General features: G+C 40.7%; 1 protein-coding gene and 1 long non-coding RNA gene across 8 annotated transcripts; one reads left to right on the plus strand and one right to left on the minus strand.

Annotated features, from left to right (window-relative positions):
- Positions 1–26,965: 26,965 nt before the first annotated feature.
- LOC148014962 (serine/threonine-protein kinase BLUS1-like) lies at positions 26,966–149,956 on the minus strand. 7 transcript variants are annotated; one of them, XM_087665853.1, is made up of 21 exons: positions 149,285–149,955; positions 135,487–135,741; positions 87,540–87,661; positions 87,326–87,370; positions 87,133–87,214; positions 86,967–87,035; positions 86,652–86,822; positions 86,488–86,553; positions 64,574–64,642; positions 64,285–64,398; positions 64,122–64,186; positions 63,993–64,031; positions 63,686–63,895; positions 58,999–59,108; positions 58,826–58,920; positions 58,084–58,200; positions 57,953–58,004; positions 27,579–27,628; positions 27,396–27,451; positions 27,186–27,289; positions 26,966–27,106 (listed from the first exon to the last, which is right to left on the minus strand). In XM_087665853.1, the coding sequence occupies exons 1-20, from the start codon at positions 149,453–149,455 to the stop codon at positions 27,217–27,219; spliced, it is 2,031 nt and encodes a 676-aa protein (XP_087521979.1). In that variant the 5' UTR covers positions 149,456–149,955; the 3' UTR covers positions 26,966–27,106; positions 27,186–27,216. The 7 variants fall into 7 exon arrangements, 5 of the variants coding, with proteins under 5 accessions (XP_087521979.1, XP_087521978.1, XP_087521977.1 ...); XM_087665852.1 differs by having other exon boundaries at positions 26,983–27,106; positions 27,238–27,289; XM_087665851.1 differs by having other exon boundaries at positions 27,008–27,142; positions 27,238–27,289; positions 64,285–64,392; positions 149,285–149,956.
- On the plus strand, positions 27,141–135,491 carry LOC148014963 (uncharacterized). Its single transcript, XR_015688433.1, has 3 exons — positions 27,141–27,274; positions 66,621–66,666; positions 135,217–135,491. It is a non-coding gene; the product is annotated as an uncharacterized LOC148014963 (long non-coding RNA).
- Positions 149,957–288,358: the final 138,402 nt, after the last annotated feature.

The raw sequence follows: 288,358 nt of genomic DNA on the forward strand, positions 1-288,358 counted from the left end.
AAGCTACACAATTGTTTTGAAGACTGTTTTCACTAACCATGGTTTGCCAAAAGTTATTATTTCTGATTGTGATTCTAGATTCTGTAATAATTTTTAGACTACTTTGTTTCTAATTTAGATACTAAGATTGATTTCTCATATGCATTTCATCCTGAAACCAATGGACAAATAGAAGCTGCTAACAGTACAATTTTAGATATTTTGTGTGCATACACAATTTCAAAACCACAAACATGGGACACACACTTGCATTTACTTCAAATTGCATACAATAATACACCACACACAGCTACACACAAAAGCACCTTTTGAAATCATTTATGGACATAGATTGCCTACACTTGTTACATCATTGTCAAATAAAGTTAAAGTTGCTGATGATATTGCCAATATGCATGCTACTATTTTTATTGAAGTTGAAGACATGATTCTGAAAGCCCAGTAATCATACACAAAATAAGCTAACAAGAAAAGAAAAGCCATGAGTTTCAAAGTTGATGATTATGTTTGGTTATGCATTGAAAAGAGAAGATTACAAAGTGTTGAGAAACACCCCATTGTTAAATTAGCACCTAGATTTTATTGACCTTTCAAAATCATCCACAAAATCAATGACAATGCATTTAAATTAGAACTACCTGTACCTTGGAAAATCCATAATACTTTTCATATCAGTTTACTATGACCTTTTAGAGGCTAATTACCTGTCCACCCTGTCTATGAAAACCCTCATTTGTTAGAAGAAGAAATTGAAATCCTTGAACCTGAAACTATCCTAGATATTGACTTTATGACCACTAGAACTGGCCGTAGATATTCTAGATATTTGGTTAAATTTAAAAATCATCATGTTGAAGAAGCCCAATGGATGCACGCCTGCGACCTAAGTGCTTACCCCTCACTGCTCCACATTGAGCTAATAGCAATTGAGAACAATTGCTATCCCACCTTGGGGGTACGATGCCAGGAGGCATATTCCACGGTGGATTCCGTGAGACCACGATGGATTTTGTAAGGTTTTGCGATGGATTCCATAAAACTATATTTATTTATCGGGCTCGTACACAAGGTGGATTCCTTGTGCAAGAAGTTGACGGGGATGCTGTCCTTTTTAGGCATCAGATTAATTTAATGTGCACGTGGGTGATTCCATAACGGGTGATTCATGATGCTAGGAGACATATTCCACGGTGGATTCCGTGAGGTTTTGCGATGGATTCTGTAAAATTATATTTGTTGTCGGGGCTCATACACAAGGTGGATTTCTTGTGCGAAAATTCGATGGGGACGCCTGTCCTTTTTGGGCGTCTTGTTAATTTAATGTGCAAGTGGGTGATTCCATAGCGAGTGATTCCGTAAAATACATATTTAAATTAATGGATGTTTATGAGTTTAGAGTGCACACTCGTAATAAATTAATGTTAGGATTGAGTTCTAACCAATTTATTTATTTTGTAGCTGAAGACTGCTAGGTATTCACTTTTGTCAGTTTAATTTTATTATTTTCTAACAATTGTGAATACTTCAGTTGATATGTAGAGCAGGCAGTGGTGGTGTTGGGAAGCACTGGACGATAGCGTGTATTCAAGTTATTTAGAAGAAATTATCATTTTTGATGGGCGCGCATCTTAGGCGGTGGCGCCAATATTTATTTTGATGCACTTATTTATTGAAGTGCCTAATATTTATTTATTATTTTGTATGCGCATGGGCGCACGATTTAAATATTTGTTATTGTGCATTGTATTTGGGCACAGCCCGACTCTTTGGGTGTCCAATCGCTTTAATTCTTTAGTGGGACAAAAGCAAACACAAAAGCTAAAGCGTGCTAATTGTAAAATGGGCTATTTTTTGAGCTTGGAGATGAATAATATATCAAATACATGCTTTGTGGAGCGTTCACACAAGGCATGGGGGGCGATTGTACCCAATTAGTCTTTTGCTTCATGTCATGCAAGTCTTCTCTCTTGTTTTTTGTGTAAAAGTAGAGTTCTTTTGTTCTTGGGGACCTTCCAGCACTCGCTACATACGCATACAGCATCTGATCTGTGCATCAGTGGTATCAGAGTGAAGTTAATATCGAGGGCTTCCAATCACTTACCATCTTGCATGAAGGTGAGCTCTTGGAATGATTGAGCGCTACAGTTAGTCTCGCAACAATTCGTCAATACCAGCGTGTTCTTGGCAGTGAAGAGCCCCCTACTACGCTGTTGGATCACGAAGGACCAGCCTCTACAAGTGGAGGACCACCTGGGAAGTTCTCTTAACAACACGTTTTTTTTTTTCTGAATTCTCAGACAGAGAGAATAAGTTTTATAAGTTAAAAACTTCATTAAGCTTGAAAAGGCTTAAAGAAAGCCTTGCAACTCCAAAAAGTCATCAACTGCAGCAGCAGCATCTTCAAATCGCCGTCGAATCCATCAAGAACATCCTTTCATCCTAATATCAACGATTAAGATAGTTAAATCTTTTTTAATAAAGCTTAACTATTTCCTAAAGCTACTAAGATTACTAACTATCAAGATTCAACCTCTCCCATAGTGGTTGTTCATACACAACTAGTCTTGAACAGGTTTTCAATTTCCCTGCAAGCCCCTATTCACACCTGTGGACTGATAGAGTTCAATTCCAGCAAACAAGATTGCTACACGCAGACTACACGCACGAATATCTTATTGGAAGAAAACCGTGATATTAATTTCAGCATCCGTAAAGAAGAAATACTGCAAAAACCCATTTTTAAAAAAAAGAGAAATAAGCCTTGTAAACCCGACTTTGAGCTACGCTCATCCCGCTAACAAGATTTCGAGTGTGTGAGGTCTTTTGGAATTTTGCAGGATGTTCAATCAAGCCATGGAAGATTTTATGGCCGAAGGTGATCTACCGGAACCAACGATGGAGCAAAAATTGGATCTAATTATGATGCAGCTTCAAGAGGAACGAAGAGCGCATCAAACTTTGCAAGCTCAATTGGCCAATTTGCAATGATCTACTGTCGACCAAGATGGACCGCAATTTGAAGATCTTATACAATGTATGATTGATGCAACACTTGAAGCGCAATCTATTCGGAAAGAAACAAAGATAAGTAAAAGAAATTTCAAATTTCATACTTTCAATGGGTCATGCGATGGAGAACAGTATGTTGAGAAAGACAAAATTAAGTGTGTCACTAATCATCTAGTGGACAGAGCATCCCTATAGTGGACTGTTGTCCGCAAAAGCATTGATTGTTCTACTACTTTCCAAAAGAACTTTTTGCAAAATTTTATTCCACCCCAATTCTACGAAAAAGCAATCAAACAATGGGATCTTCTGCAACAAAGGGATCGTGAACATATTTCACAATATACCAAGCGTTTTTGGAATGCTTTATTGCAACTTGAATGCTCGAATATGTACCTAAGGCAACCCATAAACGTAAGTTTATGTCTGGCTTACTTGGACATTTTTATGTGGAGGTGAACATGTTCAAGTCAATGACTCTCAAAGATACAATTTTCTTGGCCCATGACACTGAAGACAAAATTTGAGGATGAGAGAAGTGACCACAACAATTTCAAACTAATGGTAACGTTGGTTCAAAACAATTCAATTCAAATTTTCGAAGATTCAATCAAATTTGTTTCCTTCCATCTTCATTCTGTAAATCTTGGACACGACCCCCTGCTTTACCATCAAACACAAATCCAACTCCTAAGCCATCTTTCTAGCCAAATTCCAACATTCCTAAACTTCCAGCTATTACCAATAATGTGTCTAAAGCCAAACGTATAGTCTGTTACAAATGTCATCAATCTGGACATCTAGCGACAAATTGTCAATCCAAAAAGCCAACTGTTCACATCAACTATTTGGGAGCGACAGAAGATGAAGAACATAAAGAAATGCCAAATTTTACGGAAGACGATGACGATATCAGTACTACTTCAGATACTTTACCAGGTATACCAAATCCCCATTCTTTATTAACGATGAAATGTCTTGTGCATAGTAAAGAAAATATTGTTTTACATTATGATGCGAGCACACATGATTTTATCTCTGCAAAATTGGTCAAATAATTAAATTTACATACTGTTTCTACTCATTATCACATCAAGGGTGCATTCTTAGGCACTAGATACAATGGAACACAAGAAGTGCATGACTTAGAAATTAAAATTGGTGACTATGTTGAACGTAGAAATTTCTTAGTTGTGCCTTTACAATATAGTGACATTATCTTAGGAATGCCTTGGCGTCATCAGTATAATCCCGATATAGATTATTCCACGCATTCAATGAAGATTCATTATAATAGAAAACAAATCACATTGCATGGTATGCACACTTTCGATAAATTTTCATTACTTAGTCATACACAAGCTAAACGTGCATTACAAAAAGGTAGCAAATCCTACTTAATATGGGTGAATGAAATTGAAGCTAAAGAAAATCAGATGCATCCTAGGCACACACAATTTCTTTCACAATTTCAAGATTGTTTTGCTGTTGACTTACCACCTGGCTTACCATCTATACGTCCCGAATATCATAAAATAGACTTAATTCATGGATCACAACCACCATGTAAAGCACCATATAGACATAACCAAATTGAACAGAAAGAAATTCAAGCCCAAGTTGACGAATTGTTAGCCCCATGACTCATTAGACCCAGTAGTTCTCCATTTGGTACACCTGTCCTATTAGTAAAGAGAAGAAAAAAAAAACCTATATGATGTGCATTGATTATCGTATCCTAAATAAGATCACTATTAAGAATAGATATTTGATTCCTAGGGTAGATGATCTTATGGATAAACTACAAGGATCTGCAATATTTAGCAAGATAGATCTTAAATATGGATATCATTAAGTATAATTGGACACATCTGATATTTTCAAAACTGCATTTAGAACGCAATTTGGACACTATGAATTCCTTGTTATGCCTTTTGGTTTAACTAATGTACCAGCCACATTTAATCGTATGGTGAATCGCATATTTTTGAAGCATCAGCATTGTGTCATTGTTTTCTTTGATGACATATTGGTTTTCAGTAAGAATGAGAACGAGCATTATGAACATCTATCCTTGGTTTTCAAATTATTGAAAGAGAATCAATTATATGCTAATCCTGAAAAGAGCGAATTTTTCCAAACACAAATTGAATACCTAGGACATATTGTTTCATCTGAAGGTATTAAAGTTAATCCTAAAAAGATAGAAGCAAATTTGAATTGGCCGATACCTAAAAATGTGTATGAATTACTTTCTTTCTTAGGTCTTGCTAGCTTTTACGTAAAATTTGTGAGAAAATTTTCATTGCTTGCATTACCTTTTACCAAATTATTAAAGAAAGGCATTGTGTATCATTGGTCCGACAATCAACAAAAGCCCTTTGATTTACTGAAACATGCTTTAACTCATGCTCCTGTATTGCAATTACCCGACTTCAATAGACTATTTTTCTTAGTAGTCACTGATGCTAGTGGATCTAGAATAGGAGCAGTCCTTATGCAAGATTCCCATCCCATTGCCTACTCTGGATGCAAACTTAAACCCTCTGAACTTAAGTATTCTACTTATGATAAGAAATTGCTAGCTGTAGTACAAGCTTTACGTCAATGGAAACACTATTTAATGGGATTTGAATTCATGATTAAAACTGACCAACAAAGCATTAAACATCTCCTTAGTTAACCACAAATATCTGACCGACACATTAAATGGGCTGCTTTTATTCAAAGTTTTCATCCACTTATACAATATCAACCCGAAAAAGAGAATGTTGTTGTCGATGCTTTAAGTAGAAGACCGACTATTCATAATATATTTGTGATATCTTTTGACTCTCTTCTCCCTATGAAAGATACCCACGACCAAGACCCTAGTTTTCAAACAGATTGGAATAAATTAGTCTCAAATAACTGGATTCCAATTGATTTATTGTCTTACGCTGATGGATTTATGTTCTATGAAAAAAGATTATGTGTAACTGCTCTATTTTGATAATTTGTTTTTCATGAAATTCATTGTCTCCCATACCAAGGCCATAGAGGAATTATTTTTACTTTGCGTACACTGATTGAAGATTTTTATTGGCCACACATGGAATCTTATGTATCTAACTTTGTATCTGAATGTTTAATTTGCCAAAGAGTTAAACGACACCATGGTAAACAATATGGTTTATTAATGCATTTACCAATTTCAGAACGACCATGGGAACAGATCTCAATGGATTTTATCACTAGTTTGCTAAACACTAAAGCTAATCATGATATGATTTTTACTATTGTCAATAGGTTTAGCAAACAAGTATATTTCATTTCATGTAAGAAAACGTTAACTGCATCTCAAGCTACTCAATTGTTTTTGAAAACTGTTTTCACTAGTCATGGTTTGCCAAAAGTTATTATTTCTGATCGTGATTCTAGATTCTGCAATAATTTTCGAATTACTTTGTTTACTAATTTAGGAACAAAGATTGATTTTTCATCTGCATTTCATCCTGAAACAAATAGGCAAACAGAAGCTACTAATAGTACCATTTTAGATCTTTTGCGTGCATATACAATTTCAAAACCACAAACATGGGATACACATTTACATTTACTTCAATTTGCATACAATAACACACCACATACAGCTACATAGAAAGCACCATTTGAAATTATTTATGAATATAGATTGCTTACACCTGTTACATCATTGTCAAACAAAGTTCAAGCTGCTGATGATATTGCTAATATGCATGCTACTATTTTTTATGAAGTTAAAGATATGATTGCGAAAGCCCAGCAATCATACACAAAACAAGGCAACAAGAAAAGAAAAGCTATGAGTTTCAAAGTTGATGATTGTGTTTGGTTACATATTGAAAAGTGAAGATTACAAAGTATTGACAAACACCCTATTGTAAAGTTAGCTCCTAGATTTTATGGACCTTTCAAGATCATCCACAAAATCAATGACAATGCATTTAAACTAGAATTACCACAACACTGAAAAATCCACAACACATTTCATATCAGTTTATTACGACCTTTTAGAGGCCAATTACATGTACATCCTGTCTATGAAAACCCTCCTTTGTTAGAAGAAAAAACTGAAATCCTTGAATTTGAAACTATTCTAGATACTGACTTTATGACCACTAGAACTGGCCGTAGATATTCTAGATATTTGGTTAAGTTTAAAAATCATCCTGTTGAAGAGGCCCAATGGATGCACGCTCGAGACCTAAGTGCTTACCCTTCATTGCTGGCTCCACATTGAGCTAATAGCAATTGAGGACAATTGCTATCCCACCTCGAGGGCATGATGCGAGAGGCATATTCCACAGTGGATTTCATGAGGTTTTGCGGTGGATTTTGTAAAATTATATTTGTTGCCGGGGCTCATACACAAGGTGGATTCCTTATGCGAAAAGTCGATGGAGACGCTTGTCCTTTTCGTGCATCTTGTTAATTTAATGTGCAAGTGGGTGATTTCGCAAAATACATATTTAAATTAATGGATGTTTATGAGTTTAGAGTGCGCACTCATAATAAATTAAGGTTAGGATTACGTTCTAACCAATTTATTTATTTTATAGCTGAAGACTGCTAGGTATTCACTTTTATCGGTTTAATTTTATCATTTTCTAACAATTGTGAATGCTTCAGTTGATGTGTAGAGCATGCAGTGGTGGCGTTGGGAAGCACTGGGCGATAACGTGTATTCAAGTTATTTAGAAAAAATTATCATTTTTTATGGGCGTGCATCTTAGGTGTGGTGCCAATATTTATTTTGATGCGCTTATTTGTTGAAGCACTTTATATTTATTTATTATTTTGTATGCGCATGATTTAAATATTTGTTATTAGACATTGTATTTGGGCACAACCCGACTCTTTGGGTACCCAATCACTTTAATTCTTTAGTGGGATAAAAGCAAACACAAAAGGTAAAGCGTGTTAATTGTAAATTGGGCTATTTTTTGAGCTTGGAGATGAATAATATATCAAATACATGCTTTGTGGAGTGCTTACACAAGGCATGGGAGGAGATTGTACCCAATTAGTCTTTTGCTTCATGTCGTGCAAGTCTTCTCTCTTGTTTTTTGTGCAAAAGTAGAGTTCTTTTGTTCTTGGAAACCTTCTGACGCTCGCTACGTATGCATACAGCATCTGAACCAGATTCCACAAAATACATATTTAAATTAATGGATGTTTATGAGTTTAGAGTGCACTCGTATTAAATTGAGGTTAGCTAAAGATTGCTTGGTATTCACTTTTGTCAGTTTTATTTTTATTGTTTTCTAACAATTGTGAATGCTTCAGTTGATGTGTAGAGTAGACAACGGTGGCATTGAGAATCATAGAGCGATGGTGTGTATTCAAATTACCTATAAGAAATTATCATTTTTTATGGACGTGCGCCTTATCATTAAAGGCGTTGCTCTAATATTTATTTATGCACGTTTATTTATTGAAGCACTTGACATATATTTATTATTTTGTATATGCATATGCGCTCGATTTAAATATTTCATTATTGGACATTGTATTTGGGCACAACCTGATGTTTGGGATACCCAACCGCTTTATTCTTTATTTAGGTAAAAGAAAACACAAAAACCAAAGCATCTTAATTGTAAATTGATTTTTGAGCTTGGAGATTAATAAATTTATAAATACATGTGTTGTGGAGCGCTCACACAAGACATGGGGGGAGATTGTACCCAATTTGTCTTTTTGCTTCATGTCGTGCAAAACCTTCTTCTTACTTTATGAGTTTTAATAGAGTTCTTTGTTCTTTGGAACCTTCCGACGCTCACTATGCACGCATCCAACATCTGATTTATGCACCAATATTTTCCTTTGGTATGAGTGCTACTGTTACTTAGAGTAGTAAGAAACAAATTGATAGTTACCCTTGCCTAGTACGAAGATAGAGTATAGAGGTATTGCAATTGCAGTATGTGAGGTAGCTTGGCTACATAAGCTACTTGGTGATTTGGAGATGTTGGCAGATAAGAAGGTTATCATCTACTGTGATAACCTGAGTAGCATTCGATTGGCCAAGAATCCAATGTATTATGTACATACCAAACATATAGAGGTTCATTATCATTTCTTTTGGAAGCGGGTTTTGGTAGGTGATATTGACTTGGTTTATGTCAATATAGAGGATCAAGATGCTAATGTTTTTACCAAGGCCTTGGAAGCTAAGAAGCTTCAACACTTCATCAAGACTATGCTTGGAGTTTAGGACCTCATGTTGAGCTCAAGGGGGAGTGTTGAGATGACGAACTCTACATGAGTTAGCATCCGCTATGCACCTTGGTGATGTGGTAGGATATTACTCACTAGCACATTAGATGACCGACATGAGGATACGCCAGTGATTCTACAGCTGGACTACACCCATGTAGTCCGCCCTTGGTTATGGCGTATTCATTATGCTACCTCTCATTTCCTTAGTGGGTTTACACTTAGTGATTGCGTATACATACATTGTGGTACTTTCATATTAATATTTTATCATGTCGGAGACTTAGTTCTTTTGAGTGGAAAAAGAAAAAAGAAGAGGAAAACCTATCTTTTTGTGTGCTCAAGACTCTATTGCTTTTGTGTGCGCTCTTGGTTTCTTCACCTCTCTCCCCTCTTATACGTTTTCAACATGCACCTTCTTGGTACCTTTGCATTTTAGAAATACCAATGTCCCATAAAAACCTACAAAAAAGCTTCTCAAGCTAAGCCCACAATGATCTATTAAAGAAAATAACCAAAGCCACACAACCAATATCCCATAAAAACCTATAGAATAACTTCTCAAGTTAAACCCACAATGATTTGCTAAAGGAAATAACCAAAGCCACACAAATGATAGATGATGGGAGAGAACTGAGAATCTTTGTTTAGTGGTGGGTCCCAAGTCTAATAGGGCACCTTAAGCACCTCATCACTTTACTTGGACCAATATTAGACATATTGTTTTCGTGAAGAATGTTATCACCGATTAGTGTTTTTAACCTGCAGCCATGGCTACCCTCCCAAGTACCTACTTACTTTTCATCCACCGATTAGTGTTTTTAACTTTGCAATGGCTACCCTCCCAAGTACCTACTTACTTTTCATCCACCAACACCTCACATAATCTATCCTTTAGAGCTTGAAAGGGTTGGTAATCCTTTCAGGAGGGATGCATTTGAAAAGTTAGGGTTAGGGTTAGGGTTAGGGCTTTGTGGGCAGTCGATCGATGTATATAGCGGGCCTTAGTAACATCAATTAAAAGCTTCATCTAGTGGTGAAATTCTACATTCAATCTCGGTGATGACAAACAGATGACGAGACTGAGGTCTAGTGATGTCAATCGAGGCATTTGTCTGAGAGGTGCGGCAGCGGTTTGCGAGTGCCATGCGTCCGCACAGCGAGAGAGAGCGCTGAACGGGCGATGCTTGGAGGATGAGACGTATGTGGCAAATATTCTCACGATGGTCATCTGAGCCTCGGCTATGGTGACAGCGCACAATTCTCTGACAAGCACCGTTCTGTATAACACGGGCGCCAAGAGTTCAGGCGGAGGCAGTGGGTCATTTAGCCTTTAGCTAATAGCAAGTCTCACTTCTACCGTCTTCTTTGGGTTCAGGCTTCGTCTCTCCTTCTCGGTAATGTCAGCGTTTTGCCTCCCTGGGTCACTAGGTCCTGTGTGGTGACTGTGTGAGAGGGAAGTCATTCCTTTATGCGAGATCTTGCCAATCTCATCGGAATGTCTTGTATTTTCGGTTACAGACCGCTTTCCACTGCTTATGCGCCTTACAATGCGAATATCCTGTGCACCCGAGCTGCGCACCGCACAAGATGGTGCGGTTGAATGCTGTACTGACTATGTAGTTGTATTGTCTCAAATCTCAGGTACCAAGATGATCTTATAGCAGGTTGATTTGCGTATGGTCTTGTAGGACCCGTCCTTCAAACGATAGCAGGCAGCAACTTCTTCACTGCGCTCATTGGTTACTAAACAGGATGGTGCAAAACACAGGCGAACCCAGACTGTTCATCTAAGAGTTAGCTTGGTGCACGCCATCGCTGGGAACGCCTAACCTCTCCTCCAAGCTCGGTTGCACGCAAACTGGCAACAAGCATAAGACTGAAGAAAAACAATAAAAACCTTGAGAATCCTGTCCTTGATAATTCAGCCTTTGAAAGGCGATTGTACGTCCATCTTGTTCTGTGGCACCATGAAAAGTTCTTTCGAAATCCTCTCATTCCTTAGCAACCAGATATATTGCATCGCTATCCTTGAGCTTCTACAAATCATGCTCTCGCAACAAAGGCAGGGGTGTTATTGAACAAAAAAACCGCACACCTTGCCATTGCCCTTTTCTCATAGTTTATGCTTCTCTCTTATTGTCAGTAGACCATCTCCTGCAATATCTACTTCTCCTGCAATATCTACTTAAATGTTAAGGCTTAAATGTATGGTTTTGATTTAGTTGGTAGCTTTTATTGTTTCGATTTGATTTCAACATCCATCCTAATTCTAAAAATGTTCCGGTGAAGACTTTTGATTTAATCTGTTCTATTGGGGGTATGATTTTTGGAAGGGTGGGGATGCAAAAGCTTTGTAGGTAAGTCTGGCTATTGTTTATATACTGCATTTATGTAGGGAGTAGTAGTTCCTTGAGCTTTGCTTGGGTTGTGCTTGTATATGTGATTTCTTAAGCCCAGCGATAAGTGTGCGCATGTGTGGCTTATCAAGGTCTTAGTATTGAGATATGTGTTCCTTGAGCTTGCTTTGCTTGGGTTGTGCTTGTATATGTGATTTCTTAAGCCCAGCGATAAGTGTGCGCATGTGTGGCTTATCAAGGTCTTAGTATTGAGATATGTCTGAATATATTTTTACATTAAGAATTTCAAAAATCCCTTGTTGATACATCTTGTGTCTTGTTATGCAATTTTTGTATTTCATGCTAAGTATGTATTCAAATTTCTGCATATATAGGGAGTAGTGGTTCCTTGAGCTTTGCTTGGGTTGTGTTTGTATTTGTGATTTCTTAAGCCCAGCGATAAGTGTGCGCATGTGTGGCTTATCAAAGTCTTAGTATTGAGATATGTCTGAATATCTTTTACATTAAGAATTTCAACAATTCCATGTTGATACATCTTGTGTCATCTCATGGTAAGTATCTATTCAAGTTTTGTGAAGTTCTATTATGCTTTGTATCAAAGTAACTTTTGTGTAAAGCATGCTATTTTAGAGAAAAAATCAAGATTATGGATGTGTAACACTCCATCCCAATGTGAAGTGATGGCCTTGATAGGACATGCATATAGCATGATGTTGCTTAGTATTGATAGCGAAAAACCTCCTTTCCAACAAGTTGATTGCTACTATCTTGGACACTATCTTGGAAGACTTACAAAAAATGCCACCTTGAAGGTCAATATGTTGATAGCGATTGCCTTTTTGAAATGGGGTAGTACTATCCAACAAAAAGTTGATTGTTGGTATCCTAATCACTCCCTTGAAGTTTAGTTTTAGAATAGTTGACTTTGATATTATACATTAACATCAAATTTTCTTTGGAAGAAAGTGGAGACTACCACCTTTGTTTTTTCCATTATTACTTGGATGAAGATATCGTCAATTGTTGTTTTGAAGGATCTATGTTTGGAGCATAAGAAGAGAAAAAGATGAGTATTATGCTTCTTAAGTAGGTATTTGTTACATGAAGCCAACACTTTGGTGGTTAAAGGAGAGAAATAAAAAAGATAGAATAAGTAGAACAAAAGGGGCAGGATGAGTTTACCTTGCCTTTACCACAATAATGTGATGTAGAGATGGGTGAGGATGAAATTAACCTAGACCTTTATACGTCTGGACCTCAACAACCCTAACTCCAATAACCAATGAGACAGAAGAAGATGAAAGGTAGGAAAAAAAGGGCTTGATAGATGGAGCCATAAAGAAGATTGAGAAAAAGATAAGACAAGAAAATAGTAGAAAAATAAAAGAAGGATAAGTCAAGTTAGTTAGCAGAAGCTAGAAGAGAAATAAAAGATATAACAAGATGAGAAGTCACACAGAAGTTAACCTAAAAAAATTGAAAGCAGAAAAATGTAGTAGAAAAAATTGTAGAGAAGTTGACTTATGTGAGAGCATTAATGTCTAAGAAGAAAAGATAGAAGAAGAGTTAGGATTAGTCAAGCTAGAGAAAGAAAAACTTTGCTAGTTAAGCCTCACAAAACTCTCTAAATCACTCTTACAAGATGGATGTCTTTGGAATATGAAAGCCTTTGAGATTATCCACAATCCTTAATTTGAGCCAAGTGTCATGACTTGGTTTATGTCTCCCAAAGAACTCCAAATGAGGCAAAGAAGAGCCAAAGAGGTGTGCCATGTATCGAGACTATGCCTTTTGTGTGAAAAGTTTAGTAGAGTCATTAGTTTGTCTAAGTTAAAAGGCAAGCATGAAAGATCTAATAAAGAGGCAAAGCACAATAGCCCAAGAACTTTAGGCAAAGCATCTTGGCAAAAGATGTAGAAGACTAAAACTTTTAAGACCCAAGTCAATGATAAGAAGAAAAGGAGGAATTATTTGTGCATAAAGTCTAGTAATCAATAAGTTTGTCTAAGTTCAAGGTAAGCAAGAAAGATCACATAAAGAGGCAAAGGAAAAGTTGTGTTAAGACTTCAAAGTTGCAGTGTGATAGATATAGACAGGCTAAATAGAAAAATGAATACATTAATACCTTATTTTCTTTGCCTAGATCTATCTTTGGTTTCTAATGTTCCTCTCCATGTTTAATGCCAATAAATCCAACTTTTTAAGCTAGTGGACCTCACTCTCTAACTCATTCTATCCAAGCTCATAAGGATTTATCACATCATGAACAAAGGCATAGCCAATAATTCCATTGCTAAAGTATACTTGGTTTATACTTTTGATTCGATTTAGCTAGTATGGGATGTGGCCTTAGATAGAAAGCTTTTTTTTTATCCTTTGATATGAATTTTGCTTGGGGGGGTTTGGAGGTAGTCTCATTTTCATTCTCAACTTGGTTCAATCAATCCATTAAGTGGGGATGAGTGTAAGGTCTTTTTAAATATAGCATGATGTTGCCTAGGTATGAACCTATGTAGGGAGTAGTAGCCACTCAGACTCTACTTGGGTTATGCTTCTACATGTGATTTCTTAGGTTTCGTGGTGAAGCTTCATAAATGTGACATCACAAGGGTGTTGGCATGAGATATATCCCAAATTTTTTATATTTCTATATTATCAATAGAAAGGGTTTTTTATTTTAATATATATTATTTTTTCATTTGTTAAAGGGAGACGTTGAAAGAAAGTTGATGATCAAAATATGTTCTTTTATCCTTGTAATTCTCTAGTCTAAAATGTTTCATTTGGTTTCTTAAATTCTTTTTCAAGATGCAATTATATTTGTTAGAGGTTTTTGTTGCTTAATTTTTGATGCCTTGTAGTTATTAAGCACCCATGCATTTGGACTATAAGTTTTTTCTAAGGAAGATAAGTGAAATGATTGAATATTGTGTTGCATTAGTGGAGGAATGTTGGGAGAGTGCATCTCAATGTCTTATATTTTTATATCATGAATATGAAGGATTTTTTATTTTAATATATAGTCTTTTCAGTGTGCCATTTTTGTGACTCATGATAGATTCTAACTTGGAAGTTTTATGAATATGTTTTAAAGGGGGGAGGTTGGAAGAAAGTTATTTGATGGTTGATGATCAAAATATGTTCTTTTATCCTTACAATTCTCTAGTAAAAAATGTCCCATTTGGTTTCTCAAAATCTTCTCCAAGATGTAATGAAATTTGTTAGAGGTTCTTATTGCTTAATCTTTGATGACTTGTAGTTACTAAGCACCCATGCATTTGATCTACAAGTTTTTTCTTAGGAAGTTTAGTAGTATGATTTAATACTGTGTTGCATTAGTGGGGGAAAAATGTCCCATTTGGTTTTTTAAAATTCTTCTCTAAGTTGCAATTAAATTTTGTTTGAGGTTCTTGGTGCTCAACTTTTTTTATGCCTTGTGTAGTTAATAAGTACCCTTGCATTTGGTCTACAGTTTTTTTCTTAGGAAATTTAATAGTATGATCTAATATTGTGTTGCATAAGTGATGTTATATTTTAGTCTTTTTTTATTAATGATAAAAAAGTGTCCATGCACCTATGATAGGTTTTAAGATCGACAACATAGGCCATTAGGTTGTAGTAGGTCCAATAGTATGGAAATGATGGCGTTTGAGTCCATAATCCTTAGGATTTTTTGCGTTAAAGTGTTTTTTTTTTTGTTTCATATCGTAACAGTTGGAAACTACTTTTAATTATTGACTAACTTTTGAGAAAACCTATACAAAAAGCTTGCTATTTCAAAAAAAAAACATTTACAAGGATATATTTCATTGCATTTCAAACCTACTTTTCATGAGCAAAAGTCTAGTTTTAGCAAGTTTACGCCTTTTGGAAGATATCAACCATTAGAACAAGTGAAAACCTTTAGGTCTAATATCTACCTTTCAATCTTTTATGGAACTTTGATGTTGAATATTGTTGAATAAATTGCTACACAAGGTTTCATTTCTTACAAATCTTACTTTCTTTAAAAAATTGATATCTTGCTTTTAATTAGTAAAAATAAGGTGCTACCAACTTTGATGGTGAAATAAATCTATAGAAGTATAATTTTGGTGAGTTTGATACGACTTCAATAGACTTTTTCTTAGTAGTCATCGACGCTAGTGGATCTAGAATAGGAGCAGTCCTTATGCAAGATTTTCATCCCATAGCCTACTTTAGATGCAAACTTAAACCCTCTGAACTTATTAAACCCTCTGAACTTAAGTATTCTACTTATGATAAGAAATTGCTAGTTGTAGTATAAGCTTTATATCAATGGAAACACTATTTAATAGGATTTGAATTCATGATCAAAACTGACCAACAAAGCATTAAACATCTCCTTAACTACAAATATCTGACTGACACATTAAATGGGTTGCTTTTATTCAAAGTTTTCATCCACTCATACAATATAAACTCGAAAAAGAGAATGTTGTTGTCGATGCTTTAGGTAGGAGATTGATTATTCATAATATCTTTGTGATATCTTTTGACTCTCTTCTCCCTATGAAAGATACCTACGACCAAGATCCTAGTTTTAAAATTGATTATAACAAATTAGTTTCAAATAATTGGATTCCAATTGATTCATTGTCTTAAGTTGATGGATTTATGTTCTATGAAAAAAGATTATATGTAACTGTTTCATTTTGATAATTTGTTTTTCATGAAATTAATTGTCTCCCATATCAAGGTCATATAGAGGAATTATTTTTACTTTGCATACACTGATTGAAGATTTTTATTGGCTACACATGGGATCTTATGTATCTAACCTTGTATCTGAATGTTTAATTTGCCAAAGGGTTAAACGACACCATGGTAAACAATATGGTTTATTAATGCCTTTACCAATTTCAAAATGACCATGGGAACAGATCTCAATGGATTTTATCACTAGTTTGCCTAACACTAAAGCTAATCATGATATCATTTTTACTATTGTTAATAGGTTTAGCAAACAAGCATATTTCATTCCATGCAAGAAAATGTTAACTGCATCTCAAGCTACTTAATTATTTTTGAAAACTATTTTCACTAGTCATGGTTTGCTAAAAGTTATTATTTTTGATCATGATTTTAGATTCTGCAATAATTTTCGAATTACTTTGTTTACTAATTTAGGAACAAAGATTGATTTTTCATATGTATCTCATTTTGAAACAAATACGCAAACAGAAGTTAATAATAGTATCATTTTAGATTTTTTGCATGCATATATAATTTCAAAACCATAAACATGGGATATACATTTACATTTACTTCAATTTGCATACAATAACACACCACATACAGCTACATAGAAAGCACCATTTGAAATTATTTATGAATATAGATTGCTTATACATGTTACATCATTGTTAAACAAAGTTCAAGCTGCTGATGATATTGCTAACATGCATGCTACTATTTTTATTGAAGTTAAAGATATGATTGCGAAAGCCCAGCAATTATACACAAAACAAGGCTACAAGAAAAGAAAAGCTATGAGTTTCAAAGTTGACGATTGTGTTTGGTTACATATTGAAAAGCGAAGATTACGAAGTGTTGACAAACACCTTGATGCAAAGTTAGCTTCTAGATTTTATGGACCTTTCAAAATCATCCATAAAATCAATGACAATGTTATATTTGTCTTTTTTATTAATGATAAAAAAGTGCCCATGCACCTTTTGATAGGTTCTAAGATCGACAACATTTCTATTTTCTGAGGCCATTAGGTTGCATTAGGTCCAATAGTATGGAAATGATGGCGTTTGGGTCCATAATCCTTTGGATTTTTTGCGTTAAAGTGTTCTTTTCTTGTTTCATATCGTAACAGCTGGAAACTACTTGTGCTCTTGGACCTTTTTAAGGACTATGATGACATTGCAGTAAGATGTGTTTTTATCCCATTTACGTGTTGAGAATAGTTGGAAACTACTTGTGCTCTTGAAACCTTCTTAGGAACTATGATTACATTGCAGTAAGATGTGTGTTTTTATCCCATTTAGATTCTCTTAATATTATGTTCCATTTCTTTGGTAGGCATGAAGTCCAATAGACTAATAAGAAGTAAAATAAGATTATGACATAGATGAATATATTGAGTCATTTTAGATTAGTGTGTATGGGCCAATTTGTCATGCACTAGCTTTTGAGCCTCTTTTTTAGCTTCTCAACTATAAAGTGGGTCTATTGACTTTGTTGGCCTTTATATCGATGGTAAAAACACAACTACTTGATTTTTTATTCTGATTGTCACTTGTGCTTGTCATTGAAGATATTAAATATCATCCTTCCATACATTATGAATACCTTATAGTTATATATGATGCTCTTATATACTTGTTAAGGTTTTTTTAAAGTTAATTGGAAGCTCTTAGCTTTACCATACAAATTTAGTAGCTTGTATATATTTTCTAGACTATTTTGAGTTGCACTTAAACCTCATGCAATCATTTGTAAATCTTTACCTAACAAGTTGCATGTCCCTATAGTGAATGTCCCTAAGCTGCCTTGATGAGCTAATGTTTTCATCATAATAACGAGTAGATGAGTTGCTATTGCAAATACTAGGTGATTGATTAAGTAGATTAGCAAATCCTCCATCAAATATCAATTTTTAACATGATATTCTTAATATACGACTATTATAAATGATTATTGGCATAACTTTGAACTATTAAGGCTAGTCCTTGTTGCTTTAGCCTAATTTGATACAATACATTTGCTTGGGAATTAGGTCTCCCATACTTCATGGCCTTTTTTTTTCTTCGCCTTGTACATATACCTATTGATTCACTTTACTTTGAATGTTAACAAGACCCTTCTCCAAAATGTTGAAAGAACATTCAACCTTGCCTTGATATATGTGAATTTCCTACTTTGTCACCAAAAGATCCATTCATTGGATTTCCAAGATGTTTTGAGGTTGAACTCCTCATTAATGAGGTTTCACATGGTAACAAGGGTTATCTTGGGAGCATTGGTTGCTTAAATTAGCATAATGTACATAAGTATCACTTTTAAGGCTCTCTTCATATATATTATAATCTTCCATGTGACTTAAAGCTTGTCATTAAGAACCTCTACAAGCTCTTGAAGGTTGAAATGAACATTTTACATTGCCTTAATATACTTGAACTTGGACGAATTTCTTGATTTGTAAAGAAAACAAAAAAAGCATATCATTATTTCTTTCCTTCATCAATTCATGCTTCATTTTGTCGGAGAATAGCCAATTTTTTTGGCTAATTTTTATCACAAATACTTTACATATGCTTTTTCTCTACCTACAATTAAAACCATCAAAAAGTTAGATTGTTGTAGGAAATGCAAATTTCTTGGAGATGAAGTATAAACTCATGAACTAGAATCACATTTCATAAGAAAAGGGAAAAAAAGTTAGACTGTTATAAGAAATAGGATGAAATCTTGTTATAAAACATGCACAATATAAATGTACCCTATTAGTTGGGGTAATTATACTTTGTATATCATGTAATAACCAAGTCTTTATTTGAAGCTAAAGATTTCAAAAAACATTTGTATGATAAGTTCCTTAACATTAGTTTCAAATACACATTGCAACAATAATAGTTTAATATGTAAATATTTATCCTAATCTATCTAGAAAAAAAGTCAACTTTATTTCATAACATTTTGAACGAGCAAATAGGTATATTTGAGAGAATATCTTACTTGTAGATCAAAGGTCTCGAGTGTGTACATGTGGCTATGTTATTTCTGTGTCTAAAGAAAAGAGTTGAGAATGAAAATGAAAGGTCATGTTGTTTGAGTGCTTGAAGAAATGAGTTGAGGATGAAAAGGAAGGGCTTACAAAGGTACTCCAATATAGAAAAAAGGGAGCCGTTTTGGCTACGAAAAGTATACAACTTTTTAACATGATTTTTTTGGGATCTAGATTATTGACTACCTTTTGAGATGTCCTATATAAAAGAGCTTGCTATTAAAAAAAAAAACATTTACAAGGACGTATTTCATTGCATTTCAAACCTACTTTTCATGAGCAAAAGTCTAGTTTTGGCAAGTTCATGCCTATTGGAAGATATCAACCATTAGAACAAGTGAAAACCTTTAGGTCTAATATCTACCTCCCAATCATTTATGGAACTTTGATGTTGAATATTGTTGAATAAATTGCTATCCAAGGTTTCAGTTCTTACAAACCTTACTTTCTTTAAAAAAATTGATATCTTGCTTTTAATTAGTAAAAATAAGGTGCTACCAACTTTGATGGTGAAATAAATCTACACAATATTTGGAGATCTATGCATGCTATGAGCTAAAAAACCATGTTTCTAAAGATAAGGATTGAAGCATCTAATTTATGTTCTTCTTCACCATTGTTTTATGAAATGTGAATATAATGGATTATATTAAATTTTCTTCTTTAGTACTTCACTTTTTATAAGACATATTGTAAGATTGAAGCATCTAATTTTGTGTCATTCTTTACTGTTGTCTTATGAAATGTAAATATGATGGCTTGAACTACTTTTCCTTCTTAATATTTCTCTTTTCATAAGACACATTGTAGGATTGAGGTATCCAATTTCGTGCCATTCTTCACCATTGTCTTATGAAATGCGAATATGGTGGCTTGTATGTAATCTTGAAACTTTATTTAGAGCTCAAATAGGTCATGTTTACAGTTTCTTGTAAGGTTTTTGGGCCTTTGGAGCTCAAATTTGGGGTTAAAATCACACAATTTTTAAGTCTAAAGTATTTTTTGGATAGATCCAAATTTGTAAACTAGTTATGGAATACTATAAATCCAAGTTATTTTTGCCATCATTAGCATTGGATTTTATTTAAAGTAATCAATAAAAATGGATAAAGACCTTGCAATTTTTTTAACTTGTCTCATAAATCATTGTTAGTATAGTAGTGGTAAAATCAAACTACTAGGAGATAAAGTATGATCCTAGATAACTATCTTAGAAGATCCATTAGGCCTTAAAGCCAACCAAACTTTTTAGGCTAAGCAATGTTATTTCAATAATTATTTGAAGGAATCCCATGGAAATGCTAAGATGTAAGTACAATGGTTCAATGGTTCTCTCATCATTTGAACTTTTGCTACTTATATAATATTATATATATTTTTATTTTTACTATTGAGGCGTTATGAATTATATCCAACCACCACAACAAGAGAAAGATGATTAAAAGATATTAAAAATGATGTTTCCCAAAGAGACAATGAGGCAATGTAGAGTGTGAAAATTTTCAAAGAAGAAGATCTATCTAAAACCACAATAAATTGAAGGCATGTTCTCAACACATCTGGCAACTAAAGTATCAAAGAAAGTTTAAAAGACTCCTAGAAAGGATGTCTCTTCTAGGAAAAGTCCTCACAAAAAGCAATAGCTTTTCTATATTGCATTGTAAATACTCATATATATAATTATGATGAAAGCAAAGAGATTTGCTTCAATATCAATACTTGAAACTTTATTGAAAGTGAAGAGAGATTTGCTTCAATATCTTTGCATTGTATACTTTTATTTTCCTCTTTTATATTTGCAAAAATTTTCAACACAATATATTTGTCATTAAAAATTTGAATCAAATATGGATCAATCTTCCATCATTTTGAAATGAATTAACCACTAGTATGGATGTGATCTAAGAGCTACGGTGCCTTGTTGGAATGTTGATTTTTTGCATCCATGGTACAGAGAGAGAGAGAGAGCAAATAAGGATGGAAAAAGATGAGAGGGAAGTTGGAAGCACCCACCTTTATTGTGATGTGAATTTAGATTTAATCGAGAGGAACAAGCCAAATAAGAAGGGAAAAAGACGAGAAGGAAGTTTGAAGCACCCAACTTTTTTATGATTTGAATTTAGATTCAATATGATTATCATGCAATCACAATCATGTCATTAATGTTAAGTGGATGAGACCCTATGAGATTAATATAAAGGCTACCATAAATAGAATACACGAGGTAAAAAGTAGATATTCAAAGTAAAAATTATAATTATAAATATTTATATCTTTTTAGCAAAAGATTTTTTGATTAAAAAATAGAAGTTTCATTACGGAGGCTTTCCTCCTATTGGTCTAGAGCAAACTCTCTCTACATCCTAAAGGGCATTTTCGAGACCTCAAAACTCTCCTAATAGATTTTAATATTTTTCTTACTCCTACAATTGTCGAGTTCGATATCTAGATTTGATTGTTGTAATGTTGTTGGTTGGTCATCATTGCTTTTCGACTTGTGGCCATGTTTTTTAACATGTCCATACTTGTCCATCTCTTTCAAATACCCTTCGGTGTAGAGGCCATTGTGCATTTTGGACATCTATGGCCATTGACGTTGGCGAGTCTTGGTTTGGCCTAAATGATGTTTTTTGGATATGCTATGTTGTCAATGCAATAGGCTTTACTATAAGCTTACATCTTTTTGAGTGAAGATATCAAATTACAATATTTGCAAAACTGTGTAAAGAAAAAACTAAACATTTTCTAGAAAATAATGGCTCCTTTGTAGGCGAATTTCAAATTAGTTTGGTGTGTGAACAAAATCCTTGTATCTATCTATACCAAAGGCCATGCTAAATGCTCAAAATTAGCATAGTCCTCTCTGCAAAAGTATTTGCAATTATTTACTACCAAATTAATATCCCATTCAGGCTTGAACACAGCTTGGATATGATAAGTCAATATCATTTTGAATAATAAATTCTAGCTTTGAGAGGGAGTGACTTTTGTAATCTAGGAGAGGCCTGGGGTTTTGGTTGAAGCTTCAACTTTATTGGGGGTTCCCTTTGATTTTTATTCACCTATTGGTGAGATTAGAGTTGGCCTTAGATTTAGTAGAGGGTCTCTTTACTTTCCCTTTTTGCATCAAATCTTCATGGGAAGATTCTTGCATAAAACTTGTTCCCTATGACATGATAAAGGCTACCACAAACTTCAAAGGTGTGCACCATAAAAGAGCAAGAGAGCACAAATAACCCATACAAAAGAGATTAAAAAAACTTGGCATTACTGTACGATGGTTGGAGCGACCCTCAAAGTTATTCATATCGTATCATCTAACTAGAGGGATTTCAATTTGCCAATATGGTGCAATGGTGTGGGTTGAAGTACCCCTAGAAGGAACATATTCACATTGTATTGAACCTCATGATAGGAGAGCACGAAGGGAAAGAAAATTAGGAAGTACCATGTAACCATATATCTTCTATATTGGTCTTAGAATATGGTTACCAATATAGAAGATATATGGTTACCAATAGAAGATACATGGAAAATAGTTGAATAAGATGTCCAAACTTGGCCTAGTGCATATATGGTTACCTTGTGAGACCCAAATAACCATATATCTTTTATATTGGTCTTAGAATGTTATCTAAATTCTCTTCTTTTTGACATTTTGGACCATTAGGCATTAATGTATTCTTGGTCTAAGGCACACTACATACTCTCATGAAGTAATGGTGCATAGGAGTTGCATGTAGTTGTCAGTTGTAGCAGCAAATAAAACTTTTCGTCTAGCATGACTAGACCACTCACAAGTCAACAAGCTCCATTTTAGTGAAAAAATCATCTTTTGAACTAGCATCTTTGCATCACGTGGCTTTTACCTTTCTAACTCACCTGTCACTAGGGGACATACACAACACATAATCTTTTTTGGACAAAAATAGATACAGTGAGTCACATGGTTTGAACTCATGCATCCCAATTACTCAACCACACCCAAATGACTTCACTATGACCTTGTTGGCCTGCAACATTTTTTAAATACTTGAGAGTGCCAATTAGTGCAAAACTTATGTACCCCATTTTGTTGTAGACGCTTACAAGTGCGAACAATAGGCTTAGTACTTTGGTATTATTAACCATAGTAGTTGTAGGGGTATTGACTTGAGTATTGTATGCAAGGTGATATGATGATAATGGTTGTCATAAGAGCTTGATATTGCCACCCTTCTTGATGCTAGCTTGCCCCATTTGAGCAAGATATTGAGAATCCCTTACCTCCTTGCTAAATATATAGCTACATTTACTTGCTAGACTCTTAAAGTTCTAGTCAAGGTTCTAGGTTTGGCACTACCCAAACATGTTATCAACATTGTTTGAGGCATTTTCACCCCATGCTATATTGGGGTCAATTCAACATTTTTTGTGTTTTTGCTTGACTAGACAACATGGCATAATGAACAATCTTTCTTTAAAATTTCTTTGTTAGGCTTTGCCTAGCAACAAGACATGATACATTATTTGTTTTCAATGTGAGCCTCCAAAATGGCACTTGTTGTAGGCAACATGTGCTTATGAATGTTAATCTTATGGATGTAATGCATGTTATAACTGTGACTTAAGATGGGTATGGTCATCACTCTTGAAATGATATGGATGTTTGAAAATGCAATTCGATATTTTTCTAACAATAATATGGCATGCAATTTGATATTGTGTAACTCGTGTACCTAAAGCATGTCATAGCTATTACTCAAGATGGGTATGTTTATCACTCTTAAAATGATATGGATGTTTGAAATGCATTTCAATATTGTGTAACTATATAATATCATATGTGATTCTTAGTAAACAAAGTTTATTGACGTGAACAAGTTAGATCTCTCTATCATAATTCCATTCCAACTTTATGTTTCCTCATCTCATTGTTGATTGGAGTTCAAACTTGTCTTTAGAACATAGTGGCTCTTTGGGTGGTATGTGCTTAATGTTGATTGTCCCATACAATTGGAGTCCTTCTCACTATCGATTCATCTTACCAACTCTAGGAACATAAAAGATCAACCAATCAATTGAAATTTCACATACTCCTAGAATTGTTTCATAGGATGCAAGACAATCTTGCCCCTAGTTGGATAGGATGTCCAAAATTGGCATATTGTATATGTTGATGCATTGAACTTGGCAAGCACTGCTTTGTGATCACTCTATTTGAAGCAAAGAAACTTCATATGCTTAGAGGGTACCATGATCTATGGGCAATAATTTTAGATTTTTTGCTTGTTTGGAAATCCTTACCTTCACTTGGAATACCCTTGCAAGATTGGAAAATATTAGTAGGTAGCACTTGGAGTAAGCATTTGCAAATAAGATATATCATTTTCTTATCAAGGATTATGTATGGTTAACTAGATAAGGGTAGTTCTTTATGAGATCTTGCTAGGGTAGAGCTAGGTGGAAATCTATAGATGGTGTATTGGCCCCATACAATTCCTTTCAAATACAAAGTGTTCACTTAGAGAATGTTGGTGGGTGGTCTTTCACTAGTTGTAGCTCTCTTCAGACACACTGCTTCAGTAACTCCTACTTTTCTTATACTATAGTTGAGGAGAAATCTCATAATAGGTTTTTGGCTTGCCTGATCACTCTACATATTCTCTCGTCTCCAATTCATCATTTAGTTGCAAAAAGCTTTATGCATCCAAATGACAAGGTTTTGGAAAACTAGAAATTCACAAGATTTGTGCAACCATATATACTAGTGGTATTCCACTTTCTACACTGTTGGGGATGTTGGCATAATTGGACTTCCACATGTACTAGTAGTCTTCCACTTTTTAAGCTTTTGTGCATTTTAACATAATTAGATTATCTGCAACGCTTTCATTTTTTATTCATGTTATGGTGTGTACAAATATGTCACTGTTAGTGTGGTCTCCTTCAATGATAGTTGAGCACCATCAAGCATGCAGTTCTTCTTATAGGGGATGATTTAACTCCCTAGTGTGCTACCATCTCTTCAATTATTTAATGTGATACTTCACATACATGAAGGTAAAGATTAAGTGATCCTCATGATGTCTTGAGTGTTAATAGGTGTACTAATCTTTTGTCCATGAAGACCAACAATTAGAAAATGGGACAAAATCTTACCGAAAACCCTTATTTGGGGTGAGTTTCTAATCAAAATGTCAATTTTTAAATATGCTAGAGCTATTTCAAAACTTTTTGTGCTAAAAAAATTAGCCTTGACACAAAAGAACCTCCAATGTAGCTACCCATTATGTGTGAAAGAAAGAAGAGAGAACACAAGCATTACATGTAGAAGAGAGAACAATGGGAGATCACATTTGATACCATGCAACTAACCAATTGGCCTAAGTTGTGAACACTATGAAAGAGGAAGGACGACTATGCGAGAAGATGCTCTAGAAGCTGTCTCGACCGATCTAAGTGTTGCCTTGTAATGGGAATTCTAGTACAAGATTCAATTAAACACTTCTAAGTACATTCTCACTAAGCAACAAGAAATCTATAGAGAAATAACCCTCCAAGCTTGCACACCCCCTACCAGTTCCTAGATTAAGAAAAGAGCTAAAAAGAGTTTGTTATGTGAGAAAAAACATGGTATGTAGTCTTCTTTAGAGAAAGTAGAGCATATTTCATAGATCTCTATTATTTTTTAGCTAAAATTTACGAAGTGTGTCATGTTTTGGTAGTTCTAATGATTCTATTTATTACTAACAAAAGCAATCAAAAGATATGATAAAAATAGAATAAAGTTAATATTGAAGATTTTGGGAATTGAAAGATCGAATTACAATATTCTTTTTGGCATCCATAATATTTTCATCTAAGCTCTCTAAATTCTCCTTCTTGATATTCTCTTTAAGTTATTTTCTCTACACATTATTTGCACTTTCATTATTTTACACGGCCACAAGGTGTACTCATTCCATAAAGTCTTGCATAATCAATAACAAAAGTGCATATAGTTTAACTTGGAAGCCCAAAACCTTTACCATAAACGATTAGGTTACCATATTGCCATCGATAAAGCACTCCCATGAGATGTAAAAAGCGAAATAAGAGTACATATTAAGTTGAATGCATGATGACCAAAAGGCCTAAGGTTCAACTCCTACATTCCAGACACTCATTTAGTATATGTTGAATAAAAGGGAGATTTAAATCCAAGTTAATAGGCTAATAAAACAAATAGCTTACCACTAGGGTAGCCACTCGATTACAAAGGAAGGAAGGAGAGAGAGAGAGAGAGAGAGAGAGAGATCGCTTTCACAAGACATATTAGCACACGATTGCATGCATGAATTGTTGTGGACGTATAAGTATATTTAATATAAACAACGCTCCAGAGTTTGGTGTAATAGTAACATTAAACAGATGTGGGAGGAGATCCACTTCAGACAGACAGATATGCGAGTGGACATAATATCAAACAGATATGGGGGTGGACATACTTAGTCAGATAGATATGAAGAATCCATCGCTTGATGCAGAAGAAGTGGCAAGTACCCCAACTATTGGTACAACAGCAATGTACAAACGCTAATTCAGAATGGCTTTCATGAGAGAATTTTGGCCTCATGTTACAGTATTTCCAATGGAAGCTCTTCATATCCTTCGTCATCATCTAAGCAATCACTCTTGGTTTTATTGCTCATAAATTCAACAGAAGAATTATTTACAGGTACCCTTTTTCTGCCTCCTCTCTCCTTATCCTTTCTTCCTCCTGCTTGTTGCAGATAGCATTCAATTGCCGTTCAAGCTACAGACATGAAGTCAGGCAATCAACTATATGCAATCCTCACCCGTGAATTTATCGTTCAATCATTGGATCGACTATATGCTTGCATTCCATACCTGCACATTTCTTAGCTTCAGCGACGCCACCTCGTCGGTAAGACTTGTAATTCTGCATAAAGACCCCCTTTTAGATAGACACATGCCCGTGTGTGTGTGTAGGAGAAGCTAAAATGGACCAGATAAATTTATCACATCCATCCAAAAGAGTAACCTACTTGTTTTGTAAATCTTGGACTAGATCAAGATTGAAGCTTTGAATGGATGTGACGGTCTACAAAGAAGTTAATGCAGAAGCAATGTCAACCTCATATACTGAAAATCTGGGTTGTTTGATGAATTTACTTGGCTATGACATAGCAATGAAGTCCATGTACATACAGTAGAAAAATGTATTTTACCGGAATAAATCCTTCCCCACGTGCCTTGTTCTGGTTAGAATCTAAGGGCACTGCATTAGACCCACACAGTCAATTAGTAATGGAAAGAGGGAAGAAAACAGCTGGTTCCATGTTTCTTTCATCCATCATTCAGCTTGAATCTTAAACTGCCATGTGATCTTCAATGATCAAGGATGTGCACAAAGATGGGCTTCTAGAAAGTGACTTGATTGCTCTCATTAAAGAACACTTGTCTTTATACACATAACATAAGCATTACAATCCAAACCTTATTGAGCCTTTTGTTCCAACAGACCATATGAGCATAAGATTACCCATATGAACATAGTCTTATGTTCATAAGTTTGGATTGTTCATATAGTCTTATTGAGCCTTTTGTTCCAACAGACCATATGAACACAAGATTACCCAAACTTGGATTGTTCATATGGTCTGTTGGAACAACCCAATCTTATGTTCATATGGTCAGAAAAAAAGATGCACAGTCGTAATCACCCAATCTATCATCATTTCTCCAAAATACACCAGATATTCCTGAAATATAGCTGTTATCTGTAATTGAAGTCTTTGTAAAACGCTGTGGTATGAGCGTGCATCTGTAGTACCTTAGAGTCTCCTCTAGGCCAGCATTTTTTGACTACAAGTGGTCAATTGTCTCCTATAGGAAGAGTACATTGAGCCATCACTGAAGAAATCCTCTAAGAGGGACCAAGTTTTCCATTTCCCTTTTAAGATTATTGTACAATTGTGCCCTTAAAAAAGGTTTCCTTGCCACTTGGTTAGTGGATACTATAGCATTCTTACAGCAGGTGACAATACAAATTCCGCATAACTATTGCTAGTCAAGCTTTACAGATCGGTAATTGAGCATAAGTTGAACTAGTGGGCAGATCAACACCAGCATTGGGCACCTGGACAACCTAAGTTTAGGAGAGGATATTCTAATTTGGATTACATTTTCACACTTTGAGCCATCGTGGAGGAGGGTGGAGCTCATGGGAGGCTGATACAGCAACTAAAGGACATGGAGGTACTAGAGGAGATGAGATGGGGGATCTTGGCCTTGTATGAGCCGGCAGGTCCGACCCCCTAGAGGGATGTCAAAGGAGGTCATTCAGCACATTGAGTCAAACAAGGTTTCCCACTATCACCTACACTCTTTGGGATATAGATTGATGAGATCTCTAGTTACTTCGATGGGCTAGGATAGCTGGGAGCCAGTCTTGGAGGAGTACTGATTTCCCTTTTGCTCCACATTGACGGCATGACACTCATCTCATACTTACTAGAGGTGTTGGAGAGCCACTTGGATGCATTGTAGACCTGCTGGGACTGAGACCTCACAATGAGCCTTGGGAAGACCAAGGTAATAGCGTTTCAAGACCTCCAAACAGTGGGCAACAAACTATGAGAAGAGCAACCAATTGTAGACTGACTTTGGGATTTGCCATGTAAAAAATTACATGATGCAGTGAACAGATCTGAGCAAAGAATACAGAGTATGCAGCAAATTAGAGAAGAACTGAGATTTCAATGTGCCACCATGAACCCTGAATGGTGGTATTGCGATGCACAAGTCCTCAGTCTTCCAGAAAGAAATGGGTAACAAAGACCAGAGGGTGATGATCGGTGCACATAGCGCAAAAAAGTGACCAATGAAAAGTCACCATACGAGTCTCAGCATCCAGAATAGCTCCAAGAAATCCAAGAAATACCCGCATGCAGGGAGTCCTTTTTCCATAGCATGAAATGGATGTGCTTGGTAAGATCATTCAAGGTCATGGTAGTCCAGGGCAGAAGTGGCAAAAACAAGCAAGCATAGGTAACATGATAGTCTGTGCAACTTTGAGACAAACATGGAATGGCCAGGCTTGAGATTTCCAATAAACAAACTTAGCCTTCAATTTGTGTGAAATCCATTCCAACAAGTGTTTTGGCTGAACATCAAGACACAAAGGATACCCTAAATGCTTGGTGATAGTGCCTCAGGGTATTACCATGTCCTGCCATCCCAACTTCTGCGAGTCTGATTCAATACAGCTGAGAAGGGAGGATTTTGAGGCATCAACATGGAGGCCAGAAGCATGCCCAAACATGTTCCAAACATCCAATGCCTTGGGGAGATCGTCTCTTTTTGCTTTCAGGATTATGAAAGTATCATTAGCAAATGACTAGGCAACAAAGTGTTGACCAAAGGAAGGGATAAAACAGCCAATTGTCTAGTATCCACCAAGTGGGATAACATGGTGAGGATTGACTGGGTTGCTAGGGCAAAAAACAGTGGACTCGAAGGACAGCCTTGTCTGAATGAGTGCGCAAGAGCGAAGGGATTAGTGACACCACCATTCTGCATAACCTGCGAAAAAGCATAATTATTATTAGTGTATATCAATGAGACATACGCAGTCCAAAGCCCATTGCATGCATAAGTTCTGCAAGAAAAGACCAGTACAAGTAGTTGAAAGATTTTTCCAAATCTAACTAAACCAAGACCACCTTTTGATTGAAATGCTTTGCGTAGTCAATACCCATCTACACATTCTACTGTTGGGAATAAAGGCCTCGTGCCTTTTAAATGTGCTCGGGTGTGAACACACCCTTAGCACTTGTACTTACACATATATATCTATCTAAAAACCTAAAGGTACACACTCGTCATTGTACTAAAAACGTGCTCACTCTCTACTCTTCTCTCTCTCACTGCGCATAGGACAGCCTGTCTCGATTTGCGTGCCTAATCGGTCCCTACAAATTGGTATTAGAGCTCAGGTGCTCAACACTCCATCAGTCTTGCAGGAGTCAATGGCAGAGTTAGAGTTGCGGGTTGGGCTGCAGGCATCGTAGGCGACAGGACTGACGAAGTCCAAGTCAACGGACAGTTGGACAGGGTGCGACAGGTTGTGAATAGGCGATGGCAGCTGACGAAACGAGCTGACCAGCGTGGCGGCAATTGGTCAGGGGTCCAGTGTGCAGGCGACCACTTGACTGTCGACCTGCAAAATGACGGGGGGGCTCCACCACTGACTCGCGCGTAACGGGCGACAAGGGGGGACTGCACGAGTGACGGACATCACGTAGCCGTACCACGGGCAGTCAACGCCCGTTTTTTCTTTAAATTGAAATCAGAAAATTTCAGTAAGATTTACTTTCCTTCTTCCGGGTGTTCACGTGAGCAAGCACAGAGCCCGAATTTGTGCAAATTTTTCTCTTAAAATTTGGGGTTTTCCCCAATTTTTGCCCGACATACACTGTAGTGTTCTCTAAACCAGAAATTGCAGACATTGAATGCACAAACCTCAGAAATTTCTTTTTGGGGATTCTCAAATGCAAGTGAGATTTTTCTTGGATGAGTCAATTTCACTGAAATCTGTGCAATCTTGGCCATAAAATTCGGGGCTTTTCCCAAATTTGGGGATTGTGATTCAGGACAAGCGAATTTGTCTCAGAAATTGCAGGAATTTGTGACATTTTGTCCCCGACATTTGGGGCTTTCATGTACATGCGCAAATTGGGCTGAAATTTAACCAATTTCTCAACATTGATGCACATTGGACCCCGTGCAATTTGGGGCTTTTGTAGTTTGGGCAAAATTTGTGGAATATTTGGTCATTTTATATACATGTAGGTTGAATTCCATGCAATTTGAACTTCAACACTTGGTAAAATTTGGGGGTTTTGCTGAAATTTCTCCATTTTGGCAAGATTGGCCTATCCTATGCATGATAGAGGAAATACAAATGTGTGTTTGATGCTTTGAGCACAAAATTTTGGGGCTTTTGACCGTTCGTGTCAAATTTTATGCCCGTAGGTACATGTACAACAGAAATTGCAACTGAAATTTTGGGATTCCTCACGTAATGTGATGCACATGCCCTTGGAATAGCTGTAATCAGTTGGATAATGCTGTAGCACATGGTTTGGTGCTTCTGAAAATTTAATTACAGATTTGAAATCTGTGCTTTTGCGTAGTCATTTATTGCTGATTGGTACTTGTTTGTACCTTGGTCACTTGGGTGACAATTTGGGCTTGCATTTGCTGGTTTTTTTTTTTGGTCACATTTGGGCTGAAAATCATGGCTGGCAGCAATGACAGCAGTAATATGATGCACATAAAGAAGCTTGAAGGCGCACACAATTTTGTAGTTTGGCAAAAACAGTGCTACAATATCCTGTTACAAAAGAAGCAGGCAAAGCCCGATGAAAACCAAAGGGGCAAAGCCCATGGACATGGAACATGACGATTGGGATGAGTTAAATGAGCTTGCACGCTCAACCATAGAGCTATCGATTTCTGATGCCTTGCTCTTCAACATTGAAGGTTTGGATTTTGCATATGCTCTATGGACTAGACTAGAAGAATTGTATGCATAGAAGAGTGCTGCAAGCAAAGTGTATTGGTTGAAAAAGCTTATGGATGCGTATGAAAGAGGGTATAGCAATGTCTACTCACTTGAGTGAGTTTAACTCCATTTTCAGCCAGCTAGTTGCCTTGAAGTTCATGATTGATAAGGAATTTAAGGCTACTTTCTTGCTTTACACTCTACCAGAGAGTTGGGATACATTCAGGACTGCTATGAGCAATTCTAATGTAATCCTTTTGTATGCTGATGTTGAGAGTGCTCTACTTATGGAAGAGATGAATCAATAGAACAATGCATCCAGTAAGTCTTCCAGTGCTTTGCATACTAGGGACAGATCACAGCAAAAGGGCAAATATGATGGCAAGGGACGCAGTAAATCACGTGGCAAAGATGTTGAATGCCATCATTGTGGCAAGAAGGGTCACTTTAAACGTGATTGCTACAAATGGAAGAAAGAGAAAGGAAAAGGCAAGAAGACAGATGATGATTGCTACACGTCTTGACATTGCCTTCGCAGTGGGAGTGGTTAGGAGATACAGATGATGATATGCATACCTGGATTCTTGATTCAAGTGCTTCCTTTCATGTCACCTCTCATCGTGAGTGGTTTTCTACCTATACACGGGGCCGACATGGTGTTGTTCATCTTGGGGACAACTATGTATGTGAGATTGCAGGTATTGACAGTGTGCAGTTACAGTTTCAGCATGGCTTTGTCTTTACACTCCAGCATGTATGGCATGTACCTCAACTCAAGAAGAGCTTGATTAGCATAGGGCAGCTAGATGATGATGTTTTTCATACCACCTTTGGTGATGGAAAATGGAAGATATGTAAGGGATCTAGGGTTATTGCCAGAGGTTGCAAGAGTGATACTTTGTATCCACTTCATGTATCTAGTGTGTGTGACCATGTTGCCGTGATTGAGCAGCCAAGCGTTTCTTTGTGGCATGGCCGGTTGGGACACATGAGTCAAACAGGAATGAAAGTGCTTTCTCGTTTGGGTTACATGCCTTGTCTTCGTTTTGCTGATTTTGAGCATTGTGATCATTGCATTTATAGCAAACATGTATAGACGTCACATAAAAAGTCTCTTTCTTTGAAATCTTCTCCTCTAGAGTTAGTACATTCGGATGTATGTCAAATGCCAGGATTATCTTTAGGGAGAAAGAAATATTTTGTTATCTTTGTTGATGATGCTACACGGAAGGTATGGGTTTATCCCATTTATAGCAAGGATAAAGTGCTTGATAAATTTAAAAAATTCTTGGCATTGGCTGAAAATCAGATAGATAAGTCACTTAAGTGTCTTTGCTCTGACAATGGTGGGGAATATGTGTCCAAGGCCTTTTAGGCATTTTGTGACAGCAAAGGGATAAAAAGGGAGCTCACTGCCCCTCATAATCCGCCCCAAAATGAAGTTGCAAAGCGTATGAATCGGACCATACAGGATAAGGTCCGTACAATGCTGTCTCATGCTGCATTACCCCATGGTTTTTGAACAGAGGCTGTTATGACATCCGTTCACTTAATTAATCGGTCACCAAATACATCTTTGGAGGGGGGAGTTCCCTAAGAAGCGTGGTTGGGCAAGCCACCTTCATATGCTCATCTGAAAGTGTTTGGCTGCGAGGCTTTTGTACACATTCGTAACGAGGGTGAAATGGGATATAGATTGTGGGATCTCGAGAAAAGGAAAGTAGTACGCAGCAATGAAGTTATCTTCCGGGAAGATCACATGCACAAACAGCCCGAAAAGATTGAGGAGATCTGTAGGGTTGTATTCCCGGAAGAAATACATTTTGGAGAGCAAAATGTGCCTACTGTACAGCAGCAAATACCTGTTGTAAATGAGCCTGTAAATGCAGGAAATGATCAGCAAGCTATTGCCCATGAAAATGAGCCATTACATGTGTAGGAATAGCCAGGACAACAAGCTGTTAATGTTGATTTACAAGTTGAAATGCCAGGACAGCATATTGAAAATGGAAATTTGCAAGAACAGTCAGCAAACAATGATCAGCGGGTTAGGAGATCGTCTAGGGCTACTAGACAACCTGACAGATTTGTTCCGGGTGCAATTAATGTGGCTGATTAAGTCATATTGACAGATTGCGGTGAACCGTCTTGCTTCAAGGAAGCAATGGATAGACAAGAAAGCAAGAAATGGTATAAAGCTATGCTGTCAGAGATGGAATCTTTTGAAAAAAATGGCACTTGGGACTTGGTGCAGTTGCCTAAAGGACAGAAAACCCTTCCATGCAAATGGGTTTACAAGATGAAGGTCACTTCTGGTTCCTCACCAAAGTACAAAGCAAGATTGGTTGCAAAGGGGTACAAGCAGGAGCATGGAATTGACTTTGATGAGATTTTCTCTCTTATGGTCAAGATGACTACATTGAGAACCATTTTGGACTTGGTTGCAGTTGAGGATATGGAGCTCATACAGATGGATGTAAAGACTGCATTTTTACATGGTGATCTGCATGAAGACATATATATGCAGTAGCCTGAAGGGTTTGTTGAACAAGGGAAGGAAAAACTGGTATGTAAACTCAAAAGGAGTTTGTATGGGTTGAAACAAGTGCCAAGAGAATGGTATCATAGGTTTGATACATTCATGCAATCCCAAGGTTTTCATAGAAGTTAAGTAGATCATTGCTTGTACACCAAGAAGGCAATAGATGGCAGTCTGATTATCTTGGTTTTGTATATTGATGTCATACTGATTGCTGGCAGGGATACTCATGCCTTGGATTCATTGAAGCAAAGTCTTCATGGCAGCTTTGACATGAAGGATCTTGGTGATGCAAATCACATTCTTGGCATGCAAATACTCAGAGATAGATCGAAAGGCTTACTCTATCTATTTCAGCAGGAGTATATCTCCAAAGTTTTGGAGCGTTTCAATATGGAGGGGGAGAAAACAATTGGGGTTCCATTGCCTCCATATGTGAAACTTAGTGCAGAGGACAATCCTATATCTGATGATGAGAAGGCTGAAATGGCCAAGATACCATATGCTTCAGCTGTTGGTAGTTTGATGTATGTTATGGTTGCTACACGTCCTGGCATTGCCTCTTGCAGTGGGAGTGGTTAGTAGATACATGGCAACTTTGGCAAGAAGCAATGGGATGTAGTGAAAGGTATTATGAGATACCTCAAAGGCACAAAGGAGTTGTGCATATGCTTTGAAAAGCAGAAGGCATTTGTTGTTGGCTTTACAGATGCAGACTATACTGGTCATGCGAACTGCAGGAAGTCCACTTCTGGATATGTATTTACTTTCACAGGAGGAGCAGTCTCTTGGATCTCGAGGTTACAAAAGTGTGTTGCATTATCTACTACAGAGGCAAAGTATGTGGCCGCCACTGAGGCGTGCAAGGAGGCTTTATGGCTTTCATGTTTGGTGGGAGAGCTTGGCATCACAAAGTTACTTGTTCTCAATTGTGATAGTCAGAGTGCTATCATGCTAGCATGGAATCCTGTCTTTCATGCAAAGACAAAGCACATATAGGTGAAGTACGACTTCCTTAGAGATGTACTTGACAGCAAAAGCATTGAGCTTGTCAAAGTGCATACAGATGATAATCCTGCAGACCTTCTCACAAAGGGTCTTCCAGCGGAGCGGTTTGCTCATTGCCGAGAGATGATGGGAGTTGGATAGATATATGTATTTCAGCTTTTTACATACCTAGACTTAGCTGATTCTTTTCTCCTCTTAAGGCACATTGCCTTTAGGTGGGAGGTTGTTGGGAATAAAGGCCTCGTGCCTTCTAAATGTGCTCGGGTGTGAACACACCCTTAGCACTTGTACTTACACATATATATCTATCTAAAAACCTAAAGGTACACACTCGTCATTGTACCTAAAAACGTACTCTCTCTACTCTTCTCTCTCTCACTCTCTCTAGCTCTCACTGTGCATAGGATAGTCTATCTCGATTTGCGTGCCTAATCGGTCCCTACATCTACACATTGTGCAAGATATTTTTGCCCTTGATGAATCAATACTGACAGGGATGTACCATGCCAAGGAGATGCTTATGGAGACGATTAGCCATTACTTTCGAAATTTTTTTATACATGGATCCCATCAAAGAGACTAGTCTCTAATGCTTCAACATTGATGGGGAAGGGACTTTCGGAATCAATTTGATAACACCTTCCTTTCTTGATGTAGACATGATCCCGATCTCCCAAACTTGCCGACTCATGGCTGCGAGGGGTTTCGCCAAACACGTAGCATAAGCCTCAAAAATTTGTTAGTGAGACCATCTTAACTAGGACTTTTATCCATGGGTAGTTGTAACAAGACATCCATAACCTCCCCCTCACAGATATCAGCATCTAGGGCAGCCTAAATGTCTCGCGAAACCTAATCCTTAACCAAGGCATAAAGACCTGAACGGCGTGGGAAATTTGCTCAAAAGGTGCCTCTTAACCAAGAAGTTCCTGAAAATAGCTTTTGGATACATACACAATGGTTTGTGGATCTATAACCATTCAGCCTTCTACTTGCTAAAGTTTAACCATGTTTTCTTGGGTAGGAGATGCATGCAAGCTTCGAAAGAATTATAAGACTATCAAGAATTATCTTGCAAATTCTCAGTCAAGGTTTGCAATTTAGCATGTTGATAAGATCTCAATTGAAATTATTAATCAAGTAGCAAGGAACGAATTGAGGCTAGTAGTTCCTCTATAGCTTGCCAATGCTGCTTACAAAGAGAAGCATGATGAATGCCATACTCTCAAGCAACCCTTTGCACATTATAAATCTATTGCTCAAAAGATTGACTAACTTTAGATGGGAAGTCAAAGCAAGAATTTGTCAAACAATCATCCCATACAACCATCAAAAACCTTATATTTTAGGTAGGACGAATTGAAGCGTAATGGTAGCTTGTTTAGAATTTGAGCAAAAGGAGCAATGGGTTGTGCAAGCATCTCAAGCTGCAGAGCAAAGTGATTTGATAGTGCATATTGTTGCAACACTCATCTCCAAAAATTTTGATAAAAAAGCATTCGCCTCTCTCTCTCTCTCTCTCTCTCACACACACACACACACACAATAGATAGATTACTATTGATTGGTGTTCGGCCTGTGCCTTGCCCCCTTCTAGGCACCATATTTCTAATTGTAATTGTTTCTTTTGTACTACCACTATGGAATTTGCTCCTTGTCTTGTGCCCGTGCCCTTCTAGGTGCCATATTTCTCATGGCAATTATTTCTTTTGTACTACTAGTGTGGAATCTTTCTGCCATAGATTTATTTTGCACCCATCAGCCCAAATATTTGGTTCCCCCTCTTTGAAGTTTGGAGAGTTGTGGTGGGACCTTTGCTTTGTTACTATGATTGGATCTTTGGTGAGGTAAAATATTGCAGTAAATGCAAGATATGTTGGCCACCAACAAAAAGGATAGAGGATGGATGGTGATGACTCTTGGGGAAGAGAACTACGAAGGGAAGGTTGGAAATAGATGCCAAATGGGTATAGACTATGCCAGGTAGCTTTGGCTAAGATGTCCTCCATGAAAGGGGTGTGCAATGAAGCTCTGGCACTTGAAACTTGCAAAACGAGATTGGAATGAGTGGAAGGGCAAGCTGTCTATTTATAGAAAGTTCGGGGCCTCCCAAATTAGGGTTACATGTGAGACACTAAAACTCACTCGAACCGATCCTGGTTTAAAAGAATGGTTAAAGTTTGTTAATTAACTTGAGTTTTGGGGCTGTTTAATGAAAGCTAATGGTAATGTAGCACAATACCACACTCCATTACAACCACCCACACCATCTTCTACTTCACACATGAGCTTCGTGACATCTATACACATCATGTTATGAGGGACTATTGAAACCAGGCTTCCTTTTTGGATAGGGTGGTAAAACTTCATCAAGCACTTAATTACAACCATTAATAACTGAGCATAAACTGAAATGCACACATTACCTTAACAATCTTGGACAATAGACACTGGGTTGGTCCCAAAACTAGCACCCCTTTCGGTATTTCTTTAACTTTGATTTCTAATGAACAATGTACAAGTTGAGATTCCACAATCTCCTTTGTTGATCCAAAATTCCCTTGTTGTACATACAATTAGCAAGCAATTTGGGCCAATTGCCCCTTGATTTTCACCCAAGACTTCAACAAATGGAACCACCAACTAGCCAAATGCTGCCTCAATTTACAATGGATGGGCTAGTATTTGAAATCCCTATCAACTTCATGAATTTCAAGTGTTGATTTCAGTGTATGATGCCTTCTCTTGTTGGCACGAGTCCCAAGGTGACTGTCAAACTCTGATTTCTGTAAAAATTTAGGGTTTATAGCAAAAATCTTCATGTTGACCACCAAATCTGGCTGAGATCTGCTGGGTTGAGAAGTGTAGAGATCTTTGGAGAAAATAATTGGAGAAGGTAAGAGAAAGCCAAGGTTTAATGCAGTCACCTACTACCAAGTACCTCCAAAATGTTGTCACTTGATCAGCAATGCCAATGCTGTTGCCAGCCCCTGGAAGTTGTTCTCTGATAAAAAAATGGACCAGCTGCTCCCTCTCTCTCCCCCCCCCGGTTGAAAACTAGCTGAATGGCTGAGACCCAGCTGTGAAAGTGTGCAACGGAAGAGAGACACAAACACAGAGAGAGGTAGAAAGAGAGAGAAAGAGGAAGTAGAAGATGAGGAAAGAATGCTACACTAACTGAAGAAGACTGTTGATACAATGACGATGGACTAACCAGTCCCTACACGCAACCCACAGGGTAAGAGAGGGCACCAGATTAGACTGATGATGATGATAGCACTGAAGACAGAGGAAGATGATGGAGCCGGGGTGTGCACCTGCTAGAAGGAAGGAAGATGACCTGATGATAATGAAGAGTGGAGAGAGGTAGGCTATAAATAGCCAATAATCCCCAAATCTAGCCGACCTGTCCCAAAAGGATGCCAAAAAGCTGGCCAACCAGCATTTAATGCTGATTGTGCTGATAAAAAATGCTAGAAAAATACAAGTAGCACAAAAAAAATCCTGGAAGGCAAGGACAATGTTCAATAGGCAAGGACAACTCAGGAAATGCAGAAATTGCACAAGAAAAGCACATTGGAATTCGACAATCGAAGAAAATGTATAGGAATGCACACAAATAGCCACTCTAGAATGAGTAGCCTCCCCCATCAAAACACATGATAGACCAGCTCCAAAAGTCCTCGTCTGACGACTCAGATGATGAGGCTCAAAGGAAGGAGATGACAAGGCATGACAAACATGACTACTAATAAATACCCGTCTCAGATCTTGGATGTGGTAGAAGACTAAGGAGGAAACGGATCCTAGGGCGACAAGAGGAATGCCTGTGTTGATAAAACTGTTGATGAAGATTGCTGATGAAGAAGCTCCTCACGATCCTAGGAAGCCCCCTCTGCAACACTAGGGGCTAGGAAATCCACAGTCACATCACTGAGATCGTCCCCCTCATAAAGGGGTGGGGATACGAGGGAACCACCTCTTTGGATGGGGGATGGGAAGAAAACTATGGAAAAGATGGCGCACAAGCTAGAACGGATGTAGCAATAGCCAATAGCCTCGAAGGACCCTGCATTAGGAAAGGGGAATGGAGCCTATAAAGGCCACTCTTCCCCCAACTTTTTGCGATAACAGCTCTTGTAGTAGAATCCTCAATACAAACGGTCTGCTCGGTGAAGACAACCCGGATACCAAGCCTAGTAAGGCCATAAATTGAGAGGAGTGGAAAGCCCAAGTCCGGAACATAAAGGGCTTGTGAAAGGGAGCTTGACGCGTAGTCGGGATATAAAGGCGAAGTGCCAACACCACAAATAGGTACCGAAACAATGTCACCAATAGTGGATAGAACCCTCAAAAGGGCATAGACCTTGCGACAAATCACCTCGTGGAGTCATATGACTAGAAACTTTGTTGAGCTAAAAATGCATTAGCTTCACTTAAACAGCCCCAAAACATGGTTAATTAAGGAAGAAACCTTGTTTATTTAAAAGAAACGCATTCCTAGAGAGTGTTTGTATTCCATAACCACAAACCCAAACTTTCTATAAATAGGCATGTTGCCCTCCATTCAGCCTTGATCTCATTTTTGAAAGTTTCAAGTGTTTTCAGCTTGTTGCCCACACCCCATTCATGGAGGACATTGCAGTCCAAGCTGTCCATTGCAGTCTTCACTCATCTGGCACTTGTTTCCAGCCCTCTGTCACATTAGTTTGTTGCTATTTCCAACCAGGTGAATGCTGTTGTCCGTCATCCAACTGTCGTACAACCTACCATGTCAGCATACTACTGCGTTTACAGGCCCTAGCTGCCGCCCTGCAAAATTTCTCTTCTCTAGCTGTTGCCATCATCTCCTTAGCCTGTCACTGCTGTTTTCTTTCTTCTCCAAGCTGCATTTACTGTTTTCTCTCTCCTCACCTGTGCTTTTAGCTTGTCTCTCTCTTGCACTGTCGTTTGCATTAGATCCAATCTTCCTTGGTTGCGTTTGAGAGTATTTGACATTCGGAGGCTACTTTACTGCGATTCGGGATTCGTTCGGAGTACGACACACTCTCTAGCTCATTACCCCTGCCTTGATCCTTGAGATACAGGAGTTTGAGGTTGAGTATTCATTCACTGCATAGTGTGTTTATTGCATGAGCATTGTATATTCAATAGTCATGTCACTTCATTCATTCTCTATGTTCATTGTCTTTGAGTTACCCTAACCCTAACTGTGTTCTTCTATTAGTCTTTCTTTGTCGTACGGTGTTATTTATGTTTCTATGTTAGGATATTTCTTCACATGGTATCAGAGTCAAGTTCTCCTAAGGAAACCTAGGCCTTGACCTAAAAGCTCTACACAGGAAGTAGAAACAACAGAAGGGCAGATGACTTCGAATACTATTTTTGCACTACTTCTCACATCCAAGCTAAAGCCATCGAGGAACGAGTCGAAGTGGGCCTCACAGCTTGCTTTACAAGCTCCTGATATGGCCGATGAATAGACATTGGGCTACCATGGAGTTCCACGACCTTACGAGATTACTGCAGCTAAGTACGATCTCATTTTGATACATAGAGCCTAGCAACAGATAGAAGGTAAGTCTGAATTTCACCCTTTAGATTTAGCACATCAATCTACTGACCATGCAGGAAGGGTGGAATCTCCACTTAGGACTAGCCATCCACAAGTGGAAATTGACATAGAGTACACTTCATTACCTTCATACTTATTCTCTTTGGTGCCAGATATGTCTACCATTTCAAGTTCTGTAATGATGACTTTCCTTCTCTTATTGGTATGGATGATTTTTATGATGGACGTATGCAAAACAATTTCTAGTTTATAAGTAGTGAGGAAGACATATATTTCTTTATGAACTCAAGACTAGGTAAGCAGTTGAGACAAGAAATTATGAGTACTCCTTCCCCTTCTTTTCCTTCAAACAATTTTGTTTTCAAAGGTCAAAATGGTCAAAATGATGTAGGTGCATCTTCATCATCATCATTTTAATTTAATGCATTTAATGGACAAAATGAACCCACATTATTTCCCACATCTACACCTATCACAAATCCATTTAATCTCCCTCCCATCCCACGCTCTTATTCCGTTGCCACATAATTTCAGCCTCCATTAAGTGCACCACATGTTGTATCTCATGTAGGTTCACATGTATTTTCATTCACCACACTAAGGGATTCTTCAAACTTAGGCACAACTGTTAGGACCTCATCTCTTCCTTAGCCAAGTGATGTTCCACCTTTTCCTCACACACTTAAGATCATTGCAGCATGGGTATTTCCCCCAATCTCTCCCGAGTGTGGATTAGTTGGTGCCATAGTTTGCCTCCATGGCATTACCTAGTGGACCCTGTGGTCATTATGCTATGTCCTAGCTGACATTTGGATAGGGTAAACATGACCCAATGCCGCCACCTTCACCACCACCTTATGGAAACATTTATGTTCCAATGTCTCTGCATCAATTGGCACTCATTGGACACTCACAACCTATTTCTACCTACCCACCTCTTCCCCCTCCTCCTTATTAGACACCACCACCACTATCTTATTCTCCATATCCATCTTATCCCACATTCCTGATACCTCATGGTTCTACCTCATCTTCTACCATGGATCTTGTGCAGGGGTTGAAACTCCAACCCGATCCCACACTTGTTCCTTATGAGGTCCTCAGCTCATGGAAGGCTAGAAATGTCTCCGCTATTGTTGAGCTAATGCAGGGCTTATTACTTGAGTTTCATTCTCAGCTTTAGCATTTTGGCTTAGCGTCAAAGCGATGGGCACACTTGATTGACCGCTCCATTGAATAAATCTTAACCATGAGCTCAGAATTTCAAAATCTCTGGCCAAGTTAATTTGAAAGTTAAGTTGACTGAGTATCGACATCTCCTTGCTGAATTCTCCACTACAAGGACTCCTAAGTCCTGTGACGATCAGGTCACATTGTTTCTTAACAAGCTGCCACGTTAATACTTCAATTTTGCACAACAAGCGGTTTCTTTGCCCAATTTATCCACATTCTATGAATTTGAGTGTCAGCTATTGCACTATGCATGGCTGTTCGATCAATTTCATATTAATAATCCCTCAAAGGGGGCTCTTGTTGCTCATTCTCAGAAGGGGCAGCAAGGAAAGGGCAAATAAAATCAAAATAAAAAACAAGCAGGGAAATCACAAGGAAACTCTCAATCTCAACTCAAACCTGGGTGGTAGAATGTACCTAAGAAGAATAGGTATTGTCAAAAGGTTGGCCATTTTGAGAACGAGTATCAATCAAAGGCAAGAGGCACAACACTAAAACTGAAGTCACACACCCAAGGTTGTCAGGTACGAAAGGTACAATACGGTACGGTATGATAAAATACGGTACTAATTGGTACCTTATGATTTTATAAGGTACGGTATGATATTAGTACGGCAAAAAACAAAACTTGGTTATTTTGGATTATAGTTAATAGAACAAATGTTTAGAGCTAAAATAGCAATGTCACTTGAGTTAATAGGATGAATACATGAGGATAACAAGGAAAAACCTCATGCACAACATGCGCAGTGCGCTACTAGAAGACAGATGGGAGTGTATATGTAATACATCAAAGAACAAAGCACAGTTTAGGGTGGATGGACAAACAAGCTCTTCATTCTTTATTTTTTTTTGTGTGTGTGTGAGAGAGAGAGAGAGAGAGAGAGAGAGAGAGAGAGAGAGAGTAGAGGAGAGAGAGAACCTAGAATGGCGGATCCTTGCCCTGCGCGTCGCCTGAATCCTTCCCGCAGCCCGAGAGAGAGAGTAGAGGAGAGAGAGAACCTAGAATGGCGGATCCTTGCCCTGTGCGCCTCCCTGCCCTGCGCGTCGCCTGAATCCTTCCCCCAGGGCTGCGCAGGATCGACCTGACCCTGCGTGCAGTAGGACCGCAAGCCAGCGAGGGCGAAACTGCGCCGTTTTCCCTGCCCATCGACCCTGGCCTTCTGTATAGCAGGTATGCGAGCGAGAGAGAGCGGGCGCTGTCTGTCTTCCCTGCCAGACCTGTCGAATTCTGCCCTTGCCTTCCAGACGTCCTTTTCCTGTCCTGTGCGCACTCTGTCCCACCACCCCCATGATCGCATCTACCACAGGCGAGGGAGGGAATCAGCTAGCGGGAGCAGTACAAAGGGGAGGTGGCTGCACTGCAGACTTGACCATTAGTCCCCTGTCTGTTCTGGCCTTCAAATCCCCTGTACTAAGAGTGAACGGCATGCAGTCTTGTAGGTTTCTGACACAGCAAAAAGAATTCTGTGATATAGCAGAGGGCCGGCCTCTGCCGTGTGAGAAACCAGCTTACAGGGGTGCAGATTTCTAACTCAGCAGACAAAGATCTGTGCTACAGCAAGACACACACACACACACACACACACACACAGAGGCCTTTTACGAAAAAAAAGAGAGAGAGAGAGAGGCCTGTGCTGTTTCTGTCTTCCGCGAGCTCCTGGTGTGGCATCCGACCTGCACAAGTACTGAAACAATATGGCTGGACTGGATATGGCTTTTATCGACCAAATGGTGGCAGCCCTTGGTCCGGATTCTGATACAGAGGAACCAGAGGATACGGTTCCGTGTACGGAGGAGATGCCCCCTGGTCCGGACTTCCGGCCTGCGGGCAAACGCTCCAAGCATACGTCAAAAGAGACAATGGATCATCAAGAACGTTCATATGCTCAGGTTGCCTCTGACTTTGTGGATTCGCAGGATATTGACTGGGAGAATTTACTGGAGTTTGCCAACACTCTGCTTGGTGAGTATGTCCAACATAATCATGCAGATTTTTCTGACTCTGGAACTGAAGATGTTCTGGAAGCCACGGTGGACCGAAAAAGTGTCTTGCGCTCTTTTTCGGTGTTTTACGACCGTGCTGTTATACTCTTCTTCACTGGCAGGGATTCCAGTGCTTTCCCACATTCGCCAGTGGATGCACCATTTACTATAGGGGGAGTGTGTTGAGGAGATTTTTGTTGGGCCCCGAGGCTTCTATGAGGTGCCGTTGAAATCTAAGACGCATCGGGCTGATCTTCTGTCTAAACTGCCATTGTTCTTTGATTGCCGTTTGGTCCATGTTGTGCCATGGCGCCCTATGGCAGACTTTCAGCGCCTCCTTCAACGTGAATGCCCGGTGTGGGTTGAAGTGGAAAATTGCCCGGCTGTCTATTGGCCCTTGTTAAAGGATGCCATGGCCGTTGTGGGAACTGTTTTGGTCCCCTCGAGCCTAAGGGCCATGAATTGCAACCGTTTGTGTATGTTATGGAACACTGCTAGGAAAAGGCCTGCATGGCTTCGTATTAATTGCTCTGGCATGCATCCTTTGCACTTTCGTTTGAAATGGGACAACTTTGTAGGACACTGCTTTTCGTGTGGAAAATTGGGGCATTTTATGGCCGAATGCCCAGAGAAGCAACCATCTTCAGATGATGAGCATGTTGTGCTGCCGATGGAAGACATGGTGCTTGATGCCCTGTCCCAAGATGCAATCCAGCCAGCTAAAGTTCTGGGTAAAGGTAAACAACCTATTTCGGATTTGGATTCCCGTGGCAATGACTGGGTAGAGGCACGTCCCAAAAAAGGTAAAAAGGTTGATGCTGGCCTGGCAGCTACTGGGCCTAATGTTTCACAAGATTCCATGTGTACGTATATGCGCAGGAAAGAAATGTTGTCTTCAGAGCACGCTGCGCATACTATGGTTCCTTTTGCTCCCCGTAATCAGTCTGCTAGGAAAGTATATACCGACGGTCCAAAGGGCCCATCCGCTAAGTTGGCTTTTAATACTTGAGGGAATGCGATTACACCATGGGATCGTCGTTATCCCCGTTCCATCCCCAAGACAGTGGATATTCCGTCTACCTCTAAAGCTGGCCGTCAGAACTCTTTTGCCCTGTTAGCTGATTTTTTGGATGAGGGTGTCCTTGATATTCTAGCAGAAAAGGTTAAATCGAGGCAAGTGGTGCCTCGTTCCTAATTTTCTTTTTGAATACACATGAAGATAGCCACGTGGAATGTGCGAGGCATTTGTTCTCGCCATAAGCAACATGCCATGTGGACTGTATTGTATGAGAATCAGTGGGATGTCTTGTGTGCGGTAGAGCACAAGAGTCACGGTGAAGCAGAAAAAGTTGTGGATTGCCATGGGTTTTGCTTATTTTATGCAGGGACACACGCCGCGCATTATTCTGGTGTGCTTACGATTGTACATGAGAAATATCAGCCAGTTCTTATTAAAAATGATGTACATGGCCGCTTTGTGGTGGCTGAAGTTTTATTTGAAGGAGAAATCTTATGGTTGCTGGGCCTATATGCTCTGAATGATCCTTTATCCCGCCGGGATCTTTGGAATACCTTGAAGACCTCCTTGTCACTTGGCAGACGGAGTTTTTTGATGGGGGATTTTAATGTGTGTTGATTCTTCACAATCCACTTCAGGGCATTCGTTGATGGGCGCTCCGGAAAGTCGGGTGTGGAATGTGTTTGCTCTTGCTGTGCTTAAGCAAGATCTATGGTCCTGGCTACACCCTTCTTCTACAGGGTTTACTTTCCATTCGGCGCAGTATGCCACTACATGGTTGCGGTTGGACCGAATGTACATCATGCAAGATGATGAATTTCTTCCTGAGATGCTGGAAATGACAGTCTTGCAACAATATGCCTTGTCGGACTATTTCCCTCTGTAGCTTGAGATACTTGCACAACCCATTGCACCTTTTATGCAACTGCTGGATAGACTCCCTTTACATTTCAACTCCTCTTATTTGAAGCAATCGCTCTTTCGGGGCTATATGCAACAATTGATTGATAGATTTTTATTGGACTTCACCTCTGAGGGCACTACTTCCTTTGAACGATTGCTCTCTAATGTGCAGAGGATAGCTCGGCAGTATGGGATCCACCATGCCTCTCTTTGTCGGCGACGTCGACACAGAGCGGAGGACTTACTGGCTTTGGTTCGTTCTCTACTGGTAGACACTCCAGATGATGAATTTCTGCTGTCACTGGCAATGCGTTTGGCTGTTCGTATCAAAGAGTTTCAGTTGAAATCTTATCAGCAGGACAAATTGCAAAAGTTGATTGAGAATTTGCAAGATAGTGCTTGTCAAACTCATAAGTTCTTCTGCGCGCTGCATGCCTCTCTTGCTCGAGAAAATATGACTAGACTTCAGAATTTAGAGGGTCAAATGGTCACTGACCCTCAGACTATTGTTAATATGTGCAGGAATTATTTTCTAGATCTTCTTGGTTCTTCTCAGTCACCTTCTGACCAGGTTACGCATGCATGTTCAGTCTTCTATGATCTGGTCCGACATCAGGTTCCACTTGATATGCAAACTACTTTGTAGTCTGATATTTGTGAGGAGGAGGTTATGGATGTTTTGTTGTACTTGCTTAAGGATAAAAGTCCCAGTTGGGATGGTCTCACCAATGAATTCTTTGAGAGTTCTGCTACCCAACTGGTGAAGCCATTGACGACTATGTTTCAACAGGTTTGGGAAACAGGGTTCATGCCTTCCTCATGGAAAGAAGGGCTTATCAAATTGCTTCCAAAGGTTCCTTCGCCGTCAATGTTGCAACATTGGAGACCAATCTCTTTGATGGGTTCGATGTATAAAATCTTTTCCAAAGTGCTGGCGAATCGGCTCCACAAACATCTTTCGGCCATTGTGCATCCTCTTCAATATGGTTTCATTAAGGGCCGCAACATTCTGCATAATATCTTAAATGTGCAAATGGCTATTGACTATGCAAGGCACTCTAGTCAGGAAGTGGTATTGATCCAATTGGATCTGGAAAAGGCTTTTGACTATTTAGACTGGTCTTTCATTGCGGAACTTATGTCTACGACGGGCTTTGGCACTCGGATGTCCCGCTTGATCTACACCATTAGTGCGGCCGCCTCTTCGCGAGTTATGCTAAATGGTGGTGTTACAGAGCCCTTTGTCCTTGCACGCTCTATGAGACAGGGTTGTCCTTTGAGTCCTCTCTTCTTTGCCCTGGCTATTCATCCGGTTCTGTCGATGTTATCCTCCATGGCAGCTTCTACTTAGTTGGCCGGATTGTCTCTTCCTTTTGGTCAGCACTTCGTTAGTCAATCTTTGGCGAATGACAGTTTTATGATTTTACGTGCGGGCAAGGACAATATTCGCAAGGCATTAGATGTTGTAACGCTCTTTGGTCATGCTTTTGGTCTTCGTATCAATACTTTCAAATCGGCCCTTCTCAGTTGTACGGAGTACGATTTACAGTCATTGGGCTGGCAGGGACATGTTGTGCCCCGTGGTTCCATTGTCAGGCATCTTGGGTACCCTTTGGGTGTTGATGTTCTGCCAAAACAACTACTACAGTGGATTTCACAGAAACTGGCAGTGAAGTTTCTCTATTGGAAGTCGCAAGCTTGGCCCTTCCATGTTCGCCTCAAAGTGGCTCAAACAATCATGCTGCCAATGCTCACATATTTCTTGCCATTGCTGCCTTGGACTCCTACTACTTTGAATGCTCTCACCCGGCCCATTCGTTTCATGTTATGAAAGAAGGATTCATTGTATGCCGATATTTCGTGGATTTCGTGGTCGCATACATGTACCCCCAAACGCCTGGGTTGTGGGGCTATTTTGGATGCTGAAACTCATATGCTGGCACTTTGTTGGTCTCTTTTTACTGCCATGTATGTGGAGCATCACCCGTGGGCCACTATAGCTCGTTATTTTCTTGAGGACCGCGGGCTTTTGCATGGGAATACACAAATTCGAGGCTCCTGGTGGCATGTGCTTAATGCAAACTCTCGGTTTTCGAGTCCTTACTCATCTTTGCTTGTTCATTTGGTCGGCTCCTGGCAATTGGTTCTCCACAAGGCGCGTTGGTATCCAGCGGAGGACCGCGTAAATACTAACTCTTTTCAATTGGAATTGTTGGCAGCCTCGAGATTACTTTCATGGGAAGGCAAACATGAGCTAAAACCAAAATTTAACCGCATGGCCCGTTTGGGCTTGACTTCAGTTTGCAGATGCCACCCTCGCCAGTCGTAATGTCTTCATATTATTTCGTACTACACTTAGCCTTTTCTGTGATAGCCTCTAGTGTTTTGCCATGTTTATGGTGTGCCCACACTTTGCAGGTGTTGCTCTCACTAAAGCCTCTACACACTTTATACTTTCTGGTTGTGATTGAGGAGGGGTGTTGAGATATTTGCAATCACACCTACTGTAGCCTCTTTGTATGAGACAGTTTAGGCTAAGGATATGCAAGCTACTTTATCCCATAGGCGCAGAGAGGGAGACTACTATCCATCCAGCAACTATAAAGCATTGTACTTGACTACCACTTTTTCATATGATGTTGAATGCAATATCATGATGCTTTCTCTTTTCAGTTATTGTCTTGCTAATTGTTAAGTCCTAGTCTTGGTCATTGTCAATCTTAGTCTTTATCTATGTCATCATGAGTTTCGTCTTCATCTTCCATCCTCCATAGCTTCCGCCTTTGCCATGCTCTAGATCCTGTGTTTCTTAATAGAGCATCCTACAACCATGACTCCATCAGTCGATAGATCTCATTCGGCACTCTGACTTGCTCCCTCGGGAAGACTTGCTTCCCTAGCATAGGGCAACTTCCTCTGTGTCTTTGCCATGACTTGTGTATCTCAGTCCGTGTTTTGTACTGAAAAGTTCACACATGGTGGCTTAGAGCCATTGTGTATCTTGTAATCATGTAACCTTGTACCTTTTTTCGTAATTAATATAATTACCTTTTACGAAAAAAGAGAGAGAGAGAGTGTGTGTGTGTGAGAGAGACTTGGAATTATGATAATAAACATAAGGCTAGTCTTAAGAGGCCAAAAATAATAAACATATTGTATGGTCTAGTCTTTAGAGAGAGTGTGTGTGAGAGCGACTTGGAATTATCATAATAAACATATTGTATGGTCTAGTCTTCAGAGGCAAAAAATAGCCTATTTTTTGGTACGAAATGGTATGGATACGTACCGTACCGTACGGTACGAACCGTATGGAACGAATTAGTCTGTATGTAGTATGAATGCAACTATGCACACACCTCCGCCCCTCAGTCAAGCAACTTCTCTTAAGGGAGGCAGAGTGATGGCAAGGGGTAGTGGAAAGGTCAGACTCACATTGCCATCGATCAGTCATCTCAATCAACAACGTTCTCAACTCTAAAAGGGCTTGTCTGCAGAGGCCCACATCGTCTTCGTAGAGACATTTGATTCGAGCCTCATCCGCGTCTGTGAGTTGCTTCCCAATGAGGTTACCACAGAGGCCCACTCATCATAGAAGAGCACATCAATACTTGTTTGGATTGTGAACAATGGAGCTAAACATCACATGACTCCTATAGAGGACATCTTCCTACCCGAGCCCTTGTAGTTGGGCGGGTTTGTGTGGGAAATAACTCCTTGGTTAAGATCCAAGCTCAAGGTTACGTTAGTTTTTCCACTGACAAGGGTCCGGATCTAGCTTTGCTGGACAATGTATACCATGTCCCTCAACTTGGGGTGAACTTGTTATCAGTTCAACAGCTTTGTCGGTTGGGGCAAGCCGTTTTCTTTATAGGGACCACAATCGAGATCCTTGACTCTCAGACTGGTTTAGTGATTGCTCATGGTGAGACACAGCCTAATAGCCTATATCACATGACCCATTTTCTTACCGAGCCGACAGCCGAGGGCTCTGTGTTCCATAGCTTCTAAGCATTAGCCACATCTCGAGAGCCTACGAACGATGAGTGTCTTTGGCATTTCCGCCTAAGGCATCTTGGCTATAACTCTCTTTATGAGTTGACTCGCCATGAGATGGTTGAGGGCCTTTCTCGCTTGAAGCTAGATCGAGAAGTAGCACCGTATCCCATTTCCTTAGCAGTCTACACATAGAGTAGAGACACCTCTTAGATTGATTCACGTTGATCTTTGTGGACCCACATCCATTGCTGCCTTGAACGGTGTTGTGTACTTTTTGATCGTGGATAATCATTTGAGATACATATGAGTGTACTTTCTCAAGCATAAGTCCGATGCTTTCATATATTTCTTTGCTTGGGTGCTACTGGTTCATAACTAGGCAGGTTGTTGTGTTGGTTGCATGAGGAGTGATAGCGATGGTGAGCTCCCACGGGTTTTTCAAGTTTCTACAACAACATGGCATCTCTTACTAGCTCACCTCTACTAACTCCCTCTCTTAGAATGGAGTCGTAGAGCATTGGAACCAAATAATTATGGAAATGGCACACTCTATGCTGTTCGCAACAGAGCTTCCTGAGCGCCTTTGGGTTGAGGCTGCTAACACTACGCTATATATTCTCAACCAGTACCCAATTGCGGCTCTTCCTCAAAAGACCCTGTACGAGGCATTCTTTGGCTCTCAGCCTGTCATATCCCACTTCAGAGTCTTCAGGTGTCATACATATATACATAGGCCTGATGATAAAATAGGGAAACTTCTTTGGTTAATTCATATTAGACCAGACTTAGCTTACTCAGTCAGTATTTTACAACAGCTAGGATGTCACGTTGGATTGCATGTCTTTGTGTGTAGCGTTATTTGTGGTGTACTTATTCTTATGGCCTCACTTATGGTTTTGGTTTATGTTTGCAAGCGTATATTGATTCTGATTGGGCAGGAGATCTTGACACTCGACATTCCCATGGCAGCTACCTCTTCACCTTGGACACAGCTTCCATTTCTTAGTTCAATTGCAAGCAAGAGACAATGGCGGCTTCCACAGCCGAGGTTGAGTATAGGGCTCTTTTTGATAGCACCACCAAGGCTATCTACCTGAGGAGCTTATTGGCGGTGCTTCACTTTTCTTGTGACTCTCCCACTGTTGTCTACTGCGACAACCAGAGTGTCATTGCCCTTGCGCGCAATCTGATCATCACACCATGGACTCGGCATCTGAAAGTTCACTTCCACTTTTCCAAAGAGGAGGTTAAGCTACGCACTATCCGCCTAGAGTTTGTACCTTCATCAGACAATTTTGCAAACATTTTGACCAGTGGTCAACCGACCGGTTCTTCAATACCTTCTACCTAGGATCGGCTTGGGTACACTCTCCCCTACTACTTCAAATTGATGGGGAGAGGGTGCGTTTCCTTCCAGTTTGAGAGGGAGCGGCTACTTCTCTTGATAGTGATAGTGATGATACTTACAGTTTTAAGACATTCATTCATTCATTTATTCTTTGCATTGTACTTATGGACATTTGTAACTTCATCTGCGTTGTTAGGATGACATGATTGTAAAACAACACTTGGACAAGTGAACAATTTCCCTATGAGGACATTGTCCAAGAAGTGACATCGTTGCATTGCATTTTGTGTAAGCATGACATCTTACTTTTCCCTTTGCATTACCCCATGCATTGGCATTTTGTTCATGTAAATATACATCTATATGCATTTATCACTTTTTGGTCTTTTGGAGTGGTCGATTTGGATTCACCATATTCGTGGCGCACTCTTAGAGACAACTTAATAAATTGTAGAAAATTTACATCTGGCTTAACTTCGCAAAGAGAACTCACTAAATCAAATTCATGATAGCTAGAAAGAGCTCGCTTTTCTCGCCAAACCATTCTCTCCTTTGGTCTTTGGTGCTTCTTTCTTGGCTTTTGCCTTCTTATTTGGCAACTCCCCATCCTTCTTGGGGTCAGCTTTACCATCTATAGCCTTGAGAGATCCACCTTTCATATTGGGATTAAGGACTTGCGTTCCCTTATCATCTTGCTTGGGGTTTTCCTTGACGGGTTTTGCATTGGCTTTGTCGACTTCTTTACCCTTTGACCTCTCGTAATAACCCATAGATTAGAAGCTTCATTGCCATTGACGTAAATAGCTTCTATAAGGCTAACTCCATTGAATCAAAGCTTGAAGAACTCTCTTGTCATTTAGCCTTTGATTTCCCTTTCTTCTTATTTTTCCCTCTCGAACTTGCAACAAAAGCTTTGGTGGAGGTGGATCCACTAGCTACCTCTTTGGCGTGCTCGTCATGCTCCAAAACAAGCGGGGAAGGCTCCTTTGATAGAAGCTTCTCACAGGTTCTCAATGTAAGAAGGTTGATGTACTGCGAATGGGGTGTGGGCAGCAAAGCTCTAGCACCTGAAACCTACAAAAACGAGATTGGAATGTGTGGGAGGACAAGTTTTCTTTTTATAGAAAGTTTGGGGTCTTCCAAATTAGGGTTTACATGTGGAAACTCTCTTGAACCACTCCCAATTTAGAAGAATGGTTAAAATTCATTAATTAACTTGAGATTTGGGGCTGTTTAATAAAAGCTAATGGTAATGTAGCTCAACACCACACTTTGCCATAGCCACCCCACACCACCTTCTACTTCACACACGAGCTTAATGACATCTACACACATAATGTATATGAGAGACTACTACACTTGGAGCCCTCGACATCTCTAGTTACACTCACCTCAGCTCACTTTAGTCATAAAATCAGCCAGCCATCATGAGCTTCCCTCACCACACACGGTCCACACACAAAATAGGGCCGAGGGTTATACTCCAGAGCACTTGGCTTGATGAGGAGCAACTTAGGGTGTAGATTGCACTTGACTAGATCACAGAGAAAGAGCCCCAAAGAGAGTGACACCACTTCACTCGCCGGAAATGGCGAGAGTATGAGGAGATATACTACTCGGACCCCCTACTCTTTCAGAGTAGAGATGTTGCTATGCAATCTCACATGCATAGTTGTCCCCAAGATGGACAACACCATGTCGACCCCCTATATAGGCAGAAAACCACTCACAATGAGGGGTGACATGAAAGGAAGCAACTGCATCAAGAATCTAGGTATGCATGTCATCATCTGTATCTACAAGTAAAGCATGTGCACCAAAGTGTGAAGAGACAAAGAGTACATCACTCCCACTGTCACTATCATGAGTGACTATATTCACCTCCTCAATTTTCACACTGCTCTTCTTAGGCTGACTGTTCTTCTTCTCTTCCTTGCTATCATTTGTCTTATTGCCTTTTCCTTTTTCTTTTTTCCAATTGTAGCAGTCACGTTTAAAGTGACTCTTCTTGCCACAATGATGGCATTCAACATCTTTGCCACGTGATTTATAGCGTCCCTTGCCATCACATTTGCCCTTTTGCTGTGATTTACCTCTAGTATGTAAAGCACTGGAAGACTTACTGGATGCATTATTCTGCCGATTCATCTCTTCCATAAGTAGAGCACTCTCTACATCAGCATACAAAAGGATCACATTAGAATTGCTCATAGCAGTCCTGAATGTATCCCAACTCTCTGGTAGAGTGCAAAGTAAGAAAGTTGCCTTAAATTCCTCATCAATCATGAACTTCAAGGCAACCAGTTGGCTGAAAATGGAGTTAAACTCACTCAAGCGAGTAGACATTGCTGTACCTTCCAACTCTCTGGTAGAGTGCAAAGTAAGAAAGTTGCCTTAAATTCCTCATCAATCATGAACTTCAAGGCAACCAGTTGGCTGAAAATGGAGTTAAACTCACTCAAGCGAGTAGACATTGCTGTACCTTCTTTCATACGCAAATCCATAAGCTTTTTCAGCCAATACACTTTGCTTGCAGCACTCTTCTGTGCATACAGTTCTTCCAGTCTAGTCCATATAGCATATGCAGAATCCAAACCTTCAATATTGAAGAGCAAGGCATCAGAAATCGATAGCTCTATGGTTGAGCGTACAAGCTCATTCAACTCATCCCAATCGTCCTGATCCATGTCCGCAGGCTTTGTCCCTTTGGTTTTGATCGGCTTTGCCTGCTTCTTTTGTAACACAATATTGTAGCACTGTTTTTGTCACATTGCAAAATTATGTGCGCCTTCAAGCTTCTTTATGTGCATCAAATTACTCCTGTCATTGCTGCTAGCCATGATTTTCAACCCAAATGTGACAAAAAAAACCAGCAAATGCAGGCCCAAACTGTCACCCAAGTGACCAAGGTACAAAAAAGTACCAATCAACAATAAATGACCACGCAGAAGTACAGATTTCAGATCTGTAATTAAGTTTTCAGAAGCACCAAACCAAGTGCTACAGCATTATCCAACTGATTACAGCTGTTCCAAGGGCATGTGCATCACAGAATAGGGTTCGTGGCTAGATGACAGCTATCCTTATCTACTCTAGTTCGTGGCTCAGTTAGTATGTCACCTTAGTTAGTTGAGTTTGTTTTGAGACCCATATATAGGGTTCTTCTATTTCTCTGTACTGGTGTTCTTTTTGGCTTACATAACTAAGAAGAGGAAAACTGTTTTCAGCCTCCACCTTTGTGTGTATTCCTCCATTGTGCAAGTGAGAAAGCTACAAGTGAGACTCCTTCCTTCTCTCCCACATTCTTGACAGATGGATTGGGTGCCTTCACATAGCAATGACGGTAGAGCACATCATCATAGATGCTTTTCACCGTTAGCAATTGTGTGTCTTGCATAGTCATCTCTTGCTTGTGAGCCTTGGTTTGTCAAATGGGATCATTAGGAGCTTTGACATTCAGTGTGTCATGTGTTTTGACGGAGGAGGCAGCTCTTTCTAGAGCATGCATTTCTTTTTCAGTTGGATTTAGGTGCGTTCAAACTAGCTAGCTATTTTCCAGCTCAATGTTAGTGGGTTTGGGCTGTGTTCACATTGGCCAGGATGGGGCAACAATATCGATGATGGTGATCAGCATTTTCTTGATTATTTTATTGATGATGTGCAGTCTGCAAGCATTTATGACTCCTCTCGGATCAGGTCAGCCAGTTTTTGGACTTTTTGGCTATTTATAGCCTACTCCCTAGTTAGTTGATTATTATCCTTTGCAAGTGTCAGTAGACTCCGAAATTCACGGATTCTCCTCCGTCTTCTGGTGCTGCCTTCCGTCATCAGCCTAATCCGATGCCCCCATTGACCTTATGGTGTCACCTATGGGACAGTTGGAGGCTATGGAGGATGCCTTACTTCATTTGGCTTCTCACAGATGGGGGCTTGGCAGTAGGGAGAGGGTTGGCCCAGATGCAAAAGAAGATGGAGCATGTGAACATTCCCCATAGGAGCGCTTGGAAACTCCAAAGCATTGCCTTTGGTCATGCGAGGCAGCCCAGTTGGTTTGGAGAGGAGTTTGCCTTCTCCGCTGTTGAGAGGCGCCTAACTTGGGGTGTATATCCTATGTTAGCAATCAATTAGCTAGGGCTACCACTTACTATATGAGGCTAAGATGCATGACATGATCTTCATCATTGAGACAGAAACTTGTGCTATGGTTGGTTTGGATGCATTGCCCATCCATCAAGTATTGGAGCCCACAACATCACATTTAGAGGTGTGGGAGATTATCAAGAGCCTCACAGGGTGGCATATCTTGAAGGCATGCTATCAGCTGATTTTTGGTGGCAAGTGCCTCTCTTCATATGCCACCTTGGCAGAGCTCTGGACATCCATTATCCACTCACTTCGTGGCTGGTGGGACAAGTGCAGGGCAATTCTCACACCCTTTAGGAGCTCTGACATCATTTCTTGCTCACCTAGGGCAGCCACGACCTGTTTTTCATGATACAGCCACAGCCCAAGGTGGGGGTATACTCCTCCATGGCTTCTTTCCCCCATACTCCCAAGACCACCTTAAGAGGCTTGTATATATGATTGTTTGAAATTTCGATGCAGCTCCAGCTAGACTGTTGAGCACATGTACTTCTTTGTAATATTCTTCCGAGTAATATAATTAGCCATAGCAACAAAAAAGTGAGGGTTTTATGCTTTGTATGAGTTAGAGACATGGAGAGTTTGAGCGCTAGGGTTTTTTTATAATGTAGTGTACAATATAGTCGGAGTGAAGTAAGATCGCCCACTTTCACCAACTCTCTTTGGTGTTTATATTGATGATTGATTAACTATTTGACTATATTGATAGGGTGGTAGGAGCAAGAACGAGTTTGGTTGGATATCCCAATACTCCTACATGTAGATGATGTAGTTTTGATCTCAAATACTCTTGAAGGTTTGCATACACACTAGATGCACTGTAGCCATTTTGTAAGGATAGTAGTTTGATAGTGAACCTTGGGAAGAGGTTATTGTGTTTAACGCCACAGGCATGGGTAACTCATTTGGTGCATCACTTTACCTCATGGGGGATGATAATGGAGCAGCTCGGATCATATCTACACTTGGGTGTTACTTTGATGAGACCACAATTTTCATTGAGAGAGGCAGCCATGTACAAAGGATTTGTTGCATTGAGGGGACTTGAGAGGCAATGTGCACATGGACAGTTTTAGGAGCCATGCTCTAAATTGTGGCTTTTGACACATTTGCCACTCCTATTTTGTTCTACAGAGCAGGCATATGGGGCCACATGAACCCATTTGAGCTGACTAGTGGTGGATCCAGTCGTCGTAGAGGCTTCATTTTAGACTGTGACATGCTTACAAAGGATCTGAGAGCTCCCTCAACACAAATACTCCAAATTCATATTGGTTTTAGTGAGACAGCAAAGGGAGGGGATACAAATTAGTATGCCCAGATGTTTAGTAAACCATGTGCACTCAGATGCGGATGTGGTTTGGGGCACATGAACAACAGATGGATCACCTCCCACCTTTTCAGATCAGCTTGGATTGCCCACATTTGGGGCTCACCTGCTTAGAGAGGAACTTGGTTGTTAGGATGGATATTGTCATTGGGATTATGCTGTTCAAGGAGACACAAGATGTTGGTTTGCACAGGCTAGCACATGACTGATCTACCACCACTCAAGTATACTCTAGGTAGATACTCCAGAGAGGCATGGGAAGAGAAGATATGTCAGCTATGCTAGCTAGATGTGGAGGCAGGGGCATTACAAATGTAGATGCCCTACATACTATGAGATACAAAGGGTGCTACCATTGCATTTTCCATGAGGGGTTTGGCCCCCTTCGTCGGATCGTGGCCTTCCCTGATCAGAGATGCCTGGGACTCTATATTCACATCACCATTGGACATTCTCAGAGAGACTCACCTCAAGAGATGCCATCATGGATGTATTGAGATCCCTTCACTATGCTAGATATTTTGGACAATAGCAGATTCAAAAGCTCTTGGACACATAAGAGTCCAGTTTCTTGTTGTTTAATACTTATCCATGATGAGACATACCATGGATTAATTGTAATCACTATTTTAGTTTCATCCTTCATTGTGGCCTTTAGTAGACATTAATATGACTCTCTTTCATTCTTCTTTTTCTCTCTCTCGAGTGTCTCCTGTTAGGCCCAAACCAAACAGATCTGCACTGCCTCCTCCAGAGTCCTAAACCTTTAGCAGTGCTTGGCCCGGAAATGTGGATGCTAGATTGAGCTCTTCAAACTAGTAGCCATTCATGTTGAAGTACAGTCCAAAACCAACACTACATCATAGACATCTACATGAAGTGACATTATACTTTGATCATAGATACAAATCAAAATGGATTTTACAACCAAATGTAAGAGATTCTGCCCACTCACCCTTCAAATCTTCTGCTGGGCTGACAGCTTTGATCACAGTAGCAACAGTTTCCTTCAAAACAAAGTGGAATACATATCATCCACCTGTTCGTTCATGTCTAATGGGTGTTAAAGATCATTTTGATACTTACATATTGTTTAGCCGTCTGAAAGAGCAGGCTTTTGAGCTGTGCAACCAGAAATGATATTGGCAGATTTGAAGCATCAAACCCTACTGAATCTGAAAATGTTGATGACTGAATAGAGGCCTAAAAACATGGAAAATGACATAATTATACCAAATTGTAGTATGATGCTTTGTCTTTGTGTTTGGCAAACACATGCATCATTGGATTTTAGATGAGATCACAGTTTTATTCCATTATTAGACACATTTGAGGAGTTGATGTGACAACCAATGGCATTGGAGATTGGGAACTTATTTGAAGTAGCTGCAGAGATGGTCAATAAAGTTGACTTCACCATTCATGATAACAGCAATATGGCTTCACATCAGTTCACTCCAAGCAAGTTCTATGAAAACTTGTGGAGTGATTGAAAGTGGATAAGGGGGCATTCCTTTTGTATTTGGAGGCCAAGTCCTCTCCTCTTATTCGAAAAATTTACTGACAGTAATCCATGGTCTCAAATTGTCACACTTGTGACCTCGATAGTATCACTGTCTAGCTCCTCTAAATGAATTTGAGACATCACAAAATACAAGCCTTGCAAACTTTCAAATTGGAAAATTTGAACAAAAATGGAAGGCAGATTAATCATGCAAGCTGAAATTTGTGAGGTTTTGTCTGGTTTAAGGGATGGACTTTTGCAATATTCATCTTGGTTTAAGAGATTCACTTTTGTAATATTCCTCTTGACGTATAAATTGTATACCTCAAGAAATCTGTTGTTGCTCAATGAAGTATTGCTCCGAGATTTTTTGAAAAGTGAATCTACGTCGTGATTCTCTTCAGAGCTTCCATTAGAGGCTGCAAAGGCAGTGATCTATTCAAAGGAATGTACACTGCAGTAACTTGTCATTCATGACAGATTTATAAACAGAATACCTAAAGGAGACCTAAATGAAGAATGTCCTGTCCCTCCCGAGTCTGGCATCCTGACTTCAGTAAAAAGGGCACCATCAGCAGGTTCCATTGCAGCAGTCTTCAATCGTCCCCTGTTGCACAAAGAAAATCATCAGCACTCTGTATGAGTAGACTTAATAATTTTCTACTTTTTTTCTAGTTTAAAGACATTCGATGGCACTTGAGAGAAGGATTTCCAGGACTGATGTATCCATCTGAACAAGGAGGTTACAGCCAAGCTAAACAGTTTAGAACAATCACAATAGTACATTTGATAGTTTCTTTATCCCATATATTTGTAGTTGTTTTTATTTTCTTTACATAGATACAAGTGCTTATAAATGAGATACTCTTTTGCAATCAGTTTACACTTCAGCAGCATACGCTTTCCCACACACTACACCGTCAAATAAACCTCCATGAGGTAATGCTCCACAAAATGGCTGGTATGATGATGAGCGCAGAGAGACATGAGCACGTTTTCAGTGAGAGATGGCACTTGGCATATGTACACATAAGCATGCTCGAACACTCTTCAGACGGTTGGTACGCAAAAAGAAGCGGGAATACCTGAGCAGACTAGAAACAGAAATGTATTCCATATTCTTGGGGCAGGACAGCAAGAGAGAATAGAAAAAGATGCACGAGAACCAGCCACCCCTACAAATTACTAGACCGGATGATTGGCATGGATATGCTTGCACACTCTATGATATTCCTGGCCAAGAGCCTATGCCACTCCCCTCAACCTCAAGACCAGCAAATTGCAGATTTTTCACAGAAAAAAAAGTGAGGAATGCCATATGGAAACTAAAAAATGGAAGAGCCCAAGACCATGAGGGTTTAGTGGCTCACATCTTTAATAGGGCAGTTTGTGAGGGATTTCCAACCTGTTGGTCAGACCATATTATTGTGCCGCTCTTTAAGAGTGGAGACCCCGCGCTACCTAGTAACTACCGAACTATCATGATTGGACACATGCTGGCCAAGATATATGGCTCTATCGTGGAACAAGCATTGAGTGAATGGGCCGAGATGCATGGCCTGAGGTCAAAAGGCCAGGCTGGCTTCAGGAGGGGATATACAACTCTAGACCATATCTTTATGTTGAGGGCAATCATTGAAGAAGGCAAGGCATTCAAGAAAAAGATCTATTGCTGTTTTGTGGACTTTCGCAAGGCCTTTGACACAGTGCCACGTGCTAGACTCATGAGAAGAATGCAAAACATTGATGTGCCCGTAGAGATACAGTGGAGTATCTATGCCCTGTATGAGACAGTGACAGGCAGAGTACGAACACCTGAGGGCATCTCATATACAGTCAATAGCACCATTGGGGTGAAACAAGGCTGTCCACTTTCACCGACACTTTTTGGGCTGTATATAGATGAAATTTCAGAATATGTGGATAGGACTGGTGGGGCCGGAGCCAGCCTAGCTGGAGTGCTGATACCATTACTGCCTTATGCCGATGATATTGTACTTATATCTGACTCACCTGAGGGACTAAATAGACACTTGGATGCATTATCAGCTTTTTGCAGAGATAGAGATCTTAAGGTGAACCTTGGGAAAACTAAAGTTATGGTATTTAACACTTCAGCTCCTTGGGTGACAAGACCTGAGCACCAGTTTACTTTTGACGGAGAGCCAGTGGAGATGGTTAGGCAGTATATTTATTTGGGGGTCACATTGAAGGGACCACAATTCTCTTGGAGAGAGACATCAGAGGCTCGTTTGGCAAAAGCATATGTAGCCTTAGGTGCATTGGAGAGGCAATGTGCTCACATACAATTTCATGAGCCGTGCACCAAACTATGGCTTTTGACACCCTGGTTACACCCACACTCCTATATGGGGCAGCTATTTGGGGTCCGAGTCTCTTTCACATGAGGAGACAGCCTTTGGGAGACCAGGATGGACCAGAGAAGGAATACTATGACGGATGGGAACATATGGAAAGACTACTGGTCATGATGATCTCACACATGATACGAGCGAAGAGCTCGACCCCACATGAGATTATCAGAGCTGAGTTGGGAGTATCACCCATGGTGGCTGAGGCCTTGGTCCAGGCAGTGACTTTCATACATAGACTATGGAAGCTTCCCCAAGATAGATACCCACGGCTAGCCCTGGCCTCTTCTAGACAACTAGCAGCAGACAGTGATAGACACTGTTGGTATGCTCAGATGAGTACATGGATGAGTCTACATGGGCTGCAGATTGACAGACTACCCCCCTTTGACTATAGCTTGGATTGCCCTACACTTGACCTAAGCCGATCAGAGCTAAACCATGTGATCAGAGCAGACATACTGAAGTTAGATACGGAGAAGACCTGGATCCGCCGACCCCCCTCCCCCCATGGGGTGGCACACTAGCAGACCCACTTTCTTCAGGTATCTGAGGATGGTTTCATCACCCGACCCAATTACATGGACACACAACTGCCTCATGGACTACGCACAGTTATTGGTCAGATCCGCACCTCATCCCACCACTTGAGGATTGAGACAGACAGATGGGAGGGTATACAGACAGAAGAACACATATGCCCACTATGCAACAGAGAGCCAGAGACAGAGGAACACTACATCTGCCGATGCACTGTATATTATGACATACGAGGTAGATACCACTGTCTGTTTCGAGAGGGTTTTGGACCCCTGAGATGGATCGTGCAGTTTGAGGATCAGAGATGCTTGGGATTTTTCCTCTTGGAGCTCCAGAGGCGCAGAGCAACAATTCTACGGAGTAGGAGGCCCCCACAGCTTGGCTCACATAGACAGAGAGCAGTCACTGACTTTTTCACTAATACACGACAGAGTATGGCAGATACCACTACTACTGCCACAGCCTACAGGAGTACATCATCATTGGACCTCATCTTCTGTAGGTGTCCCTTTGGATAGAGCAGTGGCACTTAGCCGGTCTAGGCGCCCACGTCCACCCGGACGAAGGCCTAGACATCCACACCACAGACAAATTAAAGCCATCATTGAGCGCCATAGGAGACACATGCCGAGACGCCTCAGCCATGCAGAGATACACCTCCCTAGAGAACAGACATATCATTGATGGAGAGTTTTCCTTTCTCTACTCTCACTTTCAGATCACTGACATGTTTCCCTTTTATAGGACACTATTTCATTTCTTTTTCAGTCTTATAGGCATGTTTTTCGTCTTTTTTCTCGTTCCAGATGAGAAACACACCATCATTGTATGTACTGCTTTGGTCTCATAGGCCACATTGGCCTTTTAGAGACATTAATATACTCCCTCTCTCTCTCTCTCTCTCTCTCCCCCCCCCCAACACACACACACACATAAATATATATAAGAAGAAGAAACAACACTTAAAAATAAAGAAGAAGAGCATTTTAGGTTTAGATAAAAGGCCCAAGAAATGCTTGCAAGGGTGAGCCTAAAAATAGGAAAAAATAGAATCATGACAATGGATTCAATTTCAAGACTTTAAAATAGGAAGAACATTAACAAATAAAAAATAAATTGAACAGTGAATTATAAAACAATAAAACATGGAAAAAACATAAACAATAAAGAGAGAATCTTTTCCCCCACATTTCCCTGATCAGGGTCTTATTTTATATATGTAGGACAGGAGCTTGCATTATTGGATTGCTTCTCATCATGCAATCACTTGGATAGAGCCACAATATGCTGACTGGAAGTATCACTCCCTTACAGCCTCACCTCCAAACTACTTTTAACTGTTATATATGACTCTTTCCAAACCCAAGCTGAGGATTGAGTCGTTGCAGCTCTGGGGACAGATTATTAAAACACTTCATCAATGCATGTCTTCGTGGAAAAAGATTCCTCCAACTTCAGCTCATAGGACCACGAAAGTGTTGGCTCAAAGTCCACTTTTTCCACTCATGGCAAGGCATTTGTATGTGCAGCACTGATAACAATTGAGCCGTAGAGATACACAAGGATAATAATCCCAGCATCTCCAAATACTGTGCTAGGAATCTCTGAAGCTGAAGGAAATACCACATCATCATGCCATGTCACAGCAAAGTATAATTGTGGGAGTAGGGAGGGCAATGAAGTGAGCGAAATCCGTAAGGAGAGAGTGAGAAGAATATAAATAAAGGAATAAGAAAGTGACAGGATACTGACGTCTTCTAGTGGAGCATACACACAAGGAAATAGTATCTAGTGCTTCACAAGGAAAGAAGAAAATCATGTTATTGCATTCTTCAGACGATGGTTATTTTATAAACAGACAAAAGTATGGCACTTATACTATGCATACATGGTGAAAACGTCAACTAACTTACACTATGCATACGTGATGAAAACATAAAATAACTTTTGAAAGGCTTGGCTTGGCATATTGATTACATACAATACGATACAGCTCTTAAGTCACTGTCGATTTTCTTCTTGCATGTCCTTAAACAACTCATTTGCTATATGGAAGCATCATTTTAGTTCTGAACTTTACTTCAGTGGGAGTTAAGAGTTGTGTGTGTCTACCTACAGTATACTTATAACCTTGACCAAAATAGTTACATGTACCGTTGGGTTTGTATGCAGAAATACTTTGAAGCATGATAGAAAATATATCCCTTCACAAGTCATATATGTGACACAGGCCATAACTTCTAGCCTGATAAGAAAGTAATATCATGTTTACCTTTCATTATCTTTCTCATTGAAAGAAGCATCATCCTTTTCACCTGAGATAGAAGACATATCAGTCATGCTCTTTGTGGCTCTGTCCTCTGCTATTGTAGGCAGTTTGTTTCCTTCTTGTTGATCTTCGGTGTATTTGGTCTGCCTTACTATTTCCTGCCAGCCAGGACTTTCCAATTCCAAATCACCATCAAAGATGCCGAATCGTCCTCTGCAAAACAGTTTTTTCCCTGTGCTTAATCATTTGTCCCCAATTAGAAAATCTATGATCTGCAAACAAAAATGAAGGTATACATAAAGCAATTTACATTTGCTTTGGCTCTTTCACAGATGACCAACGTCTTGGTCTGTCAAGATACAGAAAATTTTCAAAAGTCTTAGTACTTAAAAGGAGCAGCAGTTATTGAAATGATCAAAACAAAAATTTCTGATCGCACCCAAGCTGATGCGTGTCCAATGTCAGTGGCTGCACAGGATTCAAGTTCTGTCTTGAACAGTTGACCTGTCATACAAAAAGACATACACGTTGGCATTCTAATTTCTCACAATGACCTGGATATACATTTCATTGCATTATCTGTTAAACCTTAAGAAACATACTGGAGATGAAAATCCAGGAGAGGATCTGCTGGACTGATCGCCATCCTTCTCAAAGATAGATCTTGCAATAGCATTTTCACTTCTCATACTCCCAACAAGGTCCACATCCTGCATCTAGACAATAAAGCATGTGTTACTATTGTAAACAAAACAATACTCTGCACATGTTTGACTGATTTTCCATTATAGAGGGCATTCTCTCTGAAAAGGAAACACATTAAATCAAACATGAGTCCAGCTTTCTTCTATATAATCTACTAAGCAAAGGCCAGTAACCAAGAAGATTTACTGAAGCAGCTTGTTCTTGGAGAGTTTCGACATTGAAGTTCCAGGAGCTCACACCTCGCTTGTATTCATTCTGTGTATTAAAATAGACATCATCAATCATGAATCATCAAGGAAATATCAAGACCAATCAAATCGCAAAAGCAACCTTCTATCTCATAGCTTCTGCATCAGGCAACCTAATAAAGCATGCCTGCTAGAATAAATTCAGAATAAGATATTCGGATTACACAGTAAAGAAATACATGATTTATGTTACGACTGTTGCAAAGTCTAGGACTGCTTAGAACCTGAAAAGAAAATATCCAAGTAAACAAACTTCAAAGTGCACTCCCTCTATTTTCCAAATTCATAGGAAGTTGGCTAATTTGGAGATGCAAACCCTTTCTGGAATGTAATTCATGAAGTTTCCAAACAGCTTATAGTCTGTTATTGAATTCAATGATGAAAAGAAGGTAAGCAGTCAGGGTTGTACAGGATGATGTTCCCTGGGGTCTCAATCAAATCTGCACTATTTTGATGCCGAAAAGACAAACCTAATTGAAGAGAATCCACATTAAAAATTGTTACTTTTGATTATGCCTGTCTTGAATTTAATGGGTGCATACTCTTGTTGTGTCAATCGAATGCCCACACTTGAGGAGCAATCATGTGCCAGAAACTTGCTGGCAAAGGAGGAGGCATGAAGGAGGCTACAAGGAAGGGAGTGGTGAGGTTGCACAGCCAAAAGTGAGGAGAAGTATGTGAGAAGGGATCCATGCACCAGATCTGCATTACTAAAAACAATAAGGTGGTGCATCCAAAGATGAGGCCAACAAATGGGGAGGCAAGCATGGTGAAGAGGTGGAGGAATGCAGACTGAGTCAGTATGAGAGAGGGGAAGGGTGTTAATCTAGAAAAGGTGCATTTTACATTAAACATTCATTAGCTCATTAAATAGCCCCAAAACCCAAATGCACTTAAGTGTGCTTCAGTGTCTCATAAGGACCTAGTCGCACCCAAGGGAGTGGGGGCACACTCCTCCCACTTCTACTAGGTGCAACACAAAGGGCACCCAGATTACTGGGGACCCTCTAAAACTTGAGGTCCTTGCAAAAAGAATGAAAATTGGGCGTTTTAGCCCAGCCCTTGTTGGGCTAACCGGTTGCTGATGGTGGTCGCCTCCTCACGCATGGGGAAATCACAGCTCATGGTGCAGTAATGGCTGATTCGTGGTGTCCTGCCATTGTGCCTGCTTGTTGCGTCCTCTTTGTTGTCTACATAAACTTGCAGGCGAAGGTATTGTAGGTGCCGACATCAAGGTATTTCTCTGTGCACAAATTGCAGGTATGGTGCCTGGAGCCTTCTCTCTTATTTCCAATCATTGGAATTGGTTGAAATTTTTTGCACTTTGCCTGGGTTCTCTCTGCCCCCCATTCAATCGTTGCATGCATGGATTTTATGGTGAAATGCATGCACTCAAGATTGAATGGATTGATGGCCAAACAAGGGTATTGGTGGCCTAATTTCATGGCTGCCTCTGCTCTTGACCAACACATCACCTGCCTAACCTTGGAGCTGACCCAGACCTGCGATTGGTGCATGCATGGACTCTCATTTGGCATGGATGCATTGAGTGCAGGTTCACTTCTTTGACCTACAATTGAATCATGCATTGACTTTCACATGTCATGGATCAATAGGCAATCCAATGCTGTATGGATTCCCTACCACACCTACCCAGCCAATTCTGTCTACCCCCTGAATTCTCTTGCACTCGCCAATGGTGCATCCTCATTCTCCACATTTATCAAGGTCCCAGTTACACTTCACGCCCAAATCACTGCATGGAAGGGAAGGTCTCTCTTTGCATGATCTCCTTGCCCCACGCCCTCTATTTTTTGGTTGCCAAATATGGGGGAAATTTCCTGCATCCCCTATACACTCAATGCTAGCAAAAAAACAATTTTTTTACTGGCTATGTGATGTGTATGACTTTCTTTATTTCTGTGCATGCAACTGTCAGAGGTGACCCACGGGGCACTCACTAATCGAACTGCTGGTATTTGCAGGGCCCTGCACTGAGATTGTCCATCGGATCGCATGAAGGCCTGGCAGGTAATTTTCTGTCCATCCTGCCTTATTGATTATTTCAGTTTTCCTCATTTGCCTTTTCTGTGCATTTGATTGATCATTCATGTTTGACTAATGGGGACAGCTCCAAATGATGATGTCACTTAGCAAACATAGGGTTTCGACAGTAGATGATAGCTCCAAGGTACTAGGCGATAGCTCCTAGATGCAAGTGATAGCTTTAGGATGCAGACAATAGCTTATAGGTGGAGACGAAGGCTGGAATTAGAAGCCAGAAGGTAGCATATAACAAGGGGAAGGTCTGACCACGATGCCCTCTATTTATAGAAAGTTGGGACACCCAAATTAGGGTTTTGCATGTGGGACATAGTAACTCTCTAGGATCGTGTTTCTTTTTTAAAATAATAAGATTTCTTCATTAATTAAGCGTGTTTTGGGGTTGTTTAAGTCAAGCTAATGCAATTTCAGCTCAACACCCCTATGGAGATATAGGTGTTTGTTTGCCATTGGCTTCTTCTAATCGTTTGCTATCTTCCTTGCATCTTTAATGTGTTTTTCTCTATGCATTTCTTTGGTATTGCATGGTGTCCTTTGGCTTCATGTCCAAAGACCTGCATATCATTAAAAAAGACTCTACTTTGTCACACTAGCTCTATCAATAGTCTAGTGCGGGCGAAGGCTTCTTTTTTCTATTCTTCTATTCATGAATGGGTGTGTTGTTACGAGGACGTGAAAATTTGATGCTTTGCTTATGTTTAATTCACATTTGATTAAAGGATTAATCAAATGTGCAATTAAAAGATGCACATGTGTTGCACACGTGAGGTGCAAGCTACTTTCTCACAGTTGAAGACCGAAGGACCCTGTGAAAAAGATGGGCATCAAAGGCAAAAGTTGTAACAAGTTACACTTGTTAGATTCTATGTGAATTTTGGTGTCAATTTGCCCCTAGGACCATTAATTGGCCATTAAGTGTCAGTGGTGATACTAGGGACTAGACATTAATTAATGGATTAATGCTTGTCCAAGGATCAATTAATGCATGGGACCACTTTGGGTTGCAAATGGCCTAGCCAATTAATTTTTGGATGGGCAAGGTTAATTTTTTGGGCATGGATTAAGGGCTGAATTAATTTTCAGAATTAATTAAATGACTGGAAATTGCTGAAAATGGATTAAGAAAGCTGCCACTTGGCAAAACTTTCCCATGCAAGTGGGGGAAAGGCTAAATAGGGCTGAAGGGAGAAGAAAATCTCGTTTTTTCATTTTTGGAGCTGTTGGATTGTGGCTGCCAACTTTTGGGGCCATTTCCCAGCCATTCGAGACCATTTTGGTGATGGAGATTGCATATTCTTGACCTTGGGAAGCTGGCAATTGCTGCTGATGCACTTTCTCATGAAGATCACAGTCTCTGATGCTCCTATTGTTGTTGATGCATCCGTTTGGGCCCTAATTTACAGCAGAAATTAGGGTTTAGTAGCCACATTGGGATCCGTGCCAAAGATTGAAGGCTCAAGGGACTGAAATCAGCGCTGATAATTGAAGATTATCAAGGGATCTCAGGAGCCAGCCCATCCCAAATTTATTTGGGGCAGCATTTGGCCAACCAAGGGTCAAATTGGAGAATAAGTCCTGGGTGAATCAAGGAGCAAATGACCCAAAAGGCTTGCTGGTCATTTATGACAGCAAGAGCAATTAGTTAGCAGGAGGAGATTGAAGAATCTCAAGTTGTACTCCTTCCAATTGAATGAAGCTAAAGAAATACCGCAAGGGGCGCCAATTTTGGGGCCAACAGGGAGTCTACTGTCTAAGAACATTATGGTAAAGTGTGTATTTCACTTTATGTGCATTTATTTATTGCCGTAATTAACTCTTAGATCAGGTTATCACCACCCTATCCAAGAAGGAAGGCTGGTTTCGTGTGTACTCTTTATGTGTTTCTTTGGTATTGCATGGTGTCCTTTGGCTCTGTGTCCAAAGACCTAGGCATCATTAAAAAGGCTCTACTTTGCCACACTAACTCTATCAATAGCCAAGTGCGGGTGAAGGCTATACACATGATGTTACTTTGTCTCCCTTTTTCTATCCTTCTATTCATGAATGAATGTGTACTTTCGCGCCTTTCAAATTCCATGTCTGTCTTTTGCATGCGTCCTTCGAATCCATTGCATATCTCCTTTACTTTATCGATGGGTGTGTATTGTCGTGTCTTTCAAACCCCTTGCATGTCTTTTGTGTGTGTCTCTCAAACACCAAGCATTATTTTCCACAGTTTGGCAAGGGGTGTGTATTCTTGTGTCTTTTGAATCCCTTGCATGTCTTTTGTGTGTATATTTCTAGATGAAGTGCAGTATATTTCACTGGTTTAGGATGTATTCTCGTGCTCTTCTTCTTCTTCTTCTTCTGGGCTTTGCCTTGTTTATATCTCCCTTAGATCAGGATAGATGTGCTCCTTGTTATTGAGGGTTTTTTCAGTTGTATTTCCTATATTACATGTGTCAAAAATAATGGGTACGCTCTGATACCATGTCAAAATAAGTGATAGTGCACAGAGATAGTAGGGTTTGCTGGGAGCAACACAGAGTATGTACGGTAAACACTGAGAAAGAAGAGAAACTTAAACACACAATGATGATGTATTAAATCATGCTATGAGAAGAAAACCTGATACAACGGAGTCGAAGCTTAAAAGATTATTGCATTGTCTTGTTTGAATCGGGCGGTAATACTTATGGAAAATTTGCACAATGAAACAAGCAAAACGCAATCCTTTGGGCAATGGGCTATCGAAGTAATCACTAGAATGTGAACGATAGCTGTCAAGGGAGAGGACCACAATCCTCTAATGCTGTCAAAGATGTGGAAGATGATCACTAGTTATCGAGGGAGTGAATCACAGTCCTTCAATGTCAAGGAGTGACCTAAGCAACAAAATGCAAATCCTGGAGTGTTGGAGCTGTCAAATGTAGGGAGACCAGCCTAAATGTTGACGCCAGGTGGATAATGATAATGACAGATGATGGAGAATGAGTTGGGCTGCAAAAAACACAAGTCCGAGCAGCCTCTATGACAAACAATCGATGTCAAGTGATGGAGGAGGAGCTAGCACACGAGTATCGCCAAGTGATGGAGAAGAAACCATGCTTCAAAAATGTACGTCCCAACAGCCCCTTTGATAGACAAGTGATTAAATCACTAATGCTCGGTGATATAGACTGCCGCCAAAGGCTAGGATGTTGATACTAAGTTGGAGATGTTGATGCCAGGCAAGAATAAGGCCTCCAGACTGAAAAACGCAAGTGCAGAATGAACTCTGTGGAGAGGTGGCACAACAAATGCCTAGGGGTAGACACATATACTCCACGAGGTAGGGAGCAAAGATCCATGGTATTACCATCAGATAAGGATTGCTCCTCAAGATATTCATAAAATAGCATTTAGGACAACTTTTGGTTTGTATGAGTTTCTTGTGCTACCATTTGGTCTTACCAATGCTCTTGCAACCTTTAATAAAATGTATTTCTTTTGGCCGAGTCTTCGACGAGACATTAAACAATTTATCAAAGAATGTCTTGTGTGCCAAAAGATTAACTTTGATTGCCAAAAGCTTGCAAGGCTTTTGCAACCATTACCAATTCTAAGTCCCCCTTGGGAAAGCATTGCGATAGATTTTGTTTTTGGCTTGCCAAAATCAACAAAGGGCAATGATGGCATATGGACTATTATTGATAAGTTTAGAAAACATACTCATTTCATTATAGTCAAGAAGACTATAAGTCTCAACATATGGCTAGAATATTTATTCAACAAATCTTTAAGTATCATGGGTTACCACAATCCATTGTGGATGATAGAGATCTACGAACCACTAGTCTCTTTTGGTGAGCTCTTTTTGAAAATTTGGATACAAAGCTTACATTTTCTTCTTCTTATTGTTAGGTTTGACTCATGCCTACGCTCCTAGAGGAGTGTCAGTGATTTGCAGTAGGACACTAGGGCACTTTTTACTCTCCTTATGTGAAAATTTTTCCCCCAATTACATTATCTTCTATTTTATGTACTTACGTTACACAGTTCGGTCACTTATCATGTTTTACATATTTTGGGTGTGAACGCACATTAACAACTCTCAAGTTTAAGGGTTGTACTTTGTACTTTCATTACACTCTTGGTAATTGCATTGGAAGTCGTGATATGTCTTCACTCTCTCTCACTCTCTACTATCAACTGTGTACTCTTAGCTGAGAGCTTCAATCTTCACCCCTCACATTTGGTATCAGTGCTGTGGGCCAGCTCCAACTTTAGCTCATCCGTTTGCAGCCCCTAGACTAGACAGCCCCACCACCAGCCATTGCTACTCCCACCACCAGCAATGCCTACAGTCCTGTGCCATTAGCGGCCTGGTCAACCCTGTCGCTAATTGCAGGTACTGCCCAGCAACCGCCAACACCACCTATAGTAGCCACCTTGGTCCAGCCAGCACAAGAGTCACCTGCATCTGCTTCGCCAGCAAGCCTGCCACCTACAGCACCGCCTCTAATTTGCACACCGCCTCTTCCAGCTCCTCCAGCTACTTGCTTTCTCTGCGTACGCCAATGTCTTCTGCTCCATTAGGCCTGACAGCTGTCACAGCCAACATTAGAGGTAAAGAAGGCATTTACTCATTTTTTATTTAAAATTTTGAATTCCAACCAAGGGCTTTTGCTGGAGGAGTCCATTTCTGCTCCTGGACATGTCTTGGACACACTCACTGTAGAGATTTCTTGGAAAGCAGGTCAAAAAATTTGGGGCTTTTGGGTATTTAGCAGACATTGGCACATGTACTACATGTTCAGTCTGAAATAGACTGAAATTGTACATTTTGGGCAGTAAAATTTTGGGGTTTTTTGCATTGGTTGTGTTGCTGAGCATTATTTGTGCATTGGACAGTGTGTACATTGGATAGTTTTGATCACATGTGACAGATTTGATAATTACAGCATGGTGCATGCTGTAATTTCCAGAAATTCCCGAATTTCTATGTCATTTCAGCTTTGGCTCTTGCTTTTGGATTCTTTGAAACATTGATATTTACCATGGCCAATCAGGGAAAGAATGGTGTATTCACATATGTATCCAAGGAGGATAGATTGGATGGCAATAATTATTCTTTATGGGCTTTTATGATAAAGAATGTATTGATTGCGAAAAATCTTTGGAATTATGTTAGTGGTGAGGGAGTCCATCCTGGAATTGTGACTCCAAAAACACCTCCCACAAGAGGACGTGGTAAAAGGCCTGCTCCATCTCAGCCACTTCTCCAAAGATTAGCAACACAAAAGGCTTGGGCCACACGGGATGCTCAAGCATTGTCACTAACTACATTGGTAGTTCAACGGTCTATGATCCCACATATACGATCTGTAGCTTCTTTACAAGAAGCATGGCTTACACTTGAGCACATGTTTGTTGGAAAAAATGAGACGCGCATCTCTTTCTTTAAAAAAAAGCTTGAGAATGTGAAGATGGGTAAAGGTGATGCCATGAAGGGTCATCTTAACAAAATTCATGACCATAGTTGCCTCCGTACGACGTATAGTATTGTCCGTACGGTACATATCCGTACGAATTCATATGTGATTTTGGGCCTATTTGGGCCACCTAGTCTACGCGTCCTGGATCCCGTGTCTTGTGTTTCCTACGCCCCTGCCTTTACTCCTGCGTGTTCCACTTGCCTGCGTGGTGAACCACACAAGATCGGTCATTGCCCGAAGGGGAGGAGAGATACGAAGGATGGGAGCAGATGGAACGCCCCGTGGTGATGATGATCTCTCAACCGATCAGGAGTAAACCATCTGTACCACACGAGATCGTGAGTGCAAAATTGGGAGCAACACCTATAGTGGCAAAGCCCCTATCCCAGATGGTGGCTTTCCTGCACAGGCTTTGGAGCCTACCGCGACATAGATACTCCTGCCTTGCACTAGAATCATCCAAACAACTCACATCACAAGGGGACACTAAATGCAGGTACGCCCGTATTCAGGCCTGGCTGCAACTGCATGGGCTACACATGGACCACCTCTCGCCCCTACAATATAGTTTGGACTGCTCCCACCTGAAGATTAGCCGGGAGGAGCTGAACCACGTCATCAGGGCGGATATTATTCAGCTACACACAGCCAGGACATGGGTGTTACCGACTGAGGATCTGGGGAAGAGGATGGCCTTCTACCGAGAGCACCTCCTATACCTTACACCTGACGGCTTAATTATACACATGAGATACATGGATGTACACCTGTCCCAAGGGGTCCGAAGTGCCATCGGGCAACTCCGTACGTCATCAAACCAGCTAGGATTGAGACAGGTAGATACGGAGCGGACTCTCAACCCCTAGAGGACAAGATCTGCCAACTTTGCCAGCTGGAGCTAGAGACAGAAGAACATTACATATGTAGATGCCCAATGTACTATGAGATCAAAGGCAGCTTCCACTGTCTCTTCAAGGAGGGATTTGGGCCACTCTCCTAAACATTAGACTTCCCAGACCAGAAATGCCTCGAGCTCTCCTGGAGCTATGCCGACATAGAGACCACCTTCTACGGGCCTGAGACCAAACAGCCAGGAACACACAACAACGCACCCTCCAAGAGCTCTACAGACCCTTGGCCAACCCTCTACAACAAGGACTGCAGCCAACCAACCAATGGCCCCACCTCGAGGAGTCACCTTGGATAGAGCTACAGAGAGAGACAGAGCTCGCCGCCTACACCCAACAGGCTCACGCCCCCACAGGAGACATCACCTACAAATACAGCGGATACTACAACGCCACCAGGGAGCCATACACCACTACTTCATCCTCTCCATGCTAGACAGGCCCAAGTGAGACATCTTAAGATGACCATGCTCCATGAGCAGTTCCACATTGCACTTGAAGTACATCTAGATTGTATCGAAGTCTGTATACCATTTCGTACCTACTCACCTAGTTCACCATAACACTAGATATTAGCTTTATTGGGACTTTGAAAACTTCCCAGACATTTTGTATGTAACCTTTTGGTCTCATAGGCCAACTTGGCCTTTTATAGACGTTAATATAACTTTCTTTCTTTCTTTCTTTCTCTCTTCCATGATGGATTTGGACCTCTTCGTCACGTCATGGAGTATGAGGACCAAAGATGCCTACGTCTTTTCCTCCTGGAGCTCGAGAGGCGCCGAACTGCACTACTGCAAGACAAGAGGCCAACTCATCCAGAAGGACATACAGAGAGCAATGACAAACTTCTTCTACAGAGCCGACCCTACTGACACTACCAGCCTAGCAGAGACAGAGCCACCCCACCACACACCTTACAGGCCACGCCGTGGAGTCACATTGGATAGAGCCATTTCCCTTCGTTGAGCACGACGACCCTGTCTGCCAGGACCATGTCTGAGGAGGCCACACCATAGTCGGATTAGAGCCATTATCATGAGACACCGAAGACCTCACCACAAGGCATATCAGTGAATCAGCTAGGGACCGCATCATAGCTGAGATCATGTGTAGATCTTAAGATCAACTACAGCCCATAGTCTCCACCACAGTTTTGTACATGGCTCTATCAGATCTAGTTCTCCTTTCCTTTCCTTTTCTTTTCTATCAATGGAACAACACTACACATGGTTCAACCCTAGTATAGTCCCATCGTATAGTTATTTTCAGTATTGTTTCATAGGCCACCCACTTATTTGTAATGTTATCTTTACCTTACTGATGAGATGACATTAGACATGGATGTAATCTGGATTTTGTCTCATAGGCCACATTGGCCTTATGTAGACGTTAATATATATATATATGTATGTATGTATATATATATATATATATATATATATATATATATATATATATATATATATATATATATATATATATATATATATATATATATATATATATATATATATCTCGGGCCTCTTTATCTGTCATTGGCACCATAACTCGTGAGAAGCATGAGGCCTTCAATTTTTATGCGATCCATGTGGAGAGAAACACAAAGAAGTCCAACTCCCACCATTGAACATGAAAGTATTGCGGGAAGCGCTAAACAAGTGGTGTAACTCAGCTTCTTCAACATCTTTCCAAGACGGGGGGGACAAGTTGCTCCATGCAAGGAGATCCCTCAAAACATTGCGGAGGAGATTCTCGCCAAGATGAGAGGGGGATCCACAAGAGGAGAAGGATGTGGGTTATCGGCACCAACTCCTATGCCTACTAATGAGGAAGTATCCAATGTGGGCGTATCTTCAACCAATGCGGGAGAGGCCTCTACCATAGGTGGTGGGGGCTCCACATCTGCATCCAGCTTCGGTAAAAGACAAAGAGTGGAGGCTCACGTGGTGCCGAAGAGACAATCCTTTCTCTCTCAAGCTCCCGGTCATGTGCGTGGATCAATTGCCTTTCTTAGCGAACGGCAACGACTTGCAGACATTGAAATTGCATACATGGTGATTGAGTGCAATCTTGCATTAAATATCCTAAAGCAAGAGCAATGGAATAAGATGGTAAATCTTGAAAGTTGAAACTTGAAAGTTGAAACTTGAATCTTGAAAGTTGAAACTTGAAAGGCTCAAGTTTCTCTCTCTAGACTCTTTCTCAATCTAACCTCCAATTCTTAAATCTTGAAAGTTGAAACTTGAAAGTTGAAACTTGAAAGGCTCAAGTTTCTCTCTCTAGACTCTTTCTCAATCTAACCTCCAATTTCCAAGTATTGTTAGTAAGAAGTATACTTGTAATTTGTAAATTGTGATTGTAGATGGGCCCCTCAAATGTGGTACAAGTTGTTACCGGCAATGCATCGAATTGTCAGCGCATGGGCGGTTTGCTTGAGGCCGAGTTCCCTACGATTGTGTGAACTCCATGTGCAAGTCATTATTTGGACTTGCTCATGGAGGACATTGGAAAGCTTAAGTAGGTGAAGAGGGTGGTCCGCAAAGCTACATCAATTGTCGCATTCTTCACGGTAAAGGTAAAGGTGCTTTCGATGTATCATGACCATAGCACACTGGAGTTGAAGAAGCTATCTTCAACTCGCTTTGCTTACATGTGGTTATTGCTGGAGCGCCATTATGAGCTGCGGCCCGACAGTGGTGTCCACTCTATGGAGTGAGTGGGATGAGCATGAGACAGAGGAGGCCAAAAACATATAGCACTTGTGCCTTAATGAGCAGTTTTGGCAAAAAGTCAATGCCGTTGTCATTGTCGTGACTCCCTTTTATAGGGTGTTATGTATGAGTGATTGCGAGGGGTCCACCATGAACCTTCTCGTTCACTTCTTTAGAGCGGCATTGGTAGAGGTACGTGCTTGTACAGTGATTAGAGAGACACAACATGCACATGTTTTAGAGATAGCAGAGAGGAGATGGGCATGGATGCATAAGCCCATCCATGGTTTTGCCGCATTGGTACATCCTGCCTACAAGTCACCAGCGGTCATGGATGATAGAGAGTTCCGTTTGGACCAGCTTGCTTATTTGACTCGTGTGGTCCCTATGGATAACCACAATGCAATGTTGGAGGAGCTAGGATGCTATGCAGATCAGAGAGGGCATGTGGCTTTTGCTTCTCCCACTTCTCCTAGTCACTTGTAAAGACTTTATTTTGGTGGCAAAACTTTGGATATGCAATGGAGACCCTTCAGCCCTTAGCCATGAGGGTCCTTGCCCAGGATTGCTCTTCGGGTACATATGAGAGAAATTGGAGTGCCTATTGTCTCATTCACACAAAGATTTGGAATCGGCTTAGCACAGGACAATTAGAGTGGCTAGTCTATTGCCACACTAACTTATGCATGATGAGGGCTATGATGAGCATGGGTAGTCCAAAGCAGGTAAAGTTTAGACACTTAACCGTAACATTTAAAATTTATTATTTTAACTTTTAAACTTTAAACTTTGAATTTTATACTTTAAAATTTAGACTTCAGCATTTACAATGATCAATCTTACATGCATCACTGCATTGTGTAGGTGAATGTTGATACATTCAAGTTGACAGGCGACACTCTTCTGAGTATACATAAGGAGGTGGACGAGAAGAAGAAGATGATTTTTGTAGAGCTCTATAGAGAGCTTATAGCAGCAGATACTCGTGATACTCGCAATCAGTGTGCTCGTGGGTGAGAAGTTCGAGTAGGTGGTAGCAGGGGCATGGTCATTCAACGCCCTCCATCATTGAGGAGAGGTGGTTCGAGTGGCTTGCAGATATATGTAAGACGAGGCTCTAGTAGCTCACATCCTATGCCTCATGATGACATCACTACTTACCTACACAGTCACCACCTGGGGAGCCATCATTTGATGATGATGGTAACCGCATCAGTGAGGATGAGTATGAGTGTGTGTCATCATTAGATGCTGATGAGTCATCTTCAGACTCTCTTGATGAGCACTCTGATGGTTATGATGATGATGATAGTGATGCCTCATTATAGATTCATATGACATAGGTCTTTTTTTTTTGTATCAAATATACTAGACTATAGTTGTATCGCTTGTTTTGCGCAGCCTATGTGACCATGATAGTCACCCTCATGTATTCATCTTATTGTGTAATGAAATGGCTATTTCCACTTTAAACATGTATTCTATGATCTATCATTTAATGATTAATGATTTTTGTTATTTAAAAAATCATCTTAATTTTTTTCATACTAACACGTACTGTACCTTATAAAATCATAAGATACCATTAGTACCGTATTTTATAGTACCGTACCATATCGTACCTTTCGTACTTGACAACTATGTTCACGACTTGCGTGAGCAGTTAATGAATGTAAATGAGTATATTCTCTCTTTTTTTCGTAAAAGTATATACTCTCTCTCTTTTTTTTCGTAAAAGGTAATTGTATTAATTACGAAAAAAATACAAGATTACTTGATTACAAGATAGTTGATGACACTAAGCCATCAGGTGAAGAAGTTCTCTTGCTCTCTCTCTCTCTCTTTCTGATTACAAGAGGCACGAGGGCCCTAGGCCAACGTGTGGGAAATCCCGTAGTAATGCACTAAAAAGTTACACCAATCATGGCAACGACCCAGAGGCAATTGCCATATGCCAAGGAAGCAAATCCTCCCAAGGGAGCAAGTCTGAGTGTTGGATGAGATCTAGCTGCCAATGCAAGAGGCCTTTAAGCCTGGCAATATGACGCGGTACATTAGAGGCCGAATCAAAGAGAAAAGCATTGCGCGTGGTCCAAATGTGCCAGCATCCCCAGAATCTGAAAAAGTGAAATAAGATCTTCATATGCAACTGCGGCGGTGTGGGATACTTCGGGCGCACAAAAACCCAGTCGAAAGGAGTTAGTGAGGACCCCACCACAGTGCGCCAAATGTGCGACAAGAGTGACCAGATATTCTTGGCGAGCGGGCAAGAAAGGAAACGATGTCGGGCCGATTCCGCCGTTGTGGCACAGAAGAAACAAGTGCCATTCGAGATGCGACGCTTGGCAAGGGCCGAGGCAAGAGGAAGACCACCAATCATTACCCGCCAAAGAAAGACCTTGCATTTGAAAGGTGCCTTATTCAGCCAGCCCTCCATCAGCGTTGTCTGCCACCATGTCAGCGATTTCCGCAGTCCCCAAACAGTATTAGCTTTGTCACCCAGCCATTGGTGATCCTGAATGAGAAGATGATACACCTGATTAGTAGAGGCCTTTTCCAGACTCAACTGGCCTGCAAGGTCTCAGTCTTGCCAAGGGCGATCCACAGCCAGGGCAGGAAAGGGTTGCCTACCCTGAAGTTCCGACGAAAGCTTTCCCCATAAATCACGGTATCCGCGCGAGATCTTGAAAAGTCGTCTAGCAGTCCGAAACGATACAAGGACATTGCGAGTGGCAAGGGTAGCATCCGCAACCGACGTCACACCTAAACGGGCCATGCGGTTAAATCTCAGTCTGAGCTGATGTTTATCTTCCCATGAAAGTAATTGCGATACTGCCAACAATTCCAGCTGAAAGGAGTTAGTCTGCAAGCGGTCCCCTACCGGGTGCCAACGGGCCTTTTGGAGCACCACTTTCCACGAGCCGACCAAGTGCAGTAACAAAGCGGAAGAGGGGCTGGAAAAACGGGAGTCTGCATTAAGGACATGCCACCAGGAGGCCCGAAGCCAAGTGTTTCCATGGCAGAGCCCGCTGTCCTCAAGAAAATAACGAGCTATGATGGTCCACGGGTGATGATCCACACACATGGCACGAAAAAGGGGCCAGCGGAGAGCTAGCATATGATTTTCTGCATCCAAAAGAGCTCCACCACCCATGCGCTTAGGGGTACATGTATGTGACCAGGAAATCCATGAAATGCCTGCCTTCAGGGAATCCTTCTTCCACAGCATGAAACGGATGGGATGAGTGAGAGCCTTCAAAGTAGTAGGCGTCCATGGCAACAATGGCAGGAAATACGTTAGCATTGGGAGCATAATTGACTGAGCCACTTTGAGGCGGACATGGAAGGGCCACGCTTGCGACTTCCAGTACATAAACTTCGCCGCCAGTTTTTGTGAAATCCACTCCAGCAGGTCCTTTGGCCGTACATCCACCCCCAATGGGTATCCAAGATGCCTGACAATAGAGCCACGGGAAACCACCTAGCCTTGCCAGCCTAATGACTGTAAATCGGGCTCCGTGCAACTGAGAATGGCTGACTTAAAGGCATTGATGCGAAGCCCCGAGGCCTGACCAAAAAGCGTCCAAACATCTAATGCCTTGCGAATGTTGTCCCTGTCCGCCTGCAAAATCATAAAGGTGTCATCAGCCAAAGATTGGCTAATGAAGTGCTGGCCCAAAGGAAGAGACAACCCTGCCAGCTGAGCAGAATTTGCCATGGAGGATAACATTGAAAGGACCGGGTGAGTTGCCAGGGCAAAGAAAAGAGGACTCAAAGGACAACCCTGTCTGACTGAGCGTGCAAGGACAAAGGGCTCTGTAACCCCACCATTGAGCATAACTCTGGATGAAGCCCCTGCACTAATGGTGTAGATCAATCGGGACATCCGGGTACCAAAGCCCATAGCAGACATGAGATCTGCAATGAAAGACCAGTCCACATAATCAAACGCCTTTTCCAAGTCCAATTGAATCAATACCACTTCCTGACCGGAGTGTCGCGCATAGTCAATAGCCATTTGCACATTTAAGATATTATGCAGAATGTTGCGGCCCTTAATGAAACCATATTGGAGAGGATGCACAATAGTGGGAAGGTGCTTGTGAAGCCGATTCGCCAGCACTTTGGAGTAGATTTTATACATGGAGCCCATCAAAGAGATTGGTCTCCAGTGTTGCAGCTTTGACGGCGAAGGGACCTTTGGAATCAGTTTGATAAGGCCTTCTTTCCATGAGGAGGGCATGACCCCTGTTTCCCAAACCTGCTGAAACATGACCACCAATGGCTTCACCAATTGCGTGGCCGAGCTCTGAAAGAATTCATTAGTGAGACCATCCCAGCTAGGACTTTTATCCGTTGGCAGGTGCAACAAAACATCCATAGCCTCCTCCTCGCAAATATCCGCCTCCAAAGTGGCTTGCATATCCAATGGAACTTGCTGGCGGACCAGATGATAGAAGACCGAGCGGGCATGCGTAACCTGGCTAGAAGGCAAGGGAGAAGAACCAAGAAGTTCCATAAAATAATTTCTGCACATATTGACAACGGTCTGCGGATCAGTGACCATGCAACCCTCCGAATCCTGGAGTCTGGTCATATTGTCGCGAGCCGGAGACGCATGCAAGGCACGAAAGAACTTATGAGACTGGCAGGCACTATCTTGCAATGTGTCAGTCAAGTTATGCAGCTTGGCCTGCTGATAAGATTTCAACTGAAATACTTGAAGAAGATGGGCCAAACGCCTCTCCAATGACAGCAGAAAATCATCATCCGGGGAATCCAGGAGCAAGGAACGGACCAAAGCCAGTAACTCCTCTGCTGCAGATCGACGACGGCGACAAAGCGAGGCATGATGGATCCCATACTGCCGAGCAACCCACTGTACATTAGAGAGCAAGCGTGCAAATGAAGGCAAGCCCTCAGAGGCGAAGTCCAATAAGAACCTCTCAATCAATTGCTGCATATAGCCCTGAAAAATTGAATGCTTCAAATAAGAGGAGTTGAAACGTAAAGGGAGCCTATCCAGCAACTGCATAAAAGGTGCAATGGATTGTGCCCGCATCTCCAGCTGAAGGGGGAAATGATCCGACAATGCATACTACTGCAAGACCTTCATTTCCAGCATCTCGGGAAGAAAATCGTCCCCCTGTATGATATACATTCTGTCCAGCCGTGACCAAGTAGTTGCATATTGTGCGGAATGAAAAGTAAACCCTGAAAAAGAAGGGTGAAGCCACGACCAAAGATCCTGCTTAAGTACGTGCAAAGCAAAGGAATTCCACACCCGGCTTTCCGGCGCATCCATGACCGAATGCCCTGAAGTGGACTGAGAAGAGTGAACACACATATTGAAATCTCCCATCAAAAACCCCCGTCGGCCAAGGGACATGGAGGCCTGCAAAGTGGACCACAGATCCCGTCAGGATGCGGGATCATTCGGAGCATAGAGGCCCAATAGCCATAAAATCTCTCCTTCAAATACGACTTCGATAACCAGAAAGCGGCCCTGCACATCATTTTTAATAAGGACAGGCTGATATTTCTCGTGGACAATCATCAGCACGCTTGAATAGTGCGTAGCATGGGTGCCTGCATAAAATAGACGGAATCCATGACAATCCACAACTTTTCCTGCTTGACCGTGACTTTTGTGCTCAACTGCACACAATACATCCCACTGGTTCTCATGCAAGACGGTCCACATGGCATGTTGCTTATGGCGAGAGCAAATGCCTCGCACATTCCACGTGGCTATCTTCCTATATCTTCAAAAAAGGAAGTCAGGAACGAGGCGCCTATTGCCTCGATTTCACCTTTTCCGCGAGAGCATCCAGGACGCCCTCATCTAGAAAATCAGCCAGTACTGCAAACGAATTCTGGCGACCTGCTTTAGAGGTAGAAGGGAAATCCACCGCCTTGGGAGTGGGGCGGGGATAACGCCAATCCCAGGGCGTAATCACATTACCTTTGGTATCAAATGCAAGCTTAGCAGGAGGGCCTTTGGGGCCGTCGGTATAGACTTTCCTTGGCGACTGAGTACAGGGGGCAGACGGGGCCGTGGTACGCGCAGCCTGCTGTGAAGTGAACATTTCTTTTTTGCGCGTATACGTGCGGACGGAATCCTGGGCAGCAGTAGGCCCAGGATCCGCCAGGCCTGCATCCAACTTTTTACCTTTTTTTGGACGTGCCTCAATCCAGTCAGTGCGACGGGAATCCAAACCCAGGACTTGTTGTTTGCCTTTATCCATGACATGCGGTGACTGAAGGGCTTCCTGGGGCGGGGTATCAAGGACCATGTCATCCTTGGGCAGCACCACCTGCGCATCCTCCGAAGACGGTTGCCTTTCAGGGCATTCAGCCATGAAATGCCCCAATTTACCACATGAAAAGCAGTGTCCCGCAAAGTTGCCCCATTTCAAGCGAAAATGCAGAGGATGCATGCCTGAACAATTGAGGCGAAGCCACGCGGGCCTTTTCCTAGCCGTGTCCCATAACATGCATAAACGGTTGCGGTTCATTGCCCTGAGGCTTGGGGGAACCAGCACTGTTCCCACAACCACCATCGCATCCTTCAACATTGGCCAATAGACCGCCGGACAATTTTCCACTTCCACCCACACCGGGCATTCTCGTTGAAGCAGACGCTGGAAGTCGGCCATGGGGCGCCATGGTACCACATGGACCAAGCGGCGATCAAAGAATAGTGGCAACTTGGACAGGAGCTCAGCTCGATGCGTTTCCGATTTCAACAGCACCTCATAAAAGCCGGGAGGTCCAAGGAAGATCTCCTCAACACAGTCCCCTTGCAATAAATGGTGCATCCACTGGCGAATATGCGATAGCACTGGGATCCCGCCAGTGAAGAAAAGTATAACTGCACGATCATAAAATACCGAGAAGGATCGCAAGACTGATTTGGGGTCCACCATGGCTTCCAGCACATCATCCGTTCCCGCTTCAGAAAAAGATTCATTATTATGCTGGACATAATCGCCAAGCAGAGTATTGGCAAAGTCTAGCAAATGCTCCCAGTCAATTTCCTGCGAATCCACAAGATCAGAGGCCACTTGCGCATAGGAACGTTCCTGAGGACCCATTGGCTCATCAGAAGTATGCTTGGAGCGTTTGCCAGCAGGCGGCAGTTCAACACCCGGCAGTTCAGAACCCGGAGGCAGCTCCTCTGTGCATGGCACCATATCCTCTGGCTCCTCTGCATCAGAATCAGGGCCAAGGGCTGCCACCGTCCTATCGAGAAAATCCATATCCAGGCCAGCCATAGTGCTGTCTTCTCGCTCTCTCTCTCTCTCTCTCTCTCTCTCTCTCTCTCTCTCTCTCTCTCTCTCTCTCTCTCTCTCTCTTTCTTTTCTATACAGCAGCGCTGTCCAAGGGCGGATTCCACAAGCACAGCCGATGAAACTTGAACTTTACCTATCAGCCTCAGTTGTGGCCTGTCCCAAGAACGCGTGTGGCAGGGCGGAACCCTAACAGTGCAGGGGCCTGAGGGTGGAACACAGGGCTGGCAGTCGACGGCCGAGTAGGATAGTCGAGGGCGCAGGGCAAGGGCCTCGCCAGCAGAAACCCTAAGACGCAGGGCGAACGGGCGAAACGCAGGTGCAGAGCCCGCAGCTCAGGCGGGCGAAAGCAGGGCGAGGGACGGAGTCGATGGGCGTACAGGCAGCAGGGGGGGAGGGCTCAGCCGCAGGCGACAGGCCTGCGGGCGACGACGGCGTCAGAGGCCGTCAACAGGCCTGCGGGCGACGACGGCATCTGAGGCAGGCGACGGGCGACGGCCAGACGGCGGCTTCAAACGGCTACGAGCAAGCATGGACGATGGGGCACCAAGCGACCTGCATGTCCTCCTCTCTCTCTCTCTCTCTCTCTCTAAGCTTGCACCAGGCTAGAATGACCCCCCCTCTCTCTCCGAGCCTCGAAAACGTTTTTCCCACTTGCATGGGCATGTTTTGTCAAGTGGCAACCTTCTAACTTTATTTTTCAGAATTATTCAACTTATTATATTAATTTTCGTAATATTAATCTCGAAGATTAATTTAATAATTATTTTAGTATCTAGAAACATAATTTCACTATCCAATAATTAAATTAGCTAGACAAATTTGTCTCCCAAGTATCCTTGAGTAGTTATTGACCTTTAGACCAACATTAATTTATTAGTTAATGCCTAGTCTCTAATATCACCATTGATATTAGTGCCCAATAAATTGGTGTAGACCCAAATTTGACACCAGGTACGACCTAGTACCTATCAAGCATAACTTTTTGCAACTTTTGTCTTTGGCACCAATTGATATCTTGAGGTCCTAAGCTCTCCACATGATAAACTAATTAACTTGCACCTCACATGTGCAGGTCACCTTTGCACATTTAATTAACTTTTAATCAAATGCTAAGGAAAGCATTAAAATTTCGCATCCTCATGACACTAGACCTATCTAGCAGCAACTCTCTAAAAGGAATAGGTTTTGTACTCACTACAAGCGCTTGGGTCATGTAGACGAGAAGTATTGTAAAAGGCTCAAGGTCTTCCACCTAATTCCACTTCATAGCAGACCACAATTGCACCCACAAGCGGTACTACCCTGGGCAGCCAAGAGGGATTCCTCTTCCAACATCTCCACCCACAGCTCTTGTTTCTCTTGCTATCCACCCTCAATGGCACACCGTTGGACATGTGGCATATGGATAATCCCTCCACTTGTACCTTTCAAGATAGGTGAAGGTATGGGTGATTAGTATATTGTACCACGCACATTAGATTTCACACCACAAGATCATCTAGCTACTCTTGCAATGGCACCTAATGTAGCCACAGTTAGATCAATTTCTTCCCCTTAGCATGATTTGCCTTGGTTGAGACATATTGATAGATGTGCTTAATGGTGGCAACACCCCTAGGCTAGCACCTTTTAGGTCCCTTAGCATACACTAGGCTAGTATATCCTCACGCTACTCTAGCATTCACTTTTACTCTCAGCTCATTGGGCTAATTGAGTCAGACCCAATGGCTAATTTGTATTTAGGCTGCGTTAGGCTTTCATTTATCTTCTGCTACACACATTCATTTACTTGGTTAACTCACAACATTTTTAATCTTGCACTACATCTTATTTTTACATTAGCTTTACATTATTTTTCTTTCCTTAGCACCAAATCATCTCGATATGAACCACTGATACGCTAGTTCTCGTCTTCTCTAGTACTTCCATGCTAGGTTTTGTATTTTAGTTAAAGATTAACATCGCAGATTAACATTGGTTCTCACTGGGTGGCAGAAGACATGTCCTGCTAGCCGTTCCCTTTGTGGTTTCATCTTTCTTTGAGCCTAGTTCTTTTATTGGCATGGAGACTTTTATTGTTGAGGCAGATCTTCATGCATCTCTTATTCCTACCACAATGGTAGCTTACCCCTACCACTTCTAGCCATGATACTTCTTCTTTATCCTCCTTCACATGGTTCTCAGCAACCACGCAAAGATTGATATTAGGCTCCTCCTTCGACATCAATATCCATGGTTGAGAGGGGATTCCTATCTTTCACGTACCTATAACTTTTGACCTTCTTGTCCTGGACATCAGCATCCTTCCCTATTGTACTTACCCTTTGCATTGCATGATCATCATCTTTGTAAAAGAGCCCCCACAAGGATGTGCATTACACATTGAACTGCAGTTTTTATCAGACGTGTATGATTGCTAATGTACATCTATGAAAAACATATGAAATGTGGTGTATAATATCCTATTTCAAACTTGACTACTTTTGGGGAAAAAATGACTGGAAAAAGACAAAAACTTGATGATTTTATTAAAAAAAGGTGTATCCTGCCTGTAGACAGCATCGTATGCCAGCCAATTGCCATCACATACACCTTTTATTTAAAAAAAGGTGTATCCTGCCTGTAGACAGCATCACATGCCAGTCAATTGCCATCAATGCTTTAATTGTGTCTTGATTCAAATGACTGGAAATCTGAATCTGAATTTTCTTTGGCTGATCAATGTTGTGTCTTGACCATTGAATGCCTTAAACTGATGACTATTTTGTAGAATCTAAAGTTATTGAAACAATGAAATTCTAGTTTTCATTCATCTTGTTAGCTTAGCGACTCAATTTGGTATAAAATACTAGATTTAGATACATTTTTCTTGGATTTTAAAATCAAAATTAGGGCAACATATGTTCCAGCCCCAAGCCATGAATCATACTCCAATTGTACTTTCATAGAGACTCAATTTGGTATAAAATACTAGATTTAGATACATTTTTCTTGGATTTTAAAATCAAAATTAGGGCAACATATGTTTCAGCCCCAAGGCATGAATCATACTCCAATTGTACTTTCATACCCATCTGCATATGACATATGATTGCCGTATACCTTCTAGATACTATGGGCTTTCAATATAAAAGTGGCTCCCTACTACTAAAAGAGATGGCACAAGCTACCATATTATCATTCAACTCCAGATACTCAAATGAAGATGCCTAGCACCTAGAAAGCTTCTCATTAAAAGGATCATTCAGAGGCCTCTTTCTGAAGGCCATCAAACTACATGTTTATTCTATGGTCTCAACAGAAACCAAATCAAAACATGATATCATTGTGAGCATCAAGGAAAGTAGAGGCTCTCTCAGGCATCAGCTTCATTATAAAATTAGAATACTTTGCATAGGAGTGAAATAAAACTTGCCCTTGATATCTCTTCTTCCTCCAAGTATGCAGTTTTCTTTTGAGCAAGAAGGTCTGCATCTTTGAACTGGAAAAGTAAAAGAGATGAAACTACAGAACCATTAGTATACAAAGCAGGAAATTTTGCATGCCTAATGTCATGACTATACATGTACATGTACTCACTCTTAGAATCTTTTCACGCTCGCAAAGTGGACCAAGGCCGTTCAAGAGTTTCTGTACTAAATAATTGTTGGACTTAGCTTGCTTGAAAAATGAATGTTTCAGAAGCCTTTCGGCAGTTGGTCTTTTGCTTGGATCCTTTTGAAGGCACAATGCTAGCATTTCCTTGAATGCCTAGATTCAACCAAAGATCCATAAAACAAAATAACCTCAAGCCCACATCAAGAATTGCTGTCAAAACTCTCAATGCATTTTATATTCTGTTACTGACTACCTCTGCAAACTTATGTGGCTTATTTTATATGTTCCTTAAATCACCTTTGTAAAACGCTTGTCCCTTTCATGGTCTAAGCCAGGAGGAGGACTCTGAATGGTCATTAGCAGCACCTGGATATCAGCACATAGAAATTAGTAGGTGACAGTGCTCAATGGTTTTCAACATTATAATAAGATGAGATAGAAGAAGGTACTTGGGAAGGTAAACCTTCATTGGAGGAAACTTTGAGAAAGGTGCATGCCCATGAGCCAACTCAAGAGCCGTTATTCCAAATGACCAAATATCAGCTCTGACAAAAAGAACATAGCATTATAGAGCACAGCCTGTCATTGTGTTCACAGTTGGAAACAGTACCTCCAACATGAACACTACCAAAATAGTCATTGTAATCCATACACACCTATAATCATAGCCACATTTCTGTTCCATAACTTCAGGAGCCATCCTGTCAAGGCCCAGAAATGTATGAATAGAAATCAGATGCATGAGCAAAGCAAAATGATTACTTACTACTTGGAGCATTAAATTGTCCTGTTTAAGCAAGCATCCGAACAAATAAATAGAAAGCTTTGTGAGCCTTGAAAAGGTAATGCTATTATAGTGCCGGAACGAACCAACATGGAGTGCCTGTAAATGTTTTCCTTGATCGCTGTCTATCTCCATGGAACAGATAAGCTGACACCCCCCAGTCTCCAAGTTTTACATAACCATTTGCATCAATAAGCACATTGCCAGCCTGGAAATCCATGTAAAACAGTCATCTTTAACAAGATTAAGAGAGAACACAGCAGGAAATTGACAATAAGCTAATGACCAGCGGCACAACTCTTGTTTACTCAGGCAACTAGATTGAATTATTCCTACAAAAGCCATACAATAAGAAATAGCACAGTACTTTACAAATGGTCGCCAAATTTTCAATGTCAGATGCAATCTGCAGGTCAATAGCTTGATAATCTCAACATCATGTGATGACATTGGTGAGAACCTACTATATCTCACAAATACCCTCTCAGAGAAGGTTCCACAATAATGAACAAAGAGCCCTCACAATATATGGTACATTAGAGCTGAAGACAATTCAACCTAAACATTAATTTTTTTGCCAATAGGCAGCTCACATGGAAACAACTTAACTAAGGAAATTCAAGTTGGGATAATGAAATAAAATGTCTAAGAGTGCCACTTTACAGAGAGTTCTAGGGACTGTTGAGTAGTACACATCTCAGCTGAAGAGAGATGCAGGCTGCAGCCTATGACCAAAAGTTGAAAATGGTGCACCTTTTCTATATAATAATTATTCAAATTTGTAGGTCAGTTTTAGGTAGTGCTACAGATCTCTTCTCCTATGAGTTGACTCTTTCTGCTACATAATTTTTTGCATTTTCATGTTACCTTTAGGTGGTGCTAGAAACCCATTCTCCTCTAACTTGTCTCTAGCACAGCTTTTCCTACGTAAAATTTCAAATCTTTGTGCTATATTCAGGTAGTGCTACAGCTCCTTGTGAAGATATGCTAGGGTTTGCACTAAGGAAACATAGCATGTATGACCAAGACTAAAACACAAAGACTTAGACAGTGACAAGCAAAACTCAAACCCTAAATGCAAAATGCAAATGCAAAACTCAAAACTCAAACACAAAGACAAACATAGAGAGAAGAAACTCTGAAGTGAATGAATGTTGTAAATGAATGTAAGAGTATATAGAATGCCCGACGGTAGAACAATGGAGAGTCGGAGAGTGACATCCACTAAAGACAGATCCCAAGTGTTGTGACCACTATAGTGTTTGAGTGCAGAAGACCAAGAAAAAAAAACACCAAACGTTGATCACTGGGCAATCCAAAGACAGAGGCAAGAGCAGGGATGATGCCAGGAGCAGAGGGTGGCAGTAGGAAGCTATAAACACAGTGATAGAGCTGCTTGCAAAGGGGCAACATGCCAAACACAAGCTCCAAAAGGTCACGTGGAGGAGTGAAGGGCTGCCACCTAATGCTTGGGATTGTAGAGTCCAAACGCAAGTAGCAGGAGGGGCTAGCAGTGACCCGAATGCTGAGTGCAGCCAAGTGTGGGGCACTAGACAGTGGGTAGTAGCAATGGATGAAGAGGGCAGGCATTCGAGGAGTTGTGGAAGAAGTAGCAGCAATCGCGAAGGGTAGATTGCCACGTGGGTGAAGGTTGATGGCTGAAATTTGCACAAGAGGAATGAGATTGAGTAGTGGGCAACCTATCTATTTATAGATGTTAAAAGGGTGGCCCAAAAAATTAGGGTTTTGGGGGATCACTGAAACTCTCTTGAACTCCATGCCAGTTTTGCGTTTTTCATTAATTAAACATGTTTTGGGGCTGTTTTAAGATGCTAATCAACTATAAAGAGTGTTTTAGCTCAACACCCCCTCTGAGGCCCAAAGTTAAGCCTAAAAGGTGTTGGGTATTTCACTCACGCCTAACTTACGCCTACCCTCACATAAGAGTGTCGGCGATCAGCAAGACACTGGGGCACTTTTTACTCTCGGTAGGAGAGGTTTTTTCCCCCAGACTTATGGTATTATTTCGTATGTGCTTATGACACACACTTACATGCACTTATCGTGTTCGGGTGTGAACATCCCCTACAACCCTAAGGTTTAAGGGTTGTACCTTGTACTTTCAGCTTACACTCTTACACTCTTTCACTCTATTGCATTGGGTGTCGTGCTTCACTCTCACACTGTCTATTGATTTCTGTGCTGAGCTTCGATCTTGCCTTTCTCACATTTGGTATTAGAGCAGCATCGGCTCTGTTTAGCTAAAGCTCAGGTTCTCCTCAGCTCCACTCAACCTTTGGGAGCTTCTGGCTCTGTTCAACTCTGGCCCGTCAGATTCGCCACGACCTCAAGCAGCTCGACTTGCTTCTTGCACCACATGCCAGATTGCCTCCTGTCCTCCCCTGTGCTGCTGCACACCACGTCAGCTGGCTTGTCAGTCACAGTCTGAAGCGTCAGATGTCATGCCCGTCAGTCGCCAGCGCCGCCTATCTGTCACGTCTCCTGTGCCGCCTGTCAACAGCCTTGCCAACTACGACGCCACTGCAGACCGGTCCTCTGCCGCTCGCCACTGTGCCAGCTCACCACAGCTCTAATGTCCACCGGCTCGCTTGCAACATCCAGTCCAACCGTCCTCACGTTAGCCACGTTACCCGCCTGTCGTCAGCAATACCACGTTATCACTAAGGTATTTTTTAGAAAATTATCATTTTATTCCAAAATAAATTTCTAGAAGAGGGGGGTCATACGCAACAGGCACAACATTCGAGATACATGTCTAGGACAAATTGGATGCAAATTTCTCGACACATTCATAAATTTTTTTAGGGATTTTATGTTTTTTTAGGACATTGGCACATGTATTGCAGTTAAAGTCATTCATAGACTGTTTTGAACAAATCTGGGGTAAGAAATTTTGTGGATTTTGCTGATACAGTGTTTTTGAATACCGATTGCACCTTGGATTGCCCGCATTAAAGATAGTTTTGATAGAGTGCATCTCTATATACTAATTGCACAAAGTTATTTCTTGCAATTTTTGGAAAATTTCATATTTCCAGTTGGATCCTGCTTCAACATTGGTCTTTTGCCTCTTTTGGTAATTGATTATTATGGCAAATCATGGAGAAGATGTCTTCACCTATGTATCCAAGGAGGACAGATTGGATGGAAATAACTATTCACTTTGGTCCTTCATGATTAAGAATGTACTTGTGGCGAAAAATCTTTGGGATTATGTCACTAGAGAAGAAGCTAGACGTGGAGTTGTGGCTCCAGCTACTCCTCCTCTAGGAGGACGTGCACAACGGGCACCTCAACCTGCTCCACTTTGTTGGGAATAAAGGGCCATCATGCCTTTTATATGTGTACGGGTGTGAATACACCCTTAGCACATTGTACTTGCATATATATATATATATATATATATATAAACCTAAAGTGGTACACTCGTCATTGTACCAAAAACGTACTCACACTCTACACTGTTTGCTTTCGCTCTCTCTATCTCTCATTGCGCATATGACAATTTGCCTCAATCTTAGTGCCTAATCGATTCCTACAAACTGGTATCAAAGGTGCGGTTGAGGCATTTTTGTACTTCTCAAAGTTCGTGCAGGTCAACAGGTCACGTCTCTGCCAAGCGACAGTTCCAGGGTGCAAGGGCAAGACAAAAACGTCATCTCTAGACAGAGGACAGGTCGTTTCGTGATCTGGCAAGCAGGTGTGAACCAGGCGACAGCTTTCAGGCTCACGGCAGGATAGCGACTAGCAGGAGTCGAGTTGATGACACGCACCACGGTGGAACAGGGTAGTGGGCAGCAGCCCTCGCGTGGCAGGCTGCAATTGACCTGTGACAAGTGCCAGGACCAGTGGGGCAAGCGCGTGACGGTGATGGGACCAGTGGGGCGAGAACGCGATGGGGAGGACGAGGGACAGGCCTGATGGGTAAACGGACTCTTTATCCAAAATCTTTTTTTCAAAAAAAATCTTTTTTCAAACTCCTTCCTCTAGCTGACGTTCGCGCATGCAAGCACAAAACATCAAATTTGTGCAATTTTGGCCCAAAAAGTCGAGGCTTCACCAGACCGAGCACTATCGTGAAAAATTGAGGCATCTGCGTCAGAATTGCAGACATTGTGCGCATTATAATTGGGGTTTCGCCAAAATTGTTGAAATTTTTCTCGTTCGAGTGAAATTTCTGAACATTTGACCCATAAAATTTGGGGCTTTTCACAGATTTGAGGATTGTGAAGCAAGACAAACAAATTTGTCTCAGAAATTGCAGGAATTTGTGACATTTTGTCCCCAAGATTTGGGGCTTTTAATATACATGCACAAATTGGGCTGAAATCAACCCAATTTCTCGACATTGAGGCACATTGGACCCTGTGCAATCTGGGGCTTTTGCAATTTGGGCAAAATTTGGGCAGCATTTGGTCATTTTATGTACATGTAGGTTGAATTCCGTGCAATTTGGACATCAACACTTGGTAAAATTTGGGGGTTTTGCTGAAATTGCTTTATTTTAGAAAAATTGGACAGTCCTATGCATGACAGAGGAAATGCAGATGTGTGTTTGACGCTTTTGAGCACAAAATTTTGGGGCTTTTGACCGTTCGTGGCAAATTTTATGCCCGTGGGTACATGTACAACAGAAATTGCAGCTGAAATTTTGGGATTTCTCATGTAATGTGATGCACATGCCCTTGGAACACCTGTAATCAGTTGGATAATGCTGTAGCACTTGGTTTGGTGCTTCTGAAAACTTAATTACGAATCTGAAATCTGTACTTCTGTGTGGTCATTTAATGCTAATTGGTACTTGTTTGTACCTTGGTCACTTGGGTGACAGTTTGGGCCTGCATTTGCTGGTTTTTTTTATCACATTTGGGCTGAAAATCATGGCTAGCAGCAATGACAGCAGTAATTTGATACACATAAAGAAGCTTGAAGGCGCACATGATTTTGCAATGTGACAAAAACAGTGCTGCAATATCATGTTACAAAAGAAGCAGGCAAAGCCGATCAAAACCAAAGGGGCAAAGCCTGCGAACATAGATCTGGATGATTGGGATGAGTTGAATGAGCTTGCACGCTCAACCATAGAGCTATTGATTTCTGATGCCTTGCTCTTCAACATTGAAGGTTTGGATTCTGCATATGCTATATGGACTAGACTGGAAGAACTGTATGCACAGAAGAGTGTTGCAAGCAAAGTGTATTGGCTGAAAAAGCTTATGGATTTGCGTATGAAAGAAGGTACAGCAATGTCTACTCGCTTGAGTGAGTTTAACTCCATTTCCAGCCAGCTGGTTGCCTTGAAGTTCATGATTGATGAGGAATTTAAGGCAACTTTCTTGCTTTGCACTCTACCAGAGAGTTGGGATACATTCAGGACTGCTATGAGCAATTCTAATGTGATCCTTTTGTATGGTGATGTAGAGAGTGCTCTACTTATTGAAGAGATGAATCGGCACAACAATGCATCCAGTAAGTCTTCCAGTGCTTTACATACTAGAGGCAAATCACAGCAAAAGGGCAAATATGATGGCAAGGGACGCTATAAATCACGTGGTAAAGATGTTGAATGCCATCATTGTGGCAAGAAGAGTCACTTTAAACGTGACTGCTACAAATGGAAGAAAGAGAAAGGAAAAGGCAAGAAGACAGATGGTAGCAAGAAAGAGAAGAAGGACAGTCAGCCTAAGAAGAGCAGTGTAAAAATTCAAGAGGTGAATGTAGTTACTCATGACAACGATAGTGGGAGTGATGTACTCTTTGTCTCTTCACATTTTGGTACACATGCTTTACTTGCAGATATAGATGATGGCATGCATACCTTGATTCTTGATTCAAGTGCTTCCTTTCATATCACCCTCATCGTGAGTGGTTTTCCGCCTATACAGGGGGTCGACATGGTGTTGTCGATCCTGGGGACAACTATGCATGTGAGGCAATGTGCAGTTATAGTTTCAACATGGCTTTGTCTTTACACTTCAGCATGTGCCTCAGTTGAAGAAGAGCTTGATTAGCCCACGGCAACTAGATGATGATGGTTTTCATACCACCTTTGGTGATGGAAAGTGAAAGATCTGTAAGGGATCTAGAGTTATTGTGAGAGTTTGTAAGAGTGATACTTTGTATCCACTTCATGTATCTAGTGTGCATGACCATGTTGTTGCCGTGACCAAGAAGCCAAGCATTTCTTTGTGGCATGACTGGTTGGGACACATGAGTCAAATACGAATGAAAGTGCTTTCTCGTTTGGGTTACTTGCCTTGTCTTCGTTATGCTGATTTTGAAGATTGTGATCGTTGCATTTATGACAAACATGCACAGACGTCACGTAAAAAATCTTTCTTTGAAATCTTCTCCTCTAGAGTTAGTACATTCGGATGTATGTCAAATGCTAGGATTATCTTTAGGGAGAGAGAAATATTTTGTCACCTTTGTCGATGATACTGTTAGCAATCATGTTTGTCATGCCTTGTCATCTCCTGCCTGTGAGCCTTAGTCTGAGTCAGACGAGGACTTTAGGAGCTCTGACTTGTCTATCACTTGTTTTGACGAAGGAGGTAGCTCATTCTAGAGCACTCAGTTTATTGCATTTTAGTGCATTTTCTCCTCCAGTCGGGATTTTATGTGCATTTCCCGGGGCAGTTTCTGCATTCTTCAGCCTGCCTCACCTGCCGGACATTGTCCACCCTTTCCGGGATTTTTCTGAGCATTCTGGCATTTTTACCAGCATTAAATGCTGGTCGGACATATTTATGGCCTCAAATTTCAGGTCGGCCAGTTTTTGGGTTTTTTGGCTATTTATAGCCATTTCCCACTTGGCAGTCAATTGTATTATCATCTTCCCTCCTTCTTTGGCAGGTGCACACTCCGACTCCGTCATCTTCCTCCGTCTTCGGTGCTGCCATCATCATCAGCCTGATCTGGTGCCCTCACTGACGCTTCGGGCTGCGTGCAGGGACTGATCAGTCCATTTCAGTGTATTCAGCATTCATTTCAGTCAGTGCAGATTTTCTTCCTTCATTCCCTACTTTCTCTCTCTCCTCCTCTGTGTTCGTGTTCTTCTTCCGTTGCGCACTCTCACATGGTATCATCGCCTGACTGAGAGCACGGAGGACCTAACCTTGTGGAGAGATACCTCACCCCTCTTCTGCTGCTGTCCCCTCATCTCCAACTGCCCACGCGGCCCCTCCAGGTGGCCATTCTTCTTGCGTTTGCTGCAGACGACTTCTCTAAAGGCTGCCACGTCATCACACGACCCCTCCTGCTTGCATTTACCATCAGGTGGCTCCTCCTTCAGCTGGGCGACACATCATCAGGCTGCGTTTTCCTGATCTGGTGATCGTTTCCACTCCTGGCGGCTCATCTCCTGCTGGCGACCCACTCCCAGGCTGCGTTTTGGTACTGGCAGCTTCTGTTCTGGTGATCTTCATCAGATACCCTTGCGTTTTGCAGCTCTAGGTGTTTGTAGGCTATCACAGCCTGCATTTTGGTGGTTGGTGACCGGACTGTTGGTCATTATTCGGCATCGGCAAAGTTTTCTTTGGTGTTTGGTGTTTTGCAGATTGGAAGATGTCTTTTCATCAGTTTACAGGCTTTGATAACTCAGATGACGAGCTTTTGTCTCGACACTCATCTGAACGGAGGCGTGATTTCTATCACGAGGACCGTCGTCCGGAGTCTATTCCTCTTTCCCGTCCCCCTTCTATTCATGTATCTCAGCGATCCCCTTCCAGTGGGCCGACGATGCAGCCTTTGGTACCCCCTGTACAAGTACCCGTACTTCCTCAGCTGCCCAAAGAGGACCGGTTGGATGGCTCCAACTTTTCTCTATGGTCCTACAAGGTGGAGTGTATCTTGGACTCCTTCGATCTTTGGGAGCTTGTTTCTGTTCCTATTCTCCGGCCTAAGGTGGATCCCGCAGATGGGACATCTATGGATCGTGCAGCCTTATGGGATCGGCTTAATTCTAGAGCCAGATCTTTCCTCTTTCTGAGTTTGCAGGATTCTGTCCTTGTTCATGTTCACAGGTTGAAGACTGCAGCAGACGTGTGGAGAAAGCTCGTGTCTCTCTATCAACAGAAGACGTTTGCCCACCGGATATCTCTCGAAAAGAAGTTGCGGATGCTCGCTATTGATAATAGTCCTTCCATGAAGGACCACATCAACAGATTACAAGATATGAGGGATGAGCGTCAGACGATATCTTCTGAAGACATGGCTATGATTCTTTTGACTCAGCTGCCATCGCCTTGGTTTGATGTCTTCTACACCAGCATTCTTACATCGAGGACCCGTGAGAAGCTTCTATGGGAGGAGCTATTACCGCTTGTCTTGGAGCATGACGAGCGACTCAGAGAGGTCAGTGCTAGTGGATCCGACTCCACTAGAGCCTTTGTTGCAGGTTCGGGAGGACAGAAGAAGAAGAAGACGAAGTCAAAGGCTAAGAAGAAGGACAGTTCTTCAGGCTCTGACTCAGATTCAGAGAGACCGAAGTGCCCACACTGTGGGAAAGGGACACATCCCGAGGAGAAATGCTGGAAGAAGTACCCTCACCTTCCTCCGGGAGCGAAGGATGGATCTACATCGAAGCCTTCTTCTACCTCTACACCAGCTGTTACCCATGAGTCAGTGTTCCTTCATATCCATGCTTTGAAGGAGGATCCTTCTTCCGTGGCTGCAGTGTCTTCTGCGTAGCCTTGGTTAGTGGACAGTGGTGCTTCGAGTCATATGACTCCCCGAGGTGATTTGTTACAGGATCTCCATCCATCAGAGGGTTCAGTCACTGTTGGTGACATTTTATCGGTGCCTATTAGTGGTGTTGGCACATTGCCTTTGTTTACCGACCGACCTTCGAGCTCCTTTTCCCAGGCCCTACATGTTTCGGATTTGGGCCTTCCCCTCCTCTCAGTTTATGGCCTTACGAGGCTTGGCACACAAGTGATCTTCACCGAGCATGCCGTTGTTATTGAGGATTCTTTTATAGGAGTTGTCTTATCTACAGGTTGGCAGGAGAGCGGGCTTTACAGGCTCCATTCCCCTTCTTTGATGCAGGGTCCTCCGAGGCAGTCTATTGCTACACCCGTTCCCGCTTGTGCACCTTCTATTCCACAGGTTCCTTCCCATCCCCCACCTTCTCCTCCGGTGGTTCCCTTGTACCTCCCATCCCAATTAGCGGGGGACGATCTCGGTGATGCGGCTGTGGATTCCCTGGCCCCTAGTGTTTTAGAGGGGGCTTCCCAGGATCGCGAGGAGTTTCTTTAGCAGCAGTCTACATCGACGGACTTCATCGACCTTGGCATTCCTCTTGCCACCCCAAGATCCGTTTCTCCCTTGGCCTTCTGCCACATCCAGGATCTGAGAGGAGCTGTTAGCAATCATGTTTGTCATGCCTTGTCATCTCCTGCCTGTGAGCCTCAGTCTGAGTCAGACGAGGACTTTAGGAGCTCTGACTTGTCTATCACTTGTTTTGACGAAGGAGGTAGCTCATTCTAGAGCACTCAGTTTATTGCATTTTAGTGCATTTTCTCCTCCAGTCGGGATTTTATGTGCATTTCCCAGGGCAGTTTCTGCATTCTTCAGCCTGCCTCACCTGCCGGACATTGTCCACCCTTTCCGGGATTTTTTTGAGCATTCTGGCATTTTTACCAGCATTAAATGCTGGTCGGACATATTTATGGCCTCAAATTTCAGGTCGGCTATTTTTTGGGTTTTTTGGCTATTTATAGCCATTTCCCACTTGGCAGTCAGTTGTATTATCATCTTCCCTCCTTCTTTGGCAGGTGCACACTCCGACTCCGTCATCTTCCTCCGTCTTCGGTGCTGCCATCATCATCAGCCTGATCTGGTGCCCTCACTGACGCTTCGGGCTGCGTGCAGGGACTGATCAGTCCATTTCAGTATATTCAGCATTCATTTCAGTCAGTGCAGATTTTCTTCCTTCATTCCCTGCTTTCTCTCTCTCCTCCTCTGTGTTCGTGTTCTTCTTCTGTTGCGCACTCTCACAGATGCTGCATAGAAAGAATGGGTTTACCCTATTCCTAGCAAGGATGAAGTACTTCATAAGTTTAAAAATTTATTGGCATTGGCTGAAAATCAAACAGATAAGACACTTAAGTGCATAGTTACCAGGAACGGGGAACAGGAACGAGAACGGGACCCCCTGGAACGGGGGAAACGCCTAAAGCGAGGGAACGGGAACGGAGGGAACGGTATATATATATATAGAGAGAGAGAGAGAGCGAGAGAGAGAGAGAGAGAGTCAACATTTACGAAAAAAAAAAGAGAGAGAGTCAACACTCGTCTTAGAATCTAGAGAGACAGATCATATCAACCATAAATTATAATTCATGAAATTAGACTCTAGAGACATAATAATCAAGTTTCAACTTTCAACAATAATAAAGATTCAAAGCATTGTAACCAGCAATGGATTGTCGCATTCATAATTCAACATTGTAATCAACAATGTTGCATAAGTCCAACTGGCAACAAGTGTGCATTGCAAAAACACAAAATATGCACTAAACAGTAAACTTTAAAGCCTAAATAGTAAAGATCCAAGTTACAAGAGCTCCAATTTCCAAGTCAATACTCTAAGTTCCAAAAGGCTAGCTACTAAGTGCTCTGATTCATGGAAGATGGCTCCATTGTGCCTGAATGCTCATCCTGCTGAACAACATCCTGCCCATCATCATCATCGTCATCTTTTTCCCAACATATAAAAGAATCAGCCTTTGCAACTGATGTACGAGCTAGCAAGCGAAGATTGGAGCTCACATAAACTAGGTCATTCGTCTTCATTGTACCAAGACGATTTCTCTTCTTTGAGTAAATGTGATTGAATGAGCTCCATAGTTGCTCTAAACAAGAAGAGCTAATTGTTTGGCTATGAATACGAATAGCCAAACTCTGCAACTCTGGAGCTTCTGCCCCGTAGTCCTCCCACCATAAAGCAGCCCCAATATTTGTCATGTCCTCTAGTGCATCCTCTGTACCAAACATCCCTAATGTTTGTCGATATACAGAGAGCTGATTTTTAATTTTGCGTTGCATTTCACGGCTAGGATAAAGCCTTGCAAGCAATGTGTTCCAAGCCTTGACCACCTCAAGGTCTCTTTCTTGCATCTTTTCTTGAAACTCAGGATCAAGCACATATGCTGCAGCATGCATAGGAGAGTCATACTCATTCCATCTGCTGATGCATAACTCCTTGATCTGCTCATACCTATCTGCATATGGTTCCAAACTCTCCAACCTCTCAATCATGCGATCCATACCTTCATAGATCTTCCCAATGCATGGATCCATGCCATCTGCAAGCCTCAACATGTGCATAATAGGATCAACCATTTGGTTGGTGCAATCAACCTCATCCCAAAAATCTCTATCAGAAACATATGCATTACATAACACAGCAGTAGCAGTGGCAGCCCCAGTCCAATTTTTATACTCATCACTAGCAAATAGCTCCCTAGCAAACCTTTGCAATAGTGCAATCGACCAAGCATAAGAAAGTTATATGCAAATCGTGTATCCGAGTATTTAAGAAGTTCTTTGTCACTTCTCTTGCGAAACTCAGCATGCAAGTACTGATGATTACATATAAATGTGATAATCTTGTTGCCTTTCGCAACAAGAGATGCAATCCATGGCAAGTCCCCAATATCCTTCAACAAGTTATTCAAGCAATGCGCCATGCATGGACTAAAGGTGATATGTGGATACATTGCCATTAAAATGTTTCCTGCTGCCCTGTTTGTAGGTTCACCATCTGCCACAAACTGCACTACATTTTCTGCCCCAACAGCCTGCACTACCTCGCACCACTCGGATGCCAATACATCTGCACTCTTTCCAGTCTCTGAAGCATCATGACTACCAATAAAGTATGCATCTCCACGAGAATATGCAACAACACCATGTATGGACCTATGGCGTGTGTCACTCCATCCATCTGCTATCAATGTCACTCCATTTCTTGCCCATTGATTGCGAATATTTGCTGTTGCAATCTCTATGGCTCCTTTCTCCTTTTGAAGCAATGTAGTCCTGATAGTTTCTGATGAAGGGGGCTTATATGTGGGTCCATACTCTACAATCTTTGTCACCATATTTAAAAAATAAGGTGACCTGGCTGATTTGAATGCAATATGGTCATGGTTAAAAAAGCGTGCCACTGCTGCATCTGTTTCCTCTTTTTTCTTTGGTTCCCATGAAGTGTGCAATGAACTCTGTTTAGCACCACGACCTGTTGCCATTGATGGTCCACGAGAAGGCTGCGTAGCCACTAATCCTGGTGGTCTTCTGCATGAAGCACCATGCCCTGCTCGTCTTGGAGTCCATGTTGTTGGATCCACTACTATATTTGGCATCCTCCTAGCATGTGAATTCCCCCATAGATGTGGCTTTGCGGTCAAGTAACTCCTGCCTTTTCTCAATTGATACATTGGTGCAAAAACACACCTCTTTCCCCTCCTCATGTAGATGGGCTCTCAATTTATCAGCCCCACTAGTGAGAGCATAAGGGCGAAGTTTGCATTTCCAAGGGCGAGCCCCTCCACCTCTCAATGGCACCCCTGCATCTACCTCATCCCACCATGACCAAGTAGTGCTTCGACTTCGTCCAGTTGCTGACGAAGTAGCTGCTTAGGATGATGAAGATCCCATAGATGTCAATGCTGCCATCTATATAAAAGTGACAAATAATCAGTAAAGTTCAATAAAATTGCAGAAATTTGCAGCTAAAATTTCAACATGTGTGTGTTAAATTTTTAGCAATGCTAAAAACGCCAGAACTTTGGTGCCACTTCAGCCTGCATTCCTTTTACTGAAAATGCCACAAATTTGCGGCATTCTAGCCTGCATTCCCTTGCTGAAAATGCCCCAAAATTTGGAATATTTTCAGCTCCATAACTTGGGGCAATGACAGACTCAAAATGCCCCAATTTTGGGGCATTCCAGCCTGCAATTCCTTGCTGAAAATGCCCCAAAATTTGGCACATTTTCAGCTCCTAATTTTGGGACAATGACTGATTTAAAATGCCCCAAATTTGGGGGCTCTTTTAGATCCCGGGATGATGGATCCCAATGCCCCAAATTTGGGGACATTGCAGCCAAATTTAAGTCCCAAATTCCAAAATCCAATCCTTGAGAAAGGCCCAAATTTTGGGGCAACTACCAACAATTGACGTCTGACCCAAAATGCCCCGAATTTGGGGGAGAATCGAGATAATGATCCTCGAGACTTCACTTGATCGCGGGGAGGAGTCACGCCAAGCAAGAGAGGCGGGCCAGGCAGGCAGGAGAGGTAGACAAGTCCCGAGAGCAGGTGGGAGTAGGGCCTAGGCAGTGGGGGCAAGCGGGGCAACCGAGATAGTCGGCGGGACAGTCGGAAGGGCAGGCGGAGCAGGCGGAGCAGGCGAAGTGGGCGGGGACAGTCCGCAGGGCAGTCGGCAAGCGGAGTGGGCGGGGGTAGTCTGCAGGCGGAGTGGGCGGGGACAGTCGGTAGGGCAGGCGGAGTGGGCGGACCAGGTACTCGGCGGGAGTGCAGCGGCGCAGGCGAGTGGGAGTAGTCGACGTAGAGCAGGCGAAACGGGCGACAGCGCGGGCAACAGACGGGCGAAACGGGCAACAGGGCGAAACGCCTACAATAAAGTTAAAACTTAAAAGTTAAAAATTAAAAAAAACTCTTGTGCTGGAACGGCCGTTCCAGACAGGGAACGGCCCTGGAACGGCCAGGGAACGGATTGGAACGGGAGGAAACGGGCCAAGAAACGGACTGGAACGTTTCGCCAGCGTTTCCTTGGCTCAAACCCCTCGGAATGCGTTAATCCGTTCCTATGTGCCAGAACGGGCGTTCCCTGTCTCTATGCTTAAGTGTCTTCACTCTGACAAAGGTGGGGAATATGTATCCAAGGCCTTTCAAGCATTTTGTGACAGCAAAGGCATAAAGAGGGAGCTCACTGCCCCTCATAATCCGCCCCCAAATGGAGTTGCAGAGTGTATGAATCGAATCATACAAGATAAGGTCCATACGATCTTGTCTCATGCTACATTACCCCATGGTTTTTGGGCAGAGGCTGTTATGACAACCGTTCACTTGATTAATCGGTCACCAAACAAGTCTTTGCGGAGGGGAGTTCCCCAAGAAGCGTGGTCGGGCAAGCCACCTTTATATGCTCATTTGAAAGTGTTTGGCTACGAAGCTTTTCTGCACATTTGTAAAGAAAAACGCAACAAACTTGAACCAAAGTCCTGTAAATGCATTTTCCTAGGATATGGTGACGAGGGTGACATGGAGTACAAATTGTGGGATCCCGAGAAAAGGAAAGTAGTACACAACAATGACGTTATCTTCCGAGAAGATCGCATGCACAAACAACCCGAAAAGACTGAGGAGGTCCGTAGGGTTGTATTCCGGGAAGAAATACCTTTTGGACAGCAAAATGTGCCTGTTGTACAGCAGCAAATACTTGCTGTAAATGAACCTGTAAATGCACGAAATGATGCTAGAAATGATCAACCAGCTACTGCCCATGAAAATGAGCCATTACATGTGGAAGAACAGCCAGGACAGCAAGCTGTTAATGCTGATTTGCAGACTGAAATGCCAGGATAGCATGCTGAAAATGGAAATTTGCAGGAACAACCAACAAACAATGACCATTAGGTTAGGAGATCGTCTAGGGCTACTAGACAACCTGACAGGTTTGTTCCTAGTGCAATTAATGTGGCTGATTATGTCATGTTGACAAACTGCGGTGAACCGTGTTGCTTCAAGGAAGCAATGGACAAACAAGACAACAAGAAATGGTATAAAGCCATGTTGTCAGAGATGGAATCTCTTGAAAAAAATGGCACTTCAGACTTGGTGCAGTTGCCTAAAGGGCAGAAAACCCTTCCATGCAAATGGGTATACAAGATGAAGGTTACTTCTAGTTCCTCACCAAAGTACAAAGCAAGATTGGTTGCAAAAGGGTACGAGCAAGAGCATGGTATTGATTTTGATGAGATTTTCTCTCTGGTAGTCAAAATGACTACATTGAGAACCATTTTGAGCTTGGTTGCAGTTGAGGATATGGAGCTCATACAGATGGATGTAAAGACTCCGTTTTACATGGTGATTTGCATGAAGATATATATATGCCTGAAGGGTTTGTTGAACAAGGGAAGAAAAAAATTGTATGTAAACTCAAAAGGAGTTTGTATGGGCTGAAACAAGCACCAAGAGAATGGTATCATAAGTTTGATACATTCATGCAGTCCCAAGGCTTTCATAGAAGTCAAGTGGATCACTGCTTGTACATCAAGAAGGCAGCAGATGGCAGCCTAATTATCTTGGTTTTGTATGTTGATGACATGTTGATTGCTCGCAGGGATACTCATGCCTTGGACTCACTGAAGCAAAGTCTTCATGGCAGCTTTGACATGAAGGATCTTGGTGATGCAAATCATATTCTTGGCATGCGAATACTCAGAGAAAGATCGAAAGGCTTACTCTATCTATCTCAGCAAGAGTATATCTCCAAAGTTTTGCAACGTTTCAATATGGAGGGGGGAAAAACCATTGGGGTTCCATTGCCTCTATATGTGAAACTTAGTGCAAAGGACAGCCCTACATCTAATGATGAGAAGACTGAAATGGCCAAGATACCATATGCTTCAGCTGTTGGCACTTTGATGTATGCTATGGTTGCTACACGTCCTGACATTTCCTTTGCACTGGGAGTGGTTAGCAGATACATGGCAACCCCTGGCAAGAAGCAATGAGATGCAGTCAAAAGGTATTATGAGATACCTCAAAGGCACAAAGGAGTTGTGCATCTGCTTTGGAAACCAAAAGGCATCTGTTGTTGGCTTTACGGATGCAGACTATGCTGGTCATGCGGACTGTAGGAAATCCACTTCTAGGTATGTGTTTACTTTCATAGGAGGAGCAATCTCTTGGATCTCCAGGCTACAAAAGTGTGTTGCATTGTCTACTACAGAGGCAGAGTATGTGGCTGCCACTGAGGCATGTAAGGAGGCTTTATGGCTTTCACGTCTAGTGGGAGAGCTTGGCATCACAGAGTTACCTGTTCTCCATTGTGATAGTCAGAGTACTATCATACTAGCACGTAATCCTGTCTTTCATGCAAAGACAAAGCACATACAAGTGAAGTACCACTTCATTAGAGATGTACTTCACAACAAGAGCATTGAGCTTGTCAAAGTGCATATAGATGATAATCCTACTGACCTTCTCACAAAGGGTCTTCTAGCAGAGCGATTTGCTCATTGCCGACAGATGATGGAAGTTGGATACATATATTTATTTCAGCTTTGTACATACCTAGACTTAGTTGATTCTTTTCTCCTCTTAAGGCACATTGCCTTTAGGTTTAGGTGGGAGGTTGTTGGGAATAAAGGGCCATCGTGCAAATATCCAAGGCACATCACACGCAAATAAAAAACAAGGGGACGCGCAAGCCAAAAAGGGCAAATGCCATTATTGCAAGAAGCCAGGTCACTACATTATTGAGTGTAAAAAGGGCATCGCCAAGGAGGAGTCAGTCATGTCTGTTTCTAATGCTCCTTCCAACAATGCATCATACCCTGTTAGAGGTATTGGGGATATCATGCTCACAGCCATTGATGGCTCTATTCTCCGCCTACACGATGCTTTTTTCGTGCCAGGCATAACGAAGAATTTGCTCTCTATTTCTTATTTAGCACGTTGTGGATTGCAGGTCACATTTGATGATGACAGATGTATGGTGAGAGACAAAGAACACATAACTTTGGTCTTGACAGACACTTTATGTCATGGGTTATACGAGTTGGATGCTCTTTCAGTTTATCAATCAGCATACTGGTATCCAGTCTTACTCCTGCTATGATATAGGCAGAGTTATGGCATGCTAGGATGGGGCATGTGAACTTAAGCAGCTTGGCTAACTTTGGAGCAGATGTTTGCAAGCAAGAATGAGACTCGCATCTCTTTGTTAAAGAAAGAGTTAGAGACATTGAAAATGGATGAAGGTGATTCTATTCAGGATCACTTGAATAAAATTCAGGACTTGCAAGAGCAACTCATGAATATTGATGAGTACTATTCGGATACACACATGATATCTACCACTTTGAACTCGTTACATCCTTCGTACTTTGCTTTTCGTACGGCCTTAAACCTCACCATGAGGATTGCCGCATAGCTAATCACTTTTCTTCAATTAGTCAGTTTGCTTCTAGAGGAGGAGCAAACACGGAGGAATAGTGGTGTGGATGCTATAGCCTCTAAGCATGCTTTTATGGCTTGATAGAAGGGCAAAGGTAGCCAAGTGAAGAATGCTCCGCAAAGCTCTGGCACTTTTGGCACATCACAAGCAAACAAAAAACAAGGGGTCATGCAAGGCAAAAAGAGCAAATGCCATTATTGCAAGAAGCCACACCACTACATCACTGAGTGCAAAAAGCGCATTGCGAAAGAGAAGAAAAAGGAATCATGAATGTTTGTTTCTGATGCTCCTTCCACTGCTACTGAGTCTGCGTCGTTTATTGCAGACAGGAACTATTGCTTTTACAGATGCAGTTATGACACTTCTTGGGCAAATCGAGCATTTAGCTCTACTAAGGATATAGGCACTTGGTTCTTTGACAGTGGTGCTTCTAAACATATTACATCTTGCAAAGATTTATTTGCTTCTGTTGGTGCAGCTCCAATTGGTAAGTTTGTACAGTGTACCAACAATGCATCATACCATGTTAGAGATATTGGGGAGATTATGCTCACAGCCATTGATGGCTCTATTCTCCACCTACACGATGCTTTTTTCGTACCAGGCATAATGAAGAATCCGCTCTCTATTTCTTCTTTGGCACGTTGTGGATTACACGTCACATTTGATGATGACAGATGCATGGTGAGAGACAAAGAACACATGACTTTGGTTTTGACAGACACTTTATGTCATGGGTTATACGAGTTGGTGCTCTTTCAGTTGATCAATCAGCATACTTGGCATCCAGTCTTACTCCTACTATGATACAGGCAGAGTTATGGCATGCTAGGATGGGGCATGTGAACTTTGGCAGCTTGATGCTCTTACAGCATACGCAGATGCTAGATGGATTACCTCTACTGGAGAGACCTCCTGAGCACTTGTGCAAAGGATGTATTTTGGAAAAAATGCATCGTTTTTCGTTTCCTCGTAATGTCGTTTTTCGAGCAACAGCCAGGTTGCAATTAGTGCATTCAAATGTATATGGACCTATGCAAACAAAGTCATTGGAAGGATGTTACTATTTTGTGACTTTTATTGATGACTTTACTCGATTTTGTTGGGTCTACTCTTTGGTCAAAAAGTCAAAAGTGTATGATGCATTCTTGGCTTTTATTGCACTTGTTGAAAACTAGTCCTCTATGCTGAATTCCTTTTTGAAGGAGAAGGTCATTGTCCATCAGTACACTACTCCTTATACTCCACAGCAGAATGGGGTTGCAGAGAGAAAGAATCAGTCACTCATGGAGATGACCATGCTGAAGGCAAAGAGCTTGCCTCACAGTTTCTAGATGGAAGCTATCATGTGTGCCTGCCATGTTTTGAACAAATACCCCACCAAAGCTTTGAAGAAAATTACACCTTTGAGGCTTGGAACAGCTGGAAACCTTTTGTTGGACACTTTCGTACCTTTGGGTGCCTTGCATATGCACATATTCCAAAGGTACTTAGGCAAAAGTTGGATAACAAGGCTATTAAATGCATTTTTATGGGATATACCAGTGAGAGCAAAGGCTACAGACTATGATCCTATTTCTAAAAAGGTGTTTATCAATAGGGCTGTACTATTTGATGAAAAATCAGAATTGTCCCTGGCTGGTTTAGACACATATCAGGCTGCCTGTGATGTATTTGAAGGACTACTGCCCATTACATTTGGTGATTCAACTGGAGTTTCAGCAAGTGAACTCAATGTTCAGCCAACTACTCCTTTGGAAAATGCAGAAAATGCCATTTGGGAAGAAAGCCATTGGAACAAAATGGGTCTACAAGCTGAAACGGAATGCAGGTGGATCCATTAACAAATACAAGGCAAGGCTTGTAGCTAAAGGCTATGCACAGAAAAAAAAGGTATTGACTATGAGGAGACATTTGCTCCTACTTCCCGTATGATGATCATCAGGTCTATGGTTGCTTTGGCTGCTCATTATGGATGGACTGTGCATCAATTGGATATTAAAACTGCATTTTTACATGGGGAACTTCATGAGGAAATATATGTACAACAGCCCATTGGTTTTGCATTTGAGGGTTTGGAACACTTAGTCTGCAAGCTGAAAAAAGCTTTGTATGCTTCGAATCAAGCTCCTAGAGCTTGGTATACAAAGATAGATGCTTTCTTGCTTAGCCAAGGATTCATAAACAGCTCATCTAAGTCTACCCTTTACATATGTAAAGAGGGGGGATCCATACTGATCATTTGTATTTATGTTGATGATCTCTTGCTTACAGGGACACATGCTAATCAGATTTCAGCATTTAAACAAAATTTGCAGCAAACTTTTGACATGTCAGACTTGGCGTCTTTGCATTATTACTTGGGCATTCAATTCATACATGATCCTAGAGGTATTGGGTTATCATAGTCAAGATACATTGGTAAACTTCTTGAGAAGTTTGGCTTACAGGATTGCAAGCCAGTTTGTACACCAATGGAACCTAGACTTAAATTGTCATTACATAATGACAGTGATTTGTTTGATATATACACATATGCTCCAGCAGTTGGATGTCTTATTTACTTATGCAACACTAGGCCAGACATACAATTTGCAGTTTCAACCCTGAGTAGATATATGCATCAGTCACGCATGCACATTGGCAAGCTGTTACGTGTGTTTTCCGTTACTTGCAGGGTACTAGATCTCTTGGATTGCTTTATGCCAAGGGGAGACCACTACAATTACATGTTTACAGTGATTCTAATTAGGCTCGTGATTATGATTCACATCACTCCACTAGTGGCAATTGTTTCTTTCTTGGCTCATCTTGCATATCTTGGCTTAGGAAGAAACAATCCACCATTGCCACATCGTCATGTGAAGCTAAATACAAGGCAGCTTTCACTACCACAGTTGAATGCGTATCTTCACTACCACAGTTCAATGCGTATGGATTAGATGCTTGCTTGTTGATCTGGATATATCTGTTACACAGCCTACTCGTTTGTTCTCGCTGACAGTCAGAGTGCCATTGCAGTGGCATGGAACCCAGTGTTTCATGCACGCACGAAACACATTGAGATACATTATCACTTTGTCAGAGAGAGGCTACGTGCAAGTGATATCAGCCTTGTCTATTGTCCTACCACCAGTAATGTGGCAGACATCTTCACCAAAGCTCTTCCTCGTGACAAATTTGAGGCATTTCGCCATACTTTAAATTTGATCCCCTTTGGTGGCGGATAATCCTTGTACTCTTGATCACTCTTCACTCCAAGGGGGTTTGTTGGGTATTTCACTCACGCCTCACTTACATCTACGCTCACATAGGAGTGTCGGTGATCACTAGGACACGAGGGCACTTTTTTTTCTCGATAGGAGAGGTTTTTTCCCCCAGACTTATGGTATTATTTCGTATGTGCTCATGACACACACTTATGGGCACTTACCGTGTTCAAGTGTGAACAGCCCCCTACAACCCTAAGGTTTAAGGGTTGTACCTTGTACTTTCAATTTACACTCTTTCAGTCTATCGTATTGGGTGTCGTGCTTCACTCTCTACTATCTACTGGTTTTCTGTGCTGAGCTTCGATCCTGTCCTCCCTCACAATTTGATACATTTATGCAATCTCAAGGTTTCCATAGAAGTCAAGTGGATCACTGCTTGTATACCAAGAAGGCAGCAGATGGCAGCCTAATTATCTTGGTTCTGTATGTTGATGACATGCTAATTGCTAGCAGGGATACTCATGCCTTGGACTCACTAAAGCAAAGTCTTCATGGCAGCTTTGACATGAAGGATCTTGGTGATGCAAATCACATTCTTGGCATGCGAATACTCAGAGATAGGTTGAAAGGATTAGTCTATCTCAACAAGAGTATATCTCCAAAGTTTTGCAACGTTTCAATATGGAGGGGGGGAAAACAATTGGGGTTCCATTGCCTCCATATGTGAAACTCAATGCAAAGAACACCCCTACATCTGATGACGAGAAGGCTAAAATGGCCAAGATACCATATGCTTCAGCTATTGGCAGTTTAATGTATGGTATGGTTGCTACACGTCCTGACATTGCCTTTGCAGTGGGAGTGGTTAGTAGATACATGGCAGCCCCTGGTAAAAAGCATTGGGAAGCAATGAAAGGTATTATGAGATACCTCAAAGGCACAAAGGAGTTGTGCATCTGCTTTGGAAAGCAGAAGGCATCTGTTGTTGGCTTCACGGATGCAAACTATGCTGGTCATGCGGATTGCAGAAAATCCACTTCTGGGTATGTGTTTACCTTCACAGGAGGAGCAGTCTCTTAGATCTCCAGGCTACAAAAGTGTATTGCATTGTCTACTACAGAGGTAGAGTATCTAGCTGCCATTGAGGCATGCAAGGAGGCTTTATGGCTTTCATGTCTGGTGGGAGAGCTTGGAATTACAGAGTTACATGTTCTCCATTGTGATAGTCAGAATGCTATCATGCTAGCATGGAATCCTGTCTTTCATGCAAAGACGAAGCACATACAAGTGAAGTACCACTTCATTAGAGATGTACTTAACAGCAAGAGCATTGAGCTTATCAAAGTGCATACAGATGATAATCCTGCAGACCTTTTCACAAAGGGTCTTCCAGCAAAGCGGTTTGCTCATTGCTGACAGATGATGGGAGTTGGATAGATATATATATTTCAGCTTTGTACATACCTAGACTTAGTTTATTCCTTTCTCCTCTTAAGACGCATTGCATTTAGGTGGGAGGTTGTTAGGAATAAAGACCCTCGTGCCTTTTAAATGTGCTCGGGTGTGAACACACCCTTAGCACTTGTACTTTCATATATATATATATACCTAAAGTGGTACACACTTGATTGTACCCACAAATCGTGTTCACTCTCCTCACTACTCTGCATTCTCTCTCCCTCACACTCTCTCTGCTACTAGCAAGCACTGCCTGTCTCGATCTTCGCGCTTTCTTCCACTACAGTTGATCTAATAATGCATTAGCTCAACACCATCTACTTGGATTCTTGCATTTCTACCAACATGCTTAATTAAGAAAGAAACCTTGTTTATTTAAAAAGAAATGCATTCCTAGAGAGTGTTTGTATCCCATAAGCATAAACCCACTTGGGAGGGCCCAAACTTTCTATAAATAGGTATGCTGCCCTCCATTCAACCTTAATCTCGTTTTTGCAGATTTTAAGTATTTCAGCTTGCTGCTCACACTCCGGATGCAGAGGACATCGTGGTCCAAGCTGGCCATTGCTTTCTACAACAGTTTAGCGCCTGTTTCTAGCCTACTACACACTATTCGGAGCTGATTTCAGCATTTGATTGCTATTGTTGGTTTTTCCTACGTTTTTAGTATTTCTCTCTCCTGCACTACCGTCCATATCAAATTCAGCCTTCCTTGGTTGCGTTTGTTGGTGTTTGAGATCTGGAGGTTGCCTTGCTGTGATTCGGGATCCGTTCAGAGTATGACACTCTCTCTAGCTCATCACCCCTACCCTGATTCTTAAGATACATGAGTTCCAAGTACAATATCCATTCACTACATAGTGTGTTTGTTGCATGAGCATTGTATATTTAATGGTCATATCATTTTATTCATTCTCTGTATTCATTGTCTTTGAGTTACCCTAACCCTAACTATGTTCTTCTATCAATCTGTGATTTGTCGTACGTTGTTATTTGTGTTTCTGTGTTTTTCACAAATGGAATCCATAAAAGGAATGACACGCAACTCTTGTCTCCAGCTCAAAAAGGATTAGTGCAAACCTGCATGTGAACCCTACACTTAAATACAAAACCCTACAAAAGAGATCATAAGCTGCAAGCACAGAGGTGAGTAGTGAGATGCTCCAAAAAACAAAACTAAAAATAAAGGAAAGCAAAGCTAAGTGCAATACAATGAGTATATAAGTATGGAGCACAAGTCTTAAAAGAGAGAGGCTAAAAGTGTGGCCACCATCGTGTACAACAAGGTGGGAAAGTGGTCCTAGAAGGTGTTGTGGATGCCCTAGAAATGGATGTGTAAAGTGCAACAGGTAAGCCGCTAGTAGACCAATTAGCTAATCCTTCAGGAGTAGCGAAGGGGATAGGCTGCTGAGGCTGTCCATATGCCATATGTCTAGTAGCCACTGAGGCACATGGTGCAACAATGGGAGGTGTAACCCCACTGGGCTGCTGGCCAGTCGGAGTGGATGCAGTCATAGCAATCTACTGTGGTTTTCTAGGTGGAAGACCTTGAGCCTTGGTACGACACTCCTTATCCACATGGCTCAACCTTGGGCAGTGTGTGCAAAACCTATGTTTCTTAGAAATTTGCTGCCAAAGGAGTCATGTTTCTTTGGTTCCATCGGAGGAAGAGGTATCACCCTTTGATTGGCTTGCCTTTGCATCTTGCCAGTTCTTGCTACTGTTGGTTTTTCCTCCCCGAAGAAGAGACAGCCAACCTTCGCCCCTTTAAATGGATATGTGTGGACTTCTTGTGGACTTGATTATGCAGCCTTGCATAATGCAAGAGCTGACACTCAAACTTGTAGAAGGTCAACAATCTAGGTAGTGAGATAATGTGTTGGATAAAATGGAAGTATTTGTCAAGCGACTTGTTCAAGGAGAATGTGACTTGACTTCGGGGAGCCAGTAGTGGCAAACTCGGCGAGTAACCGCCGATATTTGGCCAACTTGACTTTCAGATCGTCCCCTCCCTTGATGAAAAACTCTTGAACCTCAAAATCAAGATTGATATGTCAAGTGCGATCTTGTGCTGCACAACAACCAATGAGATGACTCCAACGCTCAGATGCGAGGGAAGAATGCTGTAATTGTGAGTGGAATTTAGGAAGCAACCCCTGCATTGGCCATGGAATTGCGGGCTCTCTATTGACAAATGTGATCAGGGAGAGCTAATCCGACATAAGGCTCGGTACCAATGATGTGATCAGGGTGAGCTCATCGAGGGTCCGAGCATAGATTCAGTACCAACAATGAGGTTCCAAAAACCCTGAGATTCAAGCACTTCTAGCATGGAGTTTGACCAAGTAGTGAAATTCGACCCGTTAAAATGAGTCTTATTCGTGAAGGCATCCTTGGCCATTGCAGTAGGAGTGGTAGTACTAGGTGCTTGACATGCATAAGAAGTGTGCACATTGGATTCAAATGTAGGCATGGGTGGACTAGGTATGGGCATGGTAATTGTCTAAGGAGCTCGAGGTGGAGGGGTGGGGACACATGAAGCAAAGGATGGAAACCCCTGCATAGAAGTGACAAGGGATGTGTAACGACAATCCATAAGCAGAGAATGGAAATCCTTATGTCTCAATGGTCATGTGGGGGGGTTGTGAGGCTCCAGGAGTAGCGAGGGGGGATGCCCATCACAGCCGTCCCAATGTGTAAGGATGTGGGTATATGGAAGGTACAATGTTAAAGGGTGGCATTCCCCCTAACGATGCACCAGGAGGTGTAGTGAATGGAGGGTAGGGAGATGGCGGGATGGCGGGATGGAAAATGAGAAAGTGCTAGGAGTTGAGATGAAAGATCCAACCTCTAGTGTGCTTCGAGCAGAAGTGGAGTGTAATCCAAGATTTTGCAATAAAGATGTGAGTAGATGAGAATGTGAAGAAGATAGTGGTAGGATAGGAGGGGGTTGAGAAGCATGGTTTACTTGTTCAAATGAAACAGGCGGCAAAGATATACCTGATGAAGTATGTTTGCTTCAAGAGCCTCCTCTAGTAAAGTTAACATACTCAAAATCATCTGGATCTTGCACATCATACTGTTAGAGATCAGAGCCTGTCCAGGACTGCACAGTCTAGTCGGACTGCACAGTCTAGTCGGACTGTACAGTCGGACTGCCACGTGGCAGTCGGACTGACTGCGGTACAGCCAGCTGCATTTAATGCAGCCTACCTGCCTTTTTTTTTTGCCCAGATTCTGGCTACTTATAGCCGAGTTCTTCAGCAGTCTCCCGCACTTTTCTGCTCGCAAATTACAGATTGGTGGCATGCGCAAATTCCGTCTCTGTTCACAGATTTCAGACAGGAGACAGTGCAGACTGCAGCGGACTTCAAGGTGAACAGCAGGTTGCATCGTCGAGGTGGAGACACACAGTCCAGCGCACTGCGCCCGTGTATATATCTGCATATCTTTGCATACAGCACACTTTATACAGCAGATCTTCATCTTCCACGTTCTCTTTCTCTCTCTTCTCTCTCTGCGTTCTCTCTCTCTCAGTCCTACGCTTCCGCACCACTGCACTCTGACATGGTATCAGAGCACTGTTAGAGAGCTGACTGAGCGCAGAACCAACCTGAAGAGGAGTTTCTATCGCGGCACAAGGTTGCGTTTTCAGCGTTTGAGGGCAGGCAAGAGGGCTGCGCCTCGGAACAAGGCTGAAGCGAGCGTGGGCGCGTAGGAAAGGAGTCCAGGTGGTGGATTTGCTGCTATTTACTGCTGTTTGACGAGGAGGAAGTTTGAGTTTTCAGCTTTCAAAGTGCAGGTTTTGTTTTTTCATCGCCTTCGGTGGGTGAAGAAGTTTCAGGACGCGGAGGAGCCCTAGAAGGCTGAGTTTTCACAATCAGAGGGGGCTGCTTTTGCGTTTGTGAAGGCATTACAGGTGAAGATGTCTACAGAGATTGACTTGGAGTTCCAGACGATTATGGACCGGAAGGTGCCTGTCTTACCGGCTCTTCCCGTTAATCAGAAGCTCGATGGCGACAACTACCGCATCTAGCACGTCATGATGTTGGCCATCCTTGAGTCCTATGATTTGGCGGAGCTTGTACAGGAGGAGATCGACCGGTCCTCGATAAGAGATGAGTCCAAACTCTCTTCCGATGCTCGTGCGAAGTTGGCCAAGGCTCAGTCTCACTGGGACAAACTGAATGCCAGGATTTGTTCCTTTCTTTTTCTGTCTTGTACTACAGCCGTAATAGCTCACATCGAGCACTTGACGGTGGCTCGAGAGATATGGCTGGAGCTTGATCAGATGTACAACCGGATGACCCTTATGAAGCGGGTTTCTTTGGAGGTTCAGATGCGGACCTTGTCCGTAAACAAGTCTTCTTCGTTGCGGGAGCATATCAACAAGCTTAGACAGCTTCAGACGCAGGTTCAAAATGCAGGGAAGCCGATTTCCTCCGAAGACATAGCGATCACACTATTGTCCCAGTTGCGGCCACGATTCGGTACTTTCTACTCCGCCCTTATTGCTTCGGGGCGAGAGTCTACTCTTCGTTGGGAAGAGTTGGTTCCTATGGTCTTAGACCAGGAGGAACAACTAAAGGGATAGAATGCTTCCAAGTCGAAGGCACTGTCAGGTCAAGCCTCGCAGAAGAAGGGGAAGGACCAAAAGAAGAAGAAGGGGGATAACAAGTCAAAGAAGGACAAGGACAAGGACAAAGAATCCACATGCCATATTTGTGGAAAGACTGGCCATTGGAAGAAGGATTGCCCTGACAAAGACAAGAAGGACACCAACAAGGACACGAAGGATTCTAGAGCGGTGGCTACACCCTCGTTAGCTGCATTTCTTCATCTAGCTGTCATTGAGGACTCTTCACCGAATGCTTCTGATGCTGCGATGACAGCTCCCCAGGTTCGAGAGTGGATCGTTGACAGTGGTGCCTCCCGGCACATGACTCCTTCATCAGATGGTGTTGCCCAGTTGCGACCTCCGCGCGGACAAGTTCTCATTGGAGATAGCTCTTCAGTGTCTATTGCAGGACGGGGTAAGATGCAGCTTATTCCAGATGGACGTGGTGGTACCCATACCTCTGAGGTCTTGCATGTACCAGGTTTAGGGTATCATCTTCTGTCAGTTCATAAGATTTGCTCCCTTGGACTTTTGGTGGAGTTTGACAGTGATTCGGTGCGAGTCCTTGATCGTGGGTCAAGGAAGGTTCTCTCATCCGGATATGAGGAGAACGGCATCTATAAATTGAAATCTTCCACCGCCCTCTCTACTCTTCTTCTTACCTCTTAGACACATTCAGAGTTATGGCATGCTCGGTTTGGTCACCTCAACTATGATTATCTTCGGAGGGCATCACGTGGACAGCTTGTTCGAGGGTTGCCGAATAGTGGTGAGCCAGCAGCCATGTGTCTCCTGCATTCGTGGGAAGTAGCATAGGGATGCCATTCCCCACACAGCTTCGCGGCGGTCTACTTCACCAATGGAGCTTGTATCTACGGATCTATGTGGCCCTATAAGGAACGAGTCCTTGCGTGGGAGCTCCTACTTCATGCTGATCGGAGATGACTACAGCAAGATGACATGGGCCTATTTCTTGCCATTGAAGTCAGAAGCTTTCTCCCACTTCAAGGATTGGCTTCTCTTTGAGGAGAACTGATCAGGCCGGAGATTGAAGACCTTGCGATCTGACAAGGGTGGTGAATTTGTTTCTAATGAGTTTGCTTGTTTTTGTGCAGATAAAGGTATTCACCAGGAGTTTGCTAATACCAACACTCCTCAAGAAAATGGCATTCTTGAACGGAAAAACCGCAGTGTGATCGAGATGGCGCGTACCATGATGGAGCACCGACAGACCCCTCAGGTTCTGTGGGCCGAGGCTGTGGCTACTGCAATCCACATCCTTAATCGATCCCCCACTTCGGCCGTTGATGGGATGACACCTTTTAAGGCTTACTTTGGGACTAAGCCCGATGTTTCTTACTTTAGGGTCTTTGGGTGTGATGCCTATGTTCACATTCCCAAGGCTCACCGTGATAAATTTGAAGCAACTTCTCGAAGACAGGTATTTGTTGGCTACAGCTCCCAGTCCCAAGGCTATCGATTGTATGATCCCGTCAAGCGGGATGTGTATACTAGTCGAGATGTGCGGTTTGTGGAGGTTCCGGCCATATCAACGGGTGAGGAGTATCCCGTTCTTGGAGATCCAGGGGAGAGTTGAGCTCCCGCTACAGTTCCTTTGGAGCCCGTGCCTTTTGATTCTGATTCTGTTTCTGACACACAGTCTACTGTTCCATCGGTCACCCCCGAGGAGTTACCACTGGTGGATATCCTAGAGTCTTCAGTTGATGGAGAGCGACGAGGGGAGGTTCGGCCTCCTCCTCGTTGGGCCCGTGACACACTCCGTGATTCAGGGATCGAGGGGGTCCCTGAGGAGTGGGGACCGCAGGATGGTCCGCGGCGGTCACGGCGACACCAGGCACATACTACGGAGCTTGTTTGCTCTAATATTGTTTGATGACCCGTGTTATGCAGGATCGAGAGCCCACCTCCGTGAAGGAGGCTTTACAGTCCGCACCATGGAAGAAAGCTATGGAAGCCGAGTTGGAGGCTATTGAGAGGAATGGCACTTGGTCACTCATGCCACGCCCCTCGAATAAGAAGATGATTGGCGTCAAATGGGTCTTCAAGACCAAATACCTTAGCGATGGTTCTTTGGACAAGCACAAGGCTCGCCTTGTTGCTAAAGGTTTTGCACAGCGCCCAAGGATTGATTGTCATGATACTTTTGCCCCCACTGCTCATATGGCGACTATTCGAGCTGTTCTTGCCTTGGCTGGCCATAGGAGATGGCCTGTTTACCAGTTGGATGTGAAGTCGGCCTTCCTCAATGGTGATTTGAAGGAGGAGATCTATGTTGAGTAGCCTCCTGGCTTTGGATCTTCAGATGGGAAAGTCTACAGGTTGAAGAAGGCCTTGTATGGCCTCAAGCAGGCTCCGCGTGCATGGAACGAGAAGATTGATTCGTTCCTTCAATCACAGTTGGGATATCGGCGTTCTAAGGCCGATCCGCAGCTTTATGTTCACACTTCCGAGGATGGTTGTGTGCTTTTTGTGTTGTATTTTGATGATTTGATTGTCACAGGTGATCATGCACAGAAGGTCCAAGAGACGAAGGTAGCTTTACATCGGACGTTCGAGATGACGGACTTGGGTCTACTCCATTTCTTTTTGGGCCATGAGATTTATCAGTCTCCGAGGGGAATCTTCATCTCTCAGCAAAGATATGTACAAGAGCTCTTGGTTTCTTTTGCGATGGAGGATTATCGGACCCTTTCTACTCCTATGGATCCGAACTGGAAGGCCACTTCCCATTCAGCTTCTCCCATGGCGGATGCTTTCCACTATCGTCAGTTGATTGGCTCATTGATTTGGCTTCTCAACACTCGTGTTGATCTTTGTTTTGCTGTTGGGCTCTTGGCAAGGTTCATGAGTGAACCTCAGACGGTGCATTAGCAGGCTGCTCAAAGGATACTTCGGTATTTGAGGGGGACGTCTGATTTAGGGATTCATTATCCCGCAGGGACAGATGGTACAGATCTTGTACTTGCAGGTTGGAGCGACTCGGATTGGGCCGGTGATGTGGACCATGGGCGGTCTACTACAGGTTACTGTTTTACCTTGGGTGCAGGTGTTATCTCATAGAGTAGCAAGAAGCAGCCCACGGTAGCCCTTTCATCTACTGAAGCGGAGTATCAGGCCGCGTCTTCCACCACATGTGAGACTGTGTGGCTTCGGAGATTGTTGGAGGAGCTTGGCTGCCCCCAGACTCGTCCTACTTTGCTGCAATGTGACAATGAGAGTTGCATTGCCTTGGCACGGAATCCTATTTTTCATGCCCGGACGAAGCACATAGAGATCCAGTACCACTTCATCAAAGAGAAGCTTCTGGATGAGACCATCACTGTGGAGTACTGCAAGACGGAGGACAATCTTGCCGATTTGTTTACGAAGGCCCTTCCCCAGGCTCTACTTCAGAGACATTCCAGATCCCTCAGGCTTCTGCCCCACCCAGGCTCTGAGAGGGGGTGTTAGAGATCAAAGCCTGTCCAGGACTGCACAGTCCAGTCGGACTGTACAGTCGGACTGCCACGTGGCAGTCCGATTGTACATTACAGTCGGCTGCGCATTTAATGCAGCCGACCTGCCTGTTTTTTCGCCCAGATTCTGGCTATTTATAGCCGAGTTCTTTAGCAGTCTCCCGTACTTTTCTGCTCGCAGATTATAGACTGGTGGCACGCGCAGATTCCGTCTCTGTTCGCAGATTTCAGACAGGAGACAGTGCAGACTGCAACGGACTTCGAGGTGAACAGCAGGTTGCATCGTCGAGGTGGAGACACGCAGTCTAGCGCACTGCGCCCGTGTATATATCTGCATATCTTTGTATACAGCACACTTTATACAGCAGATCTTCATCTTCCACTGTCTCTTTCTCTCTCTTCTCTCTCTGCGTTCTCTCTCTCTCAGTCCTACGCTTCCACACCGCTGCACTCTGACACATACGACTCAGAAATACGAATCTAACATAAAGCTTGGATGAGAGATGAAGGAGACGGATCACTAGACATACCGAATGTCATGGTCCTCCAAGATCATAAAGATGGCTAGTCTCACCAATGAATCCAAACAAAGTAGTAGCACTCGTAGGAGGGATGTAAACATGATTGTACGTGATGCGTAAGTACTCCTCGAACTCTTCATCTGTAAGATGACCAAAATGAGAAAAAGAAGATGTTAAAGGTGAAGATGTATCTACCTCTCCTCCTAGAGATCATAATACCTTCTCAAAGCCTCCAACGATGGAGAAACCTGATAGGGTGTCATAGGATCCCTAGAAGAAGTTGCTTGAGACATTATGAGTCATGTGCGAGTCTCGCACAAAGACTAGCCTCCACAATCACCGCACGATACTCTTGAGAAGAGCACCGACTTTGATACCATGTAAAGATATGCTAGGGTTTGCATTGAGGAAATATAGCATGTACGACTAAGATTGAAACACAAAGACTTGGATAGTGACAAGCAAAACTCAAACCCTAAACACAAAACGCAAACACAAAACTCAAAACTCAAACACACAGAGAACAAACTCTGAAGTGAATGAATGCTGCAAATGAATGTAAGAGTGTAGAGAATGCCCAAGGGCAAAGCAATGGAGTGTCGAAGAGTAATGTCCATCAAAGATGGATCTCAAGTGTTATAACCACCAGTTGGAGTGTGGAAGACCAAGAAAAAACACCAGACATTGATCACTAGGCAATCATAAGATAGAGGCGACAATAAGGATGATGCCAGGGATGGAGGGAAGCAGTAGGAAGCTGTAAATGCAGCAATAGAGTTGCCGCCTAGAGAAGGAAGACCACAACCTGTTGTCACTTGCAAAGTCGAGGGCCAAATGCAAGCTCCAAAAGGTTGCTTGCAAAAGTGGAGGGCTACCACCTAATGCTTGGGACTGTATAGTCTAAATGCAAGCAACAGGAAGAGCTAGCAATGATGGGAATGCTGAACATAGTGTTGGGTTTCACTCACGCCTATGCTCATAGAGGAGTGTCAATGATCCTCAGTAGGACACTGGGGCACTTTTTACTCTCCATACGAAAGGTTTTTTCCCACGGATTTATTCCCTTGATTTTATGTGCCTATGTTACACAGTTTCGGGCACCTATCGTATTTTACACACTTCGGGTGTGAACACCCTCTTACAACCCTAAGGTTTAAGGGTTGCACTTTGTACTTGCACCTTGCACTTCAGTTTATTGCATTGGGTGTCGTGCTCTCACACTCTACATTGTCTACTCCACTCTCAGCTGAGCTTTGATCCATTCGTGTTCTCACAGTTGGTATCAAAGCTGTGTTCAGCTTAATCTTCTCTCCCTTTGCTCTACAACCAATAGCAAGGTCTAGCTCTACTCTGGCCTTAACCTCCAGGAGTTCCTGTCAACTGCCCTTACTCTGCACTAGCGACCTGCAACAGAAACGCCACCCCAATTAGCTCCTCCTCGTACCAGAGCCCGTCCTGCAGCAGAAACACCACCCCAGCCAGCATCTTCTCCAAAGGCGCCCAGTCAAACGGCACCGCCTTCACATGCGTCAAGTTCCTGCGCCCGCACCTGTCAGCTACCAGCGCAGCTCCACAAGCTGCACCACTCTGCCCTATCCCTCTGCTCCTGTGCCTTCCAACGCCCGCCCATCTGTAGCTCTGCCTTGTCTCTGGTGTGGCGCTTGCCTGTTAGGCTGCGCCCCGTCTGCAACTCCTGCGCCTACCTGCCAGGTCTCCTCCCACAACCAGCTCCCTCTGTCTCCTGCACCATCAGCCTCCAGCACAGGCCATCGCCTCCAGCACAGGCAGTCGCAACTACCACAGGCCTCTACATTGCCTCCAATTGTTGCCTATCAGCTCAAAGTTGAAGGTACAATTATTACTATTATTTTTTAATTCAAATTCACTTTTGGGAAAGGGGCTTTTGCCTGGGCAAGCACTATCAGCTTCAATACATGTTTGGGACATGATTATTGCAGAGATTTCTTGGCAAATCAGTCGAGAATTTTGGGGCTTTTGGGTATTGAGCAGACATTGATACATGTTGTACAGCTCCAATCTAAAATAGACTGATTTTGAGCATTTTGGGACAAGAAAATTTGGGGCTTTTGCTTCTACACTGTTGTTGAGCATCTATTGCACCTTGGACTCCTGCATTACAGACAATTTTGACATAGTGTGCTTTAATTCGCTAATCACAACAAATTACTTGCTGTGATTTCTGGAAATTCTGAGACTTCTAAGTTGGTCAACAGCTTGGGACATTGCTCTCTTGCTCTTTGATCAGCATTGTTTATCATGGCAAATCAAGGGGGTGATGTACTTACTTATGTATCCAAGGAGGATCGATTGGATGGTAACAACTATTCGCTCTAATCCTTCACGATGAAAAATGTGCTAATAGCAAAGAATCTTTGGGATTATGTCAACGGTGAAGAAGTGAGGCTTGGAGTTGTGGCTCCAGCTACTCCTCCAGGAGGGCGTGGACAGCGGGCAACTCAGCCTGTTCATCCTACTCCAACTCAATCACTTCCCCAAAGATCAGTAGCACAAAAGGGATGGGATACATGGGATGCACAAGCTTTGTCACTAATTGCAATGGCAGTTCAGCGGACTATTATCCCTCACATTCAGTCTGCAACTTCTTCATGAGAAGCTTGCCCATAGTTGTCTCCGTACGTAGTACGAAACACTCCATACGGTACGATTTTGTGTGTTAAAAAATGCATGTTTTGGCCACCTCGCCTGCGCATCCTCATTCCGCATTTTCTGCGTTTCCTGCACTTGCGCTTTTTCAATTTTGGGGGGTAGGAAGCCTTGGATACCTCACCCCACCCCCTTTTCCAAAATCCAGCCATGCAAAAGGTGCTCCTCTTTGGATTCCTTCCAGCTTGCAGCCCTCTCTTTGGATTCCTTCTCTCTTTGACTGTTTGAACTTTGAACTTTGACCCTTCTCTCATCTACAAAAGGTGCTCCTCTGCTCCATGCTTCCACACTAATTCAGCAAGCACTTACGAGTTATCATTCGCATCTTCCTCTTTCCCACACCCTATCGAAGCATTTGCCATACTCAAATCTCATCTCCCATCCCCTCTATCCAGCACCCTATCAAAGCATTGTTCTCATCTCCCATTCCCTCTCTCTCACTCTTGCTCTTTCAACTTTACCCCAACCCTCGAGCCTCTCGAGTCTCCCTCCCTTTCAACTTTCAAGACTCAAGTTTGAAGAGTCGAGACTCTCTCTCTCTCTCTCTCCCTCTCTCTCTCTCTCTCTCTCTCTCTCTCTCTCTCGGGCCTCTTTATTTGTCATCGGCACCATGACTCGTGAGAAGCATGAGGCCTTTAATTTGCATGTGATCCATGTCAAGAGGGACACAAAGAAGTCCAACTCCCACCACTGGACATGAAAGTATCGCAGGAAGCGCTATACAAGTGGTGCAACTCGCCTTCTCCAACATCTTTCCAAGACGGGGAGGCAAGTTGCTCCATGCAAGGAGATCCCTCAAAACATTGTGAAGGAGATTCTCGCCAAGATGAGAGGGGGATCCACAAGACGAGGAGGAAGTGGCTTATCGGCACCAACTCCTATGCCTACTAACGAGAAAGTATCCAATGCGAGTGTATCTTCAACCGATGCGAGAGAGGCCTCTACCATTGGTGGTGGGGGCTCCACATCCGCATCCGGCTCTGGTAAAAGGCAAAGAGTGGAGGCTCATCCGATGCCGGAGAGACAATCGTCTCTCTCTCAAGCTCCCAATCATGTGCATGGATCGGTTGCCTTTCTTAGAGAAAGGCAACGACTTACAAACATTGAATTTGCATGCACGGTGATTGAGTGCAATCTTGCATTCAATGTCCTTAAGCGAGAGCAATGGAAGAAGATGGTAAAAGCCATTGCCCAATGTGGATCCATGTGAAGGATGGACTGGTGTCACATACAACGACAAACATACAACAACATGAGGACGAGAAATATTGATGAAGAGAAGGAGAGGATTGATAGAGCCCTTGATCCTCTTCCGGCCGCATGGATAAAATATGGTTGCTCCATTCTCATCGACGGATGGAGTGATCGTAAGAAACGGGGAATCATCAACATACTCGTCTCATGTCCACTCGGCACTTACTTTTTGCGGGCCATAGATACCGGTAAGAGGGGGAGAAAAACGACGGGCACATTTATCTACCACCACATTCGACAAGCTATCATTGAGGTTTGTTTCACTTTCTTTCATTATGATAATATCATGATTTATAATTGAAATTTGATTTATACATAACTTGTAATTTGTAAATTGTGGTTGTAGGTGGGCCCCTCAAATGTGGTGCAAGTTGTTACCGACAATGCATCGAATTGTCGGCGCATGGGCCGTTTGCTTGTTGCCGAGTTCCCTACGATTGTCTGGACTCCATGTGCAAGTCATTGTTTGGACTTGCTCATGGAGGACATTGGGAAGCTCAAGTGTGTGAAGAGGGTGGTCCGTAAAGCTACATCAATTGTCACATTCTTCACAGTAAAGGTAAAGGTGCTTGCAATGTATCGTGAGCATAGCATACTGGAGTTGAAGAAGCCTTCTTCAACTCGCTTTGCTTACATGTGGTTATTGCTGGAGCGCCTTTATGAGGTGCGGTCCGCCTTGCACCAGACAGCAGTGTCCACTCTATGGAATGAGTGGGATGAGCATGAGACAGAGGAGGCCAAAGCCATAAAGCACTTGTGCCTTAATGAGCAGTTTTGGCAAAAAGTCCGTGCCGTCGTGATTGTCATGACTCCCTTTTATAGGATGTTACGTATGAGTGATTGCAAGGGATCCACCATGGGTCCTTTCGTTCACTTCTTTAGAGCGGCATTGGCGGAGGCACGTGCTTGTACAGTGATCATAGAGACACAACGTGCAAATGATTTAGAGATAGCAGAGAGGAGATGGGAGTGGATGTATAAGCCCATCCATGGTTTTGCCACATTGGTACATCCAACCTATTGGTCACCAGCAGTCATGGATGATAGAGAGTTCCGTTCAGACCAGCTTGCTTATTTGACTCATGTGGTCCCTGTTGATGGCCACAATGCAGTGCTAGAGGAGCTAGGATGCTGTGCAGATCAGAGAGGGCATGTGGCTTTTGCTTCTCCCACTTATTAGAGGAGAGAGAAACTTGTGAAACCTTTATTTTGATGGCAAAACTTTGGATACGCACTGGAGACCCTTCAGCCCTTAGCCATGAGGGTGCTTGCCCAAGATTGCTCTTCGGATGCATGTGAGAGAAACTGGAGTGCCTATTCTCTCATTCACACAAAGATTCGCAATTGGCTTAGCACATGACAGTTAGAGCGGCTAGTCTATTGCCGCACTAACTTACACATGATGAGGGCTATGATGAGCATGGATAGTCCGAAGCACGTAAAGTTTAAACACTTAACCATAACATTTAAAATTTGTTGTTTTAACTTTTAAACTTTGAACTTTGAAATTTAAACTTTATACTTTACAATTTAAACTTTAGCATTTACAATGATCAATCTTACGTACATCACTGCATTGCGTAGGTGAATGTTGATACATTCAAGTTAACGGGCGACACTCTTCTGAGTGTACATAAGGAGGTGGATGAGGAGGAGGAGATGATTTTTGCAAAGCTCTATAGAGAGCTTATAGCAACAAATACTCGTGACACTCGCAATCAGCGCGTGTGCGAGGAATTCAAGCAGGTGGTAGCAGGGGCATGGTCATTCGACACCCTCCATCATCGAGGAGGGGTGGTTTGAGTGGCTTGCAGACATATGTAAGGCGGGGCTCTAGTAGCTCACATCCTGTGCCTCATGATGACATCCCCCCCTTGCCTACACAGCCGCCACCTAGGGAGCCATCATTTGATGATGATGGTAACCTTATCAGTGAGGATGAGTATGAGTCTGTCTCATCATCGGATGCCGAGGAGTCATCTTCAGACTCTCTTCATGAGCACTCAGATGGTTCTGATGATGATGATGATAGTGATGCCTCATCATAGATTCATCATTCAAATGACATAGGTCTCTCTTTTTTTTTGTATGAGATATACTAGACTGTAGTTGTATCGCATGTTTTGCATAGCCCATGCGACCGCAATGGTCACCCTCATGTATTCATCTTATTCTGTAATGAAATGGCTATTTCCACTTTAAACATGTATTCTATGATCTATCATTTAATAATTTATGGTTTTTGTTATTTAAAAATTCATCTTAATTTTTTTTCGTACAAATATCGTACCGTACCTTATGAAATCATAAGGTACCAATTAGTACCGTATTTTATCATACCATACCGTATCGTACCTTTCGTACCTGACAACTATGAGCTTGGTTGACCTTGGAACATATGTTTGCTGGAAAGAATGAGACTTGCATCTCTTTCTTGAAGAAAGAGGTTGAGACAACGAAGATGGATGAGGGTGATTCTATGCAAGATTACCTAAATAAAATTCAAGACTTGCGTGAGCAGCTTATGAATGTTGATGAGTATTATTCAGATGCTAGCTAATATCTACTACCTTGAATTCATTGCTACCCTCATACTTGGCCTTTTATACGGCCTTGAACCTCACCATGAGGATTGCCCCACAACCACTTACTTTCCTTCAGCTAGTCAGTTTGCTCTTAGAGGAGGAGCAGACCCGAAAGAACAATGGTGTGGATGCTATAGCCTCTGAGTAAGCTTTTATGGCACGACACGACAAAAGGGCAAGGACAGCCAAGCGAAGAATGCTCCGCGGAGCTCTAGAACTTCAGGCACTTCACAAGGTAATAAGAAACAAGGGAGTACGCAAAACCAAGAAGGGTAAGTGCCACTATTGCAAGAAGCCCGGCCCCTACATCACTGAATGTAGAAAGCACATAGCCAAGGAGAAGAAGAAATCAGGGATGTCTGTTTCTAACGCACCTTCCACTGCTACTAAGTCAGCGTCCTTTGTTGCAGACAAGGACTATTGTTTTTAAACATGCAACCATGACTCTTCTTGGGCTGATAGAGCATTTAGCTCTATTGAGGATACAGGCACATTGTTTTCTGACAGTGGTGCATCTAGGCACATCACATCTCGCAGAGATTTGTTTGCTTCTATTGTTGCAACCCTAGTTGGCAAGTCTGTAAAGTGTGCCAACAATATATCATACCATATTAGAGATATTAGGGGGATTGTGCTCACAGACATTGATGGCTCTATTCTCCACCTAAAAGATGCCTTGTTTATGCCAGCTGTAAAGAAGAATTTATTATATATGTCTTCTTTGGCAAGGTGTGGTTTGCAGGTCACCTTTGATGATGACAGATGCTTGGTGAGAGATAAGGAACACATGACTTTGGTTCTAACTAGCACTCAATGTCATGGGTTATATAAGTTGGATGCTCTTTCAGTTGATCAGTCGGCCTATTTAGCGTCCACTCTTACTCCTGCTATGTTACTAGCAAATTTATGGTAGGCTCGCATGGGGCATGTAAACTATGGTAGCTTGATGCAGCGTACACAAATGCTTGATGGATTAACGCTCTTGGAGAGACCTCCTAAGCACTTATGTGAGGGATGTATTTTGGGAAAAATGCATCGGTTTTCATTTCCCCATGATGTTGCTTTTAGAGCCACTACTAGGTTGCAGATTATACACTCAAATATTCGTGGCCCTATGCAGACAAAGTCATTGGGTGGCTATTACTATTTTGTCACTTTTATTGATAACTTTACTCGCTTCTGCTGGGTCTGCTCTTTAGTGAAAAGTCACAATTATATGATGCATTTTTGGATTTTCTAGCACTTGTTGGAACCAATCTGGCTGCAAGGTGAAGACTCTTTGTTCAGACCGAGGGTGGGAATACATGTCCTCTATGCTGAATTCTTTTCTAAAGCAGAAGGGCATTGTTCATCAATGTATTACACCTTATACTCCACAATAGAATGGGATTGCAGAGAGGAAGAATTGGTCACTCATGGAGATGGTCAAATGTATGCTCAAAGCAAAGAGCTTGCCACACAATTTTTGGATAGAAGCAGTGTTGTGTGCTTGCTATGTTTTAAATAGATGCCCCACCAAAGCATTAAAGAATATTACGCCTTTTGAGGCTTGGAACAGTCGAAAACCTTCTGTTGGGCACTTTTGTACTTTTGGGTGTCTTGCATATGCACACATTCCCAAGATACTTAGAAAAAAGTTGGATAACAAGGCTATCAAATGCATTTTTGTGGGATACAACAATGAGAGCAAAGGATATAGATTATATGATCGTCTCTAAAAAGATATTTGTTAGTAGGGATGTGGTTTTCAATAAAAAATCAGAATTATCCCTTGCTAGTTTTGATACATATCAAGCTGTCAGTGATGTATTTGAAGGGCTACTGCCCATTTCATTTGGTGATACAACTGGAGTTCCAACAAGTGAACATAATGTTCAACCAGCTGCTCCATTGGATAATGTAGTAAATCATCCCACGACTAATCTGAATATTCAGCAAGGTGCTGAATCCGAAATTTAGCAAGAGCTTGTACACAGTCAAGAGGCTAGACAAATGCCTAGATGGTATTTATAGACTATGAAAGATAGTCATTTGGATGCTCCCATGGTTGGTGGTACTAGAAGGCAAGCTTGTATGCATAATGGTGCACATTCCATGGAGTTTGTTATGGCAGCACATATAGTTGATGATGAGGAGCCTGAATGTTTTGAGGATGCACAACATAGTGTGCATTGGATGGCAGCAATGCAAGCTAAGTTTGATTCCATCATAAAGAATCAAACATGGAATTTCGTGTCTTTGCCTATTGGAAAGAAAGCCATTGGAACACAATGGGTCAAAAAGCTGAAAGGGAATGCAGATGGATCCATTGACAAATATAAGGCCAGGCTTGTGGCTAAAGGCTATGCACAAAAGAAAGGCATTGACTATGAGGAGACATTTGCTCCTACATCCCGCATGACTACCATTCAGTCTATGGTTGCTTTGGCTGCCCATTATGAATGGACTGTGCACCAGCTTGATATAAAGATTGCATTTTTACATGGGGAACTTCAAGAAGAAGTGTATGTACAGCAGCCCATTGGTTTTGCAATTGTGAGATCCGAACACTTCGTATGTAAGCTAAAAAAGGCTTTGTATGGTTTGAAGCAAGCTCCCCGCACTTGGTATGCAAATATTGATGCCTTTTTACTCAGCCAAGGGTTCATTAACAACTCATCAAAGTCTACACTTTACATATGTAAAGAGGGGAAATCCTTATTGGTCATATGTCTTTATATTGATGATCTTCTGCTTACAAGGACACATGCTGATCAGATTTTAACATTCAAACAAAATTTACGGCAAACTTTTGAGATGTTAGATTTGGGGTCTTTGCACTATTGCTTGGGCATTCAGCTCATTCATGATGCTAGAGGCAGTGGTTTATCATAGTCGAGATACATTGGTAAACTTCTTGACAATGACTTGTTTGATATCCACACATATGCTCCAGTAGTTGGATGCCTTATCTACCTATGCAACACTAGGCCGGACATACAGTTTGCAGTTTCATCCCTGAGCAGATATATGCATCAGTTACGCATGTCACATTGGCAAGCTGTCATGCATGTTTTCAGTTACTTATAGGGTACTAAATCTCTTGGATTACTTTATGCCAAGGGGGGACCACTGCACTTACATGCTTACAGTGATTCTAATTGGGCTTGTGACTATGATTATCGTAACTCCACTAGTAGCAATTGTTTCTTTCTTGGCTCATCTTGCATTTTTTGGCTTAGCAAGAAACAATCCACTATTGCCACATCGTCATGTGAAGCTGAATACAAGGCAGCTTTCACTACCACACTTGAATGCATATGGCTTAGACGCTTGTTAGCTAATCTGGATGTATCTATTATCTCCTTTGTTCACTGATAGTCAGAGTGCCATTACAGTGGCACGGAACCCAATGGTTCATGCACGCACGAAACACATTGAGATCCATTATCACTTTGTCAAAGAGAGGCTACATGCCGGAGATATCAGCCTTGTCTATTGTCCTACCACTAGTGATGTGGCAAATATCTTCACCAAAGCTCTTTCTCATGACAAATTTGAAGCATTTCACAATGCTTTAAATTTTATCTCCTTTGATGGATGACCCTTGTATTTTGATTACTCTTCACTCCAAGGGGGTTTGTTGGGTTCACTCACGCCTACGCTCACAGAGGAGTGTCAGTGATCCTCGGTAGGACACTGGGACACTTTTTACTCTCCATATGAGAGGTTTTTTTCCACATATTTATTCCCTTGATTTTATGTGCCTATGTTACATAGTTTCGAACACTTATTGTGTTTTACACACTTCAGGTATGAACACCCTCTTACAACCCTAAGGTTTAAGAGTTGTACTTTGTACTTACACCTTACACTTGAATTAATTGCATTGGGTGTCGTGCTCTCACACTCTACACTATCTACTCCACTCTCAGCTAAGCTCCGATCCATTCGTGCACTCACACAGCCAAGTGTGGGACACTAGACAATGGGTGGCAGCAATAAATGAAGACGCCAGACACTGGAGGAGCTACGGAAGGAGTGGCAATAGTCGTGAAGGGTAGACCGCCATGTGGGTGAAGGCTGATGGCTGAAATCTGCACAAGAGGAGTGAGACTGAACGGTGGGCAGCTTGCGTATTTATAGATGGTGAAAGGGTGCCCCAAAAAAATTAGGGTTTTGGGGCACCACTGAAATTCTCTCGAACCGCACACCAATTTTGCATTTTTCTTAATTAAGAGTGTTTTGGGGCTGTTTTAAGATGCTAATCAGCTGTAAAGGGTGTTTTTGCTCAACACTTCCTTCTCCTTGTGAGTTGACTTCTTCAAAACCCAATCTCCCCATAGGTGTCACTAAAGATTGTTCTCATCTGCATAGATATGCAAAATGCAACCAAAAGTTAAAGATAGCACACCTTGTCCAAAAGTTTTGACATTTTTGAGAATGTTACATCAAGTTGTGCTATAGTTTTGCTTTTTTGGGAGTTTACTTGTTTGGAAATATATATTCTTCAATCATCATCAAAGATTGATCTTTTAATAGGTAATCAAATACACAGCAAGTCCATTCAACTCACAGAAATCACTTTTCATCTAGAACATGGGCATCATGTATCACTACTAAATGCATGTAATGAGAAACATTAAGTCGAAGACCAATGAAGACTTTCTTAAAGGTAACATCATCCAAAGCCGAATTGCATTGCAGTTAAAGATCTAAACCCCTAAACCATGAAGTGGGTCATCTCCATGATAGTCCTATTCTTTTGCTCTAGCACCTCGTTCTAGTGAGGAGGATAGGGAGTGCAAACATGATATTTGATGCTGTGAAGAAAGACATAGTTGTTAGGTACAAAAGGTACGATACCGTATGGTGCAATAAAATACGGTACTAATTGGTACCTTAAGAGTTTATAAGGAATGGTACGATATTAGTATCCCAAAAAAACAAAAACAAAAAAAAAAACTAATATAAATGATAGATTACACTTGCAGCCAAAACAACGATGCCACTAGAGTTTATAGGATGAATACATGAGGGTAACAAGCCAAAGCATCATGCAAAATATGTACAATGCGCCACAAGTAGATGAATGTAAGTGGATACACGATACATTATACATCATACAAAAAAGTAAAGTGTTGGATGGATGGAGAGAGGCTCAGTCTTCCAATACTACACCTTGTTTGACCATTTTCCTTTGCAGTTTGAGATGCTTGCATAGTCTGTGGCTCCTTTTGCACAATTGCACACTTCCACTAAACTTTAGTCAATCCTAATTGATTCTTGTCCGATTTCTTGTTAGGAGGCACTCACTCGTTTGAGCAATTGATTGATAGTGTACAATGGGTTGCCCGACAATATGGCATCCATCATGCATCCCTTTGCAGACAACATTGATAGGCGGCAAAGGGAATTATTAGCCTTGGTGCGTTCATTGCTCATTGACTCCCCGAATGATACATTTTTGTTCCCATTGGCTATGAGATTGGTTGATCTTATCTAGTAGTTCTAGTTGCAACAAGATAAATTGAAATCTTTGATCGACAATTTGCAAGATGCCTCCTACCAATCTCATAAACTTTTTTGGGATCTGCATTCTTCCCCTACCTGTGAGAATATGGTTAGATTACAGCATCGAGACAACCACATGGTTACGGATCTGCAGTCCGTTGTTCACATGTGTCACTATTTTTTGGAGCTTCTTGGCTTGGCCCAAAACCCCTCTAAGCAAATTTTTGCAACCCGTTTAGCTTTTTATTCTTTTGTCCGGGACCATGTTTCATTTGATATACAAGTTGCAATGGAGAGTGACATTCGTGAGGATGAGGTCATGAATCAATTTACGTATGGATAACAGCCCCAATTGGGATGGCCTCACTAATGGATTTTTTGAGACCTATGCCACTCATCTGGTAAAGCCTTTGGTTGTGATGTGTCAACAAGTTTTGTTGGGTTTGACTCACGCCTACACTCACAAAGGAGTGTCGGTGATCCTCGGTAGGACACTGGTTTTACTCTCCTTACGAGAGATTTTTTCCACCAAGAGCAAACAAGAAAGAACGGTGGGGTAGATGTTGTAGCCTCTAAACAAGCTTTTATGGTGAGATAGAAGGATAAGGGCAGCTAGTCTAGAAATGCTCCACAAAGTTCTAGAAGTTCAGGTACTTCACATAGCAACAAGAAACAAGGGGGCACGCAAGCCAACAAGGGAAAGTGTCATTATTGTAAGAAGCTAGGTCACTACATCGCAGAATGTAAGAAGTGCATTGCCAAGGAGAAGAAGGAGTCATGGATGTATGTTATTGATGCATCTTCTACTGCTACAAAGCCTGTGTCTTTTATTGTTGACCATGACTACTATTTTTACACTTGTAGTTATTATTCTTCTTGGCCTGAATAGGGCATTCAGCTCTCCTAAGAATACTAGAACTTGGTTCTTTGACAGTGGTGCTTCTAAGCACATTACATCCCACAAGGATTTGTTTTCCTCTATTATTGTAGCTCCTATTGGCAAACCTGTGCAATGTGCCAACAATGCATCTTACCCTGTTAGAGGTGTTGGGGAGATTGTCTTGAAAGCTATTGATGGCTCTACTTTCCATTTACAATATGCATTATATGTGCTAGGGATAAAGAAGAATTTATTGTCCATTTCTTCTTTAGGAAAGTGTGGTATGCAGGTCACATTTGATGATGACAAATGCATGTTCAAGGATGAGGAATTCTTGACTTTGATATTGACTCGCACATTATATCATGGACTCTATGAGCTAGATGCTTATTCGATTGATCAGTTTTTATTTGGCATCTACTCTAACTCCTACTATGTCACAGGCAAAGTTATGGCATGCTCGCATGGGGCAGGTTAACTATGGTAGTTTGATGCTTATGCAACGTACTCATATGCTAGATGGTTTCTCTCTCTTTGAGAGACCTCCTAAGCATATTTGTGAGGGATGCATTTTGAGAAAAATGCATCGATTCTCTTTTCCTCATGATGTTTCTTTTAAGGCAACAGCCAGGTTACACATTGTGCATTTGAATATATGTGGAACTATGCAAACAAAGTCATTGGGTGGATGCTATTATTTCGTCACTTTCAATGATGACTTTACTCGTTTTTGTTAGGTCTACTCATTGGTGAAAAAGTCAGAGGTGTACAATGCATTTTTGGCTTTTGTTACACTTATTGAAAATCAATCTGGTTGTAGGATTAAGACTCTCCGTTTGGATCGAGGGGAGGAATACATGTCTTCTTTGTTGAATAATTTCTTCAAGCAGAAAGGCATTGCCCATCAATATACTATTGCATATACTCCGTCGAAAAATGGGGTTGCAAAAAGGAAGAATTGGTCACTCATGGAGATGACCAAATGTTTGCCGAAAGCTAAGAATCTGCTATATGGCTCTTGGATGGAAACAGCTATGTGTGCTTGTCACATTTTGAACAGGTGCCCTACCAATGCATTAAAAATTGCCATGCTTGGAACAACCAGAAACCTTCAGTTGGCCACTTTTGTAGTTTTGGGTGTCCTGCATATGCTCATATTCCCAAAGTACTAAGAAAGAAGTTGGATAACAAGGCTGTCAAATGCATTTTTGTAGGGTACAGCAATGAGAGCAAAGGATACAAGCTGTATGATCCTGTTTCCAAGAAAGTCTTTGTCAGTAGGGAAATGATTTTTTATGAAAACTCAGAATTATCCCTCGCTGGTTTTGACACATATCGGGCAGCAAGTGTTTGAAGGGCTGCTGCCCATTTCTTTTGATGATACAGCTAGAGTTTCAATCAATGAACAAAATGTTCAGCCACTTGTTCCATTAAGCAATGCAGAAATTCAGCCTATGGCTGATTTGAATATTCAGCAAGATGCTGAGTTTGGGGTTTATCACGAGCTTGTACATAATCAGGAAGCTAGGCAAATGCCTAGATAGTACTTGTAGACTATGAAAGATAATCATTTGGATGCTCCAATTGCTAGTCGTACTAGAAGACAAACCCATCTATATAATCATGCTAATACAATGGAGTTTGTTATGGCAGCACACACACTTGATGGATGAGGAGCCTCATTGTTTTGAGAATACACAACAGAGTGTGCATTGGATGGCAGCAATGTAAGCTGAATTTGATTCTATCATAAAGAATCAAACATGGGATTGAGTGGCATTGCCTATTGGAAAGAAAGCCATTGGCACAAAGTGGGTCTATAAGCTGAAAAGAAAAGCGAATGGATCCATTGTAAGTTTAAAGCCAAGCTTGTGGCAAAAGGCTACACGCAAAAGAAGGCATTGATTATGAGGAGACATTTGCTCCTACATCCTATATGACTACCATTCCATGTATGGTTGCTTTGGCTGCCCATTTTGGTTGGATTGTACACCAACTTGATATTAAAACTGCATTTTTACATGGGGACCTTCAGGAAGATGTGTATGTATAATAGCCCCTTGGTTTTGCAGTTGATGGATCCAAACACTTGATATGCAAGCTGAAAAAGGCTGTGTATGGTTTGAAGCAAGCTCCACGAGCTTGGTATGCAAAAATTGATGCCTTTTTACTCAGTCAAGGATTCATTAACATCCCCTCAGAGTCTACTCTTTACGTATGTAAAGAGGGGGGATCCTTGCTGGTCATTTGTCTTTATGTAGATGATCTTTTGCTCGCAGGGACACGTGCTGATAAGATTTCAGCATTCAAGAAAATTTTGCAACAAATTTTTGAAATGTCACATTTGGAGCCTTTGCATTACTATTTGGACATTCAATTGATTCATGATGCTAGAGACATTGGATTGTCACAATCTAGATATATTGGTAAACTCCTTGAGAGATTTGGCTTTCAGGATTGCAAGCTAATTAGCACACCGATGGAGACTGGACTCAAGCTGTCTTTGCATGATGGCAGTGATCTCGACTCAAGCTATCTTTGCATGTTGGCAGTGATCTGTTTGACATTCATACATATGCTCAGCAGTCAGATGTCTCATTTATTTATGCAACACAAGGCCAGATATTCAATTTGCAATTTCAGCGCTGAGCAGATATATGCACAACCTACACATGTCACATTGGCAAGTTGTTAAGCGTGTTTTATATTACTTGCAGGTTACTAGGACTTTTGGATTGCTTTATGCCAAGGGAGGATCACTTGCAATTACAAGCATATAGTGATTCAAATTGGGCCAGTGATTTTGATTTGCGTCACTCTACGAGTGAAAACTGTTTCTTTCTTGGCTCATCTTGCATCTCTTGGCTTAGCAAGAAACAATCCACTGTTGCCACATCGTCTTGTGAAGTTGAATACAAGGCAGCTTTCACTATCCACAGTTGAATGTATATGGTTGAGACGTTTGTTAGTTGATCTTGATGTATCTTCGAGGAGCTTGCTCCTTTGTTTATTGACAATCAGAGTGCCATTGCAATGGCATGGAACCCAGTGTTCAATCAGAGTGCCATTGCCACCCAATGTTTCGTGCATACATGAAACATATAGAGATCCACTATCACTTTGTCAGAGAAAGACTACATACAAGAGATATTAGCCTTGTCTACTATCCTACCACCAGCAATGTGGCAAACATCTTCACCAAAGCTCTTCCTCGTGACAAATTTAAAGCATTTCATAATGCTTTAAATTTGAACTCCTTTGGTGGATGTGTTAGCAAATGTGCCAGCTCATGTGTGATTTTGTGCATGCAGAGGTTGGACACATTATTTAGGATATTTAGGCATTTTTATTTGTGTCATTTTATGGTCATATTGAGCATTTATTGCTGGCCAACCTGACATATTTTATGGCATTATTCATGCCTATATATTCTAGGCTCCTCCTCCTCAGTCAATCAGTTCACCACCTTGAGGTCCCATGAAGAGAGGAGCCAATGTCAGTGCCCACACAGCCAATGACTCACTGTTGTATGGGACAGTCTCATGTTTGATATATGGATTCCATTTCACGAGCATACATATGTATTGTGTTCTCTCTTTCTTTTCTTTTCTCTTTTGTCTTGTGTTCAGCAGTTTATTTCAGCACATGTTTATGCTTCCGTTGTTGCAACACTTCTGACAAGATGATCCTTGTATACTGATCACTTTTAACTCTAGGGAGGCTTGTTGGGTTTGACTCATGCCTACAATCACAGAGTGTCGGTGATCCGCAATAGGACACTGCGGCACTATTTACAAGAGGTTTTTTCCCCTGGTTACATTATTTTCTATTTTATGTGTTTATGTTACACATTTCGGTCACTTACCGTGCTTTACACCTTTCGGGTGTGAACGCACCTTAACAACCCTAAGGTCTAAGGCCTGTACTTTGTACTTTCACTTACACTTGGGAATTGCATCGTGTGTCAAGCTGCGTCCTCACTCTCACTCTCTCTACTGTCTGCTGTGTACTTTCGGCTGAGAGCTTCCATCTCCAATCTCACAATTGTTTGCTGTACATCTATTGTGCCGCTAGCATGATGTTGTGTGCTAGGTTTTGGTAGTCTTTTGGCTTGACGTTGCTTTGTTAGGATTTTCTAGCTGACCGGAAGGCATGCTTCACATGAGTTGTTACCATTCTGTTTGGTTGGATAATATACACTTTTTCATGAAAAATTAAAAAGAGAGAGGTGTGAGCCTTGTACTGATTAAAGCTTGCCAAAAGATGATGTTGTAGGCTAACTTCCTATGTTCATGAAAACTTTTGCTGATGTTTGAGTCTTTGCCTCTGCTCATGCAACAAGTACAGATCACATGACTAAAATCCTCACATGCATGTGGGGCCCATATTATAGAACGAAATCATGGAAGTGACAGCCTGCCTTTCTACTGTTGGAAATCATACACTTTTGGTGGAATACGAAATACCAACTGACTCTGCATATTATGCATGCTCAGGTATTTGACTTGTAACATCCAGATACAGCTGGATCAGCATCAAACTATTTGAAATAACACAAATCAACTCTTTTATTTTTGCAACTGTTAATTCAGTAAAGCACAAAGATAATATTAGCACCTTAACATCCCTGTGAATGTGCCCCTGGCGATGCAGATAATCAAGGGCCTTCAATGTTTCTTTTAGGATAGTAGCAATAACATTCTCCTCGAACCCATCTGGATAAGCTACTTTCATTATGTGCAGACAGGAACCACCATCCATGTATGGCATAACCACCCACAAGAAATGGTCAACAACAAATGAACAATAAGCTCTTATGACATTGGGATGGTCTATCAGGCTCATCACTTGAGCTTCTTTCGAGACATTCTCCTGCTCACATACATGAGTTTGGTTTAAGAGTGCAGAACTTATAGAAGATGAGAAAATTAAAACTCTTTTTAAAAAACAGCAACTAAATTACTGTAATAAATCACAATAAAAGTTGATGGTACTAATCAAAATAGCACATCATTTTTATTCACATATGTTTTAATAGAAAAACAAGGCTAGACCAATTATCTAAATCAAATCCCATGCCAACTATTATACTCCATATTTCAATGATGAATGCAGAGTGCAGGCTACAAAATGGATATGTCTATTGGCATCCCTCTTCAGCTTTGGTATGTATTTCCAATTGAAAGAGAAAAGTTAGTGAACACAGAAGCAGTAATCCCAAAATTACATTTCAACCTGCTTGGTTCTTGAACAGAAAAACTGATTATTTGGCAAATAACACGACAGTGGACAAATTGACAACCAGTCTGAATCACTATGGTCCTGCTTGATAATGTACAAGCTTATAAAGCAACTGGCTCAACTAAACTGTTTCTGTAGTTGCTATTGTGGGCTGGATTGTACTAGTAGGATATGCTACTTGTGTCCCGGTTGCTTTTTGGTCTCTCCACCTTCCTCAGTGAGGAATAAGATATCTTTTTTCTTTGTTGCCTGCCTATTCTGCTGTATATCTATGCATGGTTCCATGATCATGAGTGTCCCTTCAAGTATATCAGCACTTTGAAAAAGCTGTTTTCCAATGAGTACCTCAGAATACAAAGGGTATGCAATGCAAATTAAATGGAGTCAGTCAAGAAGAGAGGAAGGGGGAAAGCAAGAGACACTCAGCATTAAAGAACATATACTAATGTGACATGTGAGAAAAAAAGGGGCGGTGTATAAAGATAATGTAGCCACCATACTAGGCCACAGGACCCTGATAACACAATACAAAGACTTTAAAGAGAAAGTGGGTCTAGCTCAAACACCTTGACCATAGGCAACCAGTCAACTTCCCTTAAGTGCCCAAACAAGAAAGCCTACCCCTAGGCCCATTAACGTTCCCCAGATCCTAGGAGGCTCACAGCTAGAAATGCCTAAGGGAATTTTACTAGATCTGCAACACCCACCCCCCTTTCCCCCCCCCCCCCCAAAAAATGGGACATATTGAAGTGCATTGTGCTCGGTTAAGGATTTATTTTCTTCCACACGAATGCATGCAACTCTCTGAACTAAGCATGTAGTTAACCCCCACTTTTCTATTTTAAGCATTAGTGTCAGAACCACTCTCTTGTCCGCTCTTTTATTTAGTTGGAATAATTGTGCTTCACATTCCAGCTTGCATCCATCATGTTGATCATCAAGGGCATTGTATGGGCATTGGCCAAACAGTCAAAGTGAATGAGGAGAATTTTCTGCCCTGAAAGACAAAGATAAAGCCTATTCTTATTGAATGAGAGCCCTCCATCACTAGAAGATGCAGCTGAACATGCTGAGTGGAATACAAAGAAAGCCCATGCATATTGCATCTTCAACAACACTTTGCAAAGTCTCTTCCAAGAAGACTTGTGGGATGCTGCTAAGGCTCGTTTTGGGTGCGTACTGTTAGAACTTAGCAGACGTATTAATTTCTTGTCTTCTTCTCTGTCCATCTCCTAGTTGTGACCTACACTATAGTTTGATGAGGACATTCAGATCCCTAATACTCTCTGTCCATCAAAGTTTTGCATATGACAACAGCCTTCACCCTAAGCATATCAGGTGGAGATTAGGGAACATGTTCACTGCTACCCATGGCCTTCTCAGCTTGTGTAGCAGTCCACATGGCTCTCTCCAGCAACAGACAAACACCTTTCCTGCATTGCATAATCATTCCCAGGCTTTCAGGCTGAGTTGACACTTCTCCTAAGCTTGGCAAACACTTTTGCAACATTTGTTGTAGTGGACGTGTTTTTGCAGGCTGGCTCATGCAAGACAGCAGCTGGCCAACTTTGGACTTCATCCCCTATTTATAGGGGTCCCTGCTGTGCTTTGTGGTGGTTGATGTGCAATGAAGGTTCAATGTTAGGCAATGGCAGTGACAAAGAGAGAGAGAGAGAGAGAGTAAGAGAGTGAGCAGCAGTAGTAGAGAGTGATGCACGATGTGTGGGTATGAAAAGATGTACCACTCTTTAGGTTTTTGATAGTTATATGTAAAGGACTAAAGTACAAGTGCTAAGGGTGTATTCACACCCGAGCAAGTAAAGGCACGGTAGCCCTTTATTCCCAATAACCTCCCACCTAAAGGTAGCGTGCCTCAAGGTTGAGAAAAGAATCAGCTAAGTCTAAGTGTGTACAAAGCTGAAATACGTATACTATCCAATTCCCTAAAGGAAAGCGAAAATGCCTAAGTGGTGTGCGCAGCGAGAATGGAGTGTGTTCAGCAGTAGAGAGTGCAGAGAGAGTAGAGACTTGAGTTGGGTGTGTACCAGTGTGGCACACACAAAGAATGAAAGAATGTATTTATGTTTTAGGGTACGGTACATTAACACCCGGAAGAGTGCGGTCACATGTACAAGTAAAATATATACACGGGAAGTGTAGCGAAGGGCCTTTACACCCAACAACCTCCCACTTAAAGGTCATGAGCAAACCTTTAACCAACTCCCACTAGTCGAATGCAATGCTCATGCTGAGCCTTTGCAAGATTTTTTGTGAGAGCATCTGCAGGGTTATCTTGTGTTTTGATCTTAGTCAGTGTGACTAGACCATCATCCAGAACTTGTCTGATAAAGTGGTACTGTACATCAATATGTTTAGTACGTGCATGAAACATGGCATTCGTAGCCAAACATATAGCACTCTAGCTATCACATCCAAGTACAGGTGTTTTGGTGGGTAGCCCAAAATCCTTGACCAAGCGACCAAGCCAAACAACTTCTTTCGAAGCTTCAATGGCTGAAATATATTCAGCCTCAGTGGTAGAAAGTGCTACTATCTTTTGCAATCTAGAGCACCAAGAAACTGCCCCACCAGTCAAGGTAAATATATACCCACTAGTAGACTTGCGAGTATCCAAGTCACCTGTCATGTCTGCATCACAATATCCCTGCAGATCTAATGTACCCTTTCCATAGCAAATACATTTTCTTTGTGTGCCCTTAAGGTATCGAAAGATGCATTTCACTGCCTCCCAATGTGCTTTGCCAAGGTTCAACATAAACCTGCGAAGAAGGAAAACATTTGCAATGGAAATGGCTACCGTGTTCTTGCTATCACCCATGAAAATGTGTAATAAAGCATAAATGCCTTAGTCTAGGGTTAAGTATAAAAGGTGGAGATGTAACATGTGAAGGATCTTTTTACCATTTTACAAAAATTACATGTTTGAGGTCTCAACCTCCCACCATCTAAGAGTTGGCTGCCATGTCATCTTTTGGGCAATCAGCTTTGCTAAGCTTAAGGTATGGTGGTAATGGAACACCAAGTGACTTAGCATCTGTCATAGAGAAACGATCAAGCACTTTGTTGATGTACTTTTCTTGTGAGAGAAATAAGAGCTTCTGCTCTCTATCTCTCGTCACATGTATACCCAAAATATGTTCAACTGCACCCAAGTCCTTCATGGAAAAGGCTGAATTCAGCTATCTTTTCAATGCATTAACTTGGTTCTTATGCATACCAACAATAAGCATATCATCCACATAAACACAAGGATAATAAGGCTTCCATCATCAGCCTTCTTTGTGTATAAGCAGTGATCTGCATTGCTTATTTTAAACCCATGTGAGAGCATGAAGGCATCAAACTGCTTATACCACTGTCTAGGAGCCTGTTTTAAACCATACAAGCTTCTCTTAAGCTTGCACACTAAATGCTTCTTTCCTGGCATAACAAAGCCCTCTGACTATTTCATATACAGCTCTTCTTCTAAATCACCATACAGGAATGCAGTTCTAACATCCATCTAATCAAGTTCAAGATCCATAGATGCAACAATAGCAAACAATACCCGAAGAGTGGTCATTTTGACAATAGGTGAAAAAACTTCCTGAAAGTCAATCCCCTCTTTCTGAGTATAACCCTTAGCCACAAGCCTGGCTTTGTATTTGGTTTGCCATCCACACATTTGATTTTGTAGACCCACTTGTTAGGAATAGCTTTCCTATCTTTGGGCAATGAAACCAAATCCCAAGTATCATTCTGATACAATGACTTCATTTCTTCCTGCATAGCTTGCTCCCACTTTTTCTTTAACTCACATGACAATGCCTCTTTGTATGTAAGAGGCTCACCCTCATCTGTGAGTAAAATGCAGTCCAAAGAGGGATCAAACCTCTGTATGGGTCTCCTGACACGTGTAGACCTTCTCACCCAATGATCTGTGTTATCAAGCAATGGATTTACATCCAAAGGAATGTCAATGACCTCATTATTTGGCTGCTGAACTGCATTTTCAGGTTGCTGTAATAAATTTTCAGGCTGCTGTAATTGATGTTCAACATGTTGATTTTGTTGCCCAAACTGATTTTCAGCATCCCTTTGCTGCCCATTTGCATCTATAATGACACACTGATTATCATAACCAACATCAAATGGAGCTGAATTTTCAGTGTGGCTGATGGCTGTTTAAGTAGCTGATCATGCTGAAATTTCACTTTCCTTTTATCTACATCACTAGATGTGGCATTTTTCAGCAGCTTTGATTCATTAAATACCACATCTCGGCTGCGTAGCACCTTTTTTATGCTTGGAACCCAAACTCTATAACCCATTTCACCATCATCTCCATAACCCATGAAAATGCCTCTGAGGGATTTCATGTCAAGTTTGGTTCTGCTATCAACAGGCACATGTACATAGCATTCGCAGCCAAAGACCCTTAAGTGGTCATATGAAGCAGGTTTGCCAGACCAAACCTCTTCAGGGATGCCACTATCAATTGCACGATGTGCAGATTGGTTGCAAATATGCACCGTGGTTTTAAGTGCCTCTCCCCAAAACTATTGCGGGAGATTAGCTGTGGACAGCATGCACCGAATCTTCTCACATAAAGTGTGATTCATTCGCTCAGCCACACCATTAGATAACGGATTATAAGAGGCTGTAAGCTCTCGTTTAATCCCATTTTCATCACAAAAACTATTAAATTGTTTAGATACGTACTCTCCCCCATTATCTGTTCTTATGCATTTCAGTTTTAAGCCCTTTTGAGTACTAACAAATGCATAAAACCTTTTAAAAGCATCCAATGCCTCACTTTTCTGCTTAAGCAAATAAACCCATAGCTTTCTAGAGTGGTCATTAATAAAAGACACAAAATAACAGAAACCACTACGAGTTTTTATTGGCATGGTACATACATCGGAATGGACTAAATTGAAGATATATGCCTTCCTAGAGGCTCCATGAGAGTATGAACTCTTTACATGTTTTCCAAAGACACAGTCAACACAAAAGTCAAGCTTTGAGTTTTTCACATCAACTCTTCCAAGTGAAAAAAGTGCATCCAAATCCTTTTGGCTCCTGTGTCTAAGACGATTATGCCATAGCTCCATGTGTGACTGTACTTCTGCAACTGCAACAAACTTTCTAGGAAGTGCCTTGCAATGAAGATAATACAAAGTTCCCTTTTTACCACCTCTAGTGACCAGCATAGATCCTTTCTGTATTTTCCACATTCCACCACCAAAGGTAGTGTAGTAACCCCTGCTATCTACCTACCCAACAGAAAGCAAGCTCTTCTTAATGCCAGGTACATACCTAACATCATGAAGAATCAATTCCTGGCCATTTTCAAGAGCCAAGTGTATGGTGCCCACTCCTTCAATATCACATGCATGATTATTCCCTAGGTAAACTTTCCCAAGATTACCTACTGCATAAGTAGAAAAACACTCCAAAGATAGAGTTACATGAAATGAGACACCACTGTCAACAATCCACGATTGTGACAAACCATCATGAGTAGATAACAAGGCATCTATCACATCCCTTTTAGTGATATACATGTCTTCCACTGTCATAGCATGTGGATCTGAAGATGTAACCAGCAAATCAGCATCTTTATCTTCTTCTATCTCCTCAATGACAACACTAGATAGCATATTTGCCTTTTCTATTTCTTTAGGGGTAGAGCTGCTATCCTTCTCATTCTTTTTGCCTTTTGCATTCACCTGCTTCTTGAGTTCTTGCTCCTTCTTATAGTACCTGCAATCGGACTTTTTATACCCTTTGCGTCCACACTGATAGCAAGTGACATCTTGTTGTTTTTCTTTGCTTTTGCTGCGATATTTATGCTTATTTGCAGCATTTGACTTCTTTTCAGTCGGTCCTCTAACATTAAAGGCTGATCCACTGTTTTCCCCACTAGACTTGCGTCTAATCTCCTCATTGAGGATAGAACCACGTACACCATCAAATGTCAAGTTGGGGTTGTTGCTCAATGACACAACCAATGCTTCCCATGAATCTGGCAAAGTCATGAGCAAGAAGATAGCCTTTAGCTTAGGATCAAAAGCCGGCAAGCCTACATCCTATAACTGACTCAAAATACCTGTAAATGCAGCCAAATGCTCTGAGGCAGGCTTAGACTCATCAAGCTTTAAATTGACTAACTTTCGCATGAGATGGACCTGATTAACAGGAGTAGGATTCTCATACGTAGCCTTGAGTTTCTCCCAAACTGCATATGCACTATTAAGTCCCTTGACATCAACCAAGATATCATCAGTAACTGCCATTTTGATGTAAGTAATGGCTTTTTTATTCATTTTAGCCCAATCTTCATCTAACAAAGCAGCAAGTTTTTGTTCTGCCAAAGCATCTTCACAATCCTTCAGAAAAAGGATACCCTGCATACTATCTTTCCAAAGATCAAAGCCATTGCCATCAAATTTGCAAATCTCAAAAAGATTCTTTGTGTCAGCAGTGGATGCACTTCCAGCCATTTTTCAGCAATAAATTTCTGCAATAGAATGCTGAATGCAATCAGTCAATAGCAAGGTTGCTGTATATAACAACAAATACACAAACTTGCACTTCAAAGTGTGCCCAAGAAGCAGATATTTTGCTGTAATTTCAGTCCAAAGGGCTGATTACAGCATATACACAAAGCAAATCTGATACATATGCATACAAGACAGCTCCCACTTCAATAATACATCACCGTAATGCCCAAATGCAATAACCCGAGTGCTGTATGTGCCACTGTTTCACTGCACAATGAGCATTCAGCAATACATGTACCAAGAGAAGCTGCCTTTTCATAACATTTGATACATCCCAAGTCCAAATTTCTCCCACTTAGCAGTGAATTTGCTGTAGTTCCACTGTCAAAGCACAAATCGGCTCAAAATACATCACTAATGTGAAAAGCCCCAAATTTTCTGCAATAAATCTGCCCCAATTGCATTAATACATGTTCCCGAGAGCATAAAACGGGCAAATTCAGCAAAATTTCATAAAATTTTGCAAAAGCCCCAACTTTTCCGGGTCCAAGTGTGCACGAATGTCGACCAATCTGATTTAGCTTAGCAAAATTTCACCAAATTTGGCGAAATCCCTAATTTATACGCGCACAATGTCTGCAATTTTGACGTAGATGTTTGTATTATGCATGAACAGCACTAAATCTGGAAAAGCCCCAAATTTTCTGGCTCAAATCTGCACAAATCTGAGAACTGTGCTTGGGCGCACGAACTAGGGCCTGTTTTAATGTGACAAGTCACAAAAAATTGCAAAAATGACTGTCGTGACCTGTCGACTGATCATGCTGATCAAAAACGAACTGCCGCCTGTCCACGCTGACCACGTCAGCTGTTGCTTGACTGTCGCTGAGCAGATTTGGCTGTCGCTTGTCCATACTGACCTATTTCTGACCTGGCGACTGTCTGTCCAGCTGTCGCCTATGTAAAACGTGACCTAAACACTGTCGCCTGACTGTCCTGAACAGAAACATGACCTGGAAAGATGATGACCTGACTGTGCTGACCTGGAATGGCTGCGCCTGACCTGTCTGGTTACAGACTGAGCAAAAACGAGCCTACAGCACTGTCGCCTGTTTCGGGCGTGCTCTCGCCTGACCAGCAAAGATGACGACTTGCTGATTTCTCACGAGCAAAGCGCTGGCGATGTCTCGCACAGGCTCGGGGAAGCGCACACACCTTAGCCGAAGCTCTGATACTAGTTTGAAGGAAAGCGAAAATGCCCAAGTGGTGTGCGCAGCGAGAATGGAGTGTGTTAAACAGTAGAGAGTGCAGAGAGAGTAGAGACTTGAGTTGGGTGTGTACCAATGCAGCACACACAAAGAATGAAAGAATGTATTTATGTTTTAGGGTACGGTACATTAACACCCGCAAGAGTGCGGTCACATGTACAAGTAAAATATATACACGGGAAGTGTAGCGAAGGGCCTTTACACCCAACATTCCCATCATCTATCGGCAATGAGCAAACCGCTCTACTGGAAGTCCCTTCATGAGAAGATCTACAAGATTATCATCTGTATGTACCTTGACAAGCTCAATGCTTTCGCTGACAAGTACATCCCTGATAAAGTAATACTTCACCTATATGTGCTTCGTCTTTACATGAAAGACCAGATTCCGTGCTAACATGATAGCACTCTAACTATCACAATGGAGGACAAGAGTCTCAATAATGCCAAGCTCTTCCACCAAACGTGAAAGCCACAAAGCCTCCTTGCATGCCTTGATGTGGCAGCCATGTACTTTGCCTCTATAGTAGACAATACAATACACTTCTGAGCCCAGAGATCCAAGAAATTGCTCCCCTTGTGAAGATAAATACATATACCCTAAAGTAGACTTCTTGTAGTCAACATGACCAGCATAGTTTGCATCTGTAAAGCCAACGACAAATGCTTTCTTCTTTCCAAGCAGATGCACACATCCTTTATGCCCTTAAGATATCTCATGGTACCTTCACTGCTTCCCAATGCTTTCTACCAAGATGTTCTATGTACATACTAACCACTCCCACCGCAAATGCTATGTCAAGACGTATAGCAACCATAGCATACATCAAGCTACCCACAATTGAAGCATATGGGATCTTGATCATTTCAGCCTTTTCATCATCTGATGTAGGGTTGATCTCTACACTGAGTTTCACATATGGAGGTAATGATACACCAATTGCTTTTTTCCCCTCCATATTGAAACGCTACAAAATCTTGAATACATACTCCTACTGGGACAGATAAAGAAGACCTATCGATCTATCCCCGAGTATACACATGCCAAGAATATGATTTGCTTCACCAAGATCCTTCATATCAAAGCTGCTACATAGATTCTACTTCAATGTGTCTAACGCATAAACATCCCTATCACCAATCAGCATGTCATCCACATACAAAATCTATATAATAAGGCTACCATCTGCCGCCTTCTTAGTATATAAGCAATGATCCACTTGACTTCTTTTAAAATCTTGAGATTGCATGAATGTATCAAACTTGTGATACCATTCACATGGTGCCTGTTTCAGCCCATACAAGCCTTTGTTGAGTTTACATGCCATCTTTTCTTGCCCCTTAGCCATAAAACCTTCTGGTTATTGCATATATATGTCCTCATGCAAATCACCATGTAAGAAAGCAGTCTTTATATCCATCTGTATGAGTTCCATATCCTCATATGCAACCAAGCCCAATATAGTTCGTAACGTAGTCATTTTGACTACTAGAGAAAAGATCTCATCAAAGTCAATCCCATTTCCTACTTGTACCCTTTGGATTTTCTACCCCTTTGGCAAATGCACCAAATCCCAAGTAGCATTTTTCTTTAGAGATTCCATCTCTAATAGCGTAGCTTTATGCCATTTCTTGCTGTCCTTTCTATCCATTGCTTCCTTGAAGAATGACGGTTCACCACAATCTGTCAACATAACATAATCAACAATATAATTCGCACCAAGAACAAACCTATCTAGCTGTTTCGTATTTCTGATCGACCTACGAACCCAATGATCAGTGTTTGCTAGCTATTCAACCTACAAATCTGCATTGACAGCATGTTGTTCCAAAGGTTCAACATGTTGTACTACCTATTCCGGCTATTCCTATGGCAGCACATTTTTGTGCTGAAACTATGGTATATCATAGGTAACTTCTTGCTGATCAATTTCAGCATCATTCCCTACATTTATACGGTCATTTACAGCAGGTATTTGCTACTGTACAACAAACACTCTTTGTTGTCCTACAAGTATTTCTTCTGAAGCACAACCCTTTTTACTTCTTCTATCTTTTCAAGTTGTTTATGCATGCGATCTTCCCAGAAGATTACATCATTGCTGCATACAATTTTCCTTTTTTTGGGATCCCATAACTTATACCCTATTTCTCCCTCGTCACCATATCCTAGGAAAATGCATTTACAGGACTTTGGTTCCAATTTGTTGCATTGTTCCTTGCATACACAAATGCCTCACAACCAAACACTCTCAAGTGTGTATACGAAGGTAGCTTGCCCAACCACACTTCTTGAGAGAATCCCCCCTCCCCTCCCAAAGACTTGTTTAGTGACCGATTTATCAAGTGTATGACTATCATAACAGCCTCTACCCAAAATCCATGAGATAATGTAGCATGAGACAGCATGATACGGACCTTCTTCTAAATAGTCCTATTCATGCACTCTGCAACACCATTTTGGGGTGGATTATAAGGGGCAATGCACTCCCTTTTTATCCCTTTCCTGTCACAAAAGGCCTAAAAGGCTTTAGGAGGAGGCCGCTACAGAGGCTTCAGTGGGATCCTAGGGAGTGGGTATGGAGAGATCCATTTACAAAGACGCCTCGTGATGTTCCCTCTTTGGCTATACCACTAGGTTGGGGAGGAGAATACAGATGAGCAAGACCAGAGTGGTGCCAACTACGATTGAGCACTGGGCTATCCAAAGTATATCATAGCCTTTCTTGATAAACTTCTCGAGAAGATTAAAGGACAGCTTTAGACCAAGAAAGATTTCACTCTTTCTTTGGTTACTAGCACACAAGAGTTTAGTAGTTGGTACATGGCTTGGCTATGGTAGAGACTCTATTCCTTATGCTAGATGTGGGGAGCATGAGGAGACTCAAAGGCATTGCTTATGGAATTGCCCACGGGCTCAAGAGATTTGGAGGAGAGCCCTCAAGATGGTGTTTCATGGCATGACAAATTCTATAATTGCTACGTGGGGGACAGTTGCATGGATCACTAACAAAGGCCCGGCTTGTGGGTATGAGAATGTACAAGGGTGTCAAGCTTATCTCATCTCGGGGTAGCTTGTGAGCAAGACTTTCGTACTAGATTTCTCACAAACAATATGGACTTGAGGGGGCATTGTCACAAATGGGAGCTCATAGCTAGCATTATTGCTTGGTACATATGGACAGCCAGATGTAGCCAACTATTGATTTTTTGGACATATCTACTCCAAAGAGACTCTCCACAATCTCGATAGAGATTGTGCATACTCTTGTGGGAGATGGGAGAGAATATAGGGCAGCTCGAAGAGTATGAGGAAGAGGAGAGATGATTTTTTCAAGACTTGGGATTCTAGCACCTTTTTCCTCTTCCAAACCCACATGGTTTGGCACTATAGACCTCCCAATTGGCTATTCACTCAAGCTTTGTAATAGACATCCCCTTGTATAATTCTTGATATGGAAGTCCCTTATAGGGCTACTATGTATTTTTTTTTGTCTTGGGACACTTTGTTTTGAGGTGTGTTAAAAGAATTTTTACTTCTCTTTTAAAAAAAAGTGTCAAAAGTCCCCCCTACAAAGACCTCAGCTCCACTTGTGGGTAATCTCTCTTAGAGGAGGGAGGTAAAGCGATGGCCAACCTCTAGCTCAACACCAATGGAGACCCTATGTCATGTAGCTAATGAACCACCATCACAATGTGTGCCCTTCTTGACTCCGAAGGGGACGTTGGATTGCTTTATTGGACCATCAATGAACTTCAGTCCACAAGCCCACCTTGTCTCTATCTAGATACATGGATCAAAGCTTGGTCCACATCTATGAGTTGCCTCTTGATGAGTCTTCCATAAAGGCCCACCTCATCATTTCATGTGGCCATTAGGCCAAATGGATTGTGACTTCTGGAGCTATACCATATGTCACCGCTTAAGGATATGTTTATCTCCCAAGATCCAACAACAAGTAGCATTTGATGTAGGAACAACACCTTGGCCAAGATCTCAAGCATTGGTAAAGTTAGGCTTGATATCAACCAAGGCCTAGATCTTGCTATGTTGGACGATGTGTATTATGTGACCCAACTTTTGGTGAATCTACTTGCCATCCATCAACTTTCCCTCCTAGGGAGAGCTTTTTCACTAGGACTACAATTGAGGTCATTGATGACAAGACCATTATGTGCCTTTAGCCTTGAGTGACACTCATCATCAAAATGGCCAATCTTTTGACAATCTTAGCAATTCCTATTTTTTCTTGGCTACACTCTATCATCCCGATTTGAGTTGATTCGGTGTTCCCTTGTGACTCACTTGGTGTCTGAGATTGATTTTAACCATTCTTGCCACTTTCTTTATGGACGAGAGAGAGACACCTTTATGAACTTATTCGAATAGCCAAGTGTAACATAGTAGCTAACATTCAAATTCATAAATTTGACATTGAAGACTCTTGTGCGCAAAAAAAAAAAAGCGAGGGGCGGGGGGAGATGATGGATGTGTGGCATTCCCAAATTTCTCACTCTTCCTTGCTTAGACTGGATTCTAGGCCGTAAGGCTGAGACTATCTTACAATCAAAAAACAATGGTAAAATAGTTCTAGCTGATTTTGAGAAAGACTCTAGTCTCAAAGAGAAAGAGACAAGATTTGAAATAAACCAAGGAAAATGAGCCTTCTAAACCGAAATAATATCATGTTGCTAATGTTGCCTCCTTATCACCCCTGAGCAAAGAATCAGTAGTATCAAGTGGCTAAGCTGTAAAAGAACGACTCAAAACAATCATAAAATATTTCTAGCTGAGTTTGAGAAAGATTATAAAGACCAAAGAAGTCTTGAAGAGAGAGCAAGAGAGAACATCTGGAGTAAACCAAGGAAAATCAGCCTACTAGACTGAAATGATGCGGTGTTGCTAGTGGGACTTCTTATCATCCCTGAGCAAAGAACTAGTAGTATCCAGCAGCTAAGCTGTAAAAAGGACAACTCAATACAAAGTGTGGCTGGTTAGAAGAGCTTCCCTATCAATTTTTGCAGGTGTGTTGGGATATTAAGGGCATCAACTTGGACACATACATGACCCTGCTTGAAGTGACACCACAGTCTGTCTTTCAAGCTAAGTAGATGGGAGAGACTGCAAGGTGATTCAATTGTACAAGGAACCTTGTTACATTCTTGGGAATCCAGCTCCTTTCACATATGGTTTGCAATTTAGTATTGTAGACTGCCAAATTCACTATTTTATTAGCCTTGAAGTAGGCATCTCCCTTGACCATATGACCAAGATGCCCTAAACGGCAGCTCTTTTCGGCTTATAACAAACAAATTAGACTTCTGTCATTGTGTGACAGCTAAGCAATCAGAATTCCAATTTGTGCCCTAGACTGCAGTGGTCAAAAGAGAGGTGCCTACCAGATTAGAGTCAAAGACCTCCAGATCCAAGCATTTGATGGCAACTACGGAGTTGAACCGCTTGCAGATGGCTCTGTACACTACAGCATTGGCACCATGCCCGATTTCCTCGTGCAGGTCATATTCTGCAGCATGGGTGGGGTAGATTCTCTTCTCAGCTTTCAAATCCATCGTCCTTTAGAATGTCCTCTGGGAAGACTACAGCCTTTCCAGATCCTCTAGAAGAGAAGAACGATTTGATGATTCAGTAGGTGTATGCTAACATGTGTGAATCAAGGCCGCCGCAATCTCTGAAGGTTCTGATTATGGGCTCATAGCAGGCAGGACACGATGCCGATTCCGCTATTAGTACAACAAAGACTTAACCTTCACTCTGAAAATTGATTCTTCTTCTTCTTCTTCTTAAGCTTCTTCTGAATCTGATCTCTTTCAAGTCCTCTCTCCAGGCTTCCTCTTGTTCCGTTCAGAGTGAGTGAGAGGCATTTTTGCGCACACCCACCAACCGTGCGGATTCGAGAGTGTCGAAAACGGTACAAATTCGTAATTTATGGATTTTTTGTACAAACCCACCAACCGTGCGGATTATGTCGGAACGATAAAAGCTGGTAAAAACGGTGACGGGACTGAGGCTGAGTGACAGTGAGGTTCATTTTTGAAGGTTGCACAGCCCTTCTGGGCCATTATTGACCTGCTGGAGAATCCCAAAATATATTGCAAGCAATGCATTTGAAAGGCAAAAGAAAAATTTTGCCCTTCTTGGAGAAAGGCAAATTTTTTCTAGCATTGTGTTTGAAAGGCACTTTTTTTTATAAAAATTAGTATATTATATTATAAATAAATTTATTAATCTAATTCCTAGTTACTAAGGCTATGTCAATGATTCATAATAGAGTTGATTAAATCGAATATGTATAGTATCTTCTTTGCACAAGGTTTAGATCTCGAAAGGTAATATTTATTGCACACATAATTCGAAGGCCATATTTTAAAAAGTGACCTTCAAGTGGAAAGACAAGATCATAGAGAGACTTTCAGGAAAAAATATGGACTAGCCCTTCAAAAATGAACACTTGGGTCGAGTTGACATCAATCAGATGTCCTGCATCCTTTTGATATGGAGCCTCACCTTTCGTATTTAAGGAACATAATTGGGTGTGCTAGGTCACTTTCTTGTTCTGCATAATTGCGTGCGCTGGGACGTGGGTGGTATACATAGCAACCCAACATAATCTAGTGTTTAGGATAACACCCTGCCCTATTTCTAGCACACTCCCACCTAAGAGCAGCAATGTGCTCCTCCTCCTTAGGCAAGGATTCAGAGTTGATGAGGGCAAATCAAGATTGGCTTTGACAATCTAGAACGACAAGAACCTTTCTAAATTTAATTTCCATTCCTAACTCGTGATACAATCTAATCCAAAAAGAGAGGTCACATCTATGGTAGGAGCATGAGTCATGGGCTATGGCCGAGAGAGAGAGAGAGAGAGAGAGAGAGAGAGAGAGAGAGAGAGAGAGAGAGAGAGAGAGTGTGTGTGTGTGTGTGTGTGTGTGTGTGTGTTTATTTTTAGGATCCATATCAAAGCTCTTTTGGTTTGTTTGATGGATCAAAGATAGGAGGAGAGAGAGAGAGAGTCAATGAGGAATTATTAGAATTTATTAGAAAAAGTATGTTTCAATACAAAAAAATTATTAGAAACACAAAACTGATCAAAAGATGAAACATAATTTAGAGAGAGATGTAACAATAATTTTGTGGGGAAGAGAGAGAGAGAGAGAGAGAGAGTTGATGATCGGTTTTATGCACTGTTGCATAAATTTTGCATCTAAATAATTAAAGAGTTATGAATTAGTTAAGTGTAACTTTAATGCTTAATTGATTTTGAATTTACATAAATGTTATTAATCTTAAAAGGATTATTAAAACATATTTTTTTATTATATCTATGTTTTAATTTTTAGAAAACTTTACAATTTAATATAAAATTATTTTTATTATACTTATTGTGAGATTATGATATTGTGTAATGATTGACTAATTATTTAACTTATATGATAATTTTATTTGCTCAATGTTTTTTAATAATAAGGTACATTTGTTTATATTGTTTACAATAGAATCATTAAAAAAATTTAAACTTAGATAAATAGGACTTTAGATTATTATAGAGATACAATTGTTTATATATTAGTTCATTTATTGTTACAATTTTTATAATAGAATCTTTTATTGCATTAAGATAATTTAATTAATAATATATATTATATATAGGTAAACATAATTATATTGATGCATTCCAAAAAAATTTGTTTAAAAATTTTTGCACATAAAAAGTAGAGATGGTAGGCATTACAGATCTTGTATAAGTTTGTGCTTTAGACTTCATAGGGTTTGATTTTTTACTATAATTAGTGTTGCAATCTCATATTTTTTGAATGATTTAATTTCAATATTATAAGTATTTAATATTTATTATATATTTTAAAGAAAAAGAGGTTTAAAATATTTATACAAACTTACTATAATGTCCATGGAGATTTATGATATTGATTTTATAATTAGCGAACATAAGTATCATTCCGTTTCTAATTTTTGTTTTCAATATATAATAAGATATACATATATAAGCTTCTTGAAACTAGAAATATAGAGTTGTCCATGACTCCTAATCATTATTCTTATTGCTAAAAATTTTAAGTGTAAAAGATCGTGTTACATTATAGTGCATGCTTTAGTCAAAATTTTATGTGTACTTTGAAAAATTGATAGTAGTATCCGAAAAATCCTAATGGCTTTGACTTGCAATAAGGAGTTTTTAACAAGATATCCTTTAGAGGTTGACTTTTCAAACATGGACTTACCTTAGCACTCAATTTTGTTTGTAGGAGTTTTGATATAGAAGCATATGTATTGATTGTCAACTTATATATATGAACTCAATTTTCAATAAGATGGTTGATTCTTATGAGGTTTTCTAACCTTCACATGCAATAGTCTTAGAAAACCAATGTTCTTTTCAAATGGTTGTATTTAGAATGCATAATGTTTCAGATCATTTTCAAAGCATTTATAACATCTTTGACCAATTTATAGATTTAAAATTAAGAAACAAAAGTTTTCTAGTATTCATGTTTTAATTTATCTTCGTTAACATATACCTTCCATAGAAACATAAGCATTTGTAGGGGTTAAAAGTAAGATATTATAAGTCAAACATACCGATTTTCAAATGCAGATAAAAAAGCTTAAATATACTTGACTTGATACATTGATTTTGACTATCATAGGAAGAGGACTCGAGAATAACTAGTAATTCGCACCATGAAAAGAAGTTACACTTGCCAAATATTTGTTCAAGGGTTTGAGATTTTTTTACCTCTTAGGGATCTAAATCTAAATTACGCTTGTAATGAATTTCAAAATCAATTCTTTTATGTCATCCCCAAGCAAATATATATACCATTATCCTAAGAAACCAAGTCAACTTAGAATTTTCATGTATGCATGTAGTACCATAGTGGCATATTCATGCAAACTTTGACAATTTGTCACAATTTAAAAGTATATAAATACCATAAAAATTGTCCACCTTTTAAAAAGTGAAGTTGATGCTTTGGGCCATATTTTCAAATTTTTAAAATTATACATAGGTACCATCTAAAAGCAACCCAACTTCATAATCCACTCTTTAGGATAATACCCTATTGGTAGGACACTTGCACCTAAGAGTAACAACAATGCAAATTCTTTTTTGATCCCAAGTCTTCAATTGCTTGTGTAGAGTTGATGAGAAAAAGTCAATAGACTTTGAAAAACTAGAATTAAAAAAATCTTGTTAAATTTACAAATTTAGAACATATATCCTAGAGTGAGTGAGAGTGTGTGTGCGTGTGCGTGTGCATGTGTGCGTGCGTGCATGCGTGCGTGTGTGTGTGTGTGTGTGTGTGCGTGTGTGTGTGTGTGTGATAGGGAGAAGTTTCTCTCATCCTCATTTCTTTACTATTCTTCCTCCTCCTCCTCCTCATCTTACTTGTGCTGGTAGGAGGATGGAGCAAGGACCAAAAGGATTTGGTACATAATGAGTATAATGAAATTATATTTATTAATTTTTATTATTGTGAATTTTATTTATTGCTACATAATCTGTGACTTATCATGTGAACATGTGCATGTGCTACTGATCCCATCATGACTAGTAGATAGACAGAAAGAATATACTAATGTGTTTTGTGTTGTGATGAGTAGATAATTGGATGAATTTGAGCATATAGTTATGGCTTCTCTCAGAGAGAGAGAGAGAGAGAGAGAGAGAGATTATTTTTAGGGTACATATTAAAGTTTTTTGACTTGTTTAATGCAATAGAGATAGGAGGAGAAAGATGGGGGGACGGGGAAGAGAGAGAGAGAGAGAGAGTTAATGTGGAATTTGTTAATTAAAATGTGTATTCTTGTATACAATTTATGCCTCAATACGAAATCATTTGAACATTTTTTGTTTAGTATTAAGTGATGTCGCACTTGCATATAAATAATTAAACAATTATGAATTTAAAGATATATTTTAATACTTAATTGATTTTGAATAGACATAATTATTATTATTTATTTATTTTTGAAAATTTTATTATGATATTTGTTTTTTACAATATTTATGTTTGAAAGATTTATTTATTATTTTTAAAATTAATATTATTTAATATAACTTATTTTAATATTACCATGAGATTATAATATTATTTAATTATTGAATAATTATTTAATTTATATGATTATTTTATTTTTAAAACATTTTAAAATAAAATTGTATATTATTTTATACTTTTTATAATAAAATCATTACTTTTTAAAAAACTTCAATAAATAGCTATCTATGTCATTATACAAATATAATTATCTATATCTGTGAGAGTAGAAAATGTGAGCGAGATTAAGGCACCTGAGTATGAGTAGGTATTTGCTCTATGAGAAAAAAGTATAATTTCCAAATATTTGTTTAAGATTAAGGTTGTTTGACATCTATAGGAAGCTTTGACTTATAATAGATATCAAAATGAGTTCCTCAATACCTTCCCTTAGGGAGATCTATACTGAGACTGAGCCCTTCTCATTGTGACACAGACATTTCATTCCTATACATACACATGTACAACCACAAATATAAATGAATATGATACATTGTTTGTTTGTTTACTATACTCATTGAATACTAATCATTCTTAAAACCCCTTTCCTTCATATAACATGGTTACATATAGAGTACACATTCACAACTCATAGATTGTGCACACACTATGTTCTAGATTGTGATTACACATGAGTTACACATGCACACTCACATAGATTGTGGTTACACATAGGGTTCACATGTACACCTGCATAGATTGTGCACACACTATGTTCTAGATTATGATTAGTACACATGAGTTACACATGCGCACTCACATAGATTGTGGTTACACATAGGGTTCACATGTACACTTGCATAGATTGTGGTTACATGCAGGGTACACATGCACACTCACATAGATTGTGTACACACTATGTTCTAGATGTGGAAAAGAGTTTATGGACATGGGTAGTTATAATCGACATAGGTTGCACATTGTTGATAATGGCATAAAGTGGACTTCATTTATTTAGGCTTAGTGTGAGGAGCTGTGTACTTCATTAACGTTTTGGATAGTTGAGTCCCTATCCTTATCAAATACTCCAAAAGTTAAAGACTCCTACTTCATACCATTATTCCATAAAATAAAGTACATGTAGAATTCTCATATAATCTACGTTTTATATTTATATTTAGAGAACAAATATGCATATTGTTTGACATATAATGAGATGTAAATATATGTTCATCATCCTAATAGTATTCAAAATAAAATTCATAAATCAAATCAATTTCTTAGTGATCAAACAATAAGGTTCAAAATAACAAACTTATTTTTATTTATGTGAAAATTAAATAAGTGAAATGATATTCTATTATAAATAATAATATACGTAAGTTTACTAGTATATTTTAAAGAAAAATATTCCATTGAAAAAAGGAAAAATAACTTTTGTGAGACTATAATGTTGGTTATAATATTGAAAAATCAAGTTTATTTTATTCCAATAATGATACTTACTTTTACAATCAAGTAGGAACATATAGTATTGTTTATCATCTTTTAAATAATTTAAATGTTAATTTATAGATGATGTTATTATACCAAAGAAAAATTTGAATAGATATGTATTTGTATTTATTTTTGCCATGCTTAAAAGATATTGATTAAAATTTTACGTGCTTAACTTTTTGCATTTAAATGGAAGTTTATATATATAAACTCTTTACGTAATTGGCTAATATTTATTTTATAGTTAAGTGACCATCTTTGTAAGTTATAAATACTAAATTAAACCTAATGAAATATAATGATTCCTTGATATCTTGTTTGTAAAATTATTTTATTGCACTTTTCATAAAAATAATATTAACAAGATTATATTTTATACCTATATTCAAAAAATATACCTATATTCAAATCCATTTATGTACATAGTCACAAATATTTTGCTTATACTTATATTTTGTTGTAGGCTTTATTTACATCAATAGTATATACTTTTTTATTACTATGATAGAGTACTATTATTTGACATTATATAGTTAATTGTAAATTTAAAAATAATTTATTGAAATTGAATAGAAATTACATCTAATATGATATGAGCTTGTTAACTACATAATGTAAATTAAAGAAGCTTTTGTATGAATTTTTTGTTTTTAAACATTTCTATTTATAAGCAAAAAAAGTGTGCTTGTGTAATTGAGACCACTATGATATCTTATATTTTTATTGCAATGTGTTTATATTAGTCATTTACTTTTTATTTTTAAATTATATAAAGTAAATATTTGTAATTTAAGTAAATATTTGTAATTTTTATTTTAATATTAAACCAAATTGTTATATTGATATCTTTTTAAAGAAATTTTACTTAAGTAATAGCTTATATGTTTTGAAAGTGGCATAATTATTAAAATTATTTGTTATTAAAGTCAAGTATCGATTTTTAAAAAAAACTTATATAAAGTAATTTTAAGGCATATTATATGTCTTTTTGTTTGAAAATTTTGATATGAATATAGTGTAACTACATATGTTTTGCATATTGATGATGTTGAAATTTCCTTAATATTTATGGAGAATTTTAATTATTTTAAATTTGTAAATATATAAGTGTGTTGAGACTATACATTTATAAGTTAATGTATTATACTAGTATTATTTAAGAAGGTTATTTATTGTAGAACACAAAAGAAATGTATTGCAAATGAAATAGAATGAAAAAAATGGTTCCTAAATATTATTGTACTTTTATGAGTTTAGGTCATGATTTAGCTAATTTACGAAGGATCCTTATTAAGGCTATTGGAGTGTAGAAGTTCAAACTTCAATTTCCAATTGCCCGTAGTATTGCTCTATCATTTAAGCAACTTACTTCTTTATTGACAAAAGATATGATATTAGTCAATAGCATATTTGTATATACATGTATTTGTACATTATTTCCTACAAAAGTGTGTATGTGTGTTGATATTATATAATCAAAATCAAGTACGATAAGTTTTAATAAGGTTTTATCTTGATAAAAGATGTATTTGAGATGATTGTAAATTTTTCAAATTAAAATTTTGAATGTTATTCTACTAAAAAACATAATTTTTGGTAAAAAATTTAAAGACATATAAGATAACTTCACGCTTGTTTAAATAACAATTGTAAATATTGTTAACTACAAAATATAAATAGGAGTTAAATTCATTAAATTTATAACATATTCACAAAAAAAAAATTGATTCTTTATATCACAAGTTGTTATTGGTGTATATTTCATCAAATATTTTCCCATTAACTTAATGTTTTAAAAAAGGCAACCAATTTGAATAATGTTGATATAACATTTGATTAGAACTAACCACTAAAAAGGTACATATAGAAATGAATAATTACATAAACTTACAAAGCTCCAACTTTTTAAATATGGTTTCATTATTTGCTTTAGGCTAATGAAAATATATTTTATTTATAATTTTATGTATATATAAATTTGGTATTATAAAATAAAAGTGAAGATTCATGCATAAATCTATTGGGACTATTTGATGATGATGTTTGAATATAATATGATGGTAAGTATAAAGGATTTTAAAAGAGAGAGATTATTGATAGTGGAAGCATATCAATAATAACTATTAATGATTTTGTTTATAGGAGTGAACAAATTATTATGCCTTATATATTTAATTTTTTTTATTTCTAGTAAGAAAAAAATTATTGGTCCATTGATTTGATTGTTGATTCTTATAATATTGACAAATGTATTATTTTTAAAAAGCCATAAAATGTAAAAACCAAACAATGTAAAAAATACAAGAACAACAAGGTGTTTAAGAAATCACCATATCTTAAAATGAAAAATTTGAATATATAAAAAGACATTGTGTTATAAATATTAATATATATTAAACAACATGAATAGGAATATATAAATCTACTATAATTTGTTTAAAAGCTATTTGGATCTGGGTGCACAGAGAGAGAGAGAGAGAGAGAGAGAGAGAGAGAGAGAGAGAGAGAGAGAGAGAGAGAGAGAGAGAGAGAGAGAGAGAGAGAGAGAGAGAGAGAGAGAGAGAGAGTGAGTGAGTGAGTGAGTGAGTGTGTGTGTGTGTGTGTGTGTGTGGATGATGTGAGTGAGTGAGTGAGAGTATAAGACATTACAGTGGTATATATTTCTATGCATGTACTTATTAAATATTTGTATTATAGCTTATAAAATTTGTGCTTAAATTATATTAGATTACACATATGTATTAGGTATAAAATGTGAAATGTAACATTCTATCTAAATATAGGTTTATATTTTTGTGTACACACAAAGAGATTTTAGTTTGTTTGACAAAGCTTTAAACTTAACAAATTAACTAAATATTAAAATTAAAATATTTAGTTTAATAAAAATTATAAATAATATAATTACATATACAAAATGTACAAATTTTTTATTTTAGAATCATATATATGTGTGTGTGTTTGTGTATAAGAGATGTATTTGATATGAGTTAAAACATGTTCACGACCAATCTGTGTGTGTGTGTGTGTGTGTGTGTGTGTGTGTAATAGGTAGTTAAATTAATTATGAAAAAGGTACAAGATTACAGGATTAGAAGATGCAAGATGACTCTAGGCCATTGTGCATAAACTCAACTATCTTTTACAAGTCACATGAGAAAGGAACACATCCAAAATAGCCCCATCCCCAATGGAGTTTGATGTACAAACATGATTCCAAGATATCCATGATATATTGATATGCATAGAGTCCTTCTTCCATAGCATAAAGTGGAGGTGCCGAGTGAGATCCCTCAAAGCCACATTAGTCCAAGGTAGCAATGGCAAAAACTAAGTGAATATGGGGAGCATAATGGTTTGCGCCACTAAGGCATACATGAAAGGCCAAGATTGAGATTTCCAATAAACAAATTTGACTTCTAATTTGTGTGAGATTCATTTCAAAAAAGTATTTAGGTTGCACATCCACACCCAGAGGATAGGCAAGATGTCTCACAATGTCTCCTATGGAACAAGCATACCCTGCCATCCCAAATTTGATAAATTTGAGCATGTGGAAGCAATAAGGGATGATTTGGCAACATTAATATGGAGACCCAAACAAATGCTAAACATCCAAATCTTTGCAAAGATTAATAGTATCCCCTTTCAGAACCATGAAGATATCATTAACCAGCATCGCTTGACAAAATGTTGATGGGAAGGAAGAGATTAACTAGCCAATTGTCCCATATCATCAAGATGCAACAACATAGAAAGAACGGGATGATTAGAAAGTGCAAAAAAAAGAGGGCTTAGTGGGTAGCCTTAGCAAATCGAGCGTGTAAGGGAAAAGGGTTGAGTGATGCCACTATTCATTATAACACAAGGTGTAGCCTCCACATTGATAGTATAGATTAACCTAGCCATATGAGACCCAAAACCCTTCGCTTGCATGAGATCGACAAGAAAAGAACATTCTAGAAAGTCAAATGTATTTTCCAAGTCCAATTGTACTAGAACCACCTCTTGTTGTGTATGTTGCACATAATCAATGGGCATTTGGAAATTCAAGATATTGTTAAGAATGTTCCTACCTTTAAGGAAGCTGTATTGATGAGAATGCACTAGACCAACTAGCTACTCATGAAGACAATTGCCAATACCTTTGCAAAGATCTTATATATGGTGTCCATTAAGGATGTTGATCTTGAATGTGCAAGTTTCAAAGGGGATGGAACTTTAGGAATCAACTTAATGACCCCTTTTTTCCATGTTGAGGATTTTGGCCAAAAGGAATGCACGACTTTTGAAAATTTCAACAAGAGATTGCACGAGAAGAAGCAACCTGAGGCAAGCATGCTTACTGAGAATCCAAGAGATTTGCAAAGTAGTCCCGGCACATATGTAATAGTTTGGGGATCTATAACTATGTGACCCTCTGCATGTTGTAATCTCACCATATTCTCCATGCATTGGATACATGCAAAACTTGAAAAATTTTATGACTAACAAGAACTATCCTAAAGGCCATCAATCAAATCTCGGAGCTTAGTCTACTGATAAGACAACAGCAAAAAAATTTGTTTAAGTTCCTCTAGCTTTGCCAATAATAAAATCGAGAAAGTATCATGTGGAGAATCAAGCAATAGTAGAACCAAGCACACAATATCCTCTACAGCATGCAAATGTGTAATATTCTCGCTACATCACTTCATATCAAGAAATGAATTCAGGCTTGAGGTGTTTTAAAAATTACTCATCGAGTTATCACATAAGTGACTGCACGTAATTTTCTTAATATCGAGTCTTGCATTAAATCAATTCCACAATCCGACACGAGAAGACGGCTCAATGTTCCCAGTAAAAAAAAAAAAAAAGCAAAGACCCCTCATAAATAATATTATGACGGCTTGATCATAATTTTTCTCGCATTATATTTGATTTAGCATTCCCGATTCCATTTAATGCGTCAAAGATTGCATTGATTTCATAACTGCAAGACAAATCGTAAAAGCCTTAATCAGTAGATGAAGAATGTGCAAGAACGAGCATGATATTGAGTAAGTTAAGTATCAAAGAGTATGACATGACTTTATAAGCTAGATAAGTTATGAGGTAACCTGGCAAAAAATCACTAGATAAAGTCGTTTTGAAGAAAAAAGATGTTTTTGATTAGCTATTTAGTGAAAAGACTCTTTTTCTTAGAAAATGATTATATGTCTGTCATTAAGAAAATATCTTAATTATGGTTTATTTTGTGATATTTATTGTTATTTCATTAATGACACATATGATCATAATAATAGAAAAATGATAGACATTGTTAGGGAATATTTTATAAATTTCCCTTGAAAGTGACTATCTTTATTTCATTTTTATAATGATAAAAATATAAATATAAATTTTATAATAATTTATAGAAAATCATTTATATAATATCATGAAATAATCAATTCATTAAATAAAAAATTATATAGAAAAATATATATTAGATGCTTATAAATTAGGTGCGTAGTAATATAATTCGATGTCTAAAAGATTAAAGAATAATTACACTTATGATTTTTGCATTGCTTAGACTAAAGTTTTCAGAAAAGCAATCAACATTGCACTTGGGACATAGCTAAATGAAAATTGATCTTTCTAAATAACGTTGAAAGTTCGGCAAATGGTCGGACATCATTCATTAAACCATAAAATATGAGTAGAATAAAATAAAAATTATTTTCTTGTTGAAAACGTATACAATGTTAATATCAATGATTATATTAACGAGAGCGTCAATATCATGAGTTGACCCATGTATAAATGAGCAAGAAAACCTAACCTAAAATATCGAGAATCCTGAAGCGAAAGCAACTATGAAATACTCAAAAACCTTGAAACTATCAGTATCATGAAATTAAATTAATAGTGGAATTCTGTAGGACTTGTTGGACATTGATATGATAATTTGTCGATACAATTTCTAAAGTCTAATTAGACTTGGAAAAGCATTTAAAATCCTGCTAGGGCAAAGTTGCACAGCATGAATTGCCTGCCATAGGTATAAATGCCCATATTATCTTTTAGGGCGGAAATAGCAAATTTCTCATAAGGATAAAATAGACTTCAGATTCGCAAAATAACTTGTGGATCCCGAAAAAGAGTTGCAAGTAGGAAGTGAAACCCTAAGAATAAGGTGAGACCTTAAAAGAGAAACCCTAGATTTGGGCGGGGCTGCTTCCCATGCTAAAAACACTTGTTGTTACTTTTTGATTTATGCATGTAGTGATGGTTGCACAAGAAAGATTGATTATGCTTACAGCATTTAGATTTGATTATAAATAATAAGAGAAAAGATCGTGCTATGCCTCCCCCACGGCTAGATGTGAAACCCTGCTCCAAGGGAGATTGTTTTGTACCGTTGTGAGGAGCTTTGAATCGGCCCTGGCACAACGAGAGGTCGCTCTCGGTGAGAAATCCGTTAGGCACGTGGAGGCGAGAGTGCCAATGGGATCTAGTTGTAAATCTCTCGATCGCTTCTCGGAACTACTTGACCCTCACACGAATCCCCTGGTACTAGTGAAGGGATGAAAATCTTGGAGGGTTTCTTTTCTTCTACACAGACAGAAGGGATTTTTCGGTGTGAATGGAGGTTTATCTTCTGCGTAAGCAGAAAGAAAAAATCATTGTAAATAACTTTATGAAATAATAAATAAATATGTTTTGCCAAAAGACTGTTTTCTCTATCTTTGTGTTGTGCCGTAAAATTACGTGAAGGAACTTGTGATAACAGGTTAATTAACGAAGCTGCTTTTATATGCCATAACTTGATGTGATAGGTAATTAAAAAACTAAAGAAAACCATTTGTGGAAAGTGGGCGAGCGAGATCCCTCGTCCTATGGATGGGTAGTCTTGGTAAGTTGGGAGCTTCTCTCGAGATTGAATGAAACTTTAATTAGGAAAATTTAGGTAGAGCCAAGCATTGACTTACCTAGGGTCAGGTATTAAAACATTGATCAGAAATTATCTTAGGGGAAAGATGCAGTGGCTGTGCCAGAACAATGTTAAGGTTCCATGAATCCTAACCAGTTACTAGAAAAAAGAGTTTCACTCCATGAGCCAAGGGTAACTAGGATCACTCCGGTCGGATGAGAAGCCCTTGTGGGACACCTCCGATGGAGCTAGCTGATGTATCGAGACCTTAGTTGTCAAATTAGGACCCCGAGCTTGCAGGTTGATCCTCATGGGGATGGTCAGTACCTTCTATTAGGGGGTGGGCTTTGGGAAACCTAGATGATAGACCCCGTGCATTCTCGCGAGTGTCAGGCGAAGCCTTTTAGGATAGTTCCCCAATGAACTACTAAAACGTATTGCTAGGAAATTGTTAGGGAGACACGTGACAAAATGCTACTTGTTGAGGGTAAAGGCACATGTCCTTATGTCGCTTTATATTTAATGCACACACCATGACCACACACTTGCCATAGCTCTTGTTTTTGCTTGTATGCTTCCACTTGGGCTCTTTCTTTCACCTAGTATCAAAGTAAGCATTATAGGAGCTTCTTCATCCTTTACTTTAGCTTGGATTCAAAGCTTCAGCTCAAGGTTTCATGGCAGCCATCATTTCTTCCTCTAGAGGTATGCATTGAGTCTTCCCTTCTCCCAACTTGTTTCAGCTTGTTCTTGGCTTGTCGAGAATCTTTCTAAGGCTTAGCTAAGCCTTGTTGAGTGCTTATTAAGCTAAGGAGTATCTATTCTATTCATTTTGAGTGGATATAGAGTATGCTGCAAAAATCATGGATAGTTATGGCAACTTGACAACACTTTCGTATTTTAGCTAAACTTTTACATACAATATTGGATTTAGAAGTTTTATAGCTAGAAATGAAGAGCACGAAAAAAGCTAAAAATTTGAGTACTCATAAAGTTGATTATGTGTAGTTTTCAGTTCTCTATTTTACATAGAACTGAATAGTTCTAGTTTGGATAGCAACAAACAGTAAATTTCATAATGCACGTTCGATGCTTCGGGGATACTATTTTGGGCCTCGGATGGTATGGTTATGCTTTGAGATGCTTGTTGGATTTTTTTGAGCTTGGTTATCTCAATTTTACAGAGATTTATTGCTATCATAACAATTTGGGTATCAATCTTACAATAATGAGCTTTATGCTTTGAATGCTTATTGTAATTTCATGGTCTTTCGGGTATGCTACATGTTTAAGATGATGTATGCCATTGATATATGAGCTTGCATATGGTTATAACATGCTTTGGTACCTGGATTTAAGCTAAATTTGATATACTTGGGCTTTTACTAATTTCTTTTTACTTCCATGCTTACTTACTTACGGGTATTGAAGTTTCATTGGACACTTATGTTCCATGAAGTATTTGTGATGTGCTTGGGCTTCCTAGATGCTTTGATGTATATGTCTTAAGCTTTTCTTGCTCACTTTGCATTCTAGATTTTCTTTGAGTGGCAAATGCTCGTACTTACTTAGTAGAGCTTGGTTTTTTGAGACAGTGGATCTCTTGGTTCATGTATATTCTCTCTTGTATGTTATTGGATGCAATTACCTCTTGCTTGTGGGCTAATTTAATTCCGTATGCTTCAGACACATGCACTTACCTTTGTCAGTAGTTTATCAGTGGTATATATGCATATGGGATGTATGATTTACTAACACTTTGAGTTTGTTACAGTCTTTGGTACCAACAGTCTATTTTTAGTCACTCCTAGTTGTATTCTTTGTATCCCGGTTGCTACTCAGATATCCTTGACAATGGGAGCTTTCTTTCTTAGCTATTTGCCCATAGTTGGATTGACATATACTATTTCTTATTTCAACATTGTTGTAATTACACTTTTCAACATTCTTTATGAGAGCAAATACTTGGATTTGATAGTTTGTTACTTGTAGTTGGAGGATTGCTCTCTACTCTGGTATTCCTCCCTATTTTGCCATTAGTTGGAGTTTTGGGGGCTGATTTGTAGTCATTTATAGTAGTCCATTCTCTTGGATTTTGCATTGGTATACTGTTATTATGGCTAGTTGTTCAAATGATAGTGCTATTTTTAATATTGAAAAGCTTGATGACACTAATTTTACATATTAGAAGATTTAGGTATGGCAAGTTTTGGTTCAAAAGAACCTAGTTATAGACCATTGAAAACCAAGAGTGTAGAGCTCAAGGCATTGATCAGGATAGTTGGGATAAGTTGGATGAGCTATGTAAATCCACTCTTATATTATCATTGTCTAAATAGGTTTATTTTAATGTTATGGCACTTTAGGATAATGCTTGGTAGTTATGGAAAAATATATGTAATGACAAGCAAAGTCTTACTTCACAAATGCATTGGTTGAAACAACTCATGGATCTTCGCATGAAGGAAGGGACTAGTGTGTCCATGTATTTTAATGAGTTTCACTTGATTGCTAACCAATTGACTTCGTACGGCATTGAGTTTAAGGATAATTTCCCTCCCTTGTTCTTGCTTGTGACACTTCCTAAGTCATGGCACGCTTTTCGTACTACTATGCATGCTAATATACCTAAGGACGGTTTGAAACTCCAAGATGTTCAGGGTAAAGATACTCACAAAGGAGATAAATAGAAAGAATGTGGATGTAGCCTGTACTTCTCATGAATTGATTGTTAGGGATAGGCATGATGGTAAGAGTGGTAATGACTATCATGGTAGAGGTCTTAGTCTTACGAGCAGTCTTGTAGTAAGTCTCGCCACCTCTCTTATATGTCATGAATGTGGAAAGAAGGGCCATATTAGGCCACAATGCCATAAGATGCATGATGATAAGTGCAAGGAGAAAGGCAAGGACAAAGTGCAAGATAAGTTTGATGATTGCATCATTATTTCTAGTAAGTCCAACATGAATATTGAGGAGATAAATGCCTTAAAGAAGCCTAAGTCTGATAATGATTACATCATGGCAGATTCTTCTCTTGATACTAGTCAATTGGCTAATGTCTCATCCACTTTTTTAAAGTGTTAATTGGTTGATTCAGGGGCTTCTTTCTATGTTACCCTGCATAGGGATTGGTTTCATCCCTCTCGTAGTATGACAGGTTCTGTGAGACTAGGAAATGACTTGGCAATGGATAATATTGGCATTGGTGATGTTAGATTGTAGTTTGCTTCACACAACACTTTTGTTTTGCATGGTATATGCCATGTTCCAACTTTGACCAAAATCCTATTGTATGTTGTGGATAGTTGGATGATACAAGATATCATGTATCTTTTGGTGATTCCGCGTGGGAATCTTATCTTTACTCGAGGTGCCAAGGATTGCAGCCTCTATTCTTTGCTTGTATTTAAGTTTGTTGACCATGTTTTCGTTGTGGTTGACATACCACATGTATCTTTATATGACACATGTCCTTAAAAGAAATGAAAATGCTTTCTCATTTATAGTATCTTCTGCCCCTTGACTACAAATGTTTTGATTCATGTGATCATTGTGTTTTATGGTAGACTAACAAACAGTTCTCATAAGAAGTCTGGCATTACGCGCATGCGTGAGCATATGCGTCTCATGCCCTATGAGTCACTAGGTAGTGCGAAGTATTTTGTGACTTTCACATGATTAATCACATAAGGTCTGGGCATATCTGATAAAGCAAAAATCAAATGTATTGGCTACCTTTTAGCATTGGCTTGCTCTTGTTGAGAACCGGTCTAGGTATAGGCTAAAATGCTAATCTCTCTCTCTCTCTCTCTCTCACACACACACACACACACACACACACACACACACACACACACACACACACACACACACACACACACACACACACACACACACACACACACACACACACACACACACACACACACACATTTCATTTCATAATTTTTTCATTTCCTCTCTCTTTTTCTCAATGTTCACATAATTTGTTTCTTATGAGATAAATGTCATGTTTTTTCACGTGGCTTAGACTTTTGGTTGAAATTCCCGAGTGGATCATTCACCACGTGTTTGCTTTGGTATATTGATTACATTATTATTATTATTGTTAGTTGGTGTACTAGTTTAGTATATATATTTTCATGAATAAGTAATGCAGTTGATTCATGGATCTTTAGTAAGATGTATAGCATTTACAAAATCTTGATAATTTATAATGGTATTTTTACTTTAAAATGGGGGTACACTATGTAATATGTTGATGCCATTACCCTATACTGAAGGTTTATATATATAGAAGACATGCAACTAGTTGTTGTATTGGGGAAAGTATTGAAGCATAGTTCAAAATCCAGGTTTTGATCCTGGACTTGACGATGTTTTAAAAAAAAATGTTATATGCATTTATAAAATCTATGCCAAATGTGATAGATGCAGTGATAGATGCAATATGTGTTGCTCATACTTACCACTGGCTACATGGTGTTTTCTATTGTAGTAATTTGGTATTAGATTTCAAATAAATTACAAAATGTTAAAGGTTTAATTGATTGGAGTCAATCTATTCAACTTGGTGAAAAGAAAGAATCATATGGATTTTATTAAAAAAAGCAAATGAAATAGAAACACATTAGTGTATAATGAAAAATAATATTATTTCACCTATGAAATTTAAGATGTGGCTTGTGCGAGAAATTTTAGATCCTACATGTAAGAATGTGTTTACAAAAGCACTTAATGTTTACCCATTGGGATGTAAAGTATTACAAATATGCAAATATTGAGAAGAGTGCATGTACTTTTCATTTCACACAAGTCCAGTCAATCATGAAGATGCAATGTTAATCAAAAGATTCAAAATATTGGTAGAAAATAAAGTGTTTGTTGCAAATATTAGCCATGATTGTATACTTTTAGATGCAAGAAAAAATAAATAAATTATGGGCAACCTAGCCACATCTTCTAATGTGAGCAACATTACACACACACACCCACACACACACGCACACCCACACGCACACGCACACGCACACGCACACGCACGCGCACGCGCACGCACACGCGCGCGCACACACACACACACACACACATTTAAAGTATATAATGCTTTTTATTTTTATTTATTGTGTCCTATTATATAATTATAAAATAAAATATTATTGATGTATATAAATATTAAGTTGTTAATTTTAGTAGTTATATACAAAAGAAATCATAATTTTAAATTACATATTTATTTAGTTAGATTATGATTGAATTGAAATATATATTTAATTTTCAAGTCTAGATTTGGAAAGCCAATCATTCAAAGATATTAAAATACCAATTGAAGAATCTAAATATATATTTTATATATTGAGATTATTGGAGTTTTAAATATGATATTAAAATTTTGAATGTTGTTGTAAATCATATTTTCAAGCTTTTTTTCTTGATAAATAAACATATTATAATAGACTTCATAGGAGAATATTTGCATACAAAGGAAGTATATGCCCTTGGTTGTATTGATGAAGACAATAAGAGAGTCATATACCTAAACATTTCATAAAAGATAATGAAAATGATATATCTCTAATATCTCCAATAGAAACACGATATATGGAAAAGGATGGTAACCTTAACAAGTATATGACTCATGATGACTATGAAATTATAAGTTACTATCACTTTAGATAATATTGTCTTAAGCATTTGTGATATAAGACTCAAAATTCAAAATATTTCTTTTTCTTGAAAGAGTTTTAGCATATGTATGGCATTCCAATCCCAATTGATGATCCAAAACAACTTAAATTTCAGCTTAAGAGATACATGGATAGGGCTCAATCACATTTTCTATTGTAAAACATCATTTTAAAGATTTTGTAGATACTATTAACTTGGATGACTTTAAAATCTATTTTTTGGGTGTTTATCCTTGAAAAAACCAAACAGATAATGGAATAGATGAATAGAAGTTATCTTTTAAGCCATTGACAAAGATAGAACACATTACTCAATTTAACAATTTTCCATTATTCTATCCTTCAAATAATATAAAGAAATATAGAAACATTGCAAAATAGTGTTCTGTAGATTATTAAAACAAAGTCCAACAATAAGACTTGTTATCATCATTTTATCTCTACAAAAAAGAGCAAGTACTTATAGCTTGATCAATGTTGTTAAAAATATATAAATTAAATTCTTGTAATATTTTAAAATCAAAGTTGAACAAATATTTATTTTAACTTTTGAGATGTTTTTAATTTTAAGATATAGAATTTTTATATTGTATATGTTTTTATATTTTATAGGTGATTTAAATTTTGACATTCTCAAAGATCAACGATATAATAAATTAGAAGTTTATTCTAAAGGTGAAAGCAATAAGTGTCTAAAATGGGGCACATTTAATAATATGTCTATAATACAATCAAAAAATGTCACCTTACAAATGAGACTCAATGAAATTATTAAAGATTTAAAAAGTAATTATATAAATAGTATAGTGACTAGAGCACTAGTAGATAAACTATTTGGCTTCAAAGTTTTGGACTTGGTCAAAGCAAATCTTCTTTAAATAAGAGAAAAATTGTATGAATTTTTTATGCATGGCTCCTTTGAAGTTGCAAATGCAAAGCTAATATCTTTCTAAAAAAGTGGATAGAATATTGAAAAATCAAATCTATTGAAATGTTGCACCACTCAAACTCATGCATAGAATAAAAGTTGAGTTTTTCTATATAACATATGTTTGTGTAAGCATGCCATGTAAATAACTTTGTATATGTAAGAAAAGAGTATAATATAGTTTGTGATTTGCTTTTAGAAAAAGAAAAATGAGATTTGAGAAAGTAATACAAATAAATATTATTTTGTATTTTACTTGTTAGATTACAAGAATTTATTTTATTATTCTAATATGATATTTCATTGTTGATTTGATTATATATTATATCATTAAGAAATCATATAACTTTGTTTAGTTTGAGAAAATAACTTATTATATATTTTGTGAATAGTTCACATTAAAATAATCATATTGCATGTACATATGCTAAAACCATAATGTTTATATAAAGAAAATAATGATAAAAAGTTGTATTTTTAAAGATACCTTGATATGATGCAAAGATATCCAAACATCAAACACTTGCCAAATGATTTTATATTCTATTCTTTATAAGAAATTTATACATTCTATTCTTTATAAAAAATTTATACATTATATATAACCTTAACAAAATTTGAGAATAAAAAAAGATCCCTTAACACTACAAGATACAGGCCTTATACCGACGTTCAAAGCGATGAAAATGTTCATAAAGAAATTTGCCCCATTGTCACAAAAAACGTTGGTATTAGCGATGCCATAGAACAGTCGCTATCAACGTCACTATTTGCGTTGTATATGCGACGTTGATAGCAGTGCTTATAGCGACGCATAATAGCAACGCATGTAAAAAATTTACGACGCTAATATCAACGGTAACATGGATTTTTTATTTTTTTTGTGTGGCAGGGCGGCAAGCTACCCTACCACAAATAGCACTATATGCTTTATTTGGGCCATACAAAATAGTTTCAGTAATGTGTACAATGCTCGTCTACAAAGTGTAATTGAATCCATAAGACTGATACATAAAATAAATACAAGATCGCATAATGAAAGCGACGGTACAATCATGGCAAGATACAAAGGATGATAATAACATAGTGCATAGAAAATGCCTACATAAATCACATGACCAAAAAAGAAGAGCATGTGCGTTGCATGGATCCAAGGGCGAGTTATAGATCCTTGCCATCCGAAAGCTCGTCCTGCTGCAAAGGAGCATCGAATGGACTCTACAAAAAAAGAAACAACTACACATCAGTTCACCATACAATAATGCATTTTAATTAAAATTAGTAACTACAGACAAGAAAGATGAGTGACTTACAGGGCTGTCGCGTCCATACAATCGGTCGATCAATGTAGTGAGATTGTGTCTCTTTGCATATCAAGTCTCGAGGTTGGTGGGATCGCGACTTGTAATTGAATGCTGCAAATAAAACAAAATACAACTGTTAGAAACACGATTGCAAAAAAATAAGTAAGCAGAACAAAAGAAAAACTTACAAAGTCCTCCAAATAAGTCCTATGGCCGCCACTCCCAAGAGATGATGGATCACTCTTGCCTCCAGTCGTACCCTCGCCGCCTCGCACTGATGTCTCCCACGTCCTGGAAAATCTGTAGTCTCCTCCTTGAGTCAACGCCAATCATTCGTATCTAGCCTCTCGGGCTTTGAGGCCCCACTCTTAAGTGCCTCGTGTACATCTGATCATTTGTGTGACATGTACATACGCATGCACTCCATTGTCCAACCTGTGGAAAATCTATTTGATGCGGCGGGTTATCGGAAACTCCTCATGCAAGGATGCTACAATGTAGTCCTTGCTCCCTTATGGTATGTTCTTCCAATGATCCAAGACATTGTGCCAAAAACTTGTTGGCACAACTCTCTCATACGAGCCATCACCCTCCTCCCCTCATCATTCATGATAATGGCTCTTGTCCTATCATCTACAAGGTATTCATACCCCTCTGGGGTATGCCTAAGATGTATCCTCTTCCACCTGCGACCACGTTCCTGGGCATATCTAGGAGATCCCTGTACATCTGGTGTACCTACGGGGGTAGTATCTCTCGGAGTAGCACCCATAGGGGTGCCATATGTGGATGATTGAGCAAAAGCTAGAGTGACTGGAGTAGACGTCCCCACAGGTGTGACAAATCTCATAGGCGATGCAACTCTAGCAAAATGATGAGATGGAGACACTGCGTCAGTACCTCCACAACAACCACCTGAGCTATGCTCTCTCGAACTTGCACGAGAGCGAGGAGTAGTACATGTATCTTGAGTCAACCGCACGCTCACTATATTCATGTCTTCGCAGCATCCGCCAGAACCACTCCCTCCATCCGGCCCAAGTCTGGAGTGTCGGCCTCGTCTATTGAAAATTGAAGCATCAGAGTGCATCGAAGTAGATCTAATAGAACGGCCTAATGGTGTTTGAGATAGCTCTTGGTCTGCCATATCTTTGAATCGAGCCATCTGATCTGGAGACATACATGTGAAGATCTCCTATAGCTCCTCATCACTCATCCCTTGACTCATCGTGCTGATCTAAATATCCACAAAGGTCACATGTACATACAAAAATTGATGCTAGCATAATCAATATAAATCAAGTAAAGCACAATATAAAAATATAAATCTTAAAAAATGATCTTACATAAAACACATATCTTATGTACCCTTATAAGTGATTCGTCAACGTATTGATTAGATGGATGCTCCAAGTATGAAGTACCCTATGGTCCCATGTCAATCTCTTGATACAACTCCGCATACACTGGAAGGTTGATAGACAGGTCACCACAAAATAATGAGTCCATCTCGTTCTCAAAGAATTCTTGGACTCCTGTATTTCCAGCATTGTTACCCGATTCTGGCTTCTCTACATGCTCCAAGCTTTCGGCGGCCTCCATCCCTTGCAATATCGACCCCTTTATTTGCATTCCTCAGCTATGTTGGAAACATTGCTTTGATCATATACTCTCGCACTTCGGAGAGCTGAAGGTATGAAATACCACCATCAAGGTTGTTGGAGGTTTGGATAGAAAATTACATGTTCAAAATCACGTACAAGAGAAATTTAACTTTTGTGACATGTACCATGTCATAAAATTAAAAAAAACATGAGTTCATGCACATGTTCACAATGGACCGACAATACAAACATGTCACACAAATCCATCCATCGTTTTTCAAAATCTATTTTGAGAAATCCAAATGCACCTCGTCAAATAGTTGCTTCAACTCCTTCAAGTATCACTTTGAACCACTGTATCGAATAGGATCATGGAGAAGCTACGGTAATCCATCGTGATAATACTTTGCAAGTTCCCAAAATACTCCATCTCATCTATAACAGTGTTTGGATCCGTTTCTCATCGTTGGTTCTCTTCATCGAACTTTGCCATGATACCATAATCTGTTGTGGAGCGCATTTTGTCGATACGCTCCACGCAGAAATGATGTCCGCGTGACCACACTGCACTATATATTTTGTACTGTACATTGAAATTGTCAATTAGTTGTTGCATATAAAATGTAGATACAACAAACCCTAAACACGACGTCACCTTTGGACTACATCCCCTCGAGAATTCCCACTCCTCAGTTGAGACCTGCGTCCCTCGCAAGACACTGTGGTCAAAGCTAACATCGCATTGACATAAATAGTGGCATCTCCTCCATGCCCTCAGGATATCGAATCGGTCGATGGTGCATACTACGTTGAAATTCAAATCGTGCTTCTTCTCAATCTTTCCTAGCTTTCTCGTACCTAGCGAGCCACATCTCCATGGAGGCACAATGCAATGTACAAAAGCAATTCACTTTCTCCTCCATTGCAGCATCCATTCTTTTTTCTACCCCATTTCCAACCACCACATCTCCGATCAGACTATCATCGGCCTTCAGCGAGACCATAGCATATTGTTGTTTGAGTCCACTGTTGGTAGCCACTATGAAATATGCACGAACGCCTCAGACACCAACCAACCTTCAGCCATGCTACCTTCTGGCAGAGCTCGTTGTTGCAGAAAGCCTTTCAAGGTTTTCATGAAGCGCTCCAAGAAGAACATCCATCGCGTATGGATAGGTCCAACAACCTCCACTTCATCTACAAGATGTACAAGAATGTAGATTTGTATCATCAGCATGTTGGTGGGCATGTATTTCTCAAAGAGACAGACCGTCTCCACTGCTCCCTGCCTTGCGGATTCAATAGAGGATGTCTTGATCTCCTTCTGTGAGATCCATTGCACTAAAGTTGATAACTTGTAAATCGCCCCACGTATTTCTGGAGTAAGGTAACTTGTGATCGTGATCGATAGTACAAACTATCACAAATGAAGAAGCATTACGAACAATGACTATACTCTAAATAGCAAAATATGTAGGCCACTTACAATCCATTCATAGTACAAACCTGACATATCTTATGCCAATCATGGGATTTTAGCCCTGATAATTGGTCATCTTTAAAAAACACGGACCTGAGAGAACCCATCATACTCGTTGGAGTGTGGATAGACTTGATAATTTGCTTCACAATGCGCTCTTCTTTAGTGAACAAAACCCAAGGAGCGTGAGGTAGCTGCAAGCGACCATTAGCACTCGATTGCGGCCAAAGCGCATCCATCTTACCTACCTCCTTCAAATCCATTCGTGCCCTTGCAGTGTTTCTATTTCCTGTGATATGGTCCCATAGTAGGTTGCCCACATTCTTGAAAATATGCATGGGATCTAACAAGTGGTTGATTTGTAAGTGGGTCCAATATGGCAACTCATAGAAAACTGAGAACTGTCGCATTCCGTTTGGATGTGACTCTGTGTAGACCATTTTCAGCTCGTACCAGCTTTGGACGTTTATACGTGTTGGAGGTCGTCCAAGAAAATCTTCCCTCAGTTCATGACCCTCCGGCAAGAAAGCGGCGTGTCCTTGATATACCATCTTCTTCATGGTTTATGACATTCGGGAGTCTGTGGTGCACACAATGGATATGCATGATAACCTGAGGTAACCAGACATGTCCCAACATCTCTATCCAATGAATATAAACTTGGATGAGCTATGATAGATATTATCAATGAGAACGGAAGCCTGCTTACTTGAGCACTCCCAAAATCCTAGAAAGTCATGCATGGTCCACATGAGAATGGCTCGAACTGTCGACCATCACGCTTGCTCATATCTTCCACGGTGACCCCCTCCTCCCACAAAATCTTAAGCTCATCAACTAATGGACGAAGATACATGTCCATGATTTTGACTTTGTTGGCTGAGAACGAGCAAGCTAAGGATGAGGTGTCATTTCTTCCTAGAAAACCATAGAGGGATGTTGTAGTTGACAAGGACTATAGGCCCACACTGTAAGAAGTTGAGCGCATACCGAAAGGGTTCACGCCATCCATAGCAAGACCGAGCCGAAGATTCCTTGGCTCTTGGGCAAAGCCTAGAAAGGTAGAGTCAATGTGGCTCCATGTGTGTGAATCTGTTGATATTTGTTAAACTCCATCTGTGGATCTATTTTGCGCATTCCACGTTGTCAAGCTCGCCATCTTGGATGTACGAAACATGTGATTTATGCGAGAAATAAGCGAAAAGTGTCTAAGAACTTTTTAAGGAATGGTTTGCCCTTGCAAATCCTATCGATACCTATAAGCACCACACTTTGGACATGTCTCCATAGTCTTGTATTCTCCTCGAAACAGTATGCAATCATTGACACATGCATGGATGCTGTTGTAGTCCATGCCAAGCTTTCGTAAAACATGTCGTGCATCATCATGAGACTCATGCATGATATTTGCAAGTGGTAATATATGATACTTCAGTAACCTGAAAAAAAATCATAAAACACCTTGAAAAAGGATAATTTTTTTAATGATAGTGCCAAAAAGAAATTAACGAAGTGTACCTACAAGGTACCTGAATAACTCGGTCACACTTGCGTCACTCCACCCGTATTTTGCTTGCACACTTAGGAGTGTAAGCAGTGTTTTCAGGTGAGATACTCAGCACCCATCATATAATGGTATGAATGCTTCCTCTCTAAGCAGATCAGATGTCTCGACATCCATGGGCATCAATGCATCGATCATTGCCTCCATCTCAGGCTCCAAGATTGTAGGAAAGTCTGAAAGGCTGCTTGTCTCCTTTGGTATTAATGGTATGGATTGGATAGTACTTTTTTCTAAGCGACAGTTCATATATATTTTCTTTAGAATGCGTTTATAATAGTTTAAAGATAAATATATCGATAAGCTTATAAAGCATTAATTTTTTCCAAACTGACGAGATGTTGCCTCTCTCAGGTTTGCTGTAACGGGGATCTCGGTAATTCTTACTCTGTCATTTTTTCCATTGATCGTGTTCCTTACTTCCCTTGCTTCAAATGGCCTTTTTGAATTTCTATGACCTCGTGGAGCCATCAGCTATCATGAAAAATTGACGTGGTAGTTCAAGGAGAGTTGGTGGTTGATTCGGATTTTTTACAAACCAGATTTCTACCACAAAATTTGGCCAAAACCCCTATCAAAAGCCTTACCATATCACTTTGGGTTTACTCTTTAAGTACTATGTATGCTACATTATTGCTTCTCGATTATGATAACTCTAGCAAGTGGGGGAACAAGTTCTTAGGAGGGATGTCAATGTAAAGGGTAAAAGAGATGGGTTATCTTAGTGAAGGTAGAAATGGATTACACATAGGGGTTGAGTGAGTACATAGATTTTTTCAAAGAACTAGCCTCCAACTGCACGTGGATTCCACCTACATCACCAAGATTTGGGATCTATCACCATCATGAGAGGACACCTCACCCTTGTACACAAGTTAATGTCCACATCATGGTGTCATTTGAATTTTACACAAAAGCTTACAAGCATGGACCCCCTCTGTCACATGCTTAAATGTACTTATATATATAAGTAACTAAAGTCAAAGCAGCTTTTGGAAGCCTTTTTTTATAATTTCAATAAATCCCAAGGAAAAGCGAATTTCAAGAAAATTCTTATGCTACCCAACTGGTCTATAAAGTTGCAGAAGAATTTTTTTTCAGATTCTTCACCGATTTGAAGTTACGAAGGCGCAGACTGCTGGCTGCACGCAAGTTTCTTCTCTCTTTCACCCTTATCACATCAACTTTCTATTTTATCTCTCTTGTAAATATATTATAATAATATGCTTTGGGCACCCACCTCTTGTAATCTAGCTCCCTTTCTCTAGCTTATCTACCACTACCCTTGGCTTTTTGCATGATGACCAAGGTGAGGACTTGTCCCATCCACTATTCTCCATATTTTCAAAGATGCCATACATAATCTAGAATTATGTTAATAAAAAAGATTAGCTTAATCTAATCCCTCATGGAGGTTATATAAGGTGCCCATGGAGATGTAAAGAAAGACAATGACAAGCACATGAGAGCACTCTAGAGCACCCTCATGCTAGTCCATCTCTTTGAGATAAGCTATGAGTGAGTCTCCTTTATTATGTAGCATTTCATGAATACATAATGGCAAGCTTTCTCTACCTCTTCTCCTCTTGCCTCCCACTTCTCTCTCTCTCTCTCTCTCTCTCTCTCTCTCTCTCTCTCTCTCATATTCTAATATGGTGTGTAGATCATATGTACTCTCTTCTAATTCTCCCTCTACATTCATACTTAAACTTATTAAGTAAGACTTGCCATATGCTCTATTGGTGAGGAATCCTTATTTTCTCATTATATATATATATGTTCATGGGAGAATTTAGGAGCCATCACCTCTCTTAACCTTCCATCATCTTCATTTCCATTAAGATAGGCTACAAATTCTCTCTTGTGAAGTTGTGTTTTGGTTCTTTCCATTCTCTTTGAGGAAAGGGATGTCCTAGCCCCTCATCCCTTTGGCTAGGTGGTATCCATCTTTAGCTCTCTTAGTGAGGATTGGAGGTTGGGTGGATAAGAGGCAACCTACTCATCTTTTTAGCTCTCAGTGGTCATCCAGAAAAATTTCACCAGCGTTTTGCTTAGCAATATGGTTGCACTTTATCCATCGCATGCCCACGAACTCTTCTAACTGGCTGCAAAGGGTTGCCTCCATGTCAGGCTCCAAGATTGTAGAAAAGTCTAGAAGGCTGCTTGTCTCCTCTGGTATTGATAGTATGGATTGGGTAGTACCTTCCAAGTGGTGGATTGGCTCAAGCACTCCATTTATCGCACGCCCACGAGCTCTTCTAACTGGCCCCAAAGAGTGCACTCCTCCTTGGGATGAGACATCACCTCTATGTAATAAATTTATTGGCCACATCCAATGTTTTTGCATATGATATTCAATTAATTTGCGAATAAAATGCATGATTGATATACACTTTTCTGATCGTTTGCTCAAAATATGAGATCACCTAATCAATGATCATTGATTGAAACTTGCCAAAGTGTCGTACGTGTTCTATAAATAATCGACGTTTTCATCTAATTGCCAGCTTACATTGAGAGCAAGGACATGCGACAAGCTGATTAAGATATGTCTCGCAATCTTGAACATCACAGTCTTCATCGTTTTCCATTTGGTCTACGTTACAACAAACAATTTGTTTTTGTTATCATTCTTTTTTTCTTTCTTAAATTGTTTAAGAAGGGATTTCTTCTCTTGTAACTCAACAAAATTAATGTATGTAAAGTCTATACCCCCCTACGGACGGTGGGCCTATAGTATGTAAAGTCTAATATGCTATGCATGGGGAGGAGAGAGTAGCATACCTATGTCGAAGTGTTTCTCGGGAGTGTTTCCCGTCCCATGGTATTGCACCGGACCTCACCACCTTTTTTTCCTTTGTGTGCACCTTTAACAAAACCTCTCTCTCTCTCTTTCTCTCTCTAACCTCTCTCTCTCTCTCTCTCTACTACTACTACTACTACTACTACTACTACTACTACTACTACTACTACTACTTGCCTTTCCGAAGCATTGAACACACCCAAGATGCACCCTAAACAAAACCTCTCTCTCTCTCTCTCTCTCTACTACTACTACTACTACTACTACTACTACTACTACTCGCTTTCTCGAACACACCAAAGGTGCACCTTTAACAAAACCTCTCTCTCTCTCTCTCTGTGTGTGTGTGTACTACTACTACTACTACTACTACTACTACTAGTACTTGCCTTTCCGAAGCATTGAACACACCCAAGATGCACCCTAAACAAAACCTCTCTCTCTCTCTCTTCTTCTTCTTCTACTACTACTACTACTACTACTACTACTACTACTACTACTACTACTACTACTACTACTACTACTACTACTACTACTACTACTACTACTACTACTACTACTACTACTACTACTACTACTACTACTACTACTACTACTACTACTACTACTACTCGCCTTCTCGAACACACCAAAGGTGCATCTTTAACAAAACCTCTCTCTCTCTCTCTCTGTACTACTACCACCACCACTACTATTACCAGCACCACCACCACTACTACCAGCACCACCACCACTACTATTGCTATTACTACTACTACAAACAAGAAAATAAGAAGTTAAAGAACAAGATCTTACCCTCTCTTTGTTTTTTATCCATTCATTCTCCTCTCTCTCTCCCTCCCTCTCTCTTTCTCTCTTTCTTTATTATGTTTCATGTTTATTTTCTCTCTCTATTGTTTCTTCTTTCTTTTTTTCTCTTCCTCTCCCTCTCTCATTTCCTTTAACAAAACATCTCTCTCTCTCTCTCTCTCTCTCTCTCTCTCTCTACTACTACTACTACTACTACTACTACTACTACTACTACTACTACTACTACTACTACTACAAACAAGAAAATAAGAAATTAAAGAACTACTACTAGTACTACTACCACCACCACTACTACTACCACTACAAACAAGAAAAGAAGAAATTAAAGAACTACTACTACTATTACTACTACTACAAACAAGAAAAGAAGAAATTAAAGAACAAGATCTTACCCTCTCTTTGTTTTTTATCCATTCGTTCTCCTCCCTCCCTCCCTCTCTCTCTTTCTTTATTATGTTTCATATTTTTTTCCTCTCTCTCTCTCTCTCTCTCTCTCTCTCTCTCTCTCTCTCTCTCGTTTTTTCTTTCTTTTTCTCTCTTCCTTTCCCTCTCTCATTTCCTCTGTTTCTCTCTTATTACACATAATTTTTAACAAAAACAAGCAAAAGAAAATGAGAAAAAACAAAAATAAACCAACAGGGAATAGTGCACTCACCACAAAGGCCCAAGGATGGATTCGGCGGCTCCTCTTCGCCCCCCGTGCACTTTCTCCTTTTCTTTGCAAACGGCAGCGGCGATGATGAGAAGCTATTCTTCTCCCTCTTTCTCTCTTTCTCTTTCTCTCCCTCTCAAACGCAAGATGCAGTTCGCTCTCCCTTTCGCTTCCTCTTTCGCTCTTTTGCACAAAATGCCACACTTGGGTTTCAACTTGCTAGTACTGTCGCTATTTGCATTGCAAATGGCCGTCACTATACTCCTATATCCTTGTAGTGTAAAAGTATTATCTCTAGAATATCATGATAACATCGTACATGCACATAAAAACATACATATACTTATATTACTATCACACACATACATACATACATACATACATACATACATACATACATACATACATACATACATACATACATACATACATACATATATATATATATATATATATATATATATATATATATATATATATATATAAATCAAAAGAATAATAACAAAATGTAGAAGTAAAATAATAATATTAATAATAAAATATATGCATTTCAAAATGTGTTATCAAGTCAACTTATAAAATTATATCAATAATAATTTTTATATACAAATAACATGATAAAATCACATTTTTTATAATATGAGATGCATGAGTTTTGATATTGTGATTTAAAAAAAAGTAGTTATTACAAATGAATATATTGTGAATATTAAAAATACTATAATAAATAAATTAATTAAAATACAAGATAATATAGATGTGAATGTTTTAATTATACAATTAGAAAAAAGATAATACTAAGATTCTTTTTCTAACTAACATGAAAATTCTAAAATTATTTTTGGGTGGACAAAGATTTGAATATGAAAATTCATATTCACATAATGAACAAGAGAAATGAAAAACTTCAAGTTATAAACAATGATTTTCACAACATATACATAAGTGTTTTTTCAAGGTGCTAAAACTATTAACAATAAAATATTAAATTAATATAGATAAGAATATTTAAATGTATATTGAATGCTAAATGATTCACAACTAAGGATGTTTAGAATAACGCAAACATAGAGATAATATTAAACTTTAACATTAGATTTAAAGACTTGGAAAAAATTTGAATATCACGAGATTGTAACACATCTTTTCAAGAAAAGTGTTTTCTATGATTAGACAATTTGGTTAATCAATATCCTTTGTTACTTTTTCATGTGTAGAAGAATTTTGGGAATAAATGATCAAGATTATAATATACATCAAAGGATTAACAATCTTATAGGATCAAATCCATCAATAGGTCCAATACTTTTTTGTCATAATTTTATTTGTTTGAAAACTTTACTCAACAAAGATAAGTTTGTAACCGGGCTAGTAAATTTTTTTTTTTCCTAATAGAATTTCAAAGCAGAGGAAGTCAATACACCCATGGATTAATAAAGCACCAATACATAATCAAAATAATACTAATAATATATGTAATTTTTTTCATGAAAATATTAGTTGTGATTCTTATTGATTCTCTTTTGATATAAAATTCATATATACCTTAAAACATTGTTATACATGTAATTAGAAAAAAAAAACTACATGTCATTTTCCAAGTTTTCATATGGAAAAAACTAGTATATTAAAAAACCTTATAATTTTGTACAATTTGAAAAACATTATTATAGATTAAAATATCAAGACACTATAAATAAATTAAGAATAATCAATACAAATATTGATATAAGTTTTGAACCATGGTTTAAAATGACAGAATGTGACAAAATAGATTACATACTTGTTATACGAGTTTCCATAAGATAATATATTATTTTTTTAAAGAATCACCTAAAGATATATATACAAATTCGTTCAATTTAGAAATTAGCATGCTTTGGTATGCAAACATAGGCATATAACACATTTTGAATCCATATATTGCAACTTATTATTACTCCTCTTATGTAATAAATAAATGATAATACAACAAGTATAACACTTCTAAAAGTTATTAATAAAAATATCAATAAAAAAGAATACTTTTTATCTCAAGTGAACAAGCTTGTTTTTATAAATACATATTCTTTCTTTTGAACAATGAACTTATATTTTAAAATGCAAAAAGAAGACTAATTTTACAAAGATAATATACGAATCAATTATATCAATATATTTAAGATATTAAAAAATTAAAATCAAAATATATTACAAAAATGCGTTATAAGTAGTAGTAAGTAACAAATATATAAAGTTAAAAGAAGAAAATGTAATTATGTTTTTTAAATATAATAAATGTAAATATTTAAAAAATATTTATAGAGAGCATGCACGCACACACATAGAGACATATACCCCTTTTATAATCATGATGTCAAGGAGAGGACTGGAAAGAGAGAAAGGGAAAAGAGAAGACTATAGAAGAGAGAGAAAGAGAGTGATGAGGAGAGAGAAATACTAGAAAAGGAGAAAGGAAGATAGAAAGAAAGAGAAAGTAGCCATGAAAGCTGAGAGAGAGAGAGAGAGAGAGAGAGAGAGAGAGAGAGAGAGAGAGAGAGAGAGAGAGAGAGAGAGAGAGAGAGAGAGAGAGAGAGAGAGAGAGAGAGAGAAGACGAAGGATACTTGTATTATGATAATGATCTCCAAAAATCAAGTCCCTTACACCTTTTATACCAACTAGTGTAGCTGGTAATTTATCCCCATTATTTTATTTCTCCTCTCTTACATTTTATCCCCACCCAAAGGTTTTTGCCCTAAAAAAGAAGTTGGGCACTTATTACAAAAAAATAGGGTAGTAGTAGACCAGAGTACTACTTTGTTGTAGACATTACAAGGGTTATTCGATGGAATGAGGGGTAAATATTGATATATAAAGGGTCATTGATCAAGTATGATATATGGTATGGTTGGAGAATGATAAATTCAAATCCTGGCCCATATTCTCTAAGAAAATGAAGGCTGCAGAGGCAGTGGACAACATGTTGTCTACTATAGGACCTTGCTATAGTAAATTTGAGATAACTTTTTGTAGAGGACTTTGATCAAGGCTTGCTACACATCAAAACAAAGCTCTTGGTAAGTGTTTTCAGCCCATGTAAGTTGGGTTTGCTATCCAGATTCAAGATAAAATTTGGTGTAAAACAATGAGTTGTCTATAATCTTCCTTACACTAAAATATAGCCATAGATGACCAATCTTCAGCCAAAAGAGCTACCAAAGAGAAGAAATTGCCCGCAAGATGGATGCTGGTCTAAATGAGGTCCCCAAGCAATCTATTAACCTCCTAGATCAAAAGGTATTCTATCATAATGATTGTCCAAGAGAATTCTCTTCTTCATCATCAACACCTTGAAAAGAACTCATAATTACATTTGGAGTGATCATGAGGTATAAACTGATTGGGATATAGGATACCATGGTAGTTATGAACTTGCTGATGATCACAGCTAGAAGAGTAATGATAAGCATCACGTCCATAAGAACTAGGCTATTGAATCAAAGAAGGTTCATATGTATAATCATGACTATGTTGCTAAAAAGATGGATGCTCAAAAGCATAAGCATCTTGCCTATATATAGTCATTCTATTGCCAAGGTTTAGTGGAATGATACTTTGCATTATGACATGGTACATCATATCTATAAGCATTAACATGCTGTCCAGATGTACTTGCATATTGCTCATGATCGTTTGCATGTTGTTGCTGCCCATATTCATAAGATGCATGTAGATCATAGCGTGTACCATTAGCATGTTGGTAATACTCATGATGATGAAAATCCATACTTGATTCAAGTCTTGCTCTATTTTCTCTGTCCGCTTTCATAAGAGCTATATACTGATCAATTAAAGCTCCAAGTTTATCAATATTACCCTTTGTTTGAAGCTAACATTATTTAGTAGAGGTGGAGCCATTGATCTCAATTGCGATTCTAATCAAGCTTCTTTTAGAATCTGAAAAAGCAAGCAAAACCAAAGATGGCAGTAAGATCAACGTCTTAAGGTTTGTTCGACAGTAGCAAACATAGTAGCAGAATTTTATCAGCAACTAACTATCCAATCCATGGACCAAGGGAGGCATCACAATTTGAGACTAATAAGAGCAAATAAGAGGGTAAATCTCACATTCCAAAGCATGGCAGAAGCCACCTACAATAGTATCATGTGACCACGAATCCTCAGAGAATGCAAAGGTATTTGTAGTAGTAGAGGTGCAGAAGATAATTCAGGGGCATAATATTGGATTGAATGTAGAAACCATATTTCACAATATTGGATTGAGTGCAGAAACCATCTTTCACATCATTGCTTTTCCAAAATTATGAAACCTCTTTCACCTCATCATTCTGCAATTGAATGTAGATTGTCACAGGGTAGCAAACATGTGGCATAGATGGCCTATGGCTCTACAATTCCATCACATGATAGTGCTTTGGCTAATCTTGTGCTTGCTCAAGCCACTTTGGCAATGTTTATGATTTTTGGTATGATGGCTTTGTCATATAGTGGAAGTAGTGGCAATGAAGGCCAGCAAATACAAGAGAAAGCAAGTCCCAACACTCTCTCAAGAACACCAACAAAAGACAAATCTTCAGGTGCAAAGCCTTAGGTTTCTATAGTAAATCAATTCAATGTCTATGTCAGATAGAGCTAGTGTGCTGCAATTGGGAGAGCCAACAGGTCCATCTCAAGTTGCCTTGTCTAGCTTGAATAAGTTTTCCAATTCTATAATTATGCCAACACAACAATTGCATGTAATAAATCCTCGGTCAATGTAGCCTGATTCCAAACAAATGCATTAGCCTCAGGACTCCCAATTGCAGCACTTTGCTCATGGCATAAAATTTTGTACCTTTCCTATACCTTGTATATATTGGCCTGTGGGAGTGACCTATAGCAGACGGAAGAGAAAAAACTGATATGCCTTTTCGTTATCTTATTGTTTTCTTCCTTCCTCTTTGTGTTCTCGTGAATTCCTCGTGTTCTCCTTCTCCTCCTCCTCCTCCTTCTTCTTCTTCTGCTTCTTCCTCTTCTTCCTCTTCTTCTTCCTCTTCTTCTTCTTCTTCTATTGATGATGATGATGATGAAGGATTATCCTTTTGTTAAGGAGATGGTTATGTGCCAGCAAGAATGCCATCCTCTGCACCTTCTGTGCAGTAGTTGTCATCCTAGGATTTGTGCAGCTGCATTGGTTGCCATGTCGTAGGCTCTCGCTCGCACAATTGTGCAACTAAGGGGCCATGTCTCACATGTGGCCTCATCTATAGGTCATGGCCTACTAACTTGGCTAGGCATCTATATCTTAGAAAATGTTATGAATATGAGTGCCTCAAAACTCAAAGGTAGTGGTTGAAAGCTTTCTTCATGAATGTTGCTGAATGTTGGGTAAAATTTGAGAGCTTCTATTCAGTAGTCCTTGCATTGCTGCACATTCCCACAAAGTCTGAGAGCTTCTGTTCAGTGGTCCTTGCATTGCTGCACATTCCCACAAAGTGCTCCAAAATGAGCACATCCAATTGCAAAATTGTCATGTTTGAAGAAATGACCCTAGAGATGCTTTGACTCTGCAATATCTGTGTGCTCTCAGGCATCTGCATTTGCAGTTATGAATGAAGAGTAGGTAGAGGTTACGACCAATGCACATAGCCCCTCATGAGAGGAGGGCTTGGAAATTGCTAAGCTTAGCATATTCGTACTCTGGATCATCTAGTGAAACAACTGTGTTTGGACATGGCAGTCATAATGTAAGCTCTTTCATTTTTTGTGTACCTTTCTCCATTTTTGCCTCCAGCTTCTGAAAAGTCTTCAATGCTACTTGTCTTCTTCTTGGAAATGTCCACTGGTCACTCCAGTGCTCCTTGTTATGTGTGTACTCGAAGTTCTTGGATTTGTGTGACTGAAAGGGAAGAACTTAAATGAAATGTGGCTAATTGGATCAAGAACCTAAGATGCTCTGATACCAATTGTCAAGGAAAGGACTTGAGAGAGATAAGGAGGAAAGAGAAAATTGAAGAAGAGAGAGAGAAGAAGAGGTATAGAAGAGAGAGAAAGAGAGTGATGAGGAGAGAGAAATACTAGAAATGGAGAGAGAAAGGCAGAAAGAGAGAGAAGGCAGCCATGAAAGCTAAGAGAGAGAGAAGATGAAAGAGACTTGTATTATGATAACGATCTCCCAAAAATCAAGTCCCTTACACCTATAGCGGCCAATGTAGCTAGTATTTTATCTCCATTATTTTATTTCCCCTCTCTCACACATGAATATAAATAGCTATAGGAACATCAAAATTGACAAAATACAGATAATTATAACAAATAATTGATATTAATAAATGTTTAAAAATTACTAACAAACTTTTGGAAGCGAAAAAAATATTGAGAATTGTGAGGATTGAGTTACTCTATAATTGCTTTTGCTAGTCTATATAAGCTAATTTCGTGGTCTATATAAGTTACTCTATATTGTGAATTATAAAATATTGAGTTACTCTATATAAGGACTTTTGTAAAATAGATTTGTAGCATTTTTCAAAATTAGTCACAAAATATATTCGTTTGATTAATACATCATCAATTTACCTACTTAACTTGATAATTAAATCAATCAAATATATATTAAAATTTGATAACCAGCTATATAATTTAAGTATTTGAGATAAGAATATTTTTTAGGTAGAGCTAATAGTTATTTTAAAGATAAATTGATTATATGAAACTACTAACTTAAATATGTAATATTATGTTTGTCATATTCTCTCTTTCTCTCTCATCCTTACACACACACACATTAACTTATTGAAAAATATCTGAAATTTTAAATTAATATTATTATATTTATAATATTTTATTCTTATTAAATATTTTTAATTTATTATTTTATATTAAATTATTTTAAAGGTCTTACTATAAATATAAAAACTTAAAAAAAAGGATGATTGTAAATAAAATTATCATTAATTTTTGTTAAAAAATAAAAGTTAATTTATAATTATTAATTTTATTAAAATAAATAAATTTTAATTAAAAAATTAAATGGAAAATTTTTACATTTTTATAAAACTTTTTAAAAACTTTTATAAATTTTAAAAAAGCTACATGTCTTTTGTAAACAACTAAAGACTATTGTGAGCAACAAATACTTTAAGAAACTATATGTACTGAACTAATAAAAAAACATATATAGGATCAACATGAAAACGATAATAAAAAAATAGATAATTTGGCATTTGTTGAGGAATTGCTAGATAATGTAAAATGGGATATATTGAAAGGCTTAAGGGTCTTGGCCGATAAACTTCAAATCAAAGATAAAAGTTGGAATCTCTATATGGATGCTTTACAACAATATATATGGCATACTTAGTGCATTTGTAATCTTATGTTCATCCAATTGGCAACCCATTGGAAGCTTGTAGATAGTATCATCTTTATAACATTCACCAATGAGGCCCTCAAAAGCTATTATTACTATTATAATTGCACGATGCAGTTTCTAAAGTGAATGGATTTTGATGACTTTAAAATCAACTTTCTTCATCTAGTAGCATGAAGCCTGAATTTCGTGAGCTAGATAAAAAATAAATTGAAAAAATACTAGAGCAAAAGGATATTCATTTGAATGATCATCATATAGATATAATCCACTTGTAAATCTTCAAAGTAAAATACGATAAGAGATTCAATTTTCATGTACTTGTACAATAGCTTGTACAGTTAAGAATCCCATTATCAATATCATACATGTTAAGTTTTCCATCTTCAAAAATGTTTTTCAAACCCAACTATATCTTTGCAAATTTCAAATAAACTTTAAAATCTTCAAAGCTTTATGGTATTCAAGATCTATATAATAAATGCCAATTGGTTGTTACACTATTTGCGAGATTGAATGCTTTACAATATAAACTATCATTGACAAACTATAAAAGATACATACATTTTTTCAATTTCCAAGATTGAGCATCAAAGCATTGCTTTATATATATCATTACTCTATATAGGTACTTTTGCAAAATACATTTGTAGCATTGATCAAAATTGGTCATCACAAAATATCTTGTTTTGATTATGACATCATCAATTAATTTAATGAACTTGATAATTAAATCAATCCAATATATATTAGACTTTGATAACAAGCTACATAATTTACGTGTTTAAGAAAATTATTTTTAATACATAGAGTTAATAGTTATTTTAAAGATAAATTGATTACATAAAACTACTAGCTTAAATATGTTATAATATGTTTGTTTTATTACACACACACACACACACACACACACACACACACACACACACACACACACACACACACACACACACACACACACACACACACACACACACAGATCTAAAAACTTAAAAAGCTTCAAAGTAAACAAAAATATTAATGATATCAATATGCATTGTAACTTTTAGTAACTACTGCCTAAAATTATTCATGTTCATGTACAATTCATTATAGTCTAATAATAAAATTTTGATAATTAAAATTAATTTATCTCATAAAATCCAAAAAATATAATGGTACGACCATATTCATCATAAGGTGAACTTGTTTTATACTTGTCCTTGTAGAACTGAATGTATAATACATAGCCTTCTATGTCATATTTTTGGAATGCAAAATTTTCTCTTTCGAGATATACCATCAGGGTCTATTCACAAGTTTTGAACTCACACACCCATGAAACTCAACTCATATACCTACCGTTGAGCTATGATCCCATTGATGCCTTTTGTCTCACTTACTTAACTTCATCCTATGATTGATATTTGTTAGAAGAGAGGTATTGTAATGCTAACATATGAGAATAGTTTGAAAGTTCTTATCTTCACATGTATGTAACATAGTTCATATTCTTATGGTGGTGCAATTCTAAATTAAAAGTCAACTTTTTGTCACAAATGTCATCAGCTTATAATATTAATAATGTGATTCAGTTTGCATAGTGTTCTATGTTGTGTTACAAGCAACCTAAAATATTTTGTACATGACATGGAGTGAGAATTGGTAATGCAAATTTTAGTCTATGTTGACATAAGAATAATACTGTCATGGTTGAGTACATCAAAGAAAGGTAATGCTAATCTTCATAGCACCTCACATGAAAGAGAAGCAAACAAAGACAAATAATGAAAATCCCAAATGATAAGAAAATCATATGTATAGTGACAATTTTGATGCCTTATAACAATTGGATTTATACATTAAATTGAATGTTACGAATACCCTACCATCTTCATTAGTAGCCATGAAGTTAAAAAATCATTAATAAAAATAATATTCTCATTTTTGTTTTTCATACCTGTCCAAGTTGTACTTTCGTAACATAAAAATATTGACCTTAAGTTGCACGTGTAACAAAAAATAATAAAAAACACAAAAAGAAGAAAATACAAAAACTTTGGACTAATCAAAGTAAAGCTTTTAGAGTAGTCGAAGAAAAGTGTGTTCACGTTCTATTATCATTATTAAAAGCTTTTGGGAGAGTGGCTACATGTTACATTTCTACCCCTCCCCCAAAAGCTTCTAGGGGGCACGGCCTCCCTCCCTCTCCCTCTCCCTCTCCCTCTCCCTCTCCCTCTCCCTCTCCCTCTCCCTCTCTCTCTCTCTCTCTCTCTCTCTCTCTCTCTCTCTCTCTCTCTCTCTCTCTCCTTCCTTTGAGTGGTGGTCCCTCCCTCCCTCCCTCCCTTCCCCCCTCTCTCTTCACACAGACCCTTGTACTCAATGGGCATAAAGGTAGGCCCTCTCCCTCTCCCTCTCTCTCTCTCTCTCCTTCCTTTGAGTGGTGGTCCCTCCCTCCCTCCCTCCCTCCCTCCCTCCCTTCCCCCCTCTCTCTTTACATAGACCCTTGTACTCAATGGGCATAAAGGTAGGCCATAGAAAGGTAGGCATAATATTATATATTAGTATAATATATACATTACATAATACCATAGATTAAATCAATGAAGAGAAGTCCAACGCTACACACACACACACACACACACACACACACACACGCACGCACGCAAGCACGCACACAAAGATCACTATTTTAAGGTAGAGAGTGAGTTATTAATATTATATATATATATATATATATATATAATTTATAATATTATTTTAATATTAAACATAAATTAAATTAATATCCAACATTTATATTCTTATTAAGGATTACTATTAAATAAAATATTAAAATGATTTAACTTTAATATTATTTTAAAAATTTTAATATACTAATTATTAATTTTAATATTATAGCATTAATATAAAAATCCATCTATTCTCTTCTACTAATGAATCACCCCTTTCTAAGATTACTTTGCAAAACAAATTGATCTTCTGTAGCATAATTTGAACGAGTCACAAAAGTGCTTCAAGTGCATGAACATCAACAAAATCCATCCACTCAAGATGAAGATGATTACATTGCTTGTATTTTTAACGGCATCTTCAAAGCACAATGAACCGAGAAGGACCAAAAAGTTAGTTGTAAAAATTTCTAATTTTATAAATTTAATGGTAAAATGGATGGCAAAATTGTGTTGTCTTGGTTGTACTAGTTCGATGATTATTTCGATAAGAATTTTTTTTAGAGAAAGACAAAATCAAGTGTGCTACAAATTGTTTGGTACATAAGGAGTTGCTTTGGTAGACCATTCTGTGCCATAGCATCAATTGGCCGAAGATAAGGGATGACTTTCAAGAAAAAGTTAGACAACTGATCCGGGTTTTTTACAAACCGGATTTCTACCACAAAATTTGGCCAAAACCCCTATCAAGAGCCTTACCCATAGCTTAAACCCTACATTTTATCACTTTGGGTTTACTCTTCAAGCACTAGGTATGCTACATTGCTTCTCGGTTATGATAACTCTAGCAAGTGGGAAAACAAGTTCTTAGGAGAGATGTTAATGTAAAGGGTAAAAAAGAATGGGTTATCTTAGTGAAGATGTAAATGGATTACACATAGGGGTTGAGTGAGTGCATAGATTTTTTCAAAGGACTAGCCTCCAACTACACTTGGGCCCCACCTGCATCACCACGATTTGGGATCTATCACCATCATTAGAGGATACCCCACCCTTGTACACAAGTCAATGTTCACATCATGGTGTCATTTGGATCTTATACAAAAGCTTACAAGCATTGTAAGCATGGACCCCCATTGTCACATGCTTATATGTATATAAGGGATTAAAGTTAAAACAACTTTTGGAAGTCTTTTTTAATACTCTTAATAAATCCCAGGGAAAACCGAACTTCAAGAAAATTCTTGCGTTGCTCAACCAATTTCAACCTAGTCTACAAAGTTGTAGAATAAACTTTTTTTAGATTCTTCACCCATTTGAAGTTACAAAGGCGCAGACTACTGACTGCATGCAAGCTGCAAGCAATTTTCTTCTCTCTTTCACCCTTATCACATTAACTTTTAATTTTATCATTCTTGTAAATATATTATAATCATGTGCTTTGGGCACCCACCTCTTGTAATCTAGCTCCCTTTCTCTAGCTTGTCTATCACCACCCTTGGCTTCGTGCATGAAACCAAGGTGAAGACTTGTCCCATCCACTATTCTCCATATTATCAAAGATGCCATACATCATCTAAGATTATGTTAATCAAGAAGATTAGCTTAATTTAATCTCTCATGGAGGCTATATAAGGTGCCCATGGAGATGTAAACAGTGACAATCACAAGCACATGAGAGCATCCTAAATCACCAAGCCCAAAGGGGAGCCACTAAGAGCACATTATGCAACACCCTCATGTTGGTCCATCTCTTTGAGGTAAGCTATGAGTGAGTCTCTTTTTTTATATAGCATTCCATGAATACATAATGACAAGCTTCCTCTACCTCTTCTCCTCTTGTCTCCCTCTTTTCTCATCTCTCTCCCTCTCTTCTATATTCTAATATGACGTCTAGATCATATGGTGTCCAGATCATATGTACTCTCTTCTAATTCTCCCTCTACATTCATTCTTAAACTTATTAAGTAAGACTTGTCATATGCTCTATTGGTGGGAAATCTTTATTTTTCCATGTTATATATGTGTTCATGGGAGAAATTAGGAGCTATCACCTCTCTTAACCTTCCATCATATTCATTTTCCTTAAGATGGGCTACAAGTTCTCTCTTGTGAAGTTATGTTTTGGTTCTTTCCATTCACTTAGGAAAGGGATGTCCTAGCCCATTGTCCCTTTGGCTAGGTGGTGTCCTTCTTTAGCTCTCTTAGTGAGGATTGGAGGTTAGGTGGATAAGAGGCAACCCACTCATCTTTTCAGCTCTCATTTTAGTGCCTCCACTAAGAACTTCTCAAGCTATGCTCTATAATTTCTATGAAGGAAGAAACATCTAAGGAGTTGTCCTCTTCTTCAACGAGTGTTTGTCAAGGGATCACTAAGGAGGAATCTTCATCAAACTCTATTCAAGGGATTCATTGCTCAAGAGTACCACTATGGTCTTCAAAAGAAGCTCAAGAGAAGAAGAATCTTTATTGGCAAATGACACGTATGCGGGTAAAGCAAGTTAATTACACACACCCTTCTTTACTTCAAGAGAAATCTTACTCTCATCAAGTCTCTAAGTCAAGGCATTGTATTGAGTGCTTTGTGTCTAGTGTAGAGACACTCCCTAAGGAGCCTCGTTTTCAAGTGGTGAAGGCGCTTTCAAATTCAGGGATTAATAAAGTTTTGGAGGGGAAGTTACACATCAATGGTGTGCGGTATTGGCGAGAGGCTACATATGGTGATGCATTTCAACTACTACTAGTAAAAGGCTCAAAGTAATTGAGAAGGTAGCTATCGAAGCCTATGAACTTTACAAGGCTGATGATGGTCACACCAAAGCTAGGCTAATCACTAGTGAGCAAATCCTTCGCATCTCTCGAATGGCGGGATCTAAGAGGCCAGAGCTTCAACAACACGCTTTATGAAAGTTTGTAGTGGAAATTTGTAGTTAATGCATAAATGAATAATCATATTTTCTACAACTTTCAATCATTAGGGTGGATGTGTGCATTAGTAGAAAGATACATTTTTAGCAAAGATTGGTCTTCTATTTTGGAGCTGAGAGGTTGAGAGAGATCTTGTTGTCCATTGACCCCATAATATTCCCTATTTTGGATTATAACATCTCATTTAATGTGCACATATTCATTCTACTCTAAGTGCATCCCATGAACCATAGGGATTTGTATGGACCTATTCGTCCTCTTGCTAGGCAAACTGTGCACATAATAGCTAGCATAAAGCTCATGTTCCAAAATATCATAAGGGAATTATTGGGCCCTCTTCGTCTTGTTGAGATTAATGCATCCGTGAATCCATTTATTCTATCCCTAATAAGATATGACTTGGGCCTAGCTGTTTTCATCTTTGTTTTGTATTGAGCTAGATCAACATCTTCCTATCATGGCTTTTCCAAGCTTTTTTGGGCACAAAGGGGAGAAAGCTCTAGACGTTCTAGATGACTTAGAAATGGCCTTCCTAGTCACAGTCTGGGATGATGAAGCAACCAAAGTACAGGCCTTCTCTTTAGTTCTAAAGGGTGATGCTCAAGTGTGGTATTAAGCTCTCCCAGAGGCTACAAGGGGTAGCTAGGAGGATCTTGAGACCGCATTCTTGCATGAGTACCAATATACAGAGCCTCCTGAAGATCTTTGGAGACAACTCCTAGACCTTCGTCAAACCTTACCAAGGGAGTACCAAGAATATGAAGGCATGTTTATAAAATTGTGGGATAAATTAGCTGAGGGAGAGAGAGTACCTGATTGCCTTAAGAAAGATTGTTTTCTAGCTAGACTCTACCCTCTACTAAGGGAGAAAATCAAAGGCAAGTTTTCCACATCCTATGAAGAATCAATCACTTATGCTAGGGAGAAAGATATGAAATGAAAGTATCAAGCCCAGTTGAAGGGAGAAGTTGAGCCCATGTAGGTTTTATACCAACCATGCCAAGGCCTGGAGAAATAGCAAAGGTCCCACCCGAACCAGAAATGCCACAGCAAGAGCTTCTACAACGCATTACTAATCAACTTGAAAGCCTTTTGTTAAATTTAGTGCAAGGGGTACGGCCCCCTACCTTCGCAAATAAAGGTAATTGGGGCCCAAGGAGACAAGAAAGAGAGTATGTTTGCTATAATTGTGGGGAGACTGGCCATGGTATGCACTTTTGCCATCATTCCCAGGCGTTTGCCAGGAAATGGATTCCAACCAAGAAGGAGGGGACAACAAGTGGCATCACCTAGAGAGAGGCTTATTCAACCAAATCCAGGGCCTCCATCGCCTGTTCAAATTCTCGAGCATCCTCGACCACTTGTAGAGGTACCCCCCTTGCCTGTCCAGCCACCAGAGAATCGTGATGTTAGGATGATCAATTTGGATGAGAGTAATGTCAAAGGGAATGCCAAAGTAGCAAAGGCTGAAGCAACGTCAGTGAAGAAAACCTATAGAATTGAGAGGATGTAGCCTACACCACCAGAGGAGGTTGAAAATATGGAAGAAGAGACAGAGTCTTCTAAGGCTTCAAAGACATGCGGTAGTAAAAAGAGGAGGGCTCGCTCATGCCGACGCATTGAGCTAGATGATTTTTCCCTGGGTAAAGGTACTAGAGCTTATGATTTGCTTTTGCTGATGTGAGGGATCAAGGGCCAAAAATTTCATGGCCATAATTACTGCATCTATCTCCAATAGTGCGGCGACAATGGTCAAAGATGGTAAGCTTTAGACCCATGAAAAATAGACGCGTGAATACAATCAAGGTTAGAAAGACAAAAGATATTGTGCCTCTAGTTGAAGACAAAATCAATGGGCAGAGAGTATCAAAGACATATGTGGATGGAGTGCACAAATTTGTGTCATGATGAAAAAGTTGATGCATCATTTGGGATTAGAGGTATGTGAAACTATTGAATTTGGGGCCAAAATGACTAACAATGTAGTAGTAAATTGTTTGGGAGTTATAAAGAAAGTCAAGGTAAAGGTGTGTGGAGTGCAATTGGAGCTTGACATGTATGTGATGCCAGTGAAGGGGGATGGCTATCCACTCATTCTCGGGTGACCATGGCTAATGGGAATGAAAGCCAGACAAGATTGAGAGACAGGGGTTTTAGAGCTAAGGCCTCAAAAGAGGTTGTAGAAAAAATGGAAGAGCACTATGTACAACATGAAGGAGGGCCGACAGGAGGATATTGTGTTAGAGACCACCATCGATGAATGGAGTTCCAGCGAGGATTGGTAATCTACAACAGAGGGTGAGTCTTCTAATGAGGAGGAAGAAAGCTCTCTAGAAGTGATGGAGATTATATTAAAAGGGCCTTCTAGTAGTGAAATTCTGCAGCAGCTTCCAAAGGTCAAGAAGGAGAGGTTAGAAAAAATATTGGCTAAGGATCTCTATCAGCTGAGGAGAAGGCAGCCTACATGGAAGTGATGATAAAACACTCTGCACTTTTTATTTCTGATTATGAACACATCACATGTGTGACAATAGTATAACATCACATTAATCTAAAAGATGGAGCAAGGCCAAGGGTGCATAAGCTATGATGGTTGGGAGTAGTTCAACAAAATGCTCTACATATTGAGGTACAATGACTTTTGAAGGCAGGCTTCATCTATCCAGTAGGGGACTCAGAGTGGGTTTCACATGTAGTGGTGACAGCCAAGAAGAACGACAAATGGAAAATTTGTGTGGACTATAAGCCGCTAAATGCTGCAACAAAGAGAGATTACTTCCCCCTTCCCTTTCAAGATGAAATACTCAACGAGGTGGCCAAGCATGAGAGATACACTATTTGTGATAGGTATTCAGGTTATTTCCAGATCTGAATAGCTGAGGAGGATCAATAGAAGACCACCTTCATCACGTATTGGGAGTGTTTCACTTACAAAGTAATGCCATTTGGATTAACAAATGCCCGGGCTACCTTCCAATGATTCATGAATTATGTCTTCCAGCCATATTTTGGTAAGTCCATCAGGGTCTTTATTGATGATTTTTGTATTTACAGTTCTAAGTCTCTACATCTAGAGAAGATGGATGAAGGTTTCAATCGCCTCGCACAAATGGGGGGTAGCTAAACCATGAGAAGTGTCGTATTGGCAAAAGAAATGTAACTTTGTTAGGGCATGCCATAAGTGAGAGGGGCATTGAAGCAGATCCAAACAAAATTAAGGCCCTATTGGCGGTGATGTCACCCTCTTTTGTGAAGCAACTAACCTCTTTCATTCAGAAGGTACAATATATGGGGCGGTTCATTCATCTCCTCTCCCAATTAGTGTTTCCACTGCAACAGTTGACACACTCTGAGGAGCTCTTGTGGAGTGATGAAAGAGAAAGGTGCTTTCACAAGGTGAAGAAAGCTCTCAGCACCCTTTCCATAATTTTATAGCCTTGCTGGGATTAAGAGTTTTTTGTCAACTCGAGTTTTGGGGAAGATGCTCTGGGCAGCACTAATACAAAAGGATGCTAAAACTGGCCTGATGAGGCCGATTTACTTTTCTAGCAGAGTAATAACAACATCAAAACGAGGGTACAAGATGGTGGAGGTGATGGTTTTGTCTCTAATGTTTGCTATAAGAAAGTTTTGTCCTTATCTTCTCCCTAGGCCGTTCATAGTGATCACGACAAAAGAGCATTTTCCCTATGCCTTTCAGCACGTGGATGTTTTAGCCAGAATCGTTAAGTGGGTGATACAACTTCGAGAGTTTGACTACACCTTTGAGGTGGAGAACTCTACTTGGGCCTACCTAGCTGATTTATTGACCCATAGATGCCATCAAAAGAAGAAAAAAGAGAAGGGAAAGGTAAAAGAGGAGATACCTCCTCTTGAGGACCCGCCACAGGTGGAGAATGCCCATGCCCTCTACTTTGATGGGCCCTACAAGCGTATTAAAGATAGAGCGGTAGTAGAAAATAGTGGTGTTCAATCCCAAAGGTGACAAACTTTATGGAGAAGGTATCACCTTGGAGGATGCCCATTCTAACAATGAGGTAGAATATCAAGCCTTGCTTTTAGGTTTGAGGTGGTGTCTCTCACATGGTGTTACTTGACTTAATGTTTTTGGGGATTCTATGCTAATTGTTAAGCAAATGAAAGGAATCTGGGCTTGTAAAAATGATAACTTAGCCGTGAAAATGAGAGAAGCTAAAACTCTCATGAGGAAGCTACAGAAAGCCCAAATCTATTTCGTGCCAAGGCGCACAAACGACAACGTAGATGCTCTAGTAGCTAAAAATTTGAAAGAGGTAATGGTGGGCATCATTGCAGTAAAGCTCCCCTTGCTTCAGGGTAAGTTTCAACTATAAGATGTGCTTTATTTTCTTGAGCATGGTGAGGCACCTACACATATGAATAAGAGTGAGAAAAGGTGGTTGGCTACTAAGGCCACTAAATGCACTTGATAAATGAAGTGCTTAGAAGGGTACCAATAGCAAAAGAGTTTATGGATGTGATTAAGAGCTGCCATGAGGGGGTTTGTGGTAGACATTTTGCTCAAGAAATAACCAGCAGAAAGATTCTCCAAGCTAATTTTGTGTGGCCTAGTTTGCATCGAGATGTGCCACATTGGTACCACACTTGTGATGCTTGCCAAAAGGCCGGGGATCAAGGAAGATAGTGCATGAGAAACAAAATCCCATAACTACATATGGCCCATTTGAGAAATGGAAAATTGATGCAATAGGGCCACTCCCACGAACTCAATCTGGCAAGGAATACATCATAATGGATGTGGACTACATGAAGAGGTGGACTGAGGCTTCAGCAACTATAGGATCACAACCCAAGAAGTGGAAAAAATTTTGTTTGAAAACATTTGTTATAGGTTTGGCACACCTTTAGAAATTATCTCTGACTGGGGTCCTAGTTTTAGGGCTAATCTAGTGGGGGAGCTAATGAAAAGGCTAAAAATCAAGCACAGGTATTCTACTCCCTACTATCCACAGTGTAATGGTTTGGTCGAAAAGGTGAATGGGCTGATTTGTAAGATAATTACCAAGTAAGTACACATGCACCCCAAGCATTGGGATAAAAAATTGAGTGCAGCTCTTTGGGCCTATAGGACTTCATTCAGAACCTCACTTGGCTATACTCAATTTCACCTCGTTTATGACCAAGAGGCTTTGCTTCCTATAGAGGTAGAACTAGCTAGATTATGTGTTTTAGTATCCAGTTGAGAGAAGAATCAAGATAAGAAGTTAGAAGAAAGGATCTTGGATCTAGAGAGGCTGGAGTTAGATAGAGAAGCAACAGTCCAACACTATTCTATGTAGGCTGAAGAGAGGAGGAAGACATTTAATAAGAAGCTGGCTAGCAAGCACATAAGGAAATGATCACTTGTGCTACACTATGATAACTACTTTGATAATAGAAAGGATGCTAAACTTGTTTTCAAGTGGGAAAGGGCCATTCATGGTCATAAGGAGATATCCAAATGGCAGCTATAAGCTAGGTGACATGGATGGGAGGGTTCACAAGACAAGGGTAAATGGATGGTGACTCAAGCCTTATTTTCAAAGAATTAGGGACACTTTAGAGCAATCATTTGACAAAGAGCCACCAATGAGGGGGCGTAGTCCTCCCTGCTCTATTGGACCATCATTAGTAAGCTAGAGGCATGAATGCCTCTAGCCAAAAGGAAGGGCTAAAAATCCAGGTTTTTTACAAACCGGATTTCTACCACAAAATTTGGCCAAAAACCCTATCAAGAGCCTTACCCATAGCTTAAACCCTACATCTTATCACTTTGGGTTTACTCTTCAAGCACTAGGTATGCTATATTGCTTCCAGATTATGATAACTCTAGCAAGTGGAAAAACATGTTCTTAGGAGGGATGTTAATGTAAAGGGTAAAAGGGATGGGTTATCTTAGTGAAGATGGAAATTGATTACACCTAGGGATTGAGTGAGTGAATAGATATTTTCAAAGGAATAGCCTCTAACTACACTTGGGTCCCACCTGCATCACAAGATTTGGAATCTATCACCATCATTAGAGGACACCTCACCCTTGTACAAAAGTCAATATTCACATCATGGTGTCATTTGGATCTTACACAAAAGCTTACAAGCATTGTAAGCATGGACCCCCATTGTCACAATCTTTTCAGCTCTTTTGGAAGTATATACTTCCAAAAGTTGCTCATATGTAAAAAATTTAGTCAAAGCAACTTTTGGAAATATTTTTTAATAATTTTAATAAATCCCAAGGAAAATCAAAATTCAAAAAAATTCTTGTGCTACCCAACCGATTTCGACTTGATCTACAAAGTTGCAGAAGAAACTTTTTTCAGATTCTCCCATTTGAAGTTACAAAGGCGCAAATTGTTGGCTGCGGACAATTTTCTTCTCTCTTTCACCCTTATCACATCAACTTCCAATTTTATCATTCTTGTAAATATATTATAATCATGTGCTTTGGGCACCCACCTCTTGTAATCTAGCTCTCTTTCTCTAGCTTGTCTACCACCACCCTTGGCTTCTTGCATGAAACCAAGGTGGAGACTTGTCCCATCCACAATTCTCCATATTATCAAAGATGCCATACATAATCTAATATTATGTTAATAAAAAAGATAAGCTTAATTTAATCTCTCATGGATGCTATATAAGGTGCCCATGGAGATGTAAAGAGTGACACAATCACAAGCACATGAGAGCACCCTAGATCACCAAGCCCAAAGGGGAGCCACTAAGAGCACATTATGCAACAACCTTATGCTAGTCCATCTCTTTGAGGTAAGTTATGAGCGAGTCTCTTTTTTTATATAGCATTCCATGAATACATAATGGCAAGCTTCCTCTATCTCTTCTCCTTTTGTCTCCCTCTCTTCTCATCTCTCTCCCTCTTCTATAATTTAATACGACGTCTAGATCATATGGTGTCCAGATCATATGTACTCTCTTCTAATTCTCCCTCTACATTCATCCTTAAACTTATTACGTAAGACTTGTCATATGCTCTATTGGTGGGGAATCTTTATTTTTCCATATTATATATATGTTCATTGGAGAAATTAGGAGCCATCACCTCTCTTAACCTTCAATCATCTTCATTTCCTTTAAGATGGGCTACAAATTCTCTCTTGTGAAGTGTTTTGGTTCTTTCCATTCACTTAGGAAAGGGATGTCCTAGCCCATCATATCTTTGGCTAAATGGTGCCCTTCTTTAGCTCTCTTAGTAAAGATTGGAGGTTGGGTGGGTAAGAGGCAACCCACTCATCTTTTCAGCTCTCAACAATCTTTTCTACCACCTCAGTTTCATCTTCATGCAATGCAAAATTTGGTAAATTTATCATGGAAAAAAGGTGATTAATGTGTCCATACACACCAAGAGATTTTAGCAAATACTTTTGCTATTGCGCATGCTTGAGGAAGTTTCTAAGAGTGTCTTGCAATGAAAATACAAAGACAATCTTCGATCAATGGGTATCCAAGCTAAGATGAATCCTCTTAAGCCTATTTGTAATATTTTCACTATAACACTTCATATGAAGAAACAAATTCGGGCTTGAAATATTTTAAAAATTTCTCGTTGAGTTATCACATAAGTGACCACATGTAATTTTCTTGATATCGAGTCCCGCATTAAATCAATTCTACAATTCGATACGATAAGATGCCTCAATGTTCCCAGCCAACAAAAAACAAAGACACCTTGTAAATAATATTACGACGACTTGATCATAATTTTTTCCGCATTATATTTGATTTAGTATTCTGGATTCCATTTATTGCGTTAAAGATTGCGTTGATTTTGTAACCGCAAGACAAATCTTAAAATCCTTAATCGGTAGACAAAGAATGCATAAGAACAAGCATAGTATTGAGTAAGTTAAGTATCAAAGAGTATGACATGATTTTATAAACTAGATAAGTCATGAGGTAACTTGGCCAAAAACCACCAGATGAAGTCGTTTTGAAGAAAAAAGGACGTTTTTGAAAAAATAGACAAAAAATCTTGACATTTTTGACGCCTCAAGGTAGAGAAAGTATTTAAAAATCATCCATATGCCACCTTCCAATAGGTAGGTAATCAAAATGCATTTTTTATAAAGCTTACTTAGCTCTTAACAAGTAGCCAAAAGAATGGGTCGACTGCATGCTCCTCCTTATGCCTATAAATACATCTCCTCTCCTTCACAAAGAAAGCAAGAAGGAATACCTTTTGATGAAGGAAAATTTTCTGTACTTCTCTTATCCATTGAAGCTTTGAGCTTGAAAGAGGAAAATACCCCTATTCTACCTCATTTTCATTTTCTCTATCTCCTATTACTCCTTCCTCCCATACAACCATGTTGCTAAGCAAAACGCTGGCGAAATTTTTCTAGACGACCACCAACTCTCCCTGAACTAAAAAGCCCATTTGAAGCAAGGGAAGCAAAGAACATGGCCGATGGAGAAAATGACACGGTAGGAATTGGTGAAACCCCCATTACAGCAAACCTGAGAGAGGTAACATCTCGTCGGTTTGGAAAAAAAAAAGTTTTATAAGCTTATAGCTACATTTGGCTTTAAACGATTATAAACACATTCTAAAGAAAATGCATATGAATTGTCTCTTAGGAAAATAGCCTAAGTAATATAATAATTAACTATTCAATGAAAAGACTCTTTCACTTGGAAAAGGATTATATGTCTGTCATTCAAAAAATATTGTAATTGTGGTTTTTTTGGTGATATTTATTGTTATTTCATTAATGACGCATGTGATGATGGTTTTCTTTGTCTTTGTGTTGTGCCATAAAATTATGCGAAGGAACCTGTGATAATGGGTTAATTAACAAAGATGCTTTCATATATCATAACTTAAAGTGATAGGTAATTAGAAAACTAAAGAAAACCATTTGTGGGAAGCGGGTGGGCGAGATCCCTGACGGATCCTTCCTACAGATGGGTGGTCCTAGTAAGCTGGGAGCTTCTTTCAAGAGAATGAATGAAATGTTAATTAGGAAAAATTAGGTAGAGCCGAGTGTTGACTTACCTAGGGTCAGGTCTTAAAACCTTGATAAAAAATTATCTTAGGGGAAAGGTATGGCAGCTCTGCCAGAACTCCGTTAAGGTTCCCTGAATCCTAACTAGAAAAAAGCATTGCACTCCATGAACCAAGGGTAGCTACGATCACTCTAATCAGACGAGAAGCCCTTGTGGGACACCTTCGATGGAGCTAGCTGATGCATTGAGACCTCAGTTGCCAAATTAGGACCCCAAACTTACAAGTTGTGGGGATGGCCGGTAGCTTTCATTATGGGGTGGACTCCAGGAAACCTAGACGATAGACCTTGTTCATTCTTGCGAGTGTCGGGCGAAGCCATCTAGGATAGTTCCCCGATGGACCACTAAAACATGCTGCCAGGGAATTGTTAGGTAGACACATGACACATGATATCAGAGTATAATTGAAATTAAAAATATCTATGGTTTTTAAGACCAATTGTTCTAAGGAATAATGAGACTGCTAATTGTTAAGGGATAAATTTTGGCAGAATAATGAAGCTTGAAACCAGTTCCTTGTTTTTCAAGCAATGTACACATCTATGTTGAACTCCATGGATGACAAGTGGAGAAGAGAAATGATAAGGATACTCGATTATCTATATGATCCATCCCCTGTGAATCGTGAAAGAAGATGGTTCTGGGATGATCATTATTGTTACATCGAGGCCGATCGATTCTTCAACATGCAGACTAATCCAAAACTCCTTGAATGGATGAAAAATTTAAAAGTAGTTGAGGCATTTATCTTTTGTCCATCCAAAAGGAATCCACTTACGATTACCAGTGGTTGACAAATACGTCTAGACCATTATGTCTATTACAAGGTACTAAAGATAATCCTAGGCAACAGGATTATAATCCAAGGATGTTACAAGTATCGAGATTATCGTATCCATGGTTTTTCAAAATTTCCGTTTCCACAGTATAGGTTTCTGGACATAGATAATGATTGGCCTACTTTCTTCTACATGAATGTAACTGATATCCATCCCTGAAAAAGAGAGATATAATGATATCATGTTTTGGAAATTGTACATAGCATCTAGTCTATCCTATTGATGCTAATGTATCTTCACTTGTAAACATTTGCCATTTGTAAATATCCCTTTTGTAAAAATTGTAGCATATGGCTATTGATAATAAAAGATAACAGTGGCTAGATTTTGTAAAATTGGCCCATCATTTGTTTTACAAAACTAGTAAGATATGTTAATGTGAAAACAAAGCTAAAAATTTGAAGCGCTAAACTAATTCGTGAAACTTATGATAGCCCAGGGTAATACAGCTATCGCTAGTCTAACTGAAATTCAAGAGAGGAAGTATCTCCTTAAGCAGGTTAAGCCACCATAATTCGATGGCAAGGGAAAATACATTGAAACTGAGACAAAGATTTGGATTGAGTCCATGGAAGACTACTTTACTGCCACAGGAACTACCCCTGCTAATCAGGCTATGATCACCAAGTTGAAATTGACCGATGAGGCACGCCTGTGGTGGAAATAGTGGTGTAAAGATTAGGGACTTGCTGAGACAACTATTACCTAGAAAAAGTTGAAAGAAGCTGTGCGTGGTCGATATTTGCCACTAGCTTATCACACAATAAAAATAAATGAGCTCTTTAACTTAAGACAACTGGGAATGAGCTTGGATGCATATTACTCAAAGTTTATCTCAATGCTTAAATATGCGCCTTCCATGACTATTGCTCAGTAGGTGTCTAAGTTTTGTCATGGATTGAATGCTCCTTTAAACACACACCTTGAATCTATGCGCCCAACTAATTTTCAAGATGCTTTGATTCGTGCAACACCTCTTGTTCAGGAGATTTAGTCAAAGACAAGGAAAAATACTCTTTGGAATAAAAACAAAGGGACTCCATGGGGCTATATTAAGCAAGTCCAAGGTCAACATCCACCTGGTCAAGGAAAGAGGCCCAAAACAAATGTAATAAAAAACTTTGTACCTACTGCAAGTAATTTAGGAGTACCTAGGTGTTTCCACTGTAATGATCTAGGCCACTTTAAAAGATAGTGCCCAAAGCTTGACCAAATTCCTCGCCAAGGATAGTACAGAGGTCAAAACCAAGCTTCAATTGCAAAAGGAAAAGCATCTACTGTAATTCTTAAAGAGCTTGAAGAAGAGGAAAACCCAACTATGGAAGCCGATATGGAGAGGGCATCAGTTCATGCCACCCTCCATAAGAAAGGCCCAAATCACCAATTTTTGGTGATTAAAATACCAGTAGAATATCAAGGTAAGCCCTTTAAAATTCTGAGTGACTGTGGAAGCACACACTTGTTCATGTCACCAAAGTGTGCCAAGAAATTAGGTATAGACACAATACCTTCATCTAGGTTGCTTATGGAAGTTGCTAATGGAAAATAAATCTTGCCTACTCAATAAACTTGCAAAGTGACATTTAGCCTGGGAAGCAATCTCTCTAAAATGGGATTTAGAATCATGAAGTTAAGGGCCTATGAATGTCTATTGGGTATGGACTGGCTAATCCCCAATGATGCACATATGCAATGCAGAAAAGGCCAGGTGACTTTTCAAAACCTAAAGGGAGAAAAAGTGATGACCTAAGGTGAGGCAGGAAAAACCAGGGTTCAACTGTCCAAATCATATCGAATAATAAAATGGTTAATAAAAGGATTACCTTGTATCTCATAAAATTAAATAATGTTGAGTAGAATAAACAAGATGAGGGAGAGCCATATTGGCTGAAGGAATATGATGACATCTTCCCAGAAGAGCTGATTGAATTACCACCTCAAAGAGAAGTCGATCATGAGATCAGAGGAGCCGCTTCAATCGCTAAAAGTCTGTATAAAATGTCTATCCCTAAAGCAATTGAGTTGAAAGAGCAACTCAAGCAAATACTGGATCAAGGATACATCAGACCTAGTAATTCGCCATGGGGAGCCCCAGTACTATTTCAAAAGAAAAAGGACGAAACTCTTCGCCTTTGCATTGATTATCGAGATCTAATCCAAATAACTCTTCGCCTTTCCCAGGTGTTTCAACCTGAATCCAATTTGAAAAATTTTCTTCATATCAATTCCTTTGTTAGATGACTTCTTTTCCAAACAGGTGTTTCTAAGTACAAACACAAGCAGAAGTGCACAATACGTACTAGACAATTTTTTCTTCTCTTTGCCGAAGGAAATTCCAATTTGATGCGATAGCATCTAGTCTCGGCTTTATCCCCATTATCGTTTGACATTTCCAGAGATGACCTAAATTAATTTCCTCATTCTTTTGAATGAAGGAGTATCCTTGCAATGTTGATTGCAATTTGGGACATTGGCTTCCCTACAACGAAACCCTGCGTATTCATTTGAATTAGGGTTTGTCACATAATTCATATAGTTACTTAATTACTTTGAATTCCTTTCAACTTCAAGCAAGATGGGCCTTGAGAAGAATCCTTCAACTCTTTAGGGTTTGAAATTCTTTCAACTTCCTAGGAACCCTACGTATTCTATCACAAGTTCAATCTATGTTTTGTGAGATGTATTAGGATTTCCTATTATTTCAACCAAGCAAATGGATGCAGATGCATAAAATCTATCTGGTTTAGTTGCACTTTATGTTAGATATGCTCAATGCCCCACCCTTAGAAGATGCCACCAATGATCCATGGTGCTCAAAGTTGTAAGGCCCCCATTATGAGGAGAAGCCAAATGTGAGCCCGAACATTGGTTGAGGTCCTAACTTGTATATCAGATGAGGTCTATGTGACTGGATGGCAAGAAGGTAACCATTGTGGGTCTAATCTTTGGGTTGGACTGAGTAGTTAAGATGGTAGCAACTCGAGGCACATTGCATCGAGTTGCGGGGTAAGGGAGTTAAAAGGGGCCTCTATTTTGGGGTTCAGGGGCCGCAGAAGCGACCCTTGGTGCTGGCCCCCCTAGCGGGGGTCTGGGGGTAGCGCCCCCGGCCTAACGGTAAAGGGAATATTCCTTGGCTGACTAGTGGAGGCTCATATGGTAGGTCAGTCATGCTGACCTAACCGCCTTCACGGGCTATAAAAGCTAAACCCCTTCATAGCCATCGATCATCTATCTTTCACCCAGTCAGAGTTGTTCCAACTAGCCTTAAGCTCTTCACCTATCTTTTGTCTAGATCGCCATCTAAGGTTCATTGTGGAAGTGCATAGGTGGACATAGCCATCTCTGTATCAGTTGTTTGGAGCTAAAGAAATTTTCTAATTCTCCTCTTATCTATTGTGTACTCTCTATCTCTATCTCTTTCTCAGATTCTGTTAGCTATGTCGTGTAATTTTTACATGGTATCAAACCAAGGGGCTCTAGGGATCGAAGAGTATGCAAGAGGCAAAGGCTTCAATAGCAAAGAGAAAAAATGTCGTCTTTTGAAAGCGGTTCTGGTGCATAAGGAAGTGGTGTTGTTGTACCATCTATTCAAACATTAAGGATTCATCCACCAACCTTTAGCGAAGGAAAGTTAGATGGTACAAACTATACCTTGTGAAAGTTCAAAATTACAACTATCCTTGATTCTTATGAGCTTCTGAAGACTGTGTTGGGGACTGATGTAGAACCATAGCCTACCCCCGACTCATCAAATCCTAGTGTGACTGAATGTAGATCTTCTACGAGCTTGGAAACGAAGGGATGCATGTGCATTGTGCCTTAGTTACAAGATGTTCTGACAGTGTTCTGACTTTGATTCAGCATACAACCAAAGCATCAGAGGCTTGGAATGTACAGTATGAAACACGAAACCAAACAAGGATTCAAAACTTGGAGAATCAACTAGCAGCGGAGAAGTTTACTGAAGGAGAGATAGTTGAAGCATTCATCACTCAGATTAAGAATCTGCGTGACCAGATGGCTGGTGCTGGGATACAAAAGATTAGCAAGGAGCTAGCTCGGAGGTGTCTTCGGATTTGTCCACAAAAGTTTGATGGATTAGTAACTGTCCTTAATACTTAGTTGAGACCTCAAGCTTTGAGTTTTGAGGAGTTTTGTGCATTATTGCTAGAGGAGGAGTTGAGATTGAAAGACCGAGAAGGAAGCAACAATGGAGATGCTGCATTCTTTGCCAATGCAAAAGGCAAAGGTGGTTCCTCCACCAAAAATGACGGTGACAAAAAGAAGAAGGGCAATAAGAAGAAGTTTCAAGGAGAGTGCTTCTATTGCAAGAAGAAAGGACATGCAATCGCAGATTGTCATGTCAAGAAGGCAGATGAAAAGAATGGTACCCTTAAAAGTAAAGGGAAAGAGACAGCCAATACAGTTGAAGCAAAATGGAGTTATTCATGGTGACCATTGAGGAGGTGTGCTCCTCGGCACAAGAAGAATGTACTACTGACTCATGGGTGTTGGATAGTGGGGCCTCCAGTCACATGACCAATAAGAAAGGTCTATACAATTCTATGCCGCCTCTACAAGAATCCATCACTGTGACGGTTGGAAATGATACAAAATGCCCTGCTGCAGACACAGGTACTATTTCATTTGTTGCTACAAATGGTGATGTCAAAAAGCTTTCAAATGTGTTGTATGTTCCCGAAATTAGGAGAAATCTGTTTATTAGTTGCTGCCATAACTAATCTTGGTCATGAAGTGAGGTTTAAGAAGACAGGTGCATAAATTCTTGACAGTGATGGCAAAGTTATTGGCAAAGGAGAAAGAAGGAACAACCTATATGAGCTAAGTGCTCTTACAACCACCGTTGGAGTGGGCACAAGTAAGATTTGGCATGAAAGGTTTGGACACATCGGATTTGTAGTGTTGAAGGAGATGCACAAGCAAGGTATGGTTGCTCACCTACCTGCAATGACTGAATTGAAGGAACCATGTGAAACTTGTATGATGGGCAAGCAAGAGAGAAAGGTATTTCCACAAGAAAGCAAGAATAGAGCACATGCTTCTCTAGAGTTGGTGTATGCTGACTTGTGCGGAAAAATGCCTACACGGGCCTTGGGGGGATCTTCTTATTTTATGTTGATTGTTGATGACTATAGTAGGAAGATGTGGATGTACTTCCTTCGTGATAAGGCTCAAGCTTTTGGTAAGTTTAAAGAATGGCTAAAACTTGTTGAGAATGAAATAGGGAAAAGTGTGAAGAAATTTAGAACAGATGGAGGTGGTGAGTTCAACTCAAAGGAGTTTGAAGACTTTTGCAAGAGCAAAGGGATCAAGCGTCAATTGACAACGCCTCACACACCTCAGCAGAACAGTATTGTGGAATGCAGGAATCACACCATTGTGGAGATGGCAAGATGCATGCTAAAGGGCAAGGGATTGCCTAACCATTTTTGGGCTGAAGCTATTAATACTGCAGTCTACTTTTAAAATCGGAGCTACACAAAGGCTCTCAAGGGAAAAACACCTCATGAGGCATACACTGGTAAGAAACCATCCGTTTCACACTTTAGAACTTTTGGATGTGAATGTTATGCACATATTCTAGATGAGAAGAGAAACAAGTTACAACAAAAAACAAAAAAATGTATCTTCTTGGGTTATAATCATGAGCATAAGGCTTACAAATTGAATAACCAAGAGGCAAAGAAGATCATTGTGAGCCGTGATGTGGTGTTCAAGGAGCAGCTACATACAATGGAGGAGAAGGCAAGTTCTTCCACTTTATCATCAAGCAAAGAAGTAGTCCACTATGAACCTGTCCCGAGAGCTGTCCCTAGGAAGCATCATCGTTAGATGATGAGGAAAAAGTTCACCAACTTGACATCACCCCACCAGAAAAGCCATTTTCGTGTTGGGTGAAGAGCTCTATGACCACAATAATCCTATGCCCACATCTATTGAGGAGAAGGTAGACGGACCAAGGAGGTCTCAGAGAATAGAGGGCAAAGGAGGGCTTCTGCTCACATAGTCAATATGGCCTTGATGGTTGAGATTATGAGAGAAGTAAAGGAGCCAACTGACTTAGAATAAGCACTTGCAAATCCAGCATGGAAGGCAGCAATGAAAGCTGAGTATGACATCATAATGAAGAATGACACTTGGGAGCTAGTGATCAGCTAGCAAAGTGGAAGGTTATTGGTACCAAGTGGGTCTGGAAGGTAAAGTCCAAGGCTGATGGTACCTTAGAAAAGTACAAAGCTAGATTGGTTGCACAAGGATTTTCACAAGTTGAAGGGTTTGATTTTCAAGAGTCATTTGCCCCAACTGCCAGAATGACCGCTATTCACACAGTACTTGCAGTGGCCACCGACAAGTAGTGGCTAGTTTACCAAATGGATGTTAAGTCAACATTCTTAAATGGTGACCTCAAGAAGGAGGTGTACGTGGCTCAGCCACTAGGGTTTGAGGCCCCCTATTCTGAGAACAAAGTGTGTAAGCTGAAGAAGGCATTGTATGGGCTGAAACAAGTCCCCAGAGCATGGTACCAATAGATAGATAAGTTCTTTTTAAGCTTAAACTTCAAAAGATGTGCCTCAGATGCTAACTTGTATGTTTACAAGGATGGTGAAAAGTCTGTAGTGATTGTCCTCTATGTGGATGACCTTCTTATTACAGGTGAGTATAAAGATATGATCAACCAAACTCGAAAGGCTTTGAGTTTTGAGTTTGAAATGACAGACTTGGGCTTGCTGCATTATTGTTTTTGGGAATTGAAGCCTTGCAAGAGCCATGAAATATCTTCATCTCTCAGAAGAAGTATACATGGGAGATCTTGAAGGCATTTGGCATGACCGAGTGCAAGGAGATAGCTACACCTATGGAGGTGAATGCAAAGTTATCCATTGACGATACATTAGCACTGGCAGACATTGGGAAGTATAGGAGGATGGTTGGCAGTTTGATCTACTTGTGTAATACCAGACTAGATATCAATTTTGCTATTGGTGTTTTAAACAGGTTCTCAAACAAACCTCATGAGAGTCATTGGAAGGCTGGGATATGGGTGCTTAGATACTTGAAGGAAACTCTCGACTATGGTATCACATACAGTTCTAGAACTTCTCTTGTGGGGAATTGTGACTTAGATTGGGCTGGAAACAGTGATTCCAGGAAGTCAATTCCTGGTTATTGTTTTTCTTTGGGTTCAGGAATTTTCTCTTGGATTAGTAAGAAGCAGCCAACAGTGGCATTGTCTTCTACTGAAGCATAGTACAAGGCAGCTTGTTTTGCTGCATGTGAAGTAGTATGGTTGAGAAGGATCCTATGGCATATGGGAGTGCAGGTTGAAGAACCAACTATGCTGAGATGTGACAATCAGAGTTGCATCGCCATTGCCAAAAATCTAGTGTTTCATGCACGCACCAAACATATAGAGATCCAGTATCACTATGTGCATGATTTGATGGAGGATGGGATAGTGGAACTGGTCTATTGTCCAATAGAAGAGAATGGAGTAGATATCTTCACCAAAGCACTTACAAAGGATCTGCTTCAAGTTCATCTTCAGAGACTCGGCATTGGGGCGAGGACATAGTTCACCTATGGACATTGGTTGAGTCCTAACTTGTATATTAGATGAGGCCTATGTGACCGTATGGAAAAAAGGTGACCATTGTGGGTCTAATCTCTGGGTTGGATTGAGTAGTTAAGTTGGTAGTAACTTGAGGCACATTGCATCGAGTTGTGGGGTAAGAGAGTTAAAAGGGGCCCCTATTTGGGGGGTCGTGAGGGGGGCAGCGACCCCCTTGGTGATGGGGGTTTGGGGACAACGCCCCCGGCCCAACGGTAAAGGGAATATTCCCTGGCCGACTAGTGGAGGCTCATATGGTAGGTCGGTCATGCTGACCTAACCTCCTTCACATGCTATAAAAGCTAGACCCCTTCACAACCATCGATCATCTATCTTTCACCCAGTCAGAGTTGTTCTAGCTAGCCTTAAGCTCTTCACCTATCTTCTGTCTAGATCACCGTCTAAGCTTCACTATGGAAGCGCACGGGTGGACAGAGCCATCTTTGTATAAGTTGTTTGGAGCTAAAGAAATTTTCTAATTCTCCTCTTATCTGTTGTGTATTCTCTATCTCTATCTCTTTCTCAGATTCTGTTCGCTGCGCTTGAACAAATTTTTTGTAGTACTCTCATTATCTCGAAACATGCTCAATTAAGTTGCAATAATTAATATAAACGTTCTTTTGTCCCAAATTCTTTTCCCTAATACAACGGGGTACACTTGATTCATAAGAGATGAGTTTCCCGTAGTTATGGTCCCTTGGTTTGCGGTCTCGTTGGTTGTGGTGGGAGTTTCAACATTTGGAGAGATCTGTTCCTTGGGGGACCATCGTCCGCAAGTGGATTTGAGAGATAAAGAAGGAGGAATGAATTTGAGATGAGAGAGCATAAGAGAAGATCGCTTAATCGAAGACGGAGATAGGGAAAATTGAGCTGACTCTCTCTCTCCCAGCATCTCAGGGTAACTCCTCTCTCTCTCTCTCTCTCTCTCTCTTTCTCTCAATCTCTTGGAGGGATTGTTACAAGTGGGATATACACCGACTAGGGTTTAGACACCCAATCACACTGACTGGCATATATAAGGTATAAGAGCCCGAGATTAGGGTAACCAATTATTATCAAGATCATACTCTTCACCTTCATCTCCTGCTTCCATGGCTTCCTTCTTCCTTCTGTCCTCTTTTCTATCTTTCTCTCTCCTCTTCTAGTCTTCTTTTCTCTTATTCTTGCTCTCTTTCTCTCTCTTCAGCTTTTCTCCTGTCTCCTCTCAGCTTCATTCATTACAAGTGGTATCAGAGCTTCAGGCTTTGGTCCTTTTCTCCTTTCCCCTTTTTTCCTTTTCAAATCCGAAAAACCCTAGTTACTCAGCTTACAAGTACATGTATAGCAAGAAGGATTGTAGTTAACTTCAGCTTTTTGGAACAAGCAGGAGCTATGGCTAGAGATTCAGACACATTTGTAGGTAAAACGGTTAAAATAGCAGGTTGTCACTTCTTTTCATGTAAATTTTAGGGGTCCCAGGGCAAGTTGGAGGTTCAACAGTTTAGAGGAAGGGAAAACCATAGTTACTTTTTGTTCTCCAGACTTCTCTCTCTTCCCCACCAAGCTTTTTCGTCAAGCTCCCATGGAGGACTGCCCCCAAATCCCTTTTTCCTGTTACAACTAGCCCTCTGCCTCAACATTTAGCCACCCCACAAGCTTCCCAAGGTCATTCCATACCTGGCAAACACCCGATTGACTAGACTCAGTCCATGTGGGATTGCAGGCAGCAGCCCGCAAAATGCGATGCATTTTGTGCTGAGCTGCCTGCCTTCTCTAGCCCTCCTACCCTTCTCCTCCTGCTGCACTACTCCTCCCTGCCACCCCATGGCAGTGATTCAACATATTTCCCTCACCCCCCCTTGGCACTCTTGCTTCTGGGATTCAGCTTCCAAGGTGGATAGTTTGGGATAGTTTGGGGTAGCCATGATTCTTCAAGATGAACCTTGAAAGCTCAAGCCCCACAAGCCCTTCAGCCCGTGAATGATTTCTCTTACCGGGATGAAGACATGGAGCTCAACATGCATGGGAACTTTGTGGGAAGCCATGAAAGCTTCACTTGAAGCTTTCCCTCTTTGAAGCTCAAGCTCGGGGATGAGCATGGGATCCATCCTCATGAGTAGGAGCATTCGAATGCTAAAGGCTTCTTCCATGGATGCCCCAACCAATCGGACTTGATCAGTGGAGAAATCGGGCATCATGAGTCATTCTTCAACGGTCTCCCCAAGCATCAAAGAGGTATGCCAATCTGATCTTAATCTCTCAATTTAGCCACTTGCTGAGCTTAATCCTTGTTGGAAAGATTCAAGATTGCATAGGTTTAATAGCTCAATCCTCTTGTGTGCATGCATCATATCTCTTCGTGAAATTCATTGTATTGGCTAACATTAACCCCCATTTTACAAGATCTTCATAGAAAAAAGAGGAACGAAAGGAATTCTAAAATGCACTCCATGAAAACTTGAAGAGAAGCTTGAGAAGAAAAGAAAAAGTAACCAGGCCTTTTGTCTTCACTAAAGCTTGCAACCCTACTTTACCAAGTACCTCCAAAAATTGCATGAAAATTTGATGCGAACCTGCTATTTTGTCCATCTATTCCTTCTATCTTCAAAGATCTTGAAATTTTTCTACTTCTAACTGCAGATGTCTAGCAAGTCACTACTAGTCACTGCCCATGTCTTGTACTTGTAGTACTTATTTGAAATTGGTTTTTATGATGAAAATTAGGACTGGATATGAAGAAAAAGAGAAGAAAATGGATCAAAGACCAATGTTTTGATACCACTTGTCAAGGAGAGGATGAGAGAGAGAGAGAAAGACGAGAGAGAAGGCTGTAGAAGAGAAAGAAGATGAGGTGCAAAAGAGAGAGAAAGAGAGTGATGAGGAGAGAGAAAGATAGAAAGAGAGAAAGAAAGAGAGAAAGATAGGAAAGAAGAAGAGAGATGGCTCGAAGCCATGAAATGATAGGAGGAGCTAGAGAGAAAAGAAGGACAAATGTGTATTCTTGTGTTAAAAAAATGATATCATGTACATGCGTCCTTTGACCTTTTAAATGCCCCTAATTCTACTCTTTACACATCAAAAACAATAAGTGCATGTGCCAATACATCAATCATGCTAGCCATGTGAGCAACTGACTTGTTTAATTCCATTTCTCTTATAATGCTCATAATATTACTATTAGATGCCACTTCCTGCTTATAAGTCACTTTCGAGTCAACATTGCCTTACTAAAAATCATGATTACAAATGCTGCCATGACCACCTTTATCCAATGATTGGCCCACAATATCTACTCTTACTATGGATTGGCTCAATGGTGTATGGCTTTTCCAAGAGTCCCTAGAATGTCCACATAGCACAAGAGGTAATTCCTATGCTCCAACTTTGTTCCTTCTACCTTGAAGAAATATTGGATGATAAATCATGATCTTCTTAGTAAAAGTTAAAATAAAACTCCCTGTCAAGTTTCTTTATGAGTTGCATTTCTTGGCTAATAAGTCCACATTTCATCACACAAAATTTTGGCAATAGAATCAATTCTATGTAATGGTGATGTGGGCCAATGGTGGCTACAAAGTTATAAAGGCACCAAACTGGTCTGTTCAGCTAGAATTACAACATCTTTGAAGGGCATTAATTAGCAATGGGACTTTCCAAATACTTGGCCTCCTTTGCAACATATGATTATAGAAGGCATGGTATTATCAGGCTCCCAAGAAGGATATGTTTTGGCCAATGTAATGTGTCCAGTCCTTGACATGTTTTAGTAGTCCATGGGAGTTTGATCTAAAAGATGCTACATGGCACTCCCACGGAATGTCATAGTATTTGTCGGTTAGTGACTTCTGAGCCTACACCGCAACGAAATGTATCAGCCATCCCTGTTAGGATCGACCTGAATTTTTTGGGTTTCTAATGGTCAAGTAAGTCTACATCCTTCTAGCATCAATCTTCAAACGACGATCCCTTTGAGCAGAGCATCTGAACCGAACGGACTCATATCGCACTTGGTTCAAAGAGAATGGGAAATGAGAGGGATGCATTGCTCGACCTCTCTACCCATAGGGTAGAGTCCCATTCCGGTCCCCTAAAAAGATATGAGCCATGGTTCTACTCTACATTAACTAAGCTCAATACGCCATCGTGGTTTGAAAGTTGAGAAGCCCCTTAGTTCTGTGTGGGACTACATTGTTGTAGGATGAGATCATCGGGGCTCACCTGCTTCCCTTGATAGATTTAGTTTTCTACTTACCTAAGAGCACATTAGTGGCAACACTTTCAAGAAGCTTCCTTAATTAACCCATTAGTCACATGTTCCTTTACGTAATTTATGCACTGACACGAAAATAGTTCATGCAAATTTATTGAAAAGTAAACTCTATATTAAAAATTTAATTGAGATACAAATCCTGTCCATAGGATGATTCCTGCAATCTGTAAGGATGCATCTTATTATCCTCCAAGTTTCCACCCCTACACTAGTAACAGGGCCTCAAGAATCCATCTCGAGTCACATAGACCATTTGAGTAGGACCCTGAGGTAGGGGATTTACAACCAGAGCACCACTGGCATCCACATGTCCTTCTACAATCAAACTAATCCACACGGAGAGACCTCCATGACGGGTTTGGTCCACATTCCTGTCACACTTATTCAGAACCCCTTGGATAGGGTTGGCGGCCAGCTGAGGGTGGCTTGGTGCACCCTCCAAGAATTTAACCTAATTTATTATACAAGATTCTTGTGAGAGCTTTGGTCTAACAATCCTTTCACAAACAGTGCCCCTGAATATTACAAGCACAAACAATAATGTGGGCACAGTCTTCCCTTTCCCATCAAATTTTGGTGGTTTGATTTGTTTGAGAAGAAACTTCTTTTCTTGTATCTCTGTCAGCACATGGTTTTGATTCTGCATTTGGGGTTGTATCTGGTTCAATTTAAACTTTCACATTAAAATTGCATTTACACATCTCTTCACAACTTATCTCACTACGCAGATTATTTTTCATCAATACTGTGCAACATAACATATAATCATAAAATTCTCATTTATCCATAAAGAGGCATAAGCCTTAAGTATAATTATTCAGGGATAGATAGAAATAAGCTAGGATGATTTCTCTTCCAAGAGATACATCAACACCAGATTAATAATTCCTTATTGGATTCAGCTCTACAGGGACATAATAGTAATATGGGTTTGGGGAATGGATTCTTAGGAAGCGGTAAGTCATGGAAAGTTCAGAAAATCCCCATATTTGATAGCCATGATGTTCGTTTCGCCCCATTACTTTGTTTCTATCTACTGGTAAGACTTTGACCACCTCCTCATAAATGTAGCAAATCTGTTCTACCTGCTAGCATCTGATGTATAGGATCGAGTTCACACGTGCCTCATGGAAGATGAATAACTTGATAATCTTCAAGTCCTCCAACCATTTTAGCCTCTTTAGATTGTTTTGAAGATAGGCAAGTTGATTGGCATCTATGCATCAGTAACTTGCACTCCAAGTCCAATTACTTTCCCCATATAGTGGTGAAGGGTTGTAGAGGTGATCCAGGATCCCCATCATGTTGGTTCTTTCACAATAACTTGAAGAACTCATAGCAGTCCCGAACATGATATGAAATATGAGAAACCTGCTCCATGCCTCGTAGGTCTGGAAGCAACATCAATCTAGAAGTGAGTAAATGAAAATGGTTCTCTAGTGAAAACATCACTTCACTCTACTTGATTTATTCTTATCTTGATTGTGTTATTTGTTGGTTTGCAATGATACCAACTGTAACGTGTCCGGTCCTTGACACATTTTAATAGTCCATCGAGAGTTTGATCTAAAAGATGCTACCTAGCACTCCCACGGAATGTCACAGGATTTGTCGGTTAGCGACTTCTAAGTCTACTCCGCAATGAAACATATTGGCCATCCTTGTTAAGATCAACCTAAAATTTTCAGGTTTCTAATGGTCAAGTCATTCTATAGCCTTCTAGTGTCAGTCTTCCGATCTCCTTTGTGCAGATCATTTGAACCAAAATAGACTCATATTGCACTTGGTTCAAAGAGAATGGGAAATGAGAGGGATGCATCACTCGACCTCTCTACCCATAGGGTAAAGTCCCATTCCGGTCCCCTAAAACGATATGAGCCAGGGTTCTACTCTACCTTAACTAAGCTCAATACATCATTGTAGTTTGAATGTTGAGAAGCACCCCAATTCTCTGGGATCACCCTGCCATATGATGAGCCCGTCCACCCACTTCCCTTGATAGCTTTAGTTTTCTACTTACCTAAGGGCACATTAGTGGCAACACTTTCAAGCAGTTTCCTTCATTAACATGTTAGTCACATTTTTCTTTACTTAATTTATGCACTGACACGAAAACAATTCAGGCAAATTTCCTGAAAAGTAAACTCTATATTAAAATTTTAACTAAGATACAAATCTCATCCATAGGATGATTCCCGCAATCTGTAAGGATGCGTCTTATTATCCTCCAAATTTATGCCCTTGCACTAGTAACAGGATCTCGAGAATCCATCTCGAGTCACATAGACCATTTGAGTAGGACTCCAAGGTAGAGGATTTACAGCCAGAGCCCCCCTGGCATCCACACATCCTCCTATGATCAAACTAATCCACAGAGAGACCTCTTGTGATGGATTCGATTAACATTTCTGTCATCACAGATATTCATACCCCTTGGATAGGGTTGGCAACCAGCTGGGGGTGGCTTGGCGCGCCCTCTAGGAATTTAACCTGATTCATTATACAAGATTCTTGCGAGAGCTTTGGTCTAAAAATCCTTTCACAAATAGTGCCCCTAAAAATTACAAGCACAAACAATAATGTGGGTGGGTGCTCAAAGCACATGCTAAGGTGGAGTTTCTTTTTGAACACTTAGCATTCAATTGTTGGATTTTTCTTCCCTTGGTGAGATTGGCCATGATGTGTTTGCATCAAATCCTTGATGTTATCATCCATATCTCTTGCGTGATAGAGGTATTCTAGGTACAAGTCCTTTTACTCTTGGATGAGTAATCTACGCTTCATCCCTTGATTATCCTTGTAATAGAAATTGCAATTTGCTTTTAGTAGGTGCTGCCCTCCCATTATTATCCCCACGAAACCCTACCCAATCCTCTAGGATTAGAGTTTTCACGTAAGTCAAATTAAGTCATCCTAGAACACTTTAGGCTATTCAGGGTCCCTCCTGTTCTCATTATCTCACTCCTTTGATTTCCTTGTAGAAATCATTATCAACTACCTTATGTACGATAAGAAGAACTCTACCGTAGTTTGGATGACCACCACTATCATGGGGTTTTATTTTTCCACAATACCAAACCATAATTTTCTATGAATAGTCACATGTTTGTGGACAACTATGCTCTCGCCAACAAGTGTGGAAAGAGAAATCAATGGTCTTATGGGTCGGTTCTTAAATAGTGTTTCCATCGTCTTGATAGTTGTGTCACAACTATTGCTCTATGTTTACCTATTGATTGAGAATCCTTGGGATAACCTAAGTGAGTTGACCTTCTTACTTGGCAATTTTTAAGTAGTCTAATTATCCACATCGCTATCTCAAGCAGTTTTGGAGCTTGTATGTCTTTCGAGTACTCATTATTGTAGATACATTTTTTTCTTTGCTTCAGCGAACTCAAGTAACCTAATTCATGCACATTGCAATCATAGGGTGTGAACACAATTTTGTGAAAAAAAAGAAGAACGGTTTTATGTTCTTCAATTCCTTCCTCTCTGCAACAAAGTGAAGTGGAAATTGAATGCACTACTTATGCACGCGAAGAAGAACTTAACTCTTTGCACATGCATTGAAGCAAGAATTTATTGTTTTTCATGGATGCATTTATTTCTTGCAAAAACAGATGCAAATATTTCTTTATTAACTAAGATACTTAGGATCCCGCCTTGCAATCATAAGACACAATTTCCTAAATGCAAGCCTTCTTGATGATATTTTTTTATGTAAAACATCAATCGCTGACATCCCTTATAATTTTTCTACACACTCAAATGCAAACATCTATCAATTCCTTTTATCTCTCATGCATGCCAATGCTAGTGCATAAAATTTAATGCTCCATGAACCGAAACCAATACAAAATCCTCTAAATTTCTGTGTGCACCAATGCGAAGTCTATTATGCAAATTTTTACATTCTATAACATGCTTTGAGTGCAATAAAATCCATACTTTTTGCTAAGGTGAATATAAGTACAATCTCCAACATGCTTTTTAATGCAACATAATTGGTGGCTGATTATCATGAATTTTAGCATGAATAATTTTTTTTCCACTTAACGTAATGGATATGAATTTATTGTTCCTTTAAGATGATTTCTACTAGAGTAAAATTAATTGAATGCACATGGTTACTAAGTATTGTAGTTCCTTGAGCCATAGCTCCATCATTTGATGTGAGATTAGCATTCACTTTGAACCGTCTTTCGCTTTGGAGCCATTGTTTAGCTTGGGCCTTCTTCAACATATGCACGCATGGACTATTATGGAAGCTTGCTCACGAACCTAAGGCAGTCTTTGCCTTGCAATATGCGTCTCTTGCAAAGTAGCTGCTAGCCTAGATTGCAAATTTTTTTTGCAAAGCAATGTAGAATCTTTAGCACTATGATGGTCCTTACGCACTCTTGGGTGAGTAGCACCTGATATCTATAGGCAAAATAGACTTGGAGGATAGGTGTGTGAAGGGTCGCTATGATGGAGATTCTTGGAAGCTTCTAGAAGTTTCTTTTCTCTCTCTCTCTTTCTCTTTTTCTACCTAGTCTGACAGGGGGTAGAAGGTATTCCTTCATCTCGAGGGGGGGGTCTTTATAGTGTTGAGATATTTGCAATCACACCTATTGTAGCCTCTTTGTATGATGCAGTTCTAGGCTTAGGACATGCAAGCTACAGGAATCCCATATGCACAGAGAGGGAAAAATGCTACCCATCCAACAACTATAAAGCATTGTACTTGACTACCACTTTTACACACAAATGAATGAATATATGATGATGCTTTTCTTTATCAGTTAGTGTCAGTCTTGTACTTGTCATTCCAATACACAAGATTGTGTTTATGAGTCCAAGATCCCATCTTGGAACCTTATTCACTTGTGTAACAGTTTGTCTTCACTTGTCTATGTCATCATGAGTTTGGTCTTCATCTTCCATCCACTATAGCTCTGATACCATGTGGAAATGTGCGGGATCTAGGACATAGCATGATTTCAAGCAGAAGGGGTAACATCAAACACCAAGCAACAAGACTCATCATCTTCAAAACCATAATATCTTTTGGTACTACATAGCGGGATTTGACACTGCCCCATCACTTGTGCTTGTTAGCACATTCAAGAATAAACCCACTACTGATTTATTTAAGATTTGAAGCTAATACTCAATGACCAAAATGAATGTTTTCATATGGAGACATGCTATCAAGGGTAACACAACCACTCTTGTTCCTCACTTGTGCTACGTAGAAGATGTTTTTACTCTATCTGTTGAGATATCGAGCTCCACTCGTGATACGCCAGGGTGACCGTTGTGTATTTATGTCACCGACTTGTCAGTTGCAGACGCGGTTGGTACACCGTCCATGAATAATAGCTACATGATAGCTATCCTTATCTACTCTAGTTCGTGGCTCAGTTAGTATGCCACCTTAGTTAGTTGAGTTTGGTTTGAGACCCATATATAGGGTTCTTCTATTTCTTTGTACTTGAGTTCTTTTGGCTTACACAACTAAGAAGAGGAAAACTGTTTTCAGCCTCCACCCTTGTGTGTCTTCCCCCATTGTGCAAGCAAGAAAGCTTCAAGCGAGACTCCTTCCTTCTCTCCCACAATCTTGACATGGTATCAGAGCCTTGTTCGTGGTAAGGAGCTCAAGAAAGCAAGCCAAGCTCGCAGTGGTCTGGTAAGAGGAGCAGTGTTGCTTTCATTTTCTGTTTTGGGAGCAGATCTCTGCAGGTAGCACAGCCGGAAATTGCAGGAGTGCATTGTCTCAGGTTGAGACGCCCTTCGCGGTGAAGCAAGAGGGCAATATATGCTGCGGGAGAAGGCTTTAGCCCCTGACGACCTTGTTTTTTTGATTTGAGGCCATTTCGGGGCCTGTTTTGCAGACGGAGGTTTTCTGCACGCACTCAGGAAAAGGCTCAGTTTTATGCTGTGCAGCCACTGTTCTACAGGTCGGTGAAAAGTTACTGTAGAAATTGCATCGTATGCTTGTGCGCAGAGACATTGGAAGTTTCAGAATCATCCTTGGTTCCTGTTTATGCAAAATCGTCACTAGGAAGTGACTGTGTGGTCAAATACCACTTTCGCCAGTTTTGCAGATTTGCCCTTGTGAGGGTAAAGCTGTGTTTTTTGCAGTGACAGAATTTCTTGCAGTATTCTGTAATGGCGTCTGATTCTCTTTCATAGATTGTCACTAAAAAGCTTGACAAGAACAACTTCTAGGCATGGAAGTTTAGAATGACGAATTTCCTTATGGGAAAAGGATATTGGGAATTTGTTGCAGGAAATGAAGAAGAACCAGTTCTTCCTGATGTTCCCAATCAACAGCAAATGCAGGCATTCAAAACATGGCATGAGAGAGCCAGGAAAGTTATGTATTGGCTGTCTATCAGTATTTCAGACTCTATGATTGTGCATATTCAGGATGCAAGTACGCCAAAGGAGGCATGGGATACTTTGTCAAAAATATATAGCACAAATATGCAAGCCAGGAAAATGCAGCTCAAGCAAGAGTTGCACAATGTGCAAAGAGAAAATATGAGCATCAATGACTACCACATGAAGGTGAAGAAGATTGCAGATGCACTTGCTTCCATTGGGTCGCCAGTGGAAGATGATGATTTAGTTTCTGTGACCTTGAATGGTCTAGGAAAGGATTATGCACAGTTTCGGACATCCATTTCAGTTCGTGAAAGATTTCCTGATTTTGAGGAGTTGATTGCTCTTCTAATTTCTGAGGAACAGAGAAATGGTGGTGCATCTTCTTCAGGAGGAACTTCAAAAGAAGCTGTCTTCTACTCAAATGCTGGAAGAGGTAGAGGCAGAGGTAGAGGAGGCCGATTTGGAGGTCGTGGTAGAAATCAGAATATGCAGCAAACTCAAGAAAACCAGTCCTATGGAGGAGGACGTGGTAACTCTAGAGGCAGGGGGAGCCAAAGAGGTCGTGGTGGATGGCAAAGAGGCCAAAATGCAAACAGTAATGTTGAATGCTACTATTGTGGTAAAATGTGTCATATGGCTAAAGACTGCTATAAAAAGCAGAATGACATCATGAATGGAAAACTGCAACAAGGAAATTATGCATCCTCTAGTAGACAGGGTGATGACAGAAATGAGCATCTGTTTATGGTGCAGCACATGAATAATTCTGTGACAAGTGCAGAAGAAAGCAACGATGTATGGTATGTTGACTCAGGTGCATCAAACCACATGACAGGTCATGCAGAATGGATGGAGGATGCAAGGAAAATGGAAAAACCAGGATTTGTGGAGACTGGTGATGATACTGCACATCCTATTGTGCAGATTGGAAAAATTCCCTTGTCTATGCAGGGTGGGAAAAAGAAATACCTGTCCGATGTATTTCATGTCCCGAATATCACCAAGAATCTGGTTTCAGTTGGTCAAATGGTTGAACAGGGCTTGCAGGTCAGATTTAATCCTCATGGATGCTTTGTTGAGGATATGAAAAATAAAGGTCGCTTGATAGCAAAAGGAAAGAAGAAGGGCAGAATGTTTACATTGGATGCAGACATGTCTGAATTGAGTGCAGCAATGTTTGCACATGGGACCGGTGTAGTTGCAGATATTGATATCTGGCATAAACGCATTGGTCATGTTAATGTACATCAACTTAAATCAATGCAGGCCCAAAATATTGTTGCAGGATTGCCCAAATTCAAGGTTGCAGAAATGCATAAGGTATGTGAAGCCTGTCAGTTTGGAAAACAGGCAAGGAAACCATTTCCTAGACATGTTCAAGAGAGTGAGAAGCCATTGGAATTAATCCACTCTGATGTGTGGACAACTAAAGCTGCATCTCTTGGAGGCTGTCATTATTTTGTCAGTTTTATTGATGACTATAGCAGAAAAGTTTGGGTGTATTTTATGAAAAAGAAAAGTGAAGTTTTTGGGCATTTCAAAACTCTTAAAGCGATGGTTGAAAAAGAAACAGGCCTGCAGATAAAATGCCTAAGGTCAGATGGAGGGGGAGAGTACCTCTCAAATGAGTTTGCAAGGTTCCTGCAGGAGCATGGCATAAAGCAGCAATATTCATGCAGTTATATCCCACAACAAAATGGAATTGCAGAAAGGAAAAACAGGCATATTGGAGAGGTATCTCGTGCCATGCTCAATGAAAAAGACTTACCAGATTTTTATTGGGCTGCAGCAGTTGCTACAACAGTCTACATAATGAACAGGACTCCCACTGCAGCAATACATGGAATGACTCCAGAGGAGAGGTATACTGGTAGGAAACCAGATATTTCTCATTTGAAAATTTTTGGTTGCATTGCCTATGTACATGTGCCAGATGAGTTGAGATCCAAGTTGGATCCAAAAGCTGAGAAGTGCATCTTTATTGGTTACTCTCTGCAGCAAAAAGGGTATAGATGCTATAACCCTTCTACTCGTAAGTTTACAGTGAGCAGAGATGTTGTTTTTGATGAGATGAGTAGCTGGTATAAACCAGTAAATGTGATTGATGATGTAGATGCACAAAATGGTAATGCTGCACAAAATTCACAGCAGCAGTCACAAAATATTAGTGGACCTGGAGCGTCCTCTAGTAGTGGTTCACATTCTTCACCATGGACAGGCAGATTGAGATCAGGAGAATCTTCTCAAAGTAATGCAGATAGTGGTATGCAGGTATCACGAAAAGGAAAAGAGAAGGTTGATAAGTCCATGTTTGATGTGAATGCAGGTCACTCTTATGTGGATGGTGAATCAAGTGGCTCAGAACAGAGCATTGATGATGAGTTGGGTATTCCTTCTATTGTTACACCTGGAGTAAGGAAGACCAGGGATGTTTTGAGAGCACCTGGGAGTGAACCTACTTTGCGCAGGTCTACAAGAGCTAGGTATCCTGTGGATAGGCTGAAATATGATGGATTTACAGACATTCACTATGCATATATGGTCAAAGTGATACAGGAACCAGAACCCATATCTTTTGAGCAAGCCATGGGAAAAGAAAAATGGGAGAAAGCCATGGATGAAGAAATGGATGCCTTGGAAGCAAATGCTACATGGGAGTTAGTACCTTTGCCTAAAGGTAAGAATGTAATTGGCTGTAAGTGGGTTTATAAGGTGAAGCACAATGCAGATGGTTCTGTGAACAGATACAAGGCAAGATTAGTAGTCAAGGGGTATGCACAAACATATGGCATTGACTATGAAGAAACATTCAGTCCAGTTGCAAGGATGGCAACGGTAAGAGCAGTCATTGCTATGGCTGCATCAAAGGGATGGTCTTTACATCAGATGGATGTAAAGAATGCCTTCTTGCATGGTGATTTGCAAGAAGAGGTCTATATGGAGCAGCCACCAGGTTATGTGCATGCTGTTCATCCTAAGTTTGTTTGCAGGTTGAAGAAAGCCTTGTATGGCTTGAAGCAAGCACCTAGAGCATGGTCTGACAAGATAGGACAGTATCTTGTCACTATTGGCTTTCAGATTTCTAAGGCAGATTTCTCACTTTATGTGAGAAAAACAGAGAAAGGTATTATGCTACTTGTCATTTATGTTGATGATTTGATTATGACAGGTGACAGTGATGAAGATATCCTCCATGTGAAAATGCTATTGAAGCAGAAGTTTGAGATGAAGGATTTGGGAGAGTTGCGTTATTTCTTGGGCATTGAGGTGATTAGATCACCAAGTGGGATACAGCTCTTGCAGAGGCAGTATGGATTGGACATGCTGTCCAAATATGGGATGACAGGCTGTAAGCCTATTTCAGTTCCTTTGGAGCAGAATGTGAAGCTGAGCACAGATGCAGGTGAGCTTCTAAAAGACCCTACTATGTACAGACGCATAGTAGGAAGTTTGATTTATATGACTATTACCAGGCCAGATTTGAGCTATGCTGTTGGATTGGTAAGTCAGTTTATGCAGGCTCCAAGGAAACCACATTTGGATGCGGCTAGATGCATACTTAGGTATGTGAAGTCCACATTGCAGTATGGACTATTTTATGAGACTGGGGTTTAGATACAGTTGCATGGATGCACTGATGCTGATTGGGCTGGTAGTATCTATGATAGACGATCTACCAGTGGATATGTGTTCTCTTTTGGGAGTGCTGCAGTCACTTGGAGCAGCAAGAAACAGCCTACAGTTGCCTTGTCGAGCACAGAGGCTGAGTACAGGGGTGCAGCAATGGCTGCATGTGAGGTAGCTTGGTTGCATAAGCTACTTTATGATATGCATCAGTCTACAGATGGACCAGTTGTCATTTATTGTGACAACATGAGTAGTATACACTTGGCAAATAACCCAGTCTATCATGCTAGAACAAAGCACATTGAGGTGCATTATCACTATGTGCGAGAGAGGGTTTTACTAGGTCTTATTGATCTAGTTTATGTCAGCACAGAGGATCAGGTAGCTGATATATTCACGAAGGCATTGGGCGCAGAGAAGCTGCGCAAGTTCAGAGACCTGCTTGGTGTGCAGGAATTGGGATTGAGCTCGAGGGGGAGTGTTGAGATATCGAGCTCCACTCGTGATACGCCAGGGTGACCGTTGTGTATTTATGTCACCGACTTGTCAGTTGCAGACGCGGTTGGTACACCGTCCATGAATAATAGCTACATGATAGCTATCCTTATCTACTCTAGTTCGTGGCTCAGTTAGTATGCCACCTTAGTTAGTTGAGTTTGGTTTGAGACCCATATATAGGGTTCTTCTATTTCTTTGTACTTGAGTTCTTTTGGCTTACACAACTAAGAAGAGGAAAACTGTTTTCAGCCTCCACCCTTGTGTGTCTTCCCCCATTGTGCAAGCAAGAAAGCTTCAAGCGAGACTCCTTCCTTCTCTCCCACAATCTTGACACTATCTGTAGGAGGAAATGGAGTTGCTCACACCACTCAAGTGCAATCACTGATTTCATCTGAAGATTTTGAAGATACTCCAGCTACCTTGGTCATTATGCAAACCTCAAAAGTGAAAATATCTTTGCTTGAGTGGGACATAAAGACTAATGCAAGTGATGCAAGCAAAGTGAAGAACAAGTACATGATCAAAAAGAGCAAGTTGGACTACATCGACATCTACAATGAATTGAATATCTATGTCAAAAGAAATGTTGAAAACTGCAAGGGTCTGATGGTCCTTGACCCAATTTTTTACTAAACCTTTTTTCCAACCTTGTAATGCCTAGCCCAAATGTCTTTATCATAAGCTTGTTAACTCCTCATGTATCCATGTACTACAGCCTCTGTACACTTTGTGATGCCCCAATTACAACCTCTGGATAACCACCATGTTTGTGGTACCCACACTTAGCCTTTTTTACAATAGCCTCTAGTGTTTTGCCATGTTTATGGTGTGCCCATATTTTGCAGGTGTTGCTCTCACTAAAGCCTCTACACACTTTGTATTTTTTGGTTGTGATTGAGGAGGGGTATTGAGATATTTGCAATCATACCTATTGTAGCCTCTTTGTATGAGGCAGGCTACATGAATCCCATATGCATAGAGAGGGAAAACTGCTACCCATCCAACAACTATAAAGCATTGTACTTGACTACCACTTTTACACACAAATGAATGAATACATGTTGATGCTTTTCTTTATCAGTTAGTGTCAGTCTTGTACTTGTCAATCCAATACACAAGATTGTGTTTATGAGTCCAAGTTGCCATCTTGGAACCTAATTCACTTGTGTAACAATTTGTCTCTACTTGTTTGTGCCATCATGAGTTTGGTCTTCATCGTCCATCCACCATAGCTCCTTGCCATGTCCTAGATCCCACAAATTTCCACATATAGGGAGAGGAGGAGTGACCTGGGGGTGGCGGTGGCCTTCTCCCTACTTGCCACTTGGGCAGACCAGAACGGCTTACTGCCATGCAGGCTACCATTACGAATTGGAGGGGAGAGATAGTTGGGGGGGAGGGAGGTGGCGCAGATGTGCCCCTCCTCATCATCTTCATCATCATCATTGACTTCTTCTTCCACTACTACTTCACCTCCCTCCTGCCAGTTGGCGGCATTGACAGGAGGGGGGTCCTATGGGACACAAGGAAATGGGGGGGGTTTGTTATAGCCAAACCAGTTTGCAGAGAGCTAGATTCAAACTAATTATGTTGTCTTTGAGAAGAGCCATAGTGCTAAATACTAGCAACCTTTCAAAATCAAAAGATGGCCCAAGCTCAAGGGTATTGACCATGTAGATTAATCAATTGAAAAAACTGTTGGGAAATACTTCCAGTAAATGTATTTAATGAGAGAGACACGCTCACCAAATTTCTTCAAAATGATAAATGAGTAGGTATTTAAACCTCAAAAACTATTGTTGCTCAAATCCAAGGATTGAAGATTTACCACATTGGTAGTCCAAAGAAAATTGTTCCTATCAAAGTATTTCCTACTAATGAAATAACTTGTAGATAAAACAAGGATGTGTAAGCCTATTGTTTTCATGTACCAAAATATTTGAAGGCTCTTTCTATGCTATTTTAAGGTTAGATTTAGGTAGATGAAACAAAGGACGAGAGCTTCTTGCAAGGATTTTCCTTTAAAGATACAATTCTTTCTATTGAAGTTTAAGGCCAGTAATAGTCATAGATTCACTAAGCCCCATATCAAGAGCTTTCAATCACAACAACTCTATCAAAGAGAAAGACAATACTTAGAAACCTTCACATTGGTTGGTATTATTTTTGCCCATTCAACTATATTAGAAGAGCTTCTGTCTCATAGTCATAGCATTAACTCTCATATTTGTAAAGCACAACCAATAAAAACATCTTGGAAAGGTTAGTGTTGTGGTATTTTCCACTAGAAAGATTAGGCTGCCATACAGTATGGATAGGTCCAACAAACCTTGCCACTGCTTTTTGTAGTGGTGCATATCAAGCCTTGCAATCAAAGAGAGCTCTAAAGGCTCAAATAATGAATGATAGTGGAGAGATATCATGAATCACATAGTGGAGGGACTTGCTTGAGCTACTATGCCAAAAACACACCAAACACACAAGAGGAAGCTCACTGAAGATCACAAGAAGAGAGATGACGGCAATAAAAATTTCTTGTTGGTTTCTTCTTCATCTATCATAGACAATACAATGTACTGAAAGTATAGATAAGATACAACATAAAGAAAAGTGACCTACTAAGTCAAACAGTGTATAACTGACTATACTAATTGATTGGTGCTATAACTATGCCAGTTGTAGGTAGGTGCAACAAACTAAATATAATAAGTAATAAGTTAGTGTATCATAATGACCACTAACATGCTAAGTATAGATGTGTAGACCTATCTAACCATGTAGTCCATCATCAATATTTGTATGTGTTGAGCTTGTAATCTTAGCACTCCCCCTCAAACTCAACTACATCTCTACAACTCCAAGTAAGATTTAAAATTTTGAAGCTTCTCTGTGCCCAATGCCTTTGTAAAAATGTTAGCTATTTGATCATGTGTGCTATCATACTAAGTCATTCTCTCCTACAAGCATCGCAGCTCTCACAAAATGATAATGCACCTCAATGTATTTTGTCCTAGCATGGAACATTGGATTCCTAGCTAACTCTATGTTCCTCATGTTTTCACAGTGAATGACAACTAGATTGTTAAGAATCACGTGGTGGGGGGACTTGCTTGAGTTGCTATGCCAAACACACACTGTACACACAAGAGGAAGCTCAGTCAAGAACACAAGAAGAGAGATGGAGGCCAAAATGTTTTCTTGCTAGTTTCTTTCTTCTTCTTCCACACACAATACAATATACACAAAGTATAGATAAGATACAACATAAAGAAAAGTGGCCTACTAAGTCCAACAATGCATAACTGACTATACTGATTGACTGGCACTATAAGTATGCCACTTGTAGGTAGGTGCAACAAACTAAATATAATTAGTCATAAGTCAATGGCCATGTGAGGATCATAATGACCATGGACATGCTAAGTGTAGACATCTGGACCCATCTAGCTAGGTGGTCCATCATCAATGTCCACACGTGTTGAGCTTGCCATCTCAACAAACCCCCTCCAGCTCAACTCTATCTTTGCAACTCCAAGTAATCTTCGAAACTTTTGAAGCTTCTTTGCACCCAATGCCTTTGTGAAAATATCAACTATCTGATCTTGTGTGCTGATATATACTAAGTCAATCTCTCCTGCAAGTACATTCTCTCTCATAAAGTGGTAGTGCACCTCAATGTGTTTTGTCCTAGCATAGAACACATGGTTCCTACCTAGTTGTATGCTACTCATGTTGTTACAGTGAATGACAATTGGACCATTTTCCTGCACATCCAAATCACAAGGTAACTTTTGCAGCCATATCACCTCACATGCTACCATAGCAGCACCTCTATACTCACCCTTTGTATTCGATAAAGCAATTGTAGGTTGCTTTTTGCTACTCTATCTAACTGTTGCACTACCAAGGGAAAACATGAATCCTCTAGTAGATCTTCTATTTGACATGTTGCTAGCCCAATCTGCATTTGTGTATCCAAATACCTGTACATACTTGTCTCATAAAAAATTCCATAATGTAAAGTGAATTTCACATACCTCAATATGCACCTAATTGTATCCAAATGAGGCTTTCTAGGCATCTACATAAACTGATTGACAAGGCCAACAAAATAACTCAAGTCCTGGCCTTGTGATAGTTATGTAAATCAGACTCCTTACTATCACCCTGAATATAGTAGCACCTTCTATAACTTGCACATGTGTGGGATGCTTTAGATCCTCATAATCTACTTGCTACTCCATATACACCTCTTCTTATAATTCACCATGCAAGAAGGTATTCTTTATATCTATTTGCTACAAAATCCAACCTTTCGCTATAATACCAAAGTAATCATACATCTAACAGTTGCCATCCAAGCAACTAGATTGAATGTCTCTTCATAATCTATGCCATTTATTTGAGCATACACTTTTGCAACCAGCCTAGCCTTATATCTGCTAATAGAACCATCTGCAGTATGTTTAATTTTGTAGAACCACTTATTAAAACCAATAGAGTTTTTGCATTTAGAAAATATCACTTGATCTTAAGTCTTATTGGCCTCTAATGAAGCTATCTCCTCATCCATTACTACATCCTAATAAGCATGATCAACAACATCCTCCAAAAAAGTGGGCTAAACATCCTCAATCACCTTACCATATAAGCATGATGGTGTTGCATAACTTTCAAAACCAAATGTTTTAACATGGTATTTGACCTTGTTAAACATGTGTATCATTGGATAACTCAATGGAGCCTTTACATTACCATGTGCTCTTTGTACAACTGGTGTCCTAAGTGAAGGAACACCAAACTTGACATTCAAACTCTTTGAACCACTATAATCTCCATCAAACCCCAAATGACTAGCATACAAATCATTACCCTCTAATACTTTTTTCTTTCCTTTGTCTCTGCTTGCAACACTTGTAGATGCACCTAAAGATGTGGGGTTGCACCTAATTATAGATGTAGTACCAGATAATGTTTTTGGTCCACTAAGACTCTTTGATTTTTATATTTTTATCTATACATAACTATCATCATCATGATAATCCAATGTATCACAACTAGATGCATACTAATTGCTTATCTCATAAAAAATAATATTTCTCCTCACTCTAAACTCACATGTGACAGGGTTATAATAGTGATACTCTTTTTGCTCTAAAAAGTATCCAATGAAAATACATTTTTTAGCCTTTGGATCAAGTTTCTTTTGTAGCTCATGTAGCACATGAACATATGCAATAGAATCAAACTCTTTCAAGTGTGACACATTGAGATTCTTGCCTATAAATTTGAGGGTCATTTCATGAATTGTAGCTATGGGAGTTCCATTCATACCAAGAATGTTTTGGCAAATTCCTTTTAGTCATCAATACACATGCAACTTTTGAAATATACCTATTTTTCCTTTATGCAACCCCTTTTTACCATGGGATATACTTGCAAGTGAACTGTCTTTTCATCCCATAAGACCTTGAAAAGTCATTGAACTCATTAAAGAGGTACTCTCCCCCTCCATCTGATCTCAAGTACTTAACTTTCAAGCCTATTTCTATTTAGACAATAGACTTGAAAGTTTTGAAGTGCTCAAACACATCACTCTTCCTCCACGAAATACATCCACTATTGTCTTGAATAATCATAAAAAATGGGACAAAATATTTATTGCCATCAAGAGATATGTTTTGTGTAGGCTCCCCAACATTTGTATGCACAACATCAAGTATATTCATACTCATATATCTATCAACGAAAAATATTATCTTGCTTTCTTAACAAATTTATATGCTTCACACAATTTATAAAGTTCTATAATTCTAAAAGCAAGCAACCCTACAACCAACCCTTTGGATTGCATTAATTTTAGCCTTTAGACATTTGCATGTCCAATACATTTATGCCATATTTCAATGTCTATAAGTACTTCTTTTTCTTTAGCATACATAACAACATTCATAGCATGAATTCAATATCTAAGTAAATGTGCACCCAACTCTATTTCTTTTTGCGACCAATTGAGACTTATAAATAAAATCTTCTATAAAACAACCTTTTTGTATTAAATCAAACTTGTAGTCCTTGCTATGCCATCTGACCAATAGACACTACATTCTTTGTGATGGATGGCACATGCAATGCATTTGATAGACTCTTTGTCTAGCCATCATGTAAGGACAAGCGAACCTTTCCAATGTGTAATATTGGGTGGTATGAATCATCAGCCATTGCATATAACCTAGATTTTGTAAATCATGCATCTCTCCAAATCATTCAGCATGGTTTCTCATATGATTAGATATACTCGAATCAATATACTATACATCATCATGTATCCCCTTTCCTGTAACAATATCCATCATATGCTGCATAGTAAACATACACTCATTTTGATCTTCATTATGTTGTGAAGACGATGCATAGTTTCCTTTCTGCAATTTACTACTATGGATATCATCTTTAAATTTTTCACGGCCTCCTCAAACATGTATTTTACTAAATTGTTGATTTAACCTATTTTTCTATTTATCACTAGCACATCCCATACCATGGCCCCTTAAGAGGATTTACCATGTCGCCTTTCTAAACTTGAATAAAATGCTTGGATATATTCACAAGCGCTTTCAGATGATTCACCCAACATATTGATTTCTTTAGTTATAGTAAGAGAGATCAACTTATCAAAAAATGAAAATGGCTTTCGTATATACACATAAGTGACAAATAATTTTCAGGTCTTCTCATTATTAATACCACACAAAAAAAGTAGATGAAGCCAAATCATCATTATCAGGAATTACATTAATAATTGCTAAGGCATCTACAATGCTTTTCACATTCAAAACATACTAATATATAGACATCTTTTCTTTATTAAGGTATTTAACTCTTACTTGAGTTGAATCTTCCGTACCTTTTTGTTTACTGAAAATATATTCTCAAAGATTCTCCAAGCTACATATGAATTTTTGCATTTCTGATATACCCCAACATAGTGTTGTCAATGATTGTAGATAGGCACATTATCTTTTTATCTTTTGCATTCTATTCTTTGCACGTCTCTAATTCTTTTACTGTCTTAAAGAATTACTTAGCTTCGGTTCCTTTTCTTTACCTAAAATAAAATCATAGAGTTTGTTTCAAACAAGGAAGTTTATCACATGAAACTTCCATGATGGGCAGTTGTTCTTGTCCAACTTCTCAACAATGATGGGGTTTCCACTATTCTTTGCAATTATCACAAAATTGATACAAAACAACAAGCAAGTCTTCTACAACCTTTTATAACAAGTACACAACAATACACCAAGCAGCCTCTTTCACTGACTACTCTCAACAGTACATGTAATCTACAATATGTTTTAGATAAAACTTGTTTTTTCTTCTTAGCAAATACCTCAAAACTTATAGATTCAAAATGTATAACATGTACACCCACTTTCGGTTGACACAATTGAAATTGTAGTATATCCTAAAACTAATGACTGAAATCTTGCGGGTCTAAAATAGGGTTTAAAATAGCCTTAGATGGCTAAAAAGGCAATGGTTCACATACCAAATCTCATAGAAATCTAAGATTTTTGCTTTGCATGCTTCTAGTGCCTCCATAAACACTATCCAAGAGAAAGAGTGGAAGAATGGGAGAGCTTCTTACATGTTGCTTGCTTTCTCAAATCCTTTCTTCTTCTCCTTCACTTTAGCCTTCAAAACCACCCTCTCTTAGTGGTGTTGCTTTAATATTATGTTACAAATTGTGTAGTGGAGGAACTTGCTTGAGCTGCTATGCCACACACCATACACACAAGAGGAAGCTCATTCAAGAACACAACAAGAGGGAGACAAATATTTTTTCTTGCTACTTTCTTCTTCATCTATCATACACAATACAATATACAAAAAGTATAGATAAGATACAATATAAAGGAAACTGGCCTACTAATTCAAATAGCATATAACTTACTATACTAATCATCTAATGTTATAACTATGCCAACTAGGTAGGTGCAATAAACTAAATAAAATAAGTGATAAGTGAGTGGCCATGTGAGAATCATAATTACCACTGACATGATAAGTGTAGATGTATGGACCCATCTAACCAAGAGGTCCGTCATCAGTATCCACACTTGTTGAGTAATAAGAGAATGCTTGGAATTGAAGATAGAGCTTTCAAAAGTGCTAATACTCCAAATGCAGGTGTTGATCCAATCTTGCATATATGGATGCACAAAACTTCATTCAGTTGTTCCTCTTGTCCTTGTTAAAGAGCAATGCTTAACCTATTACAAAGCTTGTCTTGTCACATGTAGATTATTGTTGCTCTTCTAGTCTATCTTACCATGTATTTAGCACAATCCTAGTTTTGGATGGTTATAGCAATTGGTGGTGGTACTTATGGTAAAGATATCACCAAGGGTTGGAGTAGTTGTAGACAACAACATCGAGTACAAGCATGGCAAGGGTAAAGCTTGGTATGGAGAGAGTATTGCTCATATGTATGTGTGTGTGACTGACATTACCTACAGTCGTGTCCAATTGTACTCATGTGTGGGACATTAAATAAGTCGATGTTGACCTAACCACAATTAGTCATGGTTAGTGGTAACCTAGTTGTACTATCTCTTTCATGTTAGTAGAGAATGAATAATGAAGATGAATGAGACAAGCTGATTGCTCACTCTTTGGCTCCCCTTTGTCTCTCTTATCTTTGAACACCTTGTGAGTCACCTTTTAGTATTGCAGAGATATCATCATGGCATTGAAGATCAATGATGGGGAAAGAAAAACTTATATAGACCTCTTGATTGAACTTTGTAATGGAAGATTATGCCTTATCATGCTCTGGGGAAGAAGTTTAGGCTTGTGCTTTGAAAAGATAATGTTGTATATTGGAAATATATCCAAATATATATTTCATCAAACTTGTTCATGATACTATTATTCTCTATCAAGCATATTGAAAGTATATTCAAGATAATAATCCATCTTTGCTTTACTTGCTTGTATTTGCTCATCTTTAAGCACTCCTAAGTTAAGCAGGCTATAAATGAAGCCAAAATAGGTCTTCTCATTGCTAGGTGGAGAAACACTAAGCTAGAACATCTCCTTTGAGGCAGCACTAGCTCTGATGTTCCACAACTCCACAAACTTTGCAACAAGCTCTGCACTCATCCTTTGATGCTCCTCATCCTACGGACTTGTCCAAATCTAGTATCCTAGCTTCACTTACATTGTTTGGTGCCCAAAGATATGCCACATTGTTAGTATATCTGATCCTTCTTAGCAATTGTCATCCATATTTGGATACAAAAGATTCCTTTGTTACTGTGTTATGGAATTAGTTAGCATTTGAAATAGTTGAAGAGAGGTTGAAGAGATCCCTCAATCCAATAGCTAAGCAAAAGGAGGCTCATACTATTGTTGTGAAGAACTCATGCACCTAGCATTCATGGACCTTGTAATACTAGATCACTTATAAAAGAACATGCACTTAGCAATGGCTTATCAAAGATAGAAAACATGGCATATTTGAGTCAATAATCTCAAGTCCACTAGAAGTGTAGATCTACTTTCAAAATTTGCAAAGTCAAGCATGAGAGCATCATTTTGAGAAGACCAGTCATGGTACAAAAATGTCAGGGAGATTGGAGAATATTTCCATCGATTGCTCAAGCCTATCACATAGACGCTTGATTTGCCGGAGCTAGTGCAATGCTCAAGCTATGCATATCCAAAGTAAGCCATCACAGAGGTGAATATTAGCAAGAATGTCTTGATGCCTTGGTCAAAGTATGTTACCTTGCATTGTGGTAAGGAGGTAGAAATGACCAACATGACAAACATTCAAAGCCTATAATTGGCATGGACCGCTTTCTAGTGGTTGCAATAACCCATCACCTTATGATCATGAAGATCATACTTGAGACTGCTACTTGATTCTAAAGATGCATAGATCATACCTAAGACTGCCACTTGATTTTGAAGATGCACGGAAGAGACACACTTTTTCTTGGTTTCCCTTTCCACAAGTGATTGACAAACTGTCCAAAAGATGCTCCCTAGTGCTATTATTGTTCAAGAGATCAACTTGCCTCACAATAGTATCAAGACTCCCTCAAGCCTTGGGACAATTGTGGATGCCTTGACAAACCTTCTTCAATACTCTGACACAAAGGTTATAGAACATGCTTCAGTCTTTCATTTGGTAATACTCCATAAAATGTACTTGATCTCCTCTAAATCATGTAAGAACGGTTTCTAACAAGTTCTTGATGTTAGCAAGTGAAGATGAAGGAGAGAAATGGAGTAAAATCTTGTGGTCTACCATGAGACTTGGAAGAGGTTTGGGAAAGTTGAAGAAGAAGAAGACTCTTTGAAAAGTAAATGTGTATAAGTCTTTCTAACTTCAGTGAAGCCTCTTTCTTCAAAATGATTGCCAAAATTACCTAAAGCTAAGTGACCACATATTATTTTGACTTGAGTGCCTCCATATTTGTCTCAATCTTCTAACAATGCCTTCAAATATGGTGTCTTCTAGCTGTAATTGTCTTGCAACTCACTGTTAGTCAAAGTTGATGTCTTGTACCTACAATACTTGTTTGAAATGGAATTTTCTAAAATGCATTTTTGAGAAATGGATGGAGAAAAATAGCTACACACTGGATCAAAAATCTAGAGCTTTGATACCAGTTATCATGAAGGGACCTAAGCAGAGAGAGAAAGAGGAGAGAAAAGACTACTATAAAGAGAGAATAAAAGTATAGAGGAGAGAGAAAGTATAGACAAGGAGAGAGAAATACTAGAAATGGAGAGAGAAAGACATGAAGAAAGATAGAGATGATTGGCAACCATGAAAGGACAGGAGGGAAGCTTAGAAGGTGAAAGGAAAAATTTGTAATATTCCAAAAAAATATAGCTATGCATATGTCCTTCACACCTTTTATATGCTCTTAATTTAGCTCCTTGTAGACCGATCATTGTACTTCTTGTTAGGAGTAGAGAGCTTGAGGTGGTAGTTAGAGTTTTGCTTAACAAACTCATCTCCTTGATGTTGAGTGCATTTTCATGTGCCCTTGAGGTAGATTAAGGATCTTGCATCCTTGTCTTTAGTCTTATAGTTCTTCAATAGTTGTCAACTTGCTATTTCAATGATGACAATTGCTTTGAGTGTAACTGAAATTTTGGAAAATAAAAAATTGACATAGGCTTTTCACCACTTTCTGGCTTATCATTTTGTTAGTGTAGTGGTCAATTATTGCTTTGTCGCACAAAAAATGTTATAATGCTTACTAACATTGCAAGGATATTGATCTTGTGGTGTGCATGAATATTTTAAAGAGAAAAATATTTGAATAACTTTGTATAACAATTGTAGTGACATGATTTAGTGAATTATGATACAGTGGTACTCCATCGAGGGATGAGCCAATGATAGAAGTCAAGATTAACTTGAAGTGCAATATAGGTGTCAAGAATTTGTCATAACTTTGCTAGTAGGATTAAGCATCCTACAATATTGAGTACCAAAACCCCTTGATCTAGTCTACTTGTGATATTGAGCTCTTCTTCTATGAGGATTTTGTTGAGTAAGGGAAAAGTCCAAGTGCAATTCAACTAGCTTTATTCTGCATAACAATGACGAGTACATAGAGGGAAGTCAAAACTATATATGTTGGGTCAATTTGGGACATCCATATAGCTTGTATTTGCTACAAAATAGTTATTAGCCGACTTTCAATCGTTGAGGCTCACATAGTATATTAAACTTTCTCAAATGAGTTTCAACTCTCTCCTTTTTGTTCTAGCATTGATACTTCCTCAATGGTTTTGTCACACAATGTGTTATAGAATGTGGAGACCAAACAACATTCCTTAGCTTCCTTGTTAGGAATGAGTCTTAGAAGGTTGTCTAAACGTTCAGTGTGTTGGTCGCTAAGGCATTCTTACTCTTCCCATGACAATGGCCATTCTAAGAATTCCTTGTGTTCTCTAGTTTAGGGTTCCTAGCATTAGATTGGGCATAAATGTGAGCAAGTAACATTAGTTTACCATTCAATTCTTTGTGTTCTTCAATTGGGTTTCCACCACCAGCCTGGTAAATGTGAGCAAGTAACATTAGTTTATCATTTAGTTCTCTAAGGCATGAAGTCATTGCTCTATTGTTGTTTTGAGCTATTTTTGCTGCCATTTCTTGTAAATTTCTAAGCTTCAAGTTAGGTTTCAATCAAGCTAGAGGATTTGGTGAGTTGAGCATGACTTGAGACTTGCTAAGTTTCTTAGTCTTTTTTATAAAGCAATGGTATCTTGTGTTGGAAGAGAGGGGGAGAGACAGAGTGGAGCAGAAGATGAGCCTCAACTCATTGTTCTTCTTCTTCCATTATTCTTACATCATACTAACTGAAAGAGACTTACACACATAGGTATGACTAACCAAGACTAACTGTGGTTAAGTCACTCACTACACTGACTTATTGAATGTCACACATGTGTATAGTTGCACCTAGCTAATGTCAGTCACACACATAAAGATAGACTAACTAAAGAGTAACGGGAGCTTGATATTCTAACACTCCCCCTCAAGCTCAAACCATCTGATAAACTCCAAGTAGCTGCCTTAAATATATGAACTTTTCTTTACCAAGAGACTTGGTAAATATATATGCTACATGTTCTTCATTCTTCACATGAATCAAGTCAATCTGCCATGTAAGAACCATTTCTTTGATGAAATGGTAGTGAACCTCAATATGTTTCGACCTAGCACGGTAGACAAGATTGCTAGCCAACATAACACTACCGAGGTTATCACAATGCAATCTCACTCTACTTTCGAGCTGTATTCCCAAGTCTTTCAGTAGTTTCATTAACCAAACTACTTCGCAAGCTACTAAGGTAGCTCCTTTGTACTCAGCTTCTATACTGGACAATGCAACAATAGGCTGTTTCTTACTCTGCCAACTGATCATACTGCTGCCTAATCCAAATGCATAACCATTGGTTGACCTCCTGTCATAGGCACAACCAACCCAATCAGCATTAGTAAACCCTGTCAAGTCAAGGGATTTTCCATATGCATAAAACAACCCATAATCTGTAGTACCCTTTACATATATCATGATCTTGTTGACTGCATCTACATGTGGTTTGGGAGGCTTCTACATGAACTGACTAATCAGCCCCATTGCATAACATAAGTCAGGACATGTAATAGTCAAGTATATCAAGCTACCCACCATCTTTCGATACATGTTCACATTCTCTATGTCATTTCCAACATCAATTTTCAGCTTGATATTCTGATCAAGAGGTGTCTCCATAGGCTTGCATTCAGCCATACCATACTTCTGTAACATGTCATGAGAATACTGCTAGTAGCCATATATCTTGAGGCGTAGATACTACCTTAATTCTAAGAAAATACTTTAGCTTACTAAGGTCTTTGACTTTGAATTCAGCCTGTAAACATGATTTAATTTTAGCAAAGCCCTCTTCATCATCTCCAGTGATGATAAGATCATCTACATAAACCACTAGAAACACATATCCACTATCTGTCTTCTTCATGAACACCCAATCTAAATCCATGTTGCTGTAAATAACTGCTTATCCGAGCATTCCATACTCTAGGTGCTTGTTTTAGTCCATATAAAGCCTTTTTCAGCTTACATACATGTGTAGAAAAGTCCGGGTGAACATAGCCTTCAAGTTGCTCCATATATACTTCCTCAACCAAATCACTGTTCAAGAAAGCATTCTTGGCATCCATTTTCCATAATTTCCAGCCTTTGCATGCTGCCAAAGCAATGTCAGTTCTAACTATTGCCATTTTATCCATCAGACTGAAAGTCTCCTCATAGTCAAGGCCATATTGCTATCCATACCCTTTTGCAACCAGCCTGGCCTTATAGTGTTCTAACAAACCATGTAACTTGCACTTAACCTTGTACACCCATTTGCAGCCAATGGGGACTATGCCTTCAGGAAACTCAACCAATTACCATGTCTCATTTTTAGCCAGGGCTGCATACTCCTCATCCATGGCAGCACACCAATTATCATCTATAATTACATCATCAAACTTTGTAGGTTCTTTGTAACCTGTCACACTAGCCATATATGCATAATGGCGGGCTGAATAACCAATGTATGTAAACTTGTCAACTGGTTTTCTGACTCTCTCAGATCTTCGCAACTGTGGCTCAGCTTGCCTCTCATGAGGCGGTACATGACGACTCTGCCTTGCTCCAGGCGTCATAATAGACAGAATGCTTAACTCACTATCCAAATTGTCGTTGTTAGATGACTCATAACCTACTGTAAGTGGACCTGTCACATTCTCAAGCATATTTTATTTTCCCTTATCCAATCTTCCCCTCACTAACATATCCATGTCAATGGACATAGGAGTATGACTCCACAAGCGTCTTGACCAAGGACTTATTGTAGGTGACCCATCACCTGTAGGACCACTCATAGATGTACTCACTGTAGGTGTATTTTCAGCATGACTAGTGCTGGATGATCCGCTAGTAGCCACTGCAATAGGATTACCATACCATGATGCCAGCTCATTAAAAAAAACATCTCTGCTAATCAATGTCTCATGTGTAGATGGTACATAACACTTGTAAGCTTTTCGGTCTTGTGCATAACCAAGGAACACACTCTTGACAGCTTTAGGATCCAATTTCTTCCTCTTTTCATTAGGAACATGCACATATGTAATGCTGCCAAATACCTTCAAGTGTGAAATGTCAGGCTTATGACCATACAACCTCTCATATGGAGTTACATCATGTATCCCTGCTGTAGGGGTTCTATTCAGCACATAGACAGTAGTCACTACTGCTTCAACCCAATAGCCATTTGGCAAACTCTTCTCATTCAGCATAGCTCTTGCTGATTCCATTAGTACCCTATTCTTCCTTTCTGCTACACCATTTTGTTGCAGTGTATAGCTGCAAGTTTACTGCCTTCTGATCCCATGTTTAGCAAGGTACCTGTCAAAGTAATTAGAGACATATTCTCCACCTCCATTTGATCTAAGACATGAAATTTTATAGCTCAACTCATTTTTAGCATGCTTCTTGAAGTCCTTGAATGCATCAAACACATCATCCTTATGTTTTAGTATGTAAAGCTAGGCGTACCTAATGAAATCATCAATGAAGGATACATAGTAATGAGCACCACCAAACGAAGCATTATGAGACGGACCCCATACATCTGAATGTACAAATTGCAAGGGTCATGAGCTATTCCATACATGTCTCATAAATGGAAACGGTTCTTGCTTTCCAAATTGACATGTATCATATACATGTCCAAAGTCATGATACTTGAACTTAGGCAGTCCAAGAACAATCTCCTTTTGTTGCATAAATTTCAGCTTTTGTACATTCACATGGCCAATCTGCTTATGCCATATCTCAACATCCTGTATAGCACCATCATCATGTGCAAACATGGTTGCTTTCAATTTTGGAATTGATGCATCAAGAGTAAACATTCTGCCATCTCTTCCGCCTCTAGCAATCAATTTGCAGCCATTACCATATTCTTCAACAAAGCGTCCATCTCTATTAAATCTCACCTGCAAATTCTGTTCTACCATCTGTCCAACTGATAAAAGATTCTTGGTTATTGTAGGTACATGTAGTACTGCAGACTCTTTTTCTTGCCATCAGGCATCAACAACGGAATAATTCCTGTGTGCTGAATGTCATGTTGGGTGTCATCCCTAGTACATACATAACCATGTGAACTTGCAACCATCTCATCAAACCATTCTCCATGGGGTGTCATATGATTTGAAGCCCTTGAATCAATGTACCATCTCTCATCTCTATTCTGCCTAGATGCATTTTTAGACACATGCTGCATGGCAAACAATTTGTCAACCTGCTCATCATGAGTACCGCTAGAAGATGCATAGTGCCCATGTTGTTTGCCCTTTGCCTTCATATCTCCATGCTTCTTGTAACAATCCTTTGCAATGTGTCCATATCTGCGATAGTAATGACAATCCTTATCTCTGTTTGACTGATCATTTGATTTCCATGAACCAGATCCACCACCTCTACCATGGGGTGATCTCTCCCTGCCTCTAAAGCTGCTAGATCCACACTGGCCCTGTATTTGTGCCATGCCAGGCATTCTGTTGATGCTGTCCATAAGTGTTTTGAGTGTCTCCTTGACCTCGAAAAGAGCCATGGCCTCTACTGCCTTTGCCACGTTGGCTAGAGTAAAGAACAGTGTCTCTGCTTTGAGATGTATTAGAACTTGTATTCGGCCCAAGCTTAACTTTCTCATGCAGCAGCAAAGCAATCAGCTCATGCCAATCAGGGGATTCAACTCTCATAGAAATAGACGTATCAAATGCTTTATACTCTTTGCCAAGTCCATTCAATGTCACTGCAATCATATCATCCTCAGAGACTAAAGATCCAATGGCGGCAAGCTGTTCCGCTATGTTCTTGATCTCTATAGTGTAGACCTGAATGTTTCTGCCATTCCTAGACATGTTATTGAATTGTTGGTTTAGCTGAATCTTTCTTGCATGTGTTACATTTTCATAATTCTTCATAAGTATGTCCCATGCATCCTTTGGAGAATTGCATCCAGTAATCTGTATAACTATAGCATCTGATATTGTGGGAGCTTTCGCTCAACCGCCAAGACCCACAGACCGCTTATTGTTTCAAGCGTTCCAAGTGAGCTCTCATGGCTATCTCTCACCTAGCTGACGCGGCGTCGATCCTACGAATGCAGTGAACTTACCTTGATGCTTGATCGAGTACCCTCCTCTCTCTCACACTTCGGTAGCTCCACGATTCTTGATGCTAGCTCAAGCATCCTCAAGCCTCCTCCATCTCCAAGCCTCATCCTCCATAGCCGCGTGCACAAGAGAAGAGAAGAAAAGAGAAGAGGAGAAGGGGAGAGGAGATGGTGGAGAGCTTCACCCTCTTGATTCCTCACTCTCTCACACACTCACTCCCTCACACTCTCACACTCCCTCTCTCAAGCAAGAAGGAGAGAAGAAGAGAGGAAGAAGAAGACTAGTTTTGCCACACCAAAGAATGAGCTCTTCATTCACTTTTCAACTTTATATACAAAACCCTACTTCCCTTTTGGGCGGTCATTCCCTTTTTCCTTTTTTTACATGGCCGGATCATAGCCCAGGCCCTGTTTTCCATTGTCCTTTCATCTTCCTTGCTTCCTCTTCACTACCCTTCTATATTTACAAATAGCACGGGTGAGAGCCCGGCACTCTTTTACAAGATTTCGGGTGTGCTTTTTATGCGCCTTTCCCTTTTCGTGGTTGCCTTGGTCTTTAATGGTTGTACTTGCGCTTTTAGCCTTTTCTCCTTCTTTTCCTTCCGTCGGGTTGCCTTTTTTTCACCTTTGCCCTGCGTCTTTTCCACTTTCTTTTGCTTTCTTCGTGTTGGGGTTAACATTACCCCCCTCTTAGACGAGTGCCAGTCCCATGGCACTTACTGGCGCAGGGAGCAAGTGGCGGTATGCACTGAAGACTTCGGGGGGATGGGGGTTTGGGGTCTGCACTGGTGACCGAGTACGTGGAGGTTGGTTGGGGATGCCGCGTAGGCTGATTTTTCTGACTGGCTGGATTCTGGGTGGGCAATTAGGGTTGGAGGTCGATGAAGAACGACTGCCTCTTGGGTTGTGGTTGCCGACACCTGCAATTGAAAACCTGTCAGGTGGTCTCTCCCTAGGGGTAGTGCTCAATCTCTTGTATTGTGCACAAGACGTAGTTTGGGAGACGTGTCGAACTTTTAGCAAGCTGAGAGTGTTGTCCTGCACTTGAGGACCCAAACTGTGAATGAGTTCTGTGTAGGTATTATATGAGTGCCGTGCGTGTGCATATTTAAATATTACGTAGTTAGAAGACTGGGCGGCGGGGGCCGCATGGAGCAGAATTGTGGTAATGGGGAGATGAAGTACACCTTTGTCATTGTGTGGAGGTGTGTTAAGGGTGTCCCATTGTGTTCGGGACTTGCTTGCTGTTCTTCTCTTTTTTTTTATTTTCGTTTTTTTTTTTTTGCCATGGTTACATGGGGCAGCAGTACAAGGGATGACGGGAGTTCTACTCCTCATCATCCGAATGGTGGGGAAGGGTGGGCAGAGGGCGGGGGGCCTTGGTAAGGAATTTTCGGCTTAGCAAGTAGCCTCTAGTGTGGAGGCAGGTTTTGAGGGTGGTGGTGGAGAGAAAGGGGTGGTTGCACTGTGTGAATTTGCTGTCGTTCATGTCTTCCAATAGTGCACCACAGAAGGATGGCAAAAGAGTAGCACGCATCATGAGACGAGTCATGGTGGTGCTGTCTATGGCATTGGGGTCAAAATAGAGGGGTGGGAGGTGGCGCTCTTGGGGTGCAGGTTCCTGGTGTACTAGGATTCGAATTAATCTAAGGTAGTTACAGGTGGTGATGAAGGCTGGGTCAGGGCAAGAAGTGAATTCAGTAAGGAATTTATTTATGGAGCTGTACAAATTGGGCAGGGTGAAAAGAAGAGCGTTCCTATGGGAAGTGGCATTGGCATTATAAATGACGGGAAAGTCGAACCTACCGTGGATGGACGGGTTAAAATCCACTCCTACCCTTCGAGGAAACGGCATAAAGGTGGGGTCGTTCCTTTCCGAAGGGAGGGTGTTGCAAAACGCCATCCATGCCTCCAGGTTGACGTCAAAAATGCGTTGCCTCCAGGCGGGTTGGGAACTATAGCCTTCCACTGTGCGAGGTACTTGGAGGACTTTGTTTTGCCAAAATTCGCGGTCCTCGGTCCCCCATGCAGTTGGGTGGGACTCACGCTCTTCTGACCATCTAGCCTTGAGCCGGGCCCCCATGGCGATGACATTCTCCACCAATTGAATGGGCAGCACCCTATTCAAGGCGGTGGGAAACTCGAAGCATAGGTCAAAGGGGTCTCGGCTATATTCTTGTTGCTCCCAGATAATCATTTCAGCGTGGTACTCAGCGGGGGAGTCTTGGGTGCGTAGTGGGAAAGGGGCAGGCTGTTTCAGGAGGGGTCTGATCTTCAGTTTTCTTCTTGCCTTCTCCATCAGTTCCTTCCTTCGGGTGGTGTGGGCCGCTCTTCGTTCGGCAGATGCGTCATGGGGCGGCACTTCGGTTTGTTGGGGTTGAGGGGGTGGCGGGGCATATTCCTCGTCTTAAGGCACTAGTTCAAGCTCGGGCTCACCCCCTTCCACTTGCTCCTCCTCCTGTATTTTCTCCTCAGTGAACCCCAGGTCATTCATTTCCTGTGTTGTCAGTCCTGCTTGTGCCAGATATTTCCTTTGTTTCTCTAGGCTCTGCGGAGGGCCTCCTAGCTGCAGTGGTACGTGCAGGCTTGCCGCAAGGGCCCTGCGCGCAATGGTTAGCTTTCTCTGCAACTGATCATTGGCCTCTTCTGTTTCTGAATGGGTGGTGTGGAGCAGCGTGTTGATGAAGGTGCGCTGCTGAGCCATCATAGCAAGTTGGGCTGCCTCTGCCTGGTTTTCAGCCATCACTTTGTCGCCCTCCGCCTTGGCCAGCGGCGTGCTAGGTCTCGCACCCTCTGCTCGTTATGATTTGACCATTCCTTTGCCCGCCTCTCCATGTCTTCCAGGCTTTCCCCATGTCGGAGGGTCATTGCCATAAACTGTTGTTGCTGGGCTTCGAGCTCCTGGTGCAAGCGGGACTGCTCTCGGTGCTGCTCTGCAATCTGCTCGTTGAGTTGGTCCCGCGTCGGTTGCAACCTGCGCACATGTTCTGCCCTCAGTTGATCCAGCTCTGCAACGTCTTGTCTAATTTTTTCAAGCTGGCTATGCGCCTCCGAGTTGGTTGCAGATAGCTGGTCATTTCTGCGCTGAAGGTGGGCATTTGTCTCCCTCTCCCTGGTGAGACGCTCCATTAGGATTTTCCTTCGTCCCTCCCAGGTAGCGTCGCGCTCCTTCAGGGTTTTTAGCTCCTCCGCCTCCTTGGTGCTGGCCTCCTCCCTCAGCACAACAATTTCTCTTTGATATTCTGTTATTTGCCTTACTCTGTCTAGTTGGAGGGCAGCTTGCGATTCGCGCTCCGCTGCCAGCTCTTCCACCGCCACCATCCTTTCCTGCCTGGCTGTTTGCAACTACGCGAGCAGCTCCTTTACATAGTCATCATAGTGGCCTGTTGGGGGTGGGGATTGGGGCATGGTCGTAGTGGTGGTAATCTCCTCCACTTTTTGTATTTTCTCCTCTGGCCCTGGCTCCAGCTCGGCCGTCGCTGCCCTTTTGGCCCCTGAGATTGGGGTGACCCCGACTGCTTCCCTTGCCCATTCTCTTTCCACCAAGAATTGTAGCCAGGTGACTACATTGCTTGCATCGACCTTTGGGGTGTGCATCGGGGCGGCTGTGTCAGGGGGCGTCACCTTGAGGGGAGTGGCTTGCATGGTTGGTGCGAGGAGAGGGGAGACGGGTCTGATCGGGTCTTTTCCCTTTCCTTTCATAGGAGGCGGCGGCACAGGTTTCGGTGCACCAGTGCTGGGGCCGGGTGCTTCAGATTTGGATTGATATGCCCTGCCCGCTCCCTCCATGTCTTTCCTCCGTTGTTCCTCGATGGAGCGACGCGTCACCAGCTCCAATTCTTCTTCTTCTCGCCTCGTCAGCTCTTCCTCAGCCCTTTTTCTTCTTTCCTCTTCTTCTCTTACCGACTCTTGTCGGGCCCATTCGAGCTCCTCTTTCTCTTTTCTCCTTCGCTCCTCTGCTCTCTTTCCGTGCAGGGCTTTGGTCCGTTGCTCCGTCTCCCTTTCTGGTGCAACCTGGCGTTCTTCCTCCTTGTCGGTGTCCGTCTCTGTTTCATCCGACTGTTCCTCCGGCTGGGGCTGGGACTGCGACGGCGATTCGCCTCCTTTTCCGCCATCTCCTCGGTTGTCCTCTCCCGCACGTCCCTGCCCTATTGCCTCGTGGAGGATCGCAGTGAGGGCACCTCCAAACCCTACGGTGGAGGCCTTGGAGGATGAGGCCTTGCGGGTTGATCGAGGTGAGGGGGACTCCCCTGCTACGGCCCTTCCTCCTGTTGCCAGGGCCTTTACTGAGGCCTCAATCGTCCTTCTCACGAACCCGTTGAGGTTCACCTCATCCAGTGCCTGAGCCGTGATGCTTTCGAGTAAAGGCACATTTATCCTGGACATGATGCTATTGTACCGTTGACTCGAAAATAAAGTATGCATCATTTTTGCCTGCAGCTAAATCTCTGGATCAGGGATGTCTGCCAAGTTGACTCCGTCGTTGGTGTGGACTTTCACTTTGTCCATTCCCAACATGGCATAGACGTCCCTTTTCAGCTTCTTCTCCACCTTGTTCGGAAGCCCCAGTGCTCTTTCTATCAGCTCAGGGGTCAGTTCAACCTGCACCTGTTTGGTGGCTTCCGCGTCCCGCACTGTGATGGTGCCCCTGTTTTTGTTGAAGGTGCGTAGGAACTCGGCGCACAGGGTATAGTCTATCCTCTGACCCACAGCTTTCAGATATCGTTGTAAGTGGCATTGCTCCATGATCCGTCGTACCGCTGGTTCCTCGATCACCACATCTTCCAAGTTGAATATGTGGCGGAACTTCAGCTGATTGAATGCTCTGGTTTCCACTGTGAGGCCGTATCGCACCTGTTCCTCCTTCGAGAAAGGGAGTTTGCCCGCTTTGTCTTGACCTGCCATGGTCGCTACCTGTACATTCAGTCAATTCATTCCTTAGTATTTTGGTAACCAATTCGTAGGACGACCATAGCAGATTTTATCATTTATAATCATGATTTTTTCCTTTCAAACTTCTATCACCTATTTCTGCATGGCATTTTAATTTGGAGCCTTTTCATGTGTGGTTCACTTTTTAGTTTTAACATTCATGCTTGGTTTGCTTTTTAAATTTACTGCCCCATCCTCCTTGTGGAAAAGAAAAATCCGTCCCAGGATTGGGATGTGGGTTCAAGGGGTTCAGGTTGTTTTGTGGAGGAGCCAATCGTAAAAGTTGGGGTTATATTCGAGGTATGCAGAGTGGTCCAGGTCACAGGGTCGGATGTCTACGTGGGTGATGTATGTGAGGACATCGGTGAGGAAATCGCCTGAGTTGATCCGACTTGCGATGTGGAGCTCTTCTTCTGTCAGGATGCGATCGAGATAGGGGTGTCCTAAGATATGATCAACCTCGAAGAGTGGTTAACACTCGATACGAGGTGGGCGCGACGTATGTGGGATCATACTCGGCTGTCTTGATGGCTCGGCATTGTTTGGCATTGGTCATTATGCGGCATCCTTCCACTGCCCATTTTAATCAAAGAGTGTATCACTGCTTCAAGAAGGGAGATTCGGTGTCCGCGAGGTGGGACAACGTTGCTGTTTCTTGGCTGGTGAGGCCGGACGTCGTGCGCGGATAAACGATGGAATGAGGCGTTGCTTAATGGCTTGCTCTTTGGAGACCTCGCGAGCGAGTAGCTTAGCGGCAGAGCGTGAAGCTTGTGCGAAGGCGAATTCAAAAGTCTCCCAAGAGCAAGGCATGGTGCGCACGTCCGTTGCAAGGGGTTCCGCTAATAGTCCCAAGTCTAGGCGGTCATAGCTAAGGGCCAGTGCCACAAAGGTGGCATCGAGTTGTTTGATGCAGTTCACAACGTCGTCCCCCGTGTCCTCGGTGAGGTCAGCGGCCAGCGTTAGGAATGACTTCCGTTCATAGGAAGGCTTAAGGTCGACGGGTGGTGGAGGTTTGCTGGGGCTAGAGGTTCTGTCGGTATAGAGTTGCTACTGGGGGTCTGTTTGAGTCAGCAACTCGGGCAGTGGTCGGATGGATGGGTCGGGGTGGCTCTTAGGGACCATGCTAGGGCAGTCGGCAGGGCTGCTGGGTTGCGAGCCAGGGTGGTTGGGTGATACCGCCGGTGGTGGTGGCCGGTGCTTGGGCCGTTGGGCGTGTGCGACGCCTGCGGGGGGACTCGCAAAGGAGTCGGATTTGCTGGGGTGGACTCTGCGGTTCGTGGTCTTGAAGCGTCAGAGGACAAGGCCTTGTGATTGACGTAGGAGCAAGGCCCTTGTCAGTTGGGACCTTGGGGATCCACAGCAAGGCATTCCCTTCATAGTAGCCTTGTGCACGCAGCAGGATTTTAGGGACCCATATTCGTTTAACCACACGATGCTTATGATGATGGGGTTTTGGTCCTCTAGGTTTAGGTTTGTAGGTGTGTCGCGGACCCGCGCGTCTAGTTCTAGGCTGATCCCGAGGCTTCTTGGGTACCCAATGCAAGTGAGCTTGTTGGGGTTTTGCCTTAGGTCTGGCGGGTTGCGGTGCATGGGGATCTGGGTGTAGTAAATATGCACGGCCCTGCTCCTTAGTCCTGGGTGCAGCTATTTCTATTGGTGGCCCCTTGAGTGATGCTGGGGTTACGAGGTGCTGACTGAAAGTCATGATAATAGCCACATTCCCGATTGTTAGGTGGATGCATTGTGACTCATAATCAACATTGCAATGGGTCTGCTTTTTAAAAGTTTGCCTGAGCAATGACTCTGTGCCTGCCTCCCTGGTAGGACATAGAACATCATGGGTATAGTTTCAGTCTCGATAGAAACGGCAACCCTGCATGTGCCGAGGAGTGGGTAGGATTGGGCCCCATATGGGTTCAATCTGGCTGTTGTGGGATGAAGCGTTGGCGCGCCAAGTTGGGTCCAATGCTCATGCGTCAAAATGTTAAAATCCACCCCCTCGTCGATCAGGGCGTTGAAGGAGCACGTCTGCTTGGCCGTGACCGTGATGCGGAGGTAGGCGGGTTCTACAAGCTCATCCTCATTCTTGCCGATTTCCGTAAGTGTGGCTACTCGTATTTTAACGTGCGTTTCCACCATTGGTTGTTCATGTAGTGGGTGAGTGGGCGGATAGTACTTTTTGATTCGACTGCCATTAAAGAAGCCCATTCCCTCTCCATCCGGTGTTTCCAGCTCGACGTTACCCGTTTGGCTGATTGCGCGGACCTTAAAGGGCCCAAGACCTCTGAATTTCATCTTCTGTTTGTGTCCTTTAACTGAATAGAGGAGCACTAGGTCTCGCGGCTCAAAGTCTCATTGCTTGACGTGTTTGTCAAACCAGCTTTTGCGTCTAGCTTTCTCACAAATAAGCGCATGGGTGGCTAGGAGACGTACCTCTGATAGGCGTTCTAGCTCGACTAAGCGTTGCGTCCAAGCCCCCCTCCCCTCCCAGCGTTCTTGGAGTGCTATCGCAGGCTAGGGACAAAGAATTCTAGTGGGAGAATAGCTTCGGTCCCATAGGTGAGCCTAAAAGGCGTTTGTCCGACGGCCGTCTTATAAGCTGTTCGGTAGGCCCACAGGGCTGCCATCAACTTGTTATCCCAGTCACTTCGTGAGGTTGAGACTACTTTGGTCAGGACAGTGATGAGAATTTTGTTGGTTGACTCAGCCTGGCCGTTAGCCTGAGGGTAGTATGGTGAGGATTTGCGATGGATGATGAGGAAAGTGGATAGGAGATGGGCTATCACTTCGTTGATGAAATGCGTCTCCTGGTCGCTGACCAATTTGATGGGGCACCCAAAACGCGAGATTACTTGTTCCCATAAAAACTTGGCAGTTGTCCTAGCGTCGTTTTTCCGTGTGGCCCTCGCCTCTGCCCATTTGGTGAGGTAGTCCATGGCCACCACGATGTATCTGGCCTATGAATACTGTGCCGTAGGGCTGATGGGTCCTATGAAGTCAATTCCCCACTTTTCAAAGGGTTGGCGAGCGATGACCGGGGTTAACTCCATTTGATCTTTACAGACCGGGACCCTTGTCCGTTGGCACTCGTCGCAGTGTTTGACAAATTGTGAGGCATCACGGAAGAGAGTGGGCCACCATAGCTGGGACTGCAACACATTTCGTGCTGTAGTATCCCCGCTAAAGTGTCCTCCGGAAATATCGTTGTGCGCCTCTAAGAGCACATCGTGCATTTCATACTCACACATGCATCTACGTAGCAGACCGTCTTGCCCCAGCCTATAGAGCTGGCTTGCGATCAACTGATAGGGTTGGATTTTTAGGATTAACCCCCTAGGCCGTGCCCGTTCTATTGGTCGTTCGGGCAGCCCATGCTCGAGTACTTGGACTATGTTGTCTGCCCAGTATGGTGTGAGGTCGGCCCTGAATAGGTCTTTTTCATCGGATACACGGAATAAGTGGCTGTCCGGTAATTCGTCCACTATGCCTTGTCCAGCAGCTTCTCCTGTGGGTACTCGGGACAGATGGTCAGCCATGTAGTGTTGTCTTCCCTTCCGTACTACCACTGAGAAGTCAAACTCCAGGAGCAGGAGAAGCCATCGGGCTATACATCCTGTAGCACAAGGTTTGTTGACTAGATAGAGCAGGGCTTGATGGTCCATAAAGAAGGTGAAGGGGGTGGCTAGCAGGTAATGCCGGAACTTCTTCAAGGTGAATACCATGGCTAATCCCTCCCTTTCTGTTGTCGAATAATTCATCTCCGTTTCAGTGAGCTGCCTGCTCGCAAAACTCACTGGGTAATCTAAGTTATGCTCACCAGGTTGGCACAGCACCGCCCCCACGGCGAACTTAGAGGCGTCGATGTGTACATGAAATGACATAGTCCAATCTGGGGGTCGTAGGATAGGTGCCGTGGTTAGGGCTTTCTTCAGTTCCTCCTAGGCTCGTTGGCAGGTTTCGGTCCACTCGAAGGCAATTAGCAGCTTGTACAGAGGCCTAGCGATCAGCACGTAGTTCAGTACAAACCGCCGGTAGTATCCTGTGTGACCTAAGAAACATTGAACTCCCCTATAATTACTTGGGGGTGGGAGGTCCGCAATAACCTTGACCTTTGAGAAGTCCGTGGCAATGCCGTTTTTGGATACCACGTGTCCCAAAATGCATCCGTGCTTTACCCAAAACTGACATTTCAGGGGGTTGAGAGAGAGACGGTATAACCAGCACCGTTCGAAGACCGCGCGGAGTTTTTCGAGATGCTGGTTCCAGGCCGAATGGACACACAGGTCATCGACGAAGACCTCTAACTCCTTGCGAAGCATGTCCTTGAATATGGTGCACATGAGGCGTTGGAAAGTGGCGGGGGCATTGGTTAGCCCAAATGGCATGACCACATAGGCAAAGATGCCCCACTTAGTGGCGAAGGCGGTCTTGTGCCTATCCGCAGGGTGCACTTGCACCTGATTGTATCCTGAGAAGCCATCCAGGAAACTGTAGGCTTCCTTACCTGCCACCCTCTCAAGCATGTGCTCGGTGTACGGTAAGGGATAGTTATCTCTCTTTGTTGCTGCGTTGACTTTCTTGTAATTGACGCACACTCGAATCTTGCTGTTTTTCTTCATCACAATGACTATGGGTGATACCCAGTCCATGTGCTCAATTTCGTAAATGAATCCAGCTCGCATCAACTTGTCAATTTCCTCCTTGACAGCATGGGCGTGCTTTGGGTTCATGGGGTACGGGCGCTGCTTGACCGGCGTTGCATCCGTTGTCATGGGTATGTTGTGAGTCACAACACTCGGATCTACCCCACGTAGCTCATCTAAAGACCAAGCAAACACATCCCGGTACTCCTGCAAAAGAGTGATGAGGCTGGATTCTTCCTCCATGGTCAGGTCCTCGGCAATGAACACTGGTCGGGGTATTTCTTGTTCCAGGGCTAGGTTTATCTCCTTAACCTTGGCTGACCCTTCGATGGGTTCGTGGGTTTGCCCTTGGCGCTTGGCACTTAGCAGAACCACCACCCTATCCCCTCTTTTGAATTTTGAAAAGCGCTTAGGAAGGTCTTGTGGCTTCCTTTGCTCCTCCGATGGCACATTGTCGGGACGCTCTACTTCATTCTGCCGTAACCATCGGCGCCTCAGGTGGATGGGTAAGTCTCCCTTGGTGCGTCTGGTCATGGGTGGCCTAGGGATTTCTGGGTCATCCTCTGAAGTGACTTCAGATTCAGAGTCGAATTCCCCATTTTCACTAGGGGAGGTGGTTTCCCCTGGCGGCCGCAGTTCGGATGGCGACTCGGTTCTAAGCATGGCTGCCGTTTTTGGTTGGGTCAGGCCGGCCTGCTTAAAATCCACAGCTCCCATTTGTTCCAACCAAACGTGATCGCATTTTGCACACATGACTCCTTGGTCCAGTCTAAGGGCCAGCCTCGGCTGTGGTTTTGCATCTGCTCGGATTTGCTCAATCTCTTGCCCTTCGGTGTCCATCTCATCCTCACTTCCTTCATCGAAGGGTTGGAAATCTGCGTATTCGTCGCCGGAATCCGCCTCGCTGGTCTGCTCATCGTCCCCCAAGGCCTGCTCTGCCTCATTTTGTTGGTCGGGGACCAATGCCCAGTTGTACCTGAGATTTAGTTCGTGCACTCTGGTCCACTTCCATTCGGGTTCCTCCAAGAGGTCTTGGAGCGGCCTGAGATTGGCGGCTGTGTTGCGTGCCAGTCGGTCCATTAGGTGCCCCAGTATTCCCTGGAGCTCTTTCCTGTTGGTTGGCACGTGGGAGGCGACAGGCTTAGGCCCGTCACGGAGGCTTGTTGCCATCATGTAGACAGGTGCATGCTGTGTTTCTCTTGGCTTGCCAACTGTTTTGACAGCATGCTCATATGCTTCATGATCTGAGAACGGCAGGTCAAGTGTAGCGAGAACATGCATCCAATCCCGCTCGTCCTCTGGGCAGGGGATGTACCTCGTCAAGGACCCATGGGGTTCCTTGCTCTGGGTGGTTCCCTTGAGTAGAGTAGAGATGGCATCTAGGTCGACTGGTGAGGTCTTCCAAGTGTCCATCTCTATTCTCGCAGCGTCAGTTCGGTTGCCCAGGAAGATCAGGCTGTTACCCCAGTCTTCGATAACTCTGGCATTGCGCATCCAGGGTCGACCCAATAAGACATCATAGTCCACTCCCTTCATGACGATGAAGTCGACAGAGAACTGGACTCCTGCAATCTTCACTGGCCAATTCTTCAAGACCCCGAATGGTCTCACTCGCATGCCATTTGCTAGCGTGACATTAAACTGAGCAACCTCGACAGGTGGGTTTCCCCACTTCTGTAGCACCGCATGGTTAAGCACACTGACCCCAGCTCCCGTGTCTACGATCCCCTTTCTCATTGCGTCCCCCAGAGCTAGGACTGGTAGGACTGCGTGCATTTCGGAGCCCTCCCAGAAGGCGTTGACGTGCAAGGATTTAGGGTCTGAGTGTAGCGTCAAACTTGGTAAGTGCGTTTCCGTGTCCTGGTCTTGAGCCTTTGCCGGAGCTTGCTCGTGTGGTCCTTCGACCCACTGTTTGAGGTCCTGCCATAGGGTAGAGTGCTGCTGTAGCAGCTCTCCCAGTCCCACTGTTACAGGTGTGGTCACTAGTGTGGTTAGGAGATTGCTAAACACTCATCCTTCCCTTTGTTCCGACTGTCCGGGCCAATGGCCATGGCTGTCCTGTGGTTCTGTTACGTCAAGGCTTGGCCTTGTCGGCACTGCTTGGGGCATAGCAGCCTCGGCAGACTTAGGTTGGGGTAGCGATAATGGCGCACTCATGCTGGAGAGGTCCTCAATCTCATCCTCCATGATGGGCTCGACATCCTTGAGGTGCTGTTGAGCCTCCTTCACCCATTCCTTCACCTTTTCTATGGCTTCCAATTGCCGCCTGGGGTGTGGGTATTCCCCTACCTTAGCGCCTTCCTATTGGGTAGTTCTAGGGGCTGAAGTCTTCGCCTCTGCGTCTGAGACTTTCTTTTCGTGGGGTAAGGTCGTAATGCTGTCGGTCTTTAGTGCGACCTTAGCCTCTGACCTCTTCTTTTTCCGCCTACGGCTTTTCTTTCCTACTGAGGTGGTGTCGAGATTGCTAGGTCCTGGTAGAGAGACGCTGGCTTGCTTCGTTTGTGCTCGGGTCATCACTCGTAGGGGGATGGGTGTGGCCTCCCCATCGGGGTTTTCAATACCAAACAGTCCCAGTGGGATAGACGGTAAATTAGCTGTACCAGAAGGTGGCTTCCGTTTTGGGCAATCTATGAAAAGATGAGTGATTCCGCACTCTGCACACCTTTGGTCTACTTTGTCCCTACTTTGCTGCTCTCTTTCTGGGCAGCGTGATGAAACGTGACCGGGATGTCCACATGTCCAACAAGTGACTGGATCTTGTGGCTGCCCTCCCAGGCCTCTACCCCGTCCTCGTCCGAGTGCCATCACCGGTACTGGTCGGTAATCCATGAGGATTACATTGCCCTCGTCGTCATGCGAGACGTAAGGGTACATGTAGGTCTCTTCGTCACTGGGCTCCTCTACGTAGTGCACAGGAGCATCGCTCGGTGGGTGGGTCACATAGGGACCAGGCGGTCTAGGTATACCGGTAGGATTTATGTCCAGCCTAGGAACTGCTGGCTTCGTGTCGTTAGGTGCTGGTAGGGCAAGAGGAGTTCCCCTTCGGTAGAATGGCTGTGGCCTATTTGCCAGGTAAGGCTGGCCGTAGGGCTGCGTGTACGGTAGTCTTCGTGGTGGTCTGCAGTGTGCGGCATCATGGCCGAACCTCCCGCAGTTAGCGCAGGGTCTTGACCTAGGGTCTTGACATTCTGCTGGCAGGTGGTTTCCTCCGTAGTACACGCACTGGACATGCGGACGCGTAGGTTGCCTTAGCAAGTCTTGTATTTTGGCCAGTTCTGTCTTGACCTCGGCCAAGCCGTGGTCCGTCTCGGCGGCCTTCCCCTTATCGTGGGACGATGCGTTGAATCGCTCGCTAGAGGTTGGCGTTCGTTCTAAACTCGGTGGGTTGATTTCTTCTGGGTTCGAGCTCCTGGAGCTCCACTCCTTCAGTTGGTCATCGACCCTAATGGCCTCCTCAAAAACCCTAGCCACTACGTCCCTTTGCAAGCTTGAGTTGCCTGTTAGTGCTTTGTACAATTCTTCATCCCGAATCCCGCTGATGAACACGGTTGACACAGCTCTATCAGTCGGTCTTTCGCCCAAGGGGATTCTCTTAAGGAGACTTCTCACGTGGGTCACATAGTCGCGGATGCCCTCCTTCTCCTTCTGCTTGACGTTCATTAGATGCATTAGCAGGTTGTCAGAGTATCCGGGCTCGGCAAACCTCTTGACAAAAAGGTCCTTGAGGTTATTGAAGTTGGCCCGTTCTATAGCATCTAGGCTCGTATACCACGTCCTACCCTTATCACTTAAACAAAGTTCGAATGCTTGCGCACGTTGGGCATGGTCGTTGAGGCCATTGGCTTCGCAGACCTGCTCAAACTACTCGACAAAGCTGTACGGGTCATCCGGTGGCTGGTACTTGTCGAGTTGCTTAGTGGGGATAGGTATTTTGGCTTGGCCCTTTGCACCCTAGGTTGCCCCTAGCCCTGCAAGTAGCGAGGTTGCTAGCGCAGCGGCACTTTGCTCCACCGTGGTGTTATCGAGCAACCGCTTCATGAGGAGCTCGCCCAGCGTCAGGTCTTCCTCGAGTGCTCTTTCCTGGTCCGTTCGGTTTCGGCCAGCCAAGTTCAACACTCGCTACACCTCATGCAGTTCCATGCTTTGCCTTAGGCTCCTGGCTTGTTGGTCCCTATTATAGTCTGCTATGCCCTGCAGTGCCTTGTGGGCTAGCCTCCTCTTTTCCTCTAGGTCCGCAATGATTGCCTCCGCCGTCCGGCCATGGTGTTCGTACCTAGCATGCGCATCGTAACTCCTCACCATTTGCTGTATGGCTTCTGGTAATGCGCTAACATCTAGCTCCCCTGCAAACCGATGATCTGAGCCTCCCTCTGTCATGGTGGAATTCTCACGCCTGGTTGTAAGTCAGATCCTTGTCGTTGTCGCTCCTTGCTTGATCCTGCCTTGCGCTCTGTGCGTTCGTTATGCTTGGGTTTCCTCCTAGTGGTGGGTTTTTTGGCAATTTATCTGAGTGAGTTCTTTTTAATTTTTGAATGCAGTGCTCAACTTAGGGTCACTTGTGAGCGTGTTGTCCCTCGTGCACTCGTGCTCAAATAGGCTTTCGACTTTCCTAAATGTTCTTCAAGTGTAGAAATTCAATCAGAGTGCTGTGAGTGCTTTCCCTGCGTCTTGCTCACTCTTGCTCGTTTTGGGCCTGACAGGCTTTGCTACTCCAGTCCTGGCCGCCTTATGGGTCACAGGACCCTATGCTGCTTCCTGTTGCTCACGTGGGGGTGGGCCACTGGGGGAGTGCCCCAGTGTGCTCCTAGATGGGTCAGGTTTTGTTTTGGTTTGACTCTGGGAATCGGACATCCGATTTACCAGTGGTCCGATTGTGGGGATCGGACCAGGTATGTTAGGGCGAAGTGGGGGTCTTAGGGTCCGCGTGTCCGATTCTCAAGAATCGGATGGGTGAGTGTGCGAGGAATCGGTCCGATTCTAGGAGGTCCAATTCTAGGAGGTTCGATCGGACCGGTCGATTCGATTCTTTCTGGTCCGATTATGGATGGATCTGATTCAAGGGATCGGACCGGACATGGTCCGACTGGTGACGTGTATTACTCCGTCCGATCGGACCGGGTGGGTCCGAGTCAGAGCGTCCGAGTGGTCCGAGTAGTTGGGTCGGACAAGTTGGTCCGGGCGTCCGATTCTAAAAGAAAGCGACAGTCGGTTCGAGTGCCACGTGGCACGTCTGATCGGATCAGTTAGTCTGAGTCTAGTGATTGAGCGGGTTGTTCCGATCGAACGGTTGTCCGAGTGTCCGATTCTGGGAATCGGACACTGGGTCGGCTGTCCGATTCCGCCGGTCCGATGGGTCACGCACACCGATTTGCTCGATTTTCACTAGGTGTATTACCCTATTGGTCGTGCGATTACCCCACGACAGAGCTAAAGTGGAGCAGACGAGATCGATTACCTGAAGTCGCCGAATGCGATGTCCTCCCAGCTCCAGTCGATCGGCGGACAGCTGCCCAGTTCGCTCACTCTTTCACTCTCTGTCTCTCTCACTCTCCGTTGGTTGGAAATGGGATCCTCTAGCCCTCCCAGAGTTTATACCCTGCTAGTTCTGCCCTACACACTACAAGTTCCTTCCCTGGGGTTTCCTATGCCGTTACCTTGCATCTACTCCATTTTTTTCCCTTTGTTCCTGTGATTTTTCCCCTGTTTCACAGCAGCAACCCTCTGCCTTTTCGTGTGTGATTCCCTACTGCTAGTCTATCCTAAACACATCCTGAATCGGAAGCAAAAAACTGAACTAATTTCTCCCTGTTTTCCAGCCATTAATAACCAGATTGTTCCAAAACACTTACCTATTCTGAAGATCAAAAACACCAGACTTCCTATCTATCTCAAGCTCCGTTTCAGGGTGAATGCCCTACTTCGATGCTTGATATGGGGCGCGCGAGTGCTCGAGCTTGAATCCGTTTGTCCCGGAAACGGAACCAAAATGTGGGAGCTTTCACTCAACTGCCAAGACCCACGGACCGCTTATTGTTTCAAGCATTCCAAGCGAGCTCTCATGGCTATCTCTCACTTAGCCGATGCGCCGTCGATCCTACGAATGCAGTGAACTTACCTTGATGCTTGATCGAGTACCCTCCTCTCTCTCACACTTCGGTAGCTCCACGATTCTTGATGCTAGCTCAAGCATCCTCAAGCCTCCTCCATCTCCAAGCCTCATCCTCCATAGCCGCGCGCGCAAGAGAAGAGAAGAAAAGAGAAGAGGAGAGGGGAGAGGAGATGGTGGAGAGCTTCACCCTCTTGATTCCTCACTCTCTCACACACTCACTCCCTCACACTCTCACACTCCCTCTCTCAAGCAAGAAGGAGAGAAGAAGAGAGGAAGAAGAAGACTAGTTTTGCCACACCAAAGAATGAGCTCTTCATTCACTTTTCAACTTTATATACAAAACCCTACTTCCCTTTTGGGCGGTCATTCCCTTTTTCCTTTTTTTACATGGCCGGATCATAGCCCAAGCCCTGTTTTCCATTGTCCTTTCATCTTCCTTGCTTCCTCTTCACTACCCTTCTATATTTACAAATAGCACGGGTGAGAGCCCGGCACTCTTTTACAAGATTTCGGGGTGCGCTTTTTATGCGCCTTTCCCTTTTCGTGGTTGCCTTGGTCTTTAACGGTTGTCCTTGCGCTTTTAGCCTTTTCTCCTTCTTTTCCTTCCGTCGGGTTGCCTTTTTTTCACCTTTGCCCTGCGTCTTTTCCACTTTCTTTCGCTTTCTTCGTGTTGGGGTTAACAGATATACATGAGAAAAACCAATGTAACACCTTGCATGCTCTCTCAATCCATAGTTTATGAGCCCTTTTCTGATCATTTGTCAAATTTCTTTCATGCATTTCAGGTTCAGTCTCATCACCTGTGCATAAGTTCCAATAACCTTTGCCAACCAAAAAATTCTTCATACGAAACTTCCATAAAGCAAAATTTTTGTTGTCCAGCTTTTCTCCCACAATTTAGGTGATATTGTCAGTGCCTTGAGCATTTTCCATAGTTGCAGCTTAGGTATTCAATGATGTATACAACCTATAAGTATCTAACTCCTTTTCCTACAGTTCAGGGACCAGTTTCCTGCTATTCAGGATAGTTTCCTGCAATTCAAGACAGTTTTCCTAACAACCTGCTTGCTATAAACTGTATTCCAACAATGAAAAAAGCACAATCAACTGAGCATAAACCAAGCTCAAATCAGTTAAAAACATTCTATGGTGGTGGCAAAACATCCCAGCAACAAATTACGTCCATACAAGTATTAATGTTTGTACTGTATGCAAGTAGCAGTACCAAATACAACCAACCCATTGCTATAACCAACAGTATTTTTTGTGTTAAAACAAGAGCATTCAGACCTCAAAACAGCCCCAAAATGTCTCATTCAGTTGCCACTCTATGCAGGAGTTGATACATGTCCAACCGGTGAGAATATATTGCATGTGCATGTCAAGTGAAGATGATAGGTATCCTTCTTGCAGACAATAACTAGTCAATATCCTGGTATGACCAGCAACAAATCAGTCCAAACTTTGGACTTTCAGCACTCACAATATCTCAAAAAAGCATCCACCAACTCAACTGGTATGATCCAAGCATTTGTCAGTAGCAAATAAGCATCATAGATACTTCAACCCTGTAGGTATATTGTTTCCAAATTCAAAACAGCAAAACCAATTCACTATTTCTAGCATGGAAATAAGCTCTAAAACTAAGCATTTAACACTCCAATATCATGCTCAAATACATGATAATAAGGGCATATACATTGTTAGGATAAAAGCCACCAGTGTCCTGGAACCACTGGTTGTTTACTGTAGTAAACAACTAGCCTGCACAGGTCTGTGCTGAATATCTCAAAATTTGTGACGAATTTGAAAAAACTTTACTATGCAAAGTTGTAGACCACGTTGAAACGGTCATGTATCACAGGCCGTTTCTTCAAAAATGATTTCTGTAGCAAGTTATAGCTTTTGCAAAAAAATAGGTTGCAGGCACAATCTCCTTTGATGACGTTTTCTTCAGATCTGATGTCTTGATGTCAAATGGCCACTGCCAAGCCTTCAAGCTTTAGGCATTCAAGCTCTGATACCATGTTGGAAGAGATGGGGAGAGACAGAGTGGAGCGGAAGATGAGCCTTAGCTCATTGTTATTCTTCTTCCATTATTCTTCCATCATACTAACTAAAAGAGATTTACACACATAGGTATGACTAACCAATACTAACTGTGGTTAAGTCACTAACTACACACATGTACAGTTGTATCCAGCTAATGTTGGTCACACACATAAAGATAGACTGACTGAAGAGTAATGGGAGCTTGATATTCTAACATCTTGCTTCATCAAAACATTAAAGGTATGCTCCTTAGCAAAGTTGGTAGGTGTAGTTGCAGTTGGGAAGTGTGATTGTCATGTTTCAACATCTAGATGGGAAGTAGTAACTATTGAGTTGGAGGATTTGACTGTGGTAGTAGTTGTGGGCAGCTGCTTGATTGGATGTTGGATTTTTTTGGGACTACTCTTGGGCTTTAGAGGTTTGTGTGTGTTTTGGATGGTATCTTTGGTCTCTTGTAGCCATGTATTCAAAGTCTTTTTTTGGTCACTTTAGGATCCATTCTAGCATGTCTATCGAGAGATGTCAAGTAATGTCCTAATTCTCAGACATATCACTCTTGTCTTCTACATTCTTGTTAGGGGAGGATTTGAGTAATTCACTTTTCCTCGCATCATTGGATGATGAAGTGGGTTAAGCAATGAAAAAGTTAGAACATGGATAATATTTTGTGTTTCTCAGCCTTAGATTAAACCAATTGAAGAAGTTCAAGTTGTACTAAAGAAAAGCATAGCCGTCAATAAATTCGAGTCTTAGGTAACGCAAAAAGCATAGGCACAAACATCAAGTACCATGCTTCCTTATCCTAACTTACTAGCCACATGTAGCTCTTCCTCTACAAGGAGTTTATCATACAAGGGATGTTGTTGGGCACGCATAGAAAGCTCAACACACCATGGACAATTTATAGCACTCTTAAGGGGGTAGGGACCACATACATGGGATTGTGCATTGAGGTCCAAAGAGTATTTCTTCGCTTTGTAATAGTCATTATTTAGTTACTAATTTTAATTGCTTAACTTTGGCTGGAATACCATTTCTACTAGAACACATCTCATTCTTTTCCTTTTTGTTCTAGTGCTTCTACTTTTTCCTTGTTCATCTTATGAAGGTCAGTGTGTAGAATGAGGGAATTCTCTAGATGTGGTTTTTGGAATATCCTTCACGACTTTCTCAATAATGGCCATGTAAAGGAAGCATATGTGTTATTGCTCATCCCATGATATTGGCTTTTCCAAAGCTTTGTATGCTCGTGAGTCATGTTCTCAATGTTAGCATGTGTGTATGCATGCATGAGCATTATCAACTTGTTATCTAGATTTACAAGCCACTTTCATTTCTAGTTCATTAGTATGTTGCACTATCACTTGTGCCATCTCCATGAGAGATTTATTATTGTGCATAGGGTTCAAATCCTTTGGAGGTTCTAGATGTGACAAGAATGTTTTATCAGGCATCATGCTCATTGTGCTCTTAGTTGTAGAGCTGATATTCACTTTTGATAGTAGTGAACTAATGGATCCTTGTTCCTTGATGTGGCAAGTTTTGTCATGGCTAAAGGCTATGACTATTGGGATCCCACCTTAGGTTTAGAAGTAGTAATACATAGGGTTTGAGTCATGCGTGTTCCTACTTGGAGCATGTTCTGTCACGATTGTGGGAGAGAAGGAAGGAGTCTCACTTGTAGCTTTCCTGCTTGCACAATGGGGGAATACACACAAAGGTGGAGGCTGAAAACAGTTTTCCTCTTCTTAGTTGTGTAAGCCAAAAGAACTCAAGTACATAGAAATAGAATAACCCTATATATGGATCTCAAACCAAACTCAACTAACTAAGGTGGCATACTAACTGAGCCACGAACTAGAGTAGATAAGGATAGCTTTCATCTAGCTATTATTCATGGGCGATGTACCAACCGCATCTGCGAACTGACAAGTCGGTGACATAAATGCACAACGGTCACCCTGGCATATCACGAGTGGAGCTCGATATCTCAACACTCCCCCTCGAGCTCAATCCCAATTCCTGCACACCAAGCAGGTCTCTGAACTTGCGCAGCTTCTCTACGCCCAATGCCTTCGTGAATATGTTAGCTACCTGATTCTCTGTGCTGACATAAATTAGATCAATAAGACCTAGTAAAACCCCCTCCCGCACATAGTGATAATGCACCTCAATGTGCTTTGTTCTAGCATTATAGACTGGGTTATTTGCCAAGTGTATACTACTCATGTTGTCACAATAAATGACAACTGGCCCATCTGTAGACTGATGCATATCATAAAGTAGCTTATGCAACCAAGCTACCTCACATGCAGCCATTGCTGCGCCCCTGTACTTAGCCTCTGTGCTCGACAAGGCAACTGTAGGCTGTTTCTTGCTGCTCCAAGTGACTGCAGCACTCCCAAAAGAAAACACATATCCACTAGTAGATTGTCTATCAAAAATACTACCAGCCCAATCAGCATCAGTGTATCCATACAGCTGTATCTAAACCCCAGTCTAATAAAATAGTCCATACTGCAATGTGGACTTCACATACCTGAGTATGTGTCTAGCCGCATCCAAATGCGGTTTCCTTGGAGCCTGCCTAAACTGACTTACCAATCCAACAACATAGCTCAAATCTGGCCTGGTAATAGTCATATAAATCAAACTTCCTACTATGCGTCTGTACATAGTAGGGTCTTCGAGAAGCTCACCTGCATTTGCACTCAACTTCACATTCTGCTCCAAAGCAACTGAAATAGGCTTACATCCTGTTATCCCATATTTGGATAGCATGTCCAATCCATATTGCCTCTGCAAGAGCCATATCCCACTTGGTGATCTAATCACCTCAATGCCCAAGAAATAATGCAGCTCTCCCAAATCCTTCATCTCAAACTTCTACTTCAATAGCATTTTCACATGAAGGATATCTTCATCACTATCACTTGTGATAATCAAATCATCAACATAAATGACAAGCAGCATAATACCTTTCTCTGTTTTTCTCACATAAAGTGAGAAATTTGCCTTGGAAATCTGAAAGCCAATAGTGACAAGATACTGTCCTATCTTGTCAGACCATGCTCTAGGTGCTTGCTTCAAGCCATACAAGGCTTTCTTCAACCTGCAAACAAACTCAAGATGAACAACATGAACATAACCTGGTGGCTGCTCCATATAGACCTCTTCTTGCAAATCACCATGCAAGAAGGCATTCTTTACATCCATCTAATGTAAAGACCATCCTTTTGATGCAACCATAGCAATGACTGCTCTTACGGTTGCCATTCTTGCAACCGGACTAAATGTTTCTTCATAATCAATGCCATATGTTTGTGCATACTCCTTGACTACTAATCTTGCCTTGTCTCTATTCAAAGAACCATCTGCATTGTGCTTCATCTTATAAACCCACTTACAACCAATTGCATTCTTATCTTTAGGCAAAGGTACCAATTCCCACGTAGCATTTGCTTCCAAAGCATCCATTTCTTCATCCATGGCTTTCTCCCATTTTTCTTTTCCCATGGCTTGCTCAAAAGAAGTGGGTTATGGTTCCTGTATCACTTTGACTATGTATGCATAGTGAATGGCTGTAAATCCATGATATTTCAGCCTATCCACATGATACCTAGCTCTGGTAGACCTTCGCAGAGTAGGTTCACTCTCAGGTGCTCTCAAAACATCCCTGGTCTTCCTTACTCCATGTGTAACAATAGAAGGAATACCCAACTCATCATCAATGCTCTGTTCTGAGCCACTGGATTCACCATCCACATAAGAGTGACCTGCATTCACATCAAACATGGGCTGATCTACCTCTCTTTTCCTTTTCGCGATACCTGCATACCACTATCTGCATTGCTTTGAGAAGATTCTCCTGATCTCAATCTGCCTGTCCATGGCGAAGAATGTGAACCACTGCTAGAGGACGCTCTAGGTCCACTAATATCTTGTGACTGCTGCTGTGAATTCTGTGCAGCATTACCATTTTGTGCATCTACATTATCAATCACATTTACTGGTTTATACCAGCTACTCATCTCATCAAAAACAACATCTCTACTCACTGTAAACTTATGAGTAGAAGGGTTATAGCATCTATACCCTTTCTGCTGCAAAGAGTAACCAATAAAGATGCACTTCTTAGCTTTTGGATCCAACTTGGATCTCAACTCATTTGGCACATGAACATAGGCAATGCAACCAAAAATTTTCAAATGAGAAATATCTAGTTTCCTACCAGTATACCTCTCCTCTGGAGTCATGCCATGTATTGCTGCAGTGGGAGTCCTGTTCATTATGTAGACTGCTGTAGCAACTGCCTCAGCCCAATAAAAATCTGGCAGGTCTTTTTCATTGACCATGGCACGAGATACCTCTCCAATATGCCTGTTTTTCCTTTCTAGAATTTCATTTTGTTGTGGGGTATGAGAAAATAAATATTGCTGCTTTATGCCATGCTCCTGCAGGAACCTTGCAAACTCATTTGAGAGGTACTCTCCCCCTCCATCTGACCTTAGGCATTTTATTTACAGGCTTGTTTCTTTTTCAACAATAGCTTTAAGAGTTTTGAAATGCCCAAAAACTTCACTTTTATTTTTCATAAAATACACCCAAAATTTTCTGCTATAGTCATCAATAAAAGTGACAAAATAATGACAGCCTCCAAGAGATGTAGCTTTAGTAGTCCACACATCAGAGTGGATTAATTCCAATGGCTTCTTACTCTCTTGAACATGTCTAGGAAATGGTTTCCTTGCCTGTTTTCCAAGCTGACAGGCTTCACATACCTTATGCATTTTTGCAACCTTGAATTTTGGCAATCTTGCAATAATATTTTGGGCCTGCATTGATTTACGTCGATGTACATTAACATGACCAATGCGTTTATGCCAGATATCAATATCTGCAACTACACTGGTCCCATGTGCAAACATTGCTGCACTCAATTCAGGCATGTCTGCATCCAATGTAAACATTCTGCCCTTCTTCTTTCCTTTTACTATCAAGCGACCTTTATTTTTCATATCCTCAACAAAGCATCCATGGAAATAAATCTGACGTGCAAGCCTTGCTCAACCATTTGACCAACAGAAACTAGGTTCTTGGTGATATTCGGGACATGAAATACATCCGATAGGTATTTCTTTTTCCCATCCTGCATAGATAAAGGAATTTTTCCAATCTGCATAATAGGATGTGCAGTATCATCACCAGTCTCCACAAATCCTGGTTTTTCCATTTTCCTTGCATCCTGCATCCATTCTGCATGACCTGTCATGTGGTTTGATGCACCTGAGTCAACATACCACACATCGTTGCTTTCTTCTGCACTTCTCACAGAATTGGTCATGTGCTGCACCATAAATAAATGCTCATTTCTGTCATCACCTTGTCTACTAGAAGATGCATAATTCCCTTGTTGCAATTTTCCATTCGTGATGTCATTCTGCTTTTTATAGCAGTCTTTAGCCATATGACCCCCACGACCTCTTAGGCTCCCCCTGCCTCTAGAGTTACCACGTCCTCCTCCAAAGGACTGGTTTTCTTGAGTTTGTTGCATATTCTGATTTCTACCACGGCCTCCAGATCGGCCTCCTCTACCTCTGCCTCTACCTCTTCTAGCATTTGAGTAGAAGACAGCTTCTTTTGAAGTTCCTCCTGAAGAAGATGCACCACCATTTCTCTGCTCCTCAGAAATTAGAAGAGCAATCAACTCAAAATCAGGAAATCTTTCACGGACGGAAATGGATGTTCGGAAATGTGCATAATCCTTTCGTAGACCATTCAAGGTCACAGAAACTAAATCATCATCTTCCACTGGCGACCCAATGGAAGCAAGTGCATCTGCAATATTCTTCACCTTCATGTGGTAGTCATTGATGCTCATACTTTCTCTTTGCACATTGTGCAACTCTTGCTTGAGCTGCATTTTCCTGGCTTGCATATTTGTGCTATACATTTTTTACAAAGTATCCCATGCTTTCTTTGGCGTACTTGCATCTTGAATATGCACAATCATAGTCTGAAATGTTGATAGACAGCCAGTACATAACTTTCCTGGCTCTCTCATGCCATGCTTTAAATGCCTGCATTTGCTGTTGATTGGGAATATCAGGAAGAACTGGTTCTTCTTCATTTCCTGCAACAAATTCCCAATATCATTTTCCCATAATGAAATTCGTCATTCTGAACTTCCATGCTTGGAAGTTGTTCTTGTCAAGCTTTTCAGTGACAATCTGTGAAAGAGAATCAGATGCCATTATAGAACACTGCAAAAAGTTCTGTCACTGCAAAGAGCACAACTTCAACCTCACAAGGGCAAATCTGCAAAACTGACGAAAGTGGTATTTGACCACACAGTCACTTCCTAGTGATGATTTTGCATCAACAGGCAACAAGGATGATTTTGTAACTCCCAATGTCTCTGCGCACAGGTATACGATGCAATTTCTACAGTAATTTTTCACCGACATGTAGAACAGTGGTCGCACAGCATAAAACAGGGCCTTTTTCTGAGTGGGTGCAGAAAACTTCCGCCTCCAAAACAGGCCCCGAAATGGCCTCAAATAAAAAAAACAGAGCAACCAAGGGCTAAAGCCCTTACCCGCAGCATATACTGCCCTCTTGCTACACCGCGAAGGGCGTCTCAATCTGAGACAATGCACTCTTGCACTTTCTGGCTGTGCTACCTGTAGAGACTTGCTCCCAAAATAGAAAAATGAAAGCAACAATGGTCCTCTTACCAGAACACCGCGAACTTGGCTTGCTTTCTTGAGATCCTTACCACGAACAAGGCTTTGATACCATGTCAAGATTGTGGGAGAGAAGGAAGGAGTCTCACTTGTAGCTTTCCTGCTTGCACAATGGGGGAATACACACAAAGGTGGAGGCTGAAAACAGTTTTCCTCTTCTTAGTTGTGTAAGCCAAAAGAACTCAAGTACATAGAAATAGAAGAACCCTATATATGGGTCTCAAACCAAACTCAACTAACTAAGCTGGCATACTAACTGAGCCACGAACTAGAGTAAATAAGGATAGCTGTCATCTAGCTATTATTCATGGGCGGTGTACCAACCGCATCTGCGAACTGACAAGTCGGTGACATAAATGCACAACGGTCACCCTGGCATATCACGAGTGGAGCTCAATATCTCAACATGTTCATGTGACTAGAGAGTCATTATTGCATTAAATTCAACTACTTTTATATCCAAGATCATTATATATATGTTGTCTATCTCAACTTGTATGTGTGCAAGTTGGTGTCATGCATAGTTGTTGATGTATGCTAGTCGATTTGTGCCTTTCTCATTCATCTTTATGAGTTTTAATATTATGGCTTCTAGGTTCATATTGGGGATATATCCAATTTTGCAGCATATTGGCAAGGATTCATGGTAGCCTAGAAGTCTTCCAAGGCATCCCTCTAGGACTAGGGTCTTTACTCTTGGTGGGTGCAAAATTTCCAATCTATGCTAAGATTTTGAAGTCCTAGGTCTCTCCCTTGATGTTTTGGATGTTCTATGGTTTTTTGTATTATTCTTGTCTCAACTTTCTAAGTCTTGTTTTTTGTTGCTTAGTCAAGTTCTTTGGTTTGCACCCAATGTTTTTCATAAGTTTCTATTGACCATTCTAAATAATGATTGCACATTTCCTTAATTTCAAGTAACATTCACTACATTTCCTTAATGTCAAGTAACATTTAAGTGTGTTTAAGTGCATAGTGCATAAACAATATTTCTTTTTTTTTCCAAACAACTTGTGAATTCACAAAATATCCACCTTATAGCACCTTAGACAATCTAGACTCAATTCAACAATATTGTTTCAATGAGTTCAGTAGATTTTTGACAATGAGTCCTCTTTGTTTCCCTTGCTTCCTATGTTTTAGCTTTTTGGTTTATGTTAAATCCTCAAAGTATCACTTGCACAAAGGTGTAGTGTGTGTGATAGTGTGATTCAACCTATATGCCCTATGCCTATACATGTGTAGACATGGTATGAAAAGTGAACATGTAGGGATGAATGAGGACAATTATCCTATGATGGAAGTGTGGGTCAACATGCATATGTATTGCTACTAGTGCATAAATATGTGAGCTAAGTTATGTGTCATGAATATGTATACCGAGGATGGAAAATGGGACAAGTACAAAAAGGTTATTATGCACTAATACACATGTGCATGGGTGTGGGAGTTCAGTATGCTTAGCCATGCAGGCCTACCACAGAGCTTTTGGGCTGAGGCAGTTAGTACAGCTGTGCATGTTTCAACTTTTTGTACTTTAATTTTAAAGAGCTTAGACTATCAAAAGCGGTATCTTGAATAAAATAATCTATACCCTGTACCTCGACACTTTTCGAGATCGATATGGTTGTGAATACATGCATTTAATAACTTGGGAAAGTCAAGTGAGTCAAAACTTGACTTGAGGGAAACAAAGAACGAAAAAAAGCTTTAAGCTTTTAAAATCTCAATAAGAAGGAAAAGACGTTGTGCAGCAGATTGCACCACCTTCCCCCTCCCCTCCCTCCCTTTCCTCAAGAAATGCATGCCATCATCCTCTCCTCCCTAAATTAGAAAAATTGAAAGACAATAAATGACTTGAGATCTTCCTTCCCAGTCTCAAGAAAAGACTCTAGAAATCTCCCCCTTTTCTCAGTTTGACAAGAGGCCCAAATTGAAGGAAGATCACCCGAAGGGTAGCCAAATCAGTCATGGCACCTCTAGTAACCTCTTTGGACCTTGAAGAACAAATTGCGAGCATTAGATTGCATCTCAAAAGCTTCCATATAGTTGGATTGGCAAGATACCCTCTATAAAGAACTCCTCTTCTTGGCCACGACTCATGAAGACCCCCCTCCCTTCAATTAAATTATAAATATAGGGTACGAGAAGCCATAGAGGACATTAGCTTGATTCAAAGGGAAGAGACTCTTCTCAAATCAAGAGAGAAGAGCAAGAGAAAAAGAGGAAAGAGAAGAGCGAGAGAGATAAATATTATCACGAAGACAAGGGGATACTTTGCCGTATTTCTAATCAAATCCCGTCTCTTCTAACTTCATTCGCTGGTAGAATTGAGACCTCAGGGGGGTCACTCATGAATATATGTATATATAACGTGAGTTCAAAATAAGGGGTTTTTAAAAGACCATTTTTATACAATTTTTACATATAGAATGGTGTCATATAAAGGGGTTACTTACAGATTGAATAGAAAAGGGTTGTGTTTTATTCAAGAAAATTTCACAGATTAGGATATTTATAAATAGGCCATGAATGCACGTTATATAGAGAATATATATATAGTGAACCCCCCGAGATTGAGACTCTACTCAATTTGTTCTCAATTCCTATTATCACCATCTCTATCGATCAAATCGAGATGACCCATAGCTATGTTATCAAATTTTTCTCTACAATTTCTTGATCGAGGACCATGGCCTTGAAGAGAAAAATTACAAAGGCCGTGGAAGTGGGATTGCTAATAACGTTATAAGTACGACCACTGCAAATGAAATGGCAAGTACCAGAATTACAAACAAAGCTATGAATACCAACAACAACCAAGCACTTGTTCATAAATCCCCAAGTGCCATATTTGATTAATATTTCAAATATTAAATACGACAAATAAGATCATCATCTCATGAACTAGCAAAGGAAAGTTGCATCCATGATAGTAGTAAAAGTAGAATTTTGCATATAATCTCATGCATAGAAAAAAAATACTAAAGAGAATTATTTTACCTTGATAATCACAAATTCAAAAGAATTAATTTGGATCACATGAGATTTATTAGGAATATGACACATGGACATTACTGTACTACTTGAAAATAATTTATGATTTTATTGCATCAAATAGGAATTACCAATAACTAGATTTAGGGACTATGATTTTCGCAATAAGAAATATTTAAATAGTTAAAATTTTGAATCCAATTTGTACCAAATTGATGGAACCTCCAATCGATAACTACGAACACTAACTCTTTGAAAAATCTTGAGATGCAATTATTAGAATGCTCTCCATAATAAAATATCCAAGGTTTTTGGATCAAGAACCAATATAATTCTGTTAAGAAAAAAAAAAGAAAAAAAAGATCATCACAGAGGTTTTGCTTATAGAAGTTCTTTAGTAATCTTGGAAGTATTGTTGGGTTGTCCAAACTCTCAAAGAGGGGAGTTTGGAAGAATAAACTCTTGTTAAAATTTATCTTGGGCTAGATCCCAAGGGGAAGAGTGAGGATTATTATTGGAAGCTATTGCCACTTATGCTAAGTTTAGCCCTAATATTGTCATTCTAGAAAAATGATTGTCTTGGAAGGAAATTCATTTAAGATTGTTGTGTGTAATACTTTTGAAGTAAGCTATTTGTGGTTGTAAATTAGATTTCACTTTTTCTCAAGTTATTAGGATAAGAGATGGATAATCGGGCATAGATTGCCGACTAAGGCAATGTTCCAACAGGCACAAAACACCGACTGAGACAGTGTTCCCTGATGATGCTAGACCTCCCCAAGTTTAGCACGAATAAAACCTGCTCCAAGGGGTTTTTGTTTTTGCATCGATGAGTATGGACCGACCATGACGTGAAAGGTCCTATCATAGGAAACTTTAATCAATAGGAGGTGTTGAGGATACCAGTGGGCTATGGTCACAAATTCCTTAGAGTTTTATGTATTATCAATTACCCTTTGAGCTGCGATAGTATTTTGGAAGTCCTGATACTAGTCTAGGGACTGGACTTGGTGGGAATACTACTTTGGGTTGATATTATGTCCAACATGGTAAAAAGATATTTCCTTAAATGAATTGTTTGAGGAATAATTATTTTATACTATTTTTGTGTCGTGAAATAAATATTTTAATGAATTTGTGCCAGGAGATAATCAACAAAGTTGTTTTTATATATCAAACCTAAAGTGGTAGGTAATTTAAAAAAACTCTATTGAGGAAAGTAGGTGGATGGGTCCCTAATAGGTCCACACCTATGGCTGGGTGGTCTCAGTTAACTGAGAGATTTTCTCAAAAAGAAAATTTACATTAGTAAATAGGCAAATAAATGGGCACTACATATTAGGAAAAATCCAACTTGCATCATTTTAGGGGGTCAGAATGGGATTTTGCATGGGCAAAAGAGTCAATGCGCTGCACTCCCCTTCATCTCCCATTCTCTTTGAACCAAGTGTAATGCAAGCTTGCTTCAGTTCAAGTAATCCTATGAGAAGTGGGAACTCAACTCAAAATATTGACATAGCTGACTGATAGGGGACTTGACCAATATTAGGAACCTAGAATTCAAGCCGATCCTAGTGGGAATGGCCAAAAACTTCCGCTATGAGGTAGAGTCAAGCAAGCTTGGACGGAAAACTTCGAGGTATTCCACAGAGTCTCGTACGGATGTTCTTTAGGATATCTCTTGATGGACTACTAAGAATGTGCAAATGAGAAAACAACTCGGGTAGGCATGTCACAACTACATGTGCACTAGTGTGTAAGGCTAGTGTATAATGCAAGTGTAATATGGTAGTGTGGCTATAATGACCCCATCTTTTAAACCATTTTTTCCCCCTTTTACGTTCCCCTAAACATCTATTTCTTACTCCGATGGCTATGCAACTAGTGCCTGGATTTTTGAATTTACAAATTGCGCATAAGTTCATGTAGCTCATTCTAGTTACATGACACAATCCATTAAATAGACCACTTCATACACACTCCCACCATGCATAATCATGAATGTAGAATACTCAGAATGATCACATAGGAACTAACATGTAAGAACCGCATAGGAACAATGATTAACATAATAAGGTTTTAAACCTTAGATAGAGGTCTCTACAGGTGACCTTTGTGGATACTTAGATCATCAGGATGAGTCGAGGGATGAGCGATGAGGAGTTGCAGGATATCTTCATGCGCATGTCTCTAGATCAGATGGCAAGATTCAGAGACATGGCGGACCAGGAGCTGTCTTGGACATCGTCAGGCCGCTCTATTAGATCTACTTTGGCGCGATTAGATGCTTCAGCTTTGAGCAGACGAGGTTGACGCTCTAGACTTGGGCCAGACAGAGGGAGTGCTTCGGGGTCAGCGGGATGCTGTAGAGATACGGATGTAGTGAGCCCGAGGTCGGCTCGGGATACAAGTGCTACTCCTCGTTCTCGTGGCGGTTCCAGAGAGCGTGGCTCAGGTGGTTGCTATGGAGGCACGGACGCGGTGTCTTCGTCTCGTCGTTCTGCTAGAGTTGCGTCACCTCCTCTGGGATTTGTCACACCTATGGGGACGTCTACTCCAGTCACTCCGGCTTTTGCTCAGCCATTTGTAGGTGGCACCCCTATGGGTATAGGGGTCTCTTGGATACCCCAGGAGCGTGGTCACAGGTGGGAGAGGACCCATCTTAGGCATACCCCAGAGGGGTATGCCTACCTTGTAGATGATAGCTCAAGAGCCATCATCATGAATGATGAGGGGAGGAGGGTGATGGCTCGCATGAGAGAGTTGTGCCAATAATTTTTTCAGCACAACATCTTGGATCATTGAAAAAACATACCGGAGAGGAGCAAGGACTACATAGTAGCATCCTTGCATAAGAAGTTTTTTTTTGGTACTAGCCACAACAGATAGGTTTTCTACGGGCTGGATGATGGAGTGTATGCATGCATATATGTCACACAGACGATCGGATGCATGCAAGGCACTTAAGAGTGGGGCTGCAAAGCCCAAGTGCTAGACGTGGATGACTGGCGCCGACTGAGGGAGGAGGCTACAGATTCTCCAGGACGTTGGAGTCAGCAGCGCGAGGCGGCGAGGGCACGACTAGAGACCGGAGGCTACAGATTCTCCAGGACGTTGGAGTCACTGCATTGATCGACCGATTGTATAGACGCGGCGGCCCTGTAAGTCACTCATCTTTCTTGTTCGTAGTTACCATGTTTAATTAGAATGCATTATTGTATGGTGGACTGATGTGTAGTTTCTTCTTTTTTTGTAGAGTCAGTTCGATGCTCCTTTGCGGCGGGACGAGCTTTCGGATGGCGAGGATCTATAGCTCGCCCTTGGATCCCTAGAGCTCACACACTCTTCTTTTTTGGCCACGTGATCTGTATAGACATTTTCTATGTAGTAGTGATATCTTGCCATGATTGTACCAGTCACTTTCATTATGCGATCATGTATTTATTTCATGTATCAGTGTTATGATTTAAGTACACTTTGTCTTTATTTACACGAGCATTGTACATAGTGCAGGAACTATTTTGTATGGCCCAAATAAAGCACATAGTTGCCCTGCCACAATTTTTTTTTCCCATGTTACTGTCGCTATTAGCGTCGCAAATTTACCTGCACGCGTCATTATTGGCGTCGTTATTAGCGTCGCAAAGCGTCGCTGTTTGCATCGGTATCAGCGCGACGTTGATACTGACGCCGATAACGACGCTAATACCGGCTGTTCTATGGTGTCGCCAATAACGACGCTTTTTGCGATGATAGGGGCAAATTTCTTTATTTACATTTTCATCACTTTTAACATCGGTATAAGGCCTATTTCTTGTAGTGAAGCCAATTATTTTGACTCTTCAGCTCGTATTACAAGCCAATTATACTAACTCTTGAGCTTTAACATACACTTCTCATAAGCATGTTCTATATTATCCTTACCAATAGTCATTATGTAGTAAGAAGGAATGTATATATAGAATGGTGGCTAAATCCTTCTTCGAGGTTGGTTCTCCTTTGTGAGGCTACACAATTTTAATGATCTCGTTAACATATTATTATTATGTTGTCGCGTTTGGGAAAAAAAGCCAATCATAGTGGATGAGTAGTGGTAGTGCATGAGAAGGAAAGGTGAGAGAGTGGGTTTAGATTTCTGTAGTGACGTCCATAGATTCTATATATAAACATTAATGGTCAATGGAAGGTGCTCTTAGAGGGCTTTCCTATGGTGAGTTTGAGAAGCCAAAAGTCCTTTGTTTCAAAGTTGTACCCTTCCTATTGTGAGTTTGTGAAGGAATCACATGAAAATAGGGAACTATATTTCTTTGGTGAAACTTTGTGCTAAATGGAAAAAGTTTAGCAACAACCATGGTAGTTTCAATGTAATCACCCAAGTTAGGAGGCCATTGACTTTTTGAAAGCTCTGTCCTCCCATTGTTGTAGCAAACACATCACCGATTACAATAATGGTCGGTGGGCCAATATCCATTATAATATTGTGAGAAGGTGCTTCCAAAAGTTGCATTGTGTGTTTGAAACTTTCATGCCCTTTTCAAACTCAATGTGGGAAACCGACATTAGACTTTGATGTCGTTGATTCTAGTACTAAGACTGGTGGGGGGGGGGGGGGTGGTTTGCTTCTTTAAACTTCGATGTCAATGATTATTTTAGAGGATCTCCGATCAAATCATACATTTCCTTTCGTTTCCAAAGTATAAAAATATGAAATAATTCCCATGCTGGTGTATGACCTCTGTCCAAGTGGGGAAGTCACCTTCGGTTGGAGTATCTTTTAGGAGCCATATGTGTGTGTCGACACATGAATGATGACAGGCCGGCGTGAGAAACCAGATGAGAGAGAGAGAGAGAGAGAGAGAGAGAGAGAGAGAGAGAGAGGAGAAAAGAAGAAGAAGAAGAAAGCAGCGGTTTTTACCCACGCACAGAAGCGGGCGGGCGAGAGAGAGCTAGAGAGAGAGAGATGAGTAGCAGCTTCAACTTCTTCTCTATGCCGGGATTCATGTTTGTTGACCATCACCGCCCGTCACCCCGCGCAGCCAAATTCAGGCTTGCGCAGACGAATGATCAGAGGAAAGACGATGCTTCGAAGAAGCAGCAGCAAAAGAAAAGAAAGCGGCCGCTGCCAGCTTCGTCCGCCATCGCTCGCAGATTGAGGAGGGCCTTATGCTGTGGCTTCTCGCGCCGCTGCTGCTGCTGCTGCTGGTGGTGGCCTCACAAGCGCACCCCTTCTAAGAGGAGGAATAATCGAGCTGGTGGCTGCTGCTGCTTGCTAGGCGGAGAAGAAGACGAGCAAGATGATGAGGAGGAAGAGGAAGGAGGAGAGGGTGAAGAAGGAAATATGATCAAGCAGCGTGAAGTAGTGATAGGCATGTTCATCCCGGCCCGGAGGTCGATGCTTTTGTACCCAATTATCGAAGAACTAGCAGAAGATTTCAGCTGAACAGCCAACTCTCCTTCTTGGTTTATTCATTCTCTGCGTGCGTGTGTGCGTGCGTGTCTGTGTGTGTGAGAGAGGGCATTCTTCATACACTGATGGATATCACTAGCAGGGCAGATGCCAGTGGATCTCTCTATAGCACAGAGAGGAAATAGTGCTTATAGTGAAGGATCGCTACTATGGCAGACAGGCGACCTGTCTTAGAGTTAGAGAAGAAGCTTATTCTTCGGCAACCAGCAATCATCCTTCGAGATGTGCATGCACTCCTTAATTTTGCTAGTAGCCACCTCATAAATCTACAAGAAATTGGAAGGTGTTCAATTGACACTTGGCAAAGGGAAGAGGGCGCATTAAGCATGCCTTCATGAAGTTGAAAAATCGTTGATGCATCTCAAGAGACATTAATATCGATTCCATTGTGTGCCTTGGTAGATTAATGAGGGTTGTGTCCTTGTATCAAAGTGCATATCATGAGGATCATGCCTAATTTGCAGCCAATTTGTATTTCCTTTGAGGTTCTTTTGTTTCTTATTAAACCAATCGAGTGCTCAATTGCCATTTGCTACATCCTTGTCTATTACCTTTATTAAATCAAATGTTAACTTGCATGCGTATCGATCATGTCATAGTCAATTAAGTGTTAACTATCCATAAGTACTACCCTTTTTTTTTGCCTTCAGTATTAGTAGTAATGATGAGTTGCATTGTTGGGGTTCATGTATTAACAACGTTTTTAAAAAAACTTTTGTGTTTGGTTTATAAAATCAAATATTTCACCACAAAACCATTTAAATCAATTACTTTAAGCTCATATGAGATAAAACCAATATGAAAGCAAAAATGTGAAACCATCATAACTCCACTAAACCTCACACCATGGAAACAATTGAACCCATTACGCATCTCAAGTCACATGGCACCTCTATCCTAGGAATCCTAAGCCCCACACTATGAGATCCAAAGCAAAAAACATGATAACAATTGAACCTACAAGCATTTGAAGGTGCATTAAATCACTCTACTCCTCTTGGATATTTGCTACATTGGTCTTGTGGATGTGTAGCAAGGATTGTGAAATCTATAATTGCATCTCTAACTACTTATTGTCCAAATCCATGCAGTGCAACTCCAATCACTCAAGTGCCTTTGCAAAGGATCACATACCATGCTTCACGAATGCTTTCAACCCCTCTAGTGCCATTATTGCCTTTCATTTCCTAAGCTCTTGGCCTTGTAATATGTCCAATTGCAGAGCCTTGAACTCTATTCTCATGGTTGATCTTTGTAATATTTGTTGAATTGCAATCGATTGGCAATTGAGTATTGATCTCATCATTTGTCTCCATTAGGGGGGATATTACTCCCATCCCCATCTCCCTATATTACATCGTCATCCTCTACCAACCAGATTGCTTTCAAAGCCATAGAATCCTCCCATGTGAAACAATCTTTTAATCTACTAAGCTTGGGTACTCCCCTAAGAGAGTTTGACATCCTAAAAAGTTATTTCCATCTAGATAGCTCAAAAGCCAAGTAAGATTCTTTTTATTTCTCCTTTAAGAAATAATTTCTCATGTTCTCCCATTTGTACTTGTATTTGTTGTTAGAGAATTGCATCCCAAACTTGTGATTCAAATGTTAGGAAATGTTAGACTAATGCTTGGCCTTGAAGTTTTCCCTATTGAGAGATTGTTATGGAAGTTTATTGATTATTGTGGGTTTTGTCCATTTGCCACATAATCTGTGACTTATTATGCGAACATGTGTGTATGATACTGGTCGCATTATGCTCGGTAGATAGATGTAAGGATATTAATGTGTTTTGTGTGTTGTGGTAAGTAGATAATTAGACGGAGTTAAGAAGAATTATTATTTTGGAGTGCTCATCTTAATGCATATGGAAGTAATGTATTTCACAATGTGAAAAAATATTATCAAAAGCATCATACTTTGCATACGATTATTAGTGCACAGACTTTGCATGCGCACATACGCAAATAGATTTATTTTGATGTATTTATTAAAGAAGACATAGTATTATTTTTGGCTGTAAAGCTATTTAGAAGAGGGTGTGTTCATTTTATTTACACAAAAGCAAGTCATGCAAAGTGAAGGGGAAAAAAAAAAACCGCAAAAAGGACGCTTTCGATGCATTTTGAGGCGAAAAGCTTATTGCAGTACTATAAATTGGGGAGATGCTCACCCATACATGGGGGGGAATTCACACCGAATCTCGTGTTTGTGTATGCTTTCTCCATGGAAGGAGAGGGTACTACATCCATCTTGAAGGCTTCCACACCTCCATAGTCAAAGTGCCTCCTATTGTGTGTTGGGTAAAAGCTTTGCACAATTATTTTAAAGCCTGGAGTCACTAAAGGAAACTTGGTCTTTAGAAAACCTTTGCTGGAAAGGGACATTTCTGAAGCTTTTTACCAAAGCTTTGGTTTGCTGGCAACCTATTGTGCTGTAGTACGTACGACGTATGCGGTCCAAAACCACCTTTAGGCTTTAGGGGCTGGGCTTGGATTGATGGTGTGGAAGAGATCAATTGTTTGCAGCCGGTGTCAGGATGGCTGGCAGACTGCCACCGTGAATTCCGCCGAGTTGCACGGACCGCTCCCATGAAGTTCGCCGAGCTGTCATTCTTTCTCTGCTGTCGAGACTGCGCCATTTTTGTCCTGACGATTGGCACTTTTTTTTTTTCCCGAAAATCTCTTCTTTGGGGACATGGCCGGGCCCGTATTATTATTATTATTGTTATTCTCGTTGACGGCCGTTTGGTTGCAGTGCCGGAGCGGGCTATTGAGAGGGTGGCTTTTTTCAAGCTTGTAGACGGCATTCAACATTGTCATGTCATGGAGACGATTATCTTAGTTTTGTGGCACAACTTATTGATTATTTACATAAACCTCACGTCCAATGGATAGCTATGGATAACAACTCGAGGAGCTTCGAGGATCCTCCATCAATGCAAAACATCCAAGTTTCGCCTCTCTATTTATTGTGGCATTCATTAATATCCAAGGTTACTTGTTGTTTATTTTTCATTATACCTTTAATTATCGATTTAATTTGTTGAAAATATTGCATTCAAAAATAATGTTTTACATACGCTTTTTTTTCAAACATAAACCTTCGAATTATAATTTTAATAGAGATAAATAGGAATATAGTTGCATAATTAGATTAGACTAATTGGCATGGGTCGGTTTTGTTGGCCACGTGTGCTAACCGCACTTTGAGTAGTTGGAATTTGCCCTTTTTTTTATAGCAAAGAGAAGCACTGAGTGTGGCTGCTTCCAAGCACTGAGTGTGGCTGCTTCCCTTTGCTTTTTAAAAAAGTATATAAAAGTGCCCTATGCACACTTAGAACTATCATCTGTTAAGGAAATATTGCAATATTGGTCTGTACTTCAAGTCTTTGCACAACTTGGGTGTATTTGTGCAAATGTGATTGATTCCACAAAATGTTGTTGAAAATCCCACATGTATCCATGTCAGCACATGAACAACCTCAACGGAAGGATCAAGAAAGGACTTGGTTTGTACTCTTCCTTTTGCTGATGAAGTGGACCCTAACTTGCATTGTTGGGTCTTAAAACTTCGTATAGCTTGCTAAATTGGGTGTGTCCATTCTCATATGGATTTGAAAGGGATGCATGTGAGGTATATATAACTTGTAAGGTGGATGTGTAGTTGGGGGCATTAAACACATTCAATATGTTTTGAAGGTGGTCACGATCTAACTTTGTTAAAAACTTGACCATGTAATTTTGAGTCTTCGAGTGCTCATGAGATAGCAAAAGGCATTAAGCCCATCCATTAAGGAAGTTGATCTAATGCTTGGAACTTAAAAGTTCTCTCTATGCTTGGACTTGCAAGATGTGTGTTTTTAACTCTTCTAGTGCTTATGAGGTAGCAAAAGGCATTGAGCTCCTCTATATAGAAGACCAAATGCTTAGAGAGAGAGATATATATATATATATATATATATTTGTGCTTCAACATGCCTAGACTTGCAAGGTGTGTGTTTTTAACTCTTCTAGTGCTTGTGAGGTAGCAAAAGGCATTGAGCTCCTCTATATATAGAAGACCAAATGCTTAGAAATATGTGTGTGTGTGTGTGTGTGCGCTTCAACATGCCTAATTTATACACCTCATCTTGTTGAAAGTGTTGATCCAAGCCATTGATGGGATAGGCTTGGGAGAACCCCCTATCATTTTGATTGCTTCAATTGTAAGCTATCTCCATTTAGATTTGCATCTACTAGACTTAAGGATTTTTGAAATATTCTCATTGAAGCATGACAATGTTGGTATATAATATCATCAAGAATTTCATACTTTTCCATCCTTCCAATGAGTTTATACTTTTGGAGAGGACCAAAATCATAACATCAAAACCATAAGGTAATTTTTTGGTATTATCAAGCCATTTAGATTCCCAGAGACATACATTCTCTCTCTCTCTCTCTCCCCCCCCCCCCCATAATCATTATTACCAATTCCAATCAACATCATTAAACCCCAAGATTTTGAATAGTACTCTAGCACTCTCAACACTACAAAGGGATGAAAAACCCTCACGAGACACGTTACATTAGAGCTTATGAAACTCCAAATTGGGCTGAAACTTGCTCTATCTAGAGCATGATAGCAAGTCGAGACTTGGAGAGTGTTGGATTAGTAGATCATTGGATTAGTAGGAATACTTCTCATTCTGCCCCTGATTCTGGCATCTCTGTGGCATGCTCGCCAAACACGGCCCGTCACATATGATGCCAACATGGCCTCCCAACCAACCAATGCAAAGTGAAAATCATATCTTGTTCAACATCTTCCACATGGCCTTCTCCGTGGATCCCCATGTTGAACATCTTGTAGAGCTATAGGTTGGCAGACTTCCACCTTGTTCAAGAGCACATGATGCAAGCGTTACTTTGCAAGTACTGCCAAGGTTGAGGCTATTGCTAGTTGAGGCCTTGTGTCTTTTTGGGGGGCCCTTTTTTCAACCTCCTCCATTATCATCCGTGATAGGGCCTTTGGTTTCACAATCTCGAGAGATTGGTGGCCTCTGGTTCATCATTTATATACCACTACACCTTGCAGTAGTGATAGCTTGAAGAAAGGCCAAGACATGGCAACTCGCAAGCATGAGGTTTAGCCAAAGTGACTCATCAGCAACACCACTTTGACCCAAGTTCTTCTTTGTCATCCACATAAATTTTATATTTCCTCTCTCTAATTCTCTTTCTCTCTGTTCCCCCTCTCTCTCCCTATCTTTTCCTTATATATAATTATCTCTCTTCTTCTACTCTCTCTCTCTCCTTTTATTCTCTCTCTCTCTCTCTCTCTTCGCCCCCTTTTCTTCTCCTCCCCTTTCTCCTAATTTTCATTTTTTTCTTCTCTCCCTCTCTCTCTTTTAAATTTTATATTCTCTCTCTCTCTCTCTCTCTCTCTTCCCCTCTCTCTCAAAAAATATTTAAATTAAAAAAAAAGATTTTTCTCTTTTCCCCCATCTCTCTTCCTCTTTTCCCACTACAAGATATAGGCCTTATACTGACATTAAAAGCGACGAAAATGTAAATAACAAAATTTACCCCCTGTTGAGATATCAAGCTCCACTCGTGATATGCCAGGGTGACCGTTGTGCATTTATGTCACCGACTTGTTAGTTGCAGATGCGGTTAGTACATCGCCCATGAATAATAGCTAGATGACAGCTATCCTTATCTACTCTAGTTTGTGTCTCAGTTAGTATGCCACCTTAGTTAGTTGAGTTTGGTTTGTGACCCATATATAGGGTTCTTCTATTTCTATGTACTAGTGTTCTTTTGGCTTACACAACTAAGAAGATGAAAACTGTTTTCAGCCTCCACCCTTGTGTGTATTCCCCCATTGTGCAAGCAAGAAAGCTACAAGTGAGACTCCTTCCTTCTCTCCCACAATCTTGACATGGTATCAGAGCCTTGTTCGTGGTAAGGAGCTCAAGAAAGCAAGCCAAGTTCGCGGTGTTCTGGTAAGAGGATCAGTGTTGCTTTCATTCTTCTATTTTGGGAGCAAGTCTCTGCAGGTAGCACAGCCGGGAAGTGCAAGAGTGCATTGTCTCAGGTTGAGACGCCCTTCGCGGTGAAGCAAGAGGGCAGTATATGCTGCAGGAATGAGCTTTAGCCCTTGGTTGCTCTGTTTTTTTGATTTAAGGCCATTTTAGGGCCTGTTTTGGAGGCGGAAGTTTTCTGCACGCACTCAAGAAAAGATCCAGTTTTATGCTGTGCGACCACTATTCTACAGGTCGGTGAAAAGTTAATGTAGAAATTGCATCGTATGCCTGTGCGCAGAGACATTGGGAGTTACAGAATCATCCTTGTTGCCTGTTGATGCAAAATCGTTACTAGGAAGTGACTGTGTGGTCAAATACCACTTTCGTCAGTTTTGCAGATTTGCCCTTGTGAGGCTGAAGCTGTGTTTTTTACAGTGACAGAATTTTTTGCAGTGTTCTGTAATGGCATCTGATTCTCTTTTACAGATTGTCACTGAAAAGCTTGAGAAGAACAACTTCCAAGCATGGAAGTTTAGAATGACGAATTTCCTTATGGGAAAAGGATATTGAAAATTCGTTGCAGGAAATGAAGAACCAGTTCTTCCTGATGTTCCCAATCAACAGCAAATGCAGACATTTAAAGGATGGCATGAGAGAGCCAAAAAAGTTATATACTGGCTGTCTATCAATATTTCAGACTCTATGATTGTGCATATTCAGGATGCAAGTACGCCAAAGGAGGCATGGGATACTTTGTCAAAAATGTATAGCACAAATACGCAAGCCAGGAAAATGCAGCTCAAGCAAGAGTTGCACAATGTGAAAAGAGAAAGTATAAGCATCAATGACTACCACATGAAGGTGAAGAAGATTACAGATGCACTTGCTTCCATTGGGTCGCCAGTGGAAGATGATGAAGTAGTTTCCATGACCTTGAATGGTCTAGGAAAGGATTATGCACAGTTCTAAACATCCATTTCTGTCCGTGAAAGATTTCCTGATTTTGAGGAGTTGATTGCTCTTCTAATTTTTGAGGAGCAGAGAAATGGTGGTGCATCTTCTTCAGGAGGAACTTCAAAAGAAGCTATCTTCTACTCAAATGATGGAAGAGGTAGAGACAGAGGTAGAGGAGGCCGATCTGGAGGCCGTGGTAGAAATCAAAATATGCAGCAAACTCAAGAAAACCAGTCCTATGGAGGAGGACGTGGTAACTCTAGAGGCAGGGGGAGCCAAAGAGGTCATGGTGGATGGCAAAGAGGCCAAAATGCAAACATCAATATTGAATGCTACTACGGTGGTAAAATGGGTCATATGGCTAAAGAGTGCTATAAAAAGTAGAATGACATCATGAATGGAAAATTACAAGGGAATTATGCATCTTCTAGTAGACAGGGTGATGACAGAAATGAGCATTTGTTTATGGTGCAGCATATGACCAATTCTGTGACAAGTGCAGAAGAAAGCAACGATGTGTGGTATGTTGACTCAGGTGCATCAAACCACATGACAGGTCATGCAGAATGGATGCAGGATGCAAGGAAAATGGAAAAACCAGGATTTGTGGAGATTGGTGATGATACTGCACATCCTATTGTGAAGATTGAAAAAATTCCTTTGTCTATGCAGGATGGGAAAAAGAAATACCTGTCGGATGTATTTCATGTCCCGAATATCTCCAAGAACCTGGTTTCTGTTGGTCAAATGGTTGAGCAGGGCTTGCAGGTCAGATTTAATTCTCATGGATGCTTTGTTGAGGATATGAAAAATAAAGGTCGCTTGATAGCAAAAGGAAAGAAGAAGGGCAGAATGTTTACGTTGGATGCAGACGTGCCTGAATTGAGTGTAGCAATGTTTACACATGGGACCGGTGTAGTTGCAGATATTGATATTTGGCATAAACACATTGGTCATGTTAATGTACAGTGACTTAAATCAATGCAAGCCCAAAATATTGTTACAGGATTGCCTAAATTCAAGGTTGCAGAAATGCATAAGGTATGTGAAGCCTGTCAATTTGGAAAACAGGCAAGGAAACCATTTCCTAGACATGTTCAAGAGAGTAAGATGCCATTGGAATTAATCCACTCTGATGTGTGGACTACTAAAGCTGTATCTATTGGAGGCTATCATTACTGTCAAGATTGTAGGAGAGAAGGAAGGACTCTCACTTGTAGCTTTCTTGCTTGCACAATGGGGGAATATACACAAGGGTGGAGGCTGAAAACAGTTTTCCTCTTCTTAGTTGTGTAAGCCAAAAAGAACTCAAGTACAAAAGAAATAGAAGAACCCTATATATGGGTTTCAAACCAAACTCAACTAACTAATGTGGCATACTAACTGAGCCACGAACTAGAGTAGATAAGGATAGGTATCATCTAGCTATTATTCATGAGCGGTGTACCAACCGCATCTGCAACTGACAAGTCGGTGACATAAATGCACAACGGTCACCCTGGCATATCACGAGTGGAGCTCGATATCTCAACACTCCCCCTCGAGCTCAATCCCAATTCCTGCACACCAAGCAGGTCTCTGAACTTGCGTAGCTTCTCTGCACCCAATGCCTTCATGAATATGTCAGCTACCTGATCCTCTTTGCTAACATAAACTAGATCAATAAGACCTAGTAAAACCCTCTCCCACACATAGTGATAATGCACCTCAATGTGCTTTGTTCTAGCATGATAGACTGGGTTATTTGCCAAGTGTATACTACTCATGTTGTCACAATAAATGACAACTGGCCCATCTGTAGACTGATGCATATCATAAAGTAGCTTATGCAACCAAGCTACCTCACATGCAACCATTGCTGCACCCCTGTACTCAGCCTCTGTGCTGGACAAGGCAACTGTAGGCTGTTTCTTGCTGCTCCAAGTGACTGCAGCACTCCCAAAAGAGAACACATATCCACTGGTAGATCGTCTATCATAAAACAACATGCACATAACCTGGTGGCTGCTCCATATATACCTCTTCTTGCAAATCACCATGCAAGAAGGCATTCTTTACATCCATCTGATGTAAAGACCATTCCTTTGATGCAGCCATAGCAATGACTGCTCTTATGGTTGCCATCCTTGCAAACGGACTGAATGTTTCTTCGTAATCAATGCCATATGTTTGTGCATACCCCTTGACTACTAATCTTGCCTTGTATCTATTCACAGAACCATCTGCATTGTGTTTCACCTTATAAACCCACTTACAACCAATTGCATTCTTATCTTTAGGCAAAGGTACCAATTCCCATGTAGCATTTTCTTCCAAGGCATCCATTTCTTCATCCATGGATTTCTCCCATTTTTCTTTTCCTATGGCTTGCTCAAAGGAAGTGGGTTCTGGTTCCTGTATCACTTTGACCATATATGCATAGTGAATGGTTGTAAATCCATCATATTTCAGCCTATCCATAGGATACCTAGCTCTGGTAGACCTGCGCAAAGTAGGTTCACTCCCAGGTGCTCTTAAAACATCCATGGTCTTCCTTACTCCATGTGTAACAATAGAAGGAATACCCAACTCATAATTAATGCTATGTTCTGAGCCACTAGATTCACCATCCACATAAGAGTGACCTGCATTCACATCAAACATGGGCTGATCTACCTTCTCTTTTCCTTTTCGTGATACCTGCATACCACTATCTACATTGCTTTGAGAAGATTCTCCTGATCTCAATCTGCCTGTCCATGGCGAAGAATGTGAACCACTGCTAGAGGACGCTCCCGGTCCACTAATATCTTGTGACTGCTGCTGTGAATTATGTGCAGCATTACCATTTTGTGCATCTACATTATCAATCACATTTACTGGTTTATACCACCTACTCATCTCATAAAAAACAACATCTCTTCTCACTGTAGACTTACGAGTAGAAGGGTTATAGCATCTATACCCTTTTTGCTGCAAAGAGTAACCATAAAGATGCACTTCTCAGCTTTTGGATCCAACTTGGATCTCAACTCATCTGGCATATGAACATAGGCAATGCAACAAAAAATTTTCAAATGAGAAATATCCGATTTCCTACGAGTATACCTCTCCTCTGGAGTCATCCCATGTATTGCTGCAGTGGGAGTCGTGTTCATTATGTAGACTGCTGTAGCAACTGCTTCAGCCCAGTAAAAATCTAGCAAGTCTTTTTCATTGAGCATGGCACGAGATACCTCTCCAATGTGCTTGTTTTTTCTTTCTGTAATTTCATTTTGTTGTGGGGTATGACTACATGAATATTGCTGCTTTATGCCATGCTCCTGTAAGAACCTTGCAAACTCATTTGAGAGGTACTCTCCCCCTCCATCTGACCTTAGGCATTTTATTTGCAAGCTTGTTTCTTTTTCAACCATAGCTTTAAGAGTTTTGAAATGCCCAAAAACTTCACTTTTCTTTTTCATAAAATACACCCAAACTTTTTTGCTATAGTCATCAATAAAAGTGACAAAATAATGACAGCCTCCAAGAGATGCAGCTTTAGTAGTCCACACATCAGAGTGGATTAATTCCAATGGCTTCTTACTCTCTTGAACATGTCTAGGAAATGGTTTCCTTGCCTGTTTTCTAAATTGACAGGCTTCACATACCTTATGCATTTCTGCAACCTTGAATTTAGGCAATCCTGCAACAATATTTTGAGCCTGCATTGATTTAAGTCACTGTACATTAACATGACCAATGCGTTTATATCAGATATCAATATCTGCAACTACACCGGTCCCATGTGCAAACATTGCTGCACTCAATTCAGACATGTCTGCATCCAATGTAAACATTCTACCCTTCTTCTTTCCTTTTGCTATCAAGCGACCATTATTTTTCATATCCTCAACAAAGCATGCATGAGGATTAAATCTGACATGCAAGCCCTGCTCAACCATTTGACCAACAGAAACCTGATTCTTGGTGATATTCGGGACATGAAATACATCCGGCAGGTATTTCTTTTTCCCATTCTGCATAGACAAAGGAAATTTTTCAATTTGCACAATAGGATGTGCAGTATCATCACTAGTCTCCACAAATCCTGGTTTTTCCATTTTCCTTGCATCCTCCATCCATTCTGCATGACTTGTCATGTGGTTTGATGCACCTGAGTCAACATAGCATACATCGTTGCTTTCTTCTGCACTTGTCACAGAATTATTCATGTGTTGCACCATGAACAAATGCTCATTTCTGTCATCACCCTGTCTACTAGAAGATGCACAATTCCCTTGTTGTAATTTTCCATTCATGATGTCATTCTGCTTTTTATAGCAGTCTTTAGCCATATGACCCATTTTACCACAGTAGTAGCATTCAACATTACTGTTTGCATTTTGGCCTCTTTGCCATCCACCACGACCTCTTTGGCTCCCCCTGCTTCTAGAGTTACCATGTCCTCCTCCATAGGACTGGTTTTCTTGAGTTTGCTGCATATTCTGATTTCTACCACGGCCTCTAGATCGGCCCCCTCTACCTCTGCCTCTACCTCTTCCAGCATTTGAGTAGAAGACAGCTTCTTTTGAAGTTCCTCCTGAAGAAGATGCATCACTATTTCTCTGCTCCTCAGAAATTAGAAGAGCAATCAACTCCTCAAAATCAGGAAATCTTTCACAAACTGAAATGGATTTCCGAAACTGTGCATAATGCTTTCCTAGACCATTCAAGGTCACAAAAACTAAATCATCATCTTCCACTGGCGACCCAATGGAAGCAAGTGCATCTGGAATCTTCTTCACCTTCATGTGGTAGTCATTGATGCTCATACTTTCTCTTTGCATATTATGCAACTCTTGCTTGAGCTGCATTTTCCTGGCTTGCATATTTGTACTATACATTTTTGACAAAGTATCCCATGCCTCCTTTGGCGTACTTGCATCCTGAATATGCACAATCATAGAGTCTGAAATACTGATAGACAGCCAGTATATAACTTTTTTGGCTCTCTCATGCCATCCTTTAAATATCTGCATTTGCTGTTGATTGGGAACATCAGGAAGAACTGGTTCTTCTTCATTTCCTGCAACGAATTTTCAATATCCTTTTCCCATAAGGAAATTCATCATTCTAAACTTCCATGCTTGGAAGTTGTTCTTCTCAAGCTTTTCAGTGACAATCTGTGAAAGAGAATCAGACGCCATTACAGAACACTGCAAAAAATTCTGTCACTGAAAAAAACACAGCTTCACCCTCACAAGGGAAAATTTGCAAAACTGGCGAAAGTGGTATTTGACCACACAGTCACTTCCTAGTGATGATTTTGCATAAACAGGAACCAAGGATGATTCTGTAACTCCTTATATCTCTACGCAAAGGCATACGATGCAATTTCTACAGTAACTTTTCACCGACCTGTAGAACAGTGGTTGTACAGCATAAAACTGGGCCTTTTCCTGAGTGCGTGTAGAAAACTTCCGCCTCCAAAACAGGCCCCAAAATGGCCTCAAATAAAAAAAACAGGGTCACCAAGGGCTAAAGCCCATTCCTACAGCATATACTACCCTCTTGCTTCATCGCGAAGGGCGTCTCAACCTGAGACAATGCACTCTTGCACTTCCCGGCTGTGTTACCTGCAGAGACTTTCTCCTAAAATAGAAGAATGAAAGCAACACTAATCCTCTTACCAGAACACTGCAAACTTGGCTTGCTTTCTTGAGCTCCTTACTATGAACAAGGCTCTGATACCATGTCAAGATTGTGGGAGAGAAGGAAGGAGTCTCACTTGTAGCTTTCTTGCTTGCACAATGGGGGAATACACACAAGGGTGGAGGCTGAAAACAATTTTCCTCTTCTTAGTTGTGTAAGCCAAAAAGAACTCAAGTACAAAAGAAATAGAAGAACCCTATATATGGGTTTCAAACCAAACTCAACTAACTAAGGTGGCATACTAACTGAGCCACGAACTAGAGTAGATAAGGATAGGTGTCATCTAGCTATTATTCATGAGCGGTGTACCAACCGCATCAGACTGACAAGTCGGGACATAAATGCACAGCGGTCACCCTGGCATATCACGAGTGGAGCTCAATATCTCAACAATTACTTTGTCACTTTTTTTTATGACTATAGCAGAAAAGTTTGGGTGTATTTTATGAAAGAGAAAAGTGAAGTTTTTGGGCATTTCAAAACTCTTAAAGCTATGGTTGAAAAAGAAACAGGCCCGCAAATAAAATGCCTAAGGTCAGATGGAAGGGGAGAGTACCTCTCAAATGAGTTTGCAAGGTTCTTCCAGGAGCATGGCATAAAGCAGCAATATTCATGTAGTCATACCCCACAACAAAATGGAATTGCAAAAAGAAAAAACAGGCATATTGGAGAGGTATCTCGTGCCATGCTCAATGAAAAAGACCTGCTAGATTTTTACTGGGATGAGGCAGTTGCTACAGCAGTCTACATAATGAACAGGACTTCCACTGCAGCAATACACGGGATGACTCCAGAGGAGAGGTATACTGGTAGGAAACCGGATATTTCTCATTTGAAGATTTTTGGTTGCATTGCCTATGTTCATGTGCCAGATGAGTTGAGATCCAAGTTGGATCCAAAAGCTGAGAAGTGCATCTTTATTGGTTACTCTCTGCAGCAAAAAGGGTATAGATGCTATAACCCTTCTACTTGTAAGTTTACAGTGAGTAGAGATGTTGTTTTTGATGAGATGAGTAGCTGGTATAAACTAGTAAATGTGATTGATAATGTAGATGCACAAAATGGTAATGCTGCATAGAATTCACAGCAGCAGTCACAAGATATTAGTGGACCTGGAGCGTCCTCTAGCAATGGTTCGCATTCTTTGCCATGCACACGCAGACCGAGATCAGGAGAATCTTCTCAAAGCAATGCAGATAGTGGTATGCAGGTATCACGAAAAGGAAAAGGGAAGGTAGATCAGCCCATGTATGATGTGAATGCAGGTTACTCTTATGTGGATGGTGAATCCAATGGCTCAGAACAGAGCATTGATGATGAGTTGGGTATTCCTTCTATTGTTACGCCTAGAGTAAGGAAGACCAGGGATGTTTTGAGAGCACCTGGGAGTGAACCTACTTTGCGCAGGTCTACCAGAGCTAGGTATCCTGTGGATAGGCTGAAATATGATGGATTTACAGCCATTCACTATGCCTATATAGTCAAAGTGATACAGGAACCACAACCCACTTCTTTTGAGAAAGCCATGGGAAAAGAGAAATGGGAGAAAGCCATGGATGAAGAAATGGATGCCTTGGAAGCAAATGCTACATGGAAATTGGTACCTTTGCCTAAAGATAAGAATGCAATTGGTTGTAAGTGGGTTTATAAGGTGAAGTACAATGCAGATGGTTCTGTGAACAGATACAA

This window comes from Lygodium microphyllum, chromosome 24 (assembly GCF_053477565.2).
Source record: "Lygodium microphyllum isolate KBCC chromosome 24, Lygodium_microphyllum_v1.1.10, whole genome shotgun sequence".
Taxonomy (NCBI): Eukaryota; Viridiplantae; Streptophyta; class Polypodiopsida; order Schizaeales; family Lygodiaceae; genus Lygodium; species Lygodium microphyllum.

Bases quoted from the DNA above. Each gene is read 5' to 3' on its own strand.
- LOC148014962 (XM_087665850.1), bottom strand. From the start codon at position 149,455: ATGGATTTGAAAGCTGAGAAGAGAATCTACCCCACCCATGCTGCAGAA. The intron at 64,643-86,487 runs GCAAGTTTTATT...TTTAATACACAG, and splicing joins AGGAAGAAGAGATATCAAGG to AATGAATACAAGCGAGGTGT. The intron at 64,032-64,121 runs GTGCGATCAGAA...GTATCTTGACAG, and splicing joins TTGGACACGCATCAGCTTGG to ACCAAGACGTTGGTCATCTG.